The sequence below is a fragment of the Podarcis melisellensis genome, assembly GCF_964234715.1.
Source record: "Podarcis melisellensis genome assembly, chromosome: 8".
In the NCBI taxonomy this organism is placed as follows: domain Eukaryota; kingdom Metazoa; phylum Chordata; class Lepidosauria; order Squamata; family Lacertidae; genus Podarcis; species Podarcis melisellensis.
Genome location: NC_138540.1, coordinates 6,325,814 through 6,607,627, shown reverse-complemented (window position 1 = coordinate 6,607,627; position 281,814 = coordinate 6,325,814). Strand labels below are relative to the sequence as shown.

Below are 281,814 nucleotides of genomic sequence, written 5' to 3'. Positions count from 1 at the left end.
TAGGCTTAGCCTGGAGAGATGTTATGAGAGCCATCTTCAAATACCTGAAGGGCTGTCACTGTCACGGTCCGGTCTACGGGCGATCGAAGTCCTGGCTGAGGACGTTGGGACGGGGGGGCCAAGATGGCAGGGTGGGAGCAGGAACGAAAGTCCAGAAACCAGGGGTCCGAGGGTCAGGAAGCAGGGAGTCACGAAGTCAAGGGTTGAGAAGCAAGGAGGCAAGGGTCCAAGGGTCGAGAAGCAAGGAGTCAAGGAGCCGAGGTCCGAGGATCAGGAAGCAAGAAGCCCGAGGCAGGAAACGTGTTGCTGTGGCAAAGAGCCGAAGGGAAATGCTGACCTTATATCCCTTCCTGGCTCTTGCCACCAGGTGCTGTAAGTTACCAAGCAGCCTCACCTGTGGGGCCGCGACTTGCCTCTCCAGAACAAACTTAGGAAGGCCCCAGTCCTGCGAAGCCCTACTGGTCAAAGGGCCCGGTTCCTGCACACACTCCTAACAGTCGCTTGGAGGAGAGGATCTAAACTGATGGATTCAAATTACATCCTCAGGGTTCAAATTTGCTTTTTGAACCTATTGCGCAATAAACTTTGGTCTACAGCTATTTGCTCCGGTTGGCTGGAATCCTTCCTTTATTCCGCAGGGACCCGCGGGCTCTGCCCGACCAGCTGGGTGACTGAGCAGCCTCACACATAGATTTTTCCGTAACACCAAGCTAGCAAGGCCAGAGCTCAGGGATGATGGAAGTTGTGGTCCAACAACATCTGGGAACCCACAGGTTGAGTACCGCTGGTCTAGATGGTCCCTGGGATCCCTATGACTATCAGGGTCCCTTCGAACTCTACAATTATATGCTTCTATGACCTCTGGTCTGCTGCTTAGATTGCGAGTTAACACCCATCATTGCCACCCTTCCCTTCATTCATATGCCAAAGTAACTCGTTGTGTCCTCCTCCTCCTCCTCTGCCATTGGGGTTAGCTAAGTTTGAAAGAAGTGCTAAGGCGATATCTCTCCAAGATTGCCAGGCAGGGCCTTGACACGCCCACATGACAAATCTGAGGTGGTTTGGGACCCTGTATTTCCACAGCGCGGGTGGCGCTGTGGGTTAAACCACCTGTGCCACTTGGGCTTGCCGATCAGAAGGTTGGTGGTTCGAATCCCCACAACGGGGTGAGCTCCTGTTGCTCGGTCCCTGCTCCTGCCAACCTAGCAGTTCCAAAGCACGTCAAAGTGCAAGTAGATAAATAGGTACCGCTCCAGTGGGAAGGTAAACGGTGTTTCCGTGCGCTGCTCTGGTTCGCCAGAAGCGGCTTAGTCATGCTGGCCACATGACCCGGAAAAACTGTCTGCGGACAAACGCTGGCTCCCTTGACCAGTAAAGCGAGATGAGCACCGCAACCCCAGAGTCATCCACGGCTGGACTTAATTGCGAGGGGTCCCTTTACCTTTACCTTTATTTCCCTCTAAATGGTTGTTTGGGTTACGATTCACTTGCAAACCCAACTGTATTGTTCCCAAAACAATGAAAAATAGAAGAGGAAACTTAACCAACCAAAGTTTAAAGGTTATGAAGCACCTGTTGTTGTTCTTCCCCCTCCATTCGCAAAACAGAACATAGAGAACTATGGAACTCACCCCCACAAGAGGCAGTGATGCTCACAAATCTGGATGGCTTTAAAAGAGGATCGGATAGATTCATCGAGGGCTGTTGATGAATACCAGCCAGAATGACTTTGCTCTGCCTCCAAGGTCTGCGACAGCAATGCTCCTCAATTCTAGTTGCCGGAAACTGCAGGAGGGGAGAGTGTTGCTTTTGTGCTTGGGTTTCCCACAGGCATCTGGTGGGAAACAGGATGATCCCCCAGATGGACCATTGGCCTGATCCAACAGGCTCTTTGTATTGTTGCAGGAACACCCCCCCCCATCATTCAGTTTGTAAAAACATGGCATACACAAACACACACACACGACATACGTGATGCTTCTGTTATAAATTCATAGAAAATCAACCATACATCGGATCTGCACCGTTCTACTTTTATTTTACTCCATGAAGGAAGGACTACAAAATGGGGAAGGTTTGGTACAGGGCAGCCATAATCCCTTGAGCATACCAGCACATACACAGGAGCCCTGCCCAGTTGCTATGCCAACCCTGATGGTCCTAGACAGAAGACCATCAAGGTCACAAAGGACTTGCATATAGGAGTGGATTCAGCAGGGACTGGAACAAAGGACAATGATCAGATCTTCCCTCTGGGGGCAGGAAACTGCAAACTCCCCTTTGTCCTCTGGAAATGACTCATGGGGAGGGGAAAAGGAGGAACCAGCCAGGTGACAAGATACTCAGGTTACTTCTACAACCCCTCCTTCAATCCCTCCTTTTTGTGATGTGTCAATGATGTAGTTGTGATGTAGTTCTAGGGGTGTAACTTGGGGGATTAGTAACTAATAAAAGTTGGGGTCTTCTTTTGTTCTGGGCTTCCATTTTGTTTCACCTTATGGCAGGTGGGAGTCCTGTTGCGACAGTCTTCAATAAAGATCAAGCCTACTGGCTGCTGTTTTGCTCTGGTATTCCTGGCTGGTGTCCTTGTTTTTTTGTCCAAGGGAGCCCTCAGATTTCTCTGTTAACAGTGTGTTCTAATGCTCTCAACCCCTGTCCTCCTCCTCCCTGCCTGGAATCGTTTTCTGCCATTTCGATGGAGGAGGTGGCTCTCATTCAAGAGCAGAAGCGATAGCACTCTCCCCACAATCTGATCGAAGCCCTGGGCTTTGCTCTCTCACACACACATACACATTTGTTCCCCAGCTGAGCGGCTCCTGCCAAACAGCAGCCTCTGGATGTGTAGCTGGGCTAAGTCTCTGTTTTGATGAGCCAAGCTCTGAAATGCATTAGGCTCAGTGTAACACAATCCGAGTGGGAACTCTCTAATCAGGTTAGGTTCCTCACCCGATGACAAGCAGCGCCTCTCTGAGGGCCTTTTCATTTGCAGGCTCCTGTTTGCTCTTCTGCCAGCCCCGGTTGCCTCTGCCCATAGCCTCCAGGGGTGTCTCAGCAACACGTAGCAGCCTGGGGCCCTTCCAGGCTGCTGCTTTTTTGCATTCGTTTTTTTTTTAAGTAATATTTATTAAATCTTTAAATTACAGAAAGAAAGAAAAAGGAGACACAAAATTAAACAAAACAAAACAACACATCAGAATAAAAAAACAGAAAACATTACTTATCTTAACAAAACAAAAACAATTAAAAACACAACAAGTATTCCCATAACTTATCTTTCATTTGCTTATTTCGTTGACCTCCTCACACCTCCCTTTTTTGTATTCTAGTTCAGTTAGCTATTTCAGCAAATCCTTTCCATCTTCCTCAGTTTTTGCCCTATAGTTTGTCTTGACATAATCTAACTTTACTTTTCCTCCTTTAGCCAATTAACAATCTATTTTTACTTAATCCTTTATAACATTTCTGCTAAAGCCATATAACTTCAATCCAACATCCTTCTAACATTCATTAATTTTACAATGTTTTTGTAAATAATCTTTAAATTTCTTCCAATCTTCCTCCACCGACTCTTCTCCCTGGTCTCGGATTCTGCCAGTCATTTCCACCAATTCGGTGACATTAATAGCAGCAAACTGATGCACAAAGTGGATCTGGCGCTTTTGCACAGCAAAACTGCTCCCCTCTCCCCCCCCCCCAAAAAAAGAACCCCATGCTTTTTCTAAGAAAGGAAGCGGTGGGAAAATGGCTGGACAATTGCTTGACACAGCGCAATAAGACCTCCCCTCTTGAAGCATTCAAGGAACTTCAGTAATGGTTGCAAGGTAAAGGTAAAGGGACCCCTGACCATTAGGTCCAGTCGCAGACGACTCTAGGGTTGCAGCACTCATCTCGCTCTATAAGCCGAGGGAGCTGGTGTTTGTCCGCAGACAGCTTCCATGTCATGTGGCCAGCATGACTAAGCCGCTTCTGGTGAACCAGAGCAGCGCACCGAAACGCCATTCACCTTCCCGCCAGAGCGGTACCTATTTATCAACTTGCACTTTGACATGCTTTCAAACTGCTAGGTGAGCAGGAGCAGGGACCGAGCAACGGGAGCTCACCCCGTCGCTGGGATTCGAACCGCCAACCTTCTGATAGGCAAGCCCTAGGTAGATATAAAAAATTAGATATACTAAAAAAAGTTTAATTATGATAAAAGTGTGTATTGGCAATAGGTAATATGAAATCAAAATATGGAATAGATGGGAGGTTGGGTCTTTAGAGTTAAGACTAATTTATGTTTTATTGTTTGTTAAGAAAATTATGTGTCTATGGTTATTCATGTGTGTAATTTGGTATTTGTGTTTTTTCTTTCTTTTTTCCTTGCTGTATCAATTTTTTTTTTAAAAAAAACCTCCCCTCTTGTAAACCAGAATGAATGCTCTGCAAACATCCATCAGCAAACCATTCAGGATGACAGCTCCAGGCTCCATAAAGATCCTTCATATGAACCTGCCCAGGTTTTGAGGTCTTCACGAGAGTCCATTCTCTCAGTCCTGCTACCCTCCTAGGCACACTTGGTGGGGACGCGGGACAGGGCCTTCTCGGTGGCTGCTCCCAGACTTGGAACTCCCTCTCTAGAGAATCCAGACTGGCCCCCTCCTTGCTGTCCAGCAAATGAAGACTTGCTTTTTCCTACAGGCTTTGGGAAGTGACTGCATTAAATGAAAGGGCTGGTGCTGTGATGTTTTTATTGTAATTATTTGTATGTTTTTAATTCTTCTTCTTTCTTTGGCGATCCCTCATAGCCAAGTAAGATTGTCTTCCATAAACACGGTTTTAACAGTGAGTCCGTAAGTGACTGTGGAGGCCAATTCTGGATCCACACGTCCTTCCACAGTGGGAACATTGGTTTCCAGGCGGGAGTTGATCACAGTGTGGATTTGCCAAGCGTGCCTTCCTCCTAGCACGTTTCTCCCTTGTGTCCTGAGTTCGAGTGTCTTCAAAACCCATGACACCTTTGGTAAAGGCTGTTCTCCAGCTGGAGCGCTCTCAGGCTAGTGTTTCCCAGTTAGTGTTTATATACTCCATTTTTTTAGATTTGCCTTGAGACAGTCTTTAAACCTCTTGTGTTGACCACCAGCATTGCACTTTCCATTTTTAAGTTGGGAATAGAGTAGTTGCTTTGGAAGACGATAATCAGGCATCCACACAACATGACCAGTCCAACAAAGTTGATGTTGAAGTATCATTGCTTCAACACTGGTAATCTTTGCTTCTTCCAGTACACTGATACTAGTTTGCCTGTCTTCCCAAGTTTGTGTATAATTGTGTATAATTATATTAATGTTTAATTGTTTTTTTAATGAAGGGAGGACATATACCATATACCCCCCACCCTTGCACACCCGACAGTTGGCTCAGAGTACTCTTGGGAGCCAAGACTGACCAACCCCCTACAGGAGACACCAGGATGCATTAATGAGAATGAATAGCTGCAAATGATGGATGTGAACGAATAGCAACACATGGTGGCTATTAATTAACTATTGACGGTTTTTGACTGGCAGATCCTCATTCTGAAATGTTTTTATCTGCCACGTTTGTTTCCATTATTTTTTGCTCTCACGTTAGTTTTCTTTTTATGGGATTCTTGCAGACCACACTTGCCTCAGAAGGGCTGGCTGGAAGTTTTCTGCATTAATGAACACATGATGAACAACAGCACCACAGGTTGGCTTGGTTAAGAATTAGTGATTAATTGTTAACCATGAACACCTGCTCTCCTCCAAGTCAGCCAGACTTTCAGTGTTGACAGGGAGGGGGAGGAATGAAGAGGGCCTACTCCGTGGGTAGGCAACCTAAGGCCCGGGGGCCAAATCTGGCCCAATTGCTTTCTAAATCCAGCTCGCAGATAGTCCGGGAATCAGCATGTTTTTACATGAGTAGAATGTGTGCTTTTTATTTAAAATGCATCTCTGGGTTATTTGTGGAGCACTGGAATTCGTTCATATATTTTTTTCAAAATATAGTCCGGCCCCCACAACATCTGAGGGACAGTGGACTGGCCCCCTGCTGGAAAAGTTTGCTGACCCCTGGCCCTAGTCCTTTTTGCGGCTTGTACTTCCTGTAATGTCTGTTCCCCCCGTTATGTACTGAGTTGAATAGGATCCAAAATGCAGCAGTCTGATTGGTCTTAGAACAATAGGATTCAGAATGCAGTAGTCTGATTGGTCTTAGAACAATAGGACCCAGAATGCAGCAGTCTGATTGGTCCACAGGAGCCACCCAATCCAGCTCCAGGTGGAAGGGAATCTGCAACCTAATTGGCCTACAGGAGAATCCCGGAATTAGCCAATCACGTGGGGCCCATTGTGTAAATAATGTATATAAAGCAGACATTCTGGGGGAACTTCCATTCCTCCTCACCACTATGAGCTGAATAAAGACCATAAAATCCACTCTCGAATCCAAGTATATTTCACCACCACCCCCAGGCACGCTTTGAGCACAGACAGCCCAGTTGCTCCCTGTCACCCAGCTAAATGGCTTTAAAATTATGGATGGAGGCAGCAATTCTTCTGAATACCAGTTGTGGGAAACCACAGGAGGGGAGAGGTCTGTTCTTGTGCTTGAATCCTGCTTCCTGGTTTCCCACAGGCATCTGGTTGGTCCCTGTGAGAACTGGATGCTGTCCTAGATGGCTTGATCCAGCAGGCTCTTAAATGATGGAACATGTTCACACATGAAGCAGGGATGGTCACCAGCCCCTGGGCAGCGACAGCCTCTGCACCCATCTTCCCCTGGAGTTTTTTTTCCCCCTCTTCTGTGTTTTACCTCTTCTGGAGTGTTTTACCTCTTCTGGATTTAAATTTCTCCTCGCAATATACCAAGTCCACAAAATAAGCCGGGGGAAGTAATTAACATAGCTTATCCATGTTGTGGGATAACATGTTGTTGTTGTTGTCCCGCTGCTTTCCCAGAGGAAATTTGTGTTTTACCACTTTGGGTTTATCCAGACTTCCTCATCTCCCGACGCTTCTCACTCCGTCGGAATAAACAGCAATTCAGATTTTCCCTGATTGGCCTTTGTTCCAATCTACTGCTAAAGAGCAGGTTTTCCCTGGAAGGAAGTCTGGATGAACCCCTTAGTCATCTCTGAAATGCACACTATCAAGATGTCAGCTGTCTGACAGTGGGAAGGACTTTCTCAGAAAATGGTGGCCTCTCCTTTGCTGGAGATGTTCAAGCAAAGGTTGGGTGGCCATCCATCGCGGGTTCTTTAGCTATGCAGTGGCGTAGTGTGGGTTGTCAGCACCCAGGGCAAGGCAAGTACAGTGGTGCCTCGCAAGACGAAATTAATTCGTTCCGCAAGTTTTTTCTTCTTGCGAGTTTTTCGTCCAGGACCTCTTCTGAAGGCCGGCGGTGGGCGAAAGTCTTTGCTCCCGACGGCCAGCATTTTAAAAGCGGTCCAGGATAGCGGGAAAGCGCAGCACAATTCCCTGCTATCCTGGACCACTTTTAAAATGCTGGCGGTGGGGAGCAAAGCCTTTTGGCCCCCGCCGGCCTTCCTGGACTTCTTCTGAAGGCCGGAGGGGGGCGAAAGGCTTTGCTCCCCACCGCCAGCATTTAAAAGAGGTCCCCGGAGATTTCCCTATGGGCTTTCTTCTTGCGAAGCAAGCCCATAGGGAAATTCGTCTTGCGGAACGACTCAAAAACGGAAAACTCTTTCGTCTTGCAAGTTTTTCGTTTTGCGAGGCGTTCGTCTTGCGGAGCACCACTGTTTTTTGCGCCCCCAACCTGTGGATTTTAGCACTTGAGTCTCTTCCACTAGATTAGCGCCCCCCAGATGTTGCGCCCGGTGCGGCCGGCCCCCCCTGCACCCCCCCACGCTACGCCACTGTAGCTATGATTCCTGCTTTGCAGGGGGTTGGACTAGTATACTCTCTGGGGTCCTTCCAACTCTACAACTCCTTGATTCTAAGATTCTGTCCCATGCAAAGCGTTCCGGGGAACACACACGACCACAGATGTTAGTTGAAAATGTGCTAAGCGCAAGCAGTGGGCTTAGACCAGGAGTCAGCAAACTTTTTCAGCAGGGGGCCGGTCCGCTGCCCCTCAGACCTTGTGGGGGCCAGACTATATTCTGAAGCAAAAAAAGGAATGGATTCCTATGCCCCATAAACAACCCAGAGATGCATTTTAAATAAAAGGACACATTCTACTTATGTAAAAACACCAGACAGGCCCCACAAATAACCCAGAGATGCATTTTAAATAAAAGCACATTCTACTCATGTAATTCACAGACCGTCCGCAGGCCGGATTTAGAAGGCAATTGGGCCAGATCCGGCCCCCAGGCCTTAGTTTGCCTACCCATGGCTTAGACTTTTGGTTCACCAAACCCAGGTTAATCTATCTATATCCCATCTTGACTCCTTCACAGACCTGGACCTGCCCAGACCTACTGAGCTGCATCTTCAGACCTTGCCCTGGTACCAGATTAGCCACTCAAGCCCTTATGTTTTCTTACGGAGTGTTTTGAAGAAAATTTGGGAATGACCTGAGAAGGAAACTGCCAGGGGTGTGGTTGTCCTCTGGTTTCAGTTTCTCTTAGTATCTGAACATCTATAATATCCATCTTATGTGGGTTCATCAACGTAAGTACAGTGGTACCTCAGGTTACATACGTTTCAGGTTACAGATTCCGCTAACCCAGAAATAGTACCTTGGGTTAAGAACTTTGCTTCAGGATGAGAACAGAAATCGTGCTCCGGCGGCGCAGCAGGAGGCCCCATTAGCTAAAGTAGTGCTTCAGGTTAAGAACAGTTTCAGGTTAAGAGCAGACCTCCAGAACAAATTAAGGTTCTTAACCCGAGGTACCACTGTAATGAAACGTGACACAGAAGGTTGAAGAAACTGGCTCAGTCTATGATCAATATAATTGCCATCAGCTTTATTTTACTAGCCCTTGAAAGCCTTGGCAATTTTCGATGAAAGTTTCAATGTAACATTTCCAGTATAAAAAATCTAGTTATACAAGTTGCAGTGAAATAATTAAGTTAAAATAATTTGCTTATTTCCCAGTACTATAGAACCCCAGATTAAACGAATCTAAAAAATACCTGTGATCAGTGCTTTTTTCCTAGGAAAAAATGGTGCTGCTGCTGCGTACCAGTGTGTACCACCAGAAAAAAGCACTGCCTTTTAGACGTCTGCAGCAGTTTCTGCCCCGATCTTTTCTGTTTCTTTCACAGTAAGTTTCCTTGCTGTTAAACTGATGCATTATAGGTCACAAAAGGACAAAATGCCTTTAACAAAAAACAGATGACTTCTTGATCAGAACAAAATGTTAATCTAGACAAAACGTTTCCCTGGTTTTTTTTTTCCTTTGGCCCATCATATAAGGGACATTTTTAATGCATAATATACATTCTCCGTCTGATTCAAGTTACAGATACAAAGCCGTATGGAGACAGGGACCTGCTCGTGCCTGCCGTCCAACATGGCAGAAATTCAAGAGAAGAGCTGTGCGTGATGAAGAACATTGAATTGTCAAGGTCCCAAGGTCTTTGATGGTTTTTCTTTTTTAAGTCCAGTGCTATTGAGAAAATTTTAATGCTTGCCACAACCATTTGGAATTGTGGCTCCTTTGCGATTGTGGGATGCATCTAACTAGCTTCTGTTCAGAGTAGATCTACTGTAGGGTTACCAGACATCCCCAGTTCCCGGGGACAGTCCCCGGATTTGCAAATCTGTCCCCAGGAACTATTATCCTTTATATACACCATAAATTTACTTCAACTTTCTGGAAACCTCTGATCGTCCTGATCCCAGATTCGTCCCATCAGTTTGGCTAGCTCTGCATAACCCATCAGTTTGGCTAGCTCTGCCACTCCGCAATAGTAGGAATTTCTTGTGATTTCCAGTTTTGGGCGAGCATGTTTCTTGCCGCTGCTGTGGCGTACATAAAAAGTATTTGATCAACTTTCTTAATTTCTTTCCCCATCAAACCTAACAAAAAGGCTTCTGGTTTTTTGGTGAAGGTGTACTTAAATATTTTCTGGAGACTTTGAACTACAATTCCCATCAGCCCCAGCCAACAGGGCCACATGAAGCTGGGGCTGATGGGAGTTGTAGTCCAAGCCAGTTGGAGAGCACCAGGATGGGAAAATCTGGATTAGGCAATCTGAAACAAACATAACACATTTAAATATATATATATATTCAAAATTATAACAAGACATATTATCCAAAAACATATCATCCTTATTCCCCCCCATTTTTCCTCCCTCCCACACAGAACCCCACCCCACCCCCACCCCACCCCCGACTTCCCTCAGTTCCAGTCTTTGGTTTCTCTAATAATGCTGTTTTCTGCATGTTACAAAGTTGTATAGATCCTCAAACTGTTTAGCTGATTATTATCAGTAAAAATTTTGTGAATGTTTATTCAAAACCTGCCAAGGAGTCCAATTCGCTTTGTTGTATCTTCAGATACTTTGTAAAAGGTTCCCATTCATCCTTAAAGTTACAGTTATCCTTGTCCCGTAGCTTATATGTCAGTTTTGCCAGTTCTGCTTAGTCCATCAATTTTTCTTGCCATGATTCTTTAGTTGGGGTTTCTTCAGTCTTCCATCCTTGCGCTATCAGAACTCTCGCGGGCGTTGTCGCATACATGAAGATGTTTTTAAACTTTTTTGGCAGGTCTTTCCCTACAATCCCCAACAAAAATGCCTCGGGTTTTTTAAACAAATGTTATATGGAACATTTTCTTCAATTCGTTGTATATCATTTCCCAATTTTTTTTAATTACCTTACAATCCCACCACATATGATAAAATGTGAAATAAACATAACACATGGATTCTGCTCTGTGTTTGTTTCTCTTGCCGGTGATCTCCTGGAAGAAGTGAGATGCTATTTGTTTGTTTGTGGTGATTTCTTAGTAACAAACACATTGATGGAAAAAGATGCCAGCTCACGTCCAGGCTAGAAACCCCTGTGCTGTCTGGGATGGTAACAGGACCACCTTGGAAGTGGCTGGATGTGGAGAGGCAATTTCACCTGCCCTGCTTGACTTGTGAGGGGCCATCTCCGTACTTCTTCTACGCCTCTGCGTTAATGGTGCCCCTGTGCCAAGATACACCGTGAACACAATATAACCTTGGCCCCCGGTGACTCTCGACAAACATCCAACCAAACGAAGTGCCCTCATTTGACTGTGAAATGAGAAACATCATTTCAGACCAAAACCTCTGAGGATTTTTATCGCAGCATTTTTTCAAAAAGTGACCAGCAGCAACAGACCTCTGGTTTGGACCAGGAAATGCCTTTCTCTAATTTGTGGTCCCTGGAAAAGAACTGCAAGCTCCGTTCTCACCAGCATAGGGATGAGGAGAAGACCCAGGGCTCCACAAAATGGACATTGGCTGCCACCAGCCCTCCTCTAATCTTGGAGTGAGGACCATTCACTCGGGGGGGGGGGGTAATTTTGGTTCTGGGGAGGAGGTAGCATCCAGCCCATCTGAAATATACTCGGAGTTGAGTGTGGATTTCATGCTCTTTATTCAGCTCATGGTAGTGAGGAGTGCCAGTTCCCCCGAGATGTCTGCTTTATATACATTATTTACACAATGGGCCCCACGTGATTGGCTAATTCTGGGATTCTCCTGTAGGCCAATCAGGTTGCGGATTCACCTCCACCTGGAGTTGGATTGGGTGGCTCCTGCGGACCAATCAGACTGCTGCATTCTGGATCCTATTGTTCTGGGACCAATCAGACTTCTGCATTCTGAATCCTATTGTTCTAGGACCAGACTGCTGCATTTTGGATCCTATTCAACTCAGTACATAACACCATCCCTCTCACATTCCTCAGAAGAGCAAGGGGACTTCTTTTCCCATTCAAAATCCCACTGACACACACACACAGCAGGGTAAATGTCAATAATCCTCCACACACACACACGTCTGGACACATGAGCAGGAAATGTCCATATGAGTCTGACACAAAAACACACAAAGACCCCAACAACCGTTTTAAGAGGTTTTATGTAAAGGAAGGCTTCAGCCGGCAGGAAGGGGAAAAGTGCATGAATGTTTTTGTCGCTAAGTTCAGAAAAAGGCCAAAGAGCTTCAGGCCTTTGCAGAAGTCCATTGCCTTCTGGGTGCACCTGAATGTTCTTGGCCTCCCAGAGGAAGGTGCCGCCCATCCACATGGAATCTATTCCCCCTAAGTTCTGAGTTGCGACGACAAAATCTGCATCAATCATTTGGTTTCCCATAGCATTCTTTTTCTTAAAAAATCATCTCTTTGTCTTGCAACATCTCCTTTGGTAGCAGTGTGTCAATCAACTCAGCGTAATTGTCCCAAGCTAATGTTGCATATAGAGTTGAAATTCCTATTTGAGAAAGCAACAGGCTCATTCTCTTATCAACACTGCGCTCTCCCTCTCTCTCCCTCTCTGGTACATTGTCTTCGGCTAAATGTAATTTTCAAAGCAAATGTTTGTTCTGTTCTCCTTTTCTTTTTCCTCGTTCGGCCATAGAATAAATCTGTGCAAGCTTGGAGACCCTCTGGATACGGACGTCTCGGGATTCTGAACAGCCTCCTTGTCTCCATGCACACGCCCAGATGTACACAGGAACCCAGCTGGCAAGCACTTGGGTCCTTCACTCAGAGTCATGCTGCATAATTGGGCAAATGCCACTTACAGCTGGAAATTAACAATCAAGCAGCATACCAGGGCTTAGAGGAAAAGAGGGTGCAGTTTATTACAAGAGCAGAAGAATCCATTAATTACCTAGGCTGTACTCAGACTGCACTGACAATTGCTTGTTTATTTCTAAGGGGTGGTACAAAAAGAGGAGGAAATAAAGAGAAGGGGAGGGAAAGTCAAAGGAAGAATAGAAATAGGCGTCAGATTCCAAACAAGCCTTGGCAGCAGCAAAGTGGCTCCTTGTTGAAGAAGGTAAAAGTGTAGACTTGCACACATAAAAATATTAGAAAGACCTGCTGGATCAGGTAAGTGGTCCATCTGTTTTGGGGAAACAGGGGGCGGGCAGGTGTAGGGCACTCCCTGGTCCTGAATGGGGTAACTGTGCCCCTGAAGGACCAGGTGCGCAGCCTGGGAGACATTTTGGACTCGCAGATGTCCATGGAGGCGCAGGTCAATTCTGTGTCCAGGGCAGCTGTCTACCAGCTCCATCTGGTACGCAGGATGAGACCCTACCTGCCCACAGACTGTCTCGCCAGAGTGGTGCATGCTCTAGTTATTTCCCGCTTGGACTACTGCAACGCGCTCTACGTGGGGCTACCTTTGAAGGTGACCCAGAAACTGCAATTAATCCAGAAGGTGGCAGTTAGACTGGTGACTGGGAGTGGCCACTGAGACCATATAACACCGGTCCTGAAAAACCTATATTGGCTCCCACAATTCAAAGCACAATTCAAAGTGTCAGTGCATTTAAAGCCCTACACAGCCTCGGTCCTGTATACCTGAAGAAGTGTTTCCACCCCCATCATTCACTGAGGTCCAGCACCAAGGGCCTTCTGTCAGTTCCCTCACTGCGAGAAACAAGGTTGCAGGGAACCAGGCAGAGGGCCTTCTCAGCATGACTAAGCTGCTTTCTGGTGAACCAGAGCAGCACACAGAAATGCCGTTTACCTTCCCTCCAGAGTGGTACCTATTTATCTACTTGCATTTTGATGTGCTTTCGAACAGCTAGGTTGGCAGGAGCAGGGACCGAGCAATGGGAGCTCACGCCATTGCAGGGATTCCAACCTCTGACCTTCTGATCGGCAAGCCCTAGGCTCAGTGGTTTAGACCACAGCGCCACCCCTGTCCCTGTTATGGGGGTTAGATCCTCCTAAATGTTATGAGTTGGGAAGCAGATCTCCCTAATTCTTAGATTGAGTGAATGTCAGGAATAAACCAATGCTTGCAGTATTAAGGGACATTGCTAGACACTCAATCTAGCAGGGTCAAAAAAAGGCAAGCCAAACCTGTATGCCAAACCTCCCCACACCTGAGTGAGTAGCAGAGGCAAAGGCCAATGGTAGCAGATGAAGGGCAGGTTTAGGATTTCAAGTTTGAGTGACATAGGCTGGCGGGAGGCCCTTAGAGTGGGTTAGTAGGAAGGAGAAGCAGGGGCAGAGCTCCATGTGAGTTGGGGATGATGGGATGGAGGAAATAAATTACAGAGGATGGCTTTTTGTTGTCCTTGGAGTACAAGGCTGCACTCCTGCAGGAAGCCAGTCCCTCCTGAGTTGTGAATGCTCTGAACTCTCTCCTAGGCTGTAAATATGTGTAAATATGTGTTGTAAATATGTGTAAATAAACCATATTTCATAAAGACACTGCAGTCTCCGCTGAGCCTCATTGTCTCAAAAGGGAACACAAACCCTGGTAAGCACTTCTGCAGGCCCGGGAATCTCACACCTCCCAGCAGAGATTAGGGTGGCATGTCACAATATATAAAGCACCTATTTGAATGCTTTTGAGTAATGCTTGCACATTACTTAAGAAACCATAACCATTACTCAAAAGCATCCAAACAGGTGGCTGACATATAGAATTGCACATTGTCACAGGGTGTGTGTGTGTATGTGTTTTAAGTTACAGTGAAAGTCAGGAAATTGCAGTGAACGACAGAGAGATGATCACTTGCAACAGTAGAATGGGAGGGAGAAAGCTCCCTTCAAATAATTTTGCCCTCCTGTGCAAAACAAACAAAAAAATGTCCAGCTTAACTTCTGGATTGTTGCATCAGCAATCGGGCCCATATCGCATAAGAGAATCTGATTGTTTTACTTACTTTATTTCATAGAATTTATATACTGCATGTTTGTTAAAAATCCCAAAAACCTCAAAGCGGTTTACAAAGGGAATAAAACAATAAAATTGTTAGTAAAGAAACCCCATCAATAACTTAAAACATAAAATCAATAAGCAAAAAACAGATGCATCCACACTCTACATCAGGGGTGTCAAACTCAAATTCATCGGGGGTTGCATCAGCAGTTTGGTCACCCTCAAAGGGCCGGTTGTATCTGTAGGATGGCATGCGCTCAATATAAAAACAAGTGGAGGTTTCCTGAATGCATGTAAAGTGGAGGTTTCCTGTGTAGAATGGCCGGCGCCGCTAGAGGGCAGACGTTCTCTGGCTTGTAGGCTGCCGCGCATGCGCCGAAGAGGCGGCTTTCTTGTGTCAAAAAAAGAAGAAGCGAGAATAAAAGGTGAAGGCTGGTGGCCGCCGCCGGCTACACGGGCCACATGACGAGGTCTGGCGGGCCGGATTCGGCCCGCGGGCCTTGTGTTTGACACCTGTGCTCTACATGTCAGGGTAGACTTGTCTAAACAAAAATGTTTTTAGCAGGCTTCCAAAAGAGTACAGTGATACCTCTGGTTGCGAACGGGATCGTTTTCAGGGCCCCGTTCTCAACATGAGCAGAATGCAATCCGCGTCTGTGCATCTACGCATGAATGGGTCACGATTCACCGCTTCTGCGCATGCGCATGACATCATTTTGAGCACCTGCGCATACGCGAGCAGCGAAACCCAGAAGTAACCATTTCCGGTACTTCTGGGTCGCCGTGGGACACAAGCTGAAAAGATTTAACCTGAAGCGTCTTTAACCCAAGGTATGACTGTACAGCGAAGGCGCTTGCCCAATGTCAATAGGCAGGGAGTTCCAGAGTTCAGGTAACGCCACACTAAAAGATTGAGTTCTTAGAAATGTGGGACGGGTGTTATGTGACACCTGTAGCAGTTCCAGTTCCACCAATTGAAGCAGTTGAGGGGGTGTACATGCCAATAGTATGACTATTGGTAGCAAATTGGCAACCAGTGCAGTTTGTCAACCGCAATGAGATACACGTTTACCATCATAATGCTGGAACTTCTGCTAATTAACCTGACGGCAGTCCAGTACACGCTTAAGTGACCTCTAGCTCAATGGGAAAGGGACGCAGGTGGCGCTGTCGTCTAAACCACAGAGCCTAAGACTTGCCGATCAGAAGGTCGGTGGTTCAAATCCCCGCGACAGGGTGAGCTCCCATTGCTCTGTCCCAGCTCCTACCAACCTAGCAGTTCAAAAGCACCCCAAAAAGTGCAAGTAGTTAAATAGGTACCGCTCCGGCGGGAAGGTAAACGGCGTTTCCGTGCGCTGCTCTGGTTTGCCAGAAGCGGCTTAGTCATGCTGGCCACATGACCCAGAAGCTGTACGCTGGCTCCCTCGGCCAATAAAGCGAGATGAGCGCCACAACCCCAGAGTCGGCCACAACTGGACCTAACTGTCAGGGGTCCCTTCACCTTTAGCTCAATGGGACACATTTCTGAGAAGATGTGTATAGAATTGTGCTGTAAATAAAGCGGCAGAGCCAGGAGGGATACTTTCCCAGACCATCCAAAAGCATTCCTTTCGCTGTCAGTCACATATCCACACACCGGAGCCCTTGGAATCGGGAACGTGTCCATTTTTTCTCCCCTGCGCTGCCGCCCCGCCGGCACCTGACATTTCGGGAGTGCAGAGTCTGGATCTCGCCGGCAACCAACTGCCGTCTCAGCAGCCAACGAGGCCCATGGGTGGCGCAGGACAGCTGATACCTGCCTCTTTCCCCCGCTGCAGCAAAACCCCAAGTCCCCAGAGAGTTGTTTCGTTTTTATGGTGAAAGCTTTCGGCTCCAGCAGCATCCAGGAAGGAAATTCAAGCTCTCAGCACGACAGGAGCCCCCGCTTCAGTATTGCTGCGTTAATTGCTTAAAACAAAAATCCCCTCCAAACTATAACCTGAACTTAAAAGCGAGCTTGGGGGCGGGCGGAGGGGGGTGTGCGGTTTGAATCCTTCTCCTTTTGCAAAAGAGCCCTTGATGCCAAGCTCAGTTGGTCCACAGCGAGGCCCCCTGCTGCTCCGCTCTGCCAAGGAAGCCACTGGAATCAGGATGACAATAAAGCAAAGTGTTTCATTTATAATTCAGAGGCAGCTGGAAAGTGGTTTTTAAAAACGGGCTGAGGCAGTCAAAACTCTGGTCTCTTGACATGCTTTCCAGAAGAGGCCCCTTGGGGAGGACGGTGACTTTCAGAAGAGTCACTCGGCCCCCGACACGAGCCATCGCCAAGGCCTCAGCCCTTGAGAGGTTTTCCCCTAGGACATGCCCTCCTGGGGTCAAAATGCCAAGCAGAGCTCTGGCCTGGGCTTGCCAGAGGTCATCTGGTCCTTTGGGGTGAATGGGGCGCTGGCCCACTAGCCACAGGTAGCCTTCAGCCAGCCCCCTCCTGCCTGCCCGTCAGGGATGGAGACAGGTGCGCAGGTCAGCACAAAACAATGAATCACCCAGTGAAGGTAACTCTTCCTTCAAGGAAATAAACCACAGCTCAGGCCTAGTGGGTCAGCAATTCTTTCTAGGAGGTCTCGCCCCAGTGAAGCAGCTGCAAGGACCAACGGTCATCTCCCCCCTTCCCGGTTTCTACTAGGACTCCTCCTCTCCGGGGTCTTTCCCACGCAATCTGAGGCTGCGTCTGCATGCAAACACCCTTTGCTCTGCCCATTTCATTTCTCTGTGTGTTCTAGGAGAAAGGAGGGGAGGGGAGCTGGTCGCAGCAGGCTGGGGAGTGTTATGAGTTGAATAGGATCCAAAATGCAGCAGTCTGATTGGTCCTAGAACAATAGGATTCAGAACACAGCAATCTGATTGGTCCTAGAACAATGCAGCAGTCTGATTGGTCCGCAGGAGCCACCCAATCCAGCTCCAGGTGGAGGTGAATCCGCAACCTGATTGGCCTACAGGAGAATCCCGGAATTAGCCAATCACGTGCGGACCATTGTGTAAATAATATATATAAAGCAGATATTGGGGGGAACTTTCATTCCTCGCTACTATGAGCTGAATAAAGAGCAGGAAATCCATACTCGACTGAGTATATTTCAGGGATACTCCTTCAATTCTTCAGCAGCCTGTCTCCACCTCCTCTCCAGCCCCAACTACCACCTGGGAGTCTGAACTGTGCTCTGCTACAGCCTCTTCCTGATCACTAAACCCTGTTACATCTTCTATTTCCTCCTCCCCCCGTCTGCTCCTTCTTCTGCCTCTGACCAGTCACCGTCTGACCACCAATCCCTTGGCTTGGAGCCCTCTTCCCATGGGGGTTCCACAGGGGATTCCTTGCCCAGTGACTTCTTCCCAGAGGCAGCAGTTTCTGAAGGAGAATGCAGGGGTCGACGTTGCACGGTGCATGCCAATGTCATGCGCATGGTGTCAGGACGTCGGAGGAGTCGCTGAGGCATCTGGTCGGCCACCGTGAAAATAGGTTGCTGGGTTGTGCCCGTTGGGCATTCAGCAGGCTCATGTTCCTCTGTTCTTAAAAAAGTGCAGGGTGGTATAACTTGAGGGCGGGCACTATAAGATAGGGCACCAGCAGCGCCCATGCTCTACCTGGCCCACGTTGGGTGCCCCTGCTCAAAATAAGGGTGCGTGAGCAGGCTTAACTCTAGCTTGCCCCTTCTCTCTGGTCAGATCGCACCCAGGAACTCAGCTCAGTCCCAGCTGGGCGGGTACAGCCTCTTCTGGCAGTGCCCGAAGCAGGGGAATCCGACATGGGCGACCCAGCTTTCCAAGATGCTCTGCGGCTCCTCTTCCTTGCTCGGCTCCTAGGATCAAAGATTAATGCTTGGGCGAGCGCTTCGTTCAGGAGCAGCTCCTGAGCTGGCAGTGGGGCAATGCTGCCCTCCCGTGGCAGCACTGCTGCACTCCACCAGCCTCCTGGCACACACCTTTCTCAGCTGAAACTGGCCATGGAGCAGACCTGTCTGCTTAATCAGAGGTCACTTAGGGCTGAGATATGTGGTACTTACATTTGCCAATGGCCAACCAGTGCCAAGGCAGAAGGGAAACCGAATGAGACCCTGTTTAGTTTTTCTCTTTTAATCTTTAATATTATTACATTCAATTGAATCTCCTTAATACTTCTTCTTTTTTAATATATATTTTTTTATTAAGTTCAACATACCAATTATTATACATTCCACAGAGCTTCACATCTTATACAATCTTTTTGGACTTCCATCAGCACCTCTGATGATCCACCATTTTTATCATTTCTTCTGCATTTCTTAAATTCCTATTGCCTTTAATTATCTTAACTCACAATCCACCTCTTTAACCATTTCTGCAATAATTCAAATAATTTACTTCACAAAACGTCTTGCAAACCTACAAACGTATTCTGGTCATCACAATTACTTTTCAAATAGTCTTCTGTGAATCTCTGGACCCGCAGGTTTCGAATTCTTCCTCCTTAATACTTCAGTGGGGATGCGGGTGGCGCTGTGGGTTAAACCACAGAGCCCAGGACTTGCTGATCAGAAGGTCGGCAGTTCGAATCCCCGCGATGGGGTGAGCTCCCGTTGCTCGGTCCCTGCTCCTGACAACCTAGCAGTTCCAAAGCACGTCAAAGTGCAAGTAGATAAATAGGTACCGCTCCGGCGGGAAGGTAAACGGTGTTTCCGTGCACTGCTCTGGTTTGCCAGAAGCGGCTTAGTCATGCTGGCCACATGACCCGGAAGCTGTACACCGGCTCCCTCGGCCAATAAAGCGAGATGAGCGCCGCAACCCCAGAGTCGGCCACGACTGGACCTAATGGTCAGGGGTCCCTTTACCTTTAATACTTCATTGACATAAGAACAGAAGAAGAGTCTGCTGGAACAAGCCAAGGACCTGTTCCAGCCAGATGCACAAGGGCACTCTGCTCTCCTTCAGTGGTTTCCAGCAGAAGGACATTCAGAAGCACTTCTGCCTCCAACCGTGAAGGTAAACCATAGCTGTCATGCCTAGTAGTCATAGCCTTCTCCTCCCCATGAATTTGTCCAATCCCCTTTAAACATCATCACAGTTAGTGACGGTCACTGCCTCCTTTGGCAGCAGGTTCCATTAACTCTGTGTTGCACAAATAAACACTTCATTTTCTCTTCCCTGAACCTTCCAACATTCATCTTTACTGGAGTCCAGGAGTTCTAGTGTTATGTGAGAGGAAGGGGGGAATCTCTCCACTTTCTCCATGTCATACATTTTTAAAAAATAAGTCTATCGTGTCACTTTTTTCTGCCAGGGTGGTGCATGCTCTAGTTATCTCCCGCTTGGGCTACTGCAACGAGCTCTACGTGGGGCTACCTTTGAAGGTGACCCGGAAACTACAACTAATCCAGAATGCGGCAGCTAGACTGGTGACTGGGAGTGGCCGCCGGGACCACATAACACCGGTCCTGAGAGATCTGCATTGGCTCCTAGAATGTTTCCGAGCACAATTCAAAGTGTGGGTGCTGGCCTTTAAAGCCCTAAACGGCCTTGGCCCAGTATACCTGAAGGAGCGTCTCCACCCCCCATCGTTCCGCCTGGACACTGAGGTCCAGCGCCGAGGGCCTTCTGGTGGTTCCCTCATTGCGAGAAGTGAGGTTACAGGGAACCAGGCAGGGGGCCTTTTCGGCAGATGTCAAGGAAATAAGCAACTATCTTACTTTTAAAAGACATCTGAAGGCAGCCCTGTTTAGGGAAGTTTTTAATGTTTAATACTGTATTGTGTTTTTAATATTCAATTGGGAGCCCCCCAGAGTGGCTGGGGAAACCCAGCCAGATGGGTGGGGTACAAATGATAATAATATATTTGGTGGTACCTTGGGTTACATACGCTTCAGGTTACATATGCTTCAGGTTACAAACTCCGCTACTCCCAGAAATAGTACCTTGGGTTAAGAACTTTGCTTCAGGATGAGAACAGAAATCGTGCTCCGGCGGCGCAGCAGCAGCAGGAGGACCCATTAGCTAAAGTGGTGCTTCAGGTTAAGAACAGTTTCAGGTTAAGAACGGACCTCCAGAACGAATTAAGTACTTAACCTGAGGTACCACTGTATTATTATTATTATTATTATTATTATTATTATTATTATTATTATCCTTGCCTTATCCCAAATGAGAGGAATCACTCCATCCATAACTTGACTCTATGACTCCAAAATTTAACCCTCTCAGGCTCCAGGTATTTTGGTTCTGGATGTTCCGCGTTGGCCCTGAGTCATTTGAGATCCATTCACCAAGCATATTTGGCTACCACCAACCATGTCCGAGCAGTTTTGTTTTGTTTTTGGTCCTTCCACTTTCCCTGGGAAAACTCAGTTTACTGCCAAATCTGAACAAACGGCAATTGGGTTTTCTGTGGATTGCTATGGTTTCTGATACAGTGGTGGGCGGTGGATATTCCTACGGAAAGTAGCAGGACACACAGAAAAAACGGAGACCTGGAAAGTGTGGGACTGCCTGGAAAAAGTGGGGCAAAGGGTCAGTTTGGATAAGCCCTAGATGATCCACGAAAGCTTTCTGCTTCTCCATGAAATGGTCCAATCCCCTTTTAAAGCCATCCAAATTGGTGGCCATCACAATTGCCAGTGGGAGCAAATCCCAGAGTTTGTGCACTCGTGGGATCTCTCGTACTCTGGAAGCTGACAGTTTGAATGGCAGCACAGAAGATACCCAACAAAGATTTTTCCTCGAGTCTGCTTAGTTAACGAACCATGATAATTTCCCCAAGAAATATGTCACTGTATTGGGGACGGATGCTTATATTCTTCCTTTAATTTGCACTGAAATTGACAAGTACTGGGACTCCCAGATTTTATCCAACCTAGTTTTTGGTTTTGATTTGGCTGTGACTGAAAATTCTCTGCCACCATCAGTGGGTGTGAGACTAGTTCTCTCCAGGTTTGTAGGACCTCTTTGATGAACAAGCTCCCAACTGGGTCCTGGGGCCGGATTTAGGTTTGATGAGGCCCTAAGCTACTGAAGGTAATGGGGCCCTTTATATGTCCAGCTGTCCTTTGTCAACAACAAATTGTCGCTGTTTTTTTGTGTTGAATAGATATGCTATATGGTAATTTATGGACCTAATAGGTATCTAAAGCCATTTGCGCATAACAAAATATGTATTTTATCAAAGTAAAACTGAGTAAACAAAGTAAAAACAAAGTGAACTGAAATAGAATTAAGAGTACAGTGGTAGTAAAGGTAAAGGGACCCCTGACCATTAGGTCCAGTCATGGCCGACTCTGGGGTTGTGGTGCTCATCTCGCTTTATTGGCCGAGGGAGTCAATGTACAGCTTCCGGGTCATGTGGCCAGCATGACTAAGCTGCTTCTGGCGAACCAGAGCAGCGCACGGAAATGCTGTTTAGCTTTCCGCCGGAGCGGTACCTATTTATCTACTTGCACTGGTATGCTTTTGAACTGCTAGGTTGGGAGGAGCAGGGACCAAGCAACGGGAGCTCACCCCGTCACGGGGATTCGAACCACTGACCTTCTGATCAGCAAGTCCTAGGCTCTGTGGTTTAACCCACAGTGCCACCCACGTCCCTTAGCACAGAGGTACCTCGGGTTAAGTACTTAATTCGTTCCGGAGGTCTGTACTTAACCTGAAATTGTTCTTAACCTGAAGCACCACTTTAGCTAATGAGGCCTCCTGCAGCTGCCGCGCCGCCGGAGCACGATTTCTGTTCTCATCCTGAAGCAAAGTTCTTAACCTGAAGCACTATTTCTGGGTTAGCAGAGTCTGTAACGTGAAGCGTATGTAACCTGAAGTGTATGTAACCTGAGGTACCACTGTATATTAATATTGAAATTTGGGGGAGGGGCAAGAGAGTAGGGCCCTAAGCTATAGCTTGTTTAGCTTATATGTAAATCCGGCACTGCTGGGTCCAGTGGTGCTGAATGTTTAAATCCCATTTCCACAAATTGCCGACAAAACATGGGGCGCTCAGTGCCACCATCAAGGATGAGCCATAGGCAGCAGGTAAGGATAAGTCAGGCAGCAGAAGTTGCACCAGGCCAACTTGGTACCCTCAAGGTATAGTGGAGATCAGCTTCTGTTGGTAATGGAATCAGAGGTCAGGGCCAAGAGGCAGGCAAAGGATACAGGGGCACCCCACAGCTCTGCAAGATCTTTGCACTCCTGGAACAGGAAGTCTTCTTTACCCTTTCCTGTCCAGCAGGACAGTGGCGTAGCGTGGGTTGTCAGCACCCGGGCCAAGGCAAGTAATTTGCGCCCCCTAACCCGTGGATTTGCGCCCCCAACCTGTAGATTTGCCCCCCCTAACCCCCAGATGTTGCACCCGGTGCGGCCGGGCCCCCCTGCACCCCCCCCACGCTACGCCACTGCAGCAGGATTCAGTGGGCAGTGGGGCAGTGGGGGCAGAGTCACTCCAGGGTCTGAGGCTCCTTCACTGCCTCGGATGGTAATGTTAGAATTCCCGCTCCACGATTGCAGTCATGGGATTTTTGTCTATCACATGACAGTACAATGGTACCTCGGTTAAGAACTTAATTCGTTCTGGAGGTCTGTTCTTAACCTGAAACTGTTCTTAACCTGAGGTACCACTTTAGCTAATGGGGCTTGCCACCGCCACCACCACGTGATTTCTGTTTTCATCCTGAAGCAAAGTTCTTAACCCGAGGTACTTTTTCTGGGTTAGCGGAGTCTGTAACCTGAAGCATCTGTAACCCGAGGTACCACTGTATATGTTTTGACTCCGGAGTGGGAAGTGGCCGAGACAGAATGTTTGTGTTACTGTGTTCCATAAAGTGGGACTATTGTCCTTTGTACTTGTTTCTCTTTGCTGTCTGATGCTAGACAGAGAGGGAGCCATGTTGCAGTGCTCCGTGTGTGTTTATATGTAAATAAAGTAGATTAACCAAAATGCTGAGTTGCTGAGGTCTGTTATGCAACTGCGCAGACTCTGCGGATCCCTAAGTATGCTGGTGTCTGTTGGCATTGGTCGCTGTGATGTTTGGGCTGAAGAAAGCTTTTGAAGCTCCTGAACCATCACGCAGGAGGGAGGGAACATGCCAGTCTGGCATGTGTCTCTGCCAGGGTCCTACTCGAGTGTAGGCTGAACTCCTGACAGGTAAATGCAGCATCCTGCAGACCTGCAGCTCACCACCAGGGACACACATATGCCAGGCTATGGGTTCAAGCCCTACTAGCTCCTGACAGCCACCTGGCCGTAATCTTGAAAAGTACTTTCCATGGAAAGAACTGGGATTGGAGCTCAGATTTAATATGCAATAGCTAAAGTGTGCAAGGATACAAGATGATATCATAATATATGCGAAACAATACAGTAAATATAACTTTAATTAACACAACAAGAAACAATATTATGTAGAGAAGATGGGTGAAGGGCAGTGGCGTAGCGTGGGTTGTCAGCACCCGGGGCAAGGCAAGTAATTTGCGCCCCCTAACCCTTGGATTTGCGCCCCCTAACCCTAACCCCCATATGTTGCGCCCAGTGCGGCCAGCCCCCCCTGCACCCCCCCACGCTACGCCACTGGTGAAGGGAAGCAATGGGTCGGGGTGAGGGAGGCATAGGGCAATATTTGGGAAATTGTTAAGGATACATAGGTGATTTAAGAGGCTAAGAACAAGGAGTTAAAAGAAGACGACTAACATTAAAGAGTAGAAAAACAAGGGAATTTGAGAAGAATTTGGTACAAATGAAAATATGAGTCATGTTTTTGTTTGTATTGTGGTTTATTTTGGATGTAAAGTCTTCTGTTGAAAGGACTGTACCTAAATTAAAATAAAAATAATCTTGAAAAGTATTTCCTGAATTGTTAGGTTTATGGAAGAGGAAGTAGAAGTGGCAAAGACTGTCAGATGTGAGTCCAAGTTTCCAAAGTGGTTGTTACCTAGGTCAGGAGTCACCAGCATAATACTTCATAGCTGTCAACATTTCCTTTTTTTTAAGGGAAATTCCCTATTCCGAATAGGATTCCTTGCAAGAAAAGGGAAAAGTTGACAGCTATTTAATACTCAGTAGGTGGGATGTGCATGCAAAGCCCCTCCCTAGTGTCCTTGGGGTCTCCCCCCCCCCTTGAAATGAGGCTTTAAAGAACCATTCTACTGTAGATGTAGTGAGTTTGCAATATTAATTTTCTCGTTAATTATTTAGTATTTATTGATGATTTAAACTATGTTTTATGGGTGCTTTTTGCTGATTTGTATATATATGAACACTGCCTTGATTTTGTTTTTTAATGAAAATGTGAATTATGAATGCGTAAGTAAATAAACAATGACATCGGGGATTGGGTGCTTTGAAGACCCAAAGTCGGGACTTCAAAGCACCTCGCAGGCCCTGCTAAAACAGAGGGAGGAAACCTTTGTTTTAGCAACTGTTTAAACCTGTTTTGCTCAGGAAGGAGTTTGCATTGAATCCTGCCAACCTGACTAGGATTTAACCCCTGGATGGGCAATCGCTGAGTGCAACCAACAAATAACTGAGCCTCGCTCATCAGCTGATATCCCTGACCTATCAAAGTAACATCAGCTGACTGACAGCTGGATGGTGGCTTTCAGAAAATGGTTTCATGTGCCTAATTTGAGTTCCTTGGCCCATGGATCATACATTTCCCACCCCTCACTTACTTCTTTATTAGTTGCTCTCCACAAGATCCTCTTTAAAGCTCCAGGTGGCTTGGGGCCAAAATTTCTGAACCAACACAAGGGCCTTTTCTTTGAATTTGATTCTTACAGGACGATTGTTGACATGGGACGGAGACTTTCTCTGGTGGCCCGTTTGTGTAATGCCAACATGACTGTCCTTTCAGCAACAAGTGAAGACGTAAAGGTAAAGGGACCCCTGACCATTAGGCCCAGTCACGACCGACACTGGAGTTGCGGCACTCATCTCACTTTACTGGCCGAGGGAGCCGGCATACAGTTTCCGGGTCATGTGGCCAGCATGACTAAGCCGCTTCTGGCGAACCAGAGCAGCACACGGAAACGCCGTTTACCTTCCTACCGGAGTGGTACCTATTTATCTATTTGCACTTTGACGTGCTTTTGAACTGCTAGGTTGGCAGGAGCAGGGACCGATCAACGGGAGCTCACCCCGTCATGGGGATTCGGACAGCCAACCTACTGATCGGCAAGTCCTAGGCTCTGTGGTTTAACCCACAGCGCCACCCGCGTCCCAAGTGAAGACATACCTGTTTATTTTTTATAGGTGTTTAATGCTTTTTAGCTTTCTCTGCTCTTTTTAGCAGTCTCTTTCGAGAGTTAGGAACTCCACAGAGATCCCCAGAAACACCACTCCAGAGGGGGAGAAAGAGAAAGAGCAACATGCTAAGCCATCAGAGTGGGAGCAGCTCAGAAGAGTGGAAGAGAGTCCAAGGCCTCTTGGTGGCTCAAGGCAGAACTTGGCTTCACCTCAGGTCAGCTGAGCCACAAGTGGAAGGCAAGCGCCCGGCAGAATGAAAAACCTTATGCGTGTTTGCAGAGCAGCTATATATCATAGTCTTCACCCTTTAATATATTTCATGTAGGAAAGCCGTACTGGCGCATAATGCATCGCATGGCACACAGCCTTCAAAATTGCAGCAAGCCTGCTCTCTCCCACTCAGTTGGATCTTCTTGCAATAACGATGGCCAGAATACTTCCTTTTTTAAAAATGTTTAAAATTTTTATTTTTTTACCAACAACCAAACCAGAAACAGTGAACCCCCCCCCCAAAGGCGGCTGATACATTGGGTATACATAATCAATAATAACATATCCAAATCAAGCATATGTACAATTTTATATACGTTAATACTCTCCATCCACAAGGTTTATTTGACTTTTAACATTTTAATTGCCCCAAATTGTTCAGACATACCCAAATAATTCAATATCTTCTCAAACCAATCCTCCTCTTTCTCACTGACCTTAAACCCTTTCATTCTGTGTATCTTCACGGTTAGATATTGTAAAATTATAATATTATTCAGTTTTTTCCTCCTTTGGTTCACCCCTAACTCTTTTGCATTTTTCCAATTACTCACTATAACCTGTCTGGCTGCAGTTACCATCCATTTTACCCATTTACATTCCTCTTTTGTTTTTAACTCGGTGCAACTCAGAGTAATAAGAACCATTAATTTATATATTCCCACCTTCCTACCCAGAATTCCCGATATTTCTATACCAATCTGTTTCCAAAATTCATTAACGGACAATCCCACCACATATGACTGTATGTTCCCATCACTCCACATTTCCTCCAACAATTCTTACTTCCATATTTTGTAATATGAAATAACCTTACAGGTGCATAATACCATTTTTGTACCAACTTCAACCCCTGTTCCTGGATTATCCTAGAGGTCGCAACAAAGGGTCAGCATACTTCCCCTATAAACATGCCGTGTTTTTTGCTCTGTAAGACACACCAGACCATAAGACGCACCTAGTTTTTGGAAGAGGAAAACAAGAAAAAAATATTCTGTATCCCAGAAGCCAGGACAGCTGCGCAGCGATCCCGCTTGCTGTCCTGGCTTATGAGATAGCCATGCACAGCCTCTCCCGGGCATCGGGATGAAGGCTCCCCTTGCCCAGGAGAGGCTGTGTGCGGCTAAGTCTCCCCCAAGAGCTGCACTCCCTTTAAAGAGCGTGCAGAGTGTGTGTGCGGCTCCTGGGGGCTTTTCCCTGAGGAGGGAGAAGGGCAGCCCTTCTCCCCAAAGAGCCGCACACACGCTCCGCACGGCTCTTTAAAGGGCGTGCTGAGCAGAGCCTCCCGTCTACATTCACTCCATAAAACGCACACCCATTTCCCCTTACTTTTTAGGAAGAGAAAAGTGTGTCTTATAGAGCGAAAAATACAGTACTTGAGCTCTGAGAGGAGGGCAGGCAGGGAGGCTGCACCCTGGCTCATCTCCCACAACAAATGAAACAAAGCGATCCTCTCATTTCCCATCCACCCCCTTCATTTATTCCATCCGTCTTCTCCTTTCACTGTGCATTTTTCTTGTTCTTGAGGCTCAAGATCACCTGATCATATGCACTTTCTCCAAGCCCATTTTGATCTTGCACGGGGGCATACGCTGCCGCCATCTTAGGGACAGAGTAATCATCCAAGCTTGGGTTGTAGGGGTATTCGTGGCCGATAGGGTCCTCAGGAGTGGCCTGCACCTTCCAGGCGTCCCCTGTGAACTCCTGGGGCTCATCGTACACCAGGTGGGCCAGACCCTCTGGGTCATCATAGATGTGGTGCAGCCCCAGAGAGGCAGGGGACAGGCCCAACCCTCTGGTCCTGGCATGCAGGCCCGCTGCCCCCGGTGGCTCCTCGGCACTAGGCAGGGGGAAACAGCTGCCACCTGAGCTTCCCAACGACTTGGAGATGGCATCAAATGGCTCCGAGTACTCAGACATTGATTCCTGCTGGGGTTCTCGCCTGGGGTGGGCATCAGACCCCTCCATGTAGGGGCAGTTGGTGCTGGAGAGAGGGCAGCTGGCCATGGGCTTGACTAACCTGCCCTTTGCTGGTCTTCCTTGCCAGGTGGACTCGAAGGAGAGGGATTTGGTGCCTGCAGTACGGAATGACTGCCCTTCTACCAGCACAGTGGCTTTCTCTCCCTGGGCACCTTCGACAGGCTTGGCAGGACTGGCTGCGCCGGCAAGAAGGGTGGCACCTGAAGATGCACAGGTGGAGTTCCTCTGAGCATGGATGGCGCCTTCAATGACCTGGATGATCTCGCTGCCCTGCTTGGTGGCAAATTCAAAGCTGCCTTCTCCAGAGGCACATCTCCGCCCAGCTTCAAAGGAGAAGATGGCCTAGGAGAAGAAACACAAGGTCTCCTGGGGTCAGTCTGCAGGGAGGGACAAGTGGACCAGCAGCTTGAAATGCTCCTCTCTACTGGGCAAAGTCAGGTGAGGCCCATCAAGGTGAGAAGAGAGTCAATGGGACCAGGAGGCTGGGAGCTGGGAGCTCCCATAACAATTCTCCACCTTCTAAGAACATAGGAAGAGCCTGCTGGATCTAGTCCAGCTTCCCCTTTCACAGTGGTCAACCAGATGCCTCGATTGGGAAACCAGTAAGCAGGATTTGAGCCCAAGAACACTTTCCCCGTCCTGTGGTTTCTGGCAACTAGTATTCATCAGGATTGCTGCCTCCAATTGTGATGAAGGACCCATTGCCTGCAGGTGCTCCACTCTCAGCCCCGTCAGAGGAAGCTGAGGTTGCCTCTGAGTCCGGTAACCCTCCAGCCTCTCCTGAGCTGCAGAGGCTCAGGGCAGAGAGGCGGAGGGAACTAAGTTCCCGCAGGAGGAGGGCTCGCCTCCAGGCCAGGAGAGGTGAGTCACCAGAGGATTGGTGAGCCAGCCCATTCCCAGGTTGCGGGAGCAACATTGTTGGTTGCTAGTTCCTGCCTGAACCCTGTCCTGCTTTCCTGCCTGAGCTCCTGAGCTGCAGAGGCTCCCTGCTTGCAAGCCTGTTCCTGACTTCACCCGACTCCCTGTCCTGCACCCAGCTTCAGCTACTACGGACTGCCTCCACGTTGCACCTTTGACCACGGACCGGACTTGGACCTCGCCTCTCAGGTAACCCACGGGACCAGCACATCATGATTCCCCCACTACCAGCCAATTCCCAGACTTGGCTCCCATCTCAGCTGCCTCCTGCGCTTCTCCAGGGGCATAGCATCTCCTACTGCCGCCCAAGGCGGGAGCACACTGTCAGTGGAAAAGCAGGTGAGCAGGACATCCCTCTCCCCCCCTAAACAACCAGGAAGGGGCAGCAAGGAGGCAAGCAATGGAAACACATCTGGAAAGGAGGCACATCTGGGAGGCATGGTCAGTGGAAAGGAGGTAGTACCAGGCCACTGGCAACTTCCTATCCACACCACGAAGTCTGCTTAGGAACAGCAACTGTCTAGCATTGCACACCTGAAATGTGCTGCGCCGGAGACAAACACCCCACAGCCATTACCTTGTCATGACCGAATCTCCGCAGGAACTTGTACGGCCAGGTGTAGATCACTTCCCCCGCTTGCTTGTCACACAGCTCCAAGGCATCCGCTTTGGCACAGAGAAAGAACATGCCCCAGATCTGACAGCGCTCAGAGGCCTCTGTTGCCCTCACGGCCACGGGAAACTGCCTCTCAGCAGCTGGAAGGAAACATAAGAACCTAAGGAGATCCTAAGGTATCAGGCCAATGGCCCATCTAGTCCAGCATCCTGTTCTTACGGTGGCCAACCAGATGCCCTAATGCAGGCATAGGCAAACTCAGCCCTCCAGATGTTTTGAGACTACAATTCCCATCATTCCTGACCACTGGTCCTGATAGTGAGGGATGGTGGGAGTTGTAGTCCCAAAACATCTGGAGGGCCGAATTTGCCTATGCCTGCCCTAATGGGACACATGCAACTGGTATACAGAAGCACTACTGCCTCAGACAAGGGAGGTAGGCATAGCCTTTGTGGCAAGTGGCCAGCATGACTAAGCTGCTTCTGGCGAACCAGAGCAGCGCACGGAAATGCCATTTACCTTCCTGCCAGAGCGGTACCTATTTATCTACTTGCACTTCATGCTTTCGAACTGCTAGATTGGCAGGAGCAGGGACAGAGCAACGGGAGCTCACCCCATCACGGGATTCAAACCACCGACCTTCTGATTGGCAAGCCCTAGGCTCTGTGGTTTAACCCACAGCGCCACCTGTGTCCCTTGTCTGGCAGGCTACCTGCTTGCATTATCTGGGTTTTGATTTTGCTATTATAACTACTTAATTCCTTAATCCAGGTCACAGGTCTCAGGCTCACCCTAGTCACACCTTAAATGTGCCCTTAAGGCAGGATTTGTGAGCACAGAGACAATGGGCAGGTTTTTTCAGTTCTTCCGTCTGTGCAGAGAAGCATTTGGTCAGTTTGGGAGAGTCAAAATGGTTTCAGTATTGTCTTCCTGTACTGTTTCAGATATGCAGTTTATGTATTTACGTACATGTTTGCCTTGTACATTTAATTTATATATTTGAGACCTTAAATTCTTATAACAAGGACAAGTGGTTGCTTGTCCTTGTTATAAGAGCCCGCAAAACCACAGTCAGGAAGAGGGCGAGTGAGAGCTAAGGCGGAGGCAGATTTTCCATGACGCCACGTCGGCCAGAGTGAGCACTTTACATGCCAGTTATTGGAAGACAGGCTCCACCGTGGTGCACGCTGCATGCATGCCTGTTGTTGTTGTTGTTTAGTCATTTAGTTGTGTCCAACTCTTCGTGACCCCCTGGACCAGGCACTCCTGTCTTCCACCGCCTCCCGCAGTTTGGTCAAACTCATGCTGGTAGCTTCGAGAACACTGTCCAAACATCTCATCCTCTGTCGTCCCCTTCTCCTTGTGCCCTCCATCTTTCCCAACATCAGGGTCTTCTCCAGGGAGTCTTCTCTTCTCATGAGGTGGCCAAAGTATTGGAGCCTCAGCTTCAGGATCTGTCCTTCCAGTGAGCACTCAGGGCTGATTTCCTTCAGAATGGATAGGTTTCATCTTCTTGCTGTCCATGGGACTCTCAAGAGTCTCCTCCAGCACCATAATTCAAAAGCATCCATTCTTCGGTGATCAGCCTTCTTTATGGTCCAGCTCTCACTTCCATACATCACTAGCAAGCATGCCTAGCCCCCACCTTTGAGCACAGAGCCCCAAGGAGAACACAACATCGTCTTGGTTCAAATTCTGGAGCTCTAAGAGTAGTGTTGGGCAGCTGGAGATGGAGAGCTGATCCTTTCGGTCTTTCCCCCAACACAGAATCATGAAATTGTAGAAGTGGAAAGGACCACACCCCCCCCCAAAGGGCCATGTAGCCCAACCTCCTGCAATGCCAGAATCTCAGCTAAACGTAAATCTGCTTGCAAGTGTTGTAATCAATTTGTTTACAAGGCCTCTCCTCCTCCCAGAGGGAAGGGGTTGTGACTGGGAGCAGCTTCCCACTGGGGCAGGGAGGCGTGCTCAGTTCCCTGCTCCTGATTGCTTCTGCTGCCGCGGCCAAGACTTCCAGCTGACCAATAGGGCCGGCTGGTGGGCGGGGCTAGCTGCATTTAAACAGCCGCAGCAGCGCTCAGCTCCCAGTCTGTTCCTGCTTTCTTCAGATCTCCCTCCCTCCCTCCCTCCCTCTTAGGTCAGCTTCTTTTTACGTATTGACCTTGCTATGGACTTCGGTTGGTTGCCCAAGGGGCCTGGTAGGACTTTTTTATCCATTTGGCAAATTGGCACCAGCCTCTTGGTTTTTCCGCCTACCTCGTAGCAATTCGTCACAACTTTCTGGTATTGGCGGTTAGGCATGGAATATGTGTGCTGTGTTGGAGGATTGGGTATGGGCCATCATCTACCCCTCCCCTTGTTTGGGTATTCCGGTAAAGGAATCCGGCGGTCGTGGATCCTGTCAGATGCTCTGCTGGTGGCTAGGGCCATGGCACAACCCTCGGTGACGTCATGGGGGAGCTTCCACTTGTATTTGCATCAACAAGCTCCTCCAATTGGTCCTGTATACCTGAAGGAACGTCTCCAGCCCCATCGTTCAGCCCAGACACTGAGGTCCAGCTCCGAGGGCCTTCTGGCGGTTCCGTCATTGCGAGAAGTGAGGTTACAGGGAACCAGACAGAGGGCCTTCTTGGTAGTGGCACCTGCCCTATGGAACACCCTCCCACCAGATGTGAAGTAAATAAGCAGCAATCTTGTCTTTAAAAGACATCTGAAGGCAGCCCTGTTTAGGGAAGTTTTTGATATTTAATGCTATATTGTTTTTAATACTCGATTGGAAGCTGCCCAGAGTGGATAGGAAAACTCAGCCCAATGGTGGGGTATAAATATATTATTATTATTATTATTATTATTATTATTATTATTATTATTAACCCTGATATGACTCCCGGCTGTGCGGGGTGGAGTCTGGTACAGTGGTATCTTGGGTTAAGTACTTAATTCGTCCTGGAGGTCCGTTCTTAACCTGAAACTGTTCTTAACCTGAAGCATCACTTTAGCTAATGGGGCCTCCTGCTGCCGCTGCACAATTTCTGTTCTCATCCTGAAGCAAACTTCTTAACCTGAGGTACTTTTTCTGGGTTAGCAGAGTCGGTAACCTGAAGCGTATGTAACCTGAAGCGTATGTAACCTGAGGTACCACTGTATTGCAGTTTCTTCCAATGCCTAAGCCAATACTACTCACATGCTGTAACTAATAAAAGTGGCCTAATTTTGCCCATTAACCTAAAATAATGTGTCTTCGTGTCTTACTATACTCCTATTTGGGTGGCGGGTTCTCAGCTCACAACACAAGCACCATCTCTCGATGGTGGCAGCCCCTTCCTCTTTGCTCCCTGCCCAACTCGGGGTCTCTTGCTCTCATCTCCTACCTTTGCAGGTGGTGCTGTACAGGGAATTCTCTGCCATGGAGAGAGCAGTAGGAGACGTGGCCTTGCCCTTCAGGAGTTCCTTCTCCAGCATCACTTTCCAGTCTTCAGTGCTTCTCTAAAACCCAAAGAGAACATATTTGAAATATACTCAGAGTCGCAAAGTGATTTCATGCTCTTTATTCAGCTCATAGTGATGAGGAGGAATGAATGAAAGTCCCCTCAAAGTATCTGCTTTATATACATTATTTACACAATGGGCTGCACATGATTGGCTAATTCTGGAATTCTACTGTAAGCCAATCAGGTTGTGGATTCACTTCTATCTGGAGCATGATTGGGTGGTTCCTGCCAACCAATCATATTGCTGCATTGTTCTAGGACCAATCAGACTGCTGCATTCTGAATCCTATTGTTCTAGGACCAATCAGACTGCTGCCTTTTGGATCCTATTGTTCTAGGACCAATCAGACTGTTGCAGTTTGGATCCTATTCAATTCAGTACATAACAATATTGTTACCAGAAAACAGTGGGGGTGTGGTTTCTACAGCCCAGCTCCCCATTAAGGGACTCAAGAGTCCCCCAAGTTCCATATCAGAGGAACCTCAGAGAAGCATCAGCTGAGGCAGGATCCTGTGAAAGCAAGGCAGATCTTTATTTTCCTGTTGCAACAAAAGTCTCCTCAACACCTAAGGTAGGAGGCGAGGACACTGAACAAAGGTGTGAAAGAACTTTTAAAGGCATCAGAAATTTCCAGGCCCCTTAGCCAAGGACCACCCAAAAGCATCCTACACGGGTCACAGAAAGAGGCAGAGAGGCAGTCTACAACAGAAATTTGAGGAAGTGGCTTGTCTCCTGTCTGTCAAGATATCTGATTATGTTTTTTGCTGATGGCCCTATCTTGGTCAGTCTGGGCCATCCTTTTGAAATGGTTAAATATCCCGAATCCTTTCACAAATTCACACCTATTGATACAAAGGAGGTGCTCTGTTGACTGGTCTGCTCTGCTCAACAGATACTTGCCAGTCTGGTTTTGCAGAGGGATAAGCCCCTTCATTCCAAGCAGTTAGTTGTTTTTCATTTGTAAATCCTGTAAATAAACAATCTAGAAAGGCGTTTTCCTGCTACCAAAGAGAAATATTTGAGGTGAGAGTCCAAATGGCTCCGGGATTGTTGCGTTGCGAGTTCCCGCCCCCCACCAGGATAAATAAAGGCACGAGACACCATAAATTAAGGTTAATTGGGCGAATTAGGCCACAACTTTATTGAATTCAGGAATGAGAGGCATTGGCTTAGGCATTGGTCCTAACGACTATCCGGCTCCAGCCCATTTGCTGGAGACACGGGGAAGGGTTAACACTATATTGGGGGAGTCTCCTGCCGAGGCACGTCGACTAGGAGCTCCCCCGGGTCACCGCTCTGGGGCGTGCCTTTGGCCCACACCTCCATAGTCTTCGGACAGGGCCACGCTGCCCCCCCACCCTTCGCTCGCTGGGGGGAGGTGATGGCGTTCCTCCCACACACACACACACACATCCTCTTAACCCCTTCTTGCCAATGCCTACTGCCAATGCCGAGAAGTTGTGACGAGTTGCTACGAGGTAGGCGAAAAACCAAAAGGCCAGAAATTGCCAATTGGGAAAAATTCCTACCATGCCCCTTGCGGCGACAGACCGAAGTCCATAGCAAAGTTAAAGACCTACCTAAGCCTACTTAAAGGGAGGGAGGGTGGGAAAACGTGAGGGCGAGCCGGCGAAAAGAGGGCAAGCCCCCTCCGCGCCGGCCCTAAATAGAGCAAGCCACGCCCCCCAGCCAGCCAGCTGATTGGCTGGCTGGGGGGGGGCAGGCCCGGCCGGGATTCTCCCTGCTCTCGCGGGGGCTGGGACCAGCCCCCGCTCACGTGGGGTGGGCGTGAAGCCCGCAACCCCACCTCCTGGGCAGGCCGGAAGTGGGTTTCTCACAAATATAAGAAGAGCCCTCTGCTGGATGGAGCCAAAGGGGACCCATCTAGCCTGGCATTCTGTCCTCATGGTGGGGTGTTCCCTCAGCCTCCTCCCCTCTCCCTGGGAGTCCTCAGGGCAGCCACTGCTGCCATCCTGGTCTCTGGGCTATATCCCCTGCCCCAGAGAGAGGTGCCCCACAGGGGCCTGGGCCAGCCCCAGAGGCCCCATTTGCCTGGGGAGCTTATAGCTAGGGCTGTTGCAAAAAAAACCTGTGCAAGCCTTTGGGAGGCAGAGACACCAGAGGACATCCGAGGAAGGAGGGAAGGAAAGAGGGACAGAGGCCAGTGTTGCCCACTGCACCCCTGACCATCATTCAGGTGCCCCAGGGTACCACAGCACACTGGTTAAAAACCATTGGTTTAGACTCACAACGTTTCTCAACTTGTGGGTCCCCAAATGTTGTTGGACTACAACTCCCATCATCCCTGAGCTCTGGCCTTGCTAGCTAGGGATGATGGGAGTTGTAGTCCAACAACATCTGGGAACCCACAGGTTGAGAACCGCTGCACCTCAACGGGAATCCCAGAAGCAGGATATGAACACAACAACAGCCCTCTCCCCTCCTGCAGTTTCCAGCAGCTGGTGTCCAGAAGCATTGCTGCCTCCGACTGTGGAGGGCAAAGCACAGCCATTGTGGCTAGGAGCCATCCGTATTATTATAAGAATTCTATGGTCTCAAATATAAAATAAATATTCTTAAATGCACACATATCTACAGTAAATATATGAACTAAGTGTCTCAAATAGTAAGGGAGAGCAATCCTGAAGCCATTTTGATTCTTCCAATGACCTCAAATATTCCTCTGCAGTAAGGGAGGCAAATGAGGAAAGCCTTCTCATTCTCTTTTTGCTTGCAAATTCTGTCTTTTGGGCATATTTGTGTATGAATAGGGTTGAGCATGTGACCTGGACTCAGGAACTAAAGTATTCACAAAAGAATGGCCTGGTTGCCCACGTAAAGCAATCAGCGACCATTATCAGGTATCCTGCCAGACAGGATTTCTGCTGTAGACCACCTCCTTCTGTGATGTATGTATGATGTTTTGGGAGGTGGTCTTGGGCTACAGGGTGGGCAATTTCAAAGGTTTATATAAGAGCTTGCACACCAATGTTCTTTGTTCCTCTCCTCCCTCCCTACGTGGGGTGAGCGGGGGACCCTGTTGCAACAGTTTAATAAAGTTCAAGCTTACTAGCTGCTTTGCTTCTCAATATACTCTAGTTGGCCTCTGTTATTTTCCCCTACTGATAGGGCTCTATACGGGCTCTTGGATACCCCATAAGGGGAAAGGAGCAGTTTTTTTTCTTTTAACAATAGCCTCCTCCGTGAATTTGTCTAATTCTCTGTTAAAGCCATCTCTGGTTTCCAGTCAGAATTATCAACAAGTCTTTTCCCTATTTTCCCAAACATAATGTCACAATGTTTGGTTGCATAAGTTTTGTTTAAATCCGTTCTCCAGAGCTTTTGCTTTAGTTTAAACAAAACTCGATACATTCCCTAGTTCATCTTGCTTTCTTCTTACTCTTGCAAAAATACACAACCCTCCCTGCAATCTTTCCCTTTAACTGACTAACTTTGTTCTTTATGACATTGTCTGTTGCTGTACACCTGTATTGAAGCTACTGCATGGAGCTGTACTAAAAGCTGGTAAGGTAAAGGTAAAGGGACCCCTGACCATTAGGTCCAGTCATGGCCGACTCCGAGGTTGCGGTGCTCACCTCACTTTATTAGCCGAGGGAGCCGGCGTACAGCTTCCGGGTCATGTGGCCAGCATGACTAGGCCGCTTCTGGTTAAACAGAGCAGCGCATGGAAATGCCGTTTACCTTCCCGCCGGAGTGGTACCTATTTATCTACTCACACTTTGACATGCTTTCAAACTGCTAGGTGGGCAGGAGCAGGGACCGAGCAAGGGGAGCTCACCTCGTCGTGGGGATTCGAACCGCCGACCTTCTGATCAGCAAGTCCAAGGCTCTGTGGTTTAACCCACAGCACCACCCGCGTCCCTAAAAGCTGATAGTTTTTAAAATTAATAAAAATTGTGCTCCACTGAAGAATAAAAAGCAATTTCCTGTTGGGGGTCATTATCACTGCCTCCTGCGGCGGGGTGTTCAACAGTTTAACTATGTGTGAAGAAGGACTTTCATTTTGTCAGTCCTCTGACAGACCATGGGCCAGTGAAAGTCACTTTCTAAATTACTACACACATGGGATATTGAAGTGCAGCTTTCCACACCTCCCTCTGCATGAGACATGACCTATATTACTGAGTGCCATTTTCCTCACAGTGAAAGCATGCTTGCACAGCTCCAGGATCCAGGCCTCCGCCTCGGCCCTCTCAGCAGCCAGCAGGTAGCATTTCTCTGTGGTCTCCAGGAAGAAAGGCGTTGTCTCCTTGGGGCTGCCGGTCTCTCCACCTGCCTCAGCCACCTGCACACAGTCCTCCAACTTGATGAGCCGTCGGCTGCTCTCCCCTTTCTTGGCTTTCTCCGCCGACTCCAGGAGCTCAAGGCGGGCCGGGGCACACGCGCTTTCCCTGTACAGGACAGCCCAGAACTTCCGCCATTTCTGAGGGGGAGAAAAAACACACACGAAGGTTTGTTTCTCTAGTCATAAAAAAACCTTTGTATACTGCAAAAGCAGAGACATCACCTTGCCAACAAAGGTCCGTATAGTTAAAGCTATGGTTTTCCCAGTAGTGATGTATGGAAGTCAGAGCTGGACCATAAAGAAGGCTGATCGCCGAAGCATTGATGCTTTTGAATTATGGTGCTGGAGGAGACTATTGAGAGTCCCATGGACTGCAAGAAGATCAAACCTATCCATTCTGAAGGAAATCAGCCCTGAGTGCTCACTGGAAGGACAGATCCTGAAGCGGAGGCTCCAATACTTTGGCCACCTCATGAGAGGAGAAGACTCCCTGGAAAAGATCCTGATGTTGGGAAAGATGGAGGGCACAAGGAGAAGGGGACGACAGAGGACAAGATGGTGGGACAGTGTTCTCAAAGCTACCAGCATGAGTTTGACTAAACTGTGGGAGACAGTGGAAGACAGGAGTGCCTGGCGTACTCTGGTCCATGGGGTCACGAAGAGTTGGACACGACTAAATAACTAAACAACAACAACAAAGTTTGAAAGAAGTGCTAAGGCAATATCTCTCCAAGATTTCCAGGCAGGGCCTTGACACGCCCACAACTGACAAATCTGAGGTGGTTTGGGACCCTGTATTTCCCCTGTATTTCCACATGGTTTATACATTTATTTTATATATATAAGACCTTAACATTCTTATAACAATAGCAAGGGTGAAAAAGAGCAAATGTGAAAGTTCATGGGGAGAAGTAAACTGGGGTCTCTCTCTCTCTCTCTCTCTCTGTGTGTGTGTGTGTGTGTGTGTGTGTGTGTGTGTTTAAGCCCTGTGTTCAGCTCCTGCCTATGGAAAGGCTGGGCTCTATCCAGCCTGATCCTTAAAAGACTCAGGGCGCAGCCTGCGCATTGAAGAAATTTGCCTGTTTTCTTTCTCTTCGTTAAGATTATTTTTCATTTGCCCTTTATCAAGCAATTCCCTGGGTGAGTTACAATAATTTATACATTCGGAGGCAAACTGGGGCCAAATTTCAGAGGGAGCAGAGCAATTTCTAAAGGGTTTTAAAAGGATGGGAGAGGCAAGATATCTGGAGCCTGCTGGAAGTGATCCCTGAGCTAGCCTAAAGCATAAAAGGAGGTTCGAGGCTGGAGAAGGACTAGCCGGTCTTTTTTTTCTTTCTAAATTGTATTAATTTATTAACAAGGAGGAGGAGGAGGAGGAGGAGGAGGAGGAGGAGGAGGAGGAGGAGGAGGGAGGAAGGAAGGAAGGAAGATATAAGGTTTACCGCCTGTAGTACAATAAAAGAAAATTCCATCAAAATGTTCTACAGGTGGTATTTAACACCAGTCAAATTAGCAAACATCTATAAACTGAAATCCAACCTCTGTTGGAAATGCAACAAGGAAGCTGGTACAACACTGCATATGTGGTGGAGCTGCACCCCGATTAAGTACTTATGGGGAGAAATACACGAGGAGTTGAAAAAAATGCTTAACATCCCATTAACGAAAAAACCAGAGGCTTACCTACTGGGCCTTTTAGGAAAAGAAATACCAAAATAATAAAAAAAGGATTTTCTTATATGTGACCACCACAGCCAGGATTGCAATAGCATCTAAATGGAAAGCTAAAGAACTACCTACCAAGGAGGAATGGATTCTCAAATTAAATGAATATTTAAAATTGGCTAAATTAATAGCATCCATACGACAGCAATCAAATCAAAAACTAAAAAATGAATGGCAATGCTTTGATGATTATATGACGAAATATTGCTCTTAAAAAGACATGCTAATATGCTCAGATGAAGAATGTAAATGCATCAAAACAATAAGTTGTTTGGGTATCAAAGAGATCTTTGTGAACACCTTGTTCCAACATTCAGCGAGGAGAAGCCAGTCTTACCTTCCCAAAGGTCTGGTGCTGGAGCAAGTAGAGCAAGCCTTTCTTCACCACTGTCTCTTCCATAGTTAAGGAGGAGCAGCGGCAGCAGCAGGTGGGGACACACAACGTCTCCTTGGCCCCACTCCTGGCCTCTCTGTCGGTGCGCCGCGCACTCAGCACTGCTCAACAAGGCTCCGTTTTCCTTCCTCCACCACCCTTTCTCTTTCTCTTTTTCTAAAAAGCGCTTTCACGTCAGCTTCCTGTGGTTGTGGTCTCATCAAGAAGGACAGAAGCTGAAGACACAGATCACTGTGCCATATGTACACAAAGAAAATTATTTCTCCCTCTCGCTCAGCAGCAGAACTCCTGGACACCCAATGAAGCTGAAGGTTGAAAAATTCAAGGCAGATGGAAGGTAGTACGTCATCATGCAGTGCTTACATGTGGCTTAGGGCTTTCATGTTTACAGGGCCACCTCTCCTGGTATGCCCCAGAGAGGACCTTAAGGTCCATGAATAACCATAGTTTAGAGGTCCCGGGCCCTAAGGAAGTCAGACTATCCTCCACCAGGGCCAGGGCTTTTCCAGTGATGGCTCCGACCTGGTGGAATGCTCTGTCCCATGAGACCAGGGCCCTTCAGGATTTAACCTCCTTCTGTTGGCCCCGTAAGACAGAAAATTCTCCCCTGGCCTCCTTGCTGGCCCAAGTAGGACCAATTCAACCAGATAGCCCTGGGGATTATCTGATTGATTTTTGGTTTTTATTGTTATTCATGTCTTTATACTGTATTTTATGCTGCTTTTATAATTAAGTGTTTTAAATTGTTTTAAATTTGTCATCAGCTGCCCTGAGCCTGGTTTTTTTTAAAAAATAAATTTTTATTAAGATTTTTTTTTTAAGTTTACAGAAAAAAGCAAAAAACCAATAAAGAAAAAATATAAATAAAAAACAGACAATACAATAAAAAACAATACAAAAACAATACATAAAAGAAAACAGTACATAAAAACCCTTTACTTGCTTTCATTCACTTACTTCCTTGACCTCCTCACACCTCCCATTTTTGTATTCTAGTTCAGTTAGATATTTCAGCAAATCCTTTCCAGCTCATAATCTTAATATACTGTAATTTAATTTCTCTTCTTTCATCAATTCATTTTTGCTTAATCCTTTATATCTTTTCTGCTAAAACCACATCGTTTTATTCCAACATCTTTCTAACCTTCCTTAATTTTACAATATTTCTGTAAATAAACTTTAGATTTCTACCACTCTTCTTCCACCGACTCTTCTCCTTGGTCTCGGATTCTGCCAGTCATCTCAGCCAGTTCCATGTAGTCCATCACCTTCATCTGCCATTCTTCCCGTGTGGGTAGATCTTGTGCCTGAGCCTGGTATTTGAACCGGGAAGGGCAGGGTATAAAATAACAACAACAACAACAACAACAACAACAACAACAACAACAACAACAACGATGGAACTCACACCCACATGAGGCAGTGGTGGCTTCCAACTTGAATAGCTATAAAAGAGGATGAGGCAAATTCATGGAGGAGAGACATATGAACTAGCCATGACAAGTGTCTACAGCTGGAGGCAACAATGCTTCTGAAGGCCAGTTACTGGAAGCCACAGGAAGCGAGATTGTTCTTGTGCTCGAATCCTGCTTGCTGGTTTCCCACAGGCACCTAGTTGTTCACTGTGAGAACAGGATGCTGGACAAGATGGGCCATTAACTTCTCGGTAGTGGCGCCTGCCCTGTGGAACGCCCTCCCACCAGATGTCAAAGAAAAAAACAACTACCAGACTTTTAGAAGACATCTGAAGGCAGCCCTGTTTGGGGAAGCTTTTAATGTTTAATAGGTTATTGTATTTTAATATTCTGTTGGAAGCCACTCAGAGTGGCTGGGGAAACCCAGCCAAATGGGCGGGGTATAAATAAATAAATTATTATTATTATTATTATTATTATTATTATTATTATTATTATTATTATTATTACTATTATTATCATCATCATCCAGCTGGTTCTTCTGATGTCCTTACGTTAGCCCTCTAAAAGACAGGGGGCTGGGCTGGAGGATCCGTGGGATCCCTTCCAACTGTACCTCCTCCGTCCACAGCACCAAGGGATTCTGGCCGACTCCACAGCCAACACGGATCTCCGTACCCCAATAAAGGAGTATTTCAGTTGACACAGAAGAGCCCTGCAGCTGCATCGGATCCAAGATTTCCACAACGGTGAACCAGGAGCCACAATGGGAAGCCCACCAGCGGGTCCTAACCACAAGATCCCTCTCTGACAGTTGCTCCAAAGCGACTGGTATCCAGGGGCAGATTGTCTCAAGCAATTAAGACATAACGTAGACATCATGGTTGGTAGCCACCAACAACCTTATTTGTTGTTGTTGTTTAGTCGTTTAGTCGTGTCCGATTCTTCGTGGCTCCATGGACCAGAGCACGCCAGGCACTTCTGTCTTCCACTGTCTCCCACAGTTTAGTCAAACTCATGCTGGTAGCTTCGAGAACACTGTCCAACCATCTCGTCCTCTGTCGTCCCCTTCTCCTTGTGCCCTCCATCTTTCCCAACATCAGGGTCTTTTCCAGAGAGTCTTTTCTTCTCATGAGGCGGCCAAAGTACTGGAACCTTAGCTTCAGGATCTGTCCTTCCAGTGAGCACTCAGGGCTGATTTCCTTAAGAATGGAGAGGTTTGATCTTCTTGCAGTCCATGGGACTCTCAAGAGTCTCCTCCAGCACCATAATTCAAAAGCATCAATATGGAAGTGAAAGCTGGACCATAAAGAAGGCTGATCGCCGAAGAATTGATGCTTTTGAATTGATGCCTTATTACCCTCCCTGAAATTGTCTAATTCCCTTTTACAGCCATCACCACATACAGTGGTACCTCGGGTTACAGACGCTTCAGGTTACATATGCTTCAGGTTACAGATGCTGCTAACCCAGAAACAGTGTTTCAGGTTAAGAACTTTGCTTCAGGATGAGAACAGAAATCGCGCGGCGGCAGCAGGAGGCCCCATTAGCTAAAGTAGTACCTCAGGTTAAGAACAGTTTCAGGGTAAGAAAGGACCTCCAGAACGAATTAAGTTCTTAACCCAAGGTACCACTGTATAATAAATAATAATAATAATAATAATAATAATAATAATAATAATAATAATATACCCCAGCCAGCCACTCTGAGCAGCTTTCAAGTTCCAACCTAATATAAAAACACAACTTAGTGAACAGGAGGGCTGTACACTTTAAAAAAAACACAAAACACCAATCCGTGCCCCCAGCTCAGCATCTAAAAGACACAACACAAATAGGAAAGGGAGTGGGATGGAAAGCTAGCGAAATCAGCCCCCCATTTAACAAAGATATGGAGTTCTTCTCCTGTCCTTGAAGCTTTTAGAACGTAAACAGAGGAGGGAGGTGACAAATGCGATCTGCTGGCCTGTACACAGTGCCCTGCTGCTCTCCCTCTGTTGCAGAGTCATTGCTGGCCCTCACTCTAAATAGTTTTATTTAAATTCATGATGCCTGTCTGACTACTATACTCAGTGCTGTCCAATTCGCCAAATATTTTTCTGCAGGCTTCTATATATCCATGGACTGCTGCCTTGCCTTGGTAATGGACTGGTTGAGAGCCAACAAACTGAAGCTCAATCCAGATAAGACGGAGGCACTGTTAGCGGGCGGTTCCTTAGACCCGATGGATGGGAGGTTGCCTTGATATGGTTACACTGCCTTTGAAGGAATGGGTGTGCAGCTTGCGAGAACTTCTGGATCCTTTGCTGTCACTTTGAGTTCCCGTGGCAAAAAAAGAGTGACCAATAAATAATAATAATAATAATAATAATAATGCACAAGCTGTAAGGCAAATTGTAGCATGCATTGCTCCCTGTATACAGATGACAAGGGGGCTCTGCATAATTTCCTGAGCTTCACAAAGAGAATTTCTAAATATATATATTTTTAGATGTATAATCTTAGCATATACCGTATTTTTCGTCCCAGAGGACGCTCCATCCCATAGGACGCACCTAGTTTTTTGGGGGGGAAATAAAGGGGGGATTTCCTTTATTTCCCCCCCCCCCAAAGCAGGTCGGGGAAACTGAACCAGGTCGAGGAACAGCGGGATGGCGGTGCTGTGTCTCCCTGCTGTCCCCTGAGCTTGTGGGGCTGGCCGATGTCTGCCTGGCGCGAGGGGTGCTCTGCTTCAGGGTGCCCCACGAGCTGGGCAGCAGGCTGCTATCCGCCGTGTGGGGAGCCCTGCAGGGAACTCCTGCAGGGCTCCCCACGCTGCGGATGTCTGTCCGGCGCGCGGGCGTCTGCTTCAGGGCGCTCCGCCTGCCGGGCGGCAGGCTGCTATCCGCAGCGCTATCCTAGGGCTGCCTAGGCTGCAGATGTCTTCCTGAAGCCTGGACCCCTCTCGCTCTCCACGCTTCAGCGAAAGCCTGCATTCGCCCCACAGGACGCACCCAGATTTCCCCTTCATTTTTGGAGGGGGGAAAGTGCGTTCTATAGGGCGAAAAATACGGTAGCTTCTGATGTTAACTGGGGGAGGCGGGAGGCTTGGAGAATGATATGTATACAGTCATACCTCAGGTTACAGATGCTTCAAGTTACATTTTTTCGGGTTACGGACCACCAAAACCTGGAAGTACCGGAACGGGTTACTTCCGGGTTTCGGCAGTTGCGCATGCGCAGAAGTGCTAAATTGAGCTTTGCGCATGCGCAGAAGTGCTAAATCGCAACCCGCGCGTGCGCAGACGCGCCGCTGCAGGTTGCGGGCACTGCGAGTTGCGAACGTGCATCCCGCACGGATCACGTTCGCAACCCAAGCGTCCACTGTACTTGGTTTTCTTCACCAGCTGAATCGAAAACATGTTAAAGGGTGGATTGGCTGTTTGAGCCCTGGGCCTCTGAAATGGCCTGGTGGGAAGCCAGGAGGTCAGAAAGGGATCAACGGAAGCAGCTAGTGGGGACATCTGGAAGGAGGAGTGGGGGGGGCTCTCTGAGAGAGGGGGTCCCACTCAAGGGTCATAGAATCGTAGAACTGTAGAGTTGGAAGAGACAAAAAAAATTGTCTAGTCCAGCTCCTGCAATGCCGGACTACAAAGCTTAGAGTTGGCATTGCCATACCAGCACACACACACCCCAGTACTGCTCCCTGGATCCCGCCCCCCCACTCTATCTTTATCCTAGAGGTGGCCAGCATGTTGCAGCTGCCCAATGTTGTTGCACTACAACTCCCAGACTGCCTGGTGCGGGTGGGAGTTGTAGTCCAAGGGCATCTAGAGAGCAGCAGGCTGGCAAAGGCTTTAAGGATCTCCTAGAACACACACAAGATGATGGCATTTCTCTGCCCAGAAACAGCCTCTTATTTATACCCGCCAAGTGGATAGGACAGAAAGTGTTACAGGTCTCCCAGGAAGAATATTTAATAGCTGGTTGTTTTCATTCCCTGCCCGCTCATAAAGCAAATGCAGCCCACATTTCACTGGAAAGGCAAGCCTTTCTCCTCCACCCTCCTTTACTCTTGCTCTCCCCTTCCCGCTCTTCCACCTTCACAACCAAGAGAGGTGCCCTGCCAAGAGGGCCAAGAGGGCCAACCCACTTCTGTCATGCTCAGGCCTGAAAAGAAGGGTGGGGCGTCCCTAAAGGGAGTGGGTGGCGCTGTGGTCTAAACCAGTGTTTCCCATGCTTGGGCCTCCAGCTGTTTTTGGACTACAACTCCCATCATCCCTAGCTAGCAGGACCAGTGGTCAGGGATGATGGGAATTGTAGTCGGAAAACAGCTGAAGACCAAAGGTTGGGAAACACTGGTCTAAACCACTGAGCCTCTTGGGTTTGCCAATCAGAAGGTCAGCAGTTTGAATCCGCACAATGGGGTGAGCTCCCACTGCTCTGTCCCAGCTTCTGCCAACCTAGCAGTTTGAAAGCATACCAGTGTGAGTGGATAAATAGGTACTGCTGTGGCGGAAAGGTAAATGGTGTTTCCATGTGCTCTGGCACTCATCATGGTGTCCCATCGCACCAGAAGCTGTTCAATCATGCTGGCCACAGGACCCGGAAAGCTGTCTGTGGACAAACGCCAGCTCCCTCGGCCTGAAGCGAGATGAATGCTGCAGCCCATAGTTGCCTGTGACTGGACTTAACCATCCAGGGGTCTTTTACTTTTTCTAGAGCATCCCTCCTCTGTCCCATAGCCAATACAGTGGTACCTCGGGTTAAGTACTTAATTCGTACCGGAGGTCCGTTCTTAACCTGAAACTGTTCTTAACCTGAAGCACCACTTTCGCTAATGGGGCCTCCTGCTGCTGCTGTGCCTCCGGAGCACGATTTCTGTTCTCATCCTGAAGCAAAGTTCTTAACCCGAAGTTCTATTTCTGGGTTAGCAGAGTCTGTAACCTGAATCGTATGTAACCCAAGGTACCACTGTAAATGCTTTATAGCTATAGTTTGGAGCAGGGGTCCACAAGGTTTACCTTGCCTGGGCTGGTTCACTCCACCAGAGATCACTCCGTGGGCCAGATCACACACACACGAGTGCGTGCGCCAGTGATTTTCGACGTCTGCATTGGCACAGATGCAATTTTTGGTGTCTGCAGAGATGCAGACGTGATTTCCGCTGCCATGGAAGCAAGTCCCTGCACTGCGCTGTACCGGTTTAGCGCAGTGGGTGGGGACTCGCAGAGCAGGCAGCTTGGTTTGGGGCATCTCGTTGGCCAGTTAAATGACCCACGGGCCTTAGGTTGCCGACCCCTGGTTTGGAGGGTAGGGATCCCCCTATTTAATGCAGATGTGTAACATGATAGTCCAGACCAAAATTAGAGTGGGATGGCCTCTGACACTTATTTTACACTGGGACAAATTTCTGAAATTGTGTGTGGCATGGAGAAAGTGATAGAGAAAAGTTCCCACCCCTTCTCTCACAGCAATAGAACTTGTGTTTAATGAAGCTGGAGGATTCAGGACAGATAAAATTAAGTTCAAGAGTAAAATCTTCTTGTCTGGGCAGCCCAAGACCTTCATACACGCTGCCCAGGCTTGCGCCCCAGGGAGGTCGCTTTGATGCTGCTAATGCAGCAGTTGGATTTCACTTCTGGAGGCGCACTCCATTGTCTTTTGAGACAGACGGATGTCAGCCAGCACATAGTGAAACTTAACTGGCTCTGCAGGAGGCAGTGATGGGCACCAACCTAGATAGCTTTAAAAGGGGATTAGACAAATTCATAGGGAGGGCTCTCAATGGCTACTCAGCATCGTGACAATGCTCTGCCTCCACAGTTGAAGGCAGCAAAGCTTCCAGTTGCTGGAAATAACTAGAGGGGAGAGTGTTTTCATGCTTGAATACTGCTTGCAGGTTTCCCATTGGGGCAGCTGGTTAGCTACTATGAGAACAAGGTAAAGGTACTTTACCTTTAAAATACCTTTAAAGGTAAAGGTAAAGGGACCCCTGACCATTAGGTCCAGTCATGGCCAACTCTGGGGTTGCGGCGCTCATCTCGCTTTCTTGGCCGAGGGAGCCGGCGTACAGCTTCCGGGTCATGTGGCCAGCATGAATAAGCTGCTTCTGGCGAACCAGAGCAGCGCACAGAAACGCCGTTTACCTTCCCACCAGAGTGGTACCTATTTATCTACTTGCACTTTGACGTGCTTTTGAACTGCTAGGTTGGCAGGAGCTGGGACCGAGCAACGGGAGCTCACCCCGTCGTGGGGATTCGAACCGCCGACCTTCTGATCGGCAAGTCCTAGGCTCTGTGGTTTAACCCACAGTGCCACCAGCGTCCCTATGAGAACAAGATGCTGGAATAAATGGGCTGTTGACCCGATCCCGCAGGCTCTTCTGTTGTCAGTTTATAACTACAGATGGAGAAAGGATTGCTCCTAAAACTTTTTACTGCACTTGGCAGGAAAGAAAATACATGCTAGGGTAGCAATGCCATTATGTTAGTAGGACCCCTGCTGATGCAAGCGGGAGAGGAAGGGAGGGGTTGTGAGGTGGTGAGCTGACCCTGCCTGACCCCTTAGGGTTGCTCAACTGCCTCCTGTTCAATCTCCTCCACCCCACAGCCAGTCAAGGCCCACTACCATGTAGGACCTAGCCAGGAAGCTTTGATCCTATATAGAGTGGTACCTTGAGTTACAAACACCTCTGGTTACAAATGCTTCAGGTTACAAACTCCGCTAACCTGGAAGAGGTAGGTAGCTGTGTTGGTCTGCTGTAGTCAAAACAAATTTAAAAAAATCCTTCCAGTAGCTCCTTAGAGACCAACTAAGTTTGTTATTGGTATGAGCTTTTGTGTGCATCCACACTTCTTCAGATACTTCTGTTTCAGTGTATCTCAAGAAGTGTGCATGCACATGAAAGCTCATACCAATAACAAACTTAGTTGGTCCCTAAGGTGCTACTGGAAGGAATTTTTTTATTTTGTTTTAACCTGGAAGAGTTTCCATGAGTTGAGAACTTTGTCCCAGGATGAGAACGGAAATTGTGTGCCGACGGCGCAGCGGCAGCAAGAGGCCCCATTAGCAAAAGCTTGCCTCTAGTTAAGAACAGTTTCAGGTTAAGAACGGACCTCCAAAACAAATTAAGTTCGTAACTAGAGGTACCACTGTACTGGACATCTCTCCTGTCCCCATGGACTTACCCACACTTAGCTTTTGCCCTGCCTGTTTCCAGGCAAGCTTTTTTGTCTTGTTCCAGAGCTTTCCCCACGAGAACCCACTCTTTAAAGCTGAAGCAAACGTCAATTTGGGTTTTCCACACATTGGCATTTGTTCTGACTGAGCTTTAAAGAGTGGGGTTCTGCAGGAAAAGCTCCAGAGAAGGGGGGAAAGGGTGCTTGGACACAGAGGTTTTAAATTGCAGATTGTGCCTGAGAAGAGTGAAGAAAGGTAAGTGTGGATAAGCCCCATGTCTACAGAGCTTTAGAGAGAAGGAGCAAGAGCCAGTGGGGTGTAGTGGTTAAAGTATCAGACTAGGAAATTAAAGCCCCCCCCCAATGGATTTTCTCAATTATGGATCTTCTCAATTTTGTACCCCCTCAGTTCAGTGCACCCTGCGCACAGGAACCACCCACACCGCCCTAAATCTGGTGCTGACGTACTCCACTGCAAACTCCTTAAAGGTAAAAGGACCCCTGACCATTAGGTCCAGTTGTAGCCGACTCTGGGGTTGCGGCGCTCATCTCGCTTTATTGGCCGAGGGAGCCGGCGTACAGCTTCAGGGTCATGTGGCCAGTATGACTAAGCTGCTTCTGGAGAACCAGCGCAGCGCACGGAAACGCCGTTTACCTTCCCGCCAGAGCAGTACCTATTTATCTACTTGCCCTTTGTTGTTGTTTTTTAAAAGATGTTTATTAAAGTTTCAAAAAGAGTTACAAAGTAAAAAAAGAAAAAAGAAGAAAAAATACAAAGTACAGGAAAAAAATACCAGTTAGAAACATATCAGTCTTTTCATATCTTGTCTTTCATTTGCTTGTTTCCCTGACCTCCTCACACCTCCCTTTTTTGTATTCCAGTTCAGTTACTTAATTCAGCAAATCCTTTCCCTCCTTGTTTTTATCTTAATCCTTTACCTTAATGTATTATAACTTTGCATTCTCACCTAATAACAGACCATTTTTACATACTCCTTTATGACATTGCCGCTAAAACCACTTAACTTCATTCCGACATCATTCTAACATTCATTAATTTTACAGTATTTATATAAGTAGTCTTTAAATTTCTTCCAATCTTCTTCCACTGACTCTTCTCCCTGGTCTCGGATTCTGCCAGTCATTTCCGCCAGTTCCATATAGTCCATGACCTTCATCTGCCATTCTTCCAGGGTGGGTAAATCTTGTGTCTTCCAATACTTTGCAATGAGTATTCTTGCTGCTGTTGTAGCATGCATAAAAAAAGTTCTATCCTTCTTTAACACCAATTGGCCGACCATGCCCAGGAGAAAGGCCTCTGGTTTCTTCAGGAAGGTATATTTAAATACATTTTTCATTTCATTATAGATCATCTCCCAGAAAGCCTTAATCTTTGGGCACGTCCACTAGAGGTGAAAGAATGTACCTTCATTTTCTTTACATTTCCAACATTTATTATCAGGCAAATGATAGATTTTTGCAAGTTTGACTGCTGTCATGTACCACCTGTATATCATTTTCATAATATTCTCTCTTAAGGCATTACATGCCGTAAATTTCATACCTGTGGTATCTACTTGCACTTTGACCTGCTTTTGAATTTGTAGGTTGGCAGGAGCAGGGACCGAGCAATGGGAGCTCACGGGGATTCAAACTGCCAACCTTCTGATCGGCAAGTCCTAAGCTCTGTGGTTTAACCCACAGCGCCACCCACATCCCTTGAACTCCTTAGAATGTGGTATAAATGCAATAAATAAATACGACTTGGGGTACTGTGGGAAATGCCCTTGGCAAGAACAAGCCAAGGGTAAGGGGTAAAATGGGAAGTGGTGCTTCTGAATACCGGTTGCTGGCAACCACGGAAGGGGAGAGTTCTCTTGGGATCAGATCCTGCTTGTGGGTTTCCAACAAGAGGCGCCTATCTGATCGGCCCCTTGTGAAAAGAGGAGGCTGGGCTCCTTGATGGATGCTCTTTTTATGTTCGTATTTCGAATCTGGCCGGCCCCTGTCAAAAGAGGCTGCCTGGTCTGACCCCTTATGGACTACAACTCCCATCAGCCCCTGCCGTACGACGCTAAGGATGATGGGAGATGTAGTCCAAAAACACCTGAAGGGCGCCCGGTTGGAGAAGGCTCCCTCAGACGCCTCCTCCCTGTCCCCACACCGCCTGCCCCTCAGAGGCTGGCTGTTTCAGACTAGCTCCCTACCCCCCCCCCGCCCTCCATGGAGGAGCCCTGCCCCGCGCCACGACGCGCGGCCCCTTTAAGAAGCCATGTAAACAAAGTCTGATTCCACCCCGCGCATTCCCCTGCCCCGGCGCGCGCGCGCGCAACAGTTCCTCTCCCCCCCCGCGCGCGCGCGCTACTGCGCGGTGACGTCACTGCGGCGCGACCGGCGGCTCCCTCCTCTACGCCGCCGCAGAGCAGCCGAGCCATTCCGAAAGCCCGCGCGGCGGCCGCAGCGGCGGCGGCGTCCCTGGCTCGTTCGCAGAACCTCGAGGCCCCCCCCCCCCGGCTGACGCCGAGTGCGTGAGGAGGGCCGGCGGCGCCAGTGCGCAGGCGCGGCAGCCCTGGCTGGGTCGCCTGCGGTGGGAGGGGGCGAGAAGCGGCGGCGGCGGCGGCGGCGGCGGGAGCGGAACATGAATGGAGCAAAATGGCGGATCATGTGCAGGTGAGGGGATGCGCGAGGGAGAGCGGGGCTCGGCGGACAGGCCGCGCCGCCGGGCCAGAGACCTGAGGGGGCTCTCGGGGCCTAGCCTGGCGGGGGCCACCCGCGGGCCGGGCCTAGCCTGCCGGGGGCCGTGAGAGAGAGCGCGCGCGGGCCGAGCTCGGCGGGCGCCTCCTGGGCCTGCGCCGGAATGGAGGAGGAGCAGGACGGGCGCCCGGGAGAAGTTCGCGGCCGGGCCGGTGGGAAGGTGGTCGCCGGGCCGGCTGCGCTTGGAGGCGCGTGGCTCCCCGGTCACGGCCCTGGGCCCGTGTAGCTCAGGACCGCCTGCACTGGCTGGCAGGCAGCGGCTCTCCAGGGTTTCCAGGAGGGCTCCCCACCTGGAGATGCCGGCGGGGCTGAGCTTCCCTCATGCAAGGCAGGTGCCCCGCCGAGGAGCGCTGTGGCCAGGCGGAGGGAGAGGCGCGGGCGGGAGAAGCGGGGTCGGATCCGGCCCGGGGGTACTTCATTGGGGTTTGATGCTGAGGAGTCGGAAAGGGATCCGGCTCCCTCTGATCCAGCTTTCTGGGTTTGGGAAGGGGACCAAAAGACAGAGCACAGCAGAGCTAGGAAGCCAAAACCCAATAACCAGCCTCAGCCCACTTCTTAGGCACTTGCTTCCACGGAAGGGATAGCAAAAACAACCTTCTGCCCTCTCTCTAGTCCCAGGTAGCGCAGCGTTATGCCGGGATTTTTATTCCCCTTTTGCAAACTCTGCTTTGGTCAGTCCAGCCTCCTTGCTGCCCTTTTTGCCAGGACTGTGCTGTGGTTTAGGAAGAATGGAGAACTTGCAGGAGTTGCGGGGAGGGGGCTGTGGACCGTGGGCTCCTCCAGGGCAGTGGCTCTAGGCATAACATCCCCGAGCCGCCTCCTTCTGGATTTGGTACCTCCAAGTGCCACAAGGGTGAGCTGTTCATTTGTTCGTAACTTGGCTGTGCAAGTTCTTGGAGATGAAATGCTTTGGAGTCACTTCGCACATTGCAGAGAAAAATGGCTCCCCGCTCCTCCACCCCCCATCATAGGTTGACATGTCTTTTTTGAAAGGCATTTGTGTAACTCCTTATATTTATGCCCCCAGGAAGAGCAGCAGACTGGGCCTCCTCTGGGGAGGTACAGTGGTACCTCGCAAGACGAATGCCTCGTGAGACAAAAAACTCGCAAGACGAAAGAGTTTTTCGTTTTTTGAGTTGCTTCGCAAGACGAAAACGTCTTGCAAGTTTGATTTTCAATGCATTCCTATGGGAATCCGTGCTTCGCAAGACGAAAAATTCACAAGACGAGAAAACTCGCAGAATGAATTAATTTCGTCTTGCGAGGTACCACTGTATGTGTGTACCATCTCCCCTCAGATTTACAAGTGGCAATGGTTGACACCAAGTGGGAATGCGAGGACCTGTCTGTTGGAATGCATGAAGTGCCCCAAGTGTTTCCCAGATAGATTTCTTTTTTTTCCCATTTTCCTTAGTTTTGCCATTAAAAAGAATTAGTAATGGTCTGATTAAATGTGAACTTTGGCTGTATGTAGATCATTCTTTCTAGCAGAATAGTTAAGCTATAGAACTCACTCCCACAGGAGGCGATGATGGCCACCAAACTGGATGGCTTTAAAAGAAGCTTTAAAAGACGAAACAGCTATTGATGGCCACTGGCTCTGAGGTCTATACTGTGCCTTCACAGTTGGCGCAGCAATGCTTCAGAATACACTACAGGAGGCAAGAGTGCTCCCTGTGTTTGGGTCCTGCTTGCAGGCTTTCTTTTGGAGCATCTGATTGTCCACTGTGAGAACAGGACACAGTGGACAATTGGCCTGATCCACCAGGCTCTTTATACGTTCTTACATTAATCTTTGGATATATTCACAAGTCATTTGTTTTAACACACCATATGCGCAAATTTAAAATAAGTTTCACAAGTTTCATAATGGCAAAACATCCCGTTTTCTGTTAAGTTTGTTCAGGCTGCCTTTATACCAGGTGAGCTTTCTTGTCCATTGAGCCCAGGATTGTCCACTTTAGCTTGCTGCAGCTCTCCAGTCTTCAGTTCCACCACCTGATTCCCTAACTAGAGATTGAACTTTGCTCTACTATCAAAAGTTTCGAGTTACCATCAACTGGGACGATAATTTAAATTCATTCCAATGAATGTATTTATTTATTGCATATATATCTCACCTTTTCTCAAAGGAGCTCAAGGTGACGTACATGTTTCTCCCCTTCCTCATTTCATCCCCACAACAACCCTGTGAGGTAGGTTTGGATGAGTGGCAGCGACTGATTCAAGGTCACCTACTGAGCTTTGTGTCCAAGTGGAGATTTGAATCCTGGTCTTCTAGATTCTAGTTCAGCCCTCTAACCACTACACCACAATGGCATGAGTAGAATCATAGAATTTCAGAGTGGGAAGGGACCACAAGAGTAATCTAGTCCAACCCTCTGCAATGCAGGGATCTTTTGCCTAATGTGGGGCTTGAACCCACAACCGTAAAATTAAGGAGTATCTTGAATGTCCTTCTCTAGTGAAGTCTGGTGTATACCAAATGTGGAAAAGCCCACTGCTTCACTGATAAACTGCAGGTTCTGGTTGGCTTCCAAGCAGCTTGGATTTAACACATCTTGGATCAATTCAGAACTTTATTGCTTGGATCATATTGACTATATGTGGTGATCTTGTGAATGAATGAACATGAGTTATCAGCTTTTAAAAGAAAATATACTAGCCCTCCTTGCATAAAGATATTGACCTGGCAAGCAGTTATTTACAGGTCTAGTGTATGGTCCCCACACCAGTGCTTGGGTGGATATATTTCATTGCAGGATGTATGGCGGTCCAAATGCAGAGAGGCAATCTGGATTTGCTGATAGATCTCTGGATTGTTTGCAGCAAACTGGCAAGGAGTTCTGTCTCCTAGTTTAAGAGTAGCAGCAACAAAATTACCCTCCTCCCAACACACATAAACACACACACACAACTAACCTAATTTGTGCTTCTAAAAGGGCGAAAGCTTGGGGTAACTAGGAGTCCCTTTTGTGGAAAAACAGTGAGCTCTGGAATGCAAAGCACATTCCTGGGTTCAAGAGTTCTTCAGTTTTAAGTGTATGTTTTTTTGCACCAGCTCTGATTAATAGATTTTGGGGTTCTAGTAAAAATTGTAAGAAAATCCAAGCCTGTCCACACCTCTCCTCAGGTTAACCTTCGGTCAGATAATAGGAAGTTCCAGTTCAATAGAGAGAGATCTGTGTTTGCCAGGGGTTACCTGTCAGTTTAATATTGAAAAAGGAGTGATGAACAAATACTGTATGTGTACGTGAGAATGGAATTACTCCAATTGCACATCCAGTCCGGCATCCTGTTCTCACAGTGGCCAACCAGGTGCCTGTGGGAAACCTGCAAGCACAACCTGAACACAGCCATTTTCCACTCCTGCAGTTTCCAGCAACTGGTATTCTGAAGCATTTCTGCCCTCCTGGCTAATAGCCATTGATAGCCCTCTCCCCCACGAATGTGTAACCTTCCATCACATTCTAAAACCCCAGAAGGTATCTGTAAATCGAAAAAATAAAATCCCCTCCCTCTTTTTGTTTTGTTTGGGCAACCCTTCAAAATACCGCCACAGATGCAGAGAGTTGCAGTTTTCTTCCTGCAGATAGGTTAGCCATTTTCACTTGTTTTTTTAGTCTACAGGCCCTTGTTCCTTTCAGTCCAGTTGCCATCTGAATGTAGCACATGGTAGATGCCTCTGAACTCAGCTGCATATCAGGAGCAGTAGCTGCTTGAAGCACCTTCTCCCTGACTGTTTTAGCTGTCCTGCTGTTTGTCCTCCATTCTGGGCTTTAATGGTGAAACTTGTTGGGTGGTTTTAGAAATTGTTCTAGGAGAGAGTTCTTTACTGTCACAGCAGGATGTTGTTGGCTGGTGTGGATTGCATTTGAATAGAACTTTTGGGTATCACATTTGGGCTTTTGAAATAATCCTTCCTAGGTAAGATTGGATAGTTGCCTTGGAGGGTTTTTGCCTCACTCTCTAGCACATGACATGTTGTCTAGAGCTGTTCTTCTGCACTTGTCTGACAGCCCTGTACTTGCTCTCAGTTTGTGGTGCACTGCTGTCATCTGCATTCGGTAGATAGCCAGATCAGAGTAGAGGTGGTGAATGGCATGAGATTGGACAAGATAGCATGGCTCTTTTAGTTCTGATCTTATGTAAATGTTCTCTCCCCACCCATATGCACTCCTGGGCAACTTGTAAGTATGTCATCAAGGCAAGCACAGTCCAATACAGATTATGGCCTGCTGGGGTCTTGATCAGTCCTGGGAATTGGCAAAAGGTAGTCTGTTTAGGCCGCGGAGGTCCACAAGTTAGAATCATGGACTTGTAGGTTGGAAGGGATCCTGAGGGTCATCTAGTCCAGCCCCCTGCAGTGCAGGAATAATTTGTGCAGTTTTATGCAAGCCTTCCCCAGCCTAGTTTCATCTCTCCATATGTTTCAGACGGCAACTCCTTTCAGCCCCAACCAGCTTGGCCATATGAGGCTGAGGGAAGTTATCTCTAAAACATCTGGAGAACACTGGGTTGGGGGTGGCTGGTTTGGATACAGTAGCAGATCAGTGCTTATTTTCTAAGCCTGTAACGGCTTGAGAAACAAGGCTGCCACTGTTAACTGAGGGAGAAAGTTGGTGTGTTTTTGCTCGGTGCTCATGACTTTTGCTTTGGACTTGAAGGGCTGTTATTGTGCGTATCCATTGCAGAAGATGCTCAGAGTGGCTTGATGCTGCCATTCTTGGAAAGTATGTTGAAGCCACCATCTGCTCCAGTCCCATTTGAAAGTTTCTCCAAACAGCATGTTCTGCGATGGTCAAAAACATGGGTAGGGAAACAAAGGCCCGGGGACCGGATCCGGCCCATCGCCTTCTAAATTTGGCCCGGGGACGGTTGAGGAATCAGCATGTTTTTACATGAGTAGAATGTGTCCTTTTATTTAAAATGCATCTCTGGGTTATTTGTGGGGCATAGGAGTTTGTTCATTCCCCCCCCTCCAAAATATAGTCTGCTGCTCCCCACAAGGTCTGAGGGACAGTGGACTGGCCCCCTGCTGAAAAAGTTTGCTGACCCCTAGTCAAAAAAGTACCACAATGGTGGGCTTTCCTTTACCCTACTCCTGCCCCACTTGTACTACTTTTGAGTTTTCTTTTCTTCGGTATTGCTGCCTGTTGAAAGTGTATCTGTCTGTGTTGCTGTTCTGGGACTGCTTGTGATGTCAGCCCCAACACCCCACATCAAGGTGGTTAACATTGGCTACCATAAAACAACTGACTTGGTGTATATTTCTTTCATTCAGTCATTTGAGCTTTGGGAAGAGAATCTACATAACATAAAGCAGCATTTTTTCAGTCCTTTCTGTAGCATTCCCCCTACCCCTAATCCCAGAGTATAAAGTGGCTTGAATAATAATAAAAATAAACTCTATTAAAACAAAAGGTGCCTAGATAATCAGTTGTGGCAACCGTAACCGAGGTTTAAGGTGCCATTCGGTGATTAGGTTATACACCTGAGTTTCTAACACTGCTTGTTGATAACTGCTTGTACTATAGCAGTACTGACATCTGTTATACTCTTCGCTACACTGCCTGACATTTTATCAGTACCAATGCCCACTTAACTGTTCAGCATGCTGCCAGTACCTGCCATCTTTTTAAATCGGTCACCTGACCAATATAGTGTTTCCCATTTGGTTCTGACTTCAACTTCTGGAATGGCTTTAGACTCCACCCTGGCCTCAGTTAAAGTTACTAAGGGACTTATGGGAACCCTTTGGTCCTCGGGAATTGGCCAACGAAAGTTTCGCTGTCAGCACTCCCATCACTAGCAGATGGGCTTTTCCTGATGTTTCACATCTCCCAAGAAGTGCAGTTCTCTCTTCAGTCCACTTCCTGACATCCAGTTGCTGCAAGACACCTGAGGCATTTAAGCATCAGCTTTGACTTCACATATGCCCCTGTTCCAAGAGACGCAGGTGGTGCTGTGGGTAAAACCTCAGCGCCTAGGGCTTGCCGATCGTATGGTCGGCGGTTCGAATCCCCGCGGCAGGGTGAGCTCCCGTCTTTCGGTCCCAGCTCCTGCCCACTTAGCAGTTCGAAAGCACCCCTAAGTGCAAGTAGATAAATAGGTACCGCTTTATAGCGGGAAGGTAAACGACGTTTCCGTGTGCTGGGCTGGTGCTGGCTCGCCAGAGCAGCTTCGTCACGCTGGCCACGTGACCCGGAAGTGTCTCTGGACAGCGCTGGCCCCCAGCCTCTTAAGTGAGATGGGTACACAACCCTAGAGTCGGACACGACTGGCCCGTACGGGCAGGGGTACCTTTACCTATGCCCCTGTTCCACCAGCATTTTCCATTTGGGTGCCAAACTCCACCGTTCCATTCACACTCAGTGCATGAGCCCAGTGGGTTGTTGGTTGCTACCAGGCTTCAGAATTAAGCCTGGCGCCGGGCGCATTTCAGACTTAAAGATTCTGCATTTGTGAGCACCTCAAAAAGTCAGCATGCCATTTTCTGTGTCTGGCTGATACTCGAGGATTGCCTAAACGTATATATTTTGAAGCCTCGAAATACGGTATGTGTTAAGGATAGACAATATGCTGAGGAGTTTAACAATAAAGAGTAGAGTGTTTTGAAAATTGAAGTACTGTATGGTACCAATATTTTTATTGTAAACACCAAATTAAACATGTATTAACAATTTCTGTTAAAAATGTGATATTAACAGTGTTTCACTTAAGTGAATTGTGTATTAGTTCATGCTTATCAAAATAATAAACAAAAAGTGTTGCTGATCCGTTCCCCCAAATGGCGACTAGACATTCTGTTTTGGCACCCACAACCCAGGTTCCAGGAGCTATTTGGCTCCTAGCTTTTCTATCCCAGTTTCTAACACTGGTTGCTGTACTGGGTAGGCAGTAGAGTTTGTCTCACTTCCCATGGCACCATCAGTTAAACCCTCCGTCTCCTCCTTTTAAAAGAGGCGATCAAAGCCCTGCTCTGAAAGGGTGCAGTGGGATCTACTGGCTTAATGGGTTCCATTCAAAGTATTTCGCCGTTGCCAGAAAGATAGAGACTTCTTGCCCATACCAGACAATAAGGATAGGTTTTTTTTAAAAAAAAGTTTATTTAACTTTATGAAGTAATCAAAATACTCTACAACAAAACAAAGAGTTAGGTGGTGAGTTGCTGTTATAAATCCATAGTACATGGTTGGATATGTTGGCTATTTGCAGTATGGTAGCGCTGCAGAGAGCTTGCTGGGGAGACCATGCATTAAAAAGGGACTCAAAAATAACTTAAACAAGGTTTTAATAAGAAAAACAAAAACTCCTTATACACTAAACACATCAACAACAAACCAGACCCAACCACCAACCCATCCCCCAGGGTAATGGGAGAGCTAGGTACTGCTCCTTATATACTACACCCAATTGCTGACACAACTCAACTCAGTGCAACTCAGCAGCACCTGCTGTGTTTCACAGCTGCAAAGCTGTGTCTCGTTATTTTGCTCTGGCCCTTGCTCTGGCCCCTTAAAGACATACACATCAAGTGGAACAATGATGAACCTTTACATTTAAAGTAACCATTCAATATTTCCCCTGCGGTTAATCATTGTGGAACAAAAACATAAAGCATATTTTGTACATGTCTTTCATGTGTAACCTTCGGAAGTGCTTTTGTAAAAATGTCCGCAATTTGATTGTCACCTGAAACATATTGAAATACAACCATTTCGTCAGCAATTAGTTTCTTTACAAATTGTAAACGTAATCTTAAGACTCTAGTGCGCTGCGTATTGGTTTCTGAACATACGATAGCGAGTCCACTCTGGGAATCAAGGTAAACTTTTACTGGTAGGGTTACTTGCATCTGTAGGTCTGCGAATAGTTGCAGATACCATTCTACATCACGAGTGGCCTGAACGCATGCACATAATTCACTCTCTGTTGTGGAGAGACAAATAATGGTTTGCGTCTGGGACTTCCATTCAAATGGACAACCGTTATACCAAAACACCATACCAGACACACCCCTGCAATTATTTTGTTCCAGTGCATGAGATGCATCGCAGAAAATTTCAAAACCTTTGTCAATACTTGATGTAAACTGCAACCTATAATGTTTGGTATGTTTAAGGTACATTACCGCTCTCTTAAGAGCAGAGAAACATTGGGTAGTGGGCTTTTCCACAAACTTTACCAGAAAGTGAAAAGCATAAGTTATATCTGGTCTTGAGATTCTTTGAATGAAATTTAGCTTGCCTATAGCAGAACGATACAAAGTTTTGTTAGGAAATGGCTTATCTTTACCTGTAAAGGTGAAACCACACACCATAGGCGTTTCCTTCCCATTTGCATTTTCTAAATGTAGCATTTCAACAAGATCATCAATTTTTGCAGTTTGATGAACCAGAAAAGATCCATTTTTGCCTTTCTCAATTTGCATGGATAAGTAATTTTTAGCTATGCCTAATTCCACCACATCAAATTTCTTCTGTAACTGTGAAACTACCTGTTCATATTCCTGTTTAGTTTTCGTAGAAATTAACACGTCATCTACATACACACTTTTTTTTTTTACAGTTTGCCCTTTCCTTTATAAACACACAGTTGTCTGCCTTTCCTTGTGAAAAACCAATATCCAGCAATTCTTTTGCTAAAGTAACCATTCAACAGGATATGACATTGGGACATGAAGAGCTTCAATCCAAAGTCAGACTAAAAAATAAGATCATTGTTTTCACAGGAACAGAGAGAGCCAGTAATAGCGGATATCGGTTATGCTGTCAGTACCAAATAAAAAATTGATGGGAGCCTACCAGACATGAGATTGTTTCTTAATAAACATCAAAAACATGCAGCATGGGGTGGTTTAGTCCATTGGCTTGGTGCCTTGAGAAGCATGCATCAAATGGGTCAACTTTTCTGAAATTACAATATGTATAGGGCCTTCTGAAACCAAAGGCGAATAAGAGGTGACATGATAGATGTTCATAAAATGGCTCGGCTCTGCCTCCACAGTTGGAGAAAGCAATGTTCCTGAATGCCAGTTGCTGGAAACCATAGGAGTGGGGATTGCTCTGGTGCTTGCAGGTTTCCCACAGGCATCTAGTTATCCCCTGTGTCTACAGGTCAAGATGCTGGACTAGATGGGTCCCCTTTAGCCTGATCCAGCAGACTCTTGTAGTGTTATTATGAAAGAGGAGGTGGAGTGCTTGCTACATCTTGTTTTGAGATTTACCTTGGAAAAAACTCCAGCTAGTGCTTCTTCAGTGCTCTCCTGCTCGCTGTCTCATGCTTCCATCCTTATCTAGTGTGCACAGGGCTCCTTCACTGCATCGCTGCTGTGCTCAATACTACTTTATCTAGTTTCAAAGGCCTGATATTGTCCAGCCATAGTAAGGAATAATCCCCACCCTTGGGTTGGCCAAACACATGCCTTCATTGGCTGGCAGCTGGGAAATGAGCACTTGGCAAGTCTGAACGGGATGGTGTACAGTCTTCTGTAGCTGGAGGGGCAGACACAGAATGGGGCACCAAGGGGGTTGAAGTGTTCCGCACTCTTGTCATTTGGAAAGGAAAACAGCCATCCCTAAGAATCTCCAAAAGCCATCTTAGAGTGTGTTTGAATGAATCAGTCTTTTTAAGTGGTCACAAACTGAGTTTTTCTGTGGCTCTCAACATTGCAGTTTGTTCTGTATGGTTTCATTGGGGTTTTTAATAGTGTGATCTGGCCACCTAGCGTTAAGTAGTTTATTTTAGAACTTTTTGTGTAGATGTACATAAGCCACGGGACACAGGTGGCACTGTGGGTTAAACCACAGAGCCTAGGACTTGCCGATCAGAAGTTCGGTGGTTTGAATCCCTGCGATGGGGTGAGCTCCCGTTGCTCGGTCCCTGCTCCTGCCTAACTAGCAGTTTGAAAACACGTCAAGTGCAAGTAGATAAATAGGTACCGCTCCGGCGGGAAGGTAAACGGCGTTTCCATGCGCTGCTCTGGTTCGCCAGAAGCGGCTTGGTCATGCTGGCCACATGACTCGGAAACTGTACGCCAGCTCCCTCGGCCAATAAAGCGAGATGAGCGCTGCAACCCCAGAGTCAGCCAGGACTGGACCTAATGGTCAAGGGTCCCTCTATCTTTACATAAGCCACATTGTGATGGTTATACCTAAAAGGCAGTCTAAGAATTCCTCAATAATAATAATAAATAGAGTTTCATATTCACTGTCCTCATTCTTCAAATAATGAATGCAGAAAGATGGAGAGGGTTTTTGCAACCGAGAGATTTATTCAACTTGGGAAATACAGGAAGACTCCAAGAAGCTGGGCTGCGTTAACACAACCTGCACTTTACCTACACTGCTGTCTAGCCTTCCAAGCTTGAGGTTGCACCTTCCAAAGAGGAAGGTGAAATAGCAAAGCTGTTATTTGTTGCTACTCACTCTATTGTGCTAGACCAGGATGAGGTTTCATCACAATCTCCTTTTTGCCTCCAGCTCAGTCTACGCTGGCTGTGGCCACCAAACTCAGGCACCAGTTATTCCATCCCCTTATAAGAGCATACAAAGAGCTCAACCTAATAAGGCCCATCTAGTCCAGCGTCCTGTTCTCACAGTGGCCAACCAGATGCCCCAATGGGAAATTTGTAAGCAGGACCTGACCACAAGAGCACCTTCTTGCTGTTGTGGTTTTCAGCAGCTGGTGTGCAGAAGTATAGTTGCCTCCAATTGTTGTTCTGGATCACGGGCCCCAAGGAGTGGTTTGATGCAGGGACACCAAAGAAGGATGTCAAAACCACCAGGTTGGCCAGTTATGTTGTTGTTGTTGTTTAGTCGTTTAGTCGTGTCCGACTCTTCGTGACCCCATGGACCAGAGAACGCCAGGCACCTCTGTCCTCCACTGCCTCCCGCAGTTCGGTCAAACTCATGCTCGTAACCTCGAAAACACTATCCAACCATCTCGTCCTCTGTCGCCCCCTTCTCCTTGTGCCCTCCATCTTTCCCAACATCAGGGTCTTCTCCAGGGAGTCTTCTCTTCTCATGAGGTGGCCAAAGTACTGGAGCCTCAGCTTCACAATCTGTCCTTCCAGTGAGCACTCAGGGCTGATTTCCTTCAGAATGGAGAGGTTTGATCTTCTTGCAGTCCATGGGACTCTCAAGAGTCTCCTCCAGCACCAGAATTCAAAAGCATCAATTCTTCGGCGATCAGCCTTCTTTATGGTCCAGCTCTCACTTCCATACATCACTGCTGGCCAGTTATAGTTCTTTATTAAAGAAATTAGTCAACTTACAACACAGTGTGCAAAGCCTCACAGTGAGAGTTTGTCATGACTTCTTTGCACCCAAGCAAACATGTATACGCCTTTTATTCACAAATCAGCTTACATCAGTTTACCCAGAACCTCCCATCACACCTGGTCCATGAGGCCATAGGTAGCAGCTATCCAAAGCTTCTCCCCTGTCTGGGCCTAGAGCCCAGCATCCCAAGTCCTATAGATAAGTACAGCATCAAAATAAGCCAATTAGCATATATCAAAGCAAGTGAATATATGAGCTCATTCTTGCAACGACTACCAATTATTTTGGGGTTATCTAGACTACCAAGATGGCACTTGCAGGCCTTCTGGAACATTTCACCTTTGGTTCAACACATCTGTGAAGGCAAAACATAGCCATTATAGACCAGTAGCCATGGCTAGCTCTCTTCTCCAGTATGAGTCTCTGCCCATTCCTTGTTCCTACACCCCAGTTTGATCCTTCTCTTGCACTCCATTCTCTTCTTCTGACCTTTAGACAAGAGGAGAGCCTGCTAGATCAGCCCAGTGGCTCATCTTATCCAGGATCCTGTTCTCACAGTGGCTGACCAGATGCCCGTGGGAAGCCACAAGCAGGATTCTCCCACAAGAGCACTCTCCCCTCCTGTGGTTGCTGGCAACAGGTATTTGGAAGCATTGCTGCCTCCTGCTGTTGAACATCTGGAGGCTGCAGTGCTTCTGAAACCAGTGGCATGCCATCTGAAGCCTAAGTTAATAATTGGCTCGTGGCAGCATCTGCATATTCCATCTCCCACTGTTTTCCGTGTCTTGCTTTGCTTCTAGACCTGGCTTCTAGCTGCCTATCTCAGCTCTCAACTGGTGGAATCCCAGAGTTCATTTTGCTGCCTGTGTGGAGATTCCACATTCCAACGCACATGCAGTCTTGAAGGCTTCTCCAGCCGTCCTTCCCAGAATGAGGCACTGACCTTTTTCTGTGCTGTTAGTTCCTCAAAATCCTCCTGAGCACGGCTACTTGTCTCAAGATGTGACAGACCTGCTGAGTCTGCCATGTTTTGGGATGTCAATGCAAAATAAATAGTGGGCAGGGCACAGGGGAGTCTTCTAGCCTTGCCTGTTGATGCCTTGGAACAAAAACTGGTTGACATCTGCATAAAACCCCAGACAATACAAGGCATTTGGTTTTTCATCCCCTGGCTTTCAGAACCAGCATTTCAGAAATAAATTTATGCTGTGCAGCTTCGGGAATTGAGCACTTTTTGAAAAAAATGTCTAGACTTTTAAAGTGTCAGTCTCCTGGGAATTAACTCTGAGGCTAGCTATTACAAATGAAATGTAAGCACATAATGAGGATGGGTGTTAGAGAGTGAAATAGACCCAAATGCTGGTTCATATATAGAAACAACATACGCCCTTTTTCTCTGTAGCAGACAACCCTGTATAATGTACCAATCATTCTTGGCACTCTTGATGTTTAATGTACAGAACCAACGTGTGTTGGAAATTCTCATCTGTTGATATCAACTGATGTTAAAATTCCTCAGTCATAGTAAATCTTGGCATGTTTGAAGTACTTTTGCATTCCAGGCTGTTGATCTTCAGATACCTTAGATCAGTGGTGTCCAAACTTTTTTCAAAGAGGGCCAGATTTGATGAAATGAAGGGCTGCGAGGGCTAACCAAAGGGCCTTTTTTTAGGATTGAAGTTTTTATTTCCAGATTAAACCAACCAACGGGCTGAATTAGGCCCCCGAAACGGACTTTGCCCACGCCTGCCTTAGATGATTTATTTCCCCATGGGCATAAAGTTTATAAATAGTATTGTGCAACATAATGTGAATTAGATTTTGGGAATCACTAAGGAAACTGTGTTCCACAACATACATGCAGAAGAGAACCACGTTGATTCCATTGCTGATCAATTCCTTAACGATAGAGAACTTGTCTCTTTTATACACTCTTTGTTGTTTTCTCACATTTTTTTCTTTTAAACCTGTTTGGGAGACGGATCTTAGAAGAGTAGTGGATAATGTGCAGTGGGGGAACCATGCCTCGCTCCCCCATTTAAATCTGCCTCCGCAAATATCCAAGAAAAATCTTTTTTAAATAGCTCATCCATGGTTCTTTACACATAACTAGAGTCAGTTCTCCTGTGTCGGGGGGGGGGTAGAGATATAACAAAAGTAGACCCTGTTCACACATGTGGCATCTTACAAGTGTGTGCACAACTTTTGGGTAGAGGTCATAAAGGACATTTCTGAAATAATAGGTGTACTGGTGCCTTTAGACCCCAAACTGTGTCTTCTATCAATTTCTGATAAATCAAATATGGACTTAATATATAAAACACTTTTTTTGTTCATAACTGCTTGTTTGACCATATTGCAGGGATGGAAGGAATCCTGGTTTTTCTTTAATCATTAGATTCAACAAAGTAATGTTTATTCTCATTTCTGAAAAACGAAGTTACAAATTGAGGGTATCTTGGGGTTCAGCTAAGCCTATGGATTTTGCCTCCGTTAGGTGGCCATTTGTTATTTAATAGGACAGGCCAATCATGGCGGTGGCAAATCCTGATGAAATGTTGCTTTGCTTGGTATTCATAATATTTGTCTTGTACTCTCTCTGTATCAGGTTGGCTTTTGGTGTAACATCTAAATCATTGTGTACTTGAGAATGTACCATATTTTATCAGGTAATGGCTGTGAACCCTGGATGTGTGGGGAGGTTGGTACTTTCCTCCCCTTTATATAATTTCATATTTTCTACTGGATTGTTACTTCACTGTCATGATAAAGTCTTGAAAAATTAAATGGTAAATGGCTATCTAAAAATGGTCAAATGCAGTAAATTAGTAGAATGAGAACTGTGAAGCCTCAGTAAAGGTAAAGGGATCCCTGACCACTAGGTCCAGTCGTGACCGACTCTGGGGTTGTGGTGCTCATCTTGCTTTATTGGCCGAGGGAGCCGGCGTACAGCTTCCGGGTCATGTGGCCAGCATGACTAAGCTGCTTCTGGTGAACCAGAGCAGCGCACGGAAACGCAGTTTACCTTCCCGCTGGAGTGGTACCTGTTTATCTACTTGCACTTTGACATGCTTTCGAACTGCTAGGTGGGCAGGAGCAGGGACTGAGCAACAGGAGCTCACCCCGTTGCAGGGATTCGAACCGCCGACCTTCTGATCGGCAAGTCCTAGGCTCTGTGGTTTAACCCACAGCGCCACCTGCGTCCTGTGAAGCCTCAGTAATTAGACACAATTCTCCATTTTTTAAAACAACTTGCACAAATTAAATATTTGGCTTATTCAGGGTCACATTGTGTATCCAGGCCTACAAACATGGTTGGCAGAACTACCTAAAGGAGCCCACTGAACTGGAGGCCTTGAAAGTCCTGATCTCAGGACGGAGCTGGTATTTAATGTGGTGGGGGTATTTAAAAGGTTCCTTGCAGGTTTCCCTTTGAATTGCTATTACAGTGGTACCTCCGGTTGCAGACAGAATCCGCTCCGGAGCTCCAGCTGAATCCCAAGGTTTCCGCAACCGGAGGGACCGTTTCTGCACATGTGCGCACGGTGGTAGAGTGCCTTTGTGCATGCGCGCGCAGAGAACCCGGAAAAATATTTCCAGGTTTGCCACGTATGTATCCCAAAGGATACGTAACCGGAGGTGAACGTAAGTAGAGGTACCACTGTACTTTCAAAGGGCTGGAATAGGGGAATGAAAATCTGGTGTTTGCTTCCCATAAGGTGGCAACACAGTTCTTTTAGAGTGTGGTTTTCACCCCCAAGCAAAATGTCAGGGTTTCAAGATTTGTGTTTCGCTTCCCCATGGCTGCATTTTTCCTAGCAGTTGCCCTTAAATGAAGTCCCACCAGAAATATAAAATAAAATAATCAAGCTCTCCTGTTTGGTTTGTTACAGAGTCTAGCCCAGCTAGAGAACCTGTGCAAGCAACTGTATGAGACAACCGACACCACAACACGGCTCCAGGCGGAGAAAGCCTTGGTTGAGTTTACCAACAGTCCGGACTGCTTGAACAAGTGCCAGCTTCTCCTTGAAAGAGGGAGTGTACGTAGGCAGAGAAACCCACCACCCTGCTTTCAAACCACCTAAAGCGTTCTCTGGGTATTTGCCTGTGCTCATGGCTTGGTACAGAAAAGTACTGCAGGAGTCCTGCTGGTGTAGTCTCTCCTCTGCTCTGCTTACAGCCATGTACTTGAGAAGTGATCACTATTGGGTCTCCTTCTGCTTTCATTTGGAGTAATTTACACAGAACATCTTGGCCCTTTCTCAGGGCTTTCTATTTAAAATACTTCTAAAGCACTATAAAGGAAGTTGAGTGGAACTATTTCAGAATTAATGTGGTCCACTCTTGAATGATAGTTCATAAGATTCATTGCAGACCAGCATGAGAATTCAGACACCTCCAGCAGACTTCTACAGTTCCTAGCCTTGGACACCTCCTGTGATAAATCCTTGTGCTCTTCTTACACACTCTTTCCTCCAGTATACACTACAGTCTTTCCTGTGAATGCATCTGAGGATCAGACCCTCCTGTCTGTCATGGACTGGCTGAATTCAGAGGAATGGTGGAAGGCACCAGCTTTGGGTACACCCAAGGAAAGAGAGGGCTCAGAGACACGGGATTGGTGGTGGGACAACATTGAATGGTTAGAGGGAGGAGAGGGAGCAGACTAGGAGGAGGAGGAGGAGGTGTCAGAAGCTGAAGAGGTAATGGTTTAGTGAACAGGAAGAAGCTGTGGCAGAGAGCAGTCCAGAATCGGGCAGAAGCGGAGGCTGGAGAGGAGGGGGACTAAGACACACAGATAAGGCAGGGAGTCTTCCGCCCTGAGTTCTTCCTAGAACCCATAGAGGTATGAAGAGGGTGGAGCAAAGACAGACAAGGCGAATAAGTCTCGAGTTGCTTGGGAAGGACATGGCGGGGGGGGGAGAGGAGATTTAGAGAGCTGTGGGAAGGTGGGGGCCTGCAGTCCTCACTACTGCCTCAATGGGACAAGGCCTACTTGGAGGATTTGCTGTGTTCACTAGGCCTGAGCTGCTTTCTTTTCTTTTCTTTTTTTTAAGCTGCTTTTATTTCTTCGAATACAGAGTTTACTTCACTGACATATTGTAAGCTATTGCTGACTGGTTCCCAGTTCATGCCTTAACACTGCCTCACCATTGTGAACATACTTACATCCTTGACCTTTGACAATCACTTGCAAAACTTTGTCATTTCCTGTTTTTGCCTACAATTTAACCATTTGCTTTCTGTTTGTGTTTTACAGTCGTCTTACTCCCAGTTATTGGCAGCTACATGCCTTACGAAACTGGTGTCACGCACAAACAACCCTTTGCCCTTGGAACAGCGAATAGATATACGTAAGTAGAAGAAGAGAGCCAGCATGCCCAAGACCGAAATCAATGACATGAGGAGTTTATAAGATGTCCATGGTATTAAAAGAGGATGCCAAAATCTACAGTTGGGCAAACCAAAATATCAAAAACGTGCAGCAAGCTTTTGAGTTCTCCCAAGCTTTTCATCAAACAAGATGTTACACAGGGGAGAAAAGTGAGGAGGAAAAGGGTACAAGCACAAGACATTGTGTACAAGGTACAAGCATTAAGATCAGCTTGTAGGCCCGGGTCCAAGATAGTGGTGACTAGCTGAATAAGTCTCTCCCAGGTGTTGCAGATACTAGGTTGCACACCTAGGATTCTGGGATAAAGAAACAATGGCTGCTCCTCAACACTGAGAAACTGACGTTGGGTGTGTAATCCAAACCAGTGGTGATAAACCTGTGGCCCTCCAAGTGTTCTTGTACTACAGTTCCCATTGCCTCCATTGATCCCAATGGTCAGGGATGATGGGGTTTGCTGTAGTATAGCAGCATCTGGAAGGCTGCAGGTTCCCCTTCCCAAATCTTAAATGAAGCACACATGTTCCCAAGCAGAACATCTAAACTTCAATTTATCTGAGAGATGGGTTAGCCAGTGTTACACCATCCCCAAATCTGAAGTTTAGCACTTGGGAGGGACTTATTCAGCCTTAATTTCTGTCTTGGGGCTGAGAAAGCAAGCTGACATTAGTGTCTCAACAAAAGCCTGATTTTTGCATTTTATTTTTCTTGTCCCCCCCTTATCCCGTGATCTGTGTAGCATCTTAGCTGATGAAGAGTTCTGGAGAGTTGTTCATGGAGTTCAGTCGATTATGCTTGGCACAGTCCTGTGACAACTGGCTGGTCCTAATAACAGTATTGCCAAACTGGATTTTGGAGTTTTTCTTATAGACCAATGCAGCTACTTTTTGCTTTTTAAACTTTGGAGAGTGCTCTGTACCTTTCCTGAATGCTAGCCTTCAACTATTCAGTCATTTAGTGGCACGATGCTTAATCACTATGCTACTAGTATGTGACTTTTTTTGGCAAAGTTTTTTATAAAAAACAATTTTTAATGTATATTAAACAGAGAGAACAATTATAACAACAGATAAAAATTAAAAGATGGAAAACAAAGCTATAAAATAGGCACATAGAATGTGTACAGTAGCACATGGGTTAAAATAACAAAGTAAGTAAAGAATATCAGCCTTCTCAGTATTATCAAGTATAGTTCCAGATATGTTAGGCTTGTGACAAGCGTTGTCTTGAAAATGACCAATTCCCCTGTATATGTCATAAAAAATGCCAAATTATATAATAAGTGTCTGGAGGTTCTAGTCCTTATCGGAATCTCAAATTATGCATCATTTTCTCCTATTATAGCTATATTACAGAGTGAGTGGTACCAAGTGTTCACTGAAAAAAAATTGGGCTGTTTTCCATTGAGTTGCAATTACCATTTGTGCTGCCAAGATCATATATAAGGCCAATTATTTTAAATGTTCCATTCTTCAGGATACATTTTGTCAAAACTACAATTGCATGTGGCATGTTTTTCTAGGGGAGTTATGGGTTGGCCTTGTCTTATTGCATAATTATTTAAAACATGTTTACCTTTCCTTTCCTTAAGAAGCCCAATGCAACCTGCTAATGTAAACTGAAACAATCACTTGTCAAACTTTTTTAAATGGTTAGCTATTATTAAGTCCAATAAGCCACCCATAAAGTGTTAAAATAGGCTAGAAACACAAGCAGCCATTCGAAAATAATTTAACCACAACAATTACGTACAGTCCAATTGCATCTTACATGGAGGCTCAATTCCTAGGGTTCCACATATACTCAAAATTGTATATAGCCAAGCCCATGGAACACTTACCCCCACAAGCACATACAGTGGTGCCCCACAAGACGAATGCCTCGCAAGACGGAAAACCCGCTAGACGAAAGGGTTTTCCGTTTTGGAGGTGCTTCGCAAAACGAATTTCCTATGGGCTTGCTTTGCAAGACGAAAATGTCTTGCGAGTTCCTGCGGGGTTTCCCCCCCCCTTAACAGCTGATCCGCTAAGCCGCTTAACAGCTGATCCACTAAGCCGCTTAACAGCTGATCCGCTAAGCCGCTTATCAGCTGATCCACTAAGCCGCTAATGGGCTTGCTTCGCAAGACGAAAAAACCGCAAGATGAAGAGACTCGCGGAACGGATTCTTTTCGTCTTGCGAGGCACCACTGTAGTGACCCAAGTGGACCTGGCAGAAAAATAGCTTTTAAACTCTCTTCCTTGCTTGGAGGACAAGGGCTACTTAGTGCACTAACTCCAGCAGGCTAAAGATGCTTGCACAAAATCTCATAGGAACTCTGATGTCCCCATGAGATCTCGCAAGAGCATCATCCCAGAACCAATGTGCCAAGAGGGCCTTACCCCACAAGCAAGAGGGAGAGCTTAAAATCTGTGCTTGGAAACCCCAAGTGGACCCAGCACCGAAAGCGCTTTAAAGCTCTCTGCCCTTGCTTGCATTTAACTTGCTAAGTTTCAGCCAGGCAGCCTTCAACTACATTGAAATCACACAAGTTAAATATGCACAAGTACAGTCATATCTTGGTTTTCGAACAGCTTAGTTCGCGAACGTTTTGGCTCCCGAATGCCGCAAACATGGAAGTGACTGTTCCTGTTTGCGAACTGTTTTTGGAAGCCAAACATCCGATGGGACTTCTGATTGGCTGCAGGAGCTTCCTGCAGCCAATCAGAAGCCGCACTGTGGTTTCTGAACATTTTGGAAGTCTAATGGACTTCTGGAACGGATTCTGTTCGACTTCCAAGGTACAACTGTACAGTGGACGATCGGGCTGCGGACATGATCTGTGTGGGAGGCACGTTCGCAACCCTCAGCGTTCGCAACCCGTGACCCACACGTCTGCACATGCACGGGTCACAATTCGGCGCTTCTGCGCAAGCACCGAAACCCGGAAGTAACCCGTTCCGGTACTTCCGGGTTCGGCGCAGTGAGCGACCCAAAATCACACAACCCAAAGTGTCTGTAACCCGAGGTATGACTGTACTTCAAAAAGGGACCAACCCTTTATAGCCCAAAAGCCTTCTTGAAAAGGAAGATTATGTTCATCCCATGGAAGGCCACTAGAGGGGGCAAGATGAGTGTCCCTTGTGGAGGAATTGCAGAGCCACTCACAGAGAAGACCCACTCTCCTTGGTCCCAACTAAACATATCTCTGAGGCGGTTGATACTCACAGCAGGGCCTCTGACACTCGTCAGCAGGTGGGCAGGTCCACACAGGGAAAGGTCATCCATCGGAAATTCTGGTCCCAAATCATAAAAGGCTTTCAAAGTCATTGCCAGCACTTTGAATTAGGCCCAGAAGCAACTTGGTAAGCCAGCTTGGCTGTGTCAGTAAGGTGGCGGCACGCTTTGTCTAGGCAGCCCCTCTTCAGCAGCCTGGCCACGGCATTGTGGAACAATTGTAGCCTCTGGGCCCTTTTCAAAGGCAGCCGTACGTAGGGAACTCTTTGTAGTAACCTAAACATAAATGGGTGGTATTCAACTAAGTTTTACTCAAGTGTATAGATCCACCGAAATTAATGAACATGATTAAGTGAGGTCCACGAATGTCGGTGGGTCGGAGGTTAGTTGAAGGCTAACCAACGTATTTATGAGTCACCCTGAGCAAGTCTTTCCTCAAGAAACTTGCTCTGAGGTTACTGTAGGTAGATAGAGTAACTTCTGGCTAATGACAGAGAAGTGGACGCTTGACCTCAGAAGGGTTTGGATCTTTCCAGAGCCACATGTTTCCCCCCTCACCATATCCTTTCCCAACGCATTCCATATGTGGTGTGGGGTCCTCAACATATAGCAGCTAGCATGTGCATGCCTGTGTAAAAAGGTAAAGGGACCCCCTGATCATTAGGTCCAGAAGTGGCCAACTCTGGGGTTGCGGTGCTCCTCTCGCTTTATTGGCCGAGGGAGCCAGTGTACAGCTTCCGGGTCATGTGGCCAGCATGACTGAGCTGCTTCTGGCAAACCAGAGCAGCGCACGGAAACGGCGTTTACCTTCCCGCGGGAGTGGTACCTATTTATCTACTTGCACTTTGACGTGCTTCCGAACTGCTAGATTGGCAGGAGCTGGGACCGAGCAACGGGAGCTCACCCCGTCGCGGGGATTCGAACCACCAACCTTCTGATCGGCAAGTCCTAGGCTCTTGTGGTTTAACCCACAGCGCCACCTGCGTCCCGCATACCTGTGTAGGAATTACAATAAATGTCCCGCTTACTCCTTGGTTTGATATTATGTAGTCGCCAGGGACACCCAACAGGCACAGCTATAGAAGCATAGAATTGCAGAGAGAGAATGGACATCAATGGCCGTCTAGTCCAAGCCCCTATGGTGGCTTTTCTGTCTTGCTGCAGCAGGGGGGAAAGTTGTTTTAAAAGGTCAGCTTCAGGAGATGCTTTATTTATCAGTTTTTGGCTCCTGCCTTTGCCATTCTGCTTCATGTGGATGTTTCCGTGTCTTTCAGGGAACTACGTGCTCAACTACCTTGCCACCAGACCCAAGCTGGCAACTTTCGTTACGCAGGCACTAATTCAGCTCTACGCCAGGATCACAAAGCTGGGCTGGTTTGACTGTCAGAAAGATGAATATGTTTTCAGAAACGTCATCACTGACGTCACAAGGTTTTTACAGGTTGGCCGTTTCCTCCGCCCCACCCGTCCCACTTGGCGTATGTCGTGGTTTCACCAAGAGGCTTCCCGGGATGCCATCAGGCAGTCGTCACCAACCTAATGCTCTCTAGCTGTACTGTTAACTCCTAGCCATCAAGGCCATTTGGCACTGGGGCTGATGGAAAACCCGTCAAGGTGGTTTGCAACAATAAATTTAAAAAATGAAACACAATAATAGAGAGTACCCAAAATGTTAAAACCAAAAACCATCAATGCACAGTACAAAATCACTTCTGCCCAAGGAATCTTAATTGTCTCTCTTTGTGTGTGTGTAGTAACATTTGTCATCTTGCTGCTTTGACCTCCCTTGTCATTCAGTCTGACTCTGCCTGTTCCTTCTCCAGGACAGTGTAGAACACTGCATCATAGGAGTGACAATCCTGTCTCAGCTAACAAATGAAATTAATCAAGTAAGTGCCTCAGCCTTCGCCAGTAAACTCAGTGTCAACGCTTCTCCTTTGGATTGCTGCTGTATGTTATGCACCGATTTCATGTCTTTTGGTGGTAAGAAATTGAGCACTCCCTCCAGAGATTAGTCTCTGCTATCTCAGGCTTCGTTTACACCTCTTCCCTATCCAGAGACTCAGAAGGGCACTGCTTTCTATGAAAAGCATTAAGTGATGGTGACCCAGACTTCTTCCTCAGCCAAAAGTCCTCATTTCTTCAGTAAGAATGGCAAAGCCACTCTTTGCAAAATTGCAAATAATCACCCTCTTCCTCCAGCTTTTCCTTTCCAGGCATTTAGATGGCTCAGCCTGCACCCCATGCAAAGGAGACAGTCAACCTCAGTCGGGAAACTTGGGCATTGCCTGAATGCTGCCAGGCTGTCACAGTTTTGTTCTGCAGAACTGTAAATCTTTGAATGGTCTTCTTAGCTGGGATTCCTGCATTGCAGGCTGTTAGACTAGATGGCCTTTGGGTTCCATTCAAACCCTAGAGTTCTATGAAATTAGTACTCTAGGTGGTTAAAGGGTAAAGGGACACCTGACCATTAGGTCCAGTCGTGGCCGACTCTGGGGATGCGGTGCTCATCTCGCTTTACTGGCTGAGGGAGCCGGCATACAGCTTCCGGGTCATGTGGCCAGCATGACTAAGCCGCTTCTGGCGAACCAGAGCTGCGCACGGAAACGCTGTTTACCTTCCTGCCAGAGCGATACCTATTTATCTACTTGCACTTTGACGTGCTTTTGAACTGCTAGGTTGGCAGGAGCAGGGACCGAGCAACAGGAGCTCACCCCGTCGCAGGGATTCGAACCGCCGGCCTTCTGATCGGCAAGTCCTAGGCTCTGTGGTTTAACCCACAGCGCCACCCGCATCCCCCTCTAGGTGGTTAGCATGCTTTATTTACTGGCAGAGGGCAGTATATGGGGTGTTCTGCTGTTTCATGTTTTTCCTTTATTGAGATGTTTACTTTGACTCTGCACTCTTTAACAGACACTTGAGTTCTAATGATCTCTTTCTCTCCCTCTGTCTCTGTCTCTCTTTCCCTGCTCCCCACCCCACCCAGGCAGACACTACACACCCACTGACCAAGCACAGGAAAATAGCCTCTTCATTCCGAGATTCATCTTTGTTTGATATTTTCACTCTCTCGTGCAATTTACTAAAACAGGTGATGTGAGAACAACTTTTTTGGGGGGGTGGAACTTTGGACAGTGTTTTCTTCTAGCTGTGGGTTTAGGACCCTGAAATTGCTTCTGTGAAGAATGCTCTGTCAAGCAAACACCTGTGTGGTTTTAAATTAGCTGAGCTGTACTGATGAGAAATTTAGTTGTCCTGAAAAGGGAACTAAATAATAATAATAATAATAATAATAATAATAATAATAATAATAATAATAATAATAAAATACCTTTATTGTCAATGTACAACCTGTGTATAATGAAATTAACCAAGCCTCCCCCCCCCCCCCACAAACACTCGATCTCATCGCACTCCACACCAACCCCGAAAGTCAGTTGCACTATTATTATTTTACGTTCAGCAGCCTGACAGCCCACGGATAGAAACTGTTTTTTAGCCTGTTGGTACGACTGATTATACTTCTGTATCTCCCCGAGGGTAGAAGATTAAAGAGGTGCTGGCCAGGGTATGAATCGTCCCTGAGAATTTTTCTCGCTCTCCTAAGGCAACAATCCCATGCGATGTCATCTAACGGGCTCAGGGAACAGCCCATGATATCATGTGCTGTGTTCACCACCCTCTGTAAAGACTTTCTGTCCGTGGCTGTCAAGCCAGCATACCACACTGTTATACAATATGAGAGGACAAGAAGCAGTGTTGGGTTCAAATCCCCACTCAGCCATGAAGCTCACTTTCGGCCAGTCACTCACTCTCAGCCTCACCTACCTCACTGGCTTGTTGTGGGGATTAAATGAGGAAGGGGAGAATCGTGTACACCACCTTGGAGAAAAATGTGATGTGTGAATGCAATACAGTGGTACCTCGGGTTAAGAACTTAATTCATTCTGGAGGTCCTTTCTTAACCTGAAACTATTCTTAACCTGAGGTACCACTTTAGCTAATGGGGCCTTGCGCTGCTGATTTCTGTTCTCATCCTGAAGCAAAGTTCTTAACCCGAGGTACTATTTCTGGGTTAGCGGAGTCTGTAACCTGAAGTGTTTGTAACCCAAGGTACCACTGTAAATAACAAAAATAAAGCAGCAGAAAATTGAGGGTAGGCACTGATTAAAAGTCATGTCTTTTTACATGGTTTTGTATGTTTTGTAGTATTTTATGCACTGAGACTTGCCGATGTTTTTGTTTATTATAGATTAGTAATTCTTTATTGTAATTGATAAGTGTAAACTGTCTATTATTTGCTGATGTTTAATTTTACTGTTTACTATTAAATTCTAGTAGATTATTGACTATTGCTTTATTTAAGTTGTTTGTTTTAAAGTTATTGTGACTTTATATTGGATCAGATTGTTATGATTAGTGTTCAATGTTTTATTATGTTTTTGTATGTGTTGGATATAAAACCCAACCAGATGGGCTGGGTATAAATAAATAAAAACATTATTATTATTTATTAAAACTGAGCTCCACAGGAAATAAAGGTCCACTTTTTCTTTTACTGTAAGATTGGGGCATTCCAGTGTTTCTGGTAGGGGAGCCTTGAGATGAAACCTTTTTCCTTTTTCACTCCAGGATTCCCTTTTCCTTTAGGCTTGGCAGCTGTCTTGAACTCTGCCCATTAACAGATGTGGTTTTCCATTCTATTTTTCTTCTTCTGGTAGGCTTCAGGGAAAAACCTGAACCTGAACGATGAAAGCCAGCACGGCCTCCTCATGCAGCTTCTTAAGCTCACACACAACTGCCTAAACTTCGACTTCATTGGTACATCCACAGATGAGTCCTCAGATGACCTTTGCACCGTGCAGATCCCCACCAGCTGGAGATCAGGTAAAGCGCCTTTCTTCCCTGCTCCTGCCCAGCCGTGAGAGGCTTTGGGGAAGGGAGCTGTGTGAGGGGAACTTGATCAACAGCAGGTGTGACTTTGCAAGCTGTGCGCAGTCTTCCCATTCTCTCTGAGTGACCAGAGTGCTGATAGATCCCCGCTTCAAGTATTCCTGTGCTGGGGCTGTTGAGAGTTGTACAGTGGTACCTCGAGTTAAGAACTTAATTCGTTCTGGAGGTCTGTTCTTAACCTGAAACTGTTCTTAACTTGAAGCACCACTTTGGCTAATGGGGCCTCCTGCTGCTGCTGCGCCGCTGCACGATTTTTGTTCTCATCCTGAAGCAAAGTTCTTAACCCGAGGTACTATTTCTGGGTTAGCGGAGTCTGTAACCTGAAGCGTCTGTAACCCGAGGTACCACTGTAGTCCAAAACATCCAGAGGGCACCAGGTTGGCACAAGTGAAGCGCTTTGAATGCTCCACGCTGTAGCTTGTGTGGATAGAGATGAGTATGGAGGTGTAAAATGTCTAGAAATTGGTGCCTGAGTTTTGATTTTTTTAAAATACAGTCATACTTCGGGTTGAAGTTGCTTCAGGTTGAGTGCTTTTGGGTTGCGCTCCGCGGTGACCCAGAAGTAACGTAACACATTGCTTACGGGTTTCTCCTCTTGCGCATGCGCAGTCAAAATGACGTCATGCGCGGAAACAGCAACACGCACAGACACAGGTTGTGTTTACTTCAGGATGTGAACGGGGCTCTGGAACGGATCCCATTCATATCCAGAGGTACCACTGTACTTACTTTCCTCTTCCCTCCCTGTCCCCTTTCCCTTCCATGTGGTGAATGAATAAATGAATGGATGGATGTTTAGTGCAACTTTTACCATCCTAGTGTCTCCTCTAGGTTTTGGACTGACACTCGCATTGACCGCAACTGGCCAGCAATGTAGTGGGGGCAGTGTTGAGAGCACAGCCCCACATGCTGAGGTTGATGGGAATTGTAGTCCAAAACGTACTGAGTGCACCAGGTTGAAGAGGGCTGGTTTAGTAGAGGCTTTGAAAACAAAGAGCATAAGACGGCACTTTTAATCAAGGCTGTACTTGATAGTTGCTGCTCGGTTCATGCCAATTAAAAAAATTATCTCCAGAATGACTGCCTCCCTCAATGGGGAACCAGCATGGGGTAGGGGGGAGGATCTTTCAGCAGAAACATTCTGCAAATAGCATTGGTTTTCTTTTTGTTGTTGCCTTAGAAAGAAAACAGTTTGCTTCTGCATGCTAGGTTCATTCAGCAGTGGCAGCTGAATATTAGAGAATTTTCTTAATGTTTGTACAGTGGTACCTCTGGTTGCGAACGGGATCTGTTCTGGAGGCCCGTTCGCAACATGAAAAGCCCGCAACTTGAAGCGCCATATCTGCACAGGTGTGCGGCGTGATTTGGTGCTTGTGCGCATGCGCGATTTAGCGCTACTGCGCATGCGCAAGCAGTGAAACCCAGAAGTAACCCTTTGCGGTACTTCTGGGTCGCCGCGGGACGCTACCTGAAAAAAAACGTAACATGAAGCAAACATAACATGAGGTATGACTGTATTGAAGTCTGAAAGCTCTGTGTTTCCAGTCTCAGCTCTGGGTGGGCGGTGATGTTTAAAATTTCTGTACCGCCTTCATCTGAAGATCACAGGGCAGTTTACAGCAGAAAAACACAGAAATACACCCCACAGTAACAAACAAAAACACAGTTTAAAAGGCCATGGTTTGTTTAATTAGGCAAAGGTCTGGGAGGAGAGGAATGTTTTTGCCTGGCGCCTAAAGATACAGTGGTGCCTCGCTAGACGAAAAGAATTCGTTCTGCTATTCTCTTCGTCTAGCGTTTTTTTCGTCTTGCGAAGCAAGCCCATTGACAGCTTAGCGGATTAGCGCTACAGCTGTCAAGCGGCTTCCAGCGATCAGCTGTTAAGCGGCTTATCAGCGGAACAGCTGATAAGTGGCTTAGCGGCTTAAGAAAAGGGCGAAAAAAGCGGGGGGAAACCCGCGGGGGGATGCAAGATTTTTTTTGTCTTGCGAAGCAACCCCATAGGGAAATTCGTTTTGCGAAGCGCCTCCAAAACGGAAAACCCTTTCGTCTAGCGGGTTTTTCGTCTTGTGAGGCATTCGTCTTGCGGGGCACCACTGTACGTAACAAAGATGGCAGGCGAGCTTCCCTAGGGAAAGCATTCCACATGCAGGGAACCACTTTTTATATATAGATAACTCCTGGTTTGCTTCCTTGTGACACATCAGCTTTAAGTCAAAGCCTCATTTCACACTGAATTTAAGCCAAGCTATATGTGACATGAAGGGACACGGGTGGCACTGTGGGTTAAACCACAGAGCCTAGGACTTGCCGATCAGAAGGTCAGCGTTTCGAATTCCCGCGACAGGGTGAGCTCCTGTTGCTCGGTCCCTGCTCCTGCCAACCTAGCAGTTCAAAGGCACGTCAAAGTTCAAGTAGATCAATAGGTACCGCTCCGGCGGGAAGGTAAACGGTATTTCCGTGCGCTGCTCTGGTTGGCCAGAAGCAGCTTAGTCATGCTGGCCACATGACCTGGAAGCTGTATGCCAACTCCCTCGGCCAATAAAGCGAGATGAGCGCTGCAACACCAGAGTTGGTCACAACTGGACCTAATGGTCAAGGGTCCCTTTACCTTACTATATGTGACATGAGAAGAACCATTCATGGATCTCCTGAGGTCTTTCAGCATCTTTAAAAGCCGTTGAGAGTGGGGATTAGGGTCGTGGTGCTGCAGATTGGCCTTCAGTTTTAGAATAATAGAGTTGGAAGGGACCATGTGGGCCATCTAGTCCAACGCCTTGTAATGCGGGAATCTTATAATGATCATAATGATGCTGAAAGACCCATCAGTGCCAAGGGCATTGGTAGGGATGCTGCGCGGAGCAAAGCTGAAGGCCTGAGATAGTCACGAGTGCTGGGTTGAACCACTTTGCCAGAGTTTGGGTATCCACAGTGATGTGTTGTTTGTTTCTTCCAGCCTTTCTAGATTCCTCAACTTTACAGCTGTTTTTTGACCTGTACCATTCCATCCCTCCTACGTTTTCACCTCTGGTGAGTGTGGCATTCCTGATTTATTGGGCAGGGGCATACGTTCCAGGGGCATACATCCCCTTGAGAAGATTCACAGGGTGGATTTGATCACCCTGTTGGGAGATCAGGAGGAAGTTTTCCTCCCTCCCTCCGCAAAATGGTTACCTGCTTGTTTGCATTGTCCTTCCACAACCTATTCCAATGCAAATGTGTATTTGGTTTCTATTTTATTCCAGACAACTTACGGTTCTCCCTCTTAATCATCCTCCTACCTTTAGGTCTTATCGTGTCTAGTGCAAATCGCCTCTGTACGTAGGTCCCTATTTAACAATGCAGAAAGAGCGAAGTTCCTGTCTCATCTAGTTGATGGTGTCAAGCGAATACTGGAAAACCCTCAGGTGAGTCTGTCAGAACTGTGGGTGGGAGTCAACTCTGTGTGTGTGTGTGTGTGTGTGTGTGTGTGTGTGTGTGTGTTTTGTCGCAAACTGCCTCTTGAAGCTTGGAAACAGTGGAGATCCAGAGGCCCATGGAACTGAGCAACAGGTGGTAAACTAGCTGGCAACCAGGGCAAAGCTTAAGAGGGTGAATAAACACAAAGCTTCATCATACACGTGGTTAACTGTGGGCAGGCAAAATCGGAGGAAAAATAATAAGTGGCTGTAACTGAGAAAATGTCCCAGGATTGAGATCCGTCAGTATGTGTGTGCTTCATACTGAAACCAGCAACATTATGTGTCGAAAGATTTTTTTGGCAAGTCTCTTTGCTGAGCTCTGCAACCTATAGTACACATGTGTGTTTATTGCCGTGTTCACTCTTCGGTTTTTAGTCACTCCTTCCATATCCACTGACCGTGCTCTGTTCTCATTGGACTGTTATTCCAGTTGTTGAAAACCACTGGAGAGGAGAGTGCTCTTGCACAGGTTTCCGATTGGAACATCTGGTTGGCATTGTGAAAAGAGGATGCTGGACTAGATGGGCCTTTGGCCCAACCCAGCAGTCTCTTCTTATGTTTCCTCCCACCCCCCCATTCTGGTCCCCCCCCCACTTCTGCAAACCTTTCCCCCAAGTTGCTGATTCCTTCTTGTCTGTGGATGGTGCCTTTTGTGGTAGGTAAAGGCAGGAACTTGGAACAAGGTCTCTCATTGTATATCTGTTTATTCTGCTAGATAATAAGAAGCTACAAAGAGATGCAGGTCACAAGAACCTCAGCCTACTCCAGGCTTCATAAAGTTCACCCGACCATTAGCTGCCATTCTTGGTGCACAACAGGTTTGAGCGACATTGCTGTGCCCCATCTGAAGACAAGGGCAGCTGTTGACTCCACACTGTGTGCCAGGCTGGTTCATGGTGGTAGGACGCCCACCACCGTTGCAGAGCGAGTCAGAGGTCTTAGGTGCTCAGTTATTTAGTGCCTGAACAAATTAGTGTTTCGGATACTGTACTTAATGGCAGCCCCTACCACCGGCAGTGTTGGGCTGCTGTTGCCTAGACTCTCAGATAGACCCATTCATTGCATGCCACAGTGATGAGCCTTCACTAGTCCCCAGCCATGGGAACAGATGTTTTTTGTGCTGTGCCACACTTTTAGGTTGTGAACTGCCCTGTGATCTTCAGATGGAGGGTGGGATACAAATTAAATAATCAATCAATCGTGTTTACTGATTCCTGTGCCATGACCCATTTCGAAATGTGTTCCTTTCCCAGAGCTTGTCAGACCCAAACAACTACCATGAGTTCTGTCGACTTCTGGCCCGCCTGAAAAGCAATTACCAGCTCGGGGAGCTGGTGAAAGTGGAAAACTACCCTGAGGTCATCCGCCTCATTGCGAACTTCACAGTAACCAGCTTGCAGGTGAGAAGCTGTGTGGTTTGGCACTGTGTGCGTGTGTGTTGCGGAGGGAGGGTCTTCAGCAGAGGGAGAGCACCCAAAATCACACTGCAAACTCGTTAGGTTGAAACTGAGAGGGGAGTGGTGGGCGGCTCTCTCAGAGTCTCCTGCTGTGGGTATATAAGGTGCATAAGGTAATATTGTGCCCCCTGTCATTCAAGTAATATTGTGCCCCCTGTCATTATGCAGAATTGCCTTGGTTTGTTCCTCACTGCACAGCATTTTAGCTCATTCAGAACAGAAAACACTTCCAACCATGCAGACCACAGCAAGGCAAAGCATACCGTCTGTTAGGGCCACCAGTCTTCGAAACATCCCCTCTCCCCATGTGTGGGAAACGTACTGACGTTAGGTAGCCTGCATGTGAGGGAATTTAGAAAGTGTGTGAAAGGATATTGTTAGGAGAATCTGCTTACTGTATGTTTCTGTAAGATTTGTGTGGGGGGAAATCTCAGCCTTGGGCCTGTTTGATAGAAAGTAGACACTGAATTCTTCTTGCTTAACCAGGCACCCAGCTCTGATAATGCAGGCATGCTTTTCCTCTGAGAATGTGACTTAATTTCTGCGCATGCGTAAAGCTAAGGTGAGGGAGTGCCTCTGTATAAGCTACTCTTGTTCCGACCAAATAAAAGCTACCGTAAGCGTTGCAACGGGAGTGGTGAATAGAAGAAAATCCGCTACCTTGGCCAGTGTGGCAGAATCTTGTTTGATTTTATAAAAATGGAGGAGCTTCCTTTGTTGTATTCAGGTGCTGAGATGCATGACACCCACCAAAAAAAATAAGGATGTTCAAGGTCCCAAGTACTGACTTTAGGTTCCCCTTTAGAAGCATACAGGTGTCCAAACAGATCTGCACTGTGCTGCTTACTCTACTTACAAATGTTGACGGCTGTTTGCTTGAATGGCTCCCGTGTCCTTAAGCCCAAAGGCTGGGGGTTGCGGTGGGGGACGCTGGCCAGCCCGCAAGTGGCATTCCGTTTCCTCCCCTTTGTTCCTACAGCACTGGGAATTTGCTCCGAACAGCGTTCACTATCTCCTGAGCCTGTGGCAGCGCCTGGCAGCGTCCGTTCCTTACGTCAAAGCCACAGAGCCACACATGCTGGAGACATACACGCCTGAAGTCACCAAAGCTTACATCACCTCCAGGCTGGAGTCTGTGCACATCATACTGAGGTAAAGAGGCCAAGGGAAAAGTGGTACTCAAGGAGTGGAGGGAGAACAGCCTGCACAAGCCCTTGTTTGGTACCTAAGCAGTTCAGGACCCAGTTATCTGAAGGACCCCTGTACCCATACATACCTACCCAAGCTATAAGCTTGGTCCTGCGGCTGCTGTCCAGTGCACTGGTGAAAGCTGTTAGGTTGGTGAGTACCAACAGCAGCGCCTTTTTTGTGGTGGCCCCCTAACCCTACAACATCCTTCCCAGGGAAATACACATGACTCCCTCTCTCATAGACCTTTTTTTCATTCTGGTCTGTGTTGGGGTGATTTTAGGGTTGCTGTGTTTTAAGAACTTGGTTTTATCTGCTTCATCTGCTCGTTTGTTTTTTAAATGCTTTACAACTTGGGGATTTTAATATTGATCTGTTGTCGTGGGAGTTATTACCCACACAAAAATATGCTGTGGTTATTTTTTTACTTATCAGTCTTATTTGTAGCCCCCTCTTATTTGAATGCTCTCAGTCCCAGAGTGGGGAGGAAAGTAAAAAAAAAAATTAAAAACCATAGAAAAATGATATAGAAAAATTACAAAATCATATCAACAGGACCAATAAACAGCTAAACAATTCTATCGTAGGGTAAACAGGTAAAATTGCATCAGCATGAATGAGTGAGTGAATGAATGAATGAATGAATGAATGAATGAATGAATGAATGAATATTTCCAGTTTAACAAAATATGGGTCTTGGGCTCAACAGAGCTGCCAGGTAGTGATTTACAGGTGGATTTGCTGGCCTCCTCCAGAGAGTTGCCACAAAACAACCACATAGTGGGCCTTGCCTTACAGCCTAGAGGTGAGAACCGAGCTGCGTTCTTTGGGAAACAAGCTTGATCCACCTTCTGGGAGCAGCGTTTGACTCTCTCTTCCTGCCTTGCTGCTTGCTCCCCATGCAGAGACGGCTTGGAAGATCCGCTGGACGACACGGGCCTGGTGCAGCAGCAGCTAGACCAGCTGTCCACTATCGGGCGCTGTGAATATGAGAAGACGTGTGCTCTCCTTGTGCAGCTGTTTGACCAGTCAGCTCAGTCCTACCAGGAGCTGTTGCAGAGTGCGACGGCCATCCCTGTGGATGTGGCTGTGCAGGAAGGTGAGGGCCCAGAGATCAGCTGCATCACTCCCGTCCATCACAGCAAAGAAGATTTCGGGGAAAGGGGTTGTATAGGGTGCTGCTGCTTCTTCACCCTTTAGCCAACCCAGTGTCCTTTTAAGATTGTGACCCTTTGTGCATATTTTAATTAGTTTGTCATGGGTATTACCTGTGAATTTTTCAGGTTGTAAACTACTTTGAACAGATCTTGGAAAAGGGGGCATAAATTGCTTTCCTCCAGAGATTTTGTCAGCAAAGCAGATATGGCATGCAGCAGGAAGGGACTCTGTTTTGCTGCCCTATCTTGCATCATTTGCTGCAAATTACAGTATGTGTTGCAGTAATGGAGCAGTGGAAATGGCAAAGGATTTTGGGACAATAAGAGAGTAGGTGGCAAGTTTCAGCTTAAGAGAAAAATATCAGAGGAAAGGGGCATTAGAACCTATTAGATGCTGGTTGAAACTGCTGAGGAAGTGCTGACATAATCTACCTTTGAAGGTGACCCGGAAACTACAACTTATCCAGAATGCGGTAGCTAGACTGGTGACTGGGAGCGGCCGCTGAGACCATATAACACCGGTCTTGAAAGACCTACATTGGCTCTCAGTACGTTTCCGAGCACAATTCAAAGTGTTGGTGCTGACCTTTAAAGCCCTAAACGGCCTCAGTCCAGTATACCTGAAGGAGCGTCTCCACCTCCATTGTTCTGCCCGGACACTGAGGTCCAGCGCTGAGGGCCTTCTGGTGGTTCCCTCGCTACGAGAAGCCAAGTTACAGGGAACCAGGCAGAGGGCCTTCTCGGTAGTGGCACCCGCCCTGTGGAACGCCCTCTTACCAGATATCAAAGAGAAAAATAACTACCAAACTTTTAGAAGACATCTGAAGGCAGCCCTGTTTAGGGAAGCTTTTAATGTTTAATAGGTTATTGTATATTAGTGTTCTGTTGGAAGCTGCCCAGAGTGGCTTGGGAAACCCAGCCAGATGGGCAGGGTATAAATTTAAAAAATAAATAAATCTGCTATTTAAAGCCACTGCTTCTAACTATAAGATCAGCAGTGCAACAGATTGTCAGGAAAACAGTAGAAACTCATTCCCCCTCCTTTTTTCAGAAGTAGAGTGGTTGAGGTATTTTTAGTATGGACTGTAGATGCAAGGGAATCCCACCTTCCCCAGTTGTTGGACCTTGATCTTAGCTTTTCAGGGAAACACTTATGTGGATCAGGACTCTTGCTCTTCTGGTTTCAGGACGCCTGACGTGGCTCGTCTATATCATTGGGGCTGTGATTGGTGGCCGAGTGTCATTTGCCAGCACAGATGAGCAGGACGCAATGGACGGCGAGCTGGTTTGTCGGTAGGAGCCGTTAGATTCCTTAGCAGCCCTGGTTTCTTCGTGGTGAAAACACTAGAATATGGAAAAGGCCATAATGAAGAGCTGTTATCTGGGATTGCTGGCTGGCTGGCTGGCTGGGAGAATTAGTGGCACAGCTCTGTGGCTGCTCTTACCTTCAGGGTTATCATGAGGGCTGTGTACTGCACAAGTTTGAACTCCGAGGGACGTCCATCCCAGAATTAGTGGAAACAGAATACAGTGGTGCCTCGCAAGACGAAATTAATCCGTTCCGTGAGGCTCTTCGTATAGCGGTTTTTTCATCTTGCGAAGCAAGCCCATTGACAGCTTAACGGATTAGCGCTATTAGCGGTTTAGCGGCTTTTAGCGATCAGCTGTTAAGCGGCTTAGCGGCTTAGGAAAAGGGGGGGGGGAACCCCGCAGGAACTCTCAAGACATTTTCGTCTTGCGAAGCAAGCCCATAGGGAAATTCGTTTTGCGAAGCGCTTCCAAAACGGAAAACCCTTTCGTCTAGCGGGTTTTCCGTCTTGCGAGGTGTTCGTCTTGAGGGGCACCACTGTAGATTATACAAAGACTGCTTTCACATAGAGAGGTTCCTCTTGCCAAATACAAGTTGTGCATTCTGGGGTAGAACATAATTAGGAAAGTGTAGAAAACGCTTCTAAAACAGCAGAAAATGTTGGGTGCAAAGCATTTTGAACTTGACTGAATACTTAAAATTCCACACAGGTCAGGGATCCCTGAGAGTCTTTTAAGCCCTAGTAGTGGATTTTCTTCAATTAATCCACGCCAGTTGCGGCATCATCTCTGATCATGCATGCATGCTTTTCCTCTGAGATTGTGCCTTAATTTTTCTGCTTGTGTAAAGTTAATGCACAGGAATGCCACTAGATATGCCTGTGTTTACTCACAAGCCTTTGAACGCTGCTTTTGTGAGTTCCCAATGGTCGCTGTTGTTCTGACCAAGTAAAAGTTGTTTTAAACATCACAACTGGAGTGGTTAATCAAAGAAAACCACTACACCCTCTTTGGCTCAATCCTACCTAAACTTTTGGGCAGTTCATTGAGTCATTTTCAGCCTGTAGAGAGCACAGAAGCCTGACTGAATATTCCCCCTGCCCATGGATATAACTTTTTATTGCATGCTGCTAGCTGGTGGTTGGACACCAGTGAACTTGAGCAAGTCCTGCGTCTCAGAGGCACCTTCCAGTGGTGATTATCATGGCCGCAGGCTGCCTAACTGCCCAGTGGCTGCATCTTTAGCCTGGTGTCCAGTGACACAAGTGTCTGCCCTACAGTTAGCCCCCTCTCCTTGTGTCGAGAGTGTGTGCAGAGTTCTGCAGCTCATGCTGTTAATGAATGCCTGCATTTATTCAACATCTTTATCAACGACTTGGATGATGGACTCAAGGGCATCCTGATCAAATTTGCAGATGACACCAAACTGGGAGGGGTGGCTAACACCCCAGAGGACAGGATCACACTTCAAAACGACCTTGACAGATTAGAGAACTGGGCCAAAACAAACAAGATGAATTTTAACAGGGAGAAATGTAAAGCATTGCACTTGGGCAAAAAAAAAAAATGAGAGGCACAAATACAAGATGGGTGACACCTGGCTTGAGAGCAGTACATGTGAAAAGGATCTAGGAGTCTTGGTTGACCACAAACTGGACATGAGCCAACAGTGTGACGCGGCAGCTAAAAAAGCCAATGCAATTCTGGGCTGCATCAATAGGAGTATAGCATCTAGATCAAGGGAAGTAATAGTGCCACTGTATTCTGCTCTGGTCAGACCTCACCTGGAGTACTGTGTCCAGTTCTGGGCACCACAGTTCAAGAAGGACACTGACAAACTGGAACGTGTCCAAAGGAGGGCAACCAAAATGGTCAAAGGCCTGGAAACGATGCCTTATGAGGAACGGCTAAGGGAGCTGGGCATGTTTAGCCTGGAGAAGAGGAGGTTAAGGGGTGATATGATAGCCATGTTCAAATATATAAAAGGATGTCACATAGAGGAGGGAGAAAGGTTGTTTTCTGCTGCTCCAGAGAAGCGGACACGGAGCAATGGATCCAAACTACAAGAAAGAAGATTCCACCTAAACATTAGGAAGAACTTCCTGACAGTAAGAGCTGTTGGACAGTGGAATTTGCTGCCAAGGAGTGTGGTGGAGTCTCCTTCTTTGGAGGTCTTTAAGCAGAGGCTTGACAACCATATGTCAGGAGTGCTCTGATGGTGTTTCCTGCTTGTCAGGGGGTTGGACTCGATGGCCCTTGTGGTCTCTTCCAACTCTATGATTCTATGATTCTAACATTGGGGTAACAAAGAGGCACCCTTTCCTCATGGCAGGGGCAACCTCAAACTTGCTGGCTAAGTACTGAGCCTCTGCGATGTTGCATGACCTTCAGTGCCCACCCCCTCACTTGTTGCCTCTCTAGGGTTCTTCAGCTCATGAACCTAACTGACTCGCGCCTGGCTCAAGCCGGCAATGAGAAGCTTGAGCTTGCCATGCTGAGCTTCTTTGAACAGTTCCGGAAGATCTACATCGGAGACCAGGTGCAGAAGTCTTCCAAGGTAAATGCCTCCTCGGCCTCCTAGTGGCTTTTATGTTTTCGGACCTACCTGCTCTCATGCCATAATGAAAGGCTCCACCTGCGACTGCTTTTTCGTGAGTTGCTGGCTGTTGGAAGTCGGCCACGGTTAAGGCTAGCGGCCAAAGCAGAAGTCAAATGTTTTCATCTTGCAGCTTCTCCGTACCCAAATCGAGAGGTGTAGGGTGCTTGGAGGAATTCCAAGTGAATGCTTCTTCCAAATGGGGAATACCAGGGTGGGGTCTGGGCTAGACAGAGGGCAGCATGTGTGTGAAGCCCAAAAGAGCTACCCCACAAGCAGCAGGAAAGAAAGCCTGTGCTCTATATAGCTATTGATGGCTACTAGCCACAATAACTATGCTTTGCCTCCACGGTTAGGGTTCTGAATACCAGTTGCTGGAAAGCACTGGAGGGGAGAGTAGCTCCTGTGCTCAAATCCTGCATAACCACAGTGAGAACAGGATGCAGGACTAAACGGGCCATTGGCCTGTTGCAGCAGGCTCTTGTACAGTGGTACCTTGGCTTAAGTACTTAATTTGTTCTGGAGGTCCATTCTTAACCTGAAGCACCATTTTAGCTAATGTGGCCTCCTGCTGCTGCTGCACCGCTGGAGCACAATTTCTGTTCTCATCCTGAAGCAAAGTTCTTAACCCGAAGTACTATTTATGGGGTAGAGGAGTCTGTAACCTGAAGCGTCTGTAACCCGAGGTACTACTGTATTCTTAATAACCTCCAGACTTGATTATTGTAACTCACTCATGGTGGGTCTGCCCTGGAGACTGACCCAGAAACTCCAGCGGTTGCAGAATGCAGCGGCAAGACACCTTACGGGGTCCTCGCCGCAGGATCACATTCACCCGGTGCTATACCAGCTGTACTGGCTCCCAGTGGAGTACAGGATCAGTTTTAAGGTTCTGGTTTTAACCTTTAAAGCCCTATACGGCCTAGTACTCTCGTACCTATGGGACTGCCTCTCCTGGTATGTCCCACGGAGGACCTTACGGTCTTCAAATAAAAATAGCTTGGAGGTCCTGAGCCACAGGGAGGTTAGGCTGGCCTCAACCAGAGCCAGGGCTTTTTTGGCCGTGGCCCCAATCTGGTGGAACGCTGTGTCACAAGAGATTAGGGCCCTGCGGGACTTGACATCTTTCTGCAGGGCCTGCAAGACAGAGCTGTTCCACCAGGCCTTTGGCCAAGGCACAGCCTGACCCCCTCCTTTGGCAATCCTCACAGAACCCTAGCCCAATGGTTGCCATTAATTTGATTTTGAATTGATTTTAGAATGCATTTTAGTTAATTGATTGATTTTATGTAAACTGTGTTACTTTTATTGTTGTTAGCCGCTCTGAGCCCGGCTTCAGCTGGGGAGGGCGGGATATAAATAAATTATTATTATGATTATTATATGATTCTAGGAGGCAGGTGCCATACTAAACAGCCATTGAGCATTATGTTTTCTTTTTCCTGACCTCCTAGGCTTCTGTTTCCTCCAGGCACCTTTGGTCTTAAAGGAAAAATAACAATTTCTATGGAGGCCTCTAAGCTTGACTTTGTTTTCCGCTTCTAGCTATATCGGCGGCTCTCGGAGGTCCTTGGGCTGAATGATGAGACCATGGTCCTGAGTGTCTTCATAGGGAAAATGTAAGTGTTCTGACTCCTTGCCAGTTGCGCTTGTCCATCATACATCTCTGAAGCCCGTGAGCCTCTGCTGGGATGCTCAGAGAGTAGAGAAGGAACACCTCCTGGCTACAGGCTGAACCTTGGGCCTGAGTTTGGCTGATGGGCTGCTCCAGAGATGCACCTGTCCTCCTCCTCTATGCCTTCCCCCACATGAGATTTCTCCACCCAGCAGCAGTTTTACCTGGAGAGGAACTCACCTGCCTAGGCAGGAGTGAAAAGGCATGCTCCGTTTTGCACGCCAGCCACCTTCCAAGGCAGGACTGTTCTGCCCTTGCCCACCCCCTGGTAGCATTGCTCCCTTCTTGAAGGCTCCCTTCTTGCAAGTGTGGCCTGGGATGAGCCAGTCGAGCTCCTGAGGGGCCAAGGGGGTCAAGCGCTTCCCTCCCTAGCCCCCAGGCCGAATCAGCCCTTGGCTGCCCACCTTGAGGCCTGTGGCTGCTGGGTGAGACTCTTCACAAGGGCTTCCGGAATTCTGCAGCCGGTGGTGGAAGGGGCAGGTTGCCTCACGGCAGAGGGGCGTGTTGTCACTGCCGCAGGATTCTCTTGGCCTTGCTGCAGAAATCGGCCCAAAGGGGCCACAGCATTCCACGGGCCCTGAGTTTGGGCCAGTGTAGCTTTGGGATCCAAGTAGTGAAGATTATCTGAAGGATAATTTTCTAGTCAACCAAATGTAAGTACTGTGACTTTACGCTGGTCTTTTCTGGCTTGTGTCGTTGTCTGTGGCTTTAGAGGAGGATGGAGATTGGTGAGCGAAAGGAGGGGCAGTCTTGAATCTGAGCGCATTTTTTCCCCTCCCCTTCTAGCATCACCAACCTGAAGTACTGGGGGCGGTGCGAGCCGATCACCTCCAAGACACTACAGCTTCTCAACGACCTCTCCATTGGATATCCTTTTCAGCAGACCTCTTCCTTGGGTTTGGGCACCAAATTCACACATCATCACAGTTGCATGCAGCTGTCAGGCAAAGCCAGGCTTCCTTGCTTTGATGTCCTTCAGGGCTCACTGTCCCATTTCCAGCCTGGCACTTGATAACTTGGTCTGCCTCAAAATCATCATCTCATTTCTCATTTTGCCCAGAACAAAATGGCCCCTACCCCCTAGGCGATTGATTCCAGCTAAGTAATAGGGTTTTGCACTAGAATACAGTGGTGCCTCGCAAGACGAAATTAATTCGTTCCGCAAGTCTCTTCGTCTTGCGAGTTTTTCGTCTTGCGATGCACGGTTTTCCATAGGAATGCATTGAAAATCAATTAATGCGTTCCTATGGAAACCGCCTTCCCCCGACCTCTTCTGGCGGGCGGCATTTTAAAATCGCCTGGGACAGCGGAGGACTTCTCCGCTGTCTGGGGCGATTTAAAAGCCCCTGGGAAGGCAGGCAGGGGGGACAAAGACTTTTGCCCCCCGCCTGCCTTCAGAAGAGGTCCAGGACAGGCTTCGCGGACCTCTCCGCAAGAAGCGGGAGCGCTCCTTGCGGAGAGTTGCCAGCGCGTCCAGGCTTCGCGGCCCCGCCGCCGGCTTCGGGACATCGTTCCGAAGCCGGGCGGCGGGGGGAGGCTTTCCCGCCCCGCCACTCGGCTTCGGGACATCGTTCCGATGCCGGGCGGCGGGGGGAGGCGTTCCTGCCCCGCCGCCCGGCATCGGGACGATGCCCCGAAGCCGGGCGGCGGGGGGAGGCGTTCCCGCCCCGATGCCGGGCGGCGGGGGGAGGCTTTCCCGCCCCGCCGCTCGGCTTCGGGACGAGGCGTTCCCGCCCCACCGTCCGGCATCGGGACGATGCCCCGAAGCCGGGCGGCGGGGGGAGGCGTTCCTGCCCCGCCGCCCGGTATCGGGACGATGCCCCGATGCCGGGCGGCGGGGGGAGGCTTTCCCGCCCCGCCGCTCGGCTTCGGGATGATGCCCCGATGCCGGGCGGCGGGGGGAGGCGTTCCCGCCCCGATGCCGGGCGGCGGGGGGAGGCTTTCCCGCCCCGATGCCGGGCGGCGGGGGGAGGCTTTCCCGCCCCGCCGCTCGGCTTCGGGACATTCCGATGCCGGGCGGCGGGGGGAGGCTTTCCCACCCCGAAGCCGGGCGGCGGGGGGAGGCGTTCCCGCCTCGCCGCCTGGCATCGGGGCATCGTTCCGATGCCGGGCAGCGGAGGGAGGATTTCCCGCCCCACCGCCCGGCATCGGGGCATCCTTCCGAAGCCCGGCGGCGGGAGGAGGTGTCCCCGCCCCGCCGCCAGGCTTCTGAGGAGGTCCGAGGACAGCGGGGAAGACGCGCTGCGCTTCCCCACTGTCCCGGAGATTTCCCTATGGGCTGTCGTCTTGCGAAGCAAGCCCATAGGGAAATTCGTCTTGCGACGCGCCTCCAAAACGGAAAACCCTTTCGTCTAGCGGGTTTTTCGTCTTGCGAGGCGTTCGTCTTGCGGGGCACCACTGTAGGTTAAATTCATTTTCTTAACTCGCTTTGTATTTGTAAAGTGCAGATAAATTGGGGAAGAAGCTTAGCTTAGTTGGGCAGGGAACAGGAGGGATCTGGCTTCTGGGATAGCCTCTTGCTGTCCTGGCTTATGGGATAGCCGCACGAAGCCTCTCCCGGGCAGCAGGATGCAGGCTCCCCCTGCCCAGAAGAGGCTGCGCGCGGCTAAGGCAAAAGGCTCCCCCAAGAGCCGCGCTCCCTTTAAAGAGTGCGCGGAGCATGTGTGTGGCTCTTCGGGGCTTTTCCCCGAGGAGGAAGAAGGGCAGTGATGGGCCACACACAATCTCTGTGCGCTCTTTAAAGGGAGCGCTGAGCAGAGCCTCCTGCCTGCATTCGCTCCATAAGACGCACACACATTCCCCCTTACTTTTTAGGAAAAGAAAAGTGCATCTTATAGAGCAAAAAATTAATAATTATGGGCTGGAAGAGGACCCAGAAGTTGCCTTTTCAACTCCCAGCCCAATGCGGATTAATCTCTGCAGTCCTGACCATAACTAGGGAGCAGATCTACCACATGAATGCACTTGCAGAGCAGGTAACTTGCACACAGCAGAAGGAAGGTGAAAATCCCATGGTGGCTATGGTCTCCCCCCACAGCTGGAGGCAGCAGTGTTTCTGAAAATCCATTACTGGAAACACAGCAGAATGCTGGACTGGATGGACCATTTGCCTGAGCCGGCAGGCATTTCTCAAGTTCTTAGGGTCACTAGCCAGCCTGACCTATGGGTCAGCAATGGAGTGTGTGAATGCATGAGTACACGCAACTGCAGATATTGCAATAGGCATCTTTGACATTAAGGGCCTAACTCAATCAGTCACGCTGGCTGGGGCTCATGGAAGTTGTAGTCAGAACAATCTGGAGAGTACCAGGTTGAGGAACCCATCTTCCCGGGTTTGCATGAGGCCACCTTGTTGGTAGTCCCAGGAACCGTCCCTTCATCCTCCCAGGGCTTTCTAACCAGTTTTTGACTGGTGCTGTTTCCTTAACATGGCTTCTACCTACAGCAGCGTTAGGAAACTGGTGAAACTCAGCGCTGTGCAGTTCATGCTGAACAATCACACGGTAAGCTTTCAGCCATCTCTGGTGCTTCACTGAGGTTGAGTGAATTTGCACGGTGAAAGGTGTCCCTGATTGTTCCTTAGATAAAGTCTTCCTGGCCCAGGTAGCTTCTGTTCCCAAGGTCTCTGCTGAATACATGGCAGCTCTCATGTCTTCCCTCAAGGGTTGTTGCTTGTGCTGCGCTGCCCGCCTGTGGTGGCTTTTCATGCCGTGCTTCTAGATGGCAAAATTCTCCTACATCCATGCATGAATCATCATGGGAGGCCTCTGTGCTGACAATATGAGAGACAGACAGAGAAGGAGAGAGATTGTAACTTGAGGAACTGAGGGCAGCAGTACTAGCAGCATCTGTGTACGTAGAGTGGGAGAAGACAGCCCCCTCTCTAGCAGCCCCCTCCAATTCCCAGGCGACATCCCCAGCATTCTAGGCTCAGTTCCTCAGTAGACTTTGTAGATATGCCACAAATGAGTTATTCTAGATCAGTGGTTCCCAAACATTTTTGAGGTCCCACCCCTTTGGTTCCATGAGCTTACCCGCAGTGCCCCCACCCTATAAAAAATATACAGAATACAGTGGTACCTCGGGTTACATACGCTTCAGGTTACATACGCTTCAGGTTACACACTCCGCTAACCCAGACATAGAGCTTCAGGATAAGAACAGAAATCGGGCTCCAGCGGCACAGCGGCAGCAGGAGGTCCCATTAGCTAAAGTGGTGCTTCAGGTTAAGAACAGACCTCCAGAATGAATTAAGTACTTAATCTGAGGTAGCACTGTAGTGGTTTGCATAGCCCAGTAAGGCAGATAATAGCACAGTAAAATTCAAAACAGTAACCATTAATTGTACATTTATCCAAAAGACAATAAAAACTGTTTAGTTCAATTAATGAAACAAAATTGGTGAACTCGATCAGGTGGTGCCAGGTTTCCAAAGCCTTTCACTCATTTATACCTCCGGTGCCCCTCTGCTGTCCTCCTGCCTCTTAGCACCCCCCCCCCCCAGGTCATCCCCCACACTCCGGAAGGAGCCGTACCACCCACTTTGGGAACCACAGATCTAGAGGCTGGGCTACGTGATTGAAAAACACGGCTGCCCTTCAAGATTGCTAGAAGCCTGCTGTTTTGTTCTTGGGCAGAACCCATTGTCCTTCCTACTTGTCCCCAAATCCACATGGCAACGGAGCTCTGGGATGTCTGCTGTGACTGTTTTGGACCCTCAAAACCAGCCTGCAGACCTGCCCTTCTGTTAGTCCCTTGTAGGATAATGGCAACCTGAAAAAGAGAGAGAACCCTTTCAGTTTATAAAAGCCTTGTCTTTCTGCTTGCCTGGAAAATAACTATTGCATCCCCAGGTAACTAGGCAGGTCCCTCTCCATGAGTTTATAGTCTGTCGTCTCCTTTGCACACACCTCCGCAACCCTGGATCTGAGATATCAAAGCATCCGAAATACGAGCAGAAGGAAGAGAGAGACCAGTTGCTGTGTAGAGCAGGGGTCAGCAACCTTTTTCAGCCGTGGGCCAGTCCACCGTCCCTCAGACCATGGGGGGGGCGGACTATTGGGGGGGGATGAACAAATTCCTATGCCCCACAAATAACCCAGAGATGCATTTTAAGTAAAAGCACACATTCTACTCATGTAAAACACCAGGCAGGCCCCACAAATAACCCAGAGATGCATTTTAAATAAAAGGACACATTCTACTCATGTAAAAACATGCTGATTCCCAGACTGTCCAGCGGCCGGACTGAGAAGGCGATTGGGCCACATCCGGCCCACGGTCCTTAGGTTGCCTGCCCCTGGTGTAGAGAGTATGCAAAATGGGGTTTTTCCTTTTTTATAGAATATTTATTAAGATTTTCCATAATAATACAATGAAAATAAAAAGAAAAAATAACAAAAATACAAAAATAAAAATAATTAAAAACACACAGAATTTTCATTACTTATTTTCCATTAACTTATTTCCCGGACCTCCTCATACCTCCCTTTTTTGTATTCCAATTCAAATTATTAGTTCAGCAAATCCTTACCATTACCAATTTCTAAACCTTTTTTTTTCATATTCTCTTAAAGCATTACAGCTGGAAACCACTTAATTTCTAAAATGGGTTTTTTCTGGAGTATATGAGAGTTGCTTTGAGCCTGGGATTAAACTATTTTAAATAAACACATGCCCCCAGCCCTTGTGAAGAGAAGCGTGTCAGGATCCTTGCCTTTTTCTTTCCCTTTAGAGTGTATGGCTAATGACCTCTGGAAGGTGCTAAAGAGGTCTGTTTTCTAGGCTGAGTTCTAGTCCTTTTGGGTAAGGGTTTGCATCGCTTTTTGCGGTTGTTAATTTTCAGGATACAGACCGGTTCAAAGTTGCTTCGCCTGTTACCTTTACAATGCTTGGGCATTTGACTTGAGTCATCCACATTTGACCGCTGTGCCCCACAAGCTCATGGCAGCTCTGCCTTGTATGCACAGGTCCAGACCTTTCTATGGCTGCTTAGTATTGGTGATAGCTACAAATTGCGCAAGTAAATACTAAAAAGAGGGTGTTTTGCTATGATTTCCTGTTATTCACACTTCTGTTGACCATTCAAATTGAATTTCAAAACCACGCCTAAATCATGACACTTGAGTAAGTGAAAAATCCTGTGCATTGTAAGTAATCTAGTGAAGTTACACGAACTTGACAGCTGGGATTGATGACCAAATTCTAGTCAAGCTGCCCCAACTGCCGAAAGCAGGGCGAGGAAGACAGTGTGCTCTTGACTGGCCAGTGTGAGCACAAGCCAGGCACAAAACCTGCCTCTTCACCCCCTGACCAGCTGCTCCTCAATAACCTAATTTTTGTTCTTCAACAGAGTGAGCACTTTTCGTTCTTGGGTATTAACAATCAGTCCAACCTGAGTGATATGAGATGTCGGACAACTTTCTACACTGCACTTGGGCGCCTCCTCATGGTGGACCTAGGTATTGCACTCTGTTCTTACAGGCCCAGAAACAGGCCGCTGGACTCTTCTAGTCTTAACTAATTTAATTATTGGTGGGGGCAGTTAATAAGTTAACTTCCTGTAAAGCAAACATATCTGCTAGGCTGGGGAGGGGGAATCTGAATGTTGATCCTTATCTTGCACACATTAGCACCCCATAGTTCACTAAATGGGCCAGTTGAGGAGAATTAGTTCTGCTGACGGCGACCCCAGATTTGTGGCGTGTGTTGCTGTGCACAGGGCTGTAGAAGATAACAGTCCTTCATGTGTCTTTTCCAGGGGAGGACGAGGATCAGTATGAGCAGTTTATGCTGCCCCTCACAGCTGCCTTTGAGACGGTGGCGCAGATGTTCAGCACCAACACCTTCAATGAGCAGGAGGCAAAGGTAAGGAAGGTCCAGCTCTCGCTCCCCCAATCTTCAGCCACCTCCTTGCACAAGCCTTCAAGCCACGGAAACTTCTTTCACCTGCTTGGCAAAACATTCTGGACTTCAGCTTAACCTATCAGCCAATGGCCCTGCTCACTGGGACTGATGCAAACTGGAGTCCCAAACTTCTAGGGGGCGCCTGGTTGGCAAAACCTGGCTTGGAGGCTCTCTCTCAGCTTGTGTGTGCAACCTAGAGGGCTCTTCCACATACCGTCTCTAGTGATGGCCAGCCTCCTTCAGAATCTGAAGCAGGGATTACCTGTCAATGGAGGATGGTATCCTTTGACTTGGGCTCAAGGCAGGTCTTTTACAAATCAAGCATACTGCATCAGGCCATTAGGAGGAGGCTCTCCCTCAACACACACACCCCTCAAATTCCTGGTCCTGTCTGCTGTTGAGGCTAGACCAGAGGTCAGCCACCTTTTTCAGCCGTGGGCCGGTCCACCATCCCTCATGTGGGGGGCTGGGACTATATTTGGAGGGAAGGATGAACGAATTCCTATGCCCCACAAATAACCCAGAGATGCATTTTAAATAAAAGGACACATTCTACTCATGTAAAAACACGCTGATTCCCGGACTGTCCGCGGGCCGGATTGAGAAGGCGATTGGGCCGCATCCGGCCCCTGGGCCTTATGTTGCCTACCCCTGGGCTAGACCGTTTGTCAGAGCTCCTTCTTCTCTTTTGGCTACCAGTAATTTTCTTTTCCTCCCCTTCCTCCTTCTGCAGTGCTTAGTTAAGTGGCTGCCTGTATTTGGCCACTTAATTTTTTTCTCACTGCATACAGACCTCATTGGGCTTTCAGGATGCTACCTGCCACCTGGAATGTAAAGCCATCGGGCTCCTTGTGCAATCCTGGCCTGAAAAGAGCAATGACCAGTCCTTAATTTCATTCAGTGGGAGGCGGGCAGACAACCACTCAGCAAGTGGACTCTCATCATGGATATTTATTTATTTATTTTCCACCCATTTATACCCCAGTTGGCAGAGGGGGGCTGTCCCTGGCTTTTTCTCTTATCTGGCCCTGATCATTTCACAGGACTGTTAAAACTGTCACAGGCAGCAGATGCTAGCCTGTATGCATCTTTTTTTTTCTTTTCTTCTCATCCTACGACAAGATGGTGGTGTGCTTAGAATGAATTTATGGCCTAAACACTGAACCATGGAAACAACCTCTAAAACAAACCTTTCTGTGGTTCCTGATCAGAGTTTCAAACTATTCGGGGAAGAAGCCCTCAATGACAGGCTAATTGAGACATTATTCTTACTCTTATTTTATTTGTACCCCGCCCATCTGGGGGCTAGAGGATTGCAGAATCGGGGCGCAGCGTTGATGTCAGTGACACCATCGCTCCTAGAACAAACCAGAGTCCCAGCGCCAGGCAAATGTGCCCTTGACAATTCACACCTTCCCTCCTGCGGGAAGGGGAAACGCGGGAGAAGGGGATCATCCTAGCAACAGTTTTGGCCGTACATTAACTCCAGCAAAAGGAAGGCACCAGTTAATGTCACCAGTGTCCAGGTCTTCAGAAAAATACACCCTAGCTTCCCTGGCAACGCAGTATCTGCTTGATAGCCACAGTACAAAACAATTCCAGATTCTCAGAAATGTTTGGGGTATACAATAGGGGTGTATGTTTGCTTTTTTAAATGAATTTTAAAAAACAAAGTGAACAAACCCCATTTGCTTGTATAAAAACAAATGGTAATTCAAAAAGAATGAGTATTAAATGGGAAAAAGCCATTTGTTTCTTTTGGGATAAAAAATTGAAACTGTCTGGAACAGCTTGTACTGTTTGCAGGGAGTGGGGAAAGAGAGCAGTCAGACACTGTCTGTACCTTTTAAAGTTGCCCATAAAATGGGCCGTTTGTCCTCTCCATTTGAAATTTGGCAAGTCTGATACTGTTAAAGAGTTGTAGGATGCTTCTCAGTTTTATGTCATTTGGATGGAAAGCCCTGGAATTAGACAGCAAAAGACTAGCTAGGTTTGCTACCGAAAGAACCGGAACAAAATGTGAGATTAATGAAGTCAAATGCACTTGCTCTAATTCAGTAATGGAAAACAAATAACAAAACAAATGGCATTTTAAATACTGAAAACAAATAGAGTAACTAACTGAGATATGTGTCTTGTTCACCTCTTGATGTATACACCTGGTATTTTTCTTGCCCAGGAAAAATGTTGACTTAGAAGGCAATTGTGCATTTTGAGCACCTTTTCATGCTGTGCAGTGGAGGCACTCTGCTCCATCACAGGAGCCCAGGCAACCACCAGATTTACCCCCTCTGATAGTAAAGCATGCCTGCATGTTCCAATGCAGCTGAGGCACTCCAGACTTTTTGGGAATCTATATTGCCAGCGCTGAGCCCACTTTCAGACTATTGCCTGTATTGTCTTCACAAAGCTTATCCTTCTCCTGAGACGAACGCAGAGACCAGGGTTCAGTTGCTGTGATACAACACCATCAAGGCTGCCTGGCTAAGTCCCCAAGACTTGGACACCCAGAGTCTGAATTCTTCTGTGCGCAAAGTGATTCAGAAGCATTTTGGCATTGCCAAAGTCGCCTGGTGAATGGCCAAGTACACCGTTCATTTGAGGTTCCCAACAGAGCATGTCAAAGAAATAGGTGCCTCATCTTTCCCGTCTCCTGACCAGAGACCTTGGGAGTCCTGGTAAGAAGGAAGAGGTTGCATCGTGGAGGAGATGAGCTGGCTGCCTAGCCCTACTCCACAGCGGACTGTACTCTTTGCTCCAGAGGAAGCAGGCTGTTCCTCATATCTAGCCAGCAGAGAGGAGCCTGCCCCATCCCCAATGAGTGACTGAGAACCCACCTAGGCTTAACATCCAGGAGAGTTGGGGCTATATTAGTTCCTGGCTGTCTTGCTGCTGCTGGCATAAGCCAGTTGTGGCTCTTAGGGCTTCTGTAATTATAATTTCTGCTATTGTATCCCTGACCTGTTCTTCTTAGAGACTGTTGCATCCCTCTCCTTCCTTCCCTAATCTTGAGGGGTTTATTTTAACACCAGTTATTCAGACTTTTTGGTTGGTCTCAGTGACGTTGTGCCAAGCCTCCTCCTGATGGATGCTTCAGTTTGCTTGCCTTTTGGGCACAAGCCCTGCCTTGAGAGTGAGTGAGAGGACAGGAAGAATTCCCTCTGGATACCCTCCGTCCACCACAAGGAACATTCATAGCACCTTATTTTTCGCTCCATAGGACGCACCTTGTTTTAGAGGGGGAGAACAAGAAAAAAAATTTCTCCCCCTCTCTGCTCAGCGCCCCTTCAGCGAAGCGGCAGGAGAAACGGAGCCCCTTCCGTTTCTCCTCCCGCTTGGCTGAAGGGGCGCCGCGCAGCTCTTCAGCGAAAGAAACCTGAAGCCTGCGGAGCGCAGCAGGAACTCACGCTCCGCTCCGAAGGCTTCAGTGCGCACCGACCCCTCCCGCTCTCCAGGCTTCAGCGAAAGCAACGCGAAGCCAAGGAGCGTGAAGGGAGCGCTCCCTCTGCGCTTCGGAGGCTTCGCGTTGCTATCGCTGAAGCCAAGGAGCCTGCATTCGCTCCATAGGACGCACACACATTTCCCCTTAATTTTTGGAGGTGAAAAAGTGTGTCCTGTAGAGCGAAAAATACGGTAAGTCCCACTGTTCTTTGAGTGGTATCAAATGAGACAATGGGCCTGTAGATGTAGGTGTCTGGCGACTCTCAACGGAACTTTCCACTAGTGAGATGCACGCAGTGTGCTCCATGTCTTCCCACGAAGGGGGGTAGATGAGCACTGAGCTGAACTGTGTTCCGATGCTGTTTCTCAGGGAGTACAGCACGATCTCATCTTACGTGCAATTGACTCACAATTTCAACCTTGCGTGGTTGAAAATGGGCTAGTTGAAATTGCACAGTTTAAATGCACACAAGACAGAGAGTTTAAAAGCTCCTTTTGCACCAAGTTTTCCTGCCACGGAAGGAACTTGCTTAATGGGCAAGTCCTGCTCAGCACGTGGGCTCTGGGATGCTCTTGTGGGAACTCAGATGACCTGCAAGAGCATCCCAGAGGCCTTGCCTGGTAAGCAAGGTGGATGTTTAAAAGCTTTCCACCTTGCTTTGGGGGCAAGGCCTGTTTCCTGGTTCCAAGGAGCGGTTTTAGTGCACATGGTTTTGCATGTACAAACCATCCTCAGAACGTAATCCCCGCACAAGGTGTGATCATACTGTATCCATTTCTACAGTCGCTTTTTTCCCCTAACCCACACCTCTCCCTTCACACAGAGGACGTTGGTTGGCCTGGTGAGAGATTTAAGGGGGATTGCCTTTGCCTTCAACGCCAAGACCAGCTTTATGATGCTCTTCGAGTGGATGTATCCTTAATCCTTATGTATGTCCCTTTACTTCTTCCTGCCACTGCTGAAAACTGCCTTGTGTTGCCTTCAACCCTTCTGATGATACTGCAATTCAGGTGATGGGCTCTCAGCTGCGTCATTGAGAATTGAGTCCCCTACCAGACCTTGGGCTTAATCTGTTCTTTTTCATGGAATAGCAAAACTGCCTGATCTTCCCTGATCAAGAAGCAGGGCATGCAGGCCACAGAGTGCCACCTGTAGAATTCCTCCTGTCTTGACATCTGGGGAGGCTCATGACTGTGGCCAGGGAAGAAAACCCACAAATAAGGTGTAGACATAGTGGTGGCAGTGGGATCCCACCAGGATCTCAGCCAAAGCGGTCCAGTAAAGTACTCATCCACTTTTCAGGATTATTATCCGCACCCTAATCTGGCAACATCAGGTGTCTTTTGTGAGTGCCCATGCCCTCCTACCTTTAGCCAAATAACACCCTGAGTTTTAAGAACCTGAATATAATGGTTTAATTAAACCATAATGGGTTTAATAACAGGTGGAGAGAATCAGCTTATAGAGGGGAGGTCCAAAAAATATCTACATGGTGCCTAGGGAACAACTTGCACCTTAATATCAGCAAGGCAAAGGAGATGGTGATGGACTTTCAGAGGAAGAGAGGAGAACTATCCCCACTGTACATCGGGGAGGGCTGTGTGGAGAGAGTCTCTTCCTTTAAATTCCTAGGAGTTTATCTCAGTGAAGACCTTACTTGGAAAATCAGTACAACCCAGGTGGTTAAGAAAGCCCAGCAGAGACTCTATCTCCTCAGAGTATTGCGAAAGAAGGATGTCAATCAACATTTGATGATCTCCTTCTACCGGTTCACAATAGAAAGTCCTTTCAGACTGCATCACGGTGTGGTACGCTGGTTTGACATCAACTGATGTGCCTACAGAAGGTGGTGAATACAGCACAAGATATTATGGGCTGTCCCGTGAATCCACTGGATGAAATAGTGGAAGAACGTTGCCTCAGGAGAGTGAGGAAAATTCTTAGGGATGATTCACATCCTGGCTGGCACTTTCTTGATCTCCTGCCCTCGGGCAGAAGATATAGAAACATGATTAGTCGCACCAACAGGGTAAAGAACAGCTTCTATCTCTGGGCTGTTAGGCTGCTGAATGAAAAGATAACAACAGGGCAACTGACTTTTGGGTTTGGTGGGTGTGTAAACGAAGGGAATTAAGACTAAGAGAGCTGAGTGGGGGGGGCGGTGCTCATGTAATCTCATTGTATATAAGTTGTACAAGTGACAATAAAGTATTTCAATATTTAAAGTCATCCTGGAAGAAGTGTTGCCTCCTTAACTTCTGCCTCACAGCTACCCATCCTACATGCCAATCCTGCAGCGGGCAGTTGAGCTGTGGTACCACGACCCAGCCTGCACCACACCTGTGCTCAAGTTGATGGCCGAGCTGGTGCACAACAGGTAGGTGAGAGGAAGAGGGTTGGAACTGCCAGGGCTGACTTGCCTAGGAATGCAAGGGGGGCCATTCTTATATCTGCAGGGGCCTTGCTGGGATAAGGGGAAGAGAGGGGATGAGGAGTGGTTTTAACAATCCAGTATTGGCAAGAGAGTTAAATGGATTCTTACTTTTGTGTCAAAGTGCTGTTAAACAAGTAATAAACACTGCCCTTCAGTTAATAATTTCCAGGGTACCACCATCAACTTATCTATGAGATCACCTTGCTCCATATACGCCCACTGGGCTGCTTCAATCAGCGGAACTGGCACCACTACAGGTGCCACATAATACCTATTCCGCATTTGTAAGGACTCACTATTTTAGTGTGGTGGCACCTACACTTTGGAAATCCCTGCCTTTTGACACCAGGCAGGCGCCTTCATTATACTCTCTTTTTTGGTGCTGGCTAAAAAAAAACCATTTGTGTGGTGTGAGTTTTAATCTGTTTTTGGTTTATTGTTTGAACTTTTTGAAAATATTAAATTACTGTAGTAATTTCTTCTTAATAATAATAATAATAATAATGTTTTACCTTTTATGTAAACCGCTTGCTTTTTTAATTTTACAAACAGTGTATAAATATTATGAAATAAATCTGAATAAGCAGACTTGACAGTAACAAAGAGCAATGCAAGAAACAGTCACAGGAGAACATTTAAACATTTGTTTATTTTATTTATTTATTCGGATACCACCCTTCACCCAAAGATCACAGGGCAGTTCACAACATAAAACTCACCAGAAGCTTAAGTGTAACCACAGGAACCAGGTCCGTTTTCCCTGGAGACAGTATAGAAGACCCCCTGCCCTCTGGTTGCCTCCGTTGGCAGGGGCCTCTGAAGATCTGGACAAACCAGAAGTAGTCCTTTGAGCAGCGCATATTTGTCTGTGGAATTCCACAAGAGACTGTGATAATAATAATAATAATAATAATTTTTTATTTATACCCCGCCCTCCCCAGCCAAGGCCGGGCTCAGAGCGGCTTACAAGCAATAATAAAAACAAGATGAATGATTATAACTTAAAAACAAAAATAAAATACAACATTAAAATAATGGAACATTAAAATATTAAAATGTAGCCTCATCGCAGGAGGAGAAGGAAAAGAAAGGGGGGAAAAGAGAGGGAGGGAATCAAATTGGCTCCAAGCCAAAGGCCAGGCGGAACAACTCTGTCTTACAGGCCCTGCGGAAAGAGATCAGATCCTGCAGGGCCCTGGTCTCATGAGGCAGAGCGTTCCACCAGACCGGAGCCAGTGTTGAAAAGGCCCTGGCTCTGGTTGAAGCCAATCTAACTTCCTTAGGGCCTGGGACCACTAGGGTGTTGCTATTTATGGACCTTGAGGCTCTCCGTGGGGCAGACCGGGAGAGGCGGTCCCATAGGTACGAGGGTCCTAGGACGTGAAGGTCAAAAGCAGCACCTTAAATCTGACCCTGTACTCCACCGGGAGCCAGTGCAGCTTGAAAAGCACTGGGTGAATATGCTCCCCTGGCAGAGACCCCGTGAGGAGCCTCGCTGCAGCATTCTGCACCCGCTGGAGTTTCTGGGACAGCTTCAAGGGCAGCCCCGCATAGAGCGAATTACAGTAGTCAAGCCTGGAGATGACCGTCGCATGGATCACTGTGGCCAGGTCGGGGCTTTTTATTTTCGGTGGCTTTTTAAAAGGATAGCTAAATTTATGGAGGATGGGCCTATCGTTGGCCGTTATATGAGCTCCAGCTCTTTTTCTTCCCAGACTTCAGCCAACTCACAACTTTGTCACTTCTTTCCAGATCCCAGAGGCTGCAGTTTGATGTCTCCTCACCCAATGGCATCCTGCTCTTCCGGGAGACGAGTAAAATGATAACTACCTATGGTGGGTCTCTTTCGAGGGAACGGGCGTCACTTGATGGGCTGCACTAGGTTGCAGTGGATGGCCAAGAGATGCCCCACTCCGTGACTGGTCTTAAACAGGGGGAGGCAGGGAGGCAGCCCGCAACATTCTCCAGTCACAGACGTCCTCTAAAGGAGCAGATCTGCTGTCTGAAGTCCTGGAGCAGGAGGAAGAAAAGTCCTTGCCAAAAGACAAAACAGCCAGGCCATGGCTCTTCCCCCAGAACTTCCTTGCCCTCTGGCACTTTTCCCAGGTCGCTGTTGACAGTCTCACTTTTTCTTCTCTTAATTATGTATTTTTCGCTCTATAAGACGCACCTAGTTTTTGGAGGAAAACGAGAAAAAAATATTCTGAATCTCAGAAGGCAGAACAAGAGGGATCGCTGCGCAGTGAAAGCAGCGATCCCTCTTGCTGTTCTGGCTTCTGGGATAGCTGCGCAGCCTGCATTCGCTCCATAAGACACACACACATTTCCCCTTACTTTTTAGGAGGGAAAAAGTGAGTCTTATAGAGCAAAAAATACGGTACACTCTGTGCTAGGTTATTCACATGAATTTTTGGATTATTTTAGAGTAGAACCAAAGCTCATAGCGAGCAGCAACAGAGGGCAAACTATGCTGTTACAACATTTAAGAACAGGAGTAAATTAAAAAGCACCTTTCTGTATCAATATAAAAATTGGTATTGGCCTCACCCCCTTGTGAAGGCGACATGTTGAGAGTGAAGTAATGGTCTCCTGCACATTAAGTGTGGCTTTTTGACTTCTCTGTTGACCTCCTGAGAATAATATACTCTGGGCTGAGGTTAAAGGGGCAATGTACTGAGCAGAGTTGAGATAGCTAGCCTTTTAAAAAATGCTTTTGCAGGAAATCGCATCCTAACCTTGGGGGAGGTTCCGAAGGATCAAGTGTATGCCTTGAAGCTCAAAGGGATTTCCATCTGCTTCTCCATGTTAAAAGCTGCCCTGAGCGGCAGCTACGTCAATTTCGGTGTCTTCCGTCTGTATGGGGACGACGCACTTGACAACGCCTTGCAAACCTTCATCAAACTCCTGCTCTCCATCCCCCACAGTGACCTTCTGGTGAGCTTGTCCGCCTTGCATCAGGCCCTCAAACCTTCCCCCACTTCGGGGCACCTTGGGCAGCATTCCACAAACTCATCCCATAAGCGCAAGGATTATCACTAGCACAACAATACTTCTCCCCGCACAATCCTCAAACCTGCTTGAGTGTCGGAGGAGCCCCTGGAACAGATTTGCAGGCGTGCAGGGGAAGAAGTTCTGTCGCACTAGTGATAATCCTTGCACTGATGGGATCCTGGCTCAGCGCTGCTTTGCATACAGCCCCTTGTTTTACTGCGCCACCTGTGCACAAGTGTCACAGTTGGTTTGCAGTTACTCTGCACCACAGATGGGCAACCTGCTATCAATGTTTTCCTTCTCAGAGCTTTTGCAGTTAAGATTCCACCTTTTTCATGCCTTTTTGTATTCCCCCCCCCCCATGTTGTTTTTGACAATCTGTGCTACAAGGTCTGCACTGAATCCTGCATGTTGCCACTAACAGGTGATTTGGGCAGGAAGGCTAATGCCCCTTGCTAGACAAAACCATGGGGTTAACATGGCCTTGTGGGATCCAAATGGGAAGTTGGTCGGTAGATGCTGAAGAATGAGAAAGTGTGCTGTGGAGAATAAAACCACAAATTCCTCCTCCTACTTACCACCTCTCTTTGCAAACACACACCTTGAAATTCTGGTGTTGGGGGTTCACAGTACATGGGCTAGTGCCTTCCACAAGCTCAACAATCAAGAAGCTGTATTTCCCGTTATGGGAGAGATGCTTTGAAACATACTGCTTCTGTCAGCAGGGTTGCAGTGGGGTTGTATAAGCCAGTGTTTCCCAACCTTGGGTCTCCAGCTGCTGTTGGACTACAATTCCCATCATCCCTGACCATTGGTCTTGCTAGCAAGGGATGATGGGAGTTGGAGTCCAAAAACAGCTGGAGACCCAAGGTTGGGAAACACTGGTATAAGCACTGTGCTGTTGCTCCCTGTAGCAGTTTTGGGACGCGCCAGGATATGACTCCTCACATCTCTCATACCCCCGTTCTCCCTTCCTTCCTTTGTTTGCAGGACTACCCTAAACTCAGCCAGTCCTATTATTCATTACTGGAAGTACTCACCCAGGACCACATGAATTTTATAGCTAGCCTGGAGCCGCACGTAATCATGTATATTCTTTCTTCCATTTCGGAAGGTCTCACAGCACTAGGTGAGTGTGTCCATGTTCTCTGTGTGTCTCCTTGGATGTGCCAAGGATGGGCAGGGGCCTGAGGAGTCGGGGGATGTTTGGGCAGAGGAAGCAGTGGGGAGGAAGATCCAAGGGACAGTTACCTGTGGGGTGGGGTGCCCCCCTGTGAGGCAGCTGCCAGTGGTGGTGGAACAGGGGTCAGGAGGAGCAGACTGGGCAATTGAGACACATCACAAGCCTGCAGCCATAGGCACCTAGACAAATAATTAAAGATACAGAATGATGGCGCCAGGCGAGACTCCTTGGGGAGAGCGTTCCAGTAACAGGGAGCCACTGTTGAAAAGGCCTGTTCTCGTGTTGCCACCCTCTGGACTTCCTGTGGAGGAGGCACACGAAGAAGGGCCTCAGGTGACGATCACAGTCAGGGTCGGTTCATATGGGGAGAGGTGGTCCTTGAGGTATTGGGAGTCACCCCACTCTGCCCCTTCTTTCCTGTCTTTGTAGACACCATGGTTTGCACTGGCTGCTGCTCCTGCCTGGACCACATTGTCACCTATCTCTTCAAGCAGCTCTCCCGCAGCACCAAGAAGAGGGCTGCCCCCCTGACGCAGGAGAGCGACCGGTTCCTGCACATCATGCAGCAGCACCCAGAGATGATCCAGCAGGTAAGCGGGGGTGCAGGTAGTGGTGGCAGCCGGTGGCCTCCTTGGCTAATCCTATGACACTCATGGAGTTGAATTGCTGAGGCCCAACATTGGTTTATTTAGTGCATTTCCATTCTTTCGCCGAAGAATTGATTCTTTTGAATTCTGGTGCTGGAGGAGACTCTTGAGAGTCCCATGGACTGCAAGAAGATCAAACCTCTCCATTCTGAAGGAAATCAGCCCTGAGTGCTCACTGGAAGGACAGATCCTGAAGCTGAGGCTCCAATACTTTGGCCACATCATGAGAAGACTCCCTGGAAAAGACCCTGATGTTGGGAAAGAGGGAGGGCACTAGGAGAAGGGGACGAGATGGTGAGAGGAGAGGAGACCTGATGGGGCTGGCAGCCTGTCGCATCAGAGCTGATGATGCGTCTCAGCTCTCCCGAGCAAGAGGCCAGTCGGGAAGCACATGCAACAAGATGCTAATTTGCAGCCTCCCTACTCCTTCCTTTCAATACAAGCTTGAGAATTCTTGTGTGGCTATTCTTGTGTGCACCTGCCAAGGCTCAGTTAAGGCTACTGGATGGGGCAGGAGAGCGCAGCAAGGGTAGTTACTTAGCTGGTGCCCATCATTACCTGTCATGCTCATCCAGGTCACACTGAACAGACTGGATGAGGGATGCACATTACCATGTTTCCTTGACTGACTGCCTACAAGCAGAGATGCAGCAGACTCTTCCCCCTTTAAATGGTTCCATTCAGTCATACGTCTATTTCAAAAAAAAAAAGTCCCTGCGATCTCTGAAGAGTGTAACAGCTAGCTTGATTTTTGCTCATTCCTTCTAGATGCTATCAACAGTGTTGAATATCATCATCTTTGAGGACTGCAGGAATCAGTGGTCCATGTCTCGGCCTCTGCTTGGTTTGATACTGCTCAATGAAAAGGTAAGGCACTTCTTAGAGTGTTGTTCAACGGCTGGAACTCCTTAAAAGGAGTGCTCAGGAGATGCTGACTCGTGTCAGCACAGTCCCTTGGATAACTTAACCAGCATCCCTTTTTTTCTCCCCCTTCCAGTATTTCTCAGACCTACGGAACAGTATAGTGAACAGCCAGCCTCCAGAGAAGCAACAAGCTATGCACCTCTGCTTCGAAAATCTAATGGAAGGCATAGAGCGTAATTTGCTCACCAAGAATCGCGATAGGTCAGTATCTCTCCTCTCCTGCAGAGAGCAGACTGCATAACAGCTGGGGATGGAAATCTCCCCTGAGGCTGCCAGCAACTCAAGGCCCTCCAGGAGCCATCGCAGGCATCAGGGGAGACTCTTTGCCTCCAGGGCATCTCTCTGTAACGTTGCTCCACTGGAAAACATATGAGGTCATGAGCTGCTTGGAATTTACTGTGCAACACTAGTGGCTCAGACATGGGGCAGATATTAGGCATGGGGAATGTTCACAGTAACTCTTACTTGAGGGCAGAAGCAAGTACCCTGTACTTGCAAGTATTTAAAGCAGTCTTCCCCTCTGCCCCCACGTGCCCTTCTCATTAAGTCCTGGCATGTCCTAATTAGCAAGGCCCTGAGCAGAAGAATATAATACTTTGCAAAGCCTGTTCTGCAGGCTAAAAGCGAGGGTGCTTAACTGTCCTAAATAGATTATTTTAGGGAGGTGGGAGTGGAAAATAGGAAATGTCAGAAAGGAAATTGGTGCGGAAACGGTTCTTGATCAAAAGTAAGGGAGCGGACTTGGCTTCGGCCATTCCACCCCAACCATTAGGAATGTCTTCCCAACTTGAAGAGCAGTTCAGGGATGGGACAGCCTGTCAAGGGTGGCTGGGGAAACCCATTCCCAGAATATTTGGCAGGTACCAGTTGGCCCAGCTTCAGGGAATGTGTGCACACAGCTGCTATCAGCCTAACTTTCCAGCTGATTATTACAGAATTATTGTTCAAAACAGAGATTTTCAGAGAATGGGGATGTTAAAGCAAATTTAAGGGAAAGATCGGAGAGGAGTAGAACTTAATGGGAAGAGAGTCAGGGTCTAAAGAACCTCGCAAAAAACCAGGACACAAATGATGACCCCTGCAAGCCTTTACCAAACGCCGACTTGCCGTGCCTCAGGAAAGGGCTATACACTTTATTTTCATTTGCTTTTCTTAACGCGCCTTAAATGAAGTTACCAATTCACATCCCTGCAGCAAAATCGAGAGCTGTCCTTATACTTCACTGAGCAGCCTTCCAAGTGATTCTGAGAGTTCAGTTGTCAGTATACATGGTGACCATCTCGTGCAGGGGTTCCTCTCCCGGTCCCCATGCGTGTCGGCAGAGCACGTTTAAGTGCACCTCACCCCATTCTGCCTTCTTCCAAGGCCCACACGTTGGCGATTGCATGCCCATTGGACATGCCTATAAATGATTGCTGCCTGTATTTAATAGGTTGACTAACATCTTGTGATGGTGGATTTTGCCCGCTTTCTAACCCAGCTTTGGCTTGCCTCCTTGGCAGGTTTACACAGAACCTGTCTGCATTCCGGCGGGAGGTAAATGACTCTATGAAGAACTCCGCCTATGGGGTAAACAGCAACGACATGATGAGCTGACATCTCGCGAGGAACCTCTCTCTGGCCCGGGCCGGGGAGGTTAACTTTTCCGATGGAAAGACAAAAGGGCATTTCTGATCCCTGCTGGTCGCTGGGGCTAGGCTGCAGGAGGAAGGGGTGTTAAAAAAAAAAGTTCACCAGGGCAGAGGGGGCTCGTTTCCTTGGGGGCGGAGCAAGGGGGAGACCAGCGTATTTCCCTGGGTGAATGTTGGAGAGGAACCCCAGCGTCCTGCCGCAGCCTGCCTTGTATAAACATGTACATTTTTTCATAACATTTTGAACAAGGTTTATATTGACTCAAGTTTAAAAAAAAAAAGTGTGACTGAAATTTTTACAGAGTTTAGTGCACCAATGCTGAAGTGAGGGTTGTATGTGAGTGAGGAATCTGTGTCTCCTGGCCGCCTGCCGTGTTCCTGGGCAAGGGGGTGTGAAAGTGCAGAGTTATATTTAGTAACCAGTGTAGAGAGAGAGGCACAAGAAGTGTAAAATTCCAAATGTATATTTTTCTTATACATCCCTTTTAACTTGCACCATCCTACCCCAATCTTCCTTCTCCCCTCCCCACCCCTTCTTGTTAGGAACTCAAAGCCATGCCATGCTCCATGCTGTTCCGTGAGTGTCCATCCCTTCTGCCCCATCAAACTGACACAGCTCTCTTCCCGCCTGGTCCCAGCTGGCCAGCCCAAGGAAGCCTGAGCTGCTCTGTCCATGCCTCGCCTCCCCCCCCCAGAACATTACACCAGGCTTTTTCCCTCCGTGTGTGAACCTCCTTGTTTCTCAGCTGCTGGAAAATGCATAGAGAATCTGCTTCAGGGCCTGAGCTAGTCTCTCTCCTCCCCAAAAGGCAGCCTCGGTGAACTGCCTTGCCTTCTAGAGCCTGGCCGTGGGCTTCCTGAGGTCATCTGTGCTGCCTGTCTACATTAGGGACTGTGGGGACTGGGCACAGGCTAGCTACCAAGGCAGGCCCAGCATGACATGTAACAAATCTCCTTGAGAAAAGTCCATTATTCCCCCCCTCCCAAAAAAATGCTGCACCAACATCAATGTTTTTCGATATTTAAATTTACTTAAGAGAAAATAATGGGGGGAAATGACCTGTTTGCCTTGTTACTTCCCCATTCTTCTTGCTGCTAGTTCTGTGCCCACCCAAGCCCAGCCCTAACCTGCCCTGGTTTCTCTTCCCAGATAGCACCTCCTCGGTTTTTATTCTTTTTTGTTCTTTCTCCTCTGGCGACTGTGTGTTGGGTCCTTTTTGCGTGAGCAGATTGCTGGATGACTTGTAAGGGTGTTTGCCGCATACAGTGTAAGCATTGTGGCTGCAAATAAACTTCAGTGGTTTCTACTGAGCTGTGTGGAACCAGGCCAGAGTGTTACTCTTGTGTGACGTTAAATGACAGGAGTGTGCGATGACCACGAGCCAACAGGCGGGTGCCTGGGAACAAGAGCGTAATGTCTTGCCAGCAGTAGGCAACCCTCTTAGCACCTGCTTGCTTCCTCATCCCTTCTGGAAAAATATAGCGGAGGGGCGAGAGGGGGGACAGGAGGAGAGGCGACAGTACTATAACCACCTCCCAAAGTAGCCAGGTTAAGAGGATCTCACGCGCAGCATTTGCAAACACAGTATTCAATCTGTGCAATTTTAACGATATGCAGTTTCTGAAGGCCGCTGATTGAAATCCTGTAACTTCAGGTGCAAGTGAGGCAGAGCGCTTAAAAGTTATTTTTGCACTCTGAAAACCCAGTGCAAAAAGCTTTTGAGCTCTCTGGATTTCTTGGGAAGCAAAGCTCTCTATCTAATGTGTGCGTCAGTTCTGTAAGCCCTGGGATGCTTGCGCAGGGGTGGCTTCACATTTCTGCATATACACAGAACCCTTGGAACCAAACCCCCACATAAGATGCAATTGTACAGTACAGGCTTGCTGGGGGGGAGGAGACACTGGACTGCTTCTCCAAACTCCATTTTTATGCTGCAGATTTTGATATTCTGATAAGTTAGAGGAGCTGCTAGAGGAATAGGGTAGTAAACCTGATTTGTTGCTCTCCCCTGAACCCATATTTTATCTCCACAGCCAACCCTCCACATTCAGGGCTAGAGCAGATACACAATACAAAAGCTGCTATTCAAGTTTATTTACATGCTGCTTTTAAGCCTCAACTGTCAATACCCACATTGAGGAAGCCTTTTTCTTTTCTTTTGGCTCAGGCACACGCAAGGGTGGGTGCCTTAGGTACATGACAGGCACACTCATTCTAGACCAGGGGTCGGCAAGGTTTACCTCGCCTGGGCTGGTTCACTCCCGCAGAGATCACTCCATGGGCCAGATCGCGTCTGCGCAGACACGATTTCCGTTGCTGTGGAACCGAGTCCCTGCTCCACCAGTTTAGTGCAGCGTGTGGGGACTCACTGAGCAGGCAGCTCAGTTCGGGGGCAGCTTGTGGACAGTTTAAACGTCCTCCGTGGGCCACTTGTGGCCTATGGGTCACAGGTTGCCAACCCCTGTTCTAGACGAAGCATAGAACAGCATACCAGCACCCTACCAGATTTTTCTGAGATCACTGGTGCCAATTTGTTTTTTGGGAAACATGACAGTATCCTACATAGTGTGGGTGAATATCCCTCTCAGGATACAGGGCAGCTTTGAGTGTGTGACTTGTAGCTTGGTAACCATATTTAACGTGGTCGTTTGTGTTGATTACCTGTGATCATCCCACAGCTTTTAAGTTTGTTGTATTCTGCGAATCAGTGAGAGAGGGTACAAAAACCAGGGACCAATTAGGACTCACCTGCTGCTGATTTTCATTTAAGCTTTTAATGTTGAGTTCGTTTCCATAGTATTTGGACTCTTGACATTATCAGAGTCTGTTGCTTTGGCTGAGCCCACAAATGCATCACTGTTAATCCATTATTTAGATCATTTTGGCACCTTAAGCAACATTCCAGCAGCAGCAGCTGTGGCTCTTACATCTCTGCATTGAAACAGGAACAGTCTGCAGCTCGGCTACTAGAGTTGATGCTGGTGCAAAGCCATGATCCCTGTCCATTCTGAACGTGTTGCCCTTTCTGAGAGCAGAACGTCTCACCCAGAGCTAACCTCTTCTGTGGCTGAGCTGGCTTTCTTGGCACTGTTGTAGACCACACTGTTGTAGCCTTCTCGGTTTCGGGCTATTTCAATGGCGAAGAATTGGATCCTGGTTGCTGGGAAGAGAACTTTGTTTAGGATGGGCATGGCACTTGGGGATCTCACTCCAGTTTCCAACTAATACACCACACTTCCCCGCAAAGGAAGTGTGGAACAAAGGACTGGGAGGGAGGGTGCATGTGCAGTGGGAGGGGCCGTGTTTTCCTTCATCAAGGATGTTCTTGGACTGACCAGCAAAACCATTCTAGGCATCAGCCTCATGCAGGGAGGGGCTGGACCAAATGGCTCATGGAATCCCTTCCAACTCCACAGCTATATGACTCTATGACCTGGCCAGAGGAAGCACAACTGAAAGCAGAAAAAAAATACCTTACCAAATACTGTGTTCTCTTCTGTGTAACCTTCACTGCAATCCAGACGTAGAAGTGTGCCATAATTAAAGTCCTCAACTACTCCGTCAAACTGCAAGCAGAATGGACGCCATTTCTGTGGAGGAAGAGCATTCGGTTACTTCCTGCTCCGCAAGAGTCTCAAGAGCAACCAGCCTCACGCCCAGCACAAACCTCTTTAGCAGGTTCGGATTTAAGGTCCTCCGGGTCGAGCACATCAATCTTAAGATGGTTAAAGTCCTTCCTGAATTCAGTGTAGATCTGGTCGTCAGCTTTGGTAAGTTTCAGGAATTTGGGATCAACTGAAGAAATGAGCTACGCATGGGGAAAGTAGGCAAGGTTAAGTGGGAAGAACAGAAAACAGACTTGCTACCACCACTCTTTCATCCAGGCTGTAAAGTGACTGAAGCAAGCCTTCTGCACACCAGTTTTGTGGTGTAGGACTCACACTCAAAGCACCTACAAAACATGGGAGGAAAAGACTTTGTGACAAGACCTCAGACTCCAAGCGGCTTTGACAAATATGTGGCCAATCCTGCCAACTAACTGACACCAAAGTCATAAAATGCTGAAGCTGTGGGGCTAGGAAGGGGTTGTCCTGTATTGCTCCCAATGCCCTCTTAAGGTTGGGGGTGGCTGGCAGCTTTATGCCCAAGGTGTCTAGAGCAGGAAGGCTAAACCATAAAAAAAAAAAAATACTCCCATTCCTGTGGAAACGGGAGCTCTTGGCCACAATGCGGTGGATGCCACACCTACATGCTCCACACCTTTCTATGACCAGAGGAAGCTTATATAACAGTTCCTCAGCTATGGGACTCTGAGCTCCTCAGGGAAGAGAGGAGATATTTTGCAATTGGATTCTATCTAACCCAGTGGGAGGGAAACTGGTGATCAGATTAGTGGCTGGGATCCCAAGGCCAGTCAAAAACTAGCCCTCAATTTATACAATGAACCAGTCACTGCTGAAGATATTACCCAATGCTAGCTGAAAAGCCAGCAGAAACACCTTTTTCTGAACTACCTGGAGAGCACCGCTGTCATACAAATATCAACTACCTGGATGTAGGGAATGCCCTCAAGTGTGTACACTGAATTAAGGGAGCCAAGCAAAGTGTGCTTTGCCGCAGGACTGGGACCTGGGAGACCAGGGTTCAAATCCCTGCTAGCCATGAAACACACTGGGAAAGCTTGGGGGTGGCCCATCACTGCCTCTCAATCTAACCTACGTGGGGCTTAAACAAAGAGGGGGGAAAGAACCATGAGCACCACTTTGAGTTTCTTGGAGAAAAAAGGGTGGTTATAAATGCAATAAATAAGTGTGCTTGAGCACACAGGCACTCTGTAGGCAGAAGCACAGCTGCACCCCGCCCCCAAATGCCTAAAACCTGTTCTGCGCAAGCAAATGAGACATTTTTGCCACTCTCCTGCTCCTTCCATTCCCCCACCTGGGAGCCTCCATGTCATCCTCCAGGGCTTAGAAGATGCACCTCTTTGCCTTCTCTTCTGACACTCGCTTATGTTTCTTTGGACTCACCTTGTTTTTATACTTGGAAGTTGCTTTTATACAGTGCTACCTCAGGTAAAGTACTTAATTCGTTCTGGAGGTCCATTCTTAACCTGAAACTGTTCTTAACCTGAAGCGCCACTTTAGCTAATGGGGCCTTCCGCTGCTGCCGCACAATTTCTGTTCTCATCCTGAAGCAAAGTTCTTAACCAGAGGTAATATTTCTGGGTTAGCGGAGCCTGTAACCTGAAGCGTCTGTAACCTGAAGCGTCTGTAACTCGAGGTACCACTGTATTGTGTTTGAATCCACCCTGGGACCTTAGGGCAAAGGGTGGTTAACAAATACAGTGGTACTTTGGGTTACAGATGCTTCAGGTTACAGACTCTTTGTTGTTTAGTTGTGTCCGCCTCTTTTTGACCCCCTGGACCAGAGCACGCCAGGCCCTCCTGTCTTCCACTGCCTCCCGCAGTTTGGTCAAACTCGTGCTGGTAGCTTCGAGAACGCTGTCCAACCACCTCGTCCTCTGTCGTCCCCTTCTCCTTGTGCCCTCCATCATACAGACTCTGCTAACCCAGAAATAGTAATTCGGGTTAAGAACTTTGCTTCAGAATGAGAACAGAAATTGCGCGGCGGCAGCAGGAGGCCCCATTAGCTAAAGTGGTGCTTCAGGTTAAGAACAGTTTCAGGTTAAGAACGGATCACTGGAACGAATTAAGTTCTTAACCCGAGGTACCACTGTAAAACGAATTAATACCGAGCGTGGGCGACTGGATTTAGGGGCGATGCAGTGTCGGGTTCATTGTCACCTCCAAAGGCAGGGCCGGCTCCCCTCTTCCTGTGGCCTAGCAAGGCAGAGGGTCCCCCCAGCAGGGAGCCCCCCCTCAATTGCCCCCCTCCGCCCATAGGACTCACGTTGAAGTAGACCTCGGCGTGCTGGTGGGCCTTCATGGCCCAGATCATCTCCACGGTGGGCTGCAAAGAGAGAGAGAGAGAAAGAGAGGAGGAGGTCCCAGGCTGCTCCCCGTGTCCCCGCGAGGCTCCGGCCCGCCCCCCGCTCCCCACCCGGCCCCTGGCTCACGTCGTTCCCGTAGGCCTCGGCCGGCAGCGAGAGGGCGGCGGCGGCGGCTTCGTGGGCGCCCTGCAAGGTGGGAGAGAGAGAGAGAAGGAGAGCCGGTGAGGATGCGGGACGGGGGGGGGGCGACGTTGTCGCCATGGCAACCCGGCCGCCCCTGCCCCTCTCCCGCACGCTCACCAGCGCGGCCAGGCCGCCTCCTGCGGGCGCCGCCATCTTGGTCGCGGGGCGGGGCTAGGCGCCGGCGGAAGGGGCGGGGCCCTGGACGCGGGGCGGGGCTTGGCCCCAGGAGGCTGAGCGGGGCAGGGAACTGAGAGGGGCGAGCGGGGTTTGCGTGTTTCAAGGGCGCCCCCCCCCACCTTCAGGCGGTCCAGGCGCATCTCTGGATTCGTGGCCGAAGATGGGCTCACCCCTCCGTCTCTCGTTTCCTTTTTTTATTCAAAACAAAAAAAATTCCTTCCAGTAGCACCTTAAAGACCAACTAAGTCAGTTCTTGGTATGAGCTTTCGTGTGCATGCACACTTCTTCAGATACACACAGTGTGCATGCACACGAAAGCTCATACCAAGAACTAACTTAGTTGGTCTTTAAGGTGCTACTGGAAGGAACCTTTTTTTATTATTATTAACATATAAAACACATACATATACATTTACACAATACACGTACACAACACACTGATTTTCATAACATAAAACATCCTACATTATATAATACCTACCTATACTGTGGGACGCGGGTGGCGCTGTGGGTTAAAGCCTCAGCGCCTAGGACTTGCTGATCGAAAGGTCGGCGGTTCGAATCCCTGCAGCGGGGTGCGCTCCCGCTGCTCGGTCCCAGCGCCTGCCAACCTAGCAGTTCGAAAGCACCTCCGGGTGCAAGTAGATAAATAGGGACCGCTTACCAGCGGGAAGGTAAACGGCGTTTCCGTGTGCGGCTCTGGCTCGCCAGAGCAGCGATGTCACGCTGGCCACGTGACCCGGAAGTGTCTCCGGACAGCGCTGGCCCCTGGCCTCTTAAGTGAGATGGGCGCACAACCCCAGAGTCTGTCAAGACTGGCCCGTACGGGCAGGGGTACCTTTACCTTTACCTTTACCTATACTGTACATAACTGAATGTTGGAACAAGGTGTTCCCTAAAATCTCTTTGATACCCAAACAAATTATTGTTCCATCTTTGAACCTGGCTCCTTTGAACCTGTCTATGGAAACTGGGGGGAAAAGGGACGCGGGGGGGGGGGGGAAAGGGACGCGGGTGGCGCTGTGGGTAAAATCTCAGTGCCTAGGACTTGCTGATTGTATGGTTGGTGGTTCGAATCCCCGCGGCAGGGTGAGCTCCCGTCTTTCGGTCCCAGCTCCTGCCCACCTAGCAGTTCAAAAGCATCCCTAAGTGCAAATAGATAAATAGGTACCGCTTTATAGCGGGAAGGTAAACGGCGTTTCCGTGTTCTGCGCTGGTGCTGGCTCGCCAGAGCAGCTTCGTCACGCTGGCCACATGACCCGGAAGTGTCTTCGGACAGCGCTGGCCCCCGGCCTCCTAAGTGAGATGGGCGCACAACCCTAGAGTCGGACACGACTGGCCCATACGGGCAGGGGTACCTTTACCTTTACCTTTATGGAAACTGAGGGACGCGGGTGGCGCTGTGGGTTAAACCACAAAGCCTAGGACTTGCCGATCCCCGCGACAGGGTGAGCTCCCGTTGCTCACTGCCAACCTTGCAGTTCGAAAGCATGAAGTGCAAGTAGATAAACAGGTACCCCTCCGGCGGGAAGGTAAACGGCATTTCTGTGCGCTGCTCTGGTTCGTCAGAAGCGGCTTTGTCATACTGGCCACATGACCCGGAAGCTGTCTGCGGACAAACGCGGGCTCCCTCGGCCTGCAAAGCGAGATGAGCGCCGCAACCCCAGAGTCATCCGCGACTGGACTTAATGGTCAGGGGTCCCTTTACCTTTACCTACATATACTATACATATCAACGTACCTACACACCTACCCCATACGGACACCCACCAAGTGACTTGACTTCCAGCCGTTCTTGTCACGCTACTTTATTTTTCCAACTAGCTTAAATGCATTTCATTATTTCTTTAATCTCTTCTTTTATCTTAACTTTACTCTCAATCTAATCATTTTCTGGATTCACTCAGTATCTGTCAGAAATTCTACTTTTTCCACATAATTTTTGATGTATTCCTTAAAGATAGCCCACTCCTTATTCACTTTTTGTACCATATCTCCTCTTATCCGTCTCTCGTTTCCAATGGCATTTCAATGGCTGCTTTTGTCCAGTTTTATTCAACATCTGCGCTCTGTTCTCTGGGAAGGGTTCCTGCATTTCACAGGGTGGACTAGATGGCCCTTGGGATTCCTCCTAGCTTGCAGTTCTATGATTCTTCGCTCTGTGCAACAGGCAGCCAGCTCTTTCTCTTGCAAGCAGTGTGCTCCATATATTGTATTTTTCCTGTATTACAACCGGTATTCTAAAGTATTCAAACGATAAGAAATAAAATTAAAAGCAAAAATTAAAAAGCACACCACATCTTGCACAGTGGTGCTAAGACCCTGAGCAGTTTTCAAGCGGTTTGTGGGGGTAGTTTGGGAACCACTGATTTATGGCAAGTGCAGAGTGTGAGTTTTGTGGCTACAGAGCTCTTCTGCTGGGACAGAATTAGGCAGCCTCCTGACCCTATGAGTCACTTGAGAGAGACCCGCCCTTGTTGGCTGGGCCTGAAGGGAATTGTGCCCCAGTAACAGTTGGAGAGGACGCAGGTGGCGCTGTGGGTTAAAGCCTCAGCGCCTAGGACTTGCCGATCGAAAGGTCGGCAGTTCGAATCCCTGCGGCGGGGTGCGCTCCCGCTGCTCGGTCCCAGCGCCTGCCAACCTAGCAGTTCGAAAGCACCTCCGGGTGCAAGTAGATAAATAGGGACCGCTTACCAGCGGGAAGGTAAACGGCGTTTCCGTGTGCGGCTCTGGCTCGCCAGATGCAGCTTTGTCACGCTGGCCATGTGACCCGGAAGTGTCTCCGGACAGCGCTGGCCCCTGGCCTCTTAAGTGAGATGGGCGCACAACCCCAGAGTCTGTCAAGACTGGCCCGTACGGGCAGGGGTACCTTTACCTTTACTTTAACAGTTGGAGGGACAAACCTAGACAGCATCTTAAAAAGCAGAGACATCACCTTGCCAACAAAGGTCCGTCTAGTTAAAGCTCTGGTTTTCCCAGTAGTGATGTATGGAAGTGAGAGCTGGACCATCAAGAAGGCTGATTGCCAAAGAATTGATGCTTTTGAATTCTGGTGCTGGAGGAGACTCTTGAGAGTCCCATGGACTGCAAGAAGATCAAACCTATCCATTCTGAAGGAAATCAGCCCTGAGTGCTCACTGGAAGGACAGATCCTGAAGCTGAGGCTCAAAGACTTTGGCCACCTCATGAGAAGAGAAGACTCCCTGGAAAAGACCCTGATGTTGGGAAAGATGGAGGGCACAAGGAGAAGGGGACGACAGAGGACGAGATGGTGTTGGACAGTGTTCTCGAAGCGACTAAACTGAGTTTGACCAAACTGCGGGAGGCAGTGGAAGACAGGAGTGCCTGGCGTGCTCTGGTCCAGGGGCTCACGAAGAGTAGGACACGACTAAATGACTAAACAACAACACATGGAGGGCGAGGTACAGAGATGCTACTGTGGCAGCCCCTCCAACCCCGGAGCAAAGGGCCACAAGCCTTCTGCTATGCAGGCAAGAGCTTCAAGTTGTGGGCCACCTCCCTTTTCTTGTTACACCTGTAGGTATAGTTGAGAACAGGGGGCAGTTGGATGCCTCCAGGAAGCTCACCAGCAGGGGAAAAGTCTTCTGCAGCTTCTGTTCTCTAGCAGGTGATATTCAGTGGTACACTGCCTCTGATGCTGGAGGTTCCATATAGACATCCTGACTGGTTGCCTTTGGTAGCCTCCTCCTCCTCACATTCGTCCTTTTGATAGCCATCTAAGCCGCTAGCCACCATCCCGTCTTGTGTCAGTGAGTTCCAAAAGTTCAGCTACATTGGCAAAGAAAAAGCGCTTTACATGCGTTGTTAATAATAATAATAATTATAATAATAAATTTTATTTATACCCCACCCTCCCAAGCCAAGGCCGGGCTCAGGGCGGCTAACAACCAATAAGAAAAACAAGTTGAATGAATACAACTTAAAAACAAGATTAAAATACAGTACAACATTAAAACATTAAAATTCCTTCTAACACTGCGACACCAGATGGCGCTGTGGAGTTTCGTTTTTGCTAACCTGATTTCTCATACAAAGTTTAAAACACGTTTAACTAAAACATTTCTTTGATGTGTCTCGATCCTGAATACCTGCAGCTTCTATCTAACATGACAGCGAAACTTGCTACCTCTGTACTGCACATGCCTTTATAGTATCTTCTGTCATGAGTTCCTTGGAGAAAACGGTGGCAGTATGCAAATATTGTAGTAGTATTTGTGATGATGAAGACGCACCTGAAATAAAAGTCATCGGCTGCCCTACCATCTGCAGGGCCCAGAGGGCACCAGAACACTGCAGTTCTGCCCGCTGCCTGCTGGTGACGGCTGCTGCTGCTGCTGCGTTGTGCCCGTTTACGCAGCAGGCTCTTTGCAAGGAGGGGATGCGTGGAGGGGGGGGGGGGCATCTTGGCCAGGGATGAAAGCGGCCCACCGCTTCTGCCAGAACCTCCCGTCGCCTTATAACGGTACGCTAATGAGCCCCATGAGGCAACGTGGGGGTCAAACCACCCCAAAACATCGAGGCGCTTGAGGCTGAAACTCCGAGCCGCACGGAGACAATCAGGCTAATTCAAAGGACGCGAAATTCCCCGGAGAGGCGCCGGCCAGCCTCCTTCGGATGAGCAGGCGCTGGCGGCCCCCCTGCGCTGCCCCCGACTCTTCCAGGGGAGGGCTTGCGCCCAGTGCCCGTCCATCCTCCAGGGGAGGGCTTGCGCCAGGCCCGTCCATCTTGCCACGCAGGGCGGCTCCAGCAGCAGGCAACGTCCTCGGGGCGGGTGCGCCGGAGCTGCCCCGGTGGCGCGCCCTGCCGGGGATGCCAAGAAGCCCCTGAGCAAAAGGAGGGAGACGCTTCCACTGCCCCCCTTCCCTCGTCCTCGCTGGGGGGGCAGGACAGTCGAGCTCAATGGCGAGTTAATCCTCCCGGTCACGGAACGTGCGAACCCGCACACCCCGGTTCTAAATGTCATCCGAAGGGGGCATGGAGAAGGACGAGACGGGGCTGGGCTTGGCGGGGTCGGGGGCGCAGGTGTGCCTCCAGACAGACCCTCCTCTCCCCTCTGCGTTATGGCACATCGCCAGCTCCGATCCTGCCCGGGGTCTGCGCGCCCCGAGCTGCCATCACCCAGCTCCAAGGTGCCAGGCGCGCACGCAGGCGCCGGGGCCGGGCTCCAGGGATGGTCTCGCTGGGGAGGCGCCTTTGGCGGGGGCTAGGCGCTGTCCGGCCGGCCCCGCGGCCCCCCAGGACGTCTGCCCGGCGAGAGGAGGAGGGGGCTGCCGCTCGCCCGCTCGCCTCTCCCCCCGCCTTGCGCAGCGGCAACAGCCGCTGCTCCTCCTCCCCACGCGGGTTGCTGCGGGAGGCGGCCGGGCGGTCGCGCTGGCAACGCGCAGCGCCAGGCGAGAGATGCGGGAGGCAGCAGCAGCAGCAGCAGCAACGAGGATGGCGCCGCCGCCGGGAAGGACCAGCGCCCCGCCCGCCGCCGGGCCCGCGTCGCGCCCCTGAAGGTAGGCGAACGGCTCCAAGGGCGGGCAGAGGCCGGCGGGCCAGGCGCGGCGCAGGTGGGGCGGCCGGCTGGGCCCGAGCTCTGCCCGGCTCCAGAGGACGCCTTCTGCTGCCTGGCAGGGCGAGGCTGCGCCACCGCCCCGGCCAAGGGCATCCAAGCGCCTGACACCGGGGCGAGGCGCTAGGGCGCGCGAGGAGGCATCATCCTGGCCTTTGGCTCGCGGTACCCGGAGCTCCCGGCAGGAGCAGCTCCACGTCCAGGGGAAGCCGAGGCTGCCCGCCGGCCCTGCTGCTGCTTTGCCGGGGGGGGGGGTTGCATGGGACCCCCCAGGACTGGAGACGCGTGGAATCAATCTATGGAAATGGAATCAATCCGAGCTGGGTCGCCGGCTGCTTCCTCGTAGGGGCGCTCGGAGAAGCCCTTCCCGGGAGGGTCTGTCCAGCTTGGACTGAAGTCCCCTCCCCCGCCTTGGGCCTTTTAAATGGTCCGCCCCGTCCCCCTGCTGCCCGCCCTCCACCTGGCCTGGTGGTCTTTGTAGGATGGAAAAGCCCCTCGGGGATGAAGGGGAGACCCTGCAGAGGCAACAGCCCGGCACTCAGCCTGAGCGCGGAAGCGATTGCTGCGTCGGATCCCTCGGCCTTCCCAGCGGGGAGGGTTCCGGCGCAGGGTCCGTAGGGGGCGCCACTGAGCCATTTGGGGAAGGGGCAGAGCGCGAGCAGGGTGTAGCTGCGAAAGCAGTTGAATGGAGTAGGGGGAGGGCAGGGGGAGCTTTCTTCAAACTACCTGGGCGAGGGAGCGCAGGAGTGCGCGGGCAGGGCTGGCCTCGAAGGCGGGGGCTCCAAGCCCCTTTTCTGGGGGGGGGGGTTGAAGCACCTTCGGGCTCGGGGTGGGGAAGGTGTCACAATGACTGCCAGCTCGTGGAGATGCGGTGGAGGCAGATAAGTCATGGCCTGGAGGGCGTCAACCTCCGAAACAGGTGCAGCGCTCCACCTGTTGGGCGCCCTTCTAAGACAGGGGCTGAGGCGGGGGTCCAAACCCAGCGCGGGCTGGCAGCTCTAGAGCCTCCCCAGCTAGGCGAGGCAAGTGCAGGGCCAGATCCTCCGGCCCAGAGGCGGCCCGGCCCCTGGCGGCCCCCGTCTCTCCCCGCAGGCCTCCTCCTCCAGCCGGGCGCGGCCCGCTGGTGCTTCGTCACGACGCTCCGCTCGCTGGCTGGCTGCTTCCCCGGCGGCGGGCGGAGGCTCCCAGGCACACAACGCGCGCGCCCTTGGAGCGGCAGCCTTCGGCGTCGGGTGCTCGGCGCTGCCCGCGCAGTCCCCGCAAGCTGCAGCCTCGCTCGCCCGGCCTGGTAAGTGGCGACTTTCTACGGAGGCAGGAGGCAGTTGGGGGTACACCTGTTGGGTTTCTGTCTGTCGTAGACATCTCAAAAGACAGGGAGGCAAATAAGCCAGTCCGGCCTGAGCCCCCTTTCCGCCCCAAGCTAGCTAGGAATCGCTCCTTCCTTCCGTTGCGCCTACTGCGTAATTGGACCAATTTTGGCGGCCGTCGAGCGAGAGGCGGCTTGGGAAGCGTCGCTCAGGCCGAGCCGAGCGCTGAGCTGCTCCTTTCCGGGGGGGGGGGGCTCCGTAAGGCACCCCCGGCGGACTCTGCCTTGTTGTTCCTCACAGCCAGGGAAGGGCGAGGCCAAGAGCGCCAGTCTCGGCGCCTAACCAACCAGATTAAGCAGGGTTGCCAACTTTTTCCCGGCGCGGCTCCTGTGCCACACGTCGAGCTGGAACTGCGCGCACGAACACAGATGCCGGGATGGCGGTCGGGACTCCGGGGGATAGGAAGCGCAACTTGACGGCGTGAATCGGGTCCCGTCGGGCTGCTGTTAAAGGCACGGGAGTCCGGCCAAGAAAAGTTGGCAGCTGAGTTTCCGAGGGAGGGTCGTCCGCTGGGGTTCGCCAGGGTACAAAGTTGGCTCCGACGACCTTTTCCAAGTTCCTCTCCAAGTCTCCTCGAGAGGACTGGCCTCGCTCCCGTCCAGCCCCCTCTGCGAGGTGTTTTGGGGTTGGGCCTCCTCCCTGCTCCCTGGTAAAGGCTAAGAAGCGATCGGGAGCAGCCGAGCTAACGGCTGGCAGGCTGACAGGTCGGCCTCTCCCGGACTGGACGTGCCCGGGGGTCCCTCGAGAGTTGACTAGAGCTTCGACGGGCGTGGCAGTCTCCGGCGTCTATAAAGTTTGAAAAGGAGCTTTTATTGGCGCGGGAGCCGCCGAGCGCGTAATTCGCCTTGCAAAGCCTCCCTCGACGGCTGCGGCGCTTTCGGCCATCCCTGCCAGCGTTGCCCTCCGCGGTTTGCAAGAGGCGATCCCCGGGCAGCGATTCCGGAGCGGGACCACCCCCCCACCCCTCTGCACCCCCCACCCCCGGCGCGCAAACCGCTTGACGGCTGCTTCGCTGGACTGGGACGCGGGATCGTTAATGCCCGAGTTGCCTCGTGGAAATTCAAGTCTTCCACGTATCTGCCCCACTCGTCGTTCTTCCTTTACTTTCAGGGGAGGAGCGGTGCAAAAGGCCCCCGTTTTGTCCGCAATATGAGATCCCTACCTGCAACCCTGGCGAGCTATTGTTGCCAGTCGGTGTGGGTAATATGTGGCTAGGTGGGCCATTGATCTGACTGCCCAAGGCAACCTCCGGTGCGCCCCTGTGACTATAAGCTCCCCCCCCCCAAGCTCAGGAGCTCCTTTGTCAGACCCACAAACAGTGCAAGGAAGAAAAAGAGGGGCGCCAGGGGGGAGGGAAGGAAGCCCAGAATGTTTTGAGGCTGGGAGGGCATGCCACAAGAAGCAGACTCCGCTTAGCCAGCCTGAGACTTTCCTGCTGAATCGGGCCCCAGATCCTGGAAATGGGCTGTAGAGCAGCAGCAGAGGCCTCTCGGTCCTTTTTCCTGCTCCAGACTGAATAGCCCACCTGCTCTTTGGTGCGGGAAATTGTCAAGGGGGACAAAGCCGAGGGGGTTGGACTAGATGACCCATTGGGTCCCTTCCAAGTCCACAGTTCTGTGAATCTATGATTCTGTGTCCTTGGCTGTGATTAAAAGAGAGAAAGAGTGGCAAGCAAGGCCCCACTCACAGTCCGCTGAGGGGCATCCTAACAACGCTCTTGATTCCCACAGGCGAAGCAATTTTATAGGGGAGGATATTTCCTCCTCCATCAAGGTCTCTTCGGTGGAAGCCTCCCTCAAAAAACAGATTGCCGTGACCGGAAATCCTCTTTCTCCTCAAAAGTACAGAAGAAGTGTCCTGCCCAGTGGGACAGGAAGGCGTGGGTGTCCATAGCCCCCTCCCCCACCTACTGGAGGTAGAGCATAGCCATCATGCCTAGTGGTCATCTCCCGCCTTCTCCTCCACCAATCTGCCTAAATTCCCTTTAAGGTCAGCCAAGCTGGAAGCCACCATGGCGTCATTGGTTGTGGGAGCAAATTCCTTAGTTTGTGCTGAGTGGGGAAAGTCCTGAGCCTTGAAATCTTCTACTTCCTTGAGTCCCCCCATTTCTAAGCAATTCTTGTACCGCTGCCAAGTGACTCTCTCACAGCCACAGAAGACCCCTCCGATTCTTCCCAACTTTTTCCTTCAGCAGTATCTACTGTTGGGGGGTGCGGAGGAGAGGTAATCACCCTCATCACCGCATGGCAAGGGGGTCGCAAGTGGGGGAAGACTCACAGTCTTTATGGGGTGCCAGTGGAAAATCTCAGGGGTGCCATTTCACGCCTGCGCAGCAGCAGATCTGTTTGGCGGCCACCATTATCCACATGTTTACTGACAAGGGTGGCGCTGTGGGTTAAACTACAGAGCCTAGGACTTGCCGATCAGAAGGTCGGCGGTTCGAATTCCTGCGACAGGGTGAGCTCCCATTGCTCGGTCCCTGCTCCTGCCAACCTAGCAGTTTGAAAGCACGTCAAAGTGCAAGTAGATAAATAGGTACTGCTCCGGCGGGAAGGTAAACGGCATTTCTGTGCGCTGCTCCCATTCACCAGAAGCGGCTTAATCATGCTGGCCACATGGCCCAGAAGCTGTACGCCAGCTCCCTCGGCCAATAAAGCGAGATGAGTGCTGCAACCCCAGAGTCGGCCACGACTGGACCTAATGGTCAGGGGTCCCTTTACCTTTTTAAGGAGTCTCAAAGCGGCTAACATTCTCCTTTCCCTTCGTCCCCCACAACAAACACTCTGTGAGGTGAGTGAGACTGAGAGACTTCAGAGAAGTGTGACTAGCCCAAGGTCACCCAGCAGCTGCATGTGGAGGAGCAGGGAATCGAACCCGGTTCACCAGATTACAAGTCCACCACTCTTAACCACTGCACCACACTGGCTCCTTTGGAAACTCCTTTGGAAGGAAAGGATTGTTGGAGGCAGCAGGAGTGCCCGCTTGACCCCGTGACCATGGGTGCCCGAGGCAGTGGGTGCCATGCAGTGTACATGGCCCTGGCACCAAAAATTGTGGGTGCCCAGCCCCTTCATGGGAAATTTTGTGGGTGCTCGGGCAACCAGGGCCCCAGGGTGTTGGCCCCTAAGGGAGGCAGCAATGCTTCTGTCTACCAGTTGCTGAAAACCACAGGAGGCGAGAGGGATCTTGTGCTTGGCTCCTGCGCTTGTGGGCTTCCCAGAAGGGGCATCTCTTTGCCAACTGTGAAAACTGGATGCTGGCCTAGGTGGGCCATTGACCTGATCCATCAGGCTCTTCTTACATTCCTGTGTTACATTTGGGGCTTTAGGGGGGAAGGTGACTAACATAGGATGCAGATAATTCATCCAGCCTCTCTGCAATTTCCTTTTAATCCTTTAGCACACCTTCCCCTCCCCATGCTATCAAATGGCCCAACTGCCTCCCTAGTTGTTCCGCCTGGCCTCTGGCTTGGAATCAATTTGATTCCCTCCTCCTCTTTCCTTTTTCCTTTCTCCGCCTGTGATGCAACTCCTATTTGGGGACTTCCCTGGCTTTTTTCTGGCCCATGTAGGACCAGTCTGGATAGTTAGTCTTGGTGGAGACTTGACGTTTTCATCCCCCCAAAAGGTTTTGATTTGAGTTTTACTGAAAGGCAGCTGTATTTTAGTGTTGTGTTTTAATCTTGTTTTTTAAGCTGTATTTCAATCAATTGTTTTTATATTTGGTGTTAGCCGCCCAGAGCCTGGTCTTGGCTGGGGAGGGTGGGGTATAAATAAAAATTATTATTATTATTATTAGTTGGTCCCCTGGTACTAATGCAGTTTGTTTTCATGTTGGTCTTGGTGTTTGTTTACTTTGGTGAGAGATGCTCCTCTTTCCAAATGCCTTGAGCTTTCCATCTACTTGTTCCTGGAGCCCATGCTGCAGTCCATGCTCAGTGCAAGCTGGGAGGTTTCCTGTGTTACTCCTGGCAAAGGAAAGGGATGTTTTACAAGCCATCTGCACTTCGGAGAGCAGCTCCCTCCTGGGGCTCAGGGTCAGGCCCAAATGCCCGAGGAGATCAGCTGTCTGGTACCAGTTGCGGGGGTGGGTGGTCCGAATCACCGCGACCGGGTGAGCTCCCGTTGCTTGGTCCCTGCTTCTGCCAACCTAGTAGTTCAAAAGCACGTCAAAGTGCAAGTAGATAAATAGGTACCACTCCAGCGGGAAGGTAAACAGCGTTTCCATGCGCTGTTCTGGTTCGCCAGAAACAGGTTAGTCATGCTGGCCACATGACCCGGAAGCTGTACGCCTGCTCCCTCTGCCAATAAAGCGAGATGAGCGCCGCAACCCCAGAGTCAGTCACGACTAGACCTAATGGTCAGGGGTCCCTTTACCTTTACCAGTGAGACGGGAAAGAATAGAAGGAGATGCTTCATGCTGAATTGGGCAAAGAGGCTGAGAGCCAGAAGGGAGCAGGGCAATGTCCCCAAAGATGCCTGTCCCAGCTGCTGAAGAATCATAGAAATGTAGAGTTGGAAGGGACCCAAATAATACCTGATGAAAAGGGAGGACTTTCAGAGGGGGGATTAAGATGGACATGAGAGTTGCTTGGGGGTCTCCAGGAAAAATGGGCTGGGGTGGGGAGAGAGGAGGAAGAGGGAATCAGGTAGGAGGCAGAGAGAGCTGAAGGGAATCGTGTCCCCCTTTGGGATATCAACCACGTGGTCATTTTGGTATGCAGTTCATGAGTCGTAAGAATGTTTGCCACCCATTTTGAATGAAGCGAAAGCAAATTCCTCTTGACATAGGCAATCCTGTTAAATTAAAATCAGCTTAGCTGTGAGACGAACTGTGAGATCTAGACCTCCAGATTGTTGCAATGGACAGGGGCGCGCTTTTTGTGTGTGAGAGAGTTGTCCCTCCGGTGATGAGGCAGCTGTGACTCTTTTCCATGTCCAAACAAGCGGCAGCTGTCCATCTCCAGGGTGCAGGTTAGGCTACTGCGGTGCAAGGAGCTGCCCTTGAAGGCTGATCAGAAGCTTCCGCTAGTGTGTGTTGTTCAGTCTGTCTCCTGATAGCATTGGGTTGTGGGGTTCTGCTACTCTTGTGTTCCAGTGTCCCAGCTTCAAAGGTTCAGTGTTAACTGATAAAGAACAACCACTTGTGGACCAAGGCTATAAAAACTGGCTCCTGTCCTCCTGTCCTATTTCTCCAGTCTGCTGAGAGCCCCCTTCTATTCATTTTGCCCCATCCACATAGTGGACCCATCAGACGTTCTGGCAATTTTGGAACTCCTTTGTCAAAGCATTCGTAGGAAGCAACATAACACCTGGCACCGCCCAGTGCTGGAATGGGTGTGATCCTAACTGGAGATGGTATGGATTTGGCATGTGTGTTTTATTCTGTTCTTTTTTTTGTTCTAGCCCTAATTTTCAGGATGTAATTTATTTATTTATCTCATGAAATGTGTAGACTGTTTGGTTGTAAAACACACACACACACAAACACACACACTTCAAAGTGTTTACAGAAAGATAAAATAATAAAACTTTCCATAAGAAGAATTAACAACAATAATTTAAAACTTTCAGAAAGTTAAATTAAATATAGACTAAAAACAGATTAAAACTCTCATCAACTTGCTAAATGTCTGGACAGACTTGTCCAAAGAAAAATGTTTTCAGCAGGTGCCCAAAAGAGTGCAGGGAACGTTCCAGCTTTATGTCAATGGGAAGGGAATTCTGAAGTGTAGATGCTGCCGCACTGAAAGACCAGGCTCTTACAAATGCAGAAAAGGTTTGATGTGGCACAGGTAACAGTGCCAGTTCTGCTTATCAAAGCAGTACGTTCATGATGTCACTGAATGTAGCTCCTCTGAGGAGACCTGTGGAGCCTCCACACCATCATAGAGGCAGTCTACCTTCAAGTTCTACTTAGCTGGGACAGGTGGCCATTGGTCTCAAGCCCTGGCTCTGAGTTTCTCAGGTGTATTCAGCTGGCCACTCTTGGCAACACAGAACACTGGAGCTCTGAAGATGCTCTTGTGGACCTTTAGGAGGTGGGTCTAGTCCAGTTTGGTCGATTATGTTCTTATATTTATATCTCGCCTTCCTTCCATCATGGAACCCAAGGAGGCATGGATGAGGTGCTCCCAGGTGGTCTCAACCAGGCACTGGCCAGACCTGCCTACCTTCAGCAAAGTAGTGCCCACACATACCTGCAGACCAACCCCCTGGGAATTAGGGAGGGCTAGTGAGGTCGGATCCAGCAGGACAACACTTAGGCTTCGTTCTGAGGATTGGGAAAACCAGTCCATGCTCATCGTGATGGGAGAGTCTCAGAGAAGTGCCAAGAGGCATGTTGGCTTCCCAAATGCTGACTTCATAAATGGATAAAGCAACCAACACAGTCCTGCTTCCCCTCTGGAAAATGTTGGAATGTTGTGGGTAGCAGGATATATTCATTAAATATTGTCCTTCCTAACTCACGCTTGTGAATTTATTCACACAGCAGAGTCCATTCCCCTCTTTACACAGCAGGAAGCTAGTTGCAGATTTGTTGTTGTTTAGTCGTTTAGTCGTGTCTGACTCTTCGTGACCCCATGGACCAGCGCACGTCAGGTACTCCTGTCTTCCACTGCCTCCCGCAGTTTGGTCAAACTCATGCTGGTAGCTTTGAGAACACTGTCCAACCATCTCTGTCATCCCCTTCTCCTTGTGCCCTCCATCTTTCCCAACATCAGGGTCTTTTCCAGGGAGTCTTCTCTTCTCATGAGGTGGCCAAAGTCTTGGAGCCTCAGCTTCACAATCTGATTAAGCAATCCAATTTGGCATGCCCAGATTGGAGTATATTCCTGGTAAGACCCCTTTGATCCCCTCCTAAAAGAATAAAGAATAAAAACAGCCTTCTTTTAAAAGTAATAAGAGGTTTACTCACATTCAGTTCACAGTTGTATCCCTGAAGGCAGGCTTTAGAGTTACGGTTTGAGTTCATCCCATGTGGGAACTCATCCCACATGCTGCTAGCTGAGAGCCAGCAGTGCAGTCCAAGAGAAGAAAAGGCATTAAAAGAGGAAGGTGGCTGCGGGACTGGACCTTTTGTGGGGTCTGGAAGGGTCACGCCCACCTACCTGGTCACATGCAAAGGAAGGATGCTCCAGACCAGGTGTAACAGGAAGTTCAACTGGCTGGACCAACACTCCCTTGTATGTCCACTCTAGGCAAACAGGAAATGTTGTATTTGACTGCTTATGTCACATCCCACAGAGAAGCCTCCCCATCCGCTGAGATGCTTCTAGGAGGATGTAGGAGCTTGCCTTGTGCCAAGCCTAGCTGCTGGTCCGTCTAGCTCAGGGACCAGGGTTGTCCACACTAGCAGTGGGAAGCCTCTGAACCTTCCATCCCACCTTCAATATGTTGCTGGATCACAATTCCTTTCACCCCCTGCCCATGGTCCGTGTTGCTGGCTGAAGGTGAGGGTTGCGGGGAGTCCAGCAGCACCTGAAGATGCCTCCGGTTGAACAAGGCTGTTTTCCAGCCATGGGATGGAACTGGGCACCTTTCTGGGTGTAAAACATTTACCCTTCCAGAGAGCACAGACCCCTGTTGGGCAAGACTGCAGCGGATCCTGCCTGCAACAGATCCTGCCCTGGTTGGCTCTCAGCTTAGGAGCACTTCTTTATCCCTTAGAGCGTTAGAGGAGGACAGGAGGAGCCCTTAGTTAAGCAGACAGTCAGGATGGCACAGAGATTTGGGGGGGGGGAGTCTCCAGCTGATGAGGAAGGGGGGGTCCCTTCCAGCTGCCAGATTTATGCCCTGACCTCTTCTCCCCTCCCCCCATTGCCTCACCACAAAGGAACTTAGGAAATGTCACCCGGCTGCTCTCTGCTCTTCCGTGTTCCGGACATTCAGATCCAGAGTTTTGGGAGTGCGGCAGTGCCAGGGCTGGGCTGCCAGGAAGCTGCCAAGGAAGGCTGAAAGGTCTGTCTTTTCCCACCAGGCAGCCCTCCCTAATGCACTTGTGCACATCCAGGCACACCGTGGATGCCGGGACAGGACAGGGAAGGCCCTTAGCTGGCTGATAAGGTTTGTGCCAGAAAGACTCTGAGAGAAGGCACTGCGGGGCTGGAGATGGGGAAGAGACTGTCAGCCAGAAAGTTTGAGTTTCTTTTTAAAGTTTTCAGGGACCTGGTTGCTGCTTCCGCTGCCTATGTTGCTCCTCTCATTTCTGAGAAGGCGAGGATGGTGCCATTTCTGTGCCTTGAAAACTCACTACTTTGCACAGTTCTGGTCGCCTCACCTCCAAAAGGTGTTGGAAAAGGTTAAGGAAAGGGCAGCCAAAATGATCAAAGGGGTGTTGTGACACCCCCCAAAAAAGATTGCAGAGTTTGGGACTTTTCAGTTTAGAACAGAGGTTATCAACCTTTTTGAGTCCATGGCTCCTTTGACCAACTACCTGCTTTCTGCAGCACCCCTGTGGGGCTCAGGATCCCAGTTTTGTCACCCCTTACCTGCGGAGCTGGCAGCCCCTCACTCCTTTTCGAACACCCTCCCTTGTGGGGTGTTCCCTCAGCCTTCTCCCCTCTCCTTGGGAGTCCTCAGGGCAGCCACTGCTGACATCCTGGTCTCTGGGCTATATCCCCTGCCCCAGAGAGAGGTGCCCCACAGGGGCCTGGGCCAGTCCCAGAGGCTCCATTTGCCTGGGGAGCTTATAGCCAGGGCTGCTGCAAAAAACGGTTGTGCAAGCCTTTGGGAGGCAGAGAAGTGAGAGGACATCCGAGGGGGGAGGGAAGGAAAGAGGGACAGAGGCCAGTGTTGCCTGCAGCACCCCTGACCACCATTCAAGGCACCCCAGGGTACCACAGCACACTGGCTGAAAACCATTGGTTTAGAGGAAAGGCAAGTAAGAGGCAACATGGTGTAAGTTTCTAAAATGATGCATAGCTTGGAGGAAGGGGAAAGAGGAAAGTTCCCTTCCCTCTCTTACAACACTAGAAACCAGGCTTCCTCAACCTCGGCCCTCCAGATGTTTTTGGCCTACAACTCCCATGATCCCTAGCTAGTAGGACCAGTGGTCAGGGAAGATGGGAACAGTAGTCTCAAAACATCTGGCGGCTGGACTAGGTGGGCCATTGGCCTGATCCAGCAGGCTCTTATGTTCTTACAAGGTAAAAATTATGTTTGTTCCTTTGTGATGAGTCCTGACTCTTCCATCTTCCAGCATTTGTCGGCCTCCTCAACCCCCCAGGACATTGAGCTTCCGGGTCTCAGGCAGACCCAGGCTCTTTCCTGCTTCCTGATCCTGTTAACTTGAGATGCTGCTGGGGGGTTGAACCTGCAGAGTGTCTGTTCTGCTACGGAGCTTTGCAGGGAATTCCAGAGCAGGCAAATCCCTCCTCAGCCAGTGGAAGGTTCCTTCGGCAAGGTAAGAGCACAGTCCTTTTGCTCAGTGGCCAACCAGATGCCCACAAGCAGGATTTGAGCACAAGAGCACTTGTCCCTCCTGCAGTTTCCAGCAATTGGCAATAATAATAATAATAATAATAATAATAATAATAATAATAATAATAATAATAATAATAATTTATTACTTATGTGAGGTTACAGGGAACCAGACAGAGGGCCTTCTCGGTAGTGGCGCCCGCCCTGTTGAACGCCCTCCCTTCAGATGTGAAGGAAATAAGCAGATGTCTTCTCTTTAAAAGACATCTGAAGGCAGCCCTGTTTAGGGAAGTTTTTAATATTTAATGCTATATTGTTTTTAACATTCGATTGGAAGCCGCCCAGAGTGGCTGGGGAAACTCAGCCAGATGGGTGGGGTATACCACATTTTTTGCTCTATAAGACTCACTTTTTCCTTCCTAAAAAGTAAGGGGAAATGTGTCTGCGTCTTATGGAGCGAATGCAGGCTGCGCTGCCATCCCAGAAGCCAGAACAGCAAGAGGGATCGCTGCTTTTGCTGCGCAGCGATCCCTCTTGCTGTTCTGGCTTCTGGGATTCAGAATTTATTTTTTCTTGTTTTCCTCCTCCAAAAACTAGGTGCGTCTTGTGGTCTGGTGCGTCTTATAGAGCGAAAAATACGGTAAATAATAAATTATTATTATTATTATTATTATTATTATTATTATTATTATTATTATTATTATTATTATTACTATTATTAACCTTGTGAGGCGAGGCTAAGAGGCAGCAACAGCCCCAAAACCACCCAGCGACCTTCATGACTGAATAAGGACTTGAACCCTGGCCTCACAGGTCCAACACTCTCTTGGAATAAATAACCTCTGAGTCCCAAAGCACCATCTGCACCGAGGCCAATGGGACCTGGCCTCTTACCCATTGCACAGGCACCCACCTTGCTCCTGCCTCCCTCTGCTGAGAACACATCATTCTGCTCCTGGGCCTGGCTCAGAGGTTCCTGTTTAGTTCCCAGCCCCCTGCTCCTCTGCAGCCCTGAAAGGCAGCCTCTCTCTCTCTCTCCCACATGCACACCAGAGCACGACGAGTAGGCTGATCCTGCTTTTGATCGCAGATTATGCATCCCATGACCCCTCCCTGTCTGTCAGAACCAGGCAGTGCGGCTTCCCCTTCACAGAGGACCCGGGTTCCAGGGCTAGCCCAATATATTTGGGTGCCTAGTGCAAAATTCCCCCCTTCACTCCCTCCCCATTACACACAGAGAAATTGACATGGGTCCCAGTCCATTGGGGATTTCTCTTCATTGCAGTGAGCAAGCATGCTCTTGTTTCCTGTCCCCTTGGTTTCAGGGGACCTCACACAGGAAAACATACAGGTGGCTTGTTATATTATGTTGCTGTTTATTTATATGCCACCTTTCAGCCAGAAAGGCAGCTCCCAAGAATAAACAAGTACAGTGATGCAAATGACAAAATATTGCAGTACAGCAAACATACCAGCATGCCAATATAATCCTATACATGTCTAAATTAAACGCCTGACATTGCAAATATCTTAAAACCCATTCAAAAGGCAGCCGATTATTCCCCACAAAAACATTGAGAAAGCAAGAATGAGAACGGCTAACAGATTGAGGGTGAATCCTGACAAGACAGAAGTACTGTTTTGGGGGGACAGGAGGCAGGCTGGTGTGAAGGACTCCCCAGGTCCTGAATGGGGTAACTGTGCCCCTGAAAGACCAGGTACACAGCCTGGGAGTCATTTTGGACTCACATCTGTCCATGGAGGTGCAGGTCAATTCTGTGTCCAGGGCAGCTGTTTATCAGCTCCATCTGGTACGCAGGCTGAGACCCTATTTCCCGGAAAGTGTCTCTCCATAGTGGTGCATGCTCTGGTTATCTCCCGCTTGGACTACTGCAATGCGCTCTACATGGGGCTACCTTTGAAGGTGACCCAGAAACTACAACTAATCCAGAATGCGGCAGCTAGACTGGTGACTGGGAGCGCCAAGACCACATAACACTGGTCTTGAAAGACCTACATTGGCTCCCAGTATGTTTCCGAGCTGGTTGGTGCTGACCTTTAAAGCCCTAAACGGCCTTGGTCCAGTATACCTGAAGGAGTGTCTCCACCCCCATCGTTCTGCCCGGACACTGAGGTCCAGCGCTGAGGGCCTTCTGGAGGTTCCCTCACTGCGAGAAGCCAAGTTACAGGGAACCAGGCAGAGGGCCTTTTCGGTAGTGGCACCCGCCCTGTGGAACGCCCTCCCACCAGATGTCAAATCGAAAAACAACTACCAGACTTTTAGAAGACATCTGAAGGCAGGCCTGTTTAGGGAAGCTTTTCATGTTTAATAGGTTATTGTATCTTAGTGTTCTGTTGGAAGGTGCCCAGAGTGGCTGGGGAAACCCAGCCAGGTGGGTTGGGTATAAATAATACATTATTATTATTATTATTAACTTCAGCAGTAGTTCCTCCTTGTAAGGGACCCAGGCAGCCTTCTCTTTGCAGAGTTGAGAGGCAGCTCAGCTCAGTAGCGATTGGCACAGGCAACAGAGAGGTCAAGAAGTCAGTTTGCAGCGCCTGCTCTCTCTCCCACCGAACAGCAGGAGCTGCCTGGAATGTTGAACCCTGTTTGGGGGTGGCTGAGATCCAAGGCTAGGCTGGGATGCAACACGCCCAGCTGTGTAGCTTGCAACAGCAGAGGAAATGTGTGTATCTGGACTTCATTTTTCCATCTCGTTCTGTTCAGCAGGAAACATCAGCCCAGCTGCTGGCGTTTTGTCCCACCAGCTTGAAACACTCTCTCGCCTGCATCCGAAGCTTCTAACAAACTAGACAGTCAGTGACTTGTCTCTGGTTGCTTGTTTGCAGGAAGCAGGACTGGCCCATTCTATTCTGCTGCCTGAGGTGGAGGGCCAGACGGGGCGCATCCAGAAGCTGGCTGACTGCAGGAACATTTGTGGGGATGTTCAGGGACGCAGGAGAGGATATATTGTATGATTATAGCCTTTCCAACTTGTGTAAACAAGTTCCACAATTCAGCAGAGTAACATTCCCCTTTTTAAATTTGCAGCGGATGCATTTGCTCAGGCTCACTAAAGCCTCTATAATAATTGTTCTGGTATTTCCCCCTTATTCCATCATAAAAGATAAGACACAACACAGTCTTCTATAAAAGTATAAAAAGGTTTACTCACACATCATTCTGTTCACAATCGGATCCCAGAAGGCAGACTTAGCTTAGAAAAGTAACATATACCTGGAAGCTATCTCATACGGAGACAGTCCCTTTGTCCTCTCTTGGCTGGCCAAGAGACCATCTTTGGCTAAGCAGATGTTGCTTCTTCAATGCATGTAGTCAAAGATGGCTGCCCTGTCCTGTGCTTTTGTTATTACCTGCACAGGTGAGGTCACGCCCACCTCTAGTCACACGCAGAGGAAGTCTGTCCCAGACCAGAAAGAAACAGGAAGTTGACCTGCTGGCTGGACAGACATTCCTCCCCATGTGTAAACATGTTCCCTCTAGGAATGTTGTACTTGACTGCTCTTGTGTTTCACATCCCACAACATAGACTTTGGGCTTCTCTTCTAGGGCATCTTTGCAAATCTCCAGGTGGAACCTGCTCTGCCTCCTGCACCTGTGGCTCAGATGCCAGCTTTGGAAATGGAAAATTCTGAGTGGGGCTGTGGTGAGGACATACCCCTTCTGGCAACTGGCCTAGAACCAAAAATAGTAGCAGCCAGGCCAGTTTTGGGGTGATGGTGTGCTCGCTTGCTCTCTTCCTCACAGATCACCAATGCCAGGAAGGGCCTGCTGTCGTCTGCCTTGCGAAAAGGGCATATCTAGGCCAGACTGACATCCTATATAGAAAAAGGGTGTGGGGCTGTGTGTGTTTGTGTGTGTGTGCGTGTGTGTGTTGCTTTTTCCCTGAGCCTGGCTGCACTCAGCTCTCTCCTTATGGCAGTTTCCGTGCCATTAACTTGGTGGCTCCTACATTAAGATTTCATTGTCTCTAATGGACTCTGCTGAAAAGGGAGAGGGGGGAGGGGCACTTCCTTGAGCCCCTCCACCGCCGCCGCCACTGCTGCCCTCAGAAATCCATGGGAAACTTGTGGCTTTGAGCTGCCAGTCACTTGTGATTCAATGGAGGCTCTTCAGATGGAACGAGAGAAGTGGACACACCTCCGTTTACTCCAATGCGCTCCCGCTGCTGCCTTGGGGAGTGGGGTGTCTGCACATTAGCCACACTCCATTTCTCTCTCCTGTGAGATGCTTTGCTTGACGCAGTTTTCCCCTAAACCAGCTTCAATCTGATTTGATGGAGGGGTAAAGAAAAACGACTGAGCCTAGGACTTGCCGATCAGAAGGTTGGTGGTTCGAATCCCCGCGACGGGGTGAGCTCCCATTGCTCAGTCCCTGCTCCTGCCAACCTAGCAGTTCAAAAGCACGTCAAAGTGCAAGTAGATAAATAGGTACCGCTCTGGCGGGAAGGTAAACAGCGTTTCCGTGCACTGCTCTGGTTTGCCAGAAGCGGCTTAGTCATGCTGGCCACATGACCCAGAAGCTGTACGCCAGCTCCCTCGGGCAATAAAGCGAGATGAGCACTGCAACCCCAGAGTCGGCCATGACTGGACCTAATGGTCACAGGGATTTGAACCACCGATCTTCTGATCGGCAAGCCCTAGGCTCTGTGGTTTAACCCACCGCGCCACCTGCGTCCCTATAGAATAACAGGATTGCAGAGTTGGAAGTGCCATCCAGTTCAACCCCCTTCTATGCAGAAATCACAGCTAAATGTATAGGAGGAAAGCTACTCTATGTCCCAGGCAGACCCACAAGGCTTTTTGCTCCTGCCTATGAGTGCCCCAGAGGCTCCCTGCCAGTGCCACTGGTGGTGCCCTCCCTGGTCATTGGTGCCACATGCACCCTGTAAAAGTGCTAGATGTCCAGCAGGCATCCTGGAGCCCCAGGCACCCATTTCCAGGGGCTCTTGGGACTCTAGAAGGAGCTGAAGGGCAGCGCAACCTGGTGGGTGATGCCAACAGAGGACATGCAGGTGAACTGAGGAGTCACAAGGTGGCAGGTGGCACCTGGCCCAGGTCTCCTGGGGACTTGAGGAAATGCACTTCCAGGTTGGCAGCATGACCTGTACCATATCCAGTTGGTGGGGGCGGTATAGACAGGGGAAAGTGTGGGGTAATGGTCAGAGTGTCAGACTAGGACTGGGAGACGGAGGATTGAATCACCACTTGGCCAGGAGGCTCACTGGATAACGTTGGCGGGGGGCAGTCACTGCCCCTCAGCCTGGCCTACCTCACAAGGTTGTTATGGGGATCACATGAGGTGCGAGGAAAGAACCATGAAAATGCCACTTTGATCTGCTTGGAGAAACAGGTAGGATAAAAATGCAAAACATTGACCACGAACAATGAAATGTTTGTTGCAGATATTTTTTCCACATTTATTATGCTATTTTTTGTGATTGTTTGTTGTTTAGTAGTGTCCGACTCTTCGTGACCCCATGGACCAGAGCGCGCCAGGCACTCCTGTCTTTCACTGCCTCCCGCAGTTTGGTTAAACTCATGCTGGTAGCTTTGAGAACACTGTCCCACCATCTCGTCCTCTGTCGTTCCCTTCTCCTTGTGCCCTCCATCTTTCCCAACATCAGGGTCTTTTCCAGGGAGTCTTCTCTTCTCTTGAGGTGGCCAAAGTCTTGGAGCCTCAGCTTCAGGATCTATCCTTCCAGTGAGCACCCAGGGCTGATTTTCAGGGCTGGTTTGATCTTCTTGCAGTCCATGGGACTCTTAAGAATCTCCTCCAGCACCAGAATTCAAAAGCATCCATTCTTCGGCGATCAGCCTCCTTTACGGTCCAGCTCTCACTTCCATACATCACTACTGGGAAAACCATAGCTTTAACTATACGGACCTTTGTTGGCAAGGTGATGTCTCTGCTTTTTAAGATGTTGTCTAGGTTTACCATCGCCTTTCTCCCAAGGAGCAGACGTCTTTTAATTTCGTGACTGCTGTCACCATCTGCAGTGATCATTGAGCCCAAGAAAGTAAAATCTCTCACTGCCTCCATTTCTTCCCCTTCTATTTGCCAGGAGGTGATGGGACCAGTGGCCATGATATTAGTTTTTTTGATGTTGAGCTTCCGACTATATTTTGCGCTCTCCTCTTTCACCTTCATTAAAGCGTTCTTTAACATGAAAAAACTTGGTATACTTATTTGTAAAACTTTCTTGTTTGTAAAACCCCATAAAAAGCAAACAAGCAAATCGAGAAGCCTTGGCCAGGTCGGGGGGGGATCCTGCCTCCGCTGCCTCCCTGCCTGCGGGCCCCTCGCTGGGCGAGTCCGGCCGGCCCCTCCGGCTGCTTCTGGAACTTGTGACCCGGCCGAGCGCGCTTCTGGCACCGTCAGCGGCTTTTCCATCGCCGCGGCCTCCTGACCCCGCGAGCTCGTGCAGCCGGGAGAGGAAGGGAGCGAGGCGGGGAAGGCCCGGGCCGGCTGCCTCGCTCTCTCCTCGGCTGTCGGAAGCGCACTTCCCCGCGGCTGCCGGTCCCCGCTGGTGGGAACTCTGGACGCGCTCAGAGGCACCCTTGGGCCTGGCCGGGCGCCCGCGGCTCTTCCTTATCTGCTCGCAGCCGGCGGGCCGGGCGGGGCGCCGGGAGGTTGGAGGGGGCGCAAGCCGGGCGCGCCCCTGCCTGGGCTCAATAGATAAGCACCACCGGCCAACCCGCCTCTCCGCCGCCGCCGGCCTCTTCCGAGGGCGCTCAGCACCATCCGAAAGCAGCCCAAGCGCCATTGCGCGCCTCCGCCCCGTCGGGCGCTCTCGGCTCGCTTTGAGTATTTCCTATGTAGGCTCTCCGGGGCAGAGGTCTCGACTGCTGCCCTAGGAGACCTCTGCGCCACCAGGACGTTAACAGAAACACGGCTTGAGTGGAGCAAAACCCGTTCACACGGCGGAGCTCCGGCGTTTTGGACTCCGATTCACATCAGCGCCCTGGCTGGGACTTATGCATCCCAAAATATCTGGAAGGGGGTCTTGGGGTGTGGCAAAGACCAGCGGACCCATGCCTTTGTGCCAAGGGGCACTTCGTCCAAACGCTGCAGAGCCACTGGAAATGCAGCGGGCGAGGGTCTGCTTAGCCTTTAGAGGGGGAACAGTTTTGAATGAGGCGTTGCTGCCGCTGTGCGGATCCTTTTAGTCCACCTGGGCAAAGATGCAGAGTGATGGGTGCAGCTCTTTCGCCAACCTGGCGTCCTCCAGGCGTTCTGGACTACAACTCCCATCAGCCCCAGTGACATGTGGCTGTGCCTCATATAGGACTGATATAGGAGTAGTAGTCCAGAACACCTGGAAGGCACCAGGCTGGTGCAGAATCACCCTTTTCAAGTTTATTGACAGCTTGGGTCGTATACCAGCCCCTTGTGAAAACCACTAGCTGGGCTGACACCTTGTTAAACTATGGAACTCTCTGCCACAGGAGGCAGTGATGGCCACCAGCTTGGTCGGCTTTAAAAGAGGGCTAGCCTTATACTCCTCCATGAATTTTTCCATGGCCACAATGGCTTTGCTCTGCCTCTATTTTTTCCCCATGGTCAGAGGCGGCGATGCTGGAAACCGCAAGAGGAGAGGCTGTTCTTGTGCTCAGGTCCTGCTTGTGAGTTTCCTGTTATGGGTGTCTGGTTGGCCACTGTGAGAACAGGATGCTGGACTAGATGGGCCATTGGCCTGATCCAGAAGGCTCTGCTTATGTTGTTACGTTTTGTGAGGAAGGGAAGCTCCCTTTTGCCAGTGCCTTCCCAGAAGCCTAGGGACATGGGTGGCGCTGTGGGTTAAACCACAGAGCCTAGGACTTGCTGATCAGAAGGTTGGCGGTTCGAATTCCCGCGATGGGCTGAGCTCATTGCTCGGTCCCTGCTCCTGCCAACCTAGCAGTTCAAAAGCACTTCAAAGTGCAAGTAGATAAATAGGTACCACTCCGGCGGGAAGGTAAACGGCGTTTCCGTGCGCTGCTCTGGTTTGCTAGAAGCAGCTTAGTCATGCTGGCCACATGACCCAGAAGCTGTACGCCGGCTCCCTCAGCCAATAAAGCAAGATTAGCGCCACAACCCCAGAGTCGGACACGGCTGGACCTAATGGTCAGGGGCCCCTTTACCTTTACCTTACCAGCTTTTAGTACAGCTCATTGCTTGGTCCCTGCTCCTGCCAACCTAGCAGTTCAAAAGCACTTCAAAGTGCAAGTAGATAAATAGGTACCACTCCGGCGGGAAGGTAAACGGCGTTTCCGTGCGCTGCTCTGGTTTGCTAGAAGCAGCTTAGTCATGCTGGCCACATGACCCAGAAGCTGTACGCCGGCTCCCTCAGCCAATAAAGCAAGATTAGCACCACAACCCCAGAGTCGGACACGGCTGGACCTAATGGTCAGGGGCCCCTTTACCTTTACCTTACCAGCTTTTAGTACAGCTCATTGCTTGGTCCCTGCTCCTGCCAACCTAGCAGTTCGAAAGCACGTCAAAGTGCAAGTAGATAAATAGGTACCGCTCCAGCGGGAAGGTAAATGGCGTTTCCGTGCACTGCTCTGGTTCGCCAGAAGCAGCTTAGTCCTGCTGGCCACATGACCCGGAAGCTGTACGCCGGCTCACTCCGCCAATAAAGCGAGATGAGCACCGCAACCCCAGAGTCAGCCACGACTGGACCTAACAGTCAGGGGTCCCTTTACCCTTTACCTCCCAGAAACCTTACCTGAGGATCCAACTTGGTGATGCGTTTCAGAGCACCTCACAGCTGGCTCATGTAGAAGTCCCCCCCCCCCGAGAGCCGCCTCATACGCCCTCTTGAGAACAAAGGGACGTGTCTTCCTCACCCAGTCCTCCTTGCCCTCCCCTTGACTTTCTGAGCCTATGGAAAATGCCTATGGAAAATCTGAGTGTCTAGATGCTGCCAGGCCTGAGTGGCCGACCTCTCCGGCACACACAATGTGCCCTTCATGCTCCCTGCCTGCTAACGCTGCCGCCGCACACAGACCGGGCTTTCAGGCCAGATGAATGGGACACGCCTGGTCCCAGCATCTTCCACGGGGGATTCCAGATGCCTCCATAATCCCCTGCCATCCAGGAAAGAGCTTTTCTGTTTAGCTGCAAGGCCGTGAGGCAACTAAGTCACAGAGAGGAGGGCAACAGAAAGAGACATGCTGCCCTTCCAGATTTCACCCAACTTTTTCTAGAGGCTCGTTCCTTCTGCAATCATTGCAGGACAAATTCTGGAGGCAACAGCACCTTAAAAACTTAACAGGTTTATTGTGGTTGGGACTTTTGTGGGTCAGTGGCAAAGCAGGCACAGTAACTCTGGTAGCCCTTTAGGTATCTATTTGCTGCAGAAGCTGCCGCTCAGAACAATCTCTCTTTCCTGGTCAGTACCAGCTAGTTAAGACCCCATGAGGGTACACGTCACATCATCATCATCATCATCATCATTATTATTTATTATTTTGCTCCAACATGCATCACTTTACCCTTGTTGACATTGAATTGCATTTGCCATTTTCCCACCCATTCACTCTGTTCGGAGAGGTCCTTTCGGAGTTCTTTGCAACCTCTCTTTGTTTTAACAGCCTGAACAATTCAGTGTCAGCAACCGTATTTGGCATCATCTTCGCTGCTCACTCCTAACTCTGGGTTCTTTAGGAACAAGCTGTGCATGTTTGAGGGAGGGGCAAGGTGAGCGTCAGGGCAGCCCTCTGCAACCAGATGTGCTGGTGGGCTGATGGGGAGTTACAGTCCAAAACATCTGGCGGGCACCACCAGACACGAGAAGCTTGTGCTGGGACGTAGTTGCACCTTTGAAACTTTGCACTTTTTGCTGCAGCCTTTCCTTTTGTTTCTAAAATGGTTACATAGCTTTTATGTTCAAAAAGACACAAATTATACATATACATTTGCCAGCAGAATGATTAAAAAATAAAGTCATGGAGGCGGGAGTGCCATCTTAGCCCTGTGACCGTGGGTGCCTGGGGCCATGGGTGCCATGCAGCAGGCATGACCTTGGCACTGAATTTTATGGGTGCCCAGCTGCTTCATGGGGAATTTTGTGGGTGCTTGGGCACCCAGGGCCCCAGGGAGTTGGCACCTATGCATGGAGGAGAGGGCTATTAATGGCTGCTAGCCACAAGGGCTAGGCTCTGCCTCCACAGCTGGAAGCAGCAATGCTTCTGAATCCTAGTTGCTGGAAACCACAGGAGGGGAGAGTTGCTCTGAATAGAATAGAATAGAATAGAGTAGAGTAGAGTAGAGTAGAGTAGAGTAGAGTAGAGTAGAGTAGAATAGAATAGAATAGAATAGAATAGAATAGAATAGAATAGAATAGAATAGAATAGAATAGAATAGAATTTATTATTTATACCCCGCCCATATAGGGACACTGGTGCCTAGGACTTGCCGATCAGAAGGTCAGCGCTTCAAATCCCCGTGACGGGGTGAGCTCCCGTTGCTCGGTCCCAGCTCCTGCCAACCTAGCAGTTCGAAAGCACGTCAAAGCACAAGTAGATGAATAGGTACCACTCCGACGGGAAGGTAAACGGTGTTTCCGTGTGCTGCTCTGGTTCGCCAGAAGCGGCTTAGTCATGCTGGCCACATGACCCGGAAGCTGTACGCCGGCTCCCTTGGCCAGTAAAGTGAGATGAGCGCCGCAACCCCAGAGTCAGCCACGACTGGACCTAATGGTCAGGGGTCCCTTTACCTTTACCCCACCCATCTGGCTAGGTTTCCCCAGCCACTCTGGGCGGCCTCCAACAAAGTACTGTATTAAAATACAGTGGTCTGTTAGACATTAAAAGCTTCCCTAAAGAGGACTGCCTTCAGGTGTCTTCTAAAAATCTGGTAGCTGTTCTTCTCTTTGACATCTGGTGGGAGGGCATTCCTCAGGGCGGGTGCCACTACCAAGAAGGCCCTCTGCCTGGTTCTCTGTAACTTGGCTTCTTGCAGTGAGGGAACTGCCAGAAGGCCCTCAGTGCTGGACCTCAGTGTCTGGGCAGAAGGATGGGGGTGGAGACGCTCCTTCAGGTATACAGGGTCGTTTAGGGCTTTAAAGGTCAGCACCAGCACTTTGAATCATGCTCGGAAACGTACTGGGAGCCAATGTAGGTCTTTCAAGACTGACGTTACGTGGTCCTGGCAGCCGCTCCCAGTCACCAGTCTAGCTGCTGCATTCTGGATTAGTTGTAGTTTCCGGGTCACCTTCAAAGGTAGCCCCACATAGAGCACATTGCAGTAGTCCAAGGTCCTGCTCATGGATTTCCCACAGACATCTGACTGGCCACTGTGAGAACAGGATCCTGGGCTCGATGGTCCACCGGCCTCAGGGGTGGTTTTAGGGTGGTGCGGCCGATGTGGTTGCACTGAGTGCTGTGCTGCGCTACAGGGGGCACCACAACAATGCTGTAGAACAGAGAGCAAAAGGGGGGCACTGAATTTTAGCCTTGCCCAGGGTGCCTCTGAAATTTTAGAGCCCAAAGTCCACTACTGCAGGCCTGATCCAGGAGGCTTTTCTTACGTTCTTGAGTTCTTAAGGCAGCCATACAGAAATCCCTTTGTTTCATCTGTGGCTAATGGCTGCATTCTGTTCCTTTATGTAGCTGTTTGCTATTGTGGATATGTCACTATTGCCTGTTATGAGAGAAGGGACAAAACCAAATTCCACTTCCTCTGGGCCTGGGACTCTCTCTGTGGGCTCTGCCATGTGGATCTGAACTATCATGCAGTTACCTTTGCGCAGATGAACCTTGAGAAAGGCTCTGTGTCATTGATTCCTAAATGTTCCTTCTGTTTTTCCTGCGAGATGATCTTGCTCATGGGTCTTTCCAAGTGTCTGCTCTTTGCTCTTCCTCTTCCCTTTCTCTTCAAAGCAATAAGTTAGGGGCCTAGGAGGCTGCCTTAAAAAGGTAAAGGTAAAGGTAAAGGACCCCTGACAGTTAAGTCCAGTCGTGAACGACTCTGGGGTTGCTGCGCTCATCTCGCTTTATTGGCCGAGGGAGCCAACGTTTTGTCCGCAGACAGTTTTTCTGGTTCATGTGTCCAGCATGACTGAGCCGCTTCTGGCGAAACCAGAGCAGTGCATGGAAACACTGTTTACCGTACCTTCTCGCTGGAGCGGTGCCTATTTATCTACTTGCACTTTGACATGCTTTCGAACTGCTAGGTTGGCAGGAGCAGGGACCGAGCAACGGGAGCTCACCCTGTCGTGGGGATTCAAACCACCATCCTTCTGATTGGCAAGCCCAAGGCTCTGTGGTTTACACCACAGCGCCAACCAAACCCTTGGCCTTGCTGGCTTAGTATTTGCTCTCTGGAATTCCAGACAGGGAATCTTTCCTAGCCCAACATGGAAGTTCCAGCTGGGATGGAACCAGGGATTTTCCGCATGCAAGGCAGATGCTTTGCCCTTGAGCTTCAGCCCTGCTAGCGACAAGCAAGCACCAGGGTGAGCAAGAACCGTCCACCCACCTCAGCACTGCTGCCTCCTCCTCCCAGAAAGTAGGCTGCTCATTAGGGCTGGCTCTGATTGTCAGCCGAGCGCCTCCGCCTTCCTGGCTGTTGCCAGGGCCTTCCTCTGGAGCCTTCCCTGGGGGCTGCTGCTTGCGACAAAAGGGCTCATTACCTCTCCCTTGGCTGGCAAGTGCCAGGCGGGCGCGAGAGGCGGGCATGGATCAGTTGCTGGTCACCAGCCCAGAGACAGGCCTCTCTGGCAGACCCAGACCCAGCGGAGCCAGTTCCCCTCCACTGAGCTAAGAGAGAGACCCCCACATGTCTTCACAGGCTCAGCAGCTCTTTCTGAAATTTTGGGTTGCTGTGATTTTACTGAGTTGGATTCATTGCTCCATAAATTAATGGTTCTGGTTTGCTTTATTTATGTGTTTGATATTCCAGTGTTTACAGCATTTGTTCCCCCCCCCCATTGTGACTGTTGTGAGCCGCTTTGAGCCCAGTGTTTGTTGTTGAGGAAGTGGAATGAAAATGTTAAAACAGTAGGAATCTGTGCAAAGAATACAGATAACACAAGCAGCGTAATGAGAACTATTGGAAGGTACCTCAGGTTACATACACTTCAGGTTACAGACTCCGCTAACCCAGAAATAGTGCTTCAGGTTAAGAACTTTGCTTCAGGATAAGAACAGAAATTGTGCTCTGACGGCGCGGTGGCAGCGGGAGGCCCTATTAGCTAAAGTGGTGCTTCAGGATAAGAACAGTTTCAGGTTAAGAACAGACCTCCGGAACGAATTAAGTACTTAACCCGAGGTATCACTGTATTTTAATTTGTCATGTAAGTGTAATATATTGTGCTCTTTTATGTTTGTTCCTTTATCTTTTCTTCATTTGTTGTTTCTGTTCATTGGTATTGCTTTCTGTTTTATAGGTTATTTATATTTGTCTATGTGAAAAATAATAAAGATTTTGTTAAAAAAAACCCAAAACATTAAAATTGAATAAGAGTCAAATAACACGCATGAAAATGGGTGGGGGGGAAGAGACTGTTAGTTGAACACAGCTGGGAAAAAGGGACTCAGTTTGTAAATAGTTGTTTGTGGTGCTGCTGTTGCTGGTTTGATCTCAGATGCTGTCCCTCCTTTGGTTTCTGTTATGTACTGAAGTTCTCACCCTGGGCCAGCAGGGGGATACTGTAGATAGTTTTCACTCAGGTCCACATATGCAAATAAGGAATTGAAAGTGACGTTCAGTGATTGGATAGTTACAGAAAGTGGTTACTGTTGTGTTGTAGTGGAGTTCTATATAAGCAGGTTGGCTGAACCCTTCAGCTCAGTTCTGTTCTGGCCTGTGAATAAACAAGAGCTGTTTGAAGAATCGCTGCGTCGTCTGATATGTTCACCCACAACTTAACAGTTTCCTGCTGGGACAGCTCTGGGTCTTCTGATTCGTGCTGAGTTAGGAAGAACTTTCTGACGGTGAGAGCTATTCAACAGAGGAACGGACTCTCTTGGGAAGTGGTGGACTCTCCTTCCTCAGAGGTTTTTAAACAGAGCTTGGCTGGCCATCTGCCAGGGGTTCTTTTGCTGTGATTCTTGCATTTCAGGGGGGTTAGATTAGATGACCCTTGGGGTTCCCCTCCACCTTTACAGTTCTGTGATTCTGTCTCCACGGATGGATTTGTGAAGATGGTGTCCCATCAGGCATTCCATCATTCTCAGCAGGTGAATGAATCAAGCACCTGGGTCTGCCCCAAATTTCCTCTTCTCCGTGTGCTTCAAGCGCTGAGGCTGAAGGCACTTCTGAGACCTGCCTACCCCCAGATTACAAGCTGCGCAGCTTTGGAGCTGCTCACCCATTTGTGTGTGTGTGTGTTTTAAAATAATTAATTTATTTAACATAATTGTTACAAAATATAAGCAAAATATTGCAAATACATACATACATATATATATTTCAAATAAGCACACATATATGAAAAAAGGAACAAAAGAGAAAAGAAGAAGAAGAAATAAAGAGAGAGAAAGAAGTTGGAAGAATTTCTTCCAAATTTATTGTACAAATATCTCAATATGAAAATCATAATAAAATTTCATTGGTTGACTTCCATCGCTTACACTGCACTTCCTACATACATTTTAAGCAAGATTGTATCTGTCATTCTGTATTTTCCCCATACCATCTCACACAAATAGTCTATTCAATAAGTTTTCGAAATCTTTGATAAATCTATTCTAAACACAACCGATACCTTACATTTAATCCTTGTCTACATAAATAATCATTTATTTATTTTTCCAGTTTTTAAAATTAATTCTCAACATTTATCACAAACATAACATATATAACACACAAAAAGAAACATACATTACAATACTAAAGAAAAATAAAGCAAAAATAATAGACCTATTACTTCTAAAACCCAATTTAACTTTCATTGTTAACTGACTTCCTCAAATCCCCCCCCAACTGAATTTCATTGAATCGCTTTGTAACAGCTCTCCAAAATCATATTTCTCATAAAATTAACTCCTTCAGTTTAATATCCTCTTCTCTTAATAATCTAGTCCATAATCTTTTAGAATTCATTCTTATTCTAGTCCTAGGCCTCTTTGGTACTTTCAAGTAACTTCTAACATCTTATCTTACAATATTTACAGAAATAATCATTTAGACATTTCCATTGTTTCTGGATTATATTTTTTGGTTTTTGTCTTATATTTTGTTGTTGTCTCTCGTTGTAGAAGGAGCCGCCGATCCAAGTCCCAGCCAAGCCAGGAGGGATGGGAACAGCCAGGTGAGCAGGTAGGTGGTCCCCACACCTATTTCTCCATCTCTAGCAGAGGCTGGCTTTTTGCGGCCTCCCTCCATGTGAATCTCCTTTTTTTCCCCCAAAATTTTTTTTTATTGGTTTTCCATATTTAAAAACAAACACAAATACACAAACAAACAAACAAACAAAAATCTTAAATATAATAATTCCACTTTGTTTACATTGTTGGATGACGTCCTTGACTCCCCCAAGCTGAGTTTCAATGTACCATATTTTTTGCTCTATAAGACTCACTTTTTCCCTCCAAAAAGGAAAGGGAAATGTGTGTGCGTCTTATGGAGCGAATGCAGGCTGCGCAGCTATCCTAGAAGCCAGAACAGCAAGAGGGATCACTGCTTTTACTGCACAGCGATCCCTCTTGCTGTTCTGGCTTCTGAGATTCAGAATTTTTTTTTTCTTGTTTTCCTCCTCCAAAAACTAGGTGCGTCTTGTGGTCTGGTGCGTCTTGTAGAGCAAAAAATACGGTATATCATTGTAACAGTTTTCCAAAACTATTTTCACATAAAATATACTTAGGCAATTAACATCTTTCTTTCTTTTCATTTTCACATTAGACATAGTATTCTAGAACATCACATATTTAAATCCTGGGCCAATCTGGTGCTTGCAAATATTTCTATTTAGATTATCTTAGCATATTTGGTTAAATAGTCTTTGAATTTCTTCCATTCCTCCTGGTACTCCTCCTCCTTCAGGTCACGGACTCTTCTAGCTCCGAAAAGTCCATCATCTTCATCTGCCATTCTTCTACTGTTGGTACTTCTTGTAGTTTCCAGTTTTTGGCCAACACAATTCTAGCTGCAGTTGTGGCATACAAAAACAGTCTGACATCTTTCTTGGGCAACCTCCATGTGAATCTCTTAGCTTCACCTCTGCAATCCTGAGATCATGGCGGCCTGAAACCTCCCCACCCCCAGCCCACCATCCAAGCAGTTCCCCTGCCACCGAGCCATGAATCTTTCATGTGCCTGTCATCTGCCCATTAGCTTCACTTCCCCTCACTCTGCTATCCCGCCCCCCTCCTCACCTGCTGCCCACAGTCCACGCTTGGCAACCTCAGCCCCCTAATAGGGTAGGAAGGCAAAGCCCACAGAGACCTGGACGTGGCAGAACTGTGGCGGCGAAAAAGTCCTGTTGCCCTCATCCGTACGCCTCTTTTTGGTAGCCGAATCATCTTCAAAGTGACTCACAACAGCAACGCTGCCTTCAACTGTGGAGACAGAGCATAGCCATCCTGGCTAATAATAATAATAATAATAATAATAATAATAATAATAATAATAATAATAATATTTTATTTATACCCCACCCTCCCCAGCCAAGGCCGGGCTCAGGGCGGCTAACAAGCAATAAAAAAAACAACAAGTTGAATGATTGCAACTTAAAAACAAAATTAAAATACAACATTAAAATATTGAAACATTAAAACATTAAAATGCAGCCTCATCACAGGAGGAGAAAGGAAAAGAAAAAAGAAAGAGAGGGAGGGAGGGAATCAAATTGGCTCCAAGCCAAAGGCCAGGCAAAACAGCTCTGTCTTACAGGACCTGCGGAAAGAAATCAGCTCCTGCAGGGCCCTGGTCTCACGAGGCAGAGCGTTCCACCAGGCTGGAGCCAGTGTTGAAAAGGCCCTGGCTCTGGTTGAAGCCAATCTAACTTCCTTAGGGCCCGGGACCACTAGGGTGTTGCTATTTATGGACCTTGAGGCTCTCCGTGGGGCATACCAGGAGAGGCGGTCCCGTAGGTCCGAGGGTCCGAGGCTGTGAAGGGCTTTAAAAGTCAAAAGCAGCACCTTAAAGCTGACCCTGTACTCCACCGGGAGCCAGTGCAGCTGGAAAAGCACTGGGTGAATATGCTCCCATGGCAGAGACCCCGTGAGGAGCCTCCCTGCAGCATTCTGCACCCGCTGGAGCTTCTGGGACAGCTTCAAGGGCAGCCCCGCGTAGAGTAATTACAGTAGTCAAGCCTGGAGGTGACCGTCGCATGGATCACTGTGGCCATCGATAGTCTTCTCCCCACTGCCTCCAGTGGGAGGGAGTTCCATAGTTTAACTGGGTGCTGTCACTGCTGTGTGAAGAAATGTTTTGTTTTTATCCCACCAGTTCTAGCATTAGGAGAGAGGGAAGAAACCTCTTCCCTACCTACTTTCTCTGTGCTGTGACTCATTGCCTTTCCTCCAATTTGTCAAGGAGTCAAAGGGCCTGGAAAGATGAAGCACATTTAAGGAGGGAGGGAGGGAACACGGCCATGAGAAAACTGGATGCAGCCAGAGTATCCAGCCAGCTTTGCTTTTTGCCCCATTGTCAAATGATCTGGAGCCTTCAGCCAGACAGTGTTCCTTTAAATATTCATGATGGTCAATAATAATAATAATAATAATAATAATAATAATAATAATAATAATAATAATAATAATTTATTTATACCCCGCCCATCTGGCTGAGTTTCCCCAGCCACTCTGGGCGGCTTCCAACAAAGATGAAAAATGCATTAAAATGTCACACATTAAATGTCACACATTAAAAACAGGGCTGCCTTCAGATTTCTCCTAAATGTCAGGTAGTTGTTTATCTCTTTGACATCTGATGGGAGGGCGTTCCACAGGGCAGGTGCCACTACTGAGAAGGCCCTCTGCCTGGTTCCCTGTAGCTTTGCTTCTCACAATGAGGGAACCGCCAGAAGGCCCTTGGCGCTGGACCTCAACGTCCGGGCAGAACGATGGGAGTAGAGTAATGCAAAATGGCGACCTCTTTTTAGGATGCTTTAACAGAGAAAGAGAGAGAGGAGGTGCTGCATGTCATTCCTAGCTTTTGCATCGCCTTTAATCCACATGGAGCCTTTTATTAATTTGTTATTTATTCCATTTCCATCCCGCCTATTTCTCCACAAGTTCAAAGTGGTGGATGTGGTTCTCTTTTTACCCTGTTCATTTTCCCAGTATAATTCTGAATAACTTGGGAAGATCACTGCCATTCCATTTTACCGATGGGAAAATGAGGCTGAGAGATTTCAGCTGCCTGCTTGGCTGTGATTTCCCAGGAGGTGTCCTGTCAGTCGGAGGGGGTGGGATGGAGGCAGACTGCTCCCCTTGGCTGTTCCAAAGTGATGACAAGAGGAACCTTATAGGACAGGCTGTTTTGGACTTCAACTCCCAACAGCCCCGTACGATGCTGTGGGGCTGATAGCATCAAGGCCCTGCTGTCTGGGGAAGATAAGAGTTGGTTCAAAACATCTAGAAGGCACCCAGTTGGGCAAGGCACTTCTGGAGAAACTGGCCCTGTGAGAATCTGCTCCTTCTAATGTAACCTGCCTCCTTCTCCTTGGACAGGACTTGGTGAATGAATTGGACCCTCAAGCAGGAGACTGAATGGAGAAACTACAGAAGGTAACCGAGCTGGTCTGGTCTGGGCCTGCCCTGGGAAACGGGTTCCATGGGTTCTGTGGGGCTCTCATTATGGGGTGAGGAGGGGATTTGTCTCGCCAGAGTGGTACATGCTCTGGTTATCTTCCACTTGGACTACTGCAATGCGCTCTACGTGGGGCTACCTTTGAAGGTGACCCAGAAACTACAACTAATCCAGAATGCGGGAGCTAGACTGGTGACTGGGAGTGGCCGCTGGGACCACATAACACCGGTCCTGAGAGATCTGCATTGGCTCCCGGTACGTTTCCGATCACAATTCAAAGTGTTGCTGCTGACCTTGAAGGCCCTAAACGGCCTCGGTCCTGTATACCTGAAGGAGCGTCTCCACCCCCATCATTCAGCCCAGACACTGAGATCCAGCACCGAGGGCCTTCTGGTGGTACCCTCTTTGCGAGAAGTGAGGTTGCAGGGAACCAGATAGAGGGCCTTCTTGGTAGTGGCACCCGCCCTGTGGAATGTGAAGGAAATAAGCAGCTATCCTGTCTTTAAACAGCTTCCCTGTTTAGGGAAGTTTTTAATATTTAATGCTGTATTGTTTTTAACACTTGATTGGGAGCTGCCCAGAGTGGCTGGGGAAACTCAGCCAGAGTTTGCATGGCAAGTCCTGGCAAACTGGGTACCACTGCAGAGATTGTGGGCAGCCACCCTTTCCTTTCCCAGGGGCTCAGGCCAAAAGTTAGATCCAGCAGAATTAAAATGCATCTTCTTGAATCTGAGTGATTTTCACGCAAGTTTCCCTACACCCCACCTTTCCTTCATTATAATTTACTGTATTTATTCATTTCAAAATAAATAAATGGATTGTCATTTAAATTTTCCTTGGGGCAAACAGAAAATACCTAAGAACAAAAATACCTACATAACAAAACTTGACTGTGAGCTTAGTCCCGGTGCTGCTTTCTTGACAAATAGGAGGGTGTTGGCGGAACTGAAGTAACCAGAAGACACAAAGATAGATAAGATGTAGAAACAGCACAGGGTGTAGAATTGCCAAAAGAGGTAATTCATACATTTTTAACCTAAAGGCCGAAAGTGTTTAGGTATAATACCAGTCCACAATAGATGATAAAGATCTGTGGGGGAGGCCTGCCCCCTGTGGTCTCCAAAACAAATTTGACAAATGGAAACCAAACAACAGAGTGATGTTTTGGATTTTATGCCTCTGAGTTGTCTGTTCTACTGCATCACCTTTTCTGCAGCTGCTAACTGCCATCCCTTTGAAGTGAAACAGGAATGTGACTCCAGTGCTGGGCCAATATATTTATTAAAGTATTTCAGGATAAAGCCGCAGTTGTCATATCAGCTTGGCATTCAGTAGCACAGATGTTGTAAAAGTGTGGTGTTCTGTTTTGGGACAGCCCCACTGAAGAAGACAGCGGGGGTTATCCAGACCCCGATGATGGCTGCGAAGGGGCCCCATGACAATGCAAACTTCTGGGGCCCCAAAATGTAGGTCCACCACTGTCTGGGTGTCAATGTTTTGAGTTTGGCAGGGCCAAACTGCCTCAGAAGTCTCCTAAAAGTGACCTGTTTCATCCCAGACACGATGCAACAACATCATTGTGCCATTGTTAATAAACAAGAGAAGATGGTCTGTGAAGTGGGGTGGAAGAGCTCAAAAGTGATGCAACATTAACAAGAATAGAATAGAATTTATCATTTATACCCCACCCATCTGGCTGGGTTTCCCCAGCCATTCAGGGCGGCTTCCAACAGAACACTAAAATACAATAACCTATTAAACATTAAAAGCTTCCCTAAACAGGGCTGCCTTCAGGTGTCTTCTAAAAGTTTGGTAGTTATATTTCTCTTTGACATCTGGTGGGAGGGCATTTTATAGGGTGGGTGCCACTACCAAGAAGGCCCTCTGCCTGGTTCCCTGTAACTTGGCTTCTCACAGTAAGGGAACCGCCAGAAGGCCCTCAGCGCTGGACCTCAGTGTCCGGGCAGAACGATGGAGGTGGAGACGCTCCTTCAGGTATACTGGACCGAGGCCGTTTAGGGCTTTAAAGGTCAGTGCCAACACTTTGAATTGTGCTCAGAAACGTACTGGGAGCCAATGTAGGTCTTTCAAGACCGATGTTATGTGGTCTTGGCGGCCACTCCCAGTCACCAGTCTAGTTGCCGCATTCTGGATTAGTTGTAACAAGTTTGTGTTTGAATTCTCAAGAAAGCCTAAGACAAGATTCTGCAAGCTATTTTTTATTTAATTTAAAATCTATGGGTAATCTAAGGAGAGGTTGAGCTCAGGCGCCTTCACTCTTAACATTAGGGTGGCCATTCATTTTGACGCCTTCCAGACTGAGGAAGGACTGTCTTAGCAGATCTGCAACAGCAGCAACAACTTTTGCCTTTGTGAGGGAAACATGTGGTTGCAAGATTGACTGAGGGGAAAGGGGTTACTTGCTCTGTATTCATCTTCTCTTTAACTTCACTGAATGTAATAATCAGTCCACCCATCAGGTTCTTTCAGTACCTGCAAATGAGAAGCTGAGTTACAGCACTACAGGGAGGGCTGGGATGTGACCAGGGATCTAATTAAATGGCGCTAAATCTCCTTCTCTGTTTCCTGCGTTGAGCAGGGTGGTTGAATGGGGTGGCCTGCAAGGTCCCTTCGGACTCTGTGAAATTTGAAAACCCTGTTGCCAGGATTCATGTCCTTCAAAAGGTGGCTGTAGAATATTTGCAGAATGATCAGTGGGTTTCTTTTCTGCTCAGCAGAAATATGCAAACTGGGGGAGCAGTTCTAGTAAAATAGATTCCAACACCCATTTGGAAATATTTTTTGGAAGAAAGAGCCAACACCCTCTGTTGATATTTTATTAAGTCGATGAAGGGATTTTTTTTAAAAAAAGTGGCATGTTAGTGACATCCCAGAAGTCTGTGATTCCACTTGATGAACTGAATTTGATCAGTGGCTCCAGTGTCTCTGCTGAGATCAAATTCACTCCAGAATTCACACGCAGGAGGGTGCATTAAAGGGGGGGGGGAGATGGCTGATGCATGGAGCGTCCCAGTCTCCTGCCACTCAACACCCCTTGAGGCTTAGCTCGCTCCATCCTTCCCCAACCTGGTACCCTCCAGATGTTGTGAATGGCAGCTCCCATCAGCCCCAGCCAACATAGCTGGCAAAGTCTGCCGTGTGCTCTCTTGGTAAAGGTAAAGGGACCCCTGACCATTAAGTCCAGTCATGGACGACTCAGGGGTTGCGCACTCATCTCGCTCTATAGGCTGAGGGAGCCAGCGTTTGTCTGCAGACAGTTTTTCTTGGTCATGTGGTCAGCATGACTAAGCCACTTCTGGCGAAACAGAGCAGTGCATGGAAACACAGTGTTCCTTCCCGCCAGAGTGGTACCTCTTTATCTACTTGCACTTTGACGTGCTTTCGAACTGCTAGGTTGGCAGGAGCAGGGACCGAGCAACGGGAGCTCACCCCATTGCAGGGATTCAAGCCGCCAACCTTCTGATCGCCAAGCCCTAGACGGAGTGGTTAGCTTGGCTAAAAAGATGAAAACGTGAAGAAAAGGTCAGCTAAAATACTCCCAGATCAGGTTTCTGTGATCAAGAAGATAGGCTTATTGACAAACAGAAAAGGCTGTAGAATTGCAGTGGAGTAAGGCAAAAGAGAAAAATAAACTTCTACCTTGAAATGTTTGCCATGGATGAGATAATCAGCAAGTGAGTGGCAGAAAACAAAGCATGGAGTCAGGCTGGCTACTAACTCCAGTTTTGGCTGTATATTTATAGGAAGCTTAGCCAGGACATTTGGGTGGGGGCACCGGTTCACGATTTAAGGCGGTAGGACATACAGAGCCAGCACTGAAACACATTCCGTGTCTGGTGTAAAGCAAAGGCAACTCTGTCCCTTTAGAAATGGGGTCAGGTTGGCTCATTCAGGCACAGGCTGACAGCATTACAATAGATGTCACTTCATTCCTGCATCGCAGGGGTTTGGTCTTGATCACTTTTGGGATCCCTTCCAGTTCCACCTTTCCATGATTCTGTAGACACTGAAAAGCTCAGTCCAGCAGGGACACTTGCCAAGCCTTCTATCCTCTGTGACAGACTAGGGGGAAAAGAAAAATTCTGCAGAAACTTGGAGATGTTGAAGAGGTGGGTATCACTGCAGATGTATTTTTTACAAATCAGCCAGACATTGCAAAAAAAAACCCAAACCCTCTATACTCCATGATTCTGTAGTGGTCCAGCAGGGGTTCTGTTAGGTTACATTGAGGATGCTGTAAGGAGAATGTGCACAGATCTTGGAGGAAGTTTGATAACTGCTGCAAGAATAATACTTGCAATGATGATAATAATCACAAACCCCTGGAGTAATAAAGGAACACCTGCTTAAGGGTTGGGAGGTGTGAGGTGTGGCTTATATTGTTAGGGAACAGCCTCCAGCATCTGTGGGGACATGCAATTGTGACACAAGCTCTCTTCGGGGAAGGAAAGGCAATTATCTGTTTGTCATATTGGAATAAAATCTGACTGCAGAATGATGTGAGGTAGCAGTACAGGGGCTGTGTGTCCTTTGGGACAGAGGACAGTCCTCTGTTTGAAGGACTGTCAGGTAAAAGCTCAGTTTGAAGATGACCCAAAGAAGGGAGAGAAGCTGTATGTGTTTGTGGGGGGGCGGGGGCAACACGTAAAGTTCCTCATTCGCAGGAAGCAGCACTTGGACGGCAAATGGAATTATAAAATGACCAAGGTTCATTTATTCCAACTCTCTGCAATGCAGGAATCGCCCCCCGGGCCGGATTTAGGTTTGATGAGGCCCTAAGCTACTGAAGGTAATGGGGCCCTTTAAATCTCCAGCTGTCCTTTGTCAACAACCAATTGTCACTGTTTCTTCAGTTGAATATATGCTATATGGTAATTTATGGACCTAATAGGTATCTCAAGCCATTTGCCCATGTTGCCATGCAACCCGTCCATGCAGAATGTTGGCACCCTATATATAGAAAGGAGCAAACCAGTGATATTTGAGGGAGCAGGCTAGCAGGCGGGGCCCATGACTTACATCATAGGAGCCTACACAACACAAAACACTGTTGCTGTATGTAGGTATTATTTTATTTCTTTTTAATCTTACATTTTGGAAATGTACATCCAGTTGTTGTTTTTCCTTTAATTTTTTGGGGGGCCCCAAGAGAGAGGGGCCCTAAGCTATAGCTTGTTTAGCTTATATGTAAATTCGGCACCGATCACCACTAAATAATCTGTGACAGATGCCCTCCCCTCCCAACCTCTGTTTAGAAACCTCCAAGGGAGTCCGTTCCACTGTCAAACGGCTTTTACAGTCAAAAAGTTATTCCTGATGTTTAGTTAAAAGAGGTCACAGTCTTTTCCACTACGGTGAGGCGATGCCCCTTCAGTTTTCTCTCAGCCATAGTACTTATTTGTAGTTTTGCACTTACACTTACAAATTAGCCTACATAAATGGGTGTCCTCTTTTGGGGGGCATAGAATAGTTGGAAGGGACCCTGAGGGACATCTAGTCCAGCCCCTGTTACCGTGGGCAGCGAGTCTTGGCCTTGCTGCTGAAGGAAGGAAATAAATGACCGAGGCTGCATTAAAATGGAAGTCACTGATCAAATGTCAGATGTGGAGGGTTTTACAGTGGTACCTCGGGTTAAGTACTTAATTCATTCCGGAGGCCCGTTCTTAACCTGAAACTGTTCTTAACCTGAAGCACCACTTTAGCTAATGGAGCCTCCTGCTGCCACTGCGTTGCCGTTGCATAACTTCTGTTTTCATCCTGAAGCAAAGTTCTTAACCCGAGGTACTATTTCTGGGTTAGCAGAGTCTGTAACCTGAAGCGTATGTAACCTGAAGCGTATGTGACCCGAGGTAACACTGTATTCTGTTTTGTAATTTGACTGCTACAAAGCATCGACAGATATCTTGGATCCAAAAAAAGCAATCTATTCCGCAATTCTTTTTGTAGGATTATATTGTAATATAGGTAGGCCAAACGAGGTATTCATTTGAAACATTTTTAAAAGACTGGCCCATCTTGCAGACTGGCTTTCCAGTGTGCCCCTCCCCACCCTGCTTTTTAACATCCAGGCAGTGAAACTTGGCAGCCAGCTCGCTCTTGGCTTTGTGATGTGTAGCCGGTTCTAAGAAAGGTTTTCTGTTTCTGTCCCTGACTGGATAGCCAAGAATCTTATCAGTCAGTCTCCAGTCCCCTTTGGTGGCACATTTGCAAGGGGGCTGGAACAGTCAGCAGCTCTGCCCAGAAAACAGCGCTTTGGGGACACACAGCAACCCATCTGATTGGCAGGAGGGAATACAAATGTATATTTGTGACAAAGCCAGGGTTTACTGTGCCTGCTGGAAAGAAATCCTTGCTGGAAACGGCTCTTCAATACGCTGCCTGCATGGCCAATGCAAATTTCCGTTTCACCCCAATGAGTGCCATTGACTTTCTTTCCTGCAGCTGCTGTTGTGCATGTACAGAAGACAAAAGCGGATTTTTTTAAATTAAAAAAAAAATGCACTCATAGGGATGTGGGTGGCACTGTGGGTTAAACCACAGAGCCTAGGACCTGCCGATCAGAAGTCGGCGGTTCGAATCCCCGCGATAGGGTGAGCTCCCGTTGCTCAGTCCCTGCTCCTGCCAACCTAGCAGTTTGAAAGCATAGGTAAAGGTAAAGGTACCCCTGCCCATACGGGCCAGTCTTGACAGACTCTGGGGTTGTGCGCCCATCTCACTTAAGAGGCCAGGGGCCAGCGCTGTCCGGAGACACTTCCGGGTCACATGGCCAGTGTGACATCGCTGCTCTGGCGAGCCAGAGCTGCACACGGAAACGGCGTTTACCTTCCCGCTGGTAAGCGGTCCCTATTTATCTACTTGCACCCGGAGGTGCTTTCGAACTGCTAGGTTGGCAGGCGCTGGGACCGAGCAGCGGGAGCGCACCCCGCAGCAGGGATTCGAACCGCCGACCTTTCGATCAGCAAGTCCTAGGCGCTGAGGCTTTAACCCACAGCGCCACCTGTGTCCCGTTTGAAAGCATGCAAGTAGATAAATAGGTACCACTCTGGTGGGAAGGTAAACGGCGTTTCCGTGCGCTGCTCTGGTTCGCCAGAAGCTGCTTAGTCATACTGGCCACATGACCCGGAAGCTGTACGCCGGCTCCCTCGGCCAATAAAGCGAGATGAGTGCCGCAACCCCAGAGTCGACCACGACTGGACCTAATGGTCAGGAGTCCCTTTACCTAATGAACTCATATGCAAGCCTTTAATCTATTGGCAGCCGTGCAGGAAGGTGGAGCTGCGATTGCATTCAGTCTTCTGCCATGTAATGTGCTGGGTCAGGCCAAGTTTAGTCCAGCATCCTGTTCTCATACTGGCTGACCAGACGCCCGTGAGAAACCTTGCAAGCAGGATGCAAGAAAAGAGTGTTGGCTTCTCTTGTAGTTTCAATCCTCTGGTCTTCAGAAGCACTACTGCCTCCAACTGTGGATGCAGAGCAGTCATCCTGGCTACTAGCGCTCTCCTCCATGAATTGGTCTAATTCTCTTTTAAAGCCCTCTAGACTGGTGGCCATCGCTGCCTCCAGCGGCAGGGAGTTCCATAGTTTAACCATGCACGAAGGACTTCCTTTTGTGTCACTGAACCGAAACGTTTTACTACATATTTTTTTATTATTATTAAAGATATTCTTGATTTACAAAAGTGTTTGCAATGTCTCTCTCTCGTATTCCCCCCCCCCATGTAACATTTTTACAAATCAGTTTCATTTGTTGAGACATTAGGAAGAAAAGGGGGAAAGAGGTGGAGGGGGGAGATGGGGGGGTCGGGTGGTGATGTTTCTATTTTACTTACTCTACGTAGGGTTTGGTGTCAGCGTTGCTTGTGCAGGTTCTTTGCTGTTCGCTTGTGTTCCTTTGGTGGTGAGAGAGGTTGGGGTTGGCCTAGGGTGTGGTTGTTCATTTGTGGTTGGCTGTGGTGGTCTTTGTTTTCATGTGTGAGTGGGGTGGGTGGGTGTTTTGGATCAGGTTAGCCATATTGATTTGTATGCTGTTGGTGGATTTTTGTCATTGTCTTGTTGGGCTGTGTATGTGACAAAGAAGGTGTCTTCTTCTATTTGTCCCCCTGTCTTAAACCACCTGAATTACATCTAGCTTATCTACTCCAGGACATTGACTCTTATAGAACATTACAGGTTGCTAGATTCCTGATTTCAGTTCTTTCATATAAAAGACTTCGTGGAATGCTGCATGACTATTAAAAATCCAGTAAACTCTATGCACCATCCTTATCTTCAAGGCCATAACACAGTACATATAGAGATTGTAAGTAATGTGAAGGAGATTATGCGTTGAAATATTTTAGTTGATATTTTAGATTGATATTTTAGATTTTAGATTGTAAAATGCTATTTTATCTATTGATTTGTTTTACCTTGTGGGCTTATAGCCGAATAAAGTATCATCTATCTATCTATCTATCCCCCTGTCAGTTTCAGATTATTGGTTAATTTTTCCAGTAGGGCTGTTTCTCATACTATTTGGTACCATTGGTCCATGCTTACTCCTGACAGGTCTCTCCACAGTGTCTGGAACAGAAATGTTTTATCAGAAGTTCCCTTTTAGCCTGACACCCAGCATTTTTTTCCATAGAGTTCTGCACATTTGGCATGAATTTACACACACACAAATTTTTAACCTTTCCTCCCCCTGCAAAATTCTCCTTTTGGCCTCTGATAACAGACACCCCTTCCCTTCTTCCTCCTCATTATACATCACAGGAATTTCCTTTGCTGCCCCCACCCTGGTCTCTGTTGTTGCAAGTTGGAGGGGAGCCGAGCAGATTGCGCTTGGCCTGTTTCTTTGTGTGTTGTGATGATGTCCCCCTGTGCTGGTGCTTCTGCAGCCGAACTGACCTATTTTTAACACCCCATCAGTGAAATTAGCCCCCCCCCCACCTTGGAAGTTTCATGGGAGTCCAAAGTCTGGAACGGCGAAAAAAATGATCTTTGTTGAATATTTCAACCCCACAGCCCGGAGAAATGAAATGAAATAACAATACAAATATGCAGGAAAACAATATACAGTGGTACCTCGGATTAAGTACTTAATTCGTTCCGGAGGTCTGTTCTTAACCTGAAACTGTTCTTAACCTGAAGCACCACTTTAGCTAATGGGGCCTGCTGCTGCTGCTGCGCCGCCAGAGCACGATTTCTGTTCTCATCCTGAAGCAAAGTTCTTAAACTGAGGTACTATTTCTGGGTTAGTGGAGTCTGTAACCTGAAGTGTATGTAACCCAAGGTACAAGCACAGATTGATCCGTAGATTAACAGTTCCATCAAAAACGGAACAAAACTCAACAGCAGTGAGGACAAAAATTAGAATTTCCGAGCATCTTAATTCAATACCTTCTGCCGTTACCCGGGGAGGGAACATGAATCGTTGCCCACAAGCCTCCACAATAGAAAGCTCCCACCCTGCTTTTCCATAAATACAGGTGGAAAAGAGGAAGAAGGCAACCCCTTCATAGTCCCCAAAGTAAAGAAACCCCCTCCCTTTTGGCACTGGGGCAGCCGCCGCCTTTAATCAGCAATATTTGGGGGGGCTAAAAGGTACCCCATGAGCCACAACTGGGGTTTCCCTTCTCCTCTTCCTCCTCCCAGGTCTCAGGGCTGGTGATAGGGCTGCTAGGAAGGAGGCAGGCAGATGGATTTGCTGGTAGCCACAATTGCAATGGACTGCAGTGGGATTTCAGTGGAGACAAATACATGGCCAGAGGTGTTGTTCTCGTGCACTAGCGCTCTGTCTGTCTGTCTGTCTGTCTGTCTGTCTCTCTCTCTCTCTGTGTGTGTTGTGACATTTAAAGGGGAGGAAGAAGCTTCTCGAATGGCCATAAAGCTCTTGCAAATGCAGCTGTTCTAATTTTTGGCCACACATTCTGGCCTTTAGGGAAGCGGCGCCACCTGGTGGCTGTTGACTGGCTGCTGCCCTGGAGAAGGTGACTGCTGTCAATCTCCACCTGCCGGTCCACACCCAGTGCCCCTTCCTTAAAATGGCATCCTTTTTAGAGTGTTTCGGAGCACTAATTTAGACTGTGCACCAAGAGCTCCACAATGCAAACAGGCAAGACGCCTGATTCTTTTTTTCCATCCCTCAGCATAAAACACTTCCGCCCCCCCCCCATCTCCTACATGGTATCAGGTTGATAATGCCTGCTCTAGTATGGCCCCCTTGGTGGAAGAGCCTCCTCCCCATCTGAGTCGGGTCCCCGATTTTTTTTTTAAAAATATTGATTTGCTAGCCAAGAAAACAACAACCCTACAAACATAACAAAGAGAAAGGAAAAACAAAGAATGCAATATTTAAACCGTAAAGCACCACAGTCTGGAAGGACAGCTCCAAAAGGATAATAAAGTATTAACTCATACAAAGGTTCCCTTTAGAAATAGCAAAGATTTGTTAAAAATATAAGCCTTCTCCACCTGTGAGCTCCACCGTTCCTTAGAACAAAGGTCCTTTTTAGTCTTAAGTGAGCCAGACACTTGCATGTACTGATGGCGCTGTATAAGAAATAACATCATGTCATATATAGACTGTATATTTAAAAAGGTTATTTGAGCTCGGCCCTTTAGGTATGTTTAGTTTAGGACAGGTATGTCCAAAGTCCGTTTCGGGGGCCTAATCCGGCCTGCTGGTAGCTTTAATCCAGCCCCTGGGGTAAAAAAAATCTCAACAACTTCAATCCTAAAAAAAATCTCAACAACTTTGTTCGGCCCTCACGGCCCTTCACTTCATTAAATCTGGCCCTCTTTGGAAAAAGTTTGGACACCATTGGTTTAGGGGATATCTTTTCAAGAAGGGCGGTTTGCCGAATAAACATACACAAACTTATTGTTGCTAATATAATAGATGGATAACTTGAGGATCTTTACATTTTTATAACATGCAGAGAATAATATGTGTTAAAAAATCAGAGAGAGGAGCTGAGGGAAGTCGTAGGGGGGAGAAAGGGAGGGGGAAATGTGGGAAATATAATGAAGATTATTTGCTGGAATCATTTGTTATGTGAAAACAGTCAATAAAAATTATTATTATTATTATTATTTTATTATTATTATTTTTAAAAGATGGGTGGTTTGCCAAACCCTTGAACACCAGCAATCCAAATTATTAAGATCAAAACCTTCCAGGATTTGGCAATACAGCCCTGGGCTGCTGCTGTCCAGAGATGAGAAAGGAGTTCTTTGCTTGTCACATCCCATCTGACTCGTGTCTTTTCTCCTCTCTCCAGCACCAGCTGACGTCCCCAGGGAGCCTCTGCTCTTCCCGGGGTTCCAGCGTCCCTGGGTCACCCTCCAGCATTGTGGTGAGTAGTACCACGCAGATGGACTCTTTGCTCTTAAACGACACCTCACCTCCATGCATGGATCTCTCAGCTGATTAGAGCGTGGTGCTAACAATGCCAAGGTTGCAGGTGCGATCCCTGTATGGGGCAGCTGTGTATTCCTGCATGGCAGGGTGTTGTTTTAGATGATTCTCAGGGTCCCTTCCAACTCTTCTATGATTCTCCAGCAAGCATCCTTCTGGGGCTTCATTCGAAACACTAAAAAGCTTAGCACCATAGCAGGAATGCAAGACTACAGCAGGAACAGAACCAGAAAAGGTCAAAACCATGCCATTGGCAGCAGGTAAGGCAGGTACACCCTACCTGGCCGAAGCTGAGACCCACACTGGGGCTGGAAACTATTGTTTATCAAGATCCTTCCTAACCTGCGCTAGCAAGTTCCTTTACTTAGCAGAGTTTACATTCCGCTTTTACATGCACAGCAGATAGCTGGTTGCAGGCTTGTGTAAGCCTCTCACTATTATTACGTTCCTGGTAAGTTCCCTTGAATCCCTCTTAAAAGAATAAAGACGCCACAATCTTATTCAAAGTCAATAAAAGAAGTTTACTTACATCAGTTCACAGTTGGATCCCTGAAGGCAGAGTTACAAATATGTACATATGCATCTACCCCATAAGGGGGAATAATCCCAGTGCTTCTGCTAGCAGAGCAGTCCTAGCTAAAAGAGAAGCTAGCAGAGCAGTCCTAGCTAAAAGCTGGTCAAATGACGAAGGAAGTGAAAAAGAGAGAGGTGTGCTGTGTGACTCCGTCCTTCTGTTACCTGGACAGGTTAGGCCACACCCACCTTCTATCACATGCAAAAGGAAGGATGCTCCAGCCAGGAGGAACAGGAAGTTTCAACTGGCTAGACCAAACATTCCTTCACATGTCTTCTCTAGCAATTCAAGGAATGTTGCACTTGACTGCTCTCAGTGGATTACATCCCACAGCAACTTGTGGGGTGGCTGGAGCAGGGAAACCAATGTGGCTGGTTACAGATGAGCTAAGATTTAAGAAGGGCATAAATAAGAAATGGGAGAAAGGGGAAATTATGAAGGAAGGAAGAGTATACATGAGTAGCCAACAGCTGCAGGGAGAAAGGTCAAGCGGGCCAAAGCTCAGGATGAACCAGCAAGTATTAGGTCCTCTGTGTGGAGAAGATCAAGAGATCACCCAATAGCATTTCTCCATCACCCAACAGTGTGATGCAGCAGCAAGCAAAGCCAATTCTATTCAGCAGAGGTCCAGTCTCCAGATCAAGGGAAGTAATAGTCCTGCTTTATTTTGCTTGGCTTAGACCACACCTGGAGTACTGTGTCCAGTTCTGGGTACCACAGTTCAAGAAGGATATTGAGAAGCTGGAAGGTGTGCAGAGGAGGGAATCCATTCCATTGTCAAACAGCTCTTAACAGAAAGTCCTTCCTGATGTATAGTCAGAATCTCCTTTCGTGTGATTTGAAGCCATTGGTTCGAGTCCTACCCTCCAGAGCAGGAGAAAACAAACTTGCTCCATCTTCCATGTGACAGCCTTTGAGATATTTGAAGATGGCTGCCATATCATATTTTCAACCAATTTGTTAACAAAAAGAGATTGTTTGCTTTGGTCTAGCTGTGTTTCTACCCCATGATATTTAATGTAGGCAACCAGGCTCAAAAGTTTGTAGCTTTTAAGTGGGCTCGAATATCCAGATCCATTGACAAATTAATATGTTGTGCAACGTAATATAGCTTTAGGTTTGGTTTTGTAAGTGAGTGTGAGTATTTGAATGCTTCCTGAATCAAGACCTGGAACGCTGATGCTTCTGTCTTCCTTCCCAGGCAAAAATGGACAATGAAGTCTACAAGGACTTAGCAGCAATCCCCAAAGACAAGGCGATCCTGGACATAGAGCGCCCCGACTTGATGATCTATGAGCCCCACTTTACCTACTCCCTCCTGGACCACGTGGAGAGGCCAAGAAGCCGAGAGGTGGGCCAGCCCAACCCCCCTTTTCGGGCCTGGGGTGGGTGGGTCCTTTGATTTCCCCAGAGTACCATAGCCAAAGCTATTTTGAGGTTATGATTCTGTAGGAGTTAGGTCCGACGAAAGAAGAATGGAGGATGAAACTGATGGACTATGCCGAGTTAGATAAATTAACAGGAAGGATTCGAAACTTGCAGGACCAGAGATTCTTAGAAGACTGGAGTAAATATACGAACTATTTGAAAAGTAATTGTAATGAACAGATTACGCTAGTAGGATTGCAAGAAGTTCTGTAAGGAGGATTATTTGAAATATTGCAAGAAAGACTGTGAGGAGAATTATTAATGGTAAAGGTAAAGCGGTCCCTGAACATTAGGTCCAGTCGTGGCCGACTCTGGGGTTGCAGCGCTCATCTCGCTTTATTGGCCGAGGGAGCCGGCGTACAGCTTCCAGGTCATGTGGCCAACATGACTAAGCCGCTTCTGGTGAACCAGAGCAGCGCACGGAAACGCCGTTTACCTTCCCGCCGGAGCAGTACCTATTTATCTACTTGCACATTGATGTGCTTTCGAACTGCTAGGTTGGCAGGAGCAGGGACAGAGCAACAGGAGCTCATCCCGTCGCAGGGATTCGAACTGCCGACCTTCTGATCGTCAAGTCCTAGGCTCTGTGGTTTAACCCCCACGCCACTCGCACGTCCCTGGAGAATTATTAGTTAATGATAATCAAAAGTAATAGAGAAATTAAGAAATGCAGAATAAGTGATAAAAACGGAAAATCATTAGAGGAGTTGACGGAAGTCAAAAATATTGTATAAGATAAGAAATTATGTTTTATGAATGTTGGAAATGATATGTTGAAAAAAACTAATAAAAATATTTTTTTTTTTAAAAAAGGAAACAGTAAGGCCAGTTCTGTAATGGCTAGCAAATTAATACTGTGAGGTTTTTGTGTTCCACGAGCCCCACTGTGGCTTGCAGTATAGACACAGAATCATAAAAAACTAGGGTGAAAGGGACCCTAAGGCTCATCTAGTCCAACCCCCTGAAATGCTGGAATCTCAACTAGATCATACATGACTCAAGCTGTGTTATAAACCTCCAATGAAGGAGATTTTGCCACGTTCCAAGGGAGTCCCTTCCATTGTCAAAAGACTCTTACCCTCAGGAAGTTCTTCCGATGCTTTAGCCAGAATCTCCTTTCCTGGAATCTGAATCTATCGGTTTGGGTCCTCCTCTCCGGAGAGGCAGAAAACAAGCTCGCTCCATCTTCTATAAGAAAGCCTTTTAGACGTAATAGATGACTCAGATGTGAGCGGCATCAAGTGAAGTTCTCTCTCTCTCTCTCTTGACTCCTTTCTGCAGCGCTCCCTCTCGCCCAAATCCCTCTCTCCTCCTCCTTCTCCAGAAGTAAGTGTTTCTCAAGGTTGCCTTGGAGATGGGTTTCCAAGATGGGTTACCAAGAGCAGAGAAGAGGCCAGTGGGAGGGAGGGAGTGGGGAAGAGATGTGCAAGGCTGTCAGTGCGACAGGGTGGCGGGGAGAGGGATCTGTTCCTGCAGCTGCACGGGCAGCAATTGAGCTCAGCGCACCGGGGCCTGTCAGCTCCGGAAGCCCTCTGGCCAAGAGGCAAGCCGGTTTGCAGGACTCCTTGCCACACGACAGGCCAGCACAGCTCCTCGGCCGCTGACAGTCTCTTGGTGGAGGGCAGGGTGCAGGCTGGTCTTCTGCAATGGGAGGGAAAGGGCTGTGTGGCAATTCAGGCCGGGGCCAGCCCACCCATTACTGCCGATGAGGCAGCTGCCTCAGGCTGCAGGCTGGAGACAGCTGGGGGGAGCTGCAGATCTGGGGACCCAGGGAGCCTTCCGCCCGCTGCCCCCTGTGCTTGTAGCTCGCAGCTGCCACCAGGGAAGAACAGAGCCACTGTTGCCACCTGCCTCCTATTTTCTCCCCTTTTGCCTCAGGCGGCAAAATGTCTTGGGCCGGCCCTGAAACCAGACTGCTGGCCTCCTCTCACCTCCTTTGCTCTGCCCACAGGTCACTCGCGACTGGATGGAGGAGAGCAAGTCTCCAGGCAATGCCTCCCAGCCGGGCAGCCGCCGAACCAGCAGCAGCAGCCGCAGCGGAGTCCACCATTTCCACCGCCCTGGTAGGGCCACACCCCCCCCCCTTGCCAAAGGCGCCTTCAGGCTTTCCCTGACACCCCCACCCATGCCTTAGACTGCTCCCCCAGACCCTTCCCCGCCCTCCATCAGCTGCAGCCTCTCCGGGGGGTCTCAGTCATAGAATTGTAGCGAGTTGGAGGGGACCCCCAAAGGTCATCTAGTCCAGCCCCTGCAATGCAGCAATCACACGCTACGTGCCTTTGAAAAGGGCTCAGAAACATCAGCTGGCTCAAAGATCTTCAGTCAGACAGAATATTGACCCCCTTGTTAGAACAGCTCCGCTAGCTGCCCATCTGTTCCTGAGCACAATTGAAACTGCTGGTCGTGACCTATAAAGCCCTATATAACTTAGGCCCAGGCTCTCTGAAGGACCATATTCCCTTATAAGAACCTGCCCAGGTTTTGAGATCTTGAGGGGAGGTCCTTCTCCTAGTTCCACCACCCTCACAGGCCCACTTGGTGGGGGGACGCAGGAGAGGGCCTTCTCGGTGGCTGCTCCCAGACTTTACAACTCCCTCCCTGGAGAAGCCAGGCAGCGCCCCTCCTGGCGGTCCTTCTGCCAGCAGGCAGAGACCTTCTTATTCCAACAGGCCTTTGGGAACAGACTGTTGTTTTTTAAGGAAAGGGCTTTTAATAAGTGCTGTGCTGTTTTATTATTTGGATTTTAATAGATGAGTTTTTTAAATTGCTTTAATTCTATTAGAGTTTGATTACTTTTTATATGTTTCTTAACTTAGTTAATTGATGGTGTTTTAATTTGTGTCAGCCGCCTTGAGTCCCAGTCTGGGGAAAAGGCAGGATATAAATGATGATGAAGATAATGATGATGATGATGATCATAATACTTGGTTTAAGAACAGCTTAGTTTATGAACAACTTGGATTAAGAACGCGGCAAACCCAGACATAGGTGTTTTGGTTTGTGAACTATGCATTGGAATAAGAACATGTTTTGCTTCCTGTTGAGCGTGTTCCATTTGTAAATTGAGTCCCCCGCTGCTATGGGAAACATGCCTTGGTTTAAGAACGCTTTAAGAATGGTCTTCCGGAATGGATTAAGTTCGTAAACCAAGGTAAAGGTAAAGTAAAGGGACCCCAGTGCTTTCAAACTGCTAGGTTGGCAGGAGCTGGGGCCGAGCAATGGGGATTCAAACCACCGACCTTCTGATCAGCAAGTCCTAGGCTTTGTGGTTTAACCCACAGCGCCACCGATGTCCCTTATATTTCTCCTTTTACGTGGCCCAAAATCTGCCCTGCTCCCCTCTACCTTGAACTCCCCTGGGCCAGGCCCTTCAACCCTGGAGAGTAGCAAGCTGCCTTAAATGTACTGAGTCAGGCCATTGGCCTGTCCTGCTCACTGTTGCCTACAGTCCAGTGACTGGCAGCTGATCTCCAGGTTTCAGGCAGGGAATATTTAACCTGTGCCCTTCTGTCCTTCTCCAAAGCAGCTTCATGGAAACTCCCTCTGTGGTATTGTAACTCTTCTACGTTGGGGCAGCCTGCGTATGATGAGAGTTGCTTATTATTATTACAGTGGTACCTTAGTTTACAGGGACGCAGCTGGCACTGTGGGTTAAACCACAGAACCTAGGACTTGCCAATCAGAAGGTCGGCGGTTCAAATCCCCGTGACGGGATGAGCTCCCATTGCTCGGTCCCTGCTCCTGCCCACCTAGCAGTTCAAAAGCACATCAAAGTGCAATCAGATAAATAGGTACCGCTGCTCTGGTTTGCCAGAAGCGGCTTAGTCATGCTGGCCACATGACCTGGAAGCTGTACGCCGGCTCCCTCGGCCAATAAAGCGAGATGAGCGCCGCAACCCCAGAGTCGGTCACGACTGGACCTAATGGTCAGGGGTCCCTTTACCTTTAAAAGGAGAAATATGGGCAGCAGTAGGCTAGAAAACCACCTCGGGGGTCCCCCTGAGAAGCGGCCCCAAACCAGTTGCTGCGTCCCCTGAGCACCTCCCTGCTCCTTCCCCAGATACCAACACGGCAGAGATGAACATCTACAAGAAGCCCCCCATCTACAAACAGAGAGGTAGGTAGTGCTCCCCGATAACCTCTGGGGCGGGCAAAGGTGGGGCTACACGTAGCAGAGGCTCAGAGTCACCTGCCCCCCCCCTTTGCACCTTGCAGAGCAGTCGGTGACACCAACCCCGCAGAGCAAGCACCTGATTGAGGACCTGATCATCGAATCCTCCAAGTTCCCGGCTGCCCAGCCACCCGACCCCAACCAGCCGGCCAAGATTGAGACGGACTACTGGCCCTGTCCGCCCTCCTTGGCAGTTGTGGGTAGGTGGTCCTTGCTGTGTTTTTCTGTCAGCCAGTGGGGTAGTGGATGGGGGAATGCAGGGGAGCATAGCTGTGGGGCTTTTTTTCCCAGGTCTGGAGCAATGATGCCATCTGGCAAGGTGCCAGGGCGATTGGTCTCCTTTTTCTGGCAAACGAATGAGGCGATAACAAGGCTTTCAAGTTTGCTTGTGAGAGATTAGCATAGAGGAAGTTGGATAATGAGGAAAAGAATCGAGCAGAGGCTGGATACTGCTTTCCTTTTCTTTGATGGGGTTGCTGCTTCGTACTGGCAGTTTTAAACGGTAGTGATTCCTTGCGAGATCCTTTGCATTTCCAAAACAGCTATTTACAACCTTCAAAATAAATAAATAAAAGCAGATTAAAACATACATCACCATTCTACATGCCTGGGCAGGCTTGTCTAAACAAGAATGTTTTCAGCAGGCACCCAAAAGAATACAGTGAAGGTGCCCGCCTGATCTCAATAGGCAAGGAGTTCCAAAGTGCAGGCGCTGCCACACTAAATGACCAGTTTCTTACAAGTGAAGAACAGGTATTATATAGCTCTGTAATAATGCCAGCTGCACAGAATGTGGCGGCTGAGCAGATATATATGGGGTGAGGTGATCTCGCAGGCAAACGGGTCCCATGTTCTAGTTCCAGGTAGGTAGCCATGTTGGTCTGCCGTAGTCGAAACAAACAAACAAAAAAATTCCTTCCAGTAGCACCTTGTTGTTGTTGTTTAGTCATTTAGTCGTGTCCAACTCTTCGTAACCCCCTGGACCAGAGCATGACAGGCCCTCCTGTCTTCCACTGCCTCCCGCAGCTTGGTCAAACTCATGCTGGTAGCTTTGAGAACACTGTCCAACCATCTTGTCCTCTGTCATCCCCTTCTCCTTGTACCTTCAATTTTTCCCAACATCAGGGTCTTTTCCAGGGAGTCTTCTCTTCTCATTGGGTGGCCAAAGTATTGGAGCCTCAGCGTCACGATCTGGTCATTTCCCTAGTAAGCTATTTTATTCTAGAGGATGACCTGTGCCTACAAATCCGGGCACAGAATCTGGCTACCAGTCAGGTCTTATGATCTTTGCCTAAGAGGAGAGAATTAAGTTTAGACTTGTCTGAAAGATCGGCGAACCTCTTCAGCAAAGGATCAGTGGTGTCTCTATGAATCTCAACATAAACAGGACATCTCAAAAATATACGTTCAAGGCTTCCTATTTCCCCTAATGGACAGGCGCAAAGTCTCTGTGCGTACAGGACCCTTCTATAGAAGCCTTCCAGAACCGGTGAGGGCAAAGCCGAGCTTCTAGGAAGAGTAAAAGCCCTTCTTGCATTTCTGGATGTGAGGAAATAGAGATATGCTGCTGGAGCGGCTACATATCTCCCGTTTTCTATGATTTTATAATCAGGGACCTTTGTACAGTCCTGTTGTCTCTCTATGTGATTCTTTGCCTAATCACGGATCTAGCTTGGCCCAGGCCCATAGTTATGAAGGTTTGGGGAGCAAGGCCCAGTTTCTGAAGAGTGTTTAAGACTGCTGTCTGCCAGCCAGACTGAAACTGGTCGCTCAGAATCAATGGGGCTATTCCTCGGGGAAGCAGTTTCAGAGTTAGCCACTTATATGTTGATGTTAGGCTAATATGAGCTTAGACTTTCATCATGCCTGTCTTTCCGCAGAGACCGAGTGGCGGCGGCGGATGGCCTCCAAAAGAGGCGAGGATGAGGACGAGGACAGCACGGAAGAACTGGGGAGCCTGCGAGAGCTGCAGAAGCAAGAGCTGAGCAAGGTGGGCAGGGGGCTTGGGGGTAGGCGAAGCCGGGTGGGGGTGCTCCTGGGTGCCGGTGGCTCCTTGTGTGGCTGAGCTCCCCGCCCCCACTCTCTCTCTCCGCCAGGTGGCCTCCAACCTTGGCAAGCTCATCCTCAAGGAGGAGATGGAGAAGTCTCTCCCCATCAGGAGGAAAACCCGTTCGCTTCCGGACCGGACGCCCTTCCACTCCTGTGAGTAAGCGACCCCCACCCCACCCTCTGCTAAAACCAGGGGCTGATTTCCCATGCTTCTCAGTCTTTTTGTCTTCAAACAGGAAGGGCACATCTTTCGTGCACCCTTGTTTGTTTGTTTGCATTTATAACCCACTTTTTCCTCCGAGGAGCTCAAGGTAGCACTCTGTTAGAATTCCTGCTCCATGATTGCAGTCCTGGGATTGTTGTCTATCACATGACACTGTATGTTTTCATCCCACAGAGTGGGAAGTGATAGAGACAGGATTTTTGTGTTACTGTGTTCCGTGAGGTGGGACTATTGTCCTTTGGTTTTTTTCTCTCTTTGCTGTCTGATGCTAGAGAGAGAGGGAGCCATGTTGCAGTGCTCCGTGTGTGTTTATATGTAAATAAAGTAGATTAGCCCAAATGCTGAGTTGCTGAGGTCTGGCCATGCTCCCATCAGCCCTTGCACCAAAGAGCTGTGCTGCCCGGGGCTGATGGGAGATGTAGTCCAAAACCAGCTGGAGGTCACCCAGTTGGGGAAGGCTGGTCTAGAGCAGCAAATGTGCCCCTTGGTCAGAGCTCCTTGTCTTGCTGCCGCCCTGAGCAGCAGCCCCACGGCCTGCCCCTTTTCCAAACTCCCTTCCAGCACTACCATCTGCCCATGTTCTTGAACTGTTGCTCAACCCAGATTAAAAGGAGCCCTTTCCCCTGCCATATTAATTGCTGGTCTTCCTCTTTTTTCAGCTCTTCACGGCGGAAGCTCGAAATCTTCCTCCCTTCCTGCCTACGGGAGAAGCACCCTTGCCAGGGTAAGGTGCCAACCTTCCAACCTTCAGCTCCTATGAGTCCTTTTATATATATATATAATATATATATATTTATTAAATTTTACATAACAAATTTAAATTCAAACACATCATTCACCTCCTCATTTATATTCTCTGAATCCCTTTACTTCCCTCTGCCCTTCCACGGTTTCCATTATCAATCCTTTATTTTATTTTATCTGCTTATCTTATTTTCTCCAATTTGTTAAAAGAATAATGACCCATTTTTCTATTGTTTTTCATACGTTACAAGCATTACTCAAATCCTGCCAAAGTTTTAAAAATTGTTTACGGTGTTCTCTTGAGCACATTATAAATTTTCCCCTTTCCTCCTTAAAATTCTTCTCTTCCTGGCTTCTGATCTTCCCTGTCAGTTTCGCCATTTCGGCATAGTCCACCATAGTCCTTTGGCTTCCACGAGTTCTAGTGTTGTGACAGAGACTTTTGTCTTTCCCCTTTCTTCTCTTGGGACTATCCCCAACCCATGGTTGCATTCATCGCAAGCGCTTTCACGGTCTGGATTGGGCCCATGAAATGCTATAATGCCCCTTGCCTGCCTGCAAATGGTGTTTGTGTGTGGCTTTTGTGCTGCTGGAATGTATGTAGCCTGCTATGAAATGAGAGCAATGCATTTGCCACTTTGACCTGTTTTGCCGCTTGCCCTGAGCACCGTTGCATGCAGACCCTAGAAGATTATCCACAATGGGGTGCAGGTCTTGTGTTGAGACACACTGCCAATCTCTGCTCTATCCCTTGGATGGAAGTAGAAAAAGTGAAGGTGTTTGGAGGGAATGTGCATATTCCACACTTCTCGAAGTCCTCCGGTTTCCTTTTTATGAAAGCAGTCTTGCTCTTGCTGGTGCAGAGAGGGCTCCAGAACAGTCCAATCTGAGGTGGTGGCAACAATCTCAATGATGAGAAGAAGGGCCGCCCTTCCAAATTGTGCCTGTCCTTCTGGCACCTGCTTCCATTCTGAAACCATAGAATCATAAAATTGTAGAGCTGGGAAGCAACAACAGGGAGTTGGACAATCTAGTTCATGGGTAGGCAAACTAAGGCCCGGGAGCTGGATCCGACCCAATTGCCTTCTCAATCCGGCCCGCGGACGGTCCGGGAATCAGCATGTTTTTACATGAGTAGAATGTGTCCTTTTATTTAAAATGCATCTCTGGGTTATTTGTGGGGCCTGCCTGGTGTTTTTACATGAGTAGAATGTGTGCTTTTATTTAAAATGCATCTCTGGGTTATTTGTGGGGCATAGGAATTCGTTCATTTCCCCCCCAAAATATAGTCTGGCCGCCCACAAGGCCTGAGGGACAGTGGACTGGCCCCCTGCTGAAAAAGTTTGCTGACCCCTGACTAGTCCAACTCCCTGCAATGCAGGGAACCACAGCTGAAGAATTCCTGATAGATGGCCATCTAAGCACCTCCAAGGAAGGAGGGTCCAACACTGTCTTCCAAGGGAGTCTGTTCCACTGTCAAACTGTTCTTACAATACAGAACAACCAACCCCTGTGTTGCAAACTAAACACAACAAACAATACAAGCAACATGCAGACCAGTTTACTAGATAGCACTGTAATTCTTAATGCATAATATACATGATTTAGTAACAAAAACATGATTTGTAACTAAATCATGTATATTATGCAGTAAGAATTACAGTGCTATCTAGTAAACTGTTCTTACAGTCAGAAAGTTCTTCCTAATATATTGGATCCCGAACGCCCTGGAACTCAGACGTTTTGGCTCCCAGACGCCGCAAACCCGGAAGTGATTGTTCTGGTTTGCAAATGTTCTTTTGGAAGCTGAATTTCCAGGAGGGCTTCTGCAGCTTCTAATTGGCCGCAGGACCTTCCTGCGGCCAATCAGAAGCAGCGATTTGGCCTCCGAACATTTTGGAAGTTGAACAGACTTCCAGAATGGATTCCGTTCGACTTCCAAGGTACGACTGTATTTAATTGGAATCTCCTTCCTTTCCCTTTGAATCCCTTTGATTTGGCTCCTCCCCTCTGGAGCAGGTAGAAAACCTTGCTCAGTCTTGCATGGGGCAACTCTTCAGGTTTTGGAAGATGGCTGTCAAATTCTGATCCACGCCAACTTTGACCAAGAATCGCACAGCTGGCATTGGCCCTGCAGAGAGACCTGCTGGCCTGGGGCTGAGGTCCCATAAGTAGCCCACATCTCCTGCCATTATTGGGAGGTGGGGGTGAGAATCCTTCTGTCCCAAGCAGAAAACCTGAGTAATAAAGGCGCAATCACATCATGGACACGTGGAATCAGTTGCCTTTCTCCGACAAAGCTGTAGTTTCCAGGAGTCTTTGGGAAAAGTGATGTGTGCCTTAGATGTGTGGTCTGGATGTGACCTAGGAAAGATCGAAGCGCCCCCTCTCTTCATGCCACAAAGGCACCAAGGTTGACATGTCTCTGTGGGTGACCCTGACTCTTCTCCTGCTTTTTCCCGCCTTCTACAGCTGCAGTCCACAGAGTTCAGTCCTGCTGGCAGCGAGAAAGGGAGCCCAGGTAAGCGAAGCTACGGGGTTGGGGTTGGGGTGGGGCAAAGGCAGACCTCTCATCTGCTGACATTAGTCACCTGCCCTAGCTTGGACCCTCTTCTGCTACTTCTGAGCTGCTTCTGACCTCCCTCCCAATCACAGAATTGTAGAATGGGAAGGGACCCCAAGGGGCAGTGTTAGAAACTGGGACAGAAAAGCTAGGAGCCAAATGGCTCCTGGGACCTGGGTTGCAGGCGCCAAAACAGAATGTCTAGTCGCCATTTGGGGGGGGGGGGTTGGCAACACTTTTTATTATTTTAATAAGCATGAACTAATACTCAATTCACATAAGTGGCACATTGTCAATATCACATTTTAAGCAGAAACTGCTAATACATGTTTGATTTGGTGTTTGCAATAAAAAATATGCGTACCATACTTCAGTTTTCAAAACACTCTTTTTAATAACATATTGCCTATCCTTAACATATAGAGTGGTACCTCGGGTTAAGTACTTAATTCTTTCCGGAGGTCCGTTCTTAACCTGAAACTGTTCTTAACCTGAAGCACCACTTTAGCTAATGGGGCCTCCTGCTGCCCCCGTGCCGCCGGAGCACGATTTCTGTTCTCATCCTGAAGCAAAGTTCTTAACCCGAGGTACTATTTCTGGGTTAGTGGAGTCTGTAACCTGAAGCGTCTGTAACCTGAAGCGTCTGTAACCCAAGGTACCACTGTACTTCGATGCTTCGAATCACAGACATTTCAGTAATCCTCGAATGTCAGCCAGGCGCAAAAATAAAGCACCCAGACTTTTTGAGGTGCTCGCAAACAGAGAATCTTTAGGTGCGAAAAGCGCCTGGCCCCCTGCTAATTTCGAACCCTGCCAGAGGGTCATCTACTCCACAATGCAGGAATCACACTAAGTGGTCTTAGCCACTTAGCAATGAAACAACTGAAGAAGATAGCAGGGGACTGTTCTCTGGTAACCTTCATCCCCTTTCCTTCTGTCTTGCAGGTCTACAGGTGAGCACACATGCCCAGCCACAGGTGGTCCCCCCAAGAGGTGATGTATCAGGCCACTTCCCCCAAGGATACCCGGGAGAGTGACGGCGTCTCACCCAAACCCCAGAGGAAGGCTGAGGAGGGTTTGAGAGGGGGGCCAGGGGGGAATAAGGTGGTGCAACTGGCTGCCTCCTGTGAGTCCACAGCCATGCCAAGCACTATTTCTGTGGGAGAAGGCCCTGCAACTGTGTTGGGTTTATTTTCCCTCCGCAGAACGGCCAGAGAGGGCGGATGGACAGGGGAAACTCCCTCCCTAGTATGCTGGAGCAAAAGGTGAGAACTGCCCCTGGGGCCATGGGGGAATATCCACCGTCCTTTCGCATGGGGGTAACGTGTCCTGATGCGCCCACAAAAAAATGCAACCAAGTGGCCCCTTTGTCAACTTTGCTTTTCTTCCTCCCTGAAGATTTACCCTTACGAGATGCTGATGGTGACGAATCGGGGAAGAGTGAAACTGCCTCCAGGCGTGGACAGGACAAGGCTAGAGGTACAAAGAAATAGCACTGGTGCAGATCTACCTTTCTCAACCCTGGCACCCTCCAAATCACTTCCTTGGTATTATCATTATCAACATCATCATTATTACAGTCGTACCCTGGATTCTGAATGCCTTGCGACTCGAACATTTTGTCTCCCAAACGCCGCAAACCCGGAAGCGAGTGTTCCAGTTCCGGTTTGCGAACGTTCTTTGAAACCCGAACATCCAACGCGGATTATGTGGCTTCCGATTGTGTGCAGGAAGCCCCTGCAGCCAATCGGAAGCCACACTTTGGTTGTTGAATTTTTACGGAAGTCGAACAGAATTCTGGAACGGGTTCTGTTCAACAACCATGGTATGACTGTATTATTGTTGTTGTGTTGTTGTTTTAGAAAATGTATAAGCCACTCGATTGTCAGAAAAACTCAAAAGGGCTTACAGAAGAGAAAAAGCAATTAAATTGGCAAGAAATAACAAGACATTGGAAAAGTTAAGATAACCAGATACTAAAAACATATTAAGACTCGCATCAACTTTCTAAACATCTGGACAGGCTGGTTTAAAGAAAAATGTTTTTAGCAGGTGCTGAAAAGAGTAAAGGTGTCAATTGAGTTCCAAAGTTTGGGTGCTGCTGCACTAAAATATCAAGTTCTTACAAATGTGGAACAGGTATTATGGATCACTTGTAACTGTGCCTGTCCTGCTGATTGAAGCAGCAGAGGGGCCACATGTGGGGTAAGAAGGTCCAGATGTTGTTGGGCTTCAACTCCCCGCAGCCTCAACAGCCCACATGGCCAGTGGGCAGGGACGATGGGAGCTGTAGTCCAATTTCTGCAAGGCACCAGTTGGTGTGCTTAATATTGAGCTAGACAAACCACTTGTCTTGACTCAAGATAAGGCAGCTTCCCATGTTCTTTGAATCTGACATGAGATACAACAGCTTTCCAGACAAGCACCTTGCCTTACCCCCCTACGTGCCCACTCAACCACTTCGGCATTGTTATAGGCTCCACATTTGTAAGAACTCTCTTATCTTTCAGCCTGGCAGCACCTACCCTTTGGAACTCCCTGCCGATTGATTTCAAGCTGGCACATTCACTGTAGCCTTTTGCAGCGCCTACCCAAATGTTTATGGGATGCGGGTGGCGCTGTGGGTTAAACCACAGAGCCTAGGACTTGCCGATCAGAAGGTTGGTGGTTCGAATCCCCGTGATGGGATGAGCTCCCATTGCTCAGTCCCTGCTCCTGCCCACCTAGCAGTTTGAAAGCACGTCAAAGTGCAAGTAGATAAATAAGTACCACTCTGGATGGAAGGTAAACGGCATTTCCGTGCGCTGCTCTGAAGTGGCTTAGTCATGCTGGCTACATGACCTAGAAGCTGTACACCGGCTCCCTCGGCCAATAAAGCGACATGAGCGCTGCAACCCCAGAGTCGATCACAACTGGACCAAATGGTCAGGGGTCCCTTTACCTTTACCCATATGTTTTAGAAAGTTGGTTCAGGTTTTAATTTGCTTCTAAAAAGTTATTTTAACTTTTTGTGTGCCTTGACTGCAAACCACTCGAGTGGTTTCATGAATCTTATGAAATGAAGAAATGAATGGATGAGCAAGCCTCCTTCCTTCTCTCCCCATCCCAGCGCCACCTGTCAGCCGAGGATTTCCTGCGTGCGTTCGAGATGTCGCCGGACGAATTTGGCAAGCTGGCCCTGTGGAAGCGGAACGAGCTGAAGAAGAAAGCCTTCCTCTTCTGATCCCGGCCCCCGCGCAGAGCCGACATGCCCGGCGTGATGCTCCGTGCGTGTGTGCCGACCCGTCTTTCATCACAGACGCTTTAGGGCTACTCTCGAGCTCGTTCGAAGGGACGTTGCTCCTTTCTCCCCACCACCACCCAACCGCCCTCACTGCAGAGGTGGCTGCCATGACTCTTGGGGCAGAGGAAAAGTGGGTCAGGAAGAGAGTGGTGAGCACCCTGTGCTGGATGTGGCAGCGGCTGCGGGGGGTGCCAAGTCCCTTCCCCACTCCCACCCCGGTGAAAATCAGCCATGTGTGGGGTGGGAAGAGGCCAGGGTGGAGATAAGGTGTTCTGTGCTGCCACCACCCTTAAGCTCATTCCGCTGCTGGCTTTACTCCCAGACCATGCATCCTCTCCTCCCTTTGGCACAAAGGCCCATCAGGTTTTCTAAACTTGGGCAAGAATGAGGCCCAGCGGGCAGATCTGAGCATCATGGCACCAGGCAGACTCCCACCCTGCAGCAGGACCAGATTGAAGAGGGTCTCTCTGCCCCAGCATCCTCTTCTCACAGGGGGCAGCCTTGCCACACTCTCCCACTGATTTCCACCCCCTTGTGGCTGGTACTCAGCTGCCCGCTGGACGTGCCTAGCCTCCGCTGGAGTGAACGTGACCTGGGGCTGCTTCTCATCTAAATGGCTACCAAGCAGCAGGGTGATGGCTCCCTCCCCAGCAAAAAGAAAAAAGCTTCCTTTGCTAGCTCCTGCCCCTACTGGACAAACGGAAGTATTCCGTGGCCACTCTCAAAGATGTGCTGTCTACAGGAGGAATGCAGCCACTACCACGGTGCCCGCAGGCATGGAGAAGGGCATAGAGGTGGGCTTCATTTGGAATCGAGGCATGTGTCCAGGCCCCCGTTCTGCAGGGGGTTGGTCTAGGTGAGCCTTGGAGTCACTTCCAACTCTATTGTTCTGGTTTCTTACCCACTGCCAAAATCTCCCTTTCCAGGCCAGCTTCCTCTACCCGTTTCTGCCCCAGCATTCCCAACTGGTCCTGGGCCAGCTATATGTGGCACCTGTTTCCTGCTCTCACTCAGCCCTGCCATCCCAACCATCTAGGCTGTAACATTCTTCTGTGCTGCACCTGCTGCCTGCCCCCCACCTCCAAAATCTGGGGGCCCCTGCAAGCTCTATTCAGCGAGACTTTGAGGATGTGCCTGAAGAGAGGAATGCATTTACCTGCTGCTGTCATGCCCGTAGTTCAGGCCCGCCTCTTCAGCCTATGTGCCTCTCCCTCCACATACCCTGCACCTGTAGGTACCCAGATCTACCTGCCCTGTCTCCACAGCTTCATGCTAGTCCTGTGGAAAGGACTGCAGAGAAGGTGGCTTGATGCAAAGCCTGGGTATGCCCCTGCTCCTGCCCAACCAGTGTGGCGTAGTGGTTAAGAGCGGTGGACTCATAATCTGGTGAACTGGGTTTGATTCCCCGCTCCTCCACATGCAACTGCTGGGTGACCTTGGGCCAGTCACACTTCTCTGAAATCTCTCAGTGTTTGTTGTAGGGGAGGAAGGGAAAGGAGATTGTTAGCCACTTTGAGACCCCTGACCATTAGGTCCAGTCGTGGCCGACTCCGGGGTTGCAGCGCTCATCTCGCTTTATTGGCCGAGGGAGCCGGTGTACAGCCTCCAGGTCATGTGGCCAGCATGACTAAGCCGCTTCTGGCGAACCAGAGCAGCGCACGGAAATGCCATTTACCTTCCTGCAGTACCTATTTATCTACTTGCACTTTGACGTGCTTTCGAACTGCTAGGTTGGCAGGAGCAGGGACCGAGCAACAGGAGCTCACCCCATTGCCGGGATTCGAACCGCCGACCTTCTGATTGGCAAGTCCTAGGCTCTGTGGTTTAACCCACAGCGCCACCAGAGACTCCTTAGGGTAGTGATAAAGCGGGATATCAAATCCAAACTCTTCTTCTTCAACCTTAAAAGCTAGAGGAGAGCTCTCTTCTGCTTCAGCCACCGCAAGGCCCACAACTCTGTGCCACAGCCCCTGGTCTCTCGGAAGCTACTACAGCCAGTTTAGGTCATGCAAGGCAACTGCATTTATGCCAAGGGACAGGAGCCTACTAGCCGGCTCCTTCTGTCTTGCCATAGAGGCCAGGCTCTGCAAAGGATCACTTTGGGAGTGCAACTACTTCACAGGCAAGATCCAGGCTGCTCTGTCGCTTTCCTTACCAAGACAGGCTTTCTTTCTTTATGAGCCAAACAACCGTCAGTCTCAACCCAGACTGAGCAGCGACAGCAGAGAGCCAGGACAGGAGGAGACTAGGCTGTCTCTACACTGCCACACATTTCTGCTCACCAAGAGATGAGAAGCACCTACCCACCCCCATCTCCTCCTCCTGGAGGCCAAGGCTCCTTTTTGCCCATCACAATCACACTCCCCCTGCCCCAGGGAGCACACAAGTGGTTGTGTGCAATACACAAGCACCCATGCCTGTTGAAATACCAGGGCCCACAAGTCAGCACAGTTGGACTGGGTGATCCTTTGGGCACCTTCCAGATTGCATGATTTTAGGAACACAAACCAATGTTGCACAGGCTGCTAGACATCAGCAGCGAGTTGCAGGGTTGGTTTCTGCTGGGGCAGAAAAGATATCTCTCTCTCTCTCACACACACACACACCCCCCTAAAGCAAGAGGGGGCAGTGTCCCAATGAGCACCTTCCTCCACAAAATCTACCAGCCCTTAAGTGGTGGCTTCTCACTGACTGGTAAAATTACTGCAGTCTAGTGGTACTTTTCATCAGGCTATTTAAAGAGGGGGAAGAGTTTGCCAAGGAGGAGAGGGGTGCTTCAAGTCACACTTCCAAGGAACATTCCCCAATCCAGACCAGCGCCGGGCCTACCTGTCTCACTTAAGGGGTCCTGCACTGCACCAGCAAAAACCTCCCACCCACAATGCTGTCCTGGCACTTTTCAGTCTAGTAAGGGTGCTGCCATTGCATTGTGGGAGGGAGAGCAGAAGAGCCTGGAAGGGTTCGCTGCCCTTGGTGGGGTGGATCAAAGCAGCAGCAGTAGAAGTCTAGGCCCAAGCAAGTCTCTCTTTTGAGTCAGGAAGATGATGAGAGAGGTGCTTTCCCTCCACCTGGCACCTTCCAATTAATTTGGTGGCAGCTCTCACCAACCAATATCTCTTCCCAGATATTTGGGGAGCCCCAAATATCTGGGAAGCAGCAGGACAGCACCCTGGCCCTGAAATCCAGCCACCAAGACTGCCCAATGAGCCATTCCCCAGGGCTGTGGGAGAAACTGCCTTTCCTGGCTCAGGAGCCCAGTGTTCAGCTCACACCTTTTCCCTCCACACAGCCCCTGCCATGCTGCCCCCCCTTCCATTTCCTCCCTCCTGGCCACTCCACTTTGTGCAAATGTAAAGAATGTAATTTATTAGAAGTCACCGGCCTCTACTTGCTTTTCACTGCTATTCTGTGAGCATATCTATAAATAAGGACCTCCTAGTGCGAAGAGCGGCCTACCCCTATTCCACCACCCACTTTGGCTGATGTCAGAATCTGTGTGAAAATGATTTCCTCTCTAACCCCCACCCCCTTTTAATTAAATGTGAAGTGGCTTTATTCAAAAAGGTCTTGTCCTTGCTTTGTTATTTGTTTGTCAGGACTGATGTATGAGCTGCACCACACTGTTAAATCCTTTCTAGCCTCTCCTCTGTTTATTATTTCATAAAATCTATGCACCGTTTGATCATTAAAAACAAAACAAAACCTCAAAGCAATTTACAAACAGAATAAAACAATAAAATTACTAGTAAAAACCCTAAAGCAAAACGATAAACTGAGAACAGATTAAAAAATATAGCAATATTCTACATGTCTGGGTAGCCTTGTCTAAACAAAAATCTTCTGGGCACAGAACCAGAAAGAGTATAGTGGACGCGCCTATCTGATATCAAATGGCAGGGAATCCCAGAGTGTAGCCGCTGCCACACTAAAAAAATCAATTTCTTACAAATACGAAATGAGTATTATATGGAACACGTAACAGTGCCAGTTCTGTCAAACGAAGCAATCGAGTGGGTGTCTATGTGCTAAGGTGATCTTGCAAGTAATGCAAATCTCTGAGCAAAGGTGTTCTATGCTGACAAGGCCTCACTCTGTCAGCAATCGTGCTGCAGCATTCTGCACTAACTACAGCTTCCAAATCAAGCGCAAGGGAAGCCTCACACAGAGGGCATTGCAGCGTTCCAGTCTGGAAGTAACCAATGCAGGAGAAAGAGCTCTGGAGTTTGCTTTCACGTTTGGATGAGGATAGAGGGAACTCAAGCCCTCCCTGGCAAATTCCTCCTTAAAAAAAAAAGGGGGGGAGACACTGCCCAGCCACTTCTAAGACGACAGACAACAGGCACTAGAAGAGAAATCTAGCAATCTACTCTGAGACCGCACATTATTCTTCCTCTGAGCCAGACTGGGCCTTCAGGTAACTGCACATTTCCCCCCACTGTGGTTTCCACCAGCTGGAATTCAGAAGCATTGCTGCCTCCGACTACGCAGGCAGAGCATAGCCATTGTGGCTGGCTGCCGTCGATAGCCCTCTGCTCCGTGAATGTGTCTAATTCTCGTTTAAAGCCTTCCAAGTTGGCAGCCAACACCGCTTCCTGCGGGAGCGAGTTCCCATCGTTTAACTATGTGCTGTGCGAAGAAAAATGCTCACTAAGAAAATAGCACGAGTAAAGGGTTTTATTTCATCCAAATCCAGCCAAGCTCCTGGACCAGCCACCATTGTGATGATAAGACCACATTCCCAGGGCCATGCCTACCTGCCATGCCAATCACTTATCAGTCTTCCTAATGGGTTTCAGCTGAGAATTACTTTGCATGGAAGCCGATTTAGACTTCGTTCTTTTCAAGGTCATTCGACAATGACCTGGTCGTGTCGGTCCAGCTTCAGGCATCACCCACAAAAGGCAGGCTGATAGCAGGAGCTCCACCAACCCGTTATTTCAGCCAGATCCATTTGTCGCCAGCCTCAGCGTTGTAGCCTTGTTCGTATTTACGTCCAGGAAGCTGCAGTAGAAAGCACAGAAGATCAATGAGGATAAGGGCACAGCTTCACTCTTCACATCACTCCCCTGAAAATATAAGAGCAGGCCTGCTGGATCAGGCCAAAGCATCCTGTTCCCACTGTGTCTAGCCAGATGGCTATGAGAAGGCAGACCTGAGTGCCACAGCAGTTCTCTCCCTAACTTTAGATTCCCGACAAGTGACATTCAGACGCATAACGACTCCAGGAAAACAGGGAGAAGAATATTGTCGCTGTGGCTCATAGCCATAAACAATTCCCTTTTCAAAGGCGGTGGCTGCCACATCTTATGAGAGCCAATTCCACGGCGGCAGCACAACATAAAAAAGTCCTTCCTTCGGCTTCTCCAATGTTTAGCTTCACCGCATGACCCCATTAAGGTAAAGGGACCCCAGACCATTTAGGTCCAGTCGCGGCCGACTCTGGGGTTGCGGCGCTCATCTCGCTTTACTGGCCGAGGGAGCCGGCGTACAGCTTCCGGGTCATGTGGCCAGCATGACTAAGCCGCTTCTGGCGAACCAGAGCAGCGCACGGAAATGCCGTTTACCTTCCCACCGGAGCGGTACCTATTTATCTACTTGCACTTTGATGTGCTTGCAAACTGCTAGGTGGGCAGGAGCAGGGACCGAGCAACGGGAGCTCACCCTGTCACGGGGATTCGAACCGCCAACCTTCTGATCGGCAAGTCTTAGGCTCTGGGGTTTAACCCACAGTGCCACCCGCGTCCCTTGTGACCCCATTAGGTTCTAGCATTATATGAGAGGCAGAGAAAGCTGCTCTCATTCCACTTTCTCTATACTATGCATGGTTTTATACACCTCTTGCCATGTTCTCAACACACACACACACACACACACACACACACACACACACACACTCTCTTAAGTGTGTTGTCATAATAAAATGTTCCTTTCTCCTTGAAAAAAGCCTGACCATGTGGGCATGAGGTGGTAGCCATCCTTCATAGGGAGCTCTTCCAGCTTCATGATATTTTGGTTGCCCTTTCTGAGCCCTTTGGGGGATGGCAACCAGAACTGAACAGTTTTTCAACATAGGTTTTTTTTAGCAGGCTGTGGAAAACACTGACCCCGCAAACTTATAATGGACTGATAGCCATTCCCTCTCCTCTCTGGTTCTCTCATAAGAACATTAGAAGAGCCTGGCTACTGGATCAAGCCAATGGCCCATCTAGTCCAGCTTCCTGTTTTCACAGTGGCCAGCCAGATCCCTCTATGGGAAGCCTGCAAGCAGGATCAGAGAATGAAAGCCCTCTCTCCTCCTGTGGTTTCCAGCAACTGGCATTCAGAAGCATTGTTGTCTCTGACTGCCGAGGCAGAGTATAGCTAGTAAGCCATCAACAGCCCTCTCCTTCAGGAAATTCTCTAATCCTCTTTTAAAACCATCTAAGTTGGTGGCCATCACTGCCTCCTGCGGGAGAGCCAAAGTTTTAGTGCTGTATGAAGAACTGCAGCTGCAGATCTCCAGAGAATTCTTTTTTAAGAAAACTGCAAGTTTCAGAATTCTTGTGGGGGGGGGATTGGGCACAAGTTATTTTTTTATAACAGTGTACATTTTTAAAAAGTAATTTTTACATTTATTCTATTAAAATAATTCAACATTAATACATATTACGAATATACAAACATACCTTTTATATAATCCTTAAAAATATTCATACATACCCACACTCAATCCCACACATACTTTTCCCACCACCGTCCCTCACCCACCCTTGTGTTAGACCTCCAAACTATTCAATTGCAATTTCTTTCCACTTCTATTACTTTCTTTCATACACTTCTAAACCAGCTTTCTACTTCTTTTTCTGTTATACATTGTTATCCATCTTATTTAGTATTTCAGTATTTATAACGGAACTTGTTTATTCTAAAAATCACATTTTTCAATATGATTTTGCAAATATCCTTTAAACACCTTCCAGCCCTTGTCTATCTTCTCTTTTGAGATCCTTCTGATTTCTCCCATTGCTTTGGATATATTGAAATACTCCAATAATTTGGCAAGCCACTCTGTTTTTGCCGGTATTATACCACTTTTACATTTTTTTGTGTACAAAATACCACCTCTCTCAGACTACAGATCTAAAAGGTGAGCTGTTTGAGGATCAAATAACCTCATTTTAAAAATTGCTAAAGTGAAAAAGACGGGTGGTATATACAAGGCACCTGAAGTATCTGAGCATGAAACCAAAAGAACACTGACAAGATGAAGGTTCACAGCCCATCACCATCAAAAAGTACCAGCCTGCTGGACCTTAAACCTTAAATATGCAGGATGTCTCTTGGGAGTTCCTCTTCTGCCACCTTCCAAAATTACATTTTACTGTACCACCACTGAATGTTCTCCTCTCACCTCCTTGTATTCGTGAAACGCTTTGTCAGCATCGAGGCCTCCCACTGTGATTTCAGGTATGTAGAAAGGGAGAGTTGTAGGAAGGATCACAGTGTACTTGTCCTGTGCCCTAACATGCAAAAAATAACAACAGCAACTTGGTTATGCTTACTGAAAAGGCAGCAGCTTTTGTGATTTACACTGGGGGGGGGGAGCAAGAAAAAAACGACAGGTGCTCCTAAGTTAGCTGTGATTCCTGCATTGCAGGGGGTTGGGCCAGATGACACATTGGATCCCTTCCAACTCCACAGTTCTATGATTCTGTGAATGTTCTTTTCCGAAGGAAGGCAGGTGACATGCAGGCGGAAAGGGAAAATAATAACTTTGTGGCCGAAGTTCCCTGACCTGTCAGACCGGTGTGGCACACATTCAAATGAGGCTATATATGGAGTTGAGATGCTTATCTCCCACCTTCCTGCCCAAAAAGTACCCTGGAGACACTCTTATCAAAATGATAACAAATCTTTCCCTTAAAAAACAAACAAACCATGAAATCAATTTGAGGAAAGGGGACTCTATAGGAACAGAATGGGCTAGTTTCGTTTTCTGCCATTTCCCCCTTTTAAGGATACATGACACCTTTGGATCCAGCTGACATTTCCGAAGAACTTTGAAAGGCAGGAGGATATGATGATAGTATGAGAAAATGCCATAGAGTGGGCCAGTCCTTGTTTTCCAAGAGGGAACCACCCTGCTGTTTTGCAAAAGGGCAAGTAGAAATACTTGTATAAATAAAATTATGGATAAAAGCCAGTTAACACTGGCAGCAGCTTTTGTGATTCACACTTGGGGGGGGGGGACAAGAAAAAAATGACAGGTGCTCCTTTCAATCTATCGACATCAGAGTTTACCACCCACCCACCCAAAAGCAGGCCAGAGTTCCACAGAGGGGGATAGAGAGACAGCTTTTCTTTTTCCTCGGCGTGAATTAAGTACCGGCTTCAAAGGGTGCTTGCTGCCTCTCTGCATGAGTCTCTACTCTGCTTTGCCTCTGCACAGGGCGGGCATCTCTACCTAGCAAATGAATGTCCCATTAACTCGGGCACAGAAATGCAGCTGTACTGTCCATAGGAGAGCCCACTGCACCTCTGTATGTCATTGCTCTTGGCTGCTAATCAGAGGGCATAAAAAAACCAGGGTTAGCATCCCCCTGAGGGGAAGGCAATCCCCACTGTGAAGCACCTCCAACTTCAATCCTAGATAAAAAAATAAAAATATATCAAGAGTATGCCTTGATAATCCAATTGGCAAAAATTTATAAATCAAATACCTGTTGGAGATGCAAGAAAGAAATAGGAACAATGTTTCACATGTGGTGGGAATGCCGACCTATTAAACAATTTTGGAATGAAATCTATGAAGAAATCAAAAAGATGTTTAAAATATCTTTTAGTAAAAAACCAGAGGCATTCCTTTTAGGCATAATTACAAACGAAATTCATGGCAATCAAAGGAAAGTACTCCTCTATGCGACAACAGCTGCCACAATGCTCATAGCAAAAAACTGGAAAGGGGGGGGGGGAATCCCATCAATAAAAGAATGGCAAATTAAACTTTGTGATTATATAAATTTGGCAAGATTCACAGCATTCTTAAGGGGACAATCAGACCAAAAATTAGCAAAAGAACGGGACTGTGTTAAAGAATATAAGAAAAAAAATTGCATATCAGTATGTAACGAACGAAGCTTTGCAGGGTTAAAGAAATTGAAAAATGGTGCGAAAGGTATAAAGATAGAGGTAATTTACATTAGACACAACAATTCAGTAAGATTAAAAATTTTGAGGTCTCAAAACAGAGGAAGGAAGTCAATATGTACATAAAGATTATTATGATGGCATGGTTTTCTTTGTGGGTGTGGTTTTGTTTTGTGTTTTTTCTTCTTCTTTTGGATTTTTTGTTTGTAATTTTTGTTGTAATTTTGCATTGGGGGGAAAAAAGATAATCCAATATATAGGAAACACTGCTGTATGTATTCAGTTCTGAAACATTAAAGCTGTGCCACACTCCGCAGCAGGAGGCGGCTCTGAGATGCTTCTGTAGAAAGAGATGCAACATGAAAGGAATGAAAGGAGACTAGTTAGAAAGTCCATCCTTACAGAACCCTCAAGTGATGAAAAGAGACGTCATCCTGTTCGGGCCAAGGTCCCTTGTTGAACTTCAGGTACTCAATATCTTCTATTACCTGCCAAGAGAAAAGGATTAGCATCAATGCAACCAGCCAGCTCTCCACAAGGACATCTGAGCTTCTTTGCCAACACAAGCCTGCAAGGCCAAGATGACCAAGGGGTATATGCTGCACCACAGACGTTAAAGTACGGAGTTAAATGGGTTTTTAAAAATCAGCTTAACCTGGAGAACGAACTGGAATGAAATGCGGTGGGAAGTCTAAAACAGGCACCCCCAACCTGCGGCCCTCCAGATGATTTGGCCTACAACTCCCATGATCCCTAGCTAGCAGGACCAGCGGTCAGGGATGATGGGAATTGTAGTCCAAAACATCTGGAGGGCCGAAGATTGGGGATGCCTGGTCTAAAATCTGCAACAAGGAACTCCATTAAGTGCAGAGTTCAGGCAAGGTGATTAGAAAGGAAACAAGAGGCTGAGCAATTCCTGTTCCCAGCAAGTCAATATCCTGTAACTCACCCCCCCCCCCCATTTTGGTTTACAGTACAATCAAATCTCTGCCTTGCTTGGAAGGTAAGGATGGTCTGTGTAGGGGGCAGTTCCAAGGGAGTGGTTCAGATATACACGTTTTTGCATCTGGAATGTAATGCCCCCACCACAAGACACGATCGTACTGTGATTTGCCTACCTTCCCAGTGGGAACACAAAGTGGCTAACAGTTCAGCATCACACACAAAGAGAAATAATAAATCACAATATTAATAACTTCATAGCATAGACACCACTGCAGTATCACCATGGAGGCCATCTGAGAACTTCTGCCTGCAAAAGTGGTGTTCTTCCATTCAGCCATGAGCCCTCCCTTTGATCACTTGCAGGGGAAAGGACGCTCCTCTGAACCTCCTCTGAACCTCACTGGAAGTTGAAGGGACAAATTCTTGCCACCTACTTCCTACAGCTCCCCCAATACTCCAGGGGAAGAGGTGAAGGTGCATGTGTGATAAAACACACCTAGCATTCAAGGCCTTTTGTAAGCTGAATGCAACCCTTGCTCCAGGGACAGCCATATTGCTTTTCTTAAAATCATAGAACTGTAGAGCTGGAAGGAACCCCAAGGGTCATCTAATCTAACCCCCTGTAATGCAGGAATCACAGCTAAAGAATTCCTGACAGATCGATAAAACAATAAACATCTCAAAACCAATTCAACAACAATAATCTTTATTTACTGTCCAGAGACCCAACAAATCGTTACAAAGCAATACACAATTCATACAGCCTACCTCTAGGTTAAACAAGCATTTTGTTCAGAATATAGGGATCATTGGTTCTTGCAACCACCGATAAAAACTTTGCCACTGCTAATGTTCTAGCATATGTCCGGTCTTCCAATAGGAACCTGACATAGTGAGCCTCTGATTTTCCGGGAAAGGTACCAGCAAGGGTAGTATCAGTTCAGCCCTGGCTTGCTCATATTTTGCACAGTGCAACAAAATATGTTTTATGGAATCGATGTTTTGAGCACACAAGCTAAGTTTGTCCTGGTAGGGAACTCCTTTCAACCTGCCATCCAACACTGCAGAAGGAAAGACGTTTAGTCTGGCTTTGGTGAAAAGCCTTCGATAGTTTGGTACTGTCAGGTTTTTAATGTAAGATGTTAACTTAAAGACATGCCCATATTGTACCCCTACTGCCAGCGGACTACAGACTGCATGTGATTGAGATCGCAAGTCACTGTGTGCATTATCCCATAATCTTTGCTTTAACATCTTCATAACCCAGGTAATACGGTTGGGGGGGGGGTGACAGACCAATAGAGGTGACTTTTTTAGCCATGGCAAAACCAATTCTGATAGGGGGTGTTGGAAACAACATGCTCTGCTAGTCTAGTTGCACTTCTCTGAACATGCCCACTTTTTTTCATCCTTCCTGAACCTGACAAAGCAAAGCTGGAAAGATGGACAGTAAACACACAAGCAGTTTCCACCACCATGAGAGCAATGGAAGGGATCCTGCAAAAGAGGTCACACAAAGAGCAATGGAAGGGATCCTGCAAAAGAGGTCACACAAAGAGAGAGACAGCTCATGGAAACTTACTTTTTCCACGTGTTCAGCCTCACTTGTGGTATACTGCAAGACCTCAGAAGTCTCACTAGAAGGAAACAAGGTAACATTGAATCACTTTATTTGATATGGAGGAAAATAATAATAGTAATTGTAATAATAATTTATTATTTATACCCCACCCATCTGGCTGGGTTTCCCCAGCCACTCTGGGCGGCTCCCAACTGCATGTTAAAAACAATACAGCGTCAGACATTAAAAACTTCCCTAAACAGGGCCGCCTTCAGATGTCTTCAAAAAGTCAGATAGTTGTTTATTGCCTTGACATCTGATGGGAGGGTGTTCCACAGGGCAGGCACCACTGCTGAGAAGGCCCTCTGCCTGGTTCCCTGTAACCTCACTTCTCGCAGCGAGGGAACCACCAGAAGGCCCTCGGCGCTGGACCTCAGCTGGATGATGGGGGTGGAGACGCTCCTTCAGGCATACTGGACCGAGGCTGTTTAGGGCTTTAGAGGTCAGCACCAATACTTTGAATTGTGCTCAGAAACGTACTGGGAGCCAATGAAGATCTTTCAGGACCAGTGTTATATGGACTTGGGAAACAAGAGGCAACCCCCAAATCACATACTGCATGTATGTCATGGAGTCGCTACAGAATGTGCCATATCCCAGAGCTGCAGGAGAGATGAGAATGGATTCTGGAGGGGCAGCAGGACATATCTGGGGTAACACAACAACCTTTCAACGACAACATGCTTGGGAGAGGGTGGGGTGGAGGGCGGCAGCGGCAGAGAGACACAGCTGTAATCGCAGATTTTGGTGAGGTTCATTTGACAACAAGCCGAGCCTTTAGTGTCATTGGCCCAATCCTGTGGAATGCCCTGCCACTTGAGAGTGGCACCTTCTGTGCCAACTTTTAAATGCCTGTTGAAAACTTTTCCATTCTGCCATGCCTGTGCAGGCAATTAACAACACAATCCTCCACAATGGTTAACTGATATCTCTTTGTAACTTCTTTATGACTTTTATTGTATGGCTTTATGTTTAACTGCTGCGATTTTTTTTTTATGACGTAGCGGTACATAAACATTTTTATAATTAGTAAATAAATAAATAAATACGGAAGGGGAAAGCTACAAAATCATACGATACAATACAATAATCTTTATTGTCATTGTCCCATACAGAACAACGAAATTGAAAAATCTACGTAAGACATTCAAAACCCAACAAGCCTGCTACCCAGCTATCCCAACCTGGTTAGCCCCCTAAAAACTATGATACCCAATTTTTAAATACAATTGTTTTGTAAATAGAATTGTAGAGTTGGAAGGGACCCAGGGGTCATCTAGTCCAACCCTCTGCAATGCAGGAATCAAGAAGAACTAAATATGCCTTGAGTGTTTTCAATAGCACAGAAGGGTGAGATATAAATTGTTTTATTAAATAAATTCCAACTTGCAGAACGATAGCCTAAAAACATACAAGAAACAAAATATTAGCTAAAGGTGGATTAAGTTAAGCAAGTACAGGAGTTAAGAGGATCCAGAGCAGAAACAAGAGAGGTGCAGCAAAACAGAATTTTTAAAAAAGAAGTAATTAAGTTAATCTCTTCAAAGGTAATTTATATACTGTAAACTGGAAGTGTCTGAAATAATGTGGCAGAAGTAAAGGTAAAAGGACCCCTGACCATTACGTCCAGTCATGACCGACTCTGGGGTTGCGGCGCTCATCTCGCTTTATTGGCTGAGGGAGCTTCTGGGTCATGTGGCCAGCATGACTAAGCTGCTTCTGGCGAACCAGAGCAGGGCACAGAAATGTCCTTTATCTTCCCACCAGAGTGGTACCTATTTATCTACTTGCACTTTGACGTGCTTTTGAACTGCTAGGTTGGCAGGAGCAGGGACCAAGCAACGGGAGCTCACCCCGTTGCAGGGATTTGAACTGCCAACCTTCTGATCAGAAAGTCCTAGGCTCCATGGTTTAACCCACAGTGCCAGCCGCGTCCCTAATGTGGCAGAAAAGAATGCGTAAATTGAGTTGTTTGGAAAGCAAAATTAACGAAGATTTTGGACAGGACAAGAAGGGGTCAAAAACAAATGCAGTGTGAAGATGAAGAACCAACCAGGACAGGCCACACCTGAAGATGTGGGAGTAGAAGTCCAGAAGCAACTTGAAATGGGGCGAAAAGAGTGCAGCCAGATGTGAACCTGGAAAGGGTGGCACAAGGCAGAGAAAGAAAAGCCAAGAGGGTTAAGACAGATCAGCCTATGAATGGAAACACCCAAGAGGGAAGCACCATCGAGTTCTTTTATTTCAGTCCTTTGACAGAGAGCAAAGCTGAGATTTGCACTGTAATTTCTAAGGCCAGTCGTACATTAAAAACCAGAATACAAACAGCATGACACAAAGCTGCTGATGTACAAGCAGTTTTACTAAACAGTGCTTGTTTCGTGTTAACACGTACTAACCTTATCTGAGGCAGGAAAGATTTCTTGTAGCCATCTTCAATGCTCTGAAGATACGCAGGTGATACTTTCTTTTCATACGGCTTTAAAATAAAATAAAAATCACACATTCAAACTCAATGTGACTGAAGCTACTGCTGCTTTATTCATTTGACCAGCTGAAGTCATTTAACTATCACCTTTATTATAACATCTAGATTTTCCAGAGAGGCTTCAGAATTATTTGTACCAACGCAGTGCTGATCAAAGTCAGAAGATGCACTTGTCCAGGAAGGCCTTTCCCTCTTGCCCTTTAGTAATACCAGTAGGGGAGGGACGAAAAGTCACAGCACAAGACGCTTCTGTAACATTATTATTTATTCCTTTCCTACCCCACCGTTTCCTCCAAGGCACTGAAGGTGGCATACATGGTTCTCCCTACTCTGCTGGAGCAGAAGGAGATGGAAGTGGAACCACTCATTCCTTCCACTCAGCTGAGATCAGCTCCTCTCCCCCACCCTGAAATGTTCCCATTCCACCTGGCCATTGTAAGAAGAAACCATGCAGCTTTAACAACCAGTATCTGGGTTTGCTTGTTTGCTCTTCCCTCCTCATCCCCTTTTCCTTTAGCCTTGTATGTTTTAATTATAAGGCATGGACTGCCTTGTTTTATTGCCTTCTGTAAACCACACTGCAAGCCTTTTCAGCTCAAGAGGTTGGCAAAAATGCTTTATATAAACAAGGAAGCAAGCTGACTCGCAGAGTTAAAACATAATATATTCCTATGAGGACAGTCTTCCACACCCTAAAGTGATTTGTCAGTAGAAAAACAATCCCGGCACTACACTTCTGGAGAAGAAGCACTCTTTGTCAGACTAATACACTAAGCCCGCAACTCACGTGGGGGTTACAACCCTGGGGTCACACCTAAAGCCAAAATTACATGTAGTCAAAACACACTGAGTTCAATGGTCGGTGGGATGGCCAAAGTCTCTCCCCCCCCCCCCCCGTGCACTCTCTTGCTTCCCACCTCCTTTATTTGTTATTTTGCCAAGGTGATAAAGCTGAATGTGCACAAGTTAAATGTGTATAAGCTGCAGATTTATTGAACACAGTATTATTCGCCTGCCCAAACCTATCATACCTTGCCTCTCTCTTCAATCCTTTTCATTACTTCTGAGACAGGTACGTCAATATAAATGGTCAGGTGAGGTGGCAAGAAATCAGAAAGACTAAGATCCTTCATTGTATCGTAGTGCTCCACGCCTAGAAAGAAAGCCAGCAAGAGAATGCTTTCGTCAGATAAAGGCACATCTTGTTTCAGGCAGAGAAAATGCCTTTACACCAGCTATTCAAAACACTCTGTAGCAGATGTGTACTGTATCACATTGTGCCTGTGAGACCACCTTTGGAGAGTCAAAAAATTAAAAATCGCTTGCAGATGACCCAGCAAGCCCCCTTCTCCTGCTGCAATTATCTACTCCCTCATTCTCCTACCCAAGAGCCAGGAAGCTCTGTGGTTAGATCAGCACACACCAAGAACACAGCAACTCTTTGTACAAGGACAAGCCAAGGAGCTCCCTCATTGCCTAGCTCAGAGGTCATAGTGTGTCTACCTTGCAAGTAAAAAGTCCCAGATCAATTCCCTGCATCTCCAGGGAGGGTTGGGAGAAACTCCTACCCAACAGTAAGTTCCTTCTACTTACATGACGATGCTATATCACAACCCACCCGCCAACCACACACACAAATACCACAGTGGTCATGGGCAGAGCAGAGGGAGGTAAGTTTCAGGTCTGGGGAGAAAGCGGAAAGAGAGACCTTAGAGTTGGGCTCCCCTGTTCCAGTCCTACCTTCTCCCAATAGGATTCGGGCCTTGTTTGTTCGCCCCCCATAATCCAAAGCAGTACCGATGATGGCCGGGCTATAAATCTTTAAAATTAATAAAAAAATTCAAACGATGACTTACACCTCTTGTGGATGTAGCCCTGCTTATACATCGCCTCCAAGAACACAAAGTCACTGTAGGGGGAGCGCTCCAGAACCACTCCTTGCCCTGAAGTTAAACAAGAATCACAGCTTCAATATGAGAAACACCACCACTATTATTCACACAAGTTATGGAGTTTGGGCTTAGAGCGAGGCTAGGTTTTTATTTAGGCAACCTTTATTTAAAGCTTGCGCTCCTCAACGCTGCTTCTTATTATGATTTTCTCCCAGTTTGCAAAGCAGTATTATGCATGCAATAATTAATTTCTTGATACCATATCCTAAAGCCCACATGTTCAAGGTCTGCTAATCACAGGAAGAGCCTGCAGTTGTATCTTAAAGTTGGCAGGAAGTGCAGTGCTCTGCTTTGGCAAACCACTCGACCCTCCAGATCGTATTTGTTCAAAATACCTTTGAAGAAGTACAGTACAATCGGATCTTATACAGGAATTATGTTCTAGCAAAAATGTGCGTACTCAAACCACCCTATTTACTCTTCAGGAAATGTGTACCAAACAGGCCTTGCCCACCAAGCAAGGCAGAGAACTTTTAAGCAGGCAAGGCCAGCTCAATGTGTTAGCTCTGGGGTGCTTCTGCAGGGCCATCAGAGCTCTCATAAGATCTTACAGGGCTGTCCCCAGGCTTCCAAAGCCAGCACACCGAGAAAGCCTAGCCCAGCAAGGAAGGTAGAAAGTGTAAAAGCTCATTTTCACCCCCCCAAAAAACATGTGTGCATTTAATTTGCTAAATTTCAACCACCCTGTCTTCAATCATGCAAGTTGCAATTGCACAAGTACCGCTTCTCAAAACATTCTAGTCTTCATCAACCTGGTATCCGCAATGTCCAGGAAGCCTGCAGCCAATGAGACTTGCAATCCAAAACATATGGAGGGCACCAGGTTGAAGAAGACTGAAGAACCAACTATGGCTGGCTGCGGCTCTGTGAATTCCCAGTTATGTTTTTATTTTGCCACATTTTCTCTAAACAGAATCCAAATTTAAATTAGTAAGCTTATTTAAGAACAAAAGGAACTACATTACCTGTGGTCAGCAGGTGTTCCAGGGCATCAGCATACTGTAGGAGGCGGTTACTGAATAACCAGGCTTGAAGCCGATATGAGTTTCCATCTGGGTGTTTAGGACTGCTGTAAAATTTCTCCAGGCTACAATTACCGCTGAATTTTGAATCCAATATTGTTCTATCTCCTGTGACCCTGTCCACATAATGAATATCTGCTTCTGGAAAGTATCGCATACCTGGAAAGAGCAATCAAAGATTGGAAAGGGAAAGCTAGATATTGATGTTCATCTTAAGCCACTCCAGAATACAAGCTCAATTGCGTCTCTATACACATGCAAGGGCTTTCTTTACATTATCTACATTACATTAACTCTTCAACGACGTTCCACTCCAAGCCCACTTTTCAGAAACGAACCAATGCAAGACAACTGGAGGTCTCTGTCTTTAAAATAGTCTTCTCAAATCCCATCTTCTCCAGATGGCCACTGCTGTTTGTTTGTTTGTTTGTTTGTTTGTTTTATACACCTTATGTCCTGAGGGAGCAGGATGGATCAAAGTGTAATATAACACTAAGACCCCATTATTTAGGCTATTAGAAGTTGATTAAAAATCTTTTTTGTCAATTTAGAAAGTGTTTTTGATAAACAACAGATTCGTCAAGTTATTAATTATGCTTAAAATAAGCAACCAAAATTCCACAGGACTGACAGGTACTTTCTCATACAAGACATTTCTCCTCCTCCATCACATATTAGGGAACATCTCTTCTGAGACAGCACTTGCCAAAATACAGACACACATTTATAAACAAAGATGGTTTGTTGTTTACAAAGACAGGCAGTGTCGTACAATGGTTAGAGTATCAGACTAGGGCCTGGGAGAACAGGAGTCAAATACCCATTTGGCCATGAAGCTCACTAGGTGACGTAGGTCAGGTACTGCCTCACAGGGTTGTTGTGGGAGTGAAATGAAGAGAGGAAGAACTATGCACCTTAAGCTCCTTGAGAAAAAGATGGAATATAAATGCAATGATGCAATAGTTCCACTTCGTCTCCAAACGTATGTAGATTTGACGCAGAAAATATAACTTGTAACTAGTTTGCTATGGTTTTGTTAATTGTGCAATAGGCCTATATGAAATAAACCCTCCAACCCAGAGCGAGCCATCAAAAGTCAACCAGAATGAAGAGGGCTGTCATTGATACATACCGTATTTTTCGCACCATAGGGCGCACCGGACCATAGGGCGCACCCAGTTTTTTGGGGGGGAAATAAAGGGGAAAAAATTATTTCCCCCCCAGGTGCGGGGCTGGGGCGGGGGAAGCTAGAGCTTCCCTCGACCCCAGCCCTCAAACAGGCAGCTCTCCGCAAGCAGCGGGAGCGCTCCCGCTGCTTGCGGAGAGGTCCGCGAAGCCTGGACGCGCTGAGCTCAGCGCGCCCAGGCTTCGGCATGCAGGCACCTCTCCGCAAGCAGCGGGAACGCTCCCGCTGCTTGCGGAGAGGTCCGCGAAGCCTGGACGCGCTGAGTTCAGCGCGCCCAGGCTTCGGCATGCAGGCACCTCTCCGCAAGCAGCGGGAACGCTCCCGCTGCTTGCGGAGAGGTCCGCGAAGCCTGGACGCGCTGAGCTCAGCGCGCCCAGGCTTCGGCATGCAGGCACCTCTCCGCAAGCAGCGGGAGCCCAGCGCTGGGCTCCCGCTGCTTGCGGAGAGGTCCGCGAAGCCTGGACGCGCTGAGCTTAGCGCGCCCAGGCTTCGGCATGCAGGCACCTCTCTGCAAGCAGCGGGAGCCCAGCGCTGGGCTCCTGCTGCTTGCGGAGAGGTGTGCGAAGCCTGGAGAGCATGAGGGGTTGGTGCGCACCGACCCCTCTCACTCTCCAGGCTTCAGCGAAAGCCTGCATTCGCACCATAGGACGCACACACATTTCCCCTTCATTTTTGGAGGGGAAAAAGTGCGTCCTATGGTGCGAAAAATACGGTAGATAGTCTATACTGCTTCCCAAAGAAACAGCAACAGAAACTCACACCCAAAGCTCTGATACAAAAATTAAATAGAAACAGGGTGGGTGGGCAAAAAAATATCTCCCTCCTCCACTTGAATAGCCAAATACCTAGTTTAAGAGGAATGCTTTTGTCTGCCACCTAAAGATATGTAACAATGGCACTAGGTGAGCCTCCCCCAAGGAGGGCATTCCACTACCCAAAAGGTTACAAATTATGTGTGGGTTCCAACAGCAATACAGAAGTACATGCCTAGCTTCTCTGCTACTTGCTGCGCAAGCTTGCCCTTGCCGCTTCGTAGATTGCCATCCACCGTGAAGACTTTGCTGTATTCATTCAACCTTGGAGTAGTTCTCTCTCCCAAAAAATATGCCAGCCAGTTATACCGTAGGCTGCACCGGGAACTCACATGAAGCCTTGCCTAGAAGGGAAAAATCAGATTGAATTAACTATATTTGGGATTTAATGTTCTGCCATATTAACATTATATGCAACAAAACCATACTGTGTATGTGGTTGTTGTTGGGTTTTTTTTTGGGGGGGGGACTACAGTATTGACCTAACTCTGACAGAACTTTTTCAAAAAGAAACATTGGACATCATTAGATAGCTTTATACTGGTTTCACCAGAAATGCACTATTATTTATTTACAGAACACTATTATTTATTTATTGTTTATTAATTGCAATTACATCCCAACTTTTCCCCTCAAGGAGCTCAAGGTGGCATACATGGCTCTGCTGCTTCTCATTTAATTCGTAAAACAACCCTATGAGGTAGGTTAGGCCCAGGGTCACACCCACTGAACTACGAGGCTGAGTGGGGATTTAATCCCTGGCCTCCCAGGTCCTAGTCCAATACTCTAACTACAATATCACACTGGCTCCCTACAATGAACAGAACCCTCCCCAATTTTAACTGAGCTTCCTTTCATTGGACTCAGCTATACAGCTGCAAACAAAACGTTTTAAGTGTGATATACAATGTGACACAAGATTGCAATGGTGAGCCTTATGGAAAATTCAATGTATTTCTAAAAACGCTTTACAAAAAACGTTTTCAAAACGGTTTTTATATATGTGTAGATTCCACCATTAATACCAGCATATCACCAATTGTCACATTCACAAATTAAGATGGATTCAAACAATCATACAATGACTGAAATATTTCCAGCAACAACTTAATAGGCAAAATTTTCTATAGATTCTGGACACCCTAAAGGCCACCTTCTCCCCTATCTACTGTCTTATCTGTCTTCTTCAATAGCTGAAGTTCTGATACGTTCTGAACTAGCTGAAGTTCAACAGGAGCTACATAGGATCAGGGTCTTGTCAGCAGAAGAAAAGGAAACCTGCAGAGGCCCCAAACTGTCTTCAGACAACAGCAAACATTATTTATTTTATCTCAAGATAAAGCAGGACATGAATATTTCAAACCAATACCATTGGTACCAACTAGAAATCTCAAGTTTCTGTCACGCAAGAGATCAGTGTCACATTTCACATCAGTTACAAAGCCAACAGCTACTTTGCCCCCTCTCCATATCATATTTAAAAAAGGACAATTATTAAAGAGCATGGTTTCTTGCAATATTAGCAACCTTCTCTGAGGCATCTTAATGACTTTTCTATGTAAACCTACAACTCCATTGTATGTGTGTGTGTTTTTTAAGCAACTGTTTAACCGCGAGTCTTAAGCTCATTAAGTGAGTCCCTAAATCTGCATTTAGCTAAAAGTACTACTTCCCTGAAACATAAAACATAATCCCCTCCACACCGAAACCCCCTCAGAAAATGCCTCTTGGGTGACAATGTTTGCCATCTGCTGTGAACTCTCCAGATGGATGCTTGCGTTTGGCAATGACCTTTACCCAAACCGCTTTGCGGCGCTATATAAACACAGTAAGCAAAACAAGCAATCTGCAAAGCGCTGTTTTAAAAAGGTAAGAAAATTGAGCATTGGGGGCGGGGCTGGGGCAGCTTTCAGTCCATTATTAATTCCTGCAGTGGTTTCTGTTGACCCAAAGCGATGCGGCCCCAATTCCAGCCCGAGGTGGGCCTGCTCGCCTTCCTTCCTCCCCGTCCACCTCGCAGGGGGGGGGCCTTGGGGGGGGGGCCAGAGGCCGCCTCTCAGCCTAGCCCACCTCACAGGGTTGTTGTGGGAGAGGGAGAACCAAGGGCGGGCGACACCTTGAGCTCCTCTGAGGGGAAAAGGCGGGTCCACAAGGGAAGCCTTCCCCCCCCTTCCTTCCTACTCACCACCCTGAGCGAGCTGAGTCCCGCGCGGGCCCTCCCAGCCCGCAGCACCGGCGCCAAGGACATGGCGGCCCTCAAGGGTAGCGGCGGCCGCTCCAGACAGACAAGCGCAGCTCCCAGAGAGGCCGCCGCCTCCCGCGCCGCCAAATCCGTCGCGCCCCGATGACGTCCCGCGGAGGCCGCGCCCCCCGGCGCTCTCGGATGGACCAATCAGGGCGCACTTCGGTTGGGAAGGGACGGCCGCGGGCGGGCGGAGGGGGAGAAAGGGCGCAGACGGCGCCCTGGGCGGGGAGGCTCCTCCTCTCTCCTCCCGCGGAGAAGCCATGGCTCTCCTGGGCCGCCTGGGAGCCCTCCTGCAGCGGGCCGTGGAGACGGTGAGCGGCGGGGCGAGGGAGCCGAGCTGGGCTGGCCGCTGGGCTCCCTGACTGGCTGGCCGGCTGGTCAATCAACTGATCAGGGAGCTGTCTGGCTACCTGATTGGTTATCTGGCAGGCAGGCTAGCTGGCCGGCCACCTGGCAAACGAATTGATTGGCTGGCTAGGAAGCTGGCTGTCAGGCTACCTGGCTGGCTACCTGGCTACCTATTTGGTTGGAATGGGCATAGCCCCCCATCAATACAAATCTGAGGTTCTGGCACCCCCCCCCCAACAAAAATCCTGGCCATGCCCATGTTGGTTGGCTCACTGGCTACCTGGCTGGTGGGCGGGCGACCCACGCAGGTGGGGTCAGGGATGGAGCTCATTCCTTAGAAAACTGCTCCCCTCTTTGTTCCCTTCTGCCTGTCCTTTCTGGCTGGGCTGAGGAGCAGGACCGGATTTAGGTTAGATGACGCCCTAAGCTACCAAAGGTAATGGGGCCCTTTCGATGTCCAACTGTCCTTTGTCAACAACAAATTGTCACTGTTTTTTTGTTCCTCCGGTTGTGGACGGGATCCGTTCCAGAGCTCTGGTCAGATCCCGAGGTTTCCGCAACCGGAGGTGCTGCTTCTGCGCATGCATGCGGCATGATAGAGCGCTTCTGCGCATGCGTGAGCGGCGAAACCCGGAAATATACTTCTGAGTTTGCCTCTTTCACATCCCAAAGTTTACTTCTGAGTTTGCCTCTTTCACATCCCAAAGTTACGAGGGCAACGTAAGCTGAGGTTCTACTGTATATGCTATATGGCAATTTATGGACCTAATAGGTATCTAAATTTTGCACATAACAAAATATGTATTTTATCAAAGTAATTGTTGAACCGAAATGCAATTAAGAAGTAGTATGGGAGGGGGCAAGAGAATGGGGCCCTAAGCTATAGCTTGTTTAGCTTATATGTAAATCCAGCACTGCTGAGGAGGCATACAAGAAAGGGAACAGTGTGGGCCTTTTCCCTCACAGCAGCTTTCTTCTCCCCCCCGCAGGAGGAGCCACGCCTGGACCTCCCGGCCGCCTTCACGGACCACTGGAAGGGCATCACCCAGTATTACCTGGAGACCACCGGTAGGAACCCCTGTGGCCACGAATGCCAGCACTCCCTTTTGTGTGCATCCACACCTTGCTTTTCTTCTTGTTGCACTGTTGCTCCTTTCTTTACCGTTGCTCTTGCTGTTGATTGATGGAAATGCAAAGCTTATGGTACACAGTTATTTTTGTGGAGGTGGAGGAAGTTTCTTAGATTAAATTAGCTGTGATTCCTGCATTGCAGGGGGTTGGGCCAGATGACACTTTGGATCCCTTCCAACTCCACAGTTCTATGATTCTGTGAATGTTCTTTTCCGAAGGAAGGCAGGTGACATGCAGGCAGAAAGGGAGAATAATATCTTTGTGGCCGAAGTTGCCCTGACCTGTCAGACCGGTGTGGCACACATTCAAATGAGGCTATATATGGAGTTGAGATGCTTATCTCCCACCTTCCTGTCCAAAAAGTACCCTGGAGACACTCTTATCAAAATGATAATAAACCTTTCCCTTAAAAAACAAACAAACCATGAAATCAAGGTGAGGAAAGGGGACTCTATAGGAACAGAATGGGCTAGTTTCGTTTTCTGCCATTTCCCCCTTTTAAGGATACATGACACCTTTGGATCCAGCTGACATTTCCGAAGAACTTTGAAAGGCAGGAGTATGTGATGATAGTATGAGGAAATGCCATAGAGTGGGCCAGTCCTTGTTTTCCAAGAGGGAGCCACCTTGCTGTCTTGTGAAAGGGCAAGTAGAAATACTTGTATAAATAAAATTATGGATAAAAGCCAGTTAACACTGGCAAAAAACAAATCCTGGCCCATAAATCAGCCTCCACCTGTGTGGTGTCCTCCAGATGTTAATGAACTGCTAGAACTTCATTATCCTTGACCTCCGGTCTTGCTGTCTTGGAATCTGGAGGTTGGGGAAAGCTGCTACAGAGCTTCTGGGATCAGAGTGTGGTTGAGAAGCAGCACAGATCCTTTAGCCCTATTCAGAATTTGCCATGCAGAGAGGTTTGCAGCTGCATTCTGCAGGTATCAGTTCTGGATATTTATTTTAATATCCCAAAGGAGCCCAGGGGAGCAAACAACAAGGAATAAATCAAAAACATATTAAAATGTTTTTTAAATGATGCTTTTCAACCATCTTTTCAGTGCTTGGATAAAGGAATGAATGAGATCCCTGTGTTTGATATAAAACGGGTGAGCGGGTATGCTTGTGACAAGCTGATTATCTTTTCTCAAGATGAAAACAAACCAGCAAAAGAGACGGACATCCCCTGGCGCTTGAAACAGATGCTAGATATCCTAGCATACGAGGAGAAGAAGCAGCCATCGGGGGAGACAGGACCCTGTTTGGAGTACTTGCTTCAACACAAAATCCTGGAGACCCTCAGCACTCTGGCAAAAGCAGAGGTACCACAGCTTCCTTTCTGAGGCAGTCCTGTACTTTTCTGTCGTCCCTCCCGCCCAAGCAGTGTCTGCTTTGCTGAAATGCAATAGGAGCAGGGCCTTTTTGGCAGTGGCGCCACTGGCTGCAGGCATGATTCTTACTTTGCATGGAGGAGTCAGGCAGTGGAAGAGAATTGCATGCCTAGTTTACGGGGTTCCACAGAGGATGCCTGGTCTGAGAGCCCCCCCCCCCCAAATCCTGTTGCTGGGTTTATCTTTTAAGCCAAGGATGGGGAACCTATGGCACTCCAGGTACTGTTGGATTGTCTGCCCCAGCCAACATGACCTGTGTACCTCCCATGTACTATTTGTGAGGCATAAGCAGAAGCCAGCTTTAAACCTCCTAAAGATCCATCTCTTTAAGCAGGCACTCCCGGCCTCTTAAGAGTCACCACGTGATCCTGCCTGATAATTTATTGATGTTTAACTGAATGTTTTATTGATGGCTTCTCTGTTTTTACTGATGTATTTCTTTTTATTTTTGGTTTTAAATGTTGAAGAGACATTTTTCTGCTTTAAATCATCTTACCGTGTTTTACGTTAACCGCTTAAAGATTTTCCATACTAAATGGCATATTTTATTTTTTATTTTTTTTAATTAAATATTTTATTGTTTTACAGAAGTAAGTGTAATGTCTCTCGTATTTTTTTCCATGTAACATTTTTACAAATCCGTTTCATTTGTTGAGACATTAGGGGGAGGGGAAAAAAGGGGGGTTATAAACATTATTGATGAGGATGATCATGAAACTCTCCTGCAGAATAAATTCAGCACACAGGCACCTTTTCTTTTTCCTTTTCTGTTCAAGTGGAGGCAGCAGCTAGGCATAACTCGAAGGGCTGTTGCTGGGCTGTTTTATGCTTTCTGGGTTGTTGTTTGCAATTTTGGGGTGCTTAACTGAACTCCTAATTTTTGGTGTTGTGTTTTATTTTGCTGTTCTCATTGACTTGTCTGAGTCAGGCTCAAGGCTCCTTGAGGCCTGGTGGCCGGAGGGGACAGGGCAGGATCTTCCCAAGGGACCCTCTGTAGCACTACTCTTGTCTCTCTTCTGATCCCCAGTATCCCACGGGGATGAGATCTCACGTGCTCCTCTTCTTCAGCCGCTTGCTGGGACAGATGCAGTGCCCTCTGCTGCATTACCTGAACGTGTACAGGCCTGTCCAGGTGAGTTCCTTTCTGCTGAGCCAGCCAGGGTTCGTCTGAGTTGCCCGTGCCAAAGAAGGCCATTTCTGACACTCCCCTCTTCGTCAAATCTGGGGAAAGTTCCAATTAGCATTGTACTCCGGGCTGACAAAGAAAAATCAAATTCTGTGCCGAGGCAACTCAAGTTCTGCTACAAGATCAGGATTCCATTTTCGAAAACAAAGCAGACTTGCATGTTTTCTCTTGATTCGCGTGATTCTGAGCCCTGGGCTCAAAACTCTTTTGGTTACATACAAAAAGTATGATTGAATCTTATGTGTGGGTTTGATGTATAAAAACTCTTTTTGCAGAGGGTTTTCCCTGCGCAAAAAAAAGTTATTAATCTCTCCAACTTGCTTGCATTTAACCTGCAGGATTTCAGCCAGCGGCCTTCAACCACCTATAGTTGAAATTGAGCATCTTAAATGTGTGTAAGATGCGATTGTAAAAGGTAAAGGTAAAGGGGTTGCGGCGCTCATTTCGCTTTATTGGCCGAGGGAGCCGGTGTACAGCTTCCAGGTCATGTGGCCAGCATGGCTAAGCTGCTTCTGGCGAACCAGAGCAGCACATGGAAACACCGCTTACCTTCCCGCTGGAGTGGTACCTATTTATCTACTTGCACTTTGACGTGCTTTTGAACTGCTAGGTTGGCAGGAGCAGGGACCAAGCAACGGGAGCTCACCCCATTGCGGGGATTCGAACTGCCGACGTTCTAGGCTCTGTGGTTTAACCCACAGCGCCACCCGCATCCCACAAGATGTGATTGTACTGTATTCCTAAAGCATCTTTCTACCCATTTGCTTCTTGGAGCCACTGCTACCCTAACCCACCCACCCACTGTCCTTCTACAGAAACTCCTCCACCTTGGGAACGATGCGCTAGGCTCTGAGCCTGAGAAGGAAATGATGCAGCTTGTTGCTGCCCTGTGTACCAAGATCAAACAGGATCCAGCCCTGCTGCCCTATGTCCTAGAGGTGAGGGACTCTTGGATCTGCTTGCCTACAGGAGCCAGTACATCTTTTAACAGTCTGGGACAGACTGCAGAGTGCTCTATTTTCACAAGGTCTGTATGTGCAAGGATGACCTTTAAAGCCCTAAACGGCCTCAGTCCAGTATACCTGAAGGAGCGTCTCCACCCCCATCGTTCTGCCTGGACGCTGAGGTCCAGCGCTGAGGGCCTTCTGGCGGTTCCCTCACTGTGAGAAGCCAAGTTACAGGGAACCAGGCACAGGGCCTTCTCAGTAGTGGCACCTGCCCTATGGAACGCCCGCCCACCAGATGTCACAGAGAACAACAACTACCAGACTCTTAGAAGACATCTGAAGGCAGCCCTGTTTAGGGAAGCTTTTAATGTTTGATGTATTATGATATTTTAATATTCTTTTGGAAACTGCCCAACCAGATGGGCGGGGAATAAATATATTATTATTATTATTATTATTATTATTATTATTATTATTATTATTATTATTATTATTTATTATTATTATTATTGCAGAAATACACATGATCTTTTATTGCTTTATTTTTCAAAAGTTATATAGCATTTACTCAACAGAAATTATCTTAAGTCAGTGGTTCCCAAACTGTTCTCTCCCGGCCAGACCACTTAAAAATTGCTGAGAGTCTTGACAGACCACTTAATTCTTTTTCTGCCTGTTGCCACAGTTATTTGGTGTGTGTGTGTGTGTGTGTGAGTGAGTGTGAGAGAGAGAGAGAGAGAGAGAGAATGAGAATGGATCCCCAGTGCTCCCAAACCATGCACACCAAGCAGGCCTTTCATGGTGGGTCTGCAAATCAGTTGTATGAATTGCATGAACTCATTTCGTTTTAGGAATCAAGCGGTTTACTTATTATTTGAAGGGGCTCAGTGGGTGTTGCTTTCTGCAGTGGGTGCTCAGCTGCAAAGCTCAGGTTCATTCCAAGTGTGCTGATCAGGCATAGGCAAACTCGGCCCTCCAGATGTTTTGAGACTACAATTCCCATCATCCCTGACCACTGGTCCTGTTAGCTAGGAATGATGGGAGTTGTAGTCCCAAAACATCTGTTTGCCTATGCCTGGTGTTGATCCTGGAGGAGCCACCTATGGGTTGGACCCCTCTGGGGCATTGTGTCTTTGCTTGATTTCCCTCCTTAAGCCCAGCAAGCCAAACAACAATAATGTAGCCAGATTCTCCCCCCGTTTTCAAGGGCAAGAATGTGGCGAGTGGGCAGAAAGTGGATCAGGCCTTCCAGCCTCAGGGAGCAACAGCAGAGCCTGCCTTGGACCCTGCCCGGACCCTGCCCACCCCTGTAGAGCAGGACAGAAGACTGTGCCCAGAGGAAACTTCCTGTGAGGTGCAGCTTGTGGAACCAGCCTCCTCTGCCCCAAACCTGGTGACCTCCCTGATCAGCTTGTGCAAGAGCAAGGTACAGGGCCGTGGGGTGGGGCGCACGCTGCCTCTTGCTAGGGCAGGTGGAGAAGGTGAGACTGCATATCAAGGAGGGCCTTCAGGAGCCTTGTTTTCTCTCCCTTGCAGAAGAGGAAGGTTGCCCTCAAAGCTCAGGAGAACCTTCTGCTGCTAACCAGCATCGACCATCGAGCAGCTGCCCTGGCTCTGGTGCGAGACAGCAGGCTTTGCCCCCTGGTGGCTGACCACCTGTGCACGCTGTGCGAGGCCATCCCAGCCACTGTCAACCCTGCCGATGTCACCACGCTTCAGCCGGTCAGCTGGAGGTAAAGATACCCCCAGAGTTTAGGGGCCACAAGGAGGCCTTAGTCCTCCACCAGCAAGTGAAGTGGCCTAGCTGGTTTGCATGGCTTGTTCCCTGGGAACCAAGGAGCCCTCGTTGGGGCTCTTGAGGAGGAAGTATTGCTTCTGAAGACCAGTTGCTAGACACCCCAGGAGGGCAGGGTGCTCTTGTGCTCAGAGGATGCTGGACTAGATGGGCCACAGGCCTGATCCCAGTGGGTTCTTCTTAACGTTCTTATGGATGCATGTTTCTTCCTCCCAGCCCACAAGTCTCCATAAATCCATTCGCCATTTTGTAAAAAACCAACCAACTTCCAAATGCAATACGCCAGCTCTGGAAGATTAGGATGCTCATGTGGGGGCAGGTTTGCAGGGGTTAGTTCAGGTATATGTGTTTTTGCATATATCTGTGATCCCTGGAATTTACTGCCCACACTGAATGCAACCGTACTTTAAAGCTGAAGAGCATATGATTGACAAACTGGTATATGTAGAGATACAGTGGTACCTTGATTCTCGAACTTAATCTGTACCAGGAGTCCATTCGACTCCTGAAATGGTTTGAAAACCAAGGCATGGCTTCCGATTGGCTGCAGGAGCTTCCTGCACTCAATCGGAAGCCGCATAAGCTGCGTTGGATGTTTGGCTTCTGAAAAGTGTTCACAAACCGGAATACTCACTTCCGGGTTTGCGGTATTTGGGAGCCGATTTGTTTGGGAGCCAAGCCATTCGGGAACCAAAGTACAGTGGTACCTCAGGATGCGAACGGAATCCGTTTCAGAGCCCCGTTAGAACGTAAGACATGACTGTGCATGTACGGGTTGCATTTTGCTGTTTCCGCAGATGACGTCATATTGACCTTCTGTGCATGCGCGAGTGGTGAAACCCGGAAGTAACACACTCCGTTACTTCTGGGTCGCCGCATAGCGCAACCCGAAAATACTTATCCTGAAGCGTATTTATCCTGAGGTATGACTGTACCACTGTAAAACACTGACTTTCAGCGAATGTCAGGCAAAAGTACACATCTCCCTCCCTATTCTGTGTCTGTATAACCCAAACCAGTCTGTGTTGAAGCTCCAGTTACAGATAGGTAGCCGTGTTGGTCTGCCATAGTCAAAACAAAACAAAAATTCCTTCCAGTAGCACCTTAAAGACCAACTAAGTTAGTTCTTGGTATGAGCTTTCGTGTGCATGCACACTTCTTCAGATACACACAAGATGTTGGAATTTTTTTGTGTGTGTTGAAGCTGTCAGACTTATTTTGCCTCTCACTCTCAATCTGCCTGACAAGATGTTCAGACAGAGCAGTGCTCCATACATTGCTGAACTGTACCTCTCGCCCTTCCAGGCTTCAGGGCAGCTGCGTTGAGGAGAACGACTTCCCAGGCCAGGCCAGCCTGGAGGCTTTCTTTGCCTGGCTCGATCTCTGTGATTGCATAGCGAAAGAGGCCCACCCGGTAAGAGACCTCCTGCTGAGAGCTCACTCTGAAACTTGGTGGTACCTAACACCAAGGAAACTAGCGCTAATACGCCCAGGAACCTCACCAAAATGCTGGAGAGAGTGCACCTCCACAGGCACTCTCCCACAGGTGGGAGTGCCCCAAAATCCAACTATTCTGGACAACAGCTGTATAAGGAACATGTAAGATAACTAAGCAAGTATTAGAAATCACCCCAGAACTGGCCCTACTAAACATATTCCCAGACAATAATGCCCACTCATATAACAAAGAACTCATAACCCACCTGCTCTCAGCAACCAGAAACATCATAGCCAGACACTGGAAAGACCTGTGAAGAATAAGCATGAACCAATAGTACCAAATAGTATGGGAAACAGCCCTACTAGAAAAATTAACCGATAAACTGAAACTGACACGGGGACTAATAGAAGACGATACCTTCACCCCAATATGGCTCCCCTTTATCACATACACAGCCCAACAAGACGACAACAAGAATCCACCAACAGCATATGAATCAATATGGCTAACCTGATTCAAAAACACCCACCCACCCCACTCACACACAAAAACAAAGATCACCACAGCCAACCACAAACGAACAACCACACGCCTAGGCCAACCCCAACTTCTCTCACCACCAAAGGAACACAAGCGAATAGCAAAGAGAACCTGCACAAACAACACCGACACAAAAACCCACACATACATTAAGCAAAACAGAAATATCGCCTCCCGACCCCACCCACCATGGCCCCCTCCACCTCTTCTCCCCTTTTTTCTTCCTAATGTAACCTTAATGTCTCAACAAATGAAACTGACCTATGGAAAATGTAACTTGAAAAAAGAGGCATTGTGCATACCTTTGTAAACCGAGAAAACTTTAATAAAATATTTTAAAAGGAAGAGACCTCCTGCTGAACCCACATCCACGTAGTTAAGTCTTTGGAAGCTGCCTCAGGCTCTTTGCCCCTTTCCAGGGGAGCTTTCTGCGTTGTCACTTCTCGCTTGGCCTCCTAGCTGACTCAGGTTTCTGAATGAGGAGGAGCTGTGGAGATCATGATGCGTCATTGTGGTGTTTCACCCCACCAGGTTGTGGCAGGTGCTGTAAGTGAGACAGTGGCTGAGAGGTTCTTCCAGGGAGTCCTGCGGTCCCAGCTCCTGCAAATGTGAGTCCAAGCTTAGCATGGAAAGAGGGGTGAGCACCAAGCCTTGTCCTGGTTGGGGGAACTCCGAGACCTGCCCAATAAGCCCATGGCCAGAGTCAGCTCCCCTCATTCATCCCTGTCTTCCTTGGCAGGTCAGAACGCGGCATCCTTCTCTCAACAGCTGTCCTGACTGCCTTGGTAAGACACATCCGCTCTCCTGCGCTCCTCCAGGAATTGGTGGGGTTTGTGCTGGGAACCAAGGAAGGACCCGCAGTGGCCAAGGATGCAGGCCACCAGCCGCAGCACCACCTCTGCTCCCAACTGATTGAGCGCTGCAACCACTTGTCGGACGAGGTGAGCTGACGTCCTGCTGGAAAAGTTCCACCTGAGCAGGATTCCTGCAAGTGTCAGTGGGGAGAAAGCAGCAGTGGCTCAGTGCTTGGGTCAGACTGCCCTTTGTTGTTGTTGTTTAGTTGTTTAGTCATGTCCGACTCTTCGTGACCCCATGGACCAGAGCACGCCAGTCCCTCCTGTCTTCCACTGCCTCCCGCTGTTTGGCCAAACTCATGCTGGTAGCTTCGAGAACACTGTCCCACCATCTCGTCCTCTGTCGTCCCCTTCTCCTTGTGCCTTCCATCTTTCCCAACATCAGGGTCTTTTCCAGGGAGTCTTCTCTTCTCATGAGGTGGCCAAAGTATTGAAGCCTCAGCTTCACGATCTGTCCTTCAGTGAGCACTCAGGGCTGATTTCCTTCAGAATGGAGAGGTTTGATCTTCTTGCAGTCCATGGGACTCTCAAGAGTCTCCTCCAGCACCAGAATTCAAAAGCATCAATTCTTCGGCGATCAGCCTTCTTTATGGTCCAGCTCTGACTTCCATACATCACTACTGGGAAAATCATAGCTCGCAACCTGCTGGACCTCAGGCTGTTCAGGACTTCACCTTGATAAGACGGGGGTCTTCAAGCCTTTGAAGGCCAAGCATCAGCGCTTCCTTGTGGGAAGCAATCAAAAGCCTCAGAGCATGTGCAGAGGACTTTTTCTGAGTCACGGAAACTGCCAGGCTCCCAGGAGTTGCAGAGCGGGGTTGGGAATTATGGGTTTTGTTCGGCGTCAGGTCTTCTCCCCACTTGTTGGGAACTTAGCCCTGGGGCGATAGTGATGACTGAAGACCACAGCAGGCCAAGGAGATCCCAGCATGGGGGATGCTTTTCCAGCCCTCCCCCTGCCCCCCGAACCTTCCCTTGCAAAATGGAAACTCTCATGGTGCCTTTGAGGCCTAGTGAACCTCTAGGGAAGGAATCAGGCTCAGCTCTTTAGGAGGAAATGAAGCCTTCAGCAGCAGCAGAGGCTTCCCCAGGATAGCAGTGAGCTCTGTGATTGGATCTCTACTCTACGTGGGGCTGCCCTTGAGACTGATCCAGAAACTCCAGCGGGTGCAGAATGCTGCAGCAAGACTCCTTACGGGGTCCTCGCCGCGGGATCACATTCACCCAGTGCTATACCAGCTGCACTGGCTCCCAGTGGAGTACAGGATCAGGTTTAAGGTGCTGGTTTTAACCTTTAAAGCCCTATACGGCCTAGGACCCTCGTATCTACGGGGCCGCCTCTCCTGGTATGTCCCACGGAGGACCTTATGGTCTTCAAACAAAAACATCTTGGAGGTCCTGGGCCACAGGGAGGTTAGGCTGGCCTCAGCCAGAGCCAGGGCTTTTTAGGCTGTGGCCCTGATCTGGTGGAATGCTCTGTCAGAAGAGACTAGGGCCCTGCGGGACTTGACACCTTTCTGCAGGGCCTGCAAGACAGAGCTGTTCCACCAGGCCTTTGGCCAAGGCACAGCCTGACCCCACTCCTTTGGTAATCCTCACAGAACTCTAGCCAAGTGGTTGCCATCAATTTGATTTTGAATTGATTTTAAAATGAATTGATCTTAGAATGCTGTGTTACTTTTATTGTTGTTAGCCACTCTGAGCCTGGGGAAGGCGGGATATAAATAAAATTATTTTATTTGTTTGTTTGTTTGTTTGTTGTTATCATCTTCCAGGCCTCTTAGTAAGGTCAGAAAAGGAACACCAAAACTATCAAGGGGAAGGAGCGACTCCCTTATGTAGAGAGTTGCTCTCTGCTTGGATCCCATTGCAGGTTTCCCTTTAGGGCATCTGGTTGGCCACTGTGAGAAGAGGATGCTGGACTAGATGGGCCATTGGCCTGATCCGGCAGCCTCTTCCTATGTTCATGGCTTGGTCAAGATGGGAAATGACAGTCTGCAACCCCAAAACCCAGCAAGGTGGTGCCCTTGTCCCTCAATAGCTGCTCTTGCTTGTCTGATACCAACTGGCCTTGCCTGCCGGCTGCCTGGAGTTTCTGCGGGTCTCCAAGGGGGGGCTCCAGGCTGCCTCCAGGCTGAAGTGAGAGCTGCTCTCCCAGAAGGGAGGCTTCCCATGGCCAACCCCTGACTTCCATCTCCCTACACCTTTTTTCCAGGTGGCAGGAGGTGGTAGAACTCAGCAGCTTCCAGTGCTTTGAACAGGGCCTCCTAGTGGGCTTTCCTGACTCCTTTCCCTTCTTCCTTCCTCCCCTCCAGATCAGTATGGCCACCTTGAGGCTGTTTGAGGAGCTGCTGTGGCTTCCAGATCAACGTGTCATGCAGCGTCTGGTCCTGGACCACCTGGAGGAGCGCAGCTACCTCCTGAGAAGCCCACCTGGGCAGGAGGAGTCCCTTGCTCGTGAGCAAGAGCCCTGCGAGGATGGGCTGTAAGTGAGAGCGGGAAAGGAAAGTTGGGGGATGGGGCCCTCGTCCAGGCCAGCCACTCAATGCTTCTGTTCTCTGTCCCTGTAGAGAATTGGAGGAGGATCCCTACTTCATAGACGGGTTCCCAGGCACCAGCTTCCAGGTCTCTACCAAGCCGGGCGTCCCTGCCCCAAAGCAGCAAGCCCAGCCGGAGGACGTGAAGGAGGTGGTCAGCAGGTACGAAGGCGGGGCAGGGAGACCGGCTCACAATACGTGAACAGCTTAGCTGAACTCACAAGGCAGGCCTTCACCAGACTCCTCCACCCCAGCCCAGCCCAGCCAGGCCCAAGCATTTCAGACCTGCTAGATAACTCTGTGGGTCCCTTCCCCCAACTCTACAGTTCTATGATTCTTACTTCCTTGAGGGCCAGCCAGGTGTGGCTGTCCTGACCACTGCTGATGGGAGTTGTAGTCCAAAGCATCTGGAAGGCACAAGGTGGGCAGCGGCTCCCATCAAGGGAGCTGTGTGGCTTGGCATTTTGCAGGATTTTTTAAAAATGGCTGAGCCTTTCGGTTGGAGCTTGTATGATATAATAATAATAATTTATTATTATTGTTATTATTGTTATTTATTTATTTATTTATTTATTTATTTATTTATACCCCGCCCTCCCCAGCCAAGCCCGGGCTCAGGGCGGCTAACAAGCAATAATAAAAACAAGTTGAATGAATACAACTTAATTTTTTTTTTAAAATCATATTTTATTAGGTTTTACAAAAGTTAACAACAATAAAAATTAACTAAAATCACAAAACAACAAACACACACATCAAAAATACAAACAAAAAGACGGGGGGGGGGAATTAAAAACATAAAAAAGAAAATTTAGCATAAAAAAACTCTCTTTCAAGTTAATACCCTTCCAAATCTTATTTTCCTTACTTCCATCCGCCTTCCTTTCTTGTATTCCACTGTAAAAATTAATTCAGCAATATCATATTATTCAAATTCATCCTTTATCCTTCCCTTTATACTCTTATTTATCTTAATCACTAGAACCCCTTCATTTCATTTACAATGCCCTTGGCATTCATAAATTTTACAGTGTTTTTGTAGATAAGCTTTAAACTTCTTCCAGTCCTCTTTCACCTGCTCTTCTCCTTGATCTCGGATTCTGCCGGTCATTTCTGCCAGTTCCATATAGTCTATTACTTGCATCTGCCATTCTTCCAGAGTGGGTAGATCTTGTGTCTTCCAGTGCTTTGCGATGAGTATTCTTGCTGCTGCTGTGGCATACATAAAAAAGGTTCTATCCTTCTTTGGCACCAATTGGCCGACCATGCCCAGGAGAAAGGCCTCTGGTTTCTTTAAGAAAGTATACTTAAATACCTTTTTCAGTTCATTATAGATCATTTCCCAGAAAGCCTTGATCCTTGGGCAGGCCCACCAAAGGTGAAAGAATGTTCCTTCCGTTTCTTTACATTTCCAACATTTATTATCGGGCAAGTGATAGATTTTTGCTAGCTTGACTGGGGTCATGTACCACCTCACCTGTAAATCATTTTCATAATATTCTCTCTCAAGGCATTACATGCCGTAAATTTCATACCGGTGGTCCACAACCGTTTCCAGTCAGCGAACATAATGTTATGACCAATATCTTGTGCCCATTTTATCATAGCAGATTTAACCGTTTCATCCTCAGTATTCCATTTCAACAGCAAATTATACATTCTCGACAATACCTTAGCACTGGGTTCTAGCAATTCTGTTTCCAGCTTCGATTTTTCCACCTGGAAGCCATTTTTCCTGTCCGAATTATAGGCCTCTCTTACTTGAAAATAGTGTAACCAAATGAATACAACTTAAAACAAAACTAAAATACAACATTAAAATATTGAAACGTTAAAATATTAAAATGTAGCCTCATCGCAGGAGGAGAAAGGAAAAGAAAAAAGAAAGAGAGGGAGGGAATCAAATTGGCTCCAAGCCAAAGGCCAGGCGGAACAACTCTGTCTTACAGGCCCTGCAGAAAGAAATCAGATCCTGCAGGGCCCTGGTCTCATGAGACAGAGCGTTCCACCAGACCGGAGCCAGAGTTGAAAAGGCCCTGGCTGTGGTTGAGGCTAATCTGACTTCCTTAGGGCCTGGGACCACTAGGGTGCTGCTATTTATGGACCTTGAGGCTCTCCGTGGGGCAGACCGGGAGAGGCGGTCCCGTAGGTATGAGGGTCCTAGGCCGTGACAACAATATTAGGCAAACAACTTGGCTTTCTGCATCCAGCTTGGTTTTTTACCCTGCCCGGATTATGTCTCTGCAATGTATATACAGTGGTACCTCTGCTTAAGTACTTAATTCGTTCCAGAGGTCCGTTCTTAACCTGAAACTGTTCTTAACCTGAAGCACCACTTTAGCTAATGGGGCCTCCTGCTGCTGCCGTGCCTCCAGAGCACGATTTCTGTTCTCATCCTGAAGCAAAGTTCTTAACCCGAGGTACTATTTCTGGGTTAGTGGAGTCTGTAATCTGAAACTTATGTAACCCGAGGTACCACTGTATATATAGTCATCTGGTCCAAACTCCTGCAGGAATCACAGCTAAAGAATCCATGACACCTGGTCATCCAACCTCTGCTTAAAATCCCCAAGAGAAGGAGAGGCCACTGCCTTCCGAGGGTTAAGGTTCCATGTTAAGGTTCTTCCTAATGCTGACCCTCACACCTGTGTCCTGGGTCTCAGAGGCTCCTTTGCCCCCCATCATTGCCATCCTGCTTCCTTTTTTCTCAGCTTCCTCTGCCTGGTTCCCAGTGAAGCAAAGACCTCTGCCTACCTGGAAGAGGCCGGGTACGACACCTATGTCCACGATGCCAGTGTGCTGGTGAGTCACTTGTCTCCCTGCCTACCTGATCTCTGCTCATGTGTGATACCTGTTGTTGTTCCCTTCTCCTGCGATTCACAGCATTTGAGTTCATTCTGCTTTATTGTCTCAGCTGGGCCCTGCAAGAGCCTCTCCTTAGCCCCTTCCCCTGCCCACCTGCGATCCATCCCCTCCTCTTCTGTCAGTTCCAGGAATGTTGTACCAAGGCGTCTCGCTGGCACTGGCCGAAGGCCCCTCGGCCCCTGGAGACCTGCTCTGCCAGCACCGACTTCTACGAAGGCCGTTTCTTGGAAGTGCTCTTTGAACGGCTGATGCGCATCCTGGACCAGGTAAGGATGGGAAAGGGGTCCTTGCTGGGAGTGGCCAGCATCGCAAAGACCCTGGAGCCTGGTGTTCTGTGGCCTAGAAGCAGCAGGGAGAGACAAGTTTCAGGGATTGCTTCCTTCTCTAGGATGGAGTGCTAAGATTCTCTACCGGACTGCCTCAGCAGGGGAGCTGGAAAGCAGGGCTCTGCTGTGAGAGGCCAGCTCCATTTGGCCTCCTCTCCCCTCACCTGGGGGCAGCCATTCCATCAGGCGATCTCAGGGGAAGAGAAAGTGGGAGCAGCAGGGCTCATTGCATCAGCTGTGCTAGAGGCCCAGCTCCATCAGCCGCCTCCTGCCCCTGAACTGGGCCACCAGGTCAACTATTTAGAAATCTCTGCCTGGGTTTTTTCCCCTCATCCCTCCCTTTCCTTTTTCCCTTGTGTGTTGTGTCTTGTAAGCCACTCCGGGAACCTCTGGCTGATGAGGAGGGTACCCAAATGCTCTAAATAAATACAGTGGTACCTCGGGTTACATATGCTTCAGGTTACATACGCTTCAGGTTACAGACTCTGCTAACCCAGAAATAGTACCTTGGGTTAAGAACTTTGCGTCAGGATGAGAACAGAAATTGTGCTCCGGCGGCAGCAGGAGGCCCCATTAGCTAAAGTGGTGGTTCAGGTTAAGAACAGTTTCAGGTTAAGTACGGACCTCTGGAATGAATTAAGTACTTAACCCGAGGTACCACTGTACATAAGAGGGAAGGGGAAGTGAAGTGAAGGCACGAGTCAGGTGTTGATCATCAGGTGAGCCGTGCATAAGCAAGCTGCCGGCTAGCTCTTTGGAGGCTCCTTTTATTGGCACAATATGCAAAACCAGTGAGATACATTTTGGATTGTGACCTTTACACATCTTCCGGTCCCGAGATCGTGGGGTGGTACCAAGTTATTTTGGCACCTGTTTCCACCGCATCATTTTCCCCTTGCACAGTGTATGACGAAGGAGACAAAGATCACAGACAGGGCACGGCAGACCACTAAGAGAGCAAAGGTTAGATAGGGGGCATGATGTTCAGACAGCTGTGACTTTGTCTGGTAGCAGAGAGCAAGTGCAGAATGTCGTGGGTGGGGGGGAATCGCTTCTCTCCTGCTCTCTTCCCTCCCCCTCCGGTGACCCTCTATGCCTGGCTGTTTGTGCAGGCTGTGAATGACACCCCACAAGTGAGCCCTCTGGCCCTCTTCTTATTCCTCCCTTGCAGCCCTACGCAGTGAACCTGCAGGTGACGTCGGTGCTGTCCCGCCTGGCTCTCTTTCCCCACCCGCACCTCCATGAGTACCTCCTGGATCCCTACTTGCCTCTGGCCCCCGGCTGCAGGACCCTCTTTTCCGTCCTGATCAGGGTAATGTCTAGTCTTGGCAAGGCAAGTGGGCTGGGTGGGGAGAAATGGGGAATGCTGCCTGGGGAAGAAGGTGCCTTTTGGGGTGTCCTGTGCCCCTAAGCTAAGGGGAGCCCTGTCCCCCCAGCTCCTCCTCTCCACCTGACTTGGAGGCCTGACTCACAAGCCGCCCCTCTGGTCTCTCCTCCTTCCAGGTGATTGGAGACCTCATGCAAAGGATCCACCGGATACCAAACTTCCCCACCAACCTGCTGCTGGTCCGGAGGGGGCTGATGGGGCTGGTCCCTGCTGAAGAACAACAGTGAGTGTTTGGGGGGGGGGACATGGCACACAGGTTGAAAGGGCTGGTTCCAATCTCCAGTTTGGAGAAAAGGAAAGGTAAAGAAGAGGCTGCATAAGATGAGAGAACCCTAAAATGATAGACAGCATGCAGCGAGTGAATAGAGAAAAATGAAACTGAATGATAAAAGAAAGGACTTCTTCATGCAGCACAGAGTTAAACTATGGAACTCCCTTCCACAAGAGGCAGTGGTAGCCACCAACTTGGGTGGACTTAGAAGAGGATTAGACAAAGTCAAGAAGGAGGAGAGGGCTGTTGATGGCTGCTAGCCAGTCGGAGGCAGCAATGCATGTGAACGTCAGTTGCTGGAAGCCACAGGAGGGGAGAGGGCTTTCATGCTTGAATCTTGGATTGCGGGTTTCCCACAATGGGCATCTCGTTGGCCACTGTGAGAACAGGGTGCTGAACTAGATGGGCCCCCTTTGGCCTGATCCAGCAGGACCATTTTATATTCAGGCACATCCCAAACTCTAAGGCATGGTGTGGGGGGACAACCAGACCTGCTATTTTCATATTCATCTATTCTTTTCACAGTCTGTATTTATTTATTTATTTATTTATTTATTTATTTTTATTATTATTATTACTATTATTACTATTATTACTATTATTACTATTATTACTATTATTACTATTATTACTATTATTACTATTATTACTATTATTATTTTAGACCCTGCCCACCTGGCTGGGTTTCCCCAGCCACTCTGGGCAGCTTCCAACAAAATATTAAAACACAGTAGTCCGTCAGACATTAAAAGCTTCCCTAAACAGGGCTTCAGATGTCTTCTAAAAGTCCGGTAGTTGTTTATCCCTTTGACATCTGGTGGGAAGGCGTTCCACAGGGCAGGTGCCACCACTGAGAAGGCCCTCTGCCTGGTTGCCTGTAACTTGGCTTCTCACAGCGAGGGAACCGCCAGAAGGCCCTCGGCGCTGGATCAGACGGAGCTGCGCAGACCATAGAATCATAGACTTGTCGAATTGGAAGGGACCCCAAGAGTCATTTAGTCCTTCCCTTTGGTATGCAGGAATCACAGCTAAAGACTCCCTGACAAATGACTATCTGCATGAAGGAAAAGAGGCTGACCTGTAAAGGAGGCAGTCTTTGGTTTAAGTCTCCCCTCCGGCCAGCTCCTGTCCTTCTGGGCATGACGCTGGCCTCCTCTGCTAAAGTTGCAAAGGACTCAGATAGTGCACATATGATGGTGTTTTGCAAATGTAAAGTGCTGTCGTTCTTGAGAAGCAGAAGTGGGGAGGTGAGCAATAGGAAATGAGGGCAAGGCCGCTTCCTCAGCCTCACATGCTGCTTCCTTACAGGATCGGCCATCGTACCCTCCTGGAGGGGGTGGTTGTCCTCGAAGAATTCTGCAAGGAGCTGGCGGCCATCGTCTTCGTCAAGTCCATGCGCGAGGTCCCCACCTGACTTTCCAAGGAGCGCGCTGCCCCTTTTGGATCCCACACTTCTCAAGGGACGGATGCACAGCTGGGGTCTGGCAAGGGCATTTGCGGCAACCCTAGAGGCCCTTTGCAGCCTCGTGAGAACCGGGCCGCAGCCTTCGCTGGTTGCCTTCATGCGAGGAGAGCAGAGGCAGGCCCCCTGTGCTTGAAGGGCTGCCCAGGAGCCCCACGCCCAGTCCCTAGAGCAAAAGTCTCAGAAGTCAGGCTACGACGAGGCGAGACCTAGCTCTCCCTGAGGTCAAGCGTGTGGTTCCTCACAAAGCCAGAAGTGCTCTGCCTTCTCCCTCAGAAGTCTCTCGCTGTGGCTCCAGTTGTGATTTCGGAGCATCATGGCTCCCTTCCTCCCTGCAGGAGCCTGGAGCCTGCATGTGGCACCTCAGGGCAGTCTGGTACAGAAGATACTAATGGCTCCTCCTGGACTTTCTGGGTTTTTAATCTCTGGCTTGTTTTATTTAATGATGTTTGCCCAGTGGGAAAGTGGGGCAGGCAGGGTGACCGAAAGCTGCTTTGTGAAAGGAAGAATCTTCCTACTATCCATGGCTGGGCGTTAGGGGTTGTGGGGCCTCGATTCTGACCTTCTCTGCAAGCCTCAAAGGCCAGGCCAAAGAGGGGGAGACACTATTTGCTCCTAACCACAGCAGACGTTGTTTTCTTCTGCTCCTTTCCGGATTGATTTGTCCAGTCTCAAATCCTCAGGAAAAGAGCTCTTTCCCTTTGTTTTTACTTTCTATTCTACCAGAGTTTCTGCTAGCCTTGTCAGCTGCAAATAACCCCTTTCCAAAGAGCCTCTCTCAACGTTGGTTCCCCACATGGCATTGGACTACAGTTCTCCTCATCCTTAGCTTGCAGGACCAGCTGTCAGGGATGATGGGAGTTGTAGTCCAATAGCACCTGGAGACCCAAGGTTGAGAGGGGCTGGGTCACAGGGTGGAATAGGACCTGGGAGGCCAGGGTTCGAATCCCCACTCAGCCATCATGAAGCTCACTGGGTGTGATCTTAAGGCAGTGACTGCCTTTTGGCCTCTCAGGGCTGTTGTGGTTGGGATTAAATGAGGAGGGAGAGAAGAACCACATGTGCCGCCTTGAGCTCCTTGGAGGAAAAGATGAGCTATTTGTTTCAATACACAATATGTAAATAAATAAATGTCACCAGGAGCAGCCCTGGCTGGGCAGGCTCCACCCACCATGGCCAGGCACGGCGTCGAGTCCGTTGTGGGTCTAAAGACTCTTTTCAAGTGCAATACATTTGGGGAGGGAATCTGCCCTCTCTGTAAGCTGGGACGCATTTTGGTGTCTCCACACTGCAGCTACAAGTTCTCTGCTTCTACCCTGATGGGTTTCTTACTCGTGCCTTGAAATAAATAATCTGTGGCAAACGTCCTGGCTTTGCTCACGCTCATGTTTAGGACCTGTGGGAAGTCCCTGAGCCCCCTTTTCTCATTTACAAACAAGAAGAACACGCAGAAACAAGCAGTAGAACACGGGGGGGAAAGTGGCCTTTTTATTTTATTTCTACCAAGCCTGGCTGGATTCTACAAGGCTGCAAATAATCCATAAGGGTGGCAAGAGCTCTAAGCTCCTCCTGTCAAGGTCCTTTTTCTAGCAGCTGTGGGGAGAACCCAGAAGCTGGGCATTGGGGGGCGGCATGCACAGGCATTGCCATGCTCCTGGTGCGGAAAGGTGGAAGAATCACAGCTGTGAGCTGGCACTCTGGAGCAAGAAAAGGTTAATACTCCTGGCCAGTTCCGGAGTTCAGGCGCCATCAAGCCCTCAGCTGTTGTGTCGTTTCCTGCAAAGGCACCAATGCAAGGTGCCCTCTGTGGCACCACAGACTCCCAACGTCCCTCATTCCAGCAAACAGCGAGCATTTTTTACCCAGCTGAGGCTCCCCCAGGGACCCTCGCCTGGCCCAAGTCACCAAAGTACAAACCCCGTATCTCCAAAGGGGGTTGGTTCAGCTGTGAATGGGGACAAAGGACTCTTCATCAAGCCTCTGCAGGATCCGGCTCCGCAGGGCCTCATCCTCCACCTTCCGCCAGAGGAAGGCTCCGCTCTGCAACGCCGGGGGCGCTTCATCCAGCCACCGCCCCTTGTCGCCTACAGCTGCCATGATGTTGAAGCAGATCCCATCGCTCAGCCCAGGCTCCTTCCCGAGATGCTGGACCCCAAGGAGGCCTTGGATGTGGACGGGCACCTGGGGGTGTGGCAGGGAGTCCTGGAGTAGGCGCTGGATGGTCCCCAGGAGCCTGTGGCCCAGCTGTGAGGGAGCCAGGCCACTTGTGGCCAGAGGAAGGCCCGGAGCCCCTGCTGTCCCCTGAAGCACCCACAAGTTGCCACTGCTGCCAACGCAGGCAAGCAGCAGCCGCTGGCAGATGAAGGCGCAAGGTAGCTCCACGGGCAGCGTTCGCGGGTGGGCCGGGCTGGCTTGGTACCGCAGGGCCAGCTCTATTAAGGGCAAGATGTCCCGGGAACGCAGAGGCAGGGAGGGCGTCTCCCTGTTCCACCACTGGGCCTGCAGGGATTCCACGTCAGCTTCCTGAAGGGTCTTCAAGGCACCACCTGGAAGAGAGAAGCAGCCTGGGGTTAGGTGGGAGTTGAGACAAGTGTGCCATGTGTGTGCACCCACAAGGATGGATTTTCTCGGCTATATGCCAGCCCGACCCAAGGTTCACTTTCCTTGGAGACAGGTGTTTTTAGGATACATGTGAAGGCCATTACCTTGCAGAGAAACTTGCTCAGCAACCTCCTCTAATTAGATTGTAGCCCTCACTGGGTCCAAGACCCCAAGAATCAGGAGGGACTCATCCAGTCTGACACCCCACCCCAAACACACTCCAGATGTTCAGAAGTGGCCTTGGAACACAGCCACACCAGGACACCCTACTTCTTGCCCAGTTTAATGCTTTGCCCTTCACTGGGGAAAGGAAAAACACGGAGCCCCAGCTTTGAGAAGAGATTTGTGTTTGCAAAGGCACTGTTAGGGCCCAGCACTTTTGCCCCTGGGTCCCAGATCTCCTGCCCCTCTCCTGGGTCCCTTCTTAATAAGACTTACAGGGCTGGTGAAAATGCTGAAAGGCCCAAGGCCAGCGAGAACTCAGGCCAGTGGTTCCCACAGTGGGTGGGGTGGTAATTCCCCCTTGGGGGAGGGAGGCGGCAGGATTACCTGGGAGGATGCTAAGAGGCAATGGGGGGGGGCGAGGGGGGCTGGAGGTGGGCCCCTCTGAGGGCATTGATGGCTTATTTAGGATTGACCAGGCTGGCACCTCAAGTGAAACACCTTCCTTATTTCGTATTTACTGCTCTTATTGCTTTCAAACCCATTTTGTTTGGTCACATTTGTTTGTCTTTAGGATTCTAAATTATCACAAGTCACCAGACAGCCAATTATTGCTAACAGCTATTAATTTTCTTATAGTTACTGTCCATCTGTGAAGCTTTGTGTATGTTTGGGAAGTACATAAATGCAGACATTTCGTGCTATACATTTCCTTCATCTGTATGTTTTTGTTAGTAAGAATGTATAAAAATGCTTTTCATGCAAAATTCTTTGTTGTATATATATTTTAAGCTGCAAGATTGGATCAGAGCATGTGTTTATTTTTTTAAAATAAATGTGCAACTAATTCTTACTGTTTTGAATTTTTTGTGTGTTATTATCTTCCTTAGTGGGTGGTGCAAACTGCTGTTCTGGATAATGCTTTCTATGGGATGGCACTGAAGAAGTTTTGGAAGCACTGCGCCCCAGATGGGCATCTCTGCATGCAAATCAACTTTTGCAAATGCATGCCTTGGGTCTAGGGAAGCCCAGCAAGCTTCCTGCATTCCTCTGCTGCTGTTGCAGCCCCAGGTGGCTCTGCCCAGGTGCATCGTCCTTGCATGCGTCGAAGCAGGGCACCTCTTGCCAAGGGGATCACCCCGACCTCCCAACCCGCGCAGCTCCAAGCCCCCCTGAGATGCGTCCAGGCCAGCACCGGTGGGTCGGGCGAGGAAGACGAAGCGGATCCAGGCGGGGCCCCTCTCCTCCACGGCCAGCAGGGTGAGGGGCTGGCATTGCAAGCCCGTCTCCTCTCGGACCTCCCTCCGTATGGCTTCCACGATGGTCTCCCGGGGCTCCATCCGCCCCGCCGGCAGGTACCACCGCCCGTGGCACTCCCGCTTGGCCTCCTGCATCATCAGCACTTCTCCCTGTTGGGGAAGGGGGCGAGGAAAGATATATAGACACATATATATTGTGGGAGGGGGGCTGGGAAGAGGACGGACCCCCGCCTCCGTGCGTGCGGCTTGTGAATGCTGCAAAGCAATCTGGCTGCGGGGAAAGATGCTTTGCAGCGTTGCTTTTTGCCTGGCGCGCCGTCGAGGGGCCAAGGCAAGCCAGCCAGCACGTCCAGCCTGGGGGGTCCTGGGCAAGCGGGCAGCGCTGGGCAAAGCAAGGGAGAGAGGGGAGCGCCTCCCCCCACCCCGAGAACAGCCGCAGCCTCAGTTTCCCCTCCCGTCCCGCAGCCGCACCTCCTCGTTGAGCAGGACGGCCAGGACGATGTAGCAGGTGTTCCTCCGCAGGCGCGCCGGCTCCAGATCGCGGCCCTGCGGCGGCGGCGGCGCCACCACCGGCCAGCCCCCGCCGCCCAGCACCGCCGCCACCTCCTCGTCCTCCGCCGCCGCCCCAAGCCCAGCCGCCAGCGAGGACATCCTCGCCAGGGGCGCGGAAGACGCGGGGACGGGGCGGGCGCGCGGAACTCTGCACGCGCTCAGGGGCTCGCTCGCTCGCGCCTGCTCCCGGGGCATGGAAGGCAGGCAGGAAGGAGAGCGGCTGCTCAGGCCGTTGAGGGGCGAGGCGATGGGGAAGGAGCCGCCTCTGCAGCGCCAGCTGGCTGCTGCGCTCGCTTCTTGTTGGGCAGGGACAGCGTCAATCGCCTGATGACATTGTGACGTGTCTGGTAGTCAGACGTTCAAAAAACAACAACACCGCTTCGCTCAGCTGGTCATCGCAGAGGAATCGAACATTAGAGGAGCCTGCAGGATCAGTCCAGCACCCTGTTCTCACAGTGGCCAAACCTGCAAGCAGGAATGGGGCGCAAGAGCCCTCTTCCCTCCTGCGGTTTCCAGCAATTGACATTCAGAAGCATTTGCTGCCCATGAGCGAGGGGGCAGATAGCCATCATGGCTAGCAAGCCCTCGATAGCCCTCTCTTCCTCAAGGAATTTGTCTAATCTGCTGCACTTCATTTTATCCGTCATGAATCTTCCAACATTCAACTTCACTGGATGCCCAGGAGTTCCTAGTTTTCCTCCCTTATGAGAAAGGGAGAAAACATTTTCTCTACCAACTTTCTCCATGTCGTGCATTATTTTATAAATTTCTCTGTCACATCTCACTTGCCTTTTCAATAAACACTCAAGCCCCAAGTGCCACTACCATTATGCACAGGGGAGTCTCTCTTTTTATATATATAATAATAATAATTTATTATTTATACCCCGCCTATCTGGCTGGGCCTCCCCAGCCACTCTGGGCGGCTTCCATAAAAACCAAAAATACAGTAAAATCACACGTTAAAAACTTCCCTGAACAGGGCTGCCTTAAGATGTCTTCTGAATGCCAGGTAGTTGTTTATTGCTTTGACATCTGCTGGAAGGGCGTTCCACAGGGTGGGCGCCACTACCGAGAAGGCCCTCTGCCTGGTTCCCTGTAGCTTTGCTTCTCGCAATGAGGGAACCGCCAGAAGGCCCTCGGCGCTGGGCCTCAGCATCCGGGCAGAACGATGGGGGTGGAGACGCTCCTTCAGGTATACTGGACCGAGGCCGTTTAGGGCTTTAAAGGTCAGCACCAACACTTTGAATTGTGCTCGGAAACATACTGGGAGCCAATGTAGGTCTTTCAAGACCGGTGTTATATGGTCTCGGCGGCCGCTCCCAGTCACCAGTCTAGCTGCCGCATTCTGGATTACTTGTAGTTTCCGAGTCACCTTCAAAGGTAGCCCCACGTAGAGTGCATTGCAGTAGTCCAAGTGGGAGATAACCAGAGCATGCACCACTCTGGCGAGACAGTCCGCAGGCAGATAGGGTCTCAGCCTACGTACCAGATGGAGCTGGTAAACAGCTGCCCTGGACACAGATTTGACCTGTGCCTCCATGGACAGCTGTGAGTCCAAAATGACTCCCAGGCTGCGCACCTGGTCCTTCAGGGGCACAGTTACCCCATTCAGGACCAGGGAATCCTCCACACCTGCCCGCCTCCTGTCCCCCAGAAACAGTACTTCTGTCTTGTCAGGATTCAACCTCAATCTAAATATATAAGATATTTATTAAAATTTTTAGAGGTACAAAAAGAGAAAACAAAAAACATCATTTTAAACAAAAATAAGATAAAATACAAAAAAGAAAAAAGAAAAAGAAAAAAGAAAAAGCAGAGAATTAAAATCCATTAAGCAAAAAGAAAAAACAAAGAAAAATACAACAAATCTTCCCATTACTGATCTTTCATTAGCTTATTTTCCTGACCTCCTCGCACCTCCATCTTTTGTATTCTAGGTCAATTATCCATTTCAGCAAATCCTTTCCCTCTTTTCAAATTTTTGTCCTGTAATTTATCTTGATATTAATATAACTTTACTTTCCCTCCTTTCACCAATTAGCAGTCTGTTTTTTCCTAAATCTTTGTAACATTTCTGCTAAAATCACATAAATTCATTCCAACATCATTCTAACATTCATTAATTTTGCAATGTTTCTGTAAATAGTCTTTAAATTTCTTCCAATCTTCCTCCACCGACTCTTCTCCCTGGTCTTGGATTCTGCCAGTCATTTCTGCCAGTTCCATATTGTCCATCATATGCACAGGGGAGTCTCTCAAGCCCCTGGACTATTTTGGCTGCCCTTTTCTGAACCTTTCCCAACCAGAGCTGTACACATTACTGCAAGTACAGTCACACCTTAGATTTATTCAACAGCATTATATCAGCAGCTTTGTTTTCATTTCCTTCGCTGATGATCCCTAGCACAGAACTTGTTTGTTTTTTTAGCCGCTGCACCCTGCACCAACATCTGACTCATACTGTCTACTATGACCCAAAGGTCTCATTCCTCGTCAGTTCAGATCCCATGATAGATATGTGAAATTCAGATTTTTGGCCCTAACATGAATCACTTTACACTTTTTTGCATTACATTGCTTTTGCCAATGTAGCACCCATTATGTTGGGCAAGGTCTTTTTGAAGCTCTTCATCATCTCTTTTAATCATCAGCAAACTTGCCCACCTCACTGCTCATTCCTAACACTAGATCATTTATGATTATGTTAAAAAGCACAGTTCCCAATACCGACCCTTGGGGGACTCTACTTCCTGCATCTCTCCATTCAGAGAACTATCAATTTAGTCCTTCTTTGCTTCCTGCAAGCTAACCAATTCCTGAACCACAAGAGGTCCTCTCCTCTTACCCCATGACTGCTAAACTTACTCTGGAGTATTTAGTAAGGGACTTTGTCCAAGCACAGTATCTCAACCATCTTGACCTCTGTCTAGATGGCCTGTTGACACTCCCTAAGAGCTCTAATAGGTTTGTGAAACTGGACTTGGCCCTGCAGAAGCCTTGCTGGTTCTGTAGGGCTTGTTCTTCTATATGCTTGGTTATAATATGCTTAACAATACTTCCCACCAGTTTTCACAAGGACAGACGCTAAGCTAATTGACCTTTAATTTGCAGGATGGTCCTGGATCCCTTTTTAAAAATGAACATTACATTGGCTACTTTCCAGTCCTCAGACATGGAGGCTGATCTGATGGTGAAGTTACAAATTTATGTTAGATCAGTAATTCCACAACTGACTTCTTTGAGAACTCCTTTGGGCATCAGCCACTAGGTGCAAAGGAAAAACTCCAGCTGTACCAAAACACAGCCAGTTCAAAGGAAGGAAGGGCTGCTGGGGGTCTTTTGTGGGAAATGACACCTTGGGAGGCTTGATAGTGCCTAAATTCAGGACCTGGTTGAGCTTGGACATTACCCCTTTCTCCCACAAAGGGCTAGCTCAGAGCAATAGCAATTCCTCAGCCCAAATACCCAAGACACTAAAAGCACCTTCCTTAGATTTCTGAGTTTATGGAATGGCCACCCCAGCCCACTGTATACCGTCATATTTTAGGCTCTATAAAATGGCAACCTCTTCTGTAGGGGAGGGGCAGCTGATAGGTCTATACAGCGGGGATAAAACAGTTAAGAGGAGAACGTGGAAGGTGAGTAGCATTAAGGTAAAGGTAAAGGGACCCCTGACCATTAGGTCCAGTTGTGGCTGACTCTGGGGTTGCGGCGCTCATCTCGCTTTATTGGCCGAGAGAGCAGACGTACAGCTTCCGGTTCATGTGGCCAGCATGACTAAGCCGCTTCTGGCGAACCAAGCAGCGCACGGAAACGCTGTCTACCTTCCCGCCGGAGAAGTACCTATTTATCTGCTTGCATTTGACGTGCTTTCGAACTGCTAGGTTGGCGGGAGCAGGGACCGAGCAACGGGAACTTGCCCCATCGCGGGGATTCAAACCACCGACCTTCTGATTGGCAAGTCCTAGGCTTTGTGGTTTAACCCACAGCGCCACCCACGTCCCTGTGAGTAGCATTAGAGTGTGAGTAGCATTAGACAGCCATTAAATGGCTCTTAGAAACTGCATGGCAACTGAGCAGGGCCTGACAACCCCATTTTGCGAACTCACCACCACAGGAGCCAGCGATGTGAGCACACTCCTCCCTTCAATATCTCAATACTCCTACTCCATCAAGATGGGCAGGTAGGGAGCTGAACTAGCACATTAGCAGCCTCCCCACCCTCCACCCCTACTTAAAAGATCAATACTGGCCTGGAATGCTTCTTTCATTAGCTCTTAAGCTAATGCTCCCCTTAACACACACATTCTGCTTTTTAAGATGAGCAATATAAGGTCTAATAAAAATGCATTTATTTAATATACAAAACTTACAAATGCACTTAGGTCAAGGTCCTAGCTAGTGATAGTGTTCAAGTAGACATGTCAGTGTTTTCACCAGTGGTGAAGAGGGGGAACTTCAGCGGAAGAAGAAACCTGAGATGTAAGCAGCTACAAGGAAAGTGGGGGGAGAGAGGCTGTTTTCTTCTTTGGTATCTCACCACTGCACCCCAATCCGAAGTGCGAGTGCTGTAGAAGTGCACTAAGCTCACTCTGGGGCACCCATCTTCGAAGTAGCCAAGTGTCCGGACAAGAAAAATGGTACCCAGATTCTTGGAGTCTAATATTCCCCCAACAAACAGCTCTTCCACCCCTGGCATTTAAAAAGGCAAGTCTGCTTATGGCACAGTATTCTTGTGTCAAAAAAGGCATGTGTAGTGAAAGGGAAAGAGAGAGATACCTCCCCTTCCTGTAGGCACATCATGTGGGCAGGATATTTGACAGGCAGCAAGTACAGAGAGGAAGGTGGCCACCAGTCACAATCAAGGCACCACATTGGGACAAGGAGGGGAGGGTGCCCTGAGAGCCGGCTTGCAGTGTGGGTGGTAGCTGTAGGGTACACAAGGCTTCACATTGCCAGGACGCGGAATGTTTCAAACCCATCTCCCTCCACAACCAAGCTGTGAAGCACTGCAGTCATCGCTGTCCCAAGCTGTTCCAAGTGCCAGCATTCGCAACCAAGGCTTCCCTGCAGACAAGCCTAACAGATCGGATCGGCCACCTTCTTCCTGGGGCGACTTCGCGGGACCCGAGCCGAGCCCTGCAGAGGAGGACAAAGTGTGAGTGTTCTGGCATGCAGACCCCAGCCTCGGATACAAGAGCTGAAGTTCTGGAGGAAAGGGTGGGGGCTGGGGTTGCACCCTCTCCCTTTGCCAGCCCAAGCCAGGGCACTTCCCAGGCTGTGCCCACCACCCAAGGGTCTCACCTCTTTGACAGGCGACTTCTTCTTCACCATGCGGAGGCTCTGGGTCCTGGCCAGCGGCTTGGAAAGCAAAGGCTTCCTGCTGTGGCCCCTTACGCCAGCAGAGAGCTCAGAGTCTGACCAGCAGTCCTCTTCGTGGCTGTCAGAGCCCAGCTCTTGAGGAGATGCCCTGTGTCCTATGAAACAACCAAGAGTGGCAGGCAAGGAAGGCTGGAGTTTTTCTCATGCCTGTTTTAACACCAAACAACATGCACTTTTAAATGCAGATACAGCTGCAACAGGAGCCCAGGAAGTTAGAGGGGGAGGGTCTTCTTTCCCCCTTGCAACTGCTGGTGATGCAGGGGGAGGGAAAGGAGCAAACTGGTACGCCAGCTACTGTTGGATCGTCATCTGCCCCAGTCAACACAGCCAATGGTCAAACACCCTTCCCATGTGTTGTTCATGAGACAGAAACACTGGCAAGCTCTCTGTCCACTCCCCCCCTGCCATGCATAATTCTATGAACGTCTTCCATGTCACTTCTTGCTCGCCTTTTCTCTAAACTAAAAAGTCGCAAACATGGCAAGCTTTCCTTAGAGGGGAGTTGCTCCCCCACCCCCTTGATCATTGTGGATGCCAGCAGTTCCAAGGATTTTCTGGGCTTGCTCACCTATTGGCCTCCGGCGGAGCTCCTGTTCCTCCAGGTACAGGGGATCAGAGTAATGCACAGGAGCCGTGTCTGGGATGGAACGCAGGTCCTGCATGCTGAAGCTACGCAAATGCCCGGCCAGGGCCCCCTGACTCTGCACAAGGGGAGACAAAGGGAGGAATGAAGCAGAGAGCTGTAAGCAAACAAAAGACCACCTTCAAGGGCAGCTCATTCCCCAATGACAAGAAAAGCTTTGCTTCCAAAAATCTTTCCTGGAGGTAATTCCCCCCCCACTATGGAGAAGAAACCAGCATGATACGGACACTGCTCCTTGCCCCAATTGTGTTTGGGGAAGATGAAAGAAATACATAGGGTTAAACAGCGCTGAGAGAGGAGAGGACTGAGCAAGGAGAACTGCCACTGTTACTGATGTCACATGAGACAAGCTAACCCAGATATTTAGAATGCTGATGTGTTTCTAGTTTATTGCTGGTTTTAATTTTTGGATGTTTTAATTGCTTTTACTGTTTTATTCTTTTTGTAAACTGCTTTGAGGTTTTCTGAAATTAAGCAGTATATACATTTTATGAAGTAAATTTAATAAATAAGGAGGAATGAGACAAAGAGGGGTGTCCTGTGCCAAGGGAGGGGGACACAACTGATAAATGACTCCCAAAAGCAGAATTCCCACAAATCCCCTTTGGTAGGACCTTCTTAAAGAGTGTGCAGAATGCAAGGCAATCCAGAGCTGCAGCCATACAGGGATAATTCTAAACATCGCCACCTTCACAAGCAGAGGTCTGTTTCAGAGGCATCCAGAGAAGGAACCAGCCCAAGCTGGGAAGCGCAATCCTGCTCAAAGGCCTAAGCATCTGCCTCGGGCCCACACTCCCAGTAAGAGCTGGGAGTAAGCCCAATTTTGTTCTACATTCATGTGGATTATTAAAATGAGGTCACCCTACCAGCTCCTTCCCACAGGTGGCAAAGCTTATTGCAGGCAGTATCTGGTCAACTGGGAAGAGCAAATGAGTCCAGAGAACTACCCAGATTCTGGCTGGTTACATCTCAGTCAGCTGGGGTGAGGGGTTTGCATAGCATGCTTCAACCACCCTCCATGGTCTGGCAATGCTGAGCTGGGAACTGGCAAGGCCACATGGGGTTTTAGTACAACAGACAAGGCTACTACATTACACCGCCTAGGAATGGGACAGCAGCCCTTCTCTTCCTTCCCCAAAGCCTCCAGGGCTGCTGCTTGTTGCCCAAGCTAGCCTGCCACCCCATCCCCTTCTTCGCCAATATACAGAAGAAACATGGTTACTTTTGCTGCAGCTTGGGCAGCAGCTGTGGCTGCGACATTGAGGCTCTTCTTCCCAAAGCTCAGGAGTGTCTCGTAGCCACGCTCCTGAGCCTGAAGGATGAGCTGATCAATTTCCTGCAGGGAAAGAGGAAGAGGAAGATTGTATGAAATGCACATGACTCTGGCAGCACTAAATAAGCAATAGGCAAAGCACATTGAAGGCTGGAACTTTTGGTGACCAAAACCTCCATGCATGTAGTAACTCCCACACAGAAGCTTCCAGAAATCCTTTGCTCATCCAGAACTGGACGGAAAAATGTGGCTCACCTGGTGCCAGACCCCTGAATGCCTCCCCCCCTTCCCTGAAGCGGACGGTCTGTTCCAGGATTACTCTCACCTTTTCTTTGTGGGATAATGTGGGATGTACAAATTTGCGGTACAGCCAGCTAGCACCCCTTGTGTATGGAGACAACAGCCATATGACAAATCCCATTTTGATCTCATAGTAGAAGGGGAACCTGTTCAGAAGAAAACACAGCTGTGAGACCAGGGAGCGGCTGGGCTTTGGGATCTTTTCTGTTCAACAGTGGACATGTCTATGTAGTTCATTGAAACAAGGACGTGGGGAGAGAGGGAGAGGGAGAACGGCAACTCACCAGGAAATGAAAGTATCTGCGAGGGTCTCTGTGGCCATGAAGAGGGCAAACACGATCCAGTACATCATCCAGCGGACCTGCCAAGTCACCAGGAAGCATTAGGTCCCTCCTAGTCAATGAGATGCAAATGCCTGGGGAAAGCCACCTTCCTCTGGAATTTCTCTGCTACAGAGAAATTGGTCTCAGGTGGAACCCAAATCTTCAGCTCTCGATGTGGAATTGCACCATGGAGACCCAGTACAGTGGTGCCCCGCAAGACGAATGCCTCGCAAAATGAAAAACGCGCAAGACGAAAGGGTTTTTCGGTTTTTGCGTCACTTCGCTAGACGAATTTCCCTATGGGCTTGCTTCGCAAGACGAAACATCTTGCGAGTTCTTGCGAGCTTTTTTCCTTTTTCTTAAAGCCGCTAATAGCCGCTAATAGTCGTGCTTCGCAAGACGAAAAAAACGCAAGACGAAGAGACTTGCGGAACGGATTAATTTCGTCTTGCGAGGCACCACTGTACGTCAACAAAGGTAAAGAGACACCAGTCACAATATTGACTGTCCCCCATCTAACTTTGGTTTATTAATCATCATGACAAGTGTGTCCTCCAAGCCACAAGTGTCTTTAATTTGGAGAGCCACAATCATGGTCCCCGGGCTGAGAAGCACATAGGAGCATATAAGAAGAGCCTGCTGAATTAGGCCAATGGCCCATCTAGTCCAGTGGCTGACCAGATGTCCCAGTGGAAAACGCCCAAGCAGGATTCGAGTGCAAGAGCCCTTTCCCCTCCTGCAGTTTCCAGCAACTGGTATTCAGAAGCACTGTGGCCTCCAATTGCAGAGGGAGAGTGTTGCCATCAAGGCTAGTAGCCATTAATAGCCCACTTCTCGATGAATTTGTCTAATCCAGTTTTGAAGACATCTAGGTTGGTGGCCATCATTGCCTCCTGTGGGAGGGAGTTCCACAGTTTAACTTTGTGCTTGAATTAAGAAGTCCTTCCTTTTGTCTGTCCTGAATCTTTCAACATTCAGCTTCATTGGATGTCCACCAGTTCTAGAAGGCCCTGCCCCAGTCACCCACTGCACCCTCAGGCAAGAAGAAGGACAGACAGCAGGACCCCTGATGAGCAGCATCATGTGGGAGAAGACAACCCAAAGGGAAGCCATTCAGTGTCACTTGTAGTCCCCAAATGTCCAAATGTAGCCCCACAAAAAGTGCATGGTGCTCAATGCCACAGCTGAGCACAAATGCCCCTGGCTGCTTTAGCCAGGCACTGTGGGAAATAAATTTGCTTTATTTTTACAGCAGCCCTGGGCACTGTGGCTACAGAAGAATCTGCCCACTCTTGAAGCTACTCATGAACACTCACAGTCCTGAGATGGCATCAACCCACAGCTTGAGTCAACTACAGCAGACCCTCGAGTTATGTACCGCTCTGGATACGTAACTTTCAGGTTGCGAAGGCGGCAAACCCGGAAGTGTATACTTCCGGGTTTCACCATGCGCACATGTGCAGAAGCGCTCTGCACGCCACATGCATATGCAGAAGCGCTCTATCGTGCCACGTGGGTGCGCAGAAGCCGTGCCTCCAATTACAGACTTTTCAGGTTAAGTATGGACCCCCAGAATGAATTTAATTCATATCCGGAGAGTCCACTGTACTGTATTCAGAATCTGGGGGTTACTTCATTCTTCCTCCCCCCTGCCCCGACACCACTTACATATTCCCGGATATTTTTCGTTTTCACAGCCTTGTAGGAAGCATAGGCAGGGTAGAGCATCCCAAGCACCAGCCTGTAACGGAAAGGGGGCGTCAAGAAGGCGGGCCAGCACCGGTACAATCCAGCTAGGATCCACAGGCACCACTGCTTCGCATAGCGCTGCACCTTGGCCTTCGCGGCCTCCATGGCTGCCCCAGAGAATATGCTATTCTGACCCTGGGGCATGGCAAGAAGGGTGCAAGAGGCCTCCAAGCACCAGGCAGGCAGCTGACTGCACTGAGCAGCTCAGGCACTCTCAAGGATTATTTCTGGGGCCTTCTCCCTCCTCCACACATGCCTTGGGTTGCTCAATGAGAGGTGGGACCGGCTCAACAAGCTCCTCAGCCAGGCCTTCCTTGGCTGCTGGGCGTAAACAAAAGGGCAGCTGGAGACATAAGACTCAAGCCCCTCCAGGAGCCTCCAAGACCAGAAGTCCAGCTCAGTCCCCCATGAAATCTAAGAATCTCCCCAGCCCCTGACTCAAAACTGCAGGAATGTTGTGTAGAGCATTCCACCATCTTGTTGGCACCATAACATACAGTGGTACCTCGCAAGACGAACGCCTCGCAAGACGGAAAACCCGCTAGACGAAAGGGTTTTCCGTTTTGGAGGCGCTTCGCAAAACGAATTTCCCTATGGGCTTGCTTCGCAAGACGACAGCCCATAGGGAAATCTCCGGGACAGCGGGGAAGCGCAGCGCGTCTTCCCCGCTGTCCTCGGACCTCCTCCGAAGGCTGGCGGCGGGGCGGGGACAGCTCCTCCCGCCGCCGCCGGGCTTCGGAACGATGCCCCAATGCTGGGCAGCGGGCGGGAACGCCTCCCCCCGCCGCCCGCCATCGGGACCATGCCCCGATGCCGGGGGCGGGCGGGAACGCCTCCCCCCGCCGCCCGCCATCGGGACCATGCCCCGATGCCGGACGGGAACGCCTCCCCCCGCCCCCGCCATCGGGACCATGCCCCGATGCCGGGCGGCGGGGACGAGGCGGGGCATGGTCACCGCCGCCGGCGTTTAAAAGCACTCTGGGGAAAGCAGCGAAGCGCGCTGCTTTCCCCGAGCATCGGGAAGTCCGGCGGGGGTCCTTGGGATTCCCTCCCAGCCCCCGCCTTTAAAAGCACTCCGGGGAAAGCAGCAAAGCGCGGCGCGCTTTGTTGCTTTCCCCGGAGTGCTTTTAAACGCGGGCGGCTGGGGGGGGAATCCCTTGGACCCTCGCCGGACTTCAAAAGAGCTGCGGGAAGTCCGGGGGGTCCAAGGGATTCCCTCCCCACCGCCCACCTTTAGAAGCGCTCGGGGAAAGCAGCAAAGCGCGGCGCGCTTTGTTGCTTTCCCCGGAGTGCTTTTAAACGCGGGCGGCTGGGGGGGGAATCCCTAGGACCCTCGCTGGACTTCAAAAGAGCTGCGGGAAGTCCGGGGGGTCCAAGGGATTCCCTCCCCAACGCCCACCTTTAGAAGCGCTTGGGGAAAGCAGCAAAGCGCGGCGCGCTTTGTTGCTTTCCCCGGAGTGCTTTTAAACGCGGGCGGCTGGGGGGGGGAATCCCTTGGACCCTCGCCGGACTTCAAAAGAGCTTCGGGAAGTCCGGCGGGGGTCCAAGGGATTCCCTCACCGCCGCCCACCTTTAGAAGCGCTCGGGGAAAGCAGCAAAGCGCGGCGCGCTTTGTTGCTTTCCCCGGAGTGCTTTTAAACGCGGGCGGCTGGGGGGGGGAATCCCTTGGACCCTCGCCGGACTTCAAAAGAGCTTCGGGAAGTCCGGCGGGGGTCCAAGGGATTCCCTCACCGCCGCCCACCTTTAGAAGCGCTCGGGGAAAGCAGCGCGCTTCGCTGCTTTCCCCAGAGTCCTTTTAAACGCAGGCGGCAGTGAGGGAATCCCTTGGACCCCCTCCGGACTTCCCGCAGCTCTTTTGAAGTCCGGTGGGGGGAGAAGGGCTTTTCTTCCTACCCCCAGCCTTCAGAACAGCCTACTGAAGGCTGGCGGTGGGAAGAAAAGCCCTTGTCCCCTCCACCCAGCCTTCAGAAGAGGTCGGGGACAGACTGTCCCCGGACCTGGTCTGAAGGCGGTTTCCCTAGGAACGCATTAATTGATTTTCAATGCATTCCTATGGGAAACCGTGCTTCGCAAGAAGAAAAACTCGCAAGAAGAAAAAACTCGTGGAACGAATTAATTTCGTCTTGCGAGGCACCACTGTATATGGAAACAGAGAATATTTGATCAGGGTTACCATAGCTCAGTGGAAAAGTACCTGGTTGTGCACAGAAGGGCCTAGGTTCATTCTCCAGCATTTGCAGGGAAGTTTGGGAAAAATCTTTCTCTAAGATGCTGAAATCCCCTGCCAGTCAATTCTGAACAAGATGGACCAATGGTCCAACTCAGTATAAGGCAACAGAGGAAGGAGCTCTACACAACCAATCAACCATTGTAGAGGGTTGGGTTAGATGACCCTGGTGGTCCCTTCCAACTCTACAATTCTATGATTCTGAATCGATGGGATGCTTCTGGAACTATTGATGGCATGCCTGAAAAGATTCAGTTCCCCAATCTGGAGCCCTTGAAATGTTCTGGATCACAGCTCTCATCAGCTCCCCCTGCTGTGCTCCCACTCTATGGGCCACGCTGGCTGAATCTGATGAAAATAAATGAATCTGATGAAAGAAACTGAGGGCCATTAGTCTGCAGTTAAGCAAAACTGAGGCAGGTTATATTTAAGAAAAATAGCGGCAGGGGGGCTGAACAATTGTTTACTGAGAAAGATGAGCAAGCAATATTTTGAAACTACAAGGGTGAAGATTTATAACTCTATTAAAAAAATTGTCCAGTAGCACCTTAGAGACCAACTAAGTTTGGTCTTGGTATGAGCTTTTGTGTGCATGCCAACAATTTATTATTATTATTATTATATAATATTTCTACTGCGTCAGACCAACACAGCTACCTACCAGGATTTAGAACTTGCAAGATTTAAGCTGTAGTGTTTATGGTGCATCTGAGTTTCTCTACATCAGAGACGCCCAGCATTATGTGGCTCCTTCCACACTAGCATGACTCCTCTCTTAAGGATGCAAAGCTGGGGATCATAAGACTTACAGGAATTGGGTCATCTAACCCAGCCAATAGTCATCTAATTCAGCCTCCTGGTGCTGACTCAATTCAGAACCACTATGTGCTGCTTGTGAGACACCAGAAGAAAATCCGACTACCACAGGAGTCAAGTGCAAAACGGCCCTTAGCATTTTGCCAGTTGTGCAACCAGGGAGGAGAGGGCATGTCTTGTCATGCCTTGCATTCAGGACTCTGAGAGCATAATGTGGCTTGTCATGTCTTGCATTCAGGACTCAAAGAGCATAATATGGCTTGTTGTGTCTTGCATTCAGGACTCAAAGAGCATAATATAACCTTTGGCTCCTTTGAGAAAAGACCAAGTTTATCGGTGGAGCTGAAGGAACATTGCAAGTTTCAAGATTTAGGTGCCCAGAGGGCCCCCAACCACTCTGTCAAACCGGAGGATTATAAAGGAAATAAAAATTAAAGGGAAAAAGGTCTCTATTGCTAAAGATAGGGAAAATGCACCATTGTCTCTGTTCTTTCCACAGATCCGCAACTGAATGGCATCCCTGCCCCTGGCACAGCATCCGACTCCCACCCCGCCTACAGCCCTGACTCAATTCCATGAGAGCTATTCATGCCAAGCCTCCAGAACACACTTCCTCAATGGGCACCCTTGTTACACATACGCTTGGCCTGGCGCTAAAGGCATCCCACAAGCATCCAAGTTACACTCCATCACGGAAACAGAGTGCATCTAAAACAGCAGGGTTCCACAAGTGGAAGTGCACGAACTTTTCTTTTTATTAATCTTAATTTTTTTATTAATCTTTTTATTAATCTTAATTTTTTATTAATCTTTTTATTAATCTTAATTTTTTATCAATCTTTTTATTAATCTTATTTTTTATTAATCTTTTTATTAATCTTATTTTTTATTAATCTTTTTATTAATCTTAATTTTTTTTGCAATGCGTTTTAATGTCTTTTACAGCGTTGTTACCTGCCCTGGGACCTTAGGAGGAAGGGCAGGCAATAAACTGAAATAATAATAATAATAATAATAATAATAATAATAATAATAATATACTATTATAAGAAGTGTATGTTTTGGGGAATGCTCTATGGCGTCTGGGAGCCAGGGTGCCACCCAAAGGGCTCATCGTTTTCTCTCTGGAGACGAACCCCACCCGCCAAGCGGGAGAGAACACCGGGGCGAGGCGCCTCCATTTGCCAGCCCAAGTTTCTAGTCCTCTGGGTGGGCATGAACGTATCTCAAAAGGAGGCGCAGTTCCAGCCAAAGGCTCGGAGGGCGGGTCCCATTAGCTGCCATCCCACCCACCGACCGAGCTGCCTCACTGGACTGGCTTCTTCTGCTGTCAGACGAAAGGATTCCCCCCCCCCCCAGCCTCACGGAAACGCCGCGGGGCCCCCCAGAGGCCATCCAGTCGACCCCCCACCGGCTCCCGCACGCAGCCCAACTCACACCACGACGCGGTACAGGACCCAGGAGATCATGGTCGGGCCCGCCGGGGCCCCGGAGGCGCCTCTGCTTCCTCTGCCTGCGCCGCCTCAGCCAAGGCGGCGGCAACAGGTGCGGCGACCTCCCCTCGCCAGCCGTTTGAATGTTGGTGCCAGAGCGCACGCGCGGCCCCCTCGCGCACCAACGGCTCTGCCTGCCTCCCGATAGGCTGCCCTGGGCCCCGCCCCTCGCGGGTGGGCGAATTAGGAGGCAGAGAGAAGACGACGGTTGCTGCCCCTTAGTGGGGCTGGTGGCTGCTCCCCTTCCGCCCTCTCTGACTGGCTTGAGGAGATCTAAGTAGCAGGAGGGAGAGTCGCTTCCGGCCTCTTCCGCCAGCTTGGTGCCCTCTCTAGGCGTTTTGGGAAACTACCACTCCCATCAACCCCAGGAGGCGATCCTTCCGGTCCGGGTGTTGCCTAACCGCGGAAGAGGCTGATGGGAGGAGTAGTCCAAAACATCCCTGCTTCTTTTATTTTCTTGTATTAGAGTTTGTGCTACAGTTTGAATTCTGAAATGTACTCAGAGTCGCAAAGTGATTTCATGCTCTTTATTCAGCTCATAGTGGTGAGGAGGGATTAATGAAAGTCCCCTCAAAGTATCTGCTTTATATACATTATTTACACAATGGGCTGCACATGATTGGCTAATTCTGGAATTCTACTGTAAGCCAATCAGGTTGTGGATTCACTTCTATCTGGAGCATGATTGGGTGGTTCCTGCCAACCAATCATACTGCTGCATTGTTCTAGGACCAATCAGACTGCTGCATTCTGAATCCTATTGTTCTAGGACCAATCAGACTGCTGCAATTTGGATCCTATTGTTCTAGGACCAATCAGACTGCTGCAGTTTGGATCCTATTGTTCTAGGACCAATCAGACTGCTGCAATTTGGATCCTATTGTTCTAGGACCAATCAGACTGCTGCAATTTGGATCCTATTGTTCTAGGACCAATCAGACTGCTGCAGTTTGGATCCTATTCAACTCAGTACATAACAAACTCTATGGAATTCTAAGAACTCATATATAAGAACACACACCAAACAATGCAGCATCTTGCAAAGTACATTACGATTGCTACAAAAGACAGAAAAATCATTACTTGATCAGCCAGAACCACCAGCAATTTTCAAGGGGGTCCGTGTTCAGCAGGGACTGCCAACTTGAATAAAATATTGGGAGGTTGGTTCCTATGTTGTTGAGGGAGGGAAATCTGGGGATCCGTGTTCTAGGTCAAGACTGTCATCACTCAGGTAATAATAATAATAATAATAATAATAATAATAATAATAATAATAATAATAATAATTATTTATTTATTTATACCCCGCCCATCTGGCTGGGTTTCCCCAGCCACTCTGGGCGGCTTCCAACAAAACACTAAAATACAATAACCTATTAAACATTAAAAGCTTCCCTAAACAGGGCTGCCTTCAGATGTCTTCTAAAAGTTTGGTAGTTATTTTTCTCTTAATAATAGGTGATCTCGAACTCTGAGAGTTCAATAGGCCAATATTAAGAAAGGAGGGTTTATGTTTCCGTAATTCCATCTCTCTCATTTGGCAACAGATAGGATCAGAAGGTCAATAAGTCATAGAGTTGTAGAGTTGGAAGGGATCTCGGGGGTCATGTTACAGAAAATAGGGCTCCACCCTACATAATCTCTAAGACATTATTCCTCGTTTAAAAGGACCACATTTCCCCTTTAAACCAGAACTTTACAATCAGTGTTTTCACATGCACAACAGTTCCCCCTGCTGGAGTGTTTTGTTGCCTGGAAAGAATCAATTTATAATTCTCATATTTGTAAATAAGATATTTTATGAATGAATAACGTATTTTATGAATAATACTCCTGCCTTTTCTTCTCCTGGAGATACCCTACAAGGCAGCAGATGTTTAGGATCAGACTGATGTTTAGGATCAGGTTGAAAAGTCCCACCTGCCCCTCACCTCCCTGTAGACCGCTGGGCCCACTATTGGTCTTGTCCACTCAATCTGCCAGAGCCTGTTTTTGCATGCAGGGGAAGTCTCTAAATCATTAAGGGTTTGAGACCTAAACCCCCACCTGGTTTAGCTGGCTAATTAGCCAAAACATCTCGGTGAGCATAAAAGTGGGCCATGTTTGGTTCATATCTGACCTTGGCAGTCACCTTTGTAGTCAGGTAGTCAGGAACTCCTAAATGGGCTGCAGATAGGTCATTCATTGGTAGGTTGGGTACTTGTCAACAAAATAGTGAGTGAGACCTGTCAAACTGAGGTCTTGTGCATCAGTAGGAGAGAAACGAACCCAGATAAATACAGTATCTTAAAAAGTAGATAAAGTATGTCAGGGATATGACTGGCAGACCTGGATGGGCTATTTACAACATATCATGATGGACAAGTTGGAAAAACATGTAACCTATGCATGCTCCAGTTTTTGCTGGACGCTTTATGAAGTTTTAAAAGTTGCTCCCCACTTTGTTTAGGGCTCTTCTTCTTCCTTTTGTTGGAGAAGGGAGAGACACTGCTGCAAGAGATCAATAAAGACCAGGTTTAAAGAGCCTGCCTTGCTTTCTTTTACCTGATTGCCATCTCTGTTTTGTTTCTCTGACCAAGAGTGGACCTTGGGAGATCCCACATCCCTCGAGAGGGGGTTAGGTTGTAAAAACAAACCCCAACTTCCACAACACCCTGCAATACAGGAATCACAGCAAAATAATATCTAATGGAGAGGCCTTCCAAATAGAAAGGACAACACCCTTTGCCTAATGCTGACCCCCAAAAGAAGGCGGGGGAGGGGGGAAGTGTTGTTTTTTCCCATGCAAACACAACTTTACTTGACATGACAGTTCAAGGCAAAATCATTACCAGCTTCCAGACAGTTAATGAAGAAAGCATGAAGAAATAGGGAATAAATAACTTTATTACAATGAATTAAATTTCCCAAGTCAATTTAAAAGGTGTAGAGGTGCCACTATTTTTCAAGGTGCACATTCCCAAGTGCATTTCGTATGTGAAGTGTCTGTCGTGCAGAAGTGTCTGTCGTGAGAAGTGTCCTGTCCATATAGAATCTTTCCTACCTGCTTAATATCATGCCTTCCCTAGGAAAGGTCCAAGCGTCCTGATAGAAGCTTCACTTCACCTTTTAACCTATTTAATGGATAGCACTGGGCAGGTGAGGCGAAGGAAAAGTCAACAGCCTCCCCCTGGAAATTACCCCCCCCCCCATATTTTCCCTCAAGTTCTTCCCTGCAGACATGTTGAAGGCCATCCTCCTTGAGAATTCAAAATGCTGTTGGGTATTTCCTAATTTTGAGCAGCCTCCACACCTACCTGCCAAAGGCTATCTTGGCTGAAGACAAGAGAAACTCAAGTTCCAGAATGGTGAGACACAGATTCTCTGTGTAGGCCCAGAGGCACCCTACTCTCCATCCAAAAAGAAGAAAGGCTGCAGTCCTCACCATAACCACTCAGAGGTAAGCCCCACTTAATTCAATAGGGCTTACTTCAAAGTAAGAGGGTTAGGATTGCAACATAACTCACACCATAGGGATGAGGTCATCACACTTGTGTCCTTCATATCCCTGGGCCTTACATTCCTGAACCCAGACAGGATGGTGTGTGTGTGTGTGTGTGTGTGTGTGTGTGTGTGTGTATGTGTGCATGCTACATTTTACACCACAAGAAATGCAGAGCCGAGGGGAGTTGAATTGTCCTTTTCCCCACCCTGCTGCTGCTGTTGCTGTGCATGGCTATTCTCCATGGCTTGAGACGCTTTTCTCCATCGCCTTGGGGAAAGGTGGCCGTGGAGAGTGAGGGCGAGGTCTAGAGAGGAAAGGCATAAGGACAGAAGAAGAATCCTGGTGGATCAGGCCAATGGCCCATCAAGTTTGGCATCCAGTGGCCAACCAGATGCCTCTGGGAAACCCACAGGCAGGGCCAGAACACGACGTGATGAAGGAAAACTGGAGAGAAGGCAGGGAGAGTCAGTTGAGTTTCAGCCTGGAGTCTTTCCCAGCCCTACCAAGGGATGCTAGGGGTTGGGTGTGGGACGTTCTGCATGCCATTATAAGAGAACAAGGGAGGCGTTCACGGTGAGTTCCAGCACCTCTTTTTTCTAGAAAAATAGCATTGACTACACTCTGGCTTTACAAGCGTTCGGTGTAAAGGGTCTCAATTGCACTGAAGGCTTTCATAAATACTGCAAATTAAAAGAGGAGACCATGTTTGGGTGCCCTGCTCCTTCCACTAAAGGAAGGCAGTGCATGGATTTCCACCTCCGCCCATAGACTCATAGAACTGTAGAGTTGGAAGAGACCCAAAGGGCCAACCCCCTGCAATGCAGGAATCACATGACCCTCTTGAACCCAGGTATCCATGTGCACCACTTTCTGTTTTATATAACCCTCTGCACCACATTCCTAAGCCTGAGCCATAGATTACCAGGCTCCTCCCTGCCCTGGCTCCTGTTCTTGGCCAAGTTTAGCTTTCTCCTTCTGTTTGCACACTTGGATGTTCTGCTTGCCCTATTGATTCCGTAGCCTCCTCCTACCACCCTTTCTAGAAGCCCTTGGCCTGACTCTGGGAGGCCAAGAGTCTGACTGAGGTTTCTCCATGCTTCAAATGGTTCTGAGGATCTGGCCCGTTGAATGATGCTAGCAGGAGATGTCACCAGTAGATCAAAATTCCATTCACTTAATTCTGGGACTAGACAACAGAAAGTCCCTCCTTCTGCTGCTCCTCGTCTCTCCTGAGCCAGTCCCAAGAGGTTCAAAGCCAACCTTGATTTGGAAGAGGGAGGTATGTCAAGTTGCAGCCACCCTGAGCCGGCAAAGCGAGCTACATGCACTGCTGACCCACCCAACTGGGCAAGAGTTTGCCCCATGCACCACCTGGAGTCACAGAGACCCATCTGCCACCTGTGGCCCACACTGAAAGCAGGCTTTGCTCTTTTCTTAATACACTTTTTCGCCTAACGAGAAGCAATAAGCAGGACCGAGTCCTCTTTGAGGAATATGTAAAAATATAGAGAGACGTCTGCTGCCAAAGTCACATATTTTAGTTGCATAATAAAATAGCTGCATATAGTACCTGTCTTCATATAATCATAAACTGTATGCATCAGTTGTACTATCCAGATGGGTGTCTGGTCTCGATCCTGTGATATCTTCCAGCATATTCCTCTTAGTATGTGGAATAATGTTTTGTGGACCCTCAGAAATCTGCAAAGGATCTTAGAAATCATGGGATTTCTGGTAGGGCTTGTGTAATTAATATTTATGTCTCTATACTTGCTACCTGATTCCCAATCCAATCACCATTATGTTTTCTAGCTCTCTGTCCACAACAGCTAGAAAGCGGCTTTCTTAAGATGAGAGTTGCTGTAGGTTTAGAGGTTAATAAGAGCTAATGGACCAGTCAGAAAAAACTGGGATGTTAAGAGGCACAGCTGGAAGTCAGCTGGGAGCTGCTGGTGCAGAGCCATAAAAAGTGTGTGTGTGTGTGTGTGTGCAGAATCAGGGTTTATTTGTTGCAAAGCAGGAAGTATGAAGCAAAGGATGTTGGTTTGTGTTGAGCTCCCTGTTTAATGGATTGGTATGGATTGGCAGGGGCCAGCTGAGACATCATTTCTACTGCACTTTCATCATGGTTTGCAATCAGGATGCTATTCCATTCCTTTAAAAAAACGAAACAAAATTAAGCTTTTGGGAGATCTCAAATGGAAGAAACCCGGGAGGAAAGGCAGGAGAACAGCGATTTGATCATGATGATGTGGTTGTGTGGGTATACTTTAAAAAACCCAAAGTGGCAACCCCAGAGGAAACCCCAAGTGTGGAACTATAGCATTTCAACTCTTACACGCTCAAGGGATCATTTTGAAGGAATGGGTTTCCCAAATCTAAAACCTGACTGTGCAGTCAGTCTGAAATGGGCCCCAAAATCCCAATTTTTCCTTCTCCATTAGCTAAAATCCATTAACTTGAGCACTTGAGCCAGTGTGTGGCAAGGACCCAGCTGTATAAACAAAGCCCTCTCCTTTATCAGTACGTGACGCTTAATGGATGGCCTTGTCAGTTCCAAAGCGGAGACGGGACAGCAGAGCTGGGGCTTATATAACCCCAAGTGTCATTTCCAAGTGTGGTCATTATTCCAGGGAGCTTCATGTGTCTGTTGTGTGTGTATGTGTGGAGAGAGTTCGGTGCTGGAATTTGGCAACAAGATTTGCGTTTCAACCGGCACGCTTGGCCAGCGTTGCATGGAGTTAATGACGTGAGGTCTAGGGGTGTGTTATTATTATTGCATATACATCCAGGTCGACGTAGGAGTGTGTGAGTGTATGTTAGGTCCCTTTTGTGTTCTGGAGGAGCCTCTGCATTGAGGAGGCCCTGAGCTTATATCCTTATATCCACGGAGAGAAGAAGGGTGGGGAATGAGTAAGCAGCCTTGATCCAAGTGACTACAGTGCTCAGGTGCCCACCTCCAGCAGAAGTGTGTGTGTGTGTGTGCAGGTAGGGGATGGCAGTGACCTACCTCTGCCCTACAAGCTGAGATCTACCACGATATGCTTGTAAACCAGTGTGTTCCCCTTGAAGCTTGGCGCCAGCAGGATATCCATGTCCTCCAAAGGGATGGGGCGGAAGGCGCGGGGAGCCTGCACAGAGAGTTCCTGGAACTTTGCAAACTTCTGCTTCTCTTCGTCCCACAGGTAGATGTGGGTGAATGAGAAGTCGCTCCCCAGGGCCATATATTGATGCTGGGACACTCGGAACGGCTCCATCACCATGGAGCCTCGGGAGGGCAAGGTCTGCAGCTCCGTGAAGCGCAGGCCCTCCCACTTGACCACCTTGGAGTCGCCAATGTAGCGGCTGAGGCACAGGAAGTTGTCCCTCTTGACCCGGAAGTGCTTGACCATCTGGACGTCCATCACGTCTGCCACATCACCCAGGTGGAGGAACTGCTTCTGCGAGCGGTTCCACTGGTAGATGATGGGGGCCTGGGAGCTGCTGGAGATGATCAGCCGGGGCTTGCCGTCAATCTCCAGGTACTCCACGTCGGTGTCACGGTGCCACGAGTGCAGGTCCTGGTGGGAGTAGAAGCCGTTCTGGTTCCAGCGGTAGAGGCTGGTGGAGCCAGCTTTGGAGCTGTCGGCAATGACAAAGAACCACTCGCCCTCGATCTGGAAGGCCTCAATATCGTTGGGCTTGCGGATCTTCTGGCTGTCGATGTCCTGGATCTTGATGAACTTGTCGATGTTGGTGTCCCAGCGGTAGATGTAGGAGCCGCCGAAGAGCTGGGCCACCACGACGTAAAGCTGCGACTCGGCCACGATGGGCTTGCAGTAAACGGCTGAGTGGGCTGCAGGAGAACATTATGAGGCATCAGCACACGAAAAGGTCTGTTATATATATATAAGGTCTTATATATATATATATAAAATAAATATTCATAAATGTACAAGGCAAACACATACATAACTACATAAACCATGTGTCAGAAATAGTAAAGGTAAAGGGACCCCTGACCATTAGGTCCACTCGTGACTGACTCTGGGGTTGTGGCGCTCATCTCGCTTTATTGGCCTAGGGAGCCAGCGTACAGCTTCCAGGCCATGTGGCCAGAAGGACTAAGCCACTTCTGGCAAACCAGAACAGCGCACGGAAACACCGTTTACCTTAGCGCCGGAGCGGTACCTATTTATCTACTTGCACTTGATGTGCTTTTGAACTGCTAGGTTGGCAGGAGCAGGGACCGAGTAATGGTAGCTCCCCCCTATCGCGGGGATTCGAACCGCTGACCTTCTGATCGGCAAGTCCTAGGCTCTGCGGTTTAACCCACAGCGCCACCCGTGCCCCGTCTAAAATAGTACAGGAGAGCAATCCTGAACCCATTTTGACTCTCCTAAATTGACCTCAAATATTTCTCTGCAAGGAGGAAGAAAATGGGAAAAGTTCTCCAATTGTCTTTGGATGGTAGGGGCTTACACCTCCCTGTAAATACAGTCTGGCAAGTATCTGTTAAGCTGAGCACACTATCAATATGCGTAAGAGATTCAGGAGCTAAGTACCGGTATATACCATCTCAAAGGAATGGCCAGGCTACCCAGAAAACGCAATCCTGGCAGACAGGAGAGAAGCAACACACTCAAATTTCTGCTGTAGACCACCTCCTTCTGTGATGTTTTGGGGGGTGGTCTTGAGTTACAGGGTGGGCAATTTCAAAAGTCTATATAAGAGCTTGCACACCAATATTCTGGGTTCCTCTTCTCCCTCCCTGCATGGGGTGAGCGGGGGACCCTGTTGCAACAGTTTAATAAAGATCAGGCTTACTAGCTGCTTTGCTTCTCAATATTCTCTGGTTGGCCTCTGTTATTTTCTCCTACCAATAGAGAACCTACATAAGGACTCTGTATGGGCCCTTGGATACCCTATTAGGGGAAAAGAAGCAGTTTTTTTATTTATATCAGTTGGAAGGAGACCCAAAGGGTCATCTCTTTTGATCCCTGCCCTGCAATGCAGGAATCACAGCTAAATGTTGCAGGCCACAGACTACAAGGAGGGAGGCACCATGGAGAGAGGACTGGGAAATGCAGCAACAGCCCCTTCAAACAGGTTGTGATGAGGAATGTGGCATGCACCTTAGCCACCCCTGCCCTCTGGCATTTTTAAATGCATGACAAAAGACATGCATCTGTTGCACACATGCATGACAGTTTTAGGTGGACATTCTGCAAAGGCCACCCCCAGACACATCATACCTATATCACAGAAAAGGCGGTCTACAACAGAAATCTGAGTGCGTTGTTTATCTCCTGTCTGGCAAGTTACCTGATTGCATTAGCTGGGTTTTGGCCACTCTTTTGTTATTATAACTACTTAATTCCTGAATCTAGGTCACAGGTCAAGGTCAAAGGCTCACACCCTGTTCATATCTTGAATGTGCCCTTAAGACAGGATTTGTGAGGAAAGAAACAATGGGGAGGTTTCCCACTTTGACCTCGCAGAGAAATATTTGAGGTCAATTTGTTCAGGACCTTTTCTGTGGGGTTTCAGACATGTGGTTTATATATACAGCTATGAACATTTATATTATGACCTTAAAATTCTTATAGCACAACTCTAGAAATTCTATGGCTCCATCCACTGCTTACCGGGGATGCGGTCAAAGTCCCGCAGCTTCCGTTCGACATAGTCCCACTTGAGGATGCTGCAGCTGCTAGAACTGGGCTGGGCCAGGGCCACGTAGAGGTCGTTGGAGTACAGGAACGGCTCTGCGGACACAGACTGGAAAGGCAGGACCTGGTGCACCACGAAATCTGATGGAGGAAAGAAACAAAGAGACCTTGTCTGTATCCCAAACAATTCCTGCTGATGGTCTAAAAAAAGCCCTTAAATGGCTTGGGACCTTGGATACCTGAAGGGCCACATTCTACCACACCAGCCTGCCTGAACTCCATGGGTTCCCATTCCCACATGACATTAGACACTGGTCAGGAAAAACCTTCTTGATTACGATGTCCTATTTATATAGCATCCTCACCTCCTGGACATCAGTCCAGTGCCAGGGTAACCTTCCCTACCAACCCATGTTTTGCCACGTGAAGTGTAGGTCGTTTATAGTCATGGTTTCATCTGTTTTGTTGCATTTCATTGTTCTGTAGTGTGAACATAAGAATGTAAGAAGAACCTGCTGGGTCAAGCCAATGGCCCAGAGCTATCCTGGCTAGTAGCCATCGACAGCCCTCTCCTCCTCCAGGAATCTTTCTAATCTTTAAAAGCCATCTAACTTGGTGACCATCACTGCCTCATGTGGGAGCAAGTGTCACAGCTGAACTATGCACTGCATGAGGAAGGACTTTCTTTGACCTGTCCCGAATCTTCCGACATTCAGCTTCACTGGATGTGCATGAGTTCCAGTGTTAGGAAAGAGGGAGAAAAACGTTTCTGTTATGTACTGAGTTGAATAGGATCCAAATTGCAGCAGTCTGATTGGTCCTAGAACAATAGGATTCAGAATGCAGCAGTCTGATTGGTCCACAGGAGCCACCCAATCCAACTCCAGGTGGAAGTGAAGCTGCAACCTGATTGGCCTACAGGAGAATCCCGGAATTAGCCAAACATGTGGTGCCCATTGTGTAAATAATGTATATAAAGCAGACTGGCATTCCTCACTACTATGAGCTGAATAAAGAGCATGAAATCCACACTCAACTCTGAGTATATTTCAGTTTCTGTATTCATTTTCTCCACGCTGAGCATGATTTTTCATGTGACCTTCTCTTTGCCTCTCCTCGTACCTAACCCTTTTTTCCAAACCGGAGTATCAGGGATGTGACTGAGCTGAATGCCTGGGAAGTGTCTGACTCTGAAGATGAGGGAATGCAGTCACAGATAAAGCAAGAGTGGGTTAGTTTCACCCCCTTTCCTCCTGCGTTTCCAGTCCTAGATAAAATAGTAGACTCAGAAGGCTCACAGTCGGTGTGTGGGGGAGGAATCAGACGGCCTTCAGGGGGTTGCTATGCAACCAGAAGGGAGGCAGCGTTTAGAAGTCTCTTCGTTTGAGAGTGGAGGGAAAGTCCATCCACCTTGCTCCCAAACCAGGAGGGCTGAAAAGGTTGAAATGCAACAGAAGTGCAAGGGAGGAAGGACTGGACTTTGGCGCTCTTCATGCTGTGGAAGGGGCGGAGATTCAGAGTGAGCAACTAGTTACCAAGGGAGGCTCACTTGGTGCCGCTCTCTGTATGTTAATTGTAAATAGACGTACTACAAACCTGCCAGAGGCTCATTAATTTGTATTGGAGCTTGCTCATGCCTGCCAGAGATCCTGACACGGAGGTTGGCATAGTTTTATAAAGTCAGTCATGACACCTCTTATTCGCCTTTTCTCTCAACAAAGAAGTTCCAAACCAGGCATAGGCAAACTCGGCCCTCTAGACGTTTTGGGACTACAACTCCCATGATCCCTAGCTAACAGAACAAGTGGTCAGGGATGATGGGAGTTGTAGTCCCAAAACATCTGGAGGGCTGAGTTTGCCTATGCCTGTTCCAAACAGTGCAACTTTTCTCCATGCGAGAGTCGCTTCGGCCCTTTGATCATTTCGGTTGCATTTTTCTGAACCTCCACAGGTTTGTAGTGAGACAACCAGAACTGTACACAGTATTCCAGACGTGGTCATGGCGGGCACAGATCTGCAGGAGAAGGGGATGGCAAGGCAGCGTTCCTCCCCCCACCCCCAGCAAAATCTGCAGATGCAGCGCTGCTTCTGGGTGCCATTCTATTTCCCAGAAGGCCATGCAAACACCACCTGTTCCTACCTGTGGTGACACAGTCAAAGTCCTTGAGGGGCAGGTCCCGGATCTTCTGGCCTTGATACTGAGCGGGGCTCCCACAGAAGACGGCGGGGATGCTTGTGTTGGTGCTTTCCATCCATTCCACTAGCCACTTGATGTTGCAGTCACAGGTCAACGAATTGCCCCGGAGGTCTCTGTCAGAGAGAGAAGCAATTCAGGAGCAATCACCTCCACCGTCACCTCCACCCGCAATTTGGCTCCCGTATTTTTCGCTCTATAGGACACACTTTTTCCCCTCCTAAAATTAAGGGGAAATGTGTGTGCGTCTTATGGAGCGAATGCAGGTTCCTTGGCTTCAGCGATAGCAACGCGAAGCCTCCGAAGCGCAGAGGGAGTGCTCCCTCCGCGCTCTGGAGGCTTTGCGTTGCTTTTGCTGAAGCCTGGAGAGCGAGAGGGGTCAGTGCGCACCTCTCGCTCTCCAGGCTTCAGGGATAGCTGCCTGAAGCCTTTGGAGCACAGTGGGAGCTCCTGCTGCGCTCCAAAGGCTTCGGGTTCCTTTTGCTGAAGCTGGGAGATCAAGACTCTCCTGGCTTCAGCAGAGAGGGAGAGCTGCGCAGCGCCCCTTCAGCGAAGCGGGAGGAGAAATGGAAGGGGCTCCGTTTCTCCTCCCGCTTCACTGAAGGGGCGCTGAGCAGAGAGGGGGAGATTTTTTCCCCCCTGTTCTCCCCCTCCTAGTTCCGGTGCGTCCTATTGAGTGAAAAATACGGTCATTTAAGAGCAGTCACCCAATCCAAAGGCAAGATTGCAAATCAGATCCAGCATTCTCCAACTGCCGCTGTGCCCCTCACTCTCCTCCCTAAGTACAGAAATCCCCTGTGCTTTGAAAATCCAAATAGGATTTGTTTGCTTTCCATCTTCGCCAGTGATAATGCTGATCTCATAATTCATTTGCTTGTCAGCGTAGACTTATCCTGCTTAACTAGTTTTTTCTGTGGTCTTCTCTAATGCTACCACATAATAAACAAATACCGTATTTTTTGCTCTATAAGACTCACTTTTCCCCTCTTAAAAAGTAAGGGGAAATGTGTGTGCGTCTTATGGAGCGAATGCAGGCTGCACAACTATCGCTGAAGCCAGAACAGCAAGAGAGATTGCTGCTTTCACTGCGCGGCGATCCCTCTTGCTGTTCTGGCTTCTGAGATTCAGAATATTTTTTTTCTTGTTTTCCTCCTCCAAAAACTAGGTGCGTCTTGTGGTCTGGTGCGTCTTATAGAGCGAAAAATACGGTGACTACTATTGCTGCCTGGAATGGCTCCAAGTGCAAGAAAAGCAAGACAAAAACAACAACAACCCTAGAATATTTGCTTTATGAAAATTACAGGATTTCAGCTGGAAGTTACAGGTTATGCCCTGATTGGAAATGAAGCAGTGTGACCACCCAAAACTTTTTCATGCATTGAAATTAGTGTTGAAAGTACGATAGCGTTTGATCACCCCAACAGCAACATGGACTCAAATAATAATAATAATAAATTCACAGTGAAAAGAATGTCTGCTTCATTTCCAGTCAATGCCCACCCTGAGACTCCCTGCTGAAATTTGAAAACCACAAATGTTCTGGGTTTTGTTCCACTTTTACTGCACTGTGGTCTCTCTGGACAGCAATATTATGGTAGCCCAAATCCGCAACTATTGTGTAAAGAACATGTCACTTTAAAGAGGAGTTGGTGCTTTTAAGTCTCACTGATCTTGAAAAGGAGAATGATACATATGCTTAATGCTCTCCTATTCCCCACAAATGAAATAAAATTATTTCACCAGGTGCGTCTTGCTGCTCCAATTTAAATGGGTCCATTCTGCTTGGCTCACCCGTTTTCAGCAAGCCCTTCCCAGTAATTGAAGAAGAGAAGAAGAAGAGTTTGGATTTGATATCCCGCTTTATCACAACCTCAAGGAGTCTCAAAGCGGCTAACATTCTCCTTTCCCTTCCTCCCCCACAACAAACACTCTGTGAGGTGAGTGGGGCTGAGAGACTTCAGAGAAGTGTGACTGGCCCAAGGTCACCCAGCAGCTGCATGTGGAGGAGCGGGGAATCGAACCCGGTTCACCAGATTACGAGTCTACCACTCTTAACCACTACACCACGCTGGCTGGACTGTGGTTAATTTAATTACAATGGTGGGTCTTTTATATATGGTGAAATTCTTGCAGCTTGCCATGAACTTGTGGGCCACAAATATGGGAGGGCAGAGCTCGCCAGGGCGTTGCAATTGCAAAAGGTTCAGGGAGCAGAATTACTTGCACCGAAGTGGGAAGGAACCTTACAGGTCGCTCAAGATGTCCAGCGGTTTCAGGAGGCCTCTGGGCAGCGTCTGCAGATTGTTGTAGGCCAAAGACCTGAAAAAAAGGAAGACGTGAATGTTGCGTTGTTCCAGGGGTTCCCCTCTTTGCAGCTCTTGAGGAACATAAGGGTGTAAGAAGAGCCTGCAGAATCAGGCCAGAGGTCCATCTAGTCCAGATTCCTATTCCCACAGTGGCCAACCAGATGCCCCAGTGAGGAGCCCACAAGCAGGACCTGAGCACAAGAGCCCTCTCTGTGGGATGTGAAACACAGAGCAGTCAAGTACAACATCCCTAGAGTGGACATAAAAAGGGGGTGTCTGGACCAGCCAGTCGGAACTTCCTGTTTCCTCCTAGGCTGGGACAGATTTCCTCTACATTTGACCAGCGGTGGGCGTGACCTCACCTATGCAGGTAACAAAATACCTCAGCGGAGGCCTTCATCTCTCTCTCTCTGACTACATTCGTCGAAGAAGCAACATCTGCTTAGCCTAAGATGCTCTCTTCCAGCCAAGAGAGGACAAAGGAGTTATCTCCTTATCGAATAGTTTCCAGGTGTATATTACTTTTGTAACTTAAGTCTGCCTTCTGGGATCCATCTGTGAACAGAATGTGAGTGAGTAAACTCTTTTATACTTTTATAGAAGACTGTGTCGTGTCTATTTCTTTTATGAGGGACTAAAGGGGAAATTACCAGGTAACTTATTTTAGAGGCTTTAGCGAGCCTGAGCAAACGCATCTGCTATGCAAGTTTAAAAGGGGAATGTTACTCTGCTAAATTGTAGAACTTGTTACCACAAATATAACCAAACAATATATCTTCTCCTGCATCCCTGAACATTCATACACTCTCCCCTCCTGCCATTCCAGCAACTGGTATTCAGAAGCATAGTCATTGTGGCTAGGAGCCATTGATAGCTTTTTCTTTCAGGAATTTGTCTAATCCTCTTTCAAAACCATCCAGGGTGGTGGCTGCTACTGCTGCTGTGGCAAAGGCAGACCCTCTCAGTGTCCCAATTTTCCAGGCAAAGTCCTGGAATGTCAGAAATCATCCCGGTTTCTGATTTGATCCCAGAAGCTCCTGCTTTTGGATGTCCCTATTTTCACTGGAGAAATGTTGGAGGGTATGCAAAGGCAAACTCTGTCGCCCCTACAGACACCATGTGACCCAGCCAACCCTCAAGGACAAGAATTCTGCCGGAAGACATTGCAATATCTCTGTGGGCATAATGCATCCTGCATTATGGAGAGATCTAGTATACCTGAAGGAGCGTCTCCACCCCCATCGTTCTGCCTGGACACTGAGGTCCAGCTCCAAGGGCCTTCTGGCGGTTCCCTCCCTGCGAGATGTGAAGATACAGGGAACCAGGCAGAGGGCCTTCTTGGTAGTGGCACCTGCCCTGTAGAATGCCCTTCCATCAGATGTAAAGGAAATAAACAACTATCTGACTTTTAGAAGACATCTGAAGGCAACCCTGTATCGGTAAGTTTTTAATGTCTAATGTTTTACCATTTTTTATGTGCTGTAAGCCACCCAGAGTGGCTGGGGAAACCCAGCCAGATGGGAGGGGTATTATTATTATTATTATTATTATTATTATTATTATTATTATCCCTGACCATTTGATCCATGTCTTCAGGATCATCATAATTCATTCGTATGCTGCCTCCCCATGGTTAAAAACCAGAATTGCATAATTACAAAAATACAACAAAAGTAAAAAGGTAAAGGGACCCCTGACCATTAGGTCCAGTCGTGACCGACTCTGGGGTTGCGGCGCTCATCTCGCATTATTGGCTGAGGGAGCCAGCGTACAGCTTCCGGGTCATGTGGCCAGCATGACTAAGCCGCCTCTGGCAAAACCAGAGCAGCGCATGGAAACGCCGTTTACCTTCCCTCCAGAGCAGTACCTATTTATCTACTTGCACATGACGTGCTTTCGAACTGCTAGGTTGGCAGGAGCAGGGACCGAGCAACGGGAGCTCACCCCGTCGAGGGGATTTGAACCGACGACCTTCTGATCGGCAAGCCCTAGGCTCTGTGGTTTAACCCACAGCGCCACAAAAGTAGTCATAAGCAATAAAAATAAATAAATATCAAAACACAAGCAACATGATTTAACAACACCCCCAGCAAGTCATAATAAGATCCACAAATAGAGATACAAAAAATTAACATCAAATAATAATGTGATTCCTGCATTGCAGAGAGTTGGACTAGATGCCCCTTGGGGGATTTGTAGCTCTACATGTCTATGATTCTATAACATCAAAATTAACATCTCCAAAATTATATCTTGACACCAACAAAAAAAACACCCTAAGCTGCATTATTATTCTGGCAGGCATGTCCCACACTGCCAGGAGTGCACCAGTTACTCTTAGGTTGTCAGCAGCATGCAAGGCCAAGTCTGCAGATCCTTCTGCCCAAGTGGCAACTCACAGGTGTGTCAAAGACTTGAGCCCACGAAAGGCGTTTTTCGACAGAGCCTGGATGTCGTTGTTCTCGATGAACCTGAAGGCAAAGAGAAAGACATATTCTCACCCAGGGACTCCCATGCTTTTTGTAGGCCACCGTCCTGCCTTGGTTCCATAAACTCATCCAAAATACCAACTACCCTATCCTTAAAAAAACCCACCATCATTCAGAACAGCAATTTGCACAACCTACCAAGGAAGATAATAAAATCTAGAATAAAATTCAAAACATTAGCAGTTAATTGCACATTGATTCAAACGCCCCATTAACTGTAGATTTTGTTTAATGAATTCAACAAAAACTATGAGCTTGACTGACATCTGTGAAATAAAATTTTTTATATATAAAATGTTCATAAATGTACCAACCAAGCGCATACATAGATGTGTGGACCACATATCTGGAGCAGCACAGGAGGACCGCCCTGAAACCATTTTCACTCCCAAACTGACCAAATGTTTTCTGGGCAAGTAGGGAGGAGGTGGGGGAGCCACCCCACTGCCTTTTTGTTCACAAATCCTGTCTTAAGGGTATATCTGTGTATGAATAGGGTGAGCCTGTGACCTGGCTCAGGAACTAAGTATTGTCATTACAAAAGACTGGCCAGGCTCCCCAGGGTATCCAATCAAGTAAGCATTAACAGGTAATTTGCCAGACAGGAGGCAAACAACACACTCAGATTTCTGCTGTAGATCTCCCTTTCTGTGATGTAGGTATGATGTATCTGGAGGCAGTCTTGGACTCCAAGGCGGGCAATTTAAAATGTCTATATAAGGGTGGAGACACCTTTGTTCTGGGTCCTCCTCCTTTCCTGCATGAGAGGGGAGCACCCTGTTGCAACAGTTCAATAAAGATCAGGCTTACTAGCTGCTTTGCTTCTCAGTATTCTCTGGTTGACCTCTGTTATTTACTCCGATCGATGGAGAACCTACAAAGGACTCTATAAGGGCTCTTGTGTCTCCCATAAGGGAACAAGGGCAGATTTATGTTTATTACACCAGCTTTTGAAAGTCTGGTGGTCATTGACTACCCCTCCCCATCCCCTGCCAGCCCTCCACTGACTGTGTGAGGATGGGCATGGCTGGAACTGGAATAAGATGTGTGACATTTGTCGTGTATTTTGTTGTTCCTAGGGCTTATAAACATCAGCTCTCCCCTTTCCCCGTTCCTGGCACTTCTTCGTACTACAAGTGTTGTCCCAGTGTGTCCCCTTGTAGAGGGTAGAGAAAAGTGACCCCGTACAGGTACTGCAGGTGCGAGAGTCCTGTGAACGCATTGTCCCCAATCAAGGAAAACTTGTTGGAATTCAATAAGCTGCAAAGAGAAAAGACACAGTGTTAAGGCGGTGAGATGGGACAGTAAACCTTAGGAATGCTTGGCTTAACATTTCATGTCAAATTCTGTGCGACTGCCATAAAACTTAGGGAACAAGCTGTACTACCAAAATGATTAATGTTTTAAATGACAATTTTAGGTTATATTTTAGTGATCAAGATTTAATGTATATTTTTTAACTGCTGTTATATCTGAATTGCCTCTGTTTAACCCAATGGCAATTCAATGTATCCCTGTTGTGTTTTATGATTTTTCTGATATTGTAAGTGAGCCGGAACTGGTCTGTGAGAGTAATAATAAAATTCATTCATTCAACATTTCATGTTGCGTTTCGGGGGTTGGACTAGATGACCCTTGGGCACCTTCCAACTCTACAATTCTAGGATTTTGCTTTGAGTATCACAAGGAGATTGCTTCAGAAGAGGGGGAGATGGGAGCTCAGCGCCTCTTAGTTGAGAGACCAGCAACTTTAAGTTTTCCTCCTCCTTTAAAAGGTAAAGGTAAAGGGACCCCTGACCATTAGGTCCAGTCGTGGACAACTCTGGGGTTGCGGCGCTCATCTCGCTCTATAGGAGGAGGGAGCTGGTGTTTGTCCGCAGACAGCTTCTGGGTCATGTGGCCAGCATGACTAAGCCGCTTCTGGAGAACCAGAGCAGCGCACGGAAACACCGTTTACCTTCCCGCCGGAGTGGTACCTATTTATCTACTTGCACTTTGACGTCCTTTTGAACTGCTAGGTTGGCAGGAGCAGGGACCGAGCAGCGGGAGCTCACCCCGTCACGGGGATTTGAACCGCCAACCTTCCGATCAGCAAGTCCTAGGCTCTGTGGTTTAACCCACAGCGCCACCAGCATCCCTCCTCCTCCTTTATTCCATCCCAGTTGCTCATCACATGAATTCTGCAAATTCATCACATGAATTCTGCGAGTATTTAGAACTTGCTAAAACGACAGAGTTAATAAGAAATCAATCGATAGATAAGTTTAAGAAAGAATGGGAATGTTTTAAAAATTACTTGAACAAACATGGCTCCAACAATAACACTTGGTTGTGTTTAGACAGAGGTATCCCAAGATGGAGACCAATAATTAAATACAGATCAAAGATTGGAATGGCTGAAATGAAACCAAAGAGCAGATGGAAGGCAACAAACCAACAAATTTAAAAAAGGGATTCAATCCAGTAGGAGGGACTATGAGAGCAGCATACCCTGGTACTGGTTTGAATTAACAAAATAATGCTTTTTGTTTGATAGGTATTTTTAGTCTTGTAAATTTTTCGGTTTCATTGCTGTTCGTGTTTCTTTTTCTTTTTTTCTCTCTCTCTCTATTTCTTTTATATAATACACATTTATTCTAGATGTTTGATAATTTGATAATGTATACTGTAATAACTATAATCTAGAAATATCCAATGTAAGTTGTGGTTTTTTTCTTTGTTTTGTTTTTTGTATGTAATGTATGTTTAATAAAAGTGAATAAAAATAAATAAATGTGCAACCAAAAAATAATAATTCTGTAAATAGGAACTAATGCCTGGGTTTGTCCCCCCACTTCCCAATCCTTTTCCTTTTTGTGTTGTGACTTTTTGAATGTGAGGTGTAAGGAGTGCTCTTATTACTGATATTTATAAGTCTCTCTGGGAGGGTTTTTCTCCTTGCTTTTTCTGAAAAGCTGGGTAAAAATACTTTTTAAAAAATCAGTAAATGCTTGCTCCCACCTCATTCAAGGTCTGATTGACATATTTAAGGTAAGGGTAGGAGGCGATTTTTCTTTCTAAACTGATTTTCCAGTGACCCCGCAGGTGGTGTGCCTTCAGGACTGATGTCCTGCTCTGCACATTGCAGACTATTTATTTATTCATTTAATAAAATGTATATACTACTTGATCACAAAAACCCCCCGCACTCAAAGAGGTTTAGGGAAAAAAGATAAAACAATAAAACTATCAGTAAGAAAAATGAACAACTTTAAGACTTTCAAAAAGTGAAAATAACAATAGAATAAAAACTGATTTAAACTCGCACCACCTTTCTAAAGATCTGGGTAGGCTTGTCTAAACAAAAAATGTTTTTAGCAGGTGCCAAAAAGTACAGCAAAGGCACCTGCATGGTTTCAAGAGGCAGGGAGTTCCACAGGGTAATGGTGCCAATTCTGTCAACTGAAGCAGCCGAGTAGGTGTGTAGGGGATGAGGCTTTATTCTAGAGAAGAAAGGTGCCAACTAGCAGCTCGGGTTATGCAGAGTTCCTCTCAACTTGTAAAGGAGCTAAGAACTTGCGAGGAATTCCAGTTCCACAAGAGATGTGCACTACTTTGAGCTAGGAAACTTATCTCATGGGAAGTTAACTTGACTGTGAAAGGAACTCCAGCCAGTTTAGTTGAAATGGACAGAAGGAAAACAGATGTTGGATTGAAAATAAGTGGTATTAGCAACAAAATCAACAAGAATATGCAAAAATGAATTGATATTGGATGAATATAGAGTTACCAAATGTTAAGCTACAGAGTTAAAGCAAATGAAAGAGGGTAAGGATTTGCTGATTTGATTATGTAAATAGGAATACAAAAAGGGGAGGTGTGAGGAGGTCAAAGAAATAAGCAAAGGAGCTTAAAGTTATGAAAAACGGATTTATTTTTAACTTTTTAACTTTTTCTTCGGCTTTTATATGTTGTATTCTTTATCTCCATTTTTTTCTTTTTTATGTATTTTTTTTCTTTTTTCATGTATTTTCTTTTTTATTTGCTTTTGTATTTATGCTTTGGTAAAACTTTAATAAATATCTCTTTAAAAAAAAAGGAAAACAAAGGCTCGTGAAAGCCAGATGTTTCCTTTTGGGTGCAAAAGCAATTCTATTAGTGCCTTGCCCTTTGGCATTAACTATACAGTGGTACCTCGGGTTAAGTACTTAATTTGTTCCGGAGGTCCGTTCTTAACCTGAAACTGTTCTTAACCTGAAGCACCACTTTAGCTAATGGGGCCTCCTGCTGGAGCACGATTTCTGTTCTCATCCTGAAGCAAAGTTCTTAACCCAAGGTACTATTTCTGGGTTAGCAGAGTCTGTAACCTGAAGCGTATGTATCCTGAAGTGTATGTAACCCGAGGTACCACTGTATTGCAGAGTCCACATTCCAACCACTGCCGTTTCTAAGCTGAAAAAGTTAATGTGTCAAGGCAGAAAGGATGTCCTCCCTCATCTGCTGCCATGGAAAACTCCTGCCCTTTGCCCAATTACAATGGTACCTCGGGTTACAAACGATTTGGGTTACAAACACCTCCGGTTACAAACTCCATTAACCAGGAAGTAGTACCTCGGGTTGAGAACTTTGCCCCAGGATGAATGCTAGAATGATGTTGGATAGAAATTAAGTGGTTTCCAGCTGTAATGCTTTAAGAGAATATGAAAAAAAGGGTTATAAACAGGTAAAAATCTAATGGTAAGGATTTGCTGAACCAACAATTTGAAGTGGAATACAAAAAAGGGAGGTATGAGGAGGTCCGGGAAACAAGCTAAAGGAAAATTAGCAATGGAAAATCTGTGTGTTTTTAAACTATTTTTATTTTGTATTTTTGTTATTTTTTCCCCTTTTTTATTGTAATACTTAAAAAAATATAAATAAATATTCTATTAAAAAAAGAGAGAACTTTGCCCCAGGATAAGAACGGAAATCGCGCAGCAGCAGTGCGGCGGCAGCGGGAGGCCCCATTAGTGAAAGCATGCCTCAGGTTAAGAACTTAACTCGGGATGAGTTCATAACCCGAGGTACCACTGTACTAGCCTAGGCAGTCACTCTAATGGTAAAGTTCTTTGGCTGGCTAAGCAGCACTGTGACAACTCAAGGTAACAAAAATCCTCCTCCCCAAAGACAAAACCCGGGGAAACAGACAGGCAGAGAGACATACAGGAACTGCAGGAACGGGAGGTGAGCGAAGGCGGCTTCTTTGATTTCGCTGAAGTCTGCGTTTATCAGGGTCCTGCAGGAGAGGAGAGGCAAAGAAAGAAAAAAATGCTAAAACGTCTGCTGAAACAGAAGAAGGCAACTGAATCTCACAAAAGGATCTGTGCAGCAGTAAAAAAGTGGCTTGTCCACACTTCCACTTATCCTAGGCCTGGAAAGCACATGAGTGAGTGGCGTGCCCCACTCCTTTCCTAGGAAAAACCCATGCTTTTAACTGTAAATGGGAGCGAAAGTCAGTCTGGAGAATTGCTCTTTGCTCTGATTGAGCACTAAAGAGCAGTTTCCCCCGGGGAAGCTCACAAAACTCTGGGATAAGAGAAATGTTTTTCTCTCTATCAGCACAAGAACTTGTGGACATTCAATGAAGCTGAATGTTGGAAGATTCAGGACAGATAGAAGAAGAAGAGAAGAGTTTGGATTTGATATCCCGCTTTATCACTACCCGAAGGAGTCTCAAAGCGGCTAACATTCTCCTTTCCCTTCCTCCCCCACAACAAACACTCTGTGAGGTGAGTGAGGCTGAGAGACTTCAGAGAAGTGTGACTAGCCCAAGGTCACCCAGCAGCTGCATGTGGAGGAACGGAGAATCGAACCCGGTTCACCAGATTACGAGTCTACCACTCTTAACCACTACACCACACTGCCTCTGATAAAAGGAAGACCTTCGTGCAAAAGGTAAAGGTAAAGGACTCCTGGACAGTTAAGTCCAGTCAAGGCGACCATGGGGCTGCGGCGCTTATCTTGCTTTCAGGCCAAGGGAGTTGGTGTTTGTCTGCAGACAGCTTTCTGGGTCATGTGGCCAGCAGGACTAAACCGCTTCTGGTGCAACAGAACATTGTGACAGAAGCCAGAGTGCACAGAGCGCTGTTTACCTTCCCGCCGGAGCGGTACCTATTTATCTACTTGCACTGGTGTGCTTTTAAACTGCTAGGTTGGCAGGAGCCAGGACAGAACAACAGGAGCTCACCCCATCATGGAGATACAAACCGCGACCTTTGGATCAGCAAGCCCAAGAGGCTCAGTGGTTTAGACCACAGCACCACCCACGTCCTTCCAGCAGTGCATAGTGAAAGCATGGAACTCCCCCAGGAAGCAGTGAGGACCAGCAACACTGATGGCTTTAGAGGACCAGACAAAGTGAAGAAGGAGGAGAGGGCTATTGATGGCTACCAGCCATAATGGCAGTCCTTTGCGACTACAGTTGGAATCAGCAGTGCTTCTGAATACCAGTTGCTGGAAACCAGTATGGTATGGACTGCATGCCCTCTGCATGGCGACATCTGGTCAGCCACTGTGAGAACAGGAAGCTGGACTAGATGGACCACTGGCCTGATCCAGCAGACACTTCTTAACTTCTTATGTTCTTATGATACACAGAGAGTTTGTGTACCATCGCACTAGAAACATATGTGGATTCCACACCTGTGTAATTGGTCTGTACTTTGATGAGAGAGTGCAGGATTCTGTGGTTCCAGAGAGTGAACAATCTCGAGACAGGGAATAATAATAATAATAATAATAATAATAATAATAATAATAATAATTTTTATTTATATCCCGTTCTCCCCAGCCGAAGCCGGGCTCAGAGCGGCTAACAACAATAAAAGTAACAAAGTTTACACAAAATCACAATCAATTAATTGAAATGCATTCTAAAATCAATTCATTCTAAAATCAATTCAAAATAAAATTAATGGCAACCATTGGGCTAGAGTTCTGTGAGGATTACAGAAGGAGGGGGTCAGACTGTGCCTTGGCCAAAGGCCTGGTGGAACAGCTCTGTCTTGCAAGCCCTGCAGAAAGATGTCAAGTCCCGCAGGGCCCTAGTCTCTTGTGACAGAGCGTTCCACCAGATTGGAGCCACGGCCGAAAAAGCCCTGGCTCTGGTTGAGGCCAGCCTAACCTCTCTGTGGCCCGGGATCTCCAAGATGTTTTTGTTTGAAGACCGTAAGTTCCTCCGTGAGACATACCAGGAGAGGCAGTCCTGTAGGTACGAGGGTCCTAGGCTGTATAATTGTGGCGAAACCAGTTTCCAGTCTGCAAAGTAGGTGGCTCAAAGCATAAGCGACAAATTGGCTGTTTTCAATCACACTCCCAGCCACAAACTCACTCACGCCTGCTTCCAGATGTGTGTACAGTTTATCTTTTTATTTGTTGCATTTATGTTCTATCTTTTTCTCTGAGGATCTCAAGGGGGCTTCCATTGTTCTCCTCTTCCTCATTTTATCCTCACAACAACCCGGTGAGGTTGGTCAGGCTGAGAGGCAGGGAGTGGTCCCCGCTTCACACCCAGTGAGCTTTTTTTATTTGAGGTGCCCAGATAATGCCATTGTCATCAAAATGCCAACCTATCTCCGCCCCCGCCCCCATTTTGTTTCCCCATACTGGTAACAAACTGGAAACCTCACCAATGCTTATGATCCTTTCTGGGGCAAATCTAACAAATTATTTAAAAATAAATAAAAACCCGCAGTTGTTAACTGCTGCCTACAACCTACTTGTTTGCTATGAAATAAAAAAAATAAGGTATATATATATATATATATATAGTGTGTTCATAAATGTACCAACCAAGCACATACATAGATGTGTGGACCACATGTCTGGAGCAGCACAGGAGGACCTCCCTGAAACCATTTTCACTCCCAAACTGACCAAATGTTTTCTCTGCAAGGAGGGAGGAGGTGGGGGAGCCTCCCCATTGTCGTTTTGTTCGCAAATCCTGTCTTAAGGGTCTGTCTGTGTATGAATAGGGTGAGCCTGTGACCTGGCTCAGGAACTAAGAATTTGCCATTACAAAAGACTGGCCAGGCTCCCCAGGGTATCCAATCAAGTAAGCATTAACAGGTAACCTACCAAACAGGAGGTAAACAACGCACTCAGATTTCTGTAGGTATGATGTATCTGGGGGTGGTCTTGGACTCCAAGGTGGGCAATTTAAAATGTCTATATAAGGGCAGGCACACCTTTGTTCTGGGTCCTCCTCCTTTCCTGCGTGTGGGAGGAGCACCCTGTTACAACAGTTAAATAAAGATCAGGCTTACTAGCTGCTTTGCTTCTCAATATTCTCTGGTTGGCCTCTGTTATTTTCTCCGACCGATAGAGAACCTACAAAGGACTCTATAAGGGCTCTTGTGTCCCCCATAAGGGAATAAGGGCAGATTTATGTTTATTACAGCTAATTAAGACCCCGAAAAGCATCCTAAGGGTCTGTCTGCGCTACTGACTTTATTTGCTTTTAATGCCACTCTCTTATCCTAGGAACCCAGGGAATCATAGATCTGTGGTAGGAGGCCCCTCACCAGCAGGAATCCTTTGTGGAAAGCTAGGGTAGCAAACGTTAAGATAAAGCTGATTTGCTTGCAGCGTATGGCTCGGCGTCCGATGTCATCCTCCTCAATTACTGTCAGGCTGTCCTACATTCACAGATTTCACGTCGTCTCACTCACTGGCTACAGGCCAAATGCTAAACTGCACATTTTTCTAGCTGGCAGGCGCCAGCCATCAGAATCCTGATAGCAAATGACTGGACCGTGCAGACTTGTTTAGCCTTTACTGTAGTTGCATATTTTGAAAATCTTTGAATTATTGTTATTTTTAAAAAAGGTTGTCTCCTGACTTTAGCTCTCAGTAGGCAGAGCCTGAGGCCCCAATCTTGCTCCATTCCACACGCACCCCTGAGATTGATCTCTCCTCTCTCTCTCCTTCTCCTCCTCTTCTTGCAGTTTCCCTTGCAATCTCTTTTATACATAAGCTGAGCACAGCCAAAGGAATAGAGTCCCTTGGCAGAGAGGATGCATTTAAAGATCTCTCCATTTGCTGTGATTAATGAAGGGTGGTTGGAGAGAGGCTGGAAAAAACACTTAAACAAATCAATGCGGGCATCAGCCTTGGCACAAAGACAGAGCCAGACGCAGCAGTCTGGGAGAAAAGTGTTAGGAAATGCCAGAAATTCCCAGTGGGAATAGGATGGGGTTGTGGGGCTGCTGAATCAACTCGCAGTCCTAAGGCTTGGTTTCCAGACCCTTGGTCATCTTGGTCACCCTCCTCTGTTCCTTCTGAGATCTTGGCGCCCAAAATAGTCACACTATTGCTTCCCTTGAACTTGACACTGGAATTCTGTTGATTCAAAACCATCTCTCTCACACACACACACACTTGCAGTTTGAAGTGGAATTCTGCCATCTCAGTTGATCACACCTTCGTTCTGCATAAATTGGAATTATCTCATCATTATGCAGTCTGAATCCCTCACTTCAGGCTGTAGGTGATGGTGAGAGAGTCACACACAGAAAGCCCTGCCCAGAAGCAAGAAACTGGCATTATCAAACAAGAGGAATTTGCCAAAGCTCTCTCTCTCCTTCTGATGTGCCCCATGCAAGTTTGTTTTTTAACATGGGGGAAGCAACAATTAAATGCCCTCTACTGTGGATTAAACCACAGAGCCTAGGACTTGCTGATCAGAAGGTCAGCGGTTCGAATCCCCGCGACGGGGTGAGCTCCCGTTGCTCGGTCCCTGCTCCTGTCAACCTAGCAGTTCGAAAGGACCTCAAAGTGCAAGTAGATAAATAGGTACCTCTCCAGCAGGAAGGTAAACAGCATTTCCATGCGCTGCTCTGGTTCGCCAGAAGCGGCTTAGTCATGCTGCCCACATGACCCAGAAGCTGTGCACCGGCTCCCTCGGCCAATAAGTGAAATGAGTACTGCAACCCCAGAGTCGGCCATGACTGGACCTGATGGTCAGGGGTACCTTTACCTTTACCTTTTACCTGTCCACAGTCTGAAGTGGCGTAGTCCAGAATAAGGGTGCCAACCTGAATAAGATATGGGGGGCTGGCCCCCTCAAATATTTTATTGGGGGGGCTGAAGACCCCTCAGCCTCTAGGAGTTGGCACCTATGGCCCAAAATACTGCCACCTCACTGTGCCTGATGTGCACCAAAGTCTCTGATATTTATATATTTAACTTCACAGCAGTTTACAAAATAAAAAATAAAAAATTAAGAATTAAGAAAAATTAACAATCATCTATACACTGAAGAAGTTAAAAAATAGTTTTTATTTTAGTTTAAACCAGTTTAGTTTGGTTTATAGTTAGACTAAAAGCAGATCAGACTTGCTCCAACTTTCTAAACACCTGGTTAAAGGGACCCCCTGACCATTAAGTCCAGTCGTGGATGACTCTGGGGTTCTGGCGCTCATCTCGCTTTATAGGCTGAGGAAGCCAGCGTTTGTCCGCAGACAGCTTCCGGGTCATGTGGCCAGCATGACTAAGCCACTTCTGGCGAACCACGGAGTCTAGGACTTGCCAATCAGAAGGACGGTGGTTCGAATCCCCGCGATGGAGTGAGCTCCCGTTGCTTGGTCCCTGCTCCTGCCAACCTAGCAGTGCAAGTAGATTAATAGGTACCGCTCCGGTGGGAAGGTAAACGGTGTTTCCGTGCACTGCTCTGGTTCGCCAGAAGCGGCTTAGTCATGCTGGCCACATGACCCAGAAGCTGTACGCCGGCTCTCTCGGCCACAAGTGCCGCAACCCCAGAGTCGTCAGCGGCTGGACCTAATGGTCAGGGGTCCCCTTACCTTTACCCTTTTGCAAGCACCAAAAAGAGTACAGCGAAGGCGCCTGCCTGACATCAATAGGCGGGGAGTTCCAAAGTGCAGGTGCTGCCACCCTAAAAGGTCAGGGTCTTAAAAATGTGGAAGAGGTATTAGAGGCACCAGCAGCAGTGTCAATTTTGCTGCCAGAAACAGTTTGAGTGGGCACACACAGGGTAAGGCAATCTTATAGGTAAACTGGTCCAAAGTTGTTAAGGGCTTGATATACTAATAGTACGGTATTTCTTGAGAGACTCTTTTCTTCCCTTCCAGGCTCTAAAATTCTGCAAAGGTCAAATATTAACTGATTTCTCTTAGACCTACAGATCCCTGGTTTCCCCCCTCTGATATCACACCCTCCCGTATTCACTCCCAGCCAGCTTTCTGACGAATATTGGGCAGCTACAGAGATTTCTACAAATTTCCTTAGATTGGAGAGCAGATGACTGACAGGTGACACAAGAGCCATCTTCAAATATCCTAAGGGTTGCCCCATGAAGATGGAGCCAGTTTGTTTCCTGCTGCTCCAGAGGGAAGGACCCCAACCAACAGATCCAAATGAAGAAGAAGAAGAAGAGGAGGAGGAGGAGGAGGAGGAGGAGGAGGAGGAGGAGGAGTGGCACTGTAGGTTAAACCACAGAGCCTAGGACTTGACGATCAGAAGGTCGGCGGTTCGAATCCCCACGACGGGGTGAGCTCCCGTTGCTCGGTCCCAGCTCCTGCCAACCTAGCAGTTCGAAAGCACGTCAAAGTGCAAGTAGATAAATAGGTACCACTCCGGCGGGAAGGTAAACGGCGTTTCTGTGCACTGCTCTGGTTCACCAGAAGCGGCTTAGTCATGCTGGCCACATGACCCGGAAGCTGTATGCCAGCTCCCTTAGCCAATAAAGCGAGATGAGCGCCACAACCCCAGAGTCGGCCACGATTGGACCTAATGGTCAGGGGTCCCTTTACCTTTACCTTTAAGGAGTCTCAAAGCGGCTAACAATCTCCTTTCCCTTCCCCACAACAACACTGTGAGGTGAGTGAGGCTGAGAAACTTCAGAGAAGTGTGACTAGCCCAGGGTCACCCAGCAGCTGCATGTGGAGGAGCGGGGAAGCGAACCCGGTTCACCAGATTACGAGTCCACCACTCTTAACCACTACACCACACTGGCATATGAGAATAAAAGAGATCCTGGCTCCACATTAGGAATACCGGTAATTTTCTGACGGTAAAAGCCACTTGGACAGTGGGACCGACTCCCTCTGAAGGTGGTGGACGCTTCTTCACAAGAGGTTTATAAAACAGAAGTTGGATGGCTACCTGTCAGGGATTCTTTAGCTGTGTTTTCTGCCTTGGAGTTGGAGTAGAGGGCCCTATGAGTCCTGGTTCTGTCTCTTATATCAGCCTTCGCTTGCCTGGTGCCTTCCAGATGTTTTGGACTACAGTACACATCAGCCTCAACCAGCCCAGCTACATAACGCTGTCCTGAAGTGTCAACACAAGGGGGCTTGTGAAGAAGGCGCAGCAGAGACTGTACTTTTTGAGAATTCTAAGGAAAAACCATCTTCCGCAGAAACTGCTGCTTGCCTTCTATCACTGTGCCATTGAGAGCGTGCTCACTTATGGCTTATGTGGGTGGTACGGAAGCTGTACTACCCAGGACAGGATGGGGTTGTGCAGAGTTGTTAAGGCAGCAGAGAGCATTGTTGGCTGCCCACTCTCCACCTTAGAGCAGATTTATGCCACAAGGTGCCATAGGAAGGCACTGGACATAGTAAAAGATCCATCGCATCCTGGTCACTGTCTCTTCGAGCTCCTGCCATCGGGACGGAGATACAGGACGATGAAGACAAGAACGAGCCGTCTTAAGAACAGCTTCTTCTCCAGAGCGATCTCGGCCCTGAATGGGAAGCCTGGACTTTGAAAGTCATCTAATCATCCTTGCTGTATTATACTGCATTGTTTTAATTAGTGTTTTTATAGTTGTTTTGATTTTGTGTGGAGTGCCCTACCTGGGTGGATGGAGCAGCCAAGTAATTTCGTTCTCCCCGAGAGGGGGCAATGACAATAAAGATATTATTATTATTATTATTATTATTATTATTATTATTATTATTATTATTATTACCAATAGGAGCTGGCTCATGGCTGTTGGGAGCTGTGGTGCAAAACCTCTGGTGGGGAACCAGGCTGAAGAAGGCAGCCTTGCACACTTTCACATACTCCAGGCTTCTCCATTCAACCCCACAAGCCCCATTTGGTCCACACATGTGCACGGATCCACGCCACCAGTTTTACACACCTGAGTGTGCTCACCACGTGAAACAGGCAGGCTCTAGGGCGGCACGTTTATATTGTGCTTCTGAGGTTTCTTCCAGACAGCTGGCTGCTGCCGCCAGTGTAATAAATTATTGCTCTCCTGTTGCAAGCTGTAAGTGGAATTTCAATTGACTTTCCACACCTTCGGGGATTTTGCACTTCCACACCAGTACATAAGAGAGGGTGGGGGTGGGGAGCTCTAAGTGATCCTCACATAAATAAGTAAATCAAAACCTCTATTATTTATTTAGCGCTAAGCATTCTAGTGTAGTTGCCTACTGCTACCCATGAAATGTTAAAACGCAATGCAGATTAAAAAGTGTTTAATTAGCACAAAACCAAATCAGACCAGAAAATCATGTCTAAAACGGTGCTGATGGAAAGAGTTTAATGTTTAAAATCAGCGCTATAGTTTTATAGTGCTATATCAGTGGTACCATAGGCACTAATGAAAAGATTGATTTAAAGCAATTAACGGGCTTTGAAATGGTGTCCAGGAAGGTGTTTTGTCTACGAAGACAACATAGAGTTCCTTTCACTCTTTTACCTGGGTTTTAAAAATGTATTGGTGGCTTTTAGCTCATGCTGTAAACAGAAAAGCTTCTCTCAACACACTACTCCAAGACTAAAATAATGATTTTTGGGAAACGCAGCGCTCAGTATAAATGGAGTTTGGATCAACATAATTTACAGCAAACCTGCTCCTTCATATATCTTGGAGTCCTTTTTAGTGAATGATTGTCTTTGAAGTGGCATACCCAAAGCACAGAAAGCTATAGGGACACCAATATTTTATTTTACGGAGCATGGACAGTTGTTTCTTCCAGCATTGAATTTTTTGGGTAAGCAAAGTGATCCCACAAATGCTGTATGGAGCTCAAATTTGGGGCGACGATGTGAACTCTATTAAAGGGTTAGAAACAGTTCAAAATCAATTTCTTAGGAGATAATTCTCCTTACCCAGCAGAACAACAGCCTCACTTCTACGTACGGAAGCCAGATGGACAATGATCAGAGCAAGACTGCATCCCATTCAACTATCTGAAAAGATTTACTTCCTGACCCTGTGAGGTTTTCCAGACCTGTGCTGTATGGGGAAGAGCTCTGGTGGAAATCAAACCTTCAATGTATCCTGGATTGCTATTGTGTCCATGAATTGAACAAGTTTTTGAATATGGCCAAGAGCCCACTAAGGCTCTACTGGACAGAATCCGGACGGGACCTACAAGAGATTAAATCTTCCAAATGTTCTCTGCGGTTCCCACTCTTAAAACAGGGCATTTTAGAGCCAGTTATTTGTCTAAAAAACTCTTACCTGGTCCATTAAGACCTGCCTTTATTGAACTGTGTTTCTAAGCAATGCCCTCAGCTGTGGTGGAAGGGCAATATAAGATTTCATACGTAAATAGACTCTGTATTTGTGGGCAATCACATACTTTGTTATTTGTTATATTACACAGAACCTAGGAGATCTTTTCTAAATCCCGTTGGTTCAAGAAAGCAATCTCTAACCCCTAGTAAACTGGCGAAAATGTATAATTCGAAGTCAGACACATGCTGGAAAAGTAAAGGAAAAAAAGGGTACATTCTATCACATAGGTAGGCAAACTAAGGCCCAGGGTCCGGATCCAGCCCAATTGCCTTCTAAATCAGGCCCACGGACGGTCCGGGAATTAGTGTGTTTTTACATGAGTAGAATGTGTCCTTTTATTTAAAATGCATCTCTAGGTTATTTGTGAGGCATAGGAATTTGTTCATTATTTTTTTCAAAATATAGTCCAGCCCCCCACAAGCAGAGGCATAGCAAGCCAGGTGGTACCCGGTGCGGGAATTTTTTGTCACTCCCTCCCCCCACATCGACAGCTAGGGGTAGGCTTGGGAGTCGTGGGCGGGCGCCGAATGTCTGCACCCTTCCTACGCCTCTGCGCCCCCACCCCTGCGACTCCCAAGTACCCCGAGCCATTGGGGGAAGGGGGGGGAGCTATGCCGCTTTGCTGGGGTGCTGGCAAGTTTTAATTTTTTAAAAAATATTTTTTTTGTATCTATGACATGTGGGGATGGTTCAATTCTGTTGCATACATTTTAGCATGTTTTCATTTATTGCTTGCAACTACCTCAGTTTTATTTTTGTAATTATGCAAATCTTTTGATGTTGTAAACCACCTGGAGCAAGGTTTTAACTATGGGAAGGTGATGAAGATGCCCCTCCCGTGTCCCCGATCAATCTGGTTTTCTGGATTTTTGCTTTAAAGTACAGAGCAATGCAGTGATGCGCATTAATGCTTGAATTGTCCCTGTGCAACAAAGGAGCGATGTAAGAGCAAGCGCTGCACCAGTTTCACCCGGCTGACATTTAATATGGATCTTCAGTTGTATTTATGGCATGCAAGCATCCCACATGCTCAGATTGCACTATGGAGTGGCTGTGCACAGTCCCCACCCCCCGAGCTTCCCACATACACAATCATGTTGGCTGGAAACTTACTTTATTTTAAAAAGGAAAGGAAAATCAAGATTTGTGGGATGCTGAATTTCGTTTATTTATACCAGTGCTTAAAGAGCATGCTGCAAGCTCACATGGCTCCAACTTTTCACTGCACATGCATTATGTTATTGCACAAGGCTAAGAAATGAGAAAATGGGGGAGGGGGGAGAGAAGACCCTGTATGCACTTGGTGAATATTACAAATTGTGGTGGAATTGTAAGCTGGTGCAAGATTTTTAGAATTTAATTTTGACAGAAATGATAAATATTACTAAAGAAGCTCTTGTTTGCTGTCCAAAATGAATGTTACTGGATATTTTTGACGATACCGGTGTAGATATGTTGTCAAAAGAATTGGTCTTTTGCACGATCTTGGCAGCTCAGACAGTAATTGCAACTCCGTGACAAACAGCCTAAAATCTTACACTTACCACTCACTCTGGAATATGGCTATGATGGATAAAATTATTCGTAATCCCCACTCGATCACTGCAACGAAAAGCCTGGCTGAGATTTCACAGATCTCACACCACAGAGAGAACTTCTATATCACATCAAGATTTATGATATAACCAGTTCAGCTTCAAGCAAGTGTCAAGAAGCAACCAAGAGGTTTGGCTCTATAAACCAACACTTGCATTTGCATGTAGAGCTGCCATTAAGGATCATGTAGCCCGGCCGGTCTTTTCACCCGCAAGAAGCCATCTATAGGCAGTGCGGCATAGTGGTTAGAGTGTTGGACTAGGACCTGGGAGACCAGGATTCGAATTGACCAGGTCACGAAGCCCTCGGGCCTCTCACTCACTCTCAGCCTAGCCTACCTTACAGGGTTGTTATGAGGCTAACATGAGGATGATGAGATTTATGTATGCCACCTTCAGCTCCTTTAGCAGAAATGGGACGTGCATGTAATTCATCATCATCATCTATAGATCCCCCCTGTTTCTCGAGGAGCAAAGGAGCCATTCCCCAGCTGGGATGCAACATCTGGAAATGGACTTTCACAGGAGACCAGTCTGAAGATGCTGAAGATGCCGACCTTTGCTCCCAATGCTGTCTGTGCTCTCCCTGGCAATCTAACCCCTCACTTCTGACCCCTCATCCCTGTCATCTGTCTCTTGGACACCAGCTGGCCCTGTTCCACCCGGGGACACCATCTCCACATGCTCCTGAACCCCTACTGCATAGCAGCCCGTCACCCACCCCCCCACCGAGAGACAGATGTGCGCCCTCCCCCGTCCCCATCCACTTACAGCGAAATGACATCCCGCGGCAGGCTCTTGGGGATGGCCTTGGAGTCGACGCAGAAGGCTGTGTCTCTGGTGCAGGAGCAGCTGGGCGGGCAGGGGGGAGGCCTGGGGGCTTTCCGGCAGGTGGCGGGCAGCCAGAGGCAGGCCAGGCCCAGAAGGAAGAGAAGGAGAAGCTGCCCCAGCCTCTGCAGCTCTGCCATCGCCTTTTCCGGGGAAGGAACCAGTCCTCCAAGGCTGGAGAAGGTCTCCCCAGGGAGAAGCGGGCGTTTGCAGCAGCAGCAGCTGAGGAGGAGGATGCAGGAGCGAGCCGAAGTCTCCGCTCGCCTCCTCTACAGCTTCTGGTTCCTCCTATCTGTGTTTGCAGGCTGCTGCAAGCTGCTGGGAGCTATCTCATCCCTGCAGGAAGCTGCGCTCCTCCGCCAGGCGTGATGGAGAGACGCGCGCAGCACGAAAGCGCCAAGTTCTGGACCGATCACTGATGGGGAGGGTGGATGAATGAGCGCATCGCTGACTGGATGCAGCCTCAGCCTGGGGAGTTGTCGCGGCGCCCGCGGGGGACGGGTCGTGGAACAAAAGGTCGGCTGCACGTGGGAACAGAGCGCAGCAGCAACAGCAGCAGCAGCTGGAAGGAGCTGTCCATCTTCTCCAGTCCAGGAGAGAAAGGGAGAAAGAGGCTGAAGAAAGGTGGCCAGCGTCTCGGCACGCCTGGCCGTGCAAGCTGTTAAGCCGGCGCTTGGTTGGGGTGCTTTTCGGGGTGAAGCAGAGTGGGGTTGGGTTGCTGGCAGAGATCTCAGGAGCTTTGTTGCATTGGTTGCATTTCATAGAATCAATGCTTTTTTTCCTTGGGGGGGCAGTGGCGTAGCGTAGGGGGTACAGGGGGGCGGCCGCACCGGGCGCAACATCTGGGGGTTAGGGTTAGGGGGCGCAAATCCACGGGTTAGGGGGCGCAAATTACTTGCCTTGCCCCGGGTGCTGACAACCCACGCTACGCCACTGGGGGGGAATTTAGGGGTACTCTCATTTTCCTACTCAGTGGCGTAGCGTGGGGGGTGCGGGGGGGCCGGCCGCACCTGGCGCAACATCTGGGGATTAGGGTTAGGGGGCGCAAATCCACGGGTTAGGGGGTGCAAATTACTTGCCTTGCCCCGGGTGCTGACAACCCACGCTATGCCACTGTTCCTACTCATATTAAAATTTTGTTGTTTAGTCGTTTAGTCGTGTCCGCCTCTTCGGGACCCCCTGGACCAGAGCACGCCAGGCACTCCTGTCTTCCGCTGCCTCCCGCAGTTTGGTCAAACTCATGTTTGTCTCTTCGAGAACACTGTCCAACCGTCTCATCCTCTGTCGTCCCCTTCTCCTTGTGCCCTCCATTTTTCTGCCCCTCAATGAGGTCAAACTTAAATTCACAAAATGTTTAGGGGTATGCGACCCCTGCGTCCCCCCAGAAAAAAGGCACTGCATAGAATCATAAAACTGTAGGGACCCCAAAGGTTCTCTCATCCAACCCCATGCAATGCAGTGGGATAAGAATTTTAATATTAAATGTTCATATATGTACCAACCAAGCACGTACATAGATCAGCACAGAAAGTCCAACCTGAAACCATTTTTGATTCCCAAAAGGACCAAATGTTTTCTCTGCAAGGTCAAAGAAAAATGGAAAAGCCTCCCCATTGTCTTTTCCTTCACAAATCCTGTCTTAAGGGTATGTCTGTCTGTGTATGAATAGGGTGAGCCTGTGACCTGGCTCAGCAACTAAGTATTTTGTTGTTTAGTCGTTTAGTCGTGTCCGACTCTTCGTGACCCCCTGGACCATAGCACACCAGGCACTTCTGTCTTCTACTGCCTCCCGCAGTTTGGTCAAACTCATGCTGGTAGCTTTGAGAACACTGTCCAACCATCTCGTCCTCTTTTGTCCCCTTCTCCTTGTGCCCTCCATCTTTCCCAACATCAGGGTCTTTTCCAGGGAGTCTTCTCTTCTCATGAAGTGGCCGAAGTCTTGGAGTCTCAGCTTCAGGATCTGTCCTTCCAGTGAGCACTCAGGGCTGATTTCCTTCAGAATGGATAGGTTTGATCTTCTTGCAGTCCATGGGACTCTCAAGAGTTTTCCCCAGCACCAGAATACAAAAGCATCAATTCTTCAGCGATCAGCCTTCTTTACGGTCCAGCTCTCACTTCCATACATATTGAAATACTGCTCCTCAATGAGGCCAAATTTAGATTCACAAAATGTTTAGAGGTATGCTCACCCCTGCGTCCCCCCCAGAAAAAAAGCACTGCATAGAATCATAAAACTGTAGGGACCCCAAAGGTTCTCTAGTCCAACCCCCTGGAATGCAGGATTCTCAACTAAAGCATCCCTGGCTAACAGACAGTCATCCAGCCTCTGTTTAAATACTACCATGGAAGAGAATCCACATCCTCTAAAGCAACCTTTCTCAACCTGTGGGTCTCCAGATGTTGTTGAACTACAATTCCCCTCACCCCTAGCTAGCAAGGCCAGAGCTCAGGGATGATGGGAGTTGTAGTCCAACAACATCTGTGGAAAGTCTAAAGGGAGTCCATTCCACTGCTGAACAGCTCTTACTGTCAAAGTTGTTCCTGATGTTTATATTTATATCCTCCCTTTTTTCTCCCAGAACTCAAGATGGTGTGTATGGTCCTCCCTTCTTCCTCATTTAATCCCCACAACAACCATGTGAAGTGGGTTAGGCTGAGAGACAGTGCCTGACCCCCAAGGTCAACCAATGGTCTTCATGGTCAGCTGGGGAGATTTGATCTCTGGGTTCCCAGATCCTAGTCCAACGCTCTAACCACTATGCCACACTGCCTACAGTTGAGCAGTGGGATTTGGGGTCCCATTGCAAGGAGGGGAGCCTGTGCTGCATCTCTTTGAATTGTGGTTTAGTGCAACCCTGTCAATCAGTGATGCTGGATTTGAACTCAAGACAGAAGGCAGTTGCCTGATACTGCTGAGCCACATTTTTAAAAAAATGAGATATTTGGTCTTTCTGGATAGCTCAAATAGAACGCATTCATTGAGCAAGAACTACATAGTCACATAAGTTGTTTTCTCACTCTTTCACACTTGATGCCCTCTTTACTTCAGTACACAAAACTCTCGCTGTAGAAATCAGCAGATGTGTTATCATTTCACAGTGGTTCATGGGTAGGTTTTTCTATAACTACAAATTTACTTGCGAGTCAGTAGAACTTACTTCCAAGCTGACATGTATACAATTTCACTTCTAGTAAAACTATGTCTAAGAATAAGAGATAAACAATTTGTCTACATAGTTCAGCTGAACACCAGAATGCACTGGCTACTGCACATGTCCACTACCATATATATGAAAAGGCTCCTATTTCATATTTGCATTTCCAACAGTCTGGGCTGTACTTACTGCTACAAGCAAACTCAAAACATCCAGGGCAGAGAGAAAGGGAAACCTCTGGCCCTCTGTATATTGCTGGACCCCACAGTCCTCATCCCTGACCCATTGGTCATGCAGGCTGGAGCTTATGAGAGTCTGAGTATCATGTGGTGTGTGTATAGTTTTGATTGCACACATACAAAAATAACATACTAGCCTATTATTATTATTATTATTATTATTATTATTATTATTATTATTAATATACCACCCTATACTTGGGGTCTCAGGGTGGTTCACAGATGTTGGATATTAATGTTTACTATATTTACAATGCAATCTAAGTTACAGGTGCCACTTAACACCTGTAATAACACACTCTTTTAGTGTGGCCACTATCAGGCAGTCACCTTCACTGCACTCTTTTTGGCACCTGCTAAAAACATTTTTGTTTAGGCAAGCCTGTCCAGGTATTTAGAAGGTTGATGCGAGTTTAAATCTGTTTTTAGTCTATTGCTATTTTAACTATTCAAAAGTCTTAAATTATTGCTGCCAATTTTTCTTATGGATGATTTCTTATTCTTTTTTTCTTCTAATCAATGAGGTTTTATCTTTTCTGTAGACTGCCTTGAGGGTGTACAAATTTTATGACGTAAAAAGATATGCAAATTTGTTGCTTGTTCTGTCCTCTTTTTTGGTGATGGTATTTTTATTACGGTCATAAGGGACCCCTGACCATTAGGTCCAGTCATGACCCACTCTGGGGTTGCAGCGCTCATCTTGCTTTATTGGCCAAGGGAGCCGGTGTACAGCTTCTGGGTCATGTGGCCAGCATGACTGAGCCGCTTCTGGCGAACCAGAGCTGTTCACGGAAACGCCGTCGACCTTCCCACCTATTTATCTACTTGCACTTAGTGGTGCTTTCGAACTACTAGGTTGGCAGGAGCAGGGACCGAGCAACGGGAGCTCACCCCGTTGCGGGGATTCGAACCGCCAACCTTCTGATCATCAAGTCCTAGGCTCTGTGGTTTAACCCACAGCGCCACCTGCGTCCCTATTACAGTCATACCTCAGGTTAAAGACGCTTTGGGTTAAATCTTTCCAGGTTGCTTCCCGCAGCAACCCGGAAGTACCAGAAAGGGTTACTTCCGGGTTTCGCTGCTCATGCATGCACAGATGCTCAAAATGACGTCACGCAAATGCGCAGAAGCGGCGAATCGCAACCCGCACATGCGGAGACACAGGTTGCATTCTGCTCAGGTTGCAAACAGGGCTCCAGAACGGATCCCGTTCATAACCAGAGGTACCACTGTATTATCATTGAATGACTAATAATAATAATAATAATAATAATGCTTCCTTGGCAGGCATCAGCACCACAAGGGATATTTATCCACTCTGCATCTCTCTGAACTGCCCCCCCTCCCTCGTTATCTGCAACCCTGAGTGCTGCCTCATCTCTTTCATCCCCCCCCTCCATCCTGCTGGTCATTAAAGTTGCTGTCAGCTCATTGATGGCACACGAGCTGCCCGTGTGCAGCTGGAGGTTCACAAACATCTCCCGTTCCAGGCACAGCTCTGTCCCAGACAACAAAGGGCAAAGTGTGAGTGCAGAAGATGGCCTGATGTTTGCGAGGCCTTCTGAGCAGCTGGGAGCAGGGTCGAGACATCCACGGGTCTCCCCCCACTTGGGGGTGTTTGCAAGGCCCACACAGAAGAAAAGTGACCGCCTGGAGCATCCTCTTTGGCAGATAGACTCAGCACGCGTCAGGCCTCAAGTTGGATGGGGCAGGGAGCTCACCAGTCTGTCCGGACAAGACAATAGTTTCATAGTCATCCCCACTGCATATACAGGTCCTTTGCCCAGAGAGACCTGCAAGTAGCAAAATAATTGGTGTGGTATATATGTAACAGAGGAGGGGGACTTTGATGAATATGTGGGGAGGGGAAGGCCTATTATGATCTTCCTACCCAGCAGATGAGAGGAGAGGTGCTCATCCTGTAAACAGGAGTAATAATAATAATAATAATAATAATAATAATTTATTATTTATACCCCACCCATCTGGCTGGATTTTCCCAGCCACTCTGGGCAGCTTCCAATAAAGTATTAAAAGACAGTAGTCTGTTAAACATTAAAAGCTTCCCTAAAGAGGGCTGCCTTCAGATGTCTTCTAAAAGTCTGGTAGTTGTTCTTCCCTTTGACATCTGGTGGGAGGGCGTTCCACAGGGTGGGTGCCACTACCGAGAAGGCCCTCTGCCTGGTTCTCTGTAACTTTGCTTCTCGCAGTGAAGGAACCGCCAGAAGGCCCTTGGCGCTGGACCTCAGTGTCCGGGTAGAACAATGGGGGTGGAGACGCTCCTTCAGGTATACTGGACCGAAGCCATTTAGGGCTTTAAAGGTCAGCACCAACACTTTGAATTGTGCTCAGAAATGTACTGGGAGCCAATGTAGGTCTTTCAAGACCGAAGTTATGTGGTCTCGGCGGCCACTCCCAGTCACCAGTCTAACTGCTGTATTCTGGATTAATTGCAGTTTCCGAGTCACCTTCAAAGGTAGCCCCACGTAGAGAGCATTGCAGTAGTCCAAGCAGGAGATAACTAGAGCATGCGCCACTCTGGCGAGACAGTACCCTCCCTGCCCCCCCCATGCTTAGGACATAATATTTTATCTACTTCTCCTATTTTACCCACAAAGACCCCTGTGGGGTAGGTTAGGCTGAAGGTTTTAGTGACTCCCAATGATTCTGCTTCATGGCTGAGGGTGGAGGCAGACTTTGCACTGGACCGGGGATCCGCTTCAGAGCTGAGCCACAGATACCGTATTTTTCGCTCTATAACACACACCCGACCATAACACGCATGTAGTTTTTAGAGGAGGAAAATCCGTAGGCATGCCACCCGTAGGCATTCCCTCCATAACACGCACAGACATTTCCCCTTACTTTTTAGGAGGAAAAAAGTGAGTGTTATGGTGCAAAAAATACGGTAGCTATCTGGAGATGTCACCATCCTCACTCTGACATAGCACAGCTAAGCATGGGCAAAGCATTCCTATGAAGACAGGTGGAAGGAGCTGAGCACATTTCACTCAAAGAAGAGACGGTCAAAAACAGATGCAGCCCCGCTTCTTCCAATACATTAAGGCATTAAGAACATAGGAGGATACTGCTGGATCAAACCAAGGACCATAGTCCTTTTCCCTCCTGTGGTTTCCAGCAACTGGCATTCAGAAGCATCGTTGACTCCAACTGCAGAGACCATATAACACTGGCTCCCAGTACGTTTCTGAGCAGAATTCAGTGTTGGTGCTGACCTTTAAAGCCCTAAACTCCCTTCGCCCTGTATACCTGAAGGAGCGTCTCCACCCCCATCATTCTGCCTGGACACTGAGGTCCAGCTCTGAGGGCCTTCTGGCAGTTCCCTCAATACGAGAAGCGAAGTTACAGGGAACCAGGTAGAGGGCCTTCTCGGTGGTGGTGCCCTCCTTGTGGAACACCCTCCCATCAGATGTCAAGGAAATAAACAACTGACTTTTAGAAGACATCTGAAGCTAGCCCTGTATAGAGAAGTTTTTAATGTTTGATGTTTTATTGTGTTTTAAATATTTTGTTGGGAGCTGCCCAGAGTGGTTGGGGAAACCCAGCCAAATGGGCCAGGTATATTAATAATAATAATAATAATAATAATAATAATAATAATAATTATTATTATTATTATTATTATTATTATTATTATTATTATTATTACATCCTGGCTAGTAGCCATGTCTCCATGAATTTGCTTAATGCTCTTCTAAAGCAATATTGGTTGGTGGACATCACTGCCTCCTGTGGGGCAAGTTCCACAGTTCCACATGCTTCATGGATGACTTTCTTACATCTGACCTGAATAGAGTCCAATCCCTTCCAACTCTATGATTCTGTGAAGACTGAAAAGTTGCAAATGCTGCAATCTTTTTTCCTAGGGTAGTTGCAGAGGACACCACAGGGAGCACCACAACAATGACTTAGAAGAGAAGGTGAGGGCAGGAGATGGATGGACAAATTATGTCCTAGCACAGGGCACTACTGAAATTTGAAAGCCCCAAGTCCTCCACTGGGAGTCGCTGCCCCCACTCAATCATTTTGGTTGCCCTTTTCTGAACCTTCCCCAGCTCTACAATACCCTCTTTGAGTTGAGGTGGCCAGAACGGTACACAGTATTCCCAAATTTCAGTCGCACCATCAAAGAAAGAAGAAAGTTTCCGCGTTCTTGCTTTGAAAGTCCCGAGAACCTTCTGACACAAGTGTTGGAGAGGCAAAGAGGGTCCTTAATGAGCCACACTTTGATGCTCCTGGCGTCAGAACAAGCTGGCTTTCTGAAGGACAAGAGGCTGCTAAGAGGCCTCTGTGCCTGTGGACAAATCTCCAGAGAGGGTCTCTTGACTGACAAGTGATGCCAAGGGCCACTTAGCTGTACTTTATTTCTTTTGAAAGAACTTGGTGAGGACACACAGCAAATCACCTCCAGTGCTTTGGTGCCAGGAACCCTATATAAACGGATTCCTCCTCTCTCGTGCCTGGAAACAACCAGGATCAGTGGGGACAGCTGAAAGCTAGCCAGAAGACTCAAGATGGAGAATAACAGCAAAAGTAGCAAGGATGTCCTGATGATAGAGGCACCCCCGGTGAGTCGTTCTCCACTTGGGACTGAGTTCCTGCTCCTGCAGGTATGGTGTGGAGTCCTGCCTGGGCAAGGAGGGCTGAGCTGGAGAGAGAGGGATGCCCAGGGCTGGCCCATAGCATTTGGAACTGGGGCAAGGTGGTCCTCTGGGATGTTCTCCTCCCTGCTCTCCACTCCAAGGGGCTTGTGATGGAGAACGTCCCACTGGACTCTGCCCTATAGATTCTGCTCTGCTGGGGGTTAGACTCAAAGGCCCTTGGGCTCCTTTCCATCTCTACAGATTCAGTGGGCCAGACTGGGCTGCCTGTCTCCCACTCTGCTGCCATTCATGGTGCCCAAAATCTGTCCCGCGAGATGGCAGGCCTAACACTAAAACTACCCACACATTGGATTATGAATGGATGGGTGGATGGATGAATAGGAGTTGTGGTTGCATCAATGGCTTTGTCCTTCTGTGCTTCCCTCTAACTATACAGTGTATACATTTTGGTTCCTGTTTCCTCAGTGCCTCAGCTCTTACTAAGGTGGTAAACCCGTGTCTGCGTGCCCAACTTTCATGTTAGATCGTTTTTATTAATTTTCCAATAAAAGACATCCAATTAACATATCAAAGCATAATCCAATAAAAATATAAAAACTATGGGAAGCCGTAAAATTAATAATTAAAATTTGGAAGATAATTTGACCTTTTTTATTGCGTGCCCCACTTTAAGCTGCATGTTGCAGGGTGTCACATGAAGGAACCTTCGTCTATACAGGAACCCCTGCACATAGAAAGCTAGCCTGCAAGGGTCAAAGTCTATCCTTTACTCTAACAGGCTGGGTTTTTTATGCACAGGGATTTTTGCTGTATGGAGGAATACTCCGTCATTTGAGCCCCTACTTGTAATCTGAAGTGGTGCAGTCCAGAGGCAGTGCAGAGTTAAACTATGGAACTCACTCCCACAGGAAGCAGTGATGGCCACCAACTTGGATGGCTTTGAAAGAGGATGAGACAAGAAGGAACACTTTATCATATGTGGTGGGAATGTAAGAAAGTAAAGAACTTCTGGGAAATGATATATAATGAGTTGAAAAAGATGTTGAAATTTACATTTTTTAAAAAAAAACCAGAAGCATTTTTACTTGGTATTATAGGTCAGGACATTAATAGGCATGGTGTTAAACTGTTTCTATATGCAACAACAGCAGCAAGAGTGTTGTTAGCCCAGAAATGGAAGCAAGAAGAAGTTCCAACGAAAGAAGAATGGCAGATAAAATTAATGGCTTATGCAGAGTTGGATAAAATGACAGGAAGGATTCGAAACCTGCGGGACCAGAGATTTACAGAAGATCGGAAGAAGTTTACAAATTATTTGAAGAGCAATTGTAATCAACAAATTATGCTAGTAGGACTACTAGAAGTTCTGTAAAGAGAAAAATATGAAACGTTACAAAGTAGAAAAAGAAAAGAGATATCAGTTATGAGATTTAAATGTAATAGGGAAAGTAAGAAATGTATATTAAGCGATTGGAAAATTTTCAGACAGGATTGATGGAAGTCAAAACAAAATTGTATAAGATGTAAAAGTATGTTTAATTACTGTTGAAAATGATATGTTAAAAAACTAATAAAAATCTATCTATATATATATATTAAAAAAGGAAGAGGATGAGACAAATTCATGGAAGAGGAAAAGGCTACTTGCCGTGATGGCTCGGCTCTGCCTCCACAGTCAGAGGCAGCAATGCTTCTGAATACAGTTGCTGGAAGCCACAGGAAGAGAGAGTGCTGGTCTTCTACAAGAATCCTGCTTGCTGCTTTCCCATGGGTATCTGGTTGTCCACTGTGAGAAGAGTTTGCTGGACTAGATGGGCCATTGGCCTGATCCAGGCGGCTCTTTTTACGTGCTTACGTTTGCTCCTTCCATGAGAACTTGTATGTCCCTCTGTCCAATCATCTGTCTGGGTCAAAATGCACCACAACGTTCTCATGAGCATCTTTTCTGGTTCTGCAGGGTTACACGGCCTCCCCCCGGCTCCCTGGACTACCTTGCAAGAAGCTCTTGATCGTGGTGGTGGTGGTGGTGGTGATCGTTTTGGTTGTTCTGGCTTTTGGGCTGATGGGGCTGCGCATCACGGAGAAGCACACGGAGACAGTAAGTACAGCATGATATATCACAGAATTGCGGAGTTGGATGGGACCTCACGGGTCATCTAGTCCAACCCCCTGCAATGCATGAATCACAGCTACAGCATCCAAGACAGATGGCCACCCAACTTCTGCTTAAAAACCTCAAGTGAATGAGGTCTGCTGTGGGTCACCTCAAGAAGTGCCACAGCTAGTAATTCCTCAAATGCCTATTGGGGCTAAAGGTGGGTCCTTCATCTGCGAAGACTGAAGACAACTGGCTTAAACATCTGTGCACTGAACCTTGTTGAGTACTGTGGTTTCCCTAAGTAGAAGCAAATTCCAAGGGGGAAGACAGCGGGCTAACCTTTAGTGCTCCAGATCTTGCTGGACTCCCACTTCCACCACCCTTGGCTGCTTGTTCCCAGTCCTGCTGGGTGAGCAGTCCCACCATACCTGGAGGGTCAAAGGTTCCCACTCCTCTGTCTTCTTCCCAAAATGATGGTAGCTGTTTGTTTTCATAGTACTGGCGACTCTCAAGGCCCGTACACACTTCCACCAGTGTGGTGTAGTGGTTAAGAGCGGTGGACTCGTAATCTGGGGAACCGGGTTTGATTCCCCGCTCCTCCACCTGCAGCTGCTGGGTGACCTTGGGCCAGTCACACTTCTCTGAAGTCTCTCAGCCCCACTCACCTCACAGAGTTTTTGTTGTAGGGGAGGAAGGAAAGGAAAATGTTAGTCGCTTTGAGACTCCTTTGGGTAGTGAGGGTAGTGATAAAGTGGGATATCAAATCCAAACTCTTCTTCTTCTTCTCTTCTTCCACTTGCATTGTGCCTGGAAAGCTTGGGTCTGAGTGGTTTTCCACTTGACCCACACTTTCTAGGTAGGGGTCCAAGCAGTCCTCCCCTTGCTCCACTCCTTTCCCAGGGAAAACCCACACTTTAGCTCTAAACTGGAGCAAACATCAATCCGGGAAAAGCCTGAATTCCTGTTTGTTCCGACTGAGTGCTAAGAAGCAGTTCTAGGGAGAGCGCATAAAGCCAAAACTGGGTGGGATTGCCCATGTCTTTTTTCCTGGACTCCCATCCCCTTTCCACCTCCTTTATTTATTCATTTATATTTATGTTATATTATATTTATATTATATTCATTTATATTTGCAAAGCATGTAAAGCTGAATGCAACCAAGTTAAATGCTCCAGTTCATACGTCTCGTTCCCTTTGCTCTTCATCACTCAACATGGTCTCCTTCTCAACGTCTAGGTCCTGCAAATGACCATCCAAGGCCTGGATGGGGAGGGCTCCCCACAGCATCTTTCCATGAGCAGGAAGGAGAGGCTGGCCACCTTCCATGTCAGCAGGGTCAACTCATCGGCCACCGTGGTGTATGACTACAGCAACGTAAGTTTTGCTGAAACTGGTTCCTAGTTTCCAAAGGAGCCGTGCAGCTTTGCCCAAGTCCTGCTTGTCTACCTAGCAGGTCCTTTTTAGAACTCATAACATCCATCCTCTCAAGGGAGCAAGTCAGTGGCGAGTTCTGGTGGGGCTGGCTAGATCTGTTGGTTTCCTTAAGCACAAAGGACAGCAAATATTGTGTCACCTTAAAAGCTAACTTGATGGGACATGGGTGGGTTAAACCACAGAGCCTAGAACCTGCCAATCAGAAGGTCGCGGTTCAAATCCCCACGACGGGGTGAGCTCCCGTTGCTCGGTCCCTGCTCCTGCACCTCAAAGTGCAAGTAGATAAATAGGTACCACTCTGGTGGGAAGGTAAACGGCGTTTCCGTGCGCTGCTCTGGTTCACCAGAAGTGGCTTAGTCATGCTGGCCACATGACCTGGAAGCTGTCTGCCGGCTCCCTCAGCTAATAAAGCGAGATGAGCACCGCAACCCCAGAGTCAGCCAAGACTGGACCTAATGGTCGGGGCTCCCTTTACCTTTACCTTTATTTATTTGGTGGATGGGGGAAGAATAAAATGTGTTGTCAAAAGGGTTCATTCTGCTCTGAAAACCAAAAGCCTTGGCATTTGACTCAGCCCTAGTCTTTGCATACCTAGTGTGTGTGAACAGGAGATGCAACAGAGGAAGGCACAAGGAGAGAAGTTTTGGGGGAGGCATGGGGTCTGGGATATGAGGTAGAGCCCTGAGAAAATGGGGTTGCCCTTGCACATATACCTTGTTGAGATCCAAACTATGTACAGTATACCCACAATAAAATACCTCCTGCAGTACAGGAACCACAGCTAAATTGACAGCCTTTGCCTTTGAACAGCTCCTGATTGGCTACAGATCTTGGCCGGGACAGTCTTGCTACATCACCAGAATGAAGAAGGAAAACATCCAGAGCCTGGATGCTGCTGTCAAGGTGTTCCAGAACATCCAGGTTAGAATAATTGCCCTAACTCTACATTCAGGGTTTCCAAGGCATGGAAAGAACAAATCATGTGGGAAGATTGCTTCTGGACTGTACCACTTCACACATTGCAGGTGGCTGAATGTCCCACCATTCTCTAAAACAACCACAAACCCAGTCCTGGGACACATAACACCCTGGCTTGCAGTAATGCAAGGACATTGTGATTTGCTGTTTGGGCTGTTTGGGGTAGCAGTTATCTTTTGAGAGTGGCTAGACGGGGATCCCTGTCCTTAAGGCTGGCTGCCACTGGTTTGCAGGCAGGACATGAAGGCAGAATGAAAACAGACCAGAGCTTTCTCATGTCCTATTTCTCCATTCGGGAAAACTGCTCTTTAGTGCTCAATCAGAACAAATGGCAATTCCATTTTTCCATAGGTTGCCATTTGTTCTGATCTATTGCAGGTTTTCCCTCGGAAAGGAGTGGGGCAACGGGAAAACCACTTGGACCCGTGCTTTCTAGGCACACAGGAGAGGTGGATGTGTGAACAAATCCCAAGAGCTGAAGGGAATCCATCCACACCCACCTGCTGATTGTCGGAACATCTTTAAAGCCGCTTAGAAAACTATGCAGAACCTTTCCCAGAGGGATTTGGAGGGACTGTGTGAAGCGGTCAGGCTGAGTCAAAGTTTGCAGGGCAATTTTATATTTCAGAGAAACATACAATTATAGAATTGGATGGGGTTCCTCAGGGTCGTACCATTAACAAAGAGATCTGTTTCTGCAGCCCAGACCTCCAGCGTCATCCCTCAAAGAGAATGAGGAGGGAACAGAAGGCCTCCCGATGCCGCTAGCTGACCGTTCTATCCTGGGTACCACAATCAACATCCTCTGTAGCAGCGTCCCCATCTACTGGGCTTA

At 48.2% G+C, this 281,814-nt stretch overlaps 10 protein-coding genes across 17 annotated transcripts in view; 4 read left to right on the top strand and 6 right to left on the bottom strand.

The window, feature by feature from the left end:
- Positions 1-26,545: 26,545 nt before the first annotated feature.
- On the bottom strand, positions 26,546-40,293 carry DOK2 (docking protein 2). Of its 2 annotated transcripts, XR_014171238.1 has the most exons (6): positions 39,667-40,293; positions 37,461-37,742; positions 33,178-33,292; positions 29,768-29,946; positions 27,546-28,614; positions 27,424-27,438 (listed from the first exon to the last, which is right to left on the bottom strand). XR_014171238.1 is itself a non-coding variant. In XM_081922982.1 (5 exons), exons 1-5 carry the CDS (start codon positions 39,727-39,729, stop codon positions 27,793-27,795), a joined length of 1,461 nt encoding a protein of 486 aa, XP_081779108.1. In that variant the 5' UTR covers positions 39,730-40,293; the 3' UTR covers positions 26,546-27,792. The 2 variants fall into 2 exon arrangements, 1 of the variants encoding a protein (XP_081779108.1); XM_081922982.1 differs by having other exon boundaries at positions 26,546-28,614.
- Positions 40,294-50,821: 10,528 nt separating this feature from the next.
- XPO7 (exportin 7) lies at positions 50,822-110,220 on the top strand. Its single transcript, XM_081922958.1, has 28 exons — positions 50,822-50,968; positions 66,231-66,377; positions 67,598-67,691; positions 72,220-72,386; positions 72,769-72,834; positions 73,932-74,036; positions 75,667-75,832; positions 78,855-78,928; positions 79,186-79,305; positions 80,613-80,759; positions 81,796-81,968; positions 82,910-83,103; positions 84,349-84,454; positions 86,891-87,026; positions 88,611-88,684; positions 89,527-89,607; positions 92,180-92,243; positions 95,093-95,201; positions 95,501-95,607; positions 99,912-100,000; positions 101,358-101,465; positions 103,275-103,357; positions 104,242-104,456; positions 105,504-105,642; positions 106,126-106,286; positions 107,112-107,210; positions 107,341-107,468; positions 108,770-110,220. Exons 1-28 carry the CDS (start codon positions 50,951-50,953, stop codon positions 108,861-108,863), a joined length of 3,264 nt encoding a protein of 1,087 aa, XP_081779084.1. The 5' UTR covers positions 50,822-50,950; the 3' UTR covers positions 108,864-110,220.
- Positions 110,221-111,654: 1,434 nt separating this feature from the next.
- On the bottom strand, positions 111,655-115,216 carry PBDC1 (polysaccharide biosynthesis domain containing 1). 2 transcript variants are annotated; one of them, XM_081923030.1, is made up of 6 exons: positions 115,144-115,216; positions 114,976-115,035; positions 114,810-114,869; positions 112,567-112,707; positions 112,378-112,489; positions 111,655-112,059 (listed from the first exon to the last, which is right to left on the bottom strand). In XM_081923030.1, exons 1-6 carry the CDS (start codon positions 115,183-115,185, stop codon positions 111,941-111,943), a joined length of 534 nt encoding a protein of 177 aa, XP_081779156.1. In that variant the 5' UTR covers positions 115,186-115,216; the 3' UTR covers positions 111,655-111,940. The 2 variants fall into 2 exon arrangements, with proteins under 2 accessions (XP_081779156.1, XP_081779157.1); XM_081923031.1 differs by having other exon boundaries at positions 115,150-115,199.
- A 4,782-nt stretch (positions 115,217-119,998) lies between these two features.
- Positions 119,999-176,812, top strand: DMTN (dematin actin binding protein). 3 transcript variants are annotated; one of them, XM_081922992.1, is made up of 16 exons: positions 120,588-120,728; positions 146,784-146,844; positions 150,201-150,257; positions 161,565-161,639; positions 163,477-163,626; positions 164,985-165,029; positions 165,655-165,766; positions 167,764-167,820; positions 167,919-168,074; positions 169,755-169,864; positions 169,971-170,076; positions 170,806-170,870; positions 173,363-173,428; positions 174,668-174,718; positions 174,852-174,932; positions 176,563-176,812. In XM_081922992.1, the coding sequence occupies exons 3-16, from the start codon at positions 150,240-150,242 to the stop codon at positions 176,674-176,676; spliced, it is 1,206 nt and encodes a 401-aa protein (XP_081779118.1). In that variant the 5' UTR covers positions 120,588-120,728; positions 146,784-146,844; positions 150,201-150,239; the 3' UTR covers positions 176,677-176,812. The 3 variants fall into 3 exon arrangements, with proteins under 3 accessions (XP_081779120.1, XP_081779119.1, XP_081779118.1); XM_081922993.1 differs by lacking the exon at positions 164,985-165,029 and having other exon boundaries at positions 120,001-120,728; XM_081922994.1 differs by lacking the exons at positions 174,668-174,718; positions 174,852-174,932; positions 176,563-176,812 and adding an exon at positions 174,399-174,658 and having other exon boundaries at positions 119,999-120,728; positions 173,363-173,411.
- A 4,580-nt stretch (positions 176,813-181,392) lies between these two features.
- NDUFA10 (NADH:ubiquinone oxidoreductase subunit A10) lies at positions 181,393-198,232 on the bottom strand. Its single transcript, XM_081923007.1, has 10 exons — positions 198,074-198,232; positions 196,064-196,232; positions 193,834-194,049; positions 192,773-192,859; positions 191,948-192,069; positions 190,828-190,907; positions 188,390-188,444; positions 186,265-186,350; positions 184,127-184,235; positions 181,393-181,737 (listed from the first exon to the last, which is right to left on the bottom strand). The coding sequence occupies exons 1-10, from the start codon at positions 198,134-198,136 to the stop codon at positions 181,669-181,671; spliced, it is 1,056 nt and encodes a 351-aa protein (XP_081779133.1). The 5' UTR covers positions 198,137-198,232; the 3' UTR covers positions 181,393-181,668.
- A 67-nt stretch (positions 198,233-198,299) lies between these two features.
- Positions 198,300-217,975, top strand: FHIP2B (FHF complex subunit HOOK interacting protein 2B). Of its 2 annotated transcripts, XM_081922966.1 has the most exons (17): positions 198,300-198,444; positions 199,471-199,549; positions 200,759-200,928; positions 202,025-202,129; positions 202,999-203,121; positions 204,338-204,556; positions 204,667-204,863; positions 206,231-206,339; positions 207,438-207,514; positions 207,646-207,847; positions 210,076-210,245; positions 210,331-210,459; positions 213,009-213,099; positions 213,285-213,428; positions 214,660-214,800; positions 214,992-215,098; positions 216,455-217,975. In XM_081922966.1, the coding sequence occupies exons 1-17, from the start codon at positions 198,394-198,396 to the stop codon at positions 216,558-216,560; spliced, it is 2,220 nt and encodes a 739-aa protein (XP_081779092.1). In that variant the 5' UTR covers positions 198,300-198,393; the 3' UTR covers positions 216,561-217,975. The 2 variants fall into 2 exon arrangements, with proteins under 2 accessions (XP_081779092.1, XP_081779093.1); XM_081922967.1 differs by lacking the exon at positions 213,285-213,428.
- Positions 217,976-218,074: 99 nt separating this feature from the next.
- NUDT18 (nudix hydrolase 18) lies at positions 218,075-221,527 on the bottom strand. Its single transcript, XM_081923025.1, has 3 exons — positions 221,102-221,527; positions 220,567-220,780; positions 218,075-219,154 (listed from the first exon to the last, which is right to left on the bottom strand). Exons 1-3 carry the CDS (start codon positions 221,375-221,377, stop codon positions 218,550-218,552), a joined length of 1,095 nt encoding a protein of 364 aa, XP_081779151.1. The 5' UTR covers positions 221,378-221,527; the 3' UTR covers positions 218,075-218,549.
- Positions 221,528-225,515: 3,988 nt separating this feature from the next.
- Positions 225,516-235,476, bottom strand: REEP4 (receptor accessory protein 4). 2 transcript variants are annotated; one of them, XM_081923011.1, is made up of 8 exons: positions 235,336-235,476; positions 230,775-230,847; positions 229,068-229,144; positions 228,809-228,929; positions 228,433-228,546; positions 227,136-227,268; positions 226,490-226,662; positions 225,516-226,324 (listed from the first exon to the last, which is right to left on the bottom strand). In XM_081923011.1, the coding sequence occupies exons 1-8, from the start codon at positions 235,365-235,367 to the stop codon at positions 226,265-226,267; spliced, it is 783 nt and encodes a 260-aa protein (XP_081779137.1). In that variant the 5' UTR covers positions 235,368-235,476; the 3' UTR covers positions 225,516-226,264. The 2 variants fall into 2 exon arrangements, with proteins under 2 accessions (XP_081779137.1, XP_081779136.1); XM_081923010.1 differs by lacking the exon at positions 235,336-235,476 and adding an exon at positions 233,006-233,385 and having other exon boundaries at positions 230,775-231,360.
- A 6,012-nt stretch (positions 235,477-241,488) lies between these two features.
- LGI3 (leucine rich repeat LGI family member 3) lies at positions 241,489-268,982 on the bottom strand. Its single transcript, XM_081922979.1, has 8 exons — positions 268,394-268,982; positions 256,701-256,772; positions 252,707-252,778; positions 251,429-251,500; positions 248,971-249,042; positions 246,670-246,839; positions 244,506-244,670; positions 241,489-242,713 (listed from the first exon to the last, which is right to left on the bottom strand). The coding sequence occupies exons 1-8, from the start codon at positions 268,588-268,590 to the stop codon at positions 241,896-241,898; spliced, it is 1,638 nt and encodes a 545-aa protein (XP_081779105.1). The 5' UTR covers positions 268,591-268,982; the 3' UTR covers positions 241,489-241,895.
- Positions 268,983-276,268: 7,286 nt separating this feature from the next.
- Positions 276,269-281,814, top strand: part of SFTPC (surfactant protein C) — a 5,784-nt gene continuing 238 nt past the window's right edge. The window contains exons 1-5 of one of the 2 annotated variants that reach the window (XM_081923026.1): positions 276,269-276,475; positions 278,427-278,567; positions 279,804-279,941; positions 280,812-280,922; positions 281,681-281,814. The exon at positions 281,681-281,814 is cut by the window's right edge and continues 238 nt beyond it. In XM_081923026.1, the coding sequence (XP_081779152.1) occupies positions 276,380-276,475; positions 278,427-278,567; positions 279,804-279,941; positions 280,812-280,922; positions 281,681-281,814 (620 nt within the window). In that variant the 5' untranslated portion in view covers positions 276,269-276,379. The remainder of the gene's footprint in view (positions 276,476-278,426; positions 278,568-279,803; positions 279,942-280,811; positions 280,923-281,680) is intronic. The other variant, XM_081923027.1, reaches the window with a different exon arrangement.

What these genes read in the sequence shown, in the direction of transcription:
- DOK2 (XM_081922982.1), bottom strand. Translation starts at nt 39,729, where the DNA reads ATGGAAGAGACAGTGGTGAAGAAAGGCTTGCTCTACTTGCTCCAGCAC. An exon ending in AGCACCAGACCTTTGGGAAG is followed by an intron (nt 37,743 to 39,666) that starts GTAAGACTGGCT and finishes TCTCCCCCTCAG; the next exon opens with AAATGGCGGAAGTTCTGGGC. An exon ending in GGAGATTCGGTCATGACAAG is followed by an intron (nt 28,615 to 29,767) that starts GTAATGGCTGTG and finishes TTCTTCTCCTAG; the next exon opens with GCCATCTTCTCCTTTGAAGC.
- XPO7 (XM_081922958.1), top strand. An exon ending in TCATGCTGAACAATCACACG is followed by an intron (nt 92,244 to 95,092) that starts GTAAGCTTTCAG and finishes GTTCTTCAACAG; the next exon opens with AGTGAGCACTTTTCGTTCTT. An exon ending in CCTCCTCATGGTGGACCTAG is followed by an intron (nt 95,202 to 95,500) that starts GTATTGCACTCT and finishes TGTCTTTTCCAG; the next exon opens with GGGAGGACGAGGATCAGTAT.
- PBDC1 (XM_081923030.1), bottom strand. Translation starts at nt 115,185, where the DNA reads ATGGCGGCGCCCGCAGGAGGCGGCCTGGCCGCGCTGGTGAGC. An exon ending in CCGAGGCCTACGGGAACGAC is followed by an intron (nt 114,870 to 114,975) that starts GTGAGCCAGGGG and finishes CTCTCTTTGCAG; the next exon opens with CCCACCGTGGAGATGATCTG. An exon ending in AATCCGAACCTGCTAAAGAG is followed by an intron (nt 112,490 to 112,566) that starts GTTTGTGCTGGG and finishes CTTCCTCCACAG; the next exon opens with AAATGGCGTCCATTCTGCTT.
- DMTN (XM_081922992.1), top strand. An exon ending in GCCCTCCTTGGCAGTTGTGG is followed by an intron (nt 168,075 to 169,754) that starts GTAGGTGGTCCT and finishes GTCTTTCCGCAG; the next exon opens with AGACCGAGTGGCGGCGGCGG. An exon ending in CTAGTATGCTGGAGCAAAAG is followed by an intron (nt 174,719 to 174,851) that starts GTGAGAACTGCC and finishes TCCTCCCTGAAG; the next exon opens with ATTTACCCTTACGAGATGCT.
- NDUFA10 (XM_081923007.1), bottom strand. Translation starts at nt 198,136, where the DNA reads ATGTCCTTGGCGCCGGTGCTGCGGGCTGGGAGGGCCCGCGCGGGACTC. An exon ending in GACTCAGCTCGCTCAGGGTG is followed by an intron (nt 196,233 to 198,073) that starts GTGAGTAGGAAG and finishes TTTCCCTTCTAG; the next exon opens with GCAAGGCTTCATGTGAGTTC. An exon ending in GGATTGAAGAGAGAGGCAAG is followed by an intron (nt 190,908 to 191,947) that starts GTATGATAGGTT and finishes TTTATTTTAAAG; the next exon opens with CCGTATGAAAAGAAAGTATC.
- FHIP2B (XM_081922966.1), top strand. Translation starts at nt 198,394, where the DNA reads ATGGCTCTCCTGGGCCGCCTGGGAGCCCTCCTGCAGCGGGCCGTGGAG. An exon ending in TGCAGCGGGCCGTGGAGACG is followed by an intron (nt 198,445 to 199,470) that starts GTGAGCGGCGGG and finishes TCCCCCCCGCAG; the next exon opens with GAGGAGCCACGCCTGGACCT. An exon ending in GTATTACCTGGAGACCACCG is followed by an intron (nt 199,550 to 200,758) that starts GTAGGAACCCCT and finishes TCTTTTCTCAAG; the next exon opens with ATGAAAACAAACCAGCAAAA.
- NUDT18 (XM_081923025.1), bottom strand. Translation starts at nt 221,377, where the DNA reads ATGCCCCGGGAGCAGGCGCGAGCGAGCGAGCCCCTGAGCGCGTGCAGA. An exon ending in CCGTCCTGCTCAACGAGGAG is followed by an intron (nt 220,781 to 221,101) that starts GTGCGGCTGCGG and finishes CTTCCCCAACAG; the next exon opens with GGAGAAGTGCTGATGATGCA. An exon ending in CTTCCTCGCCCGACCCACCG is followed by an intron (nt 219,155 to 220,566) that starts GTGCTGGCCTGG and finishes TCTCTCTTCCAG; the next exon opens with GTGGTGCCTTGAAGACCCTT.
- REEP4 (XM_081923010.1), bottom strand. Translation starts at nt 230,999, where the DNA reads ATGCCCCAGGGTCAGAATAGCATATTCTCTGGGGCAGCCATGGAGGCC. An exon ending in CTGCCCAAGCTGCAGCAAAA is followed by an intron (nt 227,269 to 228,432) that starts GTAACCATGTTT and finishes CCCCTTGTGCAG; the next exon opens with AGTCAGGGGGCCCTGGCCGG. An exon ending in GCTCCGCCGGAGGCCAATAG is followed by an intron (nt 226,663 to 227,135) that starts GTGAGCAAGCCC and finishes GTTGTTTCATAG; the next exon opens with GACACAGGGCATCTCCTCAA.
- LGI3 (XM_081922979.1), bottom strand. Translation starts at nt 268,590, where the DNA reads ATGGCAGAGCTGCAGAGGCTGGGGCAGCTTCTCCTTCTCTTCCTTCTG. An exon ending in CCGCGGGATGTCATTTCGCT is followed by an intron (nt 256,773 to 268,393) that starts GTAAGTGGATGG and finishes CCTCTCCTGCAG; the next exon opens with GACCCTGATAAACGCAGACT. An exon ending in CTCCCGTTCCTGCAGTTCCT is followed by an intron (nt 252,779 to 256,700) that starts GTATGTCTCTCT and finishes TTCTCTTTGCAG; the next exon opens with CTTATTGAATTCCAACAAGT.